At 39.8% G+C, this 288,358-nt stretch overlaps 3 protein-coding genes and 1 long non-coding RNA gene across 10 annotated transcripts; all 4 read right to left on the bottom strand.

Moving 5' to 3' along the window:
• Positions 1 to 4,766: 4,766 nt before the first annotated feature.
• Positions 4,767 to 33,972, bottom strand: PUM3 (pumilio RNA binding family member 3). 3 transcript variants are annotated; one of them, XM_075410582.1, is made up of 18 exons: positions 33,952 to 33,972; positions 33,307 to 33,407; positions 31,249 to 31,431; positions 29,261 to 29,396; positions 28,470 to 28,545; positions 27,595 to 27,688; positions 27,307 to 27,373; positions 26,587 to 26,761; positions 24,782 to 24,885; positions 24,193 to 24,271; positions 22,403 to 22,501; positions 20,749 to 20,802; positions 19,062 to 19,142; positions 14,353 to 14,495; positions 13,346 to 13,568; positions 12,194 to 12,281; positions 10,177 to 10,267; positions 4,767 to 5,020 (listed from the first exon to the last, which is right to left on the bottom strand). In XM_075410582.1, the coding sequence occupies exons 2-18, from the start codon at positions 33,395 to 33,397 to the stop codon at positions 4,891 to 4,893; spliced, it is 1,914 nt and encodes a 637-aa protein (XP_075266697.1). In that variant the 5' UTR covers positions 33,398 to 33,407; positions 33,952 to 33,972; the 3' UTR covers positions 4,767 to 4,890. The 3 variants fall into 3 exon arrangements, with proteins under 3 accessions (XP_075266697.1, XP_075266698.1, XP_075266699.1); XM_075410583.1 differs by lacking the exon at positions 33,952 to 33,972 and adding an exon at positions 33,731 to 33,802; XM_075410584.1 differs by lacking the exon at positions 33,952 to 33,972 and adding an exon at positions 33,575 to 33,596.
• An 11,645-nt stretch (positions 33,973 to 45,617) lies between these two features.
• Positions 45,618 to 116,755, bottom strand: LOC104335218 (histone-arginine methyltransferase CARM1). Its single transcript, XM_075411436.1, is given in 12 exon segments — positions 45,618 to 45,708; positions 47,525 to 47,662; positions 49,193 to 49,255; positions 50,631 to 50,717; positions 52,445 to 52,525; positions 56,579 to 56,669; positions 59,060 to 59,237; positions 72,559 to 72,663; positions 83,806 to 83,910; positions 84,113 to 84,219; positions 97,368 to 97,493; positions 116,602 to 116,755. Coding segments are annotated over 12 exon segments (1,326 nt in total).
• A 4,523-nt stretch (positions 116,756 to 121,278) lies between these two features.
• LOC142358807 (uncharacterized) lies at positions 121,279 to 123,159 on the bottom strand. Its single transcript, XR_012761861.1, has 3 exons — positions 123,009 to 123,159; positions 121,503 to 121,602; positions 121,279 to 121,372 (listed from the first exon to the last, which is right to left on the bottom strand). It is a non-coding gene; the product is annotated as an uncharacterized LOC142358807 (long non-coding RNA).
• Positions 123,160 to 128,284: 5,125 nt separating this feature from the next.
• On the bottom strand, positions 128,285 to 275,285 carry RFX3 (regulatory factor X3). Of its 5 annotated transcripts, none has more exons than XM_075410679.1 (17): positions 275,204 to 275,285; positions 205,290 to 205,414; positions 193,397 to 193,494; positions 173,065 to 173,323; positions 162,533 to 162,607; positions 157,601 to 157,782; positions 156,520 to 156,639; positions 149,647 to 149,768; positions 148,292 to 148,404; positions 147,373 to 147,488; positions 146,719 to 146,873; positions 141,639 to 141,736; positions 141,183 to 141,332; positions 139,446 to 139,654; positions 138,311 to 138,464; positions 136,099 to 136,141; positions 128,285 to 135,152 (listed from the first exon to the last, which is right to left on the bottom strand). In XM_075410679.1, exons 2-17 carry the CDS (start codon positions 205,404 to 205,406, stop codon positions 134,914 to 134,916), a joined length of 2,250 nt encoding a protein of 749 aa, XP_075266794.1. In that variant the 5' UTR covers positions 205,407 to 205,414; positions 275,204 to 275,285; the 3' UTR covers positions 128,285 to 134,913. The 5 variants fall into 5 exon arrangements, with proteins under 5 accessions (XP_075266794.1, XP_075266792.1, XP_075266795.1 ...); XM_075410677.1 differs by lacking the exon at positions 275,204 to 275,285 and adding an exon at positions 274,802 to 275,022; XM_075410680.1 differs by lacking the exon at positions 275,204 to 275,285 and adding an exon at positions 274,798 to 274,881.
• Between the last annotated feature and the right edge of the window lie 13,073 nt (positions 275,286 to 288,358).

Genomic DNA, 288,358 nt, shown 5'->3' with positions numbered 1-288,358 from the left:
ATACCCTTTAGTCTCCATGACTATGTTTCTATTATTAATAAGAAAATAACCTAAAAGTAAGCTTGGAAACTTACATTACATCGTTTCACTTTCACAAAAAAAAAATTTATATGGGAATCTGGTTAAAAATAACAGCAACAAATAAAGGCTTCCTAGATATTGTGACCTGGCACAAATTACTCGTTAGAAAGCACGGCCTACACGTTGCAGCAACTGCAGTCCCAGCAGCATCACACTGCTTGAGAGCAGACAGTTCATGCACAAATTTTCCACCTTAGTGTGCCAGACCGAGATCAAAGGACAAAGCACGGCCAGTGGCAGACATTCCAAGTGCACCTGAAGCAGAAGCAGCCCAGCAATCTGAGATGCCCTGTTACAGTGGTTATTTCATTTGGTCAGCCAGTAACTCTGTTCTTCTCCAGGGCTGGTTCCAACGTGCACTTTGTGACAGCGAAGCAGCAAACTAAAGAGGAAAATGCTCAGACAGGGCGAAGCTGAATCATCATCTGTGAAAGCAAAGGCCCTCTAACTTAGGCATGATGCTGTGTAGAATAGGAGATGCAACATTATGTCTGGTATCTGTCACTGATGAGGACATTCTACAGGGAAATCACTGGAGCTGCATGGATGCTGATGAGCAGCACCAATTCTGGATGGCAGTTTCTCCCTCAAGCCTGGGCTTTGGCTAATAAAATACCATGAAATTTTAATGTAAAACTTCAAGTTCAATCATTTTTAATTCTTTTGAAGAGAAATAATTAAGACATTTCTCAAACATGTATTCAAATTGGTACTGCCTGTTCTTTTCACTGCCCCGTATCAAAAGATGTGGAATTTGAAACAGGCTTTAAATATTTTAGCTCTTCAGATAAACAGGGAAAAAACAGAAAAAAAAGCCTAAGTGGAAAAACTGGTGCCATCAATTTGTAAAAGCCTCTGAAAGCATTTAAACTGTTAACAGTGACTTTGACTGCGGGAAAACTGGTGCTATCACCATTCCATGAAGATGACTTCATAGCACGTTTGTGGCACTCGACCTTCGTCTTCTAACCATGCACTGGGAGCAGAAGCTTTAACCAATGCAACATATTGAACCAATTCTCATATTCCCTTATTAGCTCTTGCCACAAAGTAAGTCTCATCAGGAACGCTTATAAATCAGTACATCTTTAAAATGAAACACCCTGGTACTTCTTTGTGCACCACAAGTATCTTGTCTGCATCTGTTTCACAGAGAAAAACCTCCTGATGACTTCTTAGGTTCAATGCTTCTAGCAACTGTTCACATGTGTGTATGCCCAGAGCTCCTGTCAGTTCCCTCCCAAATGCTTTTTATGACTGTCCCACTATTCCAATAAAAGATGTCATCCACGTAGACACACTCTAGTTAGCACAGACTGACAAGCTACAGCAAATGACAGGCAGAAACAGCTCTAGGAAAGACAGGGCAAATTAGGGCATCTGTAAGATTTTTGTATTTTGTAAAGTGTAAGTGTACTTGTAAGACACGCTCGGATTGAAAGAGCGCAAAAATCCAACAATCAAAACAATCTTTCATGACAGCAGATGACGACTAAACCCAGTTCAACTAGTATGGCCCTCGACAAAACTTTAGATACATGCCTATTGCAAGAAAAAAATCACAAAGATATATCATGTTAAATTTGGCATATGTAAGGAATTACTGCTGATAACTAAGATTGAGTGTACCTGGTCCTGAGTTCGTTTTCCAGCCATCAGTGTCTTTCCCTTGAAGTCAGAAACAAAGTCAGAGTCACTGGGTACATTTTCTGCTTTTGAAGAAAAGGTAAGTTGGTGGAGAGCCAGTGGAAAAGCGAAACACTGCTTGTTCGTGGTAGCTCCTGCTGTCAGCAGCAAAGGAGAAAGGTGGTCCTTTTGTACCTTAAAACAAGAGGTATTAAGTTGCAATAGTACCTATCTGTATACCCCTGTTTCCAAGGTAATAGGAAATACACTATTACACACCAACATACACTCTTACCAATGGGTCTTCTGTCTTCTAAGCACCAAAAAACAAACAAAAAAAAATCATCATCACCTTTTCTGTCCAAGGCTGTGCTTGCATTCACGATGGTTAAACATTGGCTGTTCATCCTCCAGCTTTGCTACACAAAGGGAAAAAGAGAGGTGTTGGCTCTGGACAACGGCTCCCAAACAAGCGCCCCGTAATTCCTGGAAAGGCCTGTCTTCTGAGCGAGTGCCGCAGACACAGGCACACACTTGTGCACGTGCACTTACCGTTGTCTTCTTGGCAATAAAAAAATTACTGCTAGCTATATTAAGATGCTGGCAATAATTTGAGCAGTCTGGATAACCTAAAGCAGACAGAATTCCCTGCCAAGTACGTTTCAAATAAAAGGACATACTGAGAAAAACACTTTTGCTTCAGAATCTTTCAAAGAATTTCTCTCTCAGCCTTCACACAGTCACAGAGACCCGCAGCAGACTGGGACAGAAATGCCACTACATCCAACCAGCTTCTTCAGTGGGAAAAATGAGTCTGCTCTGTGAAGTACCTTAAATTGCCGAAACAAGTCTTTAGTACCCCACATAATCTCCTTTTCCTCTCCTTCCATTAAGCTATTTCAGAATTTGGTTTCAACTGACATGAAATACATACCTTGACAGTAAAATTTATGTTCTATCCCTGGTATCCAAATAGCGGCATCTTTAACATAACCTCAACTGACGTCTACTTAATCAAGAGTGGCATTTCTCACATTGTGGTAAGGAAAACTAGTAGTCAGTGACTCCAAATTACTACACATAATTAAAAATAAATCATAAACGTGGTCTCAAAAATGCAAATAACATGCCTGGTAGACATTCAGTTTAAAGGAATCAGAATTCACGCACACAAAGCGTCAGATCAGATTTACATAAGAAGACATTCTTATAAAAGTTTTTGCTGTTCAATTTTTTAGCATCTATCTTCAGCTATGACTTACTTTCACTGCCTCCTTTAATTCTCTTGATCAGAAATCTAATCTAAGCATTAGTTTATTCCCCTCAGTAATCTGAAAATTCAGAAGAGTTGTACCAAATTTTTTTTTTCTAACACTGTTTTACTCTACCACTAATTATTCAGTCACAAACCCACTGCATATTTCGTTCAGGTTGAGTTTTTTGGCAGTAACTGAGACTTCTTTAGAAACAATTCACTACAGTTTAAATTCATTATCTGTTGCTAATTAAAATGATCTGGTTTATTGTAACAAAAGAAAATCCTGTTACAGAAACTAATGAGCTGCAACCTTCAGTAACTGAGAGGATGTGTTTACAAGCACGAACAGTTGATGCCAGAGCCAATAAGGTCTAATTGGGATTAACCTTTAAGTACTTACTACCACTTATAAGCCTAGGTGGAATTAGAGGGAAGCACAGTCAGCAAAGTATCAGTAAATCAACAAACAGGAACAGTAGTAGAAACATTTCCCCTAACCATAATGTTCAGGTACTGCTTAAATTAACGTAACAATGAATTACAACTGCGCTTTGCCTATTCAGGTATCTTGTCATTTTTTTATACTAAAACGCATTTACCCTAGATAGGACCAGTAAGAAGCAAGAGATTACTTATTAAGATGAAACAATGTATTTCATCGCTTTGGGTAAACTATTTATACTCAAACATACACATTTCAAAAATGTACTTAACTCTAGAGAACCAGAGTATTTTACCTCACGCTAAGCGTGCAAGTTTTCATCTCAAACTGGGTAATCTGATTTTCACGGGTGCTGAGCATTGCAGTTCCCGATGGGCTGCAGCAGTAGGTGTGGATCATCATGACCTCTGACAATAAAGTCAGTAATTTAGATTAATTTGAAGTATGTGAAATACGGAAACTTAAGCCAGTTTACTTAACCCCTGGCAACTTCAAAGTAGCAGCTTTGTACTTCAAGTTGAGGAAGCTGTATCTTACGAGAAATAATGACTATCTGCTATTAAAAATGGAGCCATATCCTATGAGGCTAACAGTGAAGACTCCTACAGTTGGAGATTTAACTAATTCGGTCCTGTGTTTGGATCAGTCTATCAGCATCGCATTAACCACCACCAGGGTGCTATATGAAGGCCTTACCAAGAAAGTTTTGGGTTTGGGGTTTTTTCTGCTTTGCTTAATAAGAGAAAATAAAATACTGGGCTGATTTTTCTAGATCAAAATAGGGTACAGTAGAAATTAATAGGACACTTATCTGATATCCTGCAGAAGCAAATTCATCTCTCCCCTATTACAAGGAAAACACAAAAAAAACCCGCAAAGCCCTCTGGTTTATTGGGGCTTAGAAGTCTGTACTTTTCAGAAGACTTTGCAAAACCAAACTGTAGTCCATTGAAATAGTCAACTTCTCCTTCAGGACCTTCTTCAAAAAAAGTCAGAGACACTATTTTCCTCCTATTCTTGTTAGTTTCTGAAGAATGAGAGCCCGCATCACTTTCCAAGGGTAAGAATGGGACTTCAGTTGTTTTTCTGCTTTGTTTTTTTGAGGAAACCAGGAGCGGAGGGGAGGGGATTAAGAACAAGTGTATTTACCCAGTACACAAGAATATCTCCAGAACAGATGCTTCTGTTTCTATGGTAACTATGACAACATATATGCAAATTTTAACAAGACCCAAAATCAGGAAATATTTAACGTCTTGATTACATGTTCCTAAGTTTCCACTATTTCTGAAATCTTGAGATTTCAATCTCTGAGAACAATCATTACAAACACACAACAGAATGAGTACAACAGACAAATTGTTTTAGAAATTATTTAATTTACAAATGCATACGCTGCTTCTTAAAACAATGATGGTGCAAAATCATTACCAACTCTCAGCTGGTTGCTTTGATGTAAATTGTCTTTTTAGCTTCATTTACACTAGGAAGTCAATTTCTCCAATAATGCTTCTATTCCTTTTACATTTTTATTCAGCTTCAACTTTGGGACAAGCTTTTTCAGTCCTTTTTTGACTGTGTTTGCCACTTTTTGATCAGTGCTCCGGAGAAGGCTACAAAAAACAGGAAAAAAACACAAGGATGTCAAAGGTCAGCATATAGGTCTCAGCAAAATAAGCTGTCCATGTAAGGGAACAAATAACTATTTAGGAACAATATAGCTCAGTGCAGATTCTATCACCTCCTGTTAGAAAGGCATGTAAAACTTTCCAGAAAGCATGAAACACCAAGCGAGAACATAACCAACACAGGACAAATCAGACTGGAAGGAACTGCAGATCCATACCCAAAGCAGGTTCAAAAACTGGGTCAGACCGGGCTGCACAGGTCTTCGCCCAGTCTGGGCTTGAAACCCCTCAATGCAGGAGACAGCCCAACCTCCCCGGGCTCCGTCCCCACCGCTGGGCTGTCCTCATGGGGAAAAGGCTTCTCTCTGTCTCCAGCCTGAGCCTTTCATCTTTCTGCTTGTACTGCTGCCTCTTGCCCTCCCGCCACACATGCACTGCTGTGCAGAGCCCAGCTCTCCTCCACCCCACTGGTGCCAGGGATGCTGCTGGGTGCCCCTAAAAGCCGTCCCTCCTCCCAGCTGAACCAGCCTTGGTCCCACAGCCTCTCCTCCCAGGCCAAGAGATCCAGTCCATGACTACACTGGTCACCCTTGACTAAACTCGCTCCAGTTGGTGATGTCTTTCCTGTAACAGGGGTTGTAAAACTGCATGCAGTGAAGTACATCTAATACGCATCAAGTACTTTCACTGTTGTACTTCCATGCTTCATTTAGCGCAGGACTACAGAGCCTTACCAGTTCTTTTCTTTTTTAGATTACTTTTGGAGAACAAACCAGCTTTCCCATACAACTTCTCTTCCCCAGAAACAAAGAGATTCATTGTAAGCTGTAAAATACTATTAGGAATGACAAAAATGCTGCACTATCCAGATCAACCTAGGCAACCAGCTGTCCTCCTCACCTTCCTTTGGGTAATAGTGAGGTGTCCTTGGACTGCAATACAAAACCAGTACAAGTAATGGCACATCTAATTTGCTACTTCAAAACGATGAGTGCACACTGCTTAAAAACTTAATGTCTCCTAAAGCCAATGTGTGCAATCCAGAATAGAACTACAAGTTGCACTGGCACACAAAGATTGGAAATAAACTGTAACATCCATGTACTGGTACCACGCAGGCTGCATGATACTACAAGTCTTTACAATCCCTAGGATTCTTCCAAACGGCTCCCAAATTTACAGATACCTAAAAGCTTGTTGCTTGCCTACTTTTTAAACAAGGATGAGACATGGCAAGCTGAACTGAGTAAGACAGAAAAGGAACTGACATAACTTAAGGTGAAATTTAAATCTGGTCTCCTTAGGACTCCAAACCCTGTGCAGGATGGAAACACTATGGGCAGTAAAGCATGCAATGCCCATCTGAAAACACCAGTATTTATTCCTAGATTTATGGCTATGACTTAACAACTTCTAGCAGCAACTTTTGTTACACTTTTAGCTATGACAGTACTATTAAATCAAGAGGCCTTCTATAAAACCAAATTCAACACAGGTGAGGGTGATAATTTTTCAGCTTTTCTGTGAGTCCTGTACCCCTGACAACAGGAAGAAAGTCCAGGACAAAGCATTTGCTAAACAGACTGGTACTTAACATGGAGATACTCATATGGTTCACCATTAGGGACAAATTGCACACAAAGCAGCAAGCCACTGTGGACTGCATTTTATGTATTCCTAAAAATTATTTCCATCTGCCAACAGCTATACATGTAAAGCTGCTGTCAAACTCTTGATATCCAAGTGTTATCTGTATCTTCAGTGCCACAAAAATGATCTGAGGGCTGGAACACCTCTCCTGCGAAGAAAGGCTGAGAGAGTTGGGGCTGTTCAGCCTGGAGAAGAGAAGGTTGTGGGGAGACTTTACTGCAGCCTTCCAGTACTTAAAGGGGCCTACAAGAAAGCTGGGGAGGGGCTTTTTACAAGGGCGTGTGGTGATAGGACATGGGGTAATGGCTTCAAGCTGAAAGAGGGGAGATTTAGATTAGATACAAGAAAGAAATTCCTTACTGTGAGGATTGTGAGGCACCGGCACAGGTTGCCCGGAGAAGCTGTGGCTGCCCCCTCCCTGGAAGTTCAAGGCCAGGCTGGACGGCGCTTTGAGCAACCTGGTCTAGTGGAAGGTGTCCCTGCCCATGGCAGGGGAGTTCGAACTACATGATCTGTAAGGTCCCTTCCAACCCAAACCATCCTATGATTCAATAATCCACAGGTAGTCTAAGACACTGTATTTTTAATATAGATCACAGAATCACAGAATGTTCGGGGTTGGAAGGGACCTCTGTGGGTCACCCAGCCCAACCCCCTGCCGAAGCAGGGTCACCTACAGCAGGCTGCACAGGACCGCGTCCAGGCGGGTCTCGAATATCTCCAGAGAAGGAGACTCCACAACCTCCCTGGGCAGCCTGTGCCAGTGCTCCCTCACCCTCAGGGCGAAGAAGTTCTTCCTCATGTTCAGACGGAAGAGTCATCTACATGCCTGGTAGTACAGCCAAAAGACCCATATAGTTTGTTTTCGATTATTACTCTGCAAGTTATTCTAAGATCTGGCCAGCAGGCACCTAACTATTTTGTGGATATAAAACACAACTTTTACAGATTACAGAAAGAGAAATCAGTAAATTATGTGGTGGAGTATGTTTTTATCCATTTTCTACCCTGATGTAACACATCATTGACTAATTCAAAAATACGGAGGAGAGGTCAGATGTAGAAATATAAACAGATCAGCACCCATGACATTCAAGTACTTACAACAATTTATTTACACTAAGCTGGACTGTAATGTCTGCAAAGAGCCCTCTCACTACCTTACGACTCTTCACGCTTGTACTAGGTCAGAACCAGGCTCCAGATTTTTTTATACAAATCAAATGGACTGACTGAGTAATTCTGAGTTTCAGATCTGCTCGTGACAGATGGCTTCCGAAAGCCAAGAACAAAACAAAAATCAATCACAGCTTCAGAGAGAACTGGCAGCGTCTGAAAATTACCTCTGTCTGAGGGATCTGAACTCCTTTATGACAAAAGAAGTATCTATTTTTTTAAAGAAGAAAGCTTTTTAAAATTCAACAATTATTTTATGTAAAAAAAAAAATATTGCAGCTATTATCTATACCAGACTAAATTAAATTTATCATGTCTTGACTTCAATGCTTAGAGTTAAACAAAGATGAGATTAATTACTATGTGTTTGCAAGGAAAGCAGGTGTCACATGAAATGGAACAAAAGCAGCTGGTTAAGTTCGTGTGTTCTCAGCTGCCTCAACAAAAGAGAATCACGCCTAAAGACTCATCAAAAGAAGTTCAAACAATGAAGGATTCAGATTTAACTAAAATTTAAAACCCTCTAAAAACAGAATTCGAGCAAACAAACACTCCTCCCCCATACTTCTCTCTCTCTCCTGTTAGGTGAGTTTCAGTACTGGTGAAAAATGTTCGACTGAATCTGGGAGATAAGCTCCCCTGCTTGGTAACAAAGCACACTTGTCGAAGACCCACACTGTAGTGCCATGAGTAACTGCACAGAGAAGGAAAGACTGACATTCCTCACAGACTTTTCCATAAAATACACTGCTCCTGAGCTGGTTTTTGCTAATAAGCAATTACTAGTTTCCTGGTTTTTTTCTCCAAGTCTTCAAAATCTATTAAGAGACTTGTCACAGTGACAGCTGAACAGTTATTAAGAAGTATTATACATGGAAAAATTTCTACTAATTTACTTGGCAACTTTATTTGGACAACCAAAATAGCTTAGTATATAAACCAGCAACACCACGTGTTAAATGAATCTCCTCAGCGTTGAGTTAGTGGAAAAAAGTCCCAGCACTAACACACTGTCAGTGAACAAGCCTTTATAACAGATTTCTACTCAACATCTGTGCACAGGATCAGGTAATGTAAAGGCAGTAGATGCACTGATTGAACTCTAAAGGCCTGTTCTGAGAGGCAAAGTGTTATCATTTCTGCAGCTGAGCAATCATAACAGCCAGATCCATGGCTATTATGATGTTGTGTAAACTGGTTTTGTATCTGGCTTGCAACTACTCTTCGACTACCCATTCTTCTCACTACTGCTCTGAATAACGACTAAACAAAGTTAGAATTAAGCTCACATTAACTAACAGAAGTCCTATCAGTGAAAACAGCTTTTGATTCACCTTGCAAACGAGCATGAATGTCAAAGTAGCCTCACTCCAACATCACAAAGAGCAGAGATGGAAAGCAAACAGCAAGGAGTCTGAAGTAAATTTAGGGGAGGGAGAAGTAGGACAGAAAAAAGGGAGAAGAGGTTTTTATTTTTCAAAATAATATTGTCTGTGTGAATTGTTTGCTGATTTTGGGTCAGTCTTTATGAGGAGCCAGCAGTGCAATGCTGACCCAGCAGTTCCAGAACAGACAACACACTTTGGACTAAAGACAAAACCTTGAACTTCTGTGACCTGACGCTGACAGGTAGTTACAAAGTGCAAACAGCAAGGGTTAAGACAGCTGTTCACATCTGATAAAACAAAATGTTAATGTTAGCCGGATTCCTATGGGGTCTTTTTGATCTCACTCATTGCAGGGTTCACTGCTTTAAAGCTGTGAGTCATTTAGTTCATCATAAGCCTTTACATAGTCTGTTATCTTGTATGGTGTATTCTAAACACTTTTCTACCTCCTTGTGAGACATACACAGGCTCCATAACTAAGGCATCAATACAAAGCATTAAGTTACCGAAAAAAACCCCAACAAAACCCCATGATTCTTACATGCTGCTGCCAGTCACAGGTATTTCACAGTTAATTATTTTAATGTAGCTATTTGTGGAGTGCTCTTTTGAGAATTTTGTGCTTGTAAAACAAGACATGGTAGGGACCAATTTAAAATATGAATTTGCTTTTTAATCTTAAGATTTTACAACACTGAGTCACTTCCTAGTACTGCAAAAGCCTGAGCTCAAGAAACAGCCAATGGAAACTAAAGCTTGAATTTTTCTGGTACCCTGTTCCATCGCAGACTTAGCAGTGGTATCAAAGACAGTACACATTGAGCAAAAAATAGCATTTTGCTCATAGAAATGTCACCTTCCGTTCTCTTAGCTGTTCAATAAATTAACACTGGAATCTAATCAGAAATAGCCATGTGCCTTACATACCAACAAAGAATAATGGCACCTCGATTTACTTCTGCCCATGTCTTCATATTCTCAATACCAACACGTTCCACCAATGTTCTTCCAAAGCAAACTGTAAAATGGGGGAAAGGGGTAAGGAGAAGGAAAAAATTAGTATTTTTATACATACAGGCATATTAAAAGTTTTCTGCAGTTGTGATTTAATCAAATATTCAAGTATTCAAGTTTTGTGCTCGCAAAATAATAGACTATTCAATGCATGAATACCTTCATAGAAGTTTGACTACTTCCAAGTATTTTGCTTAAAATTAGTCAATTGCAGCACTGTCTGACAATTTACTAGTACAAAGCAGGCAAATTTGCTGTTTCTTTTTTAAAAAACTGTCAAAGGCTATTCATGTCTTAAAGAAGGCATCCACTCCAAAGAAAGAACTTGGCAAGAATGACACCAACACAAGAGATAATTATATGCAATATACTAATGCATACATACCTCTGCTGAAAAATGCTTTACTTTTAAGCATCTGACACTACAACTGAAGAAACAGAATTTGCACAGATGAAGTTACTTAAAACTTCACAGCTAATCCTTTACCAATGCATGAAAACCACCAGGAACCTTGTTTCTTTCAGCTGTACTGATGTTACAGGGATCTCTTTCTTCAGTAGCTTTGAAACCTTAAGTTGACCAGCAGATTCATTACACCAATGGTATATGCAGAAGAAATAACCTAGGCTGACCTCAAGTCCCCAGCTGAATTTGAAGAACAGAACTTCTCAAAAACTACTCTTACAACATGTATGCTGAGCAAACTTACCAGTCAGTAAGCAACCCAAAGAAACCCACCCAACTCCAACAAACTCCAACCTCCAAACAATGAAGCTATTTTTCACTGTCACTTTAGATCAGAATTCCAGCTGAAGAACAGGTCGGTTTTTATTCAGCTTGTTCCCTGCATGAGTAATAATTTGGTTGTTTTTAATGCCAATCCCATAAACTCAGGGCAACAATTCTGAATGGCGCACACTTTGGAGGAAAACAAAGAAACCAAAGGGAACAGCTTGAGTTTAAAATTGGAATTGCACAATATTAGGAGAAATAAATTCACATAACAATTATCATCTCGGTTAGGCTAGTCTCTGAAAGACACTCATGTACAACTTCCCCTTCTCACATTTTTAATCATCCACTGGAGAAGCAGCGAAAGAGCCTCCTTTCAGAAATATGTATAGTTTTTCAAGGAAACCGTGAATACTTGAGTGTAGTATGAAGAAAAGGAAAAAAACCCAAACACTTTAACAAGCCCTGATAATTCTACAAAAAAAAAAAAGCCTGCTACACACAGAGAAGTTCCCTCCAGATCATACCATGGCACCCCCGCCTCCTTTCATTTTTTGAGGTTTTTGTATGAGAAAAAGTAATCTCTATTAGGACATGGCGATTCACACAACAAGATTTTACAGTTATGTAATAAAATAAGTTTAAATGCTAAATTAAGATAAGAACATCTGTGCCCAATCTCTGCCTTCTGGGATAAAAAATAGCAAAGATGTCCTATTTTTGTGCATGAATTATTGTAGTAACAGTTACAAAGCATTTAACCCAGCAGCACTAATGAACACGGTAAAGACTGCAGTTTGGTTTACAAGCATTAATGAGACAAGTCTTCCTGTTAGAAAGACTCTATTTTTCTATTATTATCCTTTGAATTGCTGTGTAATTTAGCAAAGCTATCATGACATTTTAGGTGCAGAAATGAACCCTGCCCCAAACACATAGTAAACCCCTGAGAAACAAACAAACAAAAAAAAAGAGATCAGTGCTTCCTTGGCAGAAAAAGCAGATGTATTCTTGGCTTTCTGTTCATTTAACAGCTCACAACAGCAAAATGACAGCAGCAGTAATCTTAGAGGAGATGTTAAATTTTCCATATATTAGTATATTCAAAGAAATAAATACAACAATCTTATTTTAGGTTACATAACTGATTACTCTGAAGTCACAACTTGATCAAATAAAGCTGAATTTCGAACATACCTTCTTTTCCACTCTGTCTCATTTTTTCATCTTGCTCTATTAACCATTTCAAAACTAGATGGCCTGCTGGATGCTCTGCAATGTGAAGCTTTAAGGGGAAACAAACAAATCGAAAGAAAACAAAGTCATTTAATGATGATGTCTCAAAACACAGTTACATGTCTGTCCATAAACATTCCTGTTTATCCACTCTGCCCTCACACACCACATCACACTGATCGATTTAGTCACCACCTATGCAAATATCAACAAGTTTGATGCAAGTATCTGAATGCTTTTTTTAAACTGACCAGCTTATTCTTTATCACCTTCCCTGTAACATCTGACTTGCAGTAATATAAACCATATCAACCAACGTTTCATCCACCCATCCAAGGACTTCATGCTCACCGAGCAGAATCTCTTGGTCTAGCTGCCTCTACAAGCACTTCCACACTTCCCCACATTTTCACAGGCTGAGAATTTACTACACTATAGTTCACAGAAAACATCAGTAGTTCATGTAAAATTCTGTAAAATGTGTATCAAAGCAGGGGCAAGACAGAAAATTCAGCACAACTACAAAAATCTGCAGGGCATCTATCTTTAACATTGTGTACACAGCATTTTTCGTCTTCTAGTCTATAGACACTTGTCAGACTGAGCTTAACTCAACAAAACGGGGGGGGGGCGTACACTCTGAAGAGAAGGTCATACCATAAAGACAAACAGCTACTACCCAAGATCTGTCGCTGCATGGAGATACATACCTGAAAACTAAGCAACACTGTCACTCTCAGTGTAAACTGTCAAATGAACTATAAAAGTTTACTAACCGCTTGATTGCACAGTGATAACACTAAAAGAGAGACTGTGTAACATGATTGTAAGCTACCCTCCTACTAAGTGTTTGAAGCAGTTCTGAAGATTCAAGATCATGAAGCACCTTGCTCTACAAGTCAGACGAAATGCTGGCTCAAGCCTTCATCACTCCAGATGCATCACTCCAGATGCAATAGTAATAAACTATGAAAGTAAAATGTCAGAAAACAGAGACCACATCTAACCTAAGAGTACTATCAGGGCAGCAGAAAGTGAGCACACTTCTTTTTAGTAATACAAAATAAGCCAATGCTCTGCCAGATCTCAGCACCTTGTCCTCTGTTACATTACCTGGCCATCACGGCCACCTGGAACCAGCTCTTCTGCTGCTAAATTAGCAATTGCATCTAGTGCAGGCTGGATGTCACCAAGAGCTGTTCTTAAGATGTCAGCAACCAAGACAAAGGCAGCTTTGTCTATCACTACTTCCTGGGTATGTTCTTGCAAATATTCTAGCAAAGGTGAGGAAATGGCTTCCAGGAGTTCACGGCAGCGGAGTTCAGTGTTCTTCTTACTGATGAAAAGAGACAGCACATTACTTCAGAAGACTTGCTCTGTACATACATCAAGCAACAAGAAATAAGAACATATACGCTATTTGAGACAGCTATAAAGTACTGGAAGATCAAAATGAAGCCTTATTCTTCCCTCTGTTTCACATACAATTAAACACACACTGCACACACATTCTAAGAACACATGGAGTGAGAAAGTGTATAGTGTTTAAAGCTGACTGCCAGTAAACTTCACAGAGTTCTTTGTTAACAATGATAATTTACCCTGCTTATTTTCTATTCATTCTGTTAACTACTGAGACGTATTTCTTAAACAGCTTACTAGTCATCTAAATTTTCTCCTTCTTCAAAAGCTGAGAAGCATCAGCATTCACAGACTGAATTCAAATTAACAATTTCCATTTTTATTGCTAGATTTTGAGACATACTTTTATGCAACTCAGAACACCAATAATGCATATTAGAAATTTTCTGCTATGCCAAATTTAATGTACGAGTTTGAACAAAGAACACATCACGATTTCTGCTCTTTACAAAGGGGGTAAACTGCTGGTCACCAACACATTGCTGGTCACCAATCATCATATACGAACTTTAAACCAAAAATACAAAAGTATGGACTACAGATTAACTTATCTAATATTACTCATGTATTATTTATATAAATTTACATTCCTTAGATATATTACGAACAAAAGCTGAAATTAAATCAATCATGACAGAAAGTTGCGTGAACTCTTCCGGACTCTCAGGAAAACAACTTAGCCTTCATATCTGAGTTACCTATAGGCATTTCCATCTCCCTGTTGCAGAAGTGTGATCATTTCTGGAACAAAATGTGCAGGGTCTCTAGGACTTAGCAAGTACAACAAGACCTTCTTTCCATATTTATTGTTTATTATATTGGGCAAAGAAGCATTTATCTCCTGTAAAAGTAAACACCAACAAAACATTAATGAAATAATAGTTTTGAGCCATCAGTAATTACAGATTACCTTTCAAATGCAAAGCTTAGGAAAGGAAAACTACATACTATGAGCAAGATTCTTATCTGCTTGTGAAATTACATAAAAAAAACTCTAAACAGAATGAAAGTTTGGAGAAGTGAGAGAAATAAAAAAAATTAAGCTTTAAAATGTGTTCCTCGGCTCCATCAATGTCACTGATTAGAAAATACTACAAAAGGACAAGATTCATTTTCACTGATACACGCCAAATACAAAGAACAATGCATACATTTGTATAAATATAACCCCAGTAAAAGTCATAACCTCAGCAGATCAGACCTACCACATCTACTGAGAGTAATCACTGATACGATGCTGACTTTCAAGTGAGTGTAAGTACCTAGACAGCAAGAACAGTCCATGGGAAGGAAAAGTCCATCTTAAACTGATCGCAAAATACTCACCAAAAAAAACTAAGTTTCAGTAACAGAATAAACCTGACTTCTGCTGGGAGTATTATTGGCACCTTATTTGAGCATTAACAAAAAACCTTGGACAACCCCAGCGGTTAGCTGCTGGCTAGGAGTAACCACTTTGCAAACTACAGAGTGGGCACCTCTTACTCTTGTGCACTAATATGACTGAGGAAGAAAGGCATTTATATGCAGGGGAGTTTTCTTGCTTGTAGAAGGAAGCACCTATATTAGCCCATCTGTTTGTACTCAAATTTTTGCCAGCTTCTCAACAAATGCCCATTCATACAGCATCATGCATTTTATGAAAGCTCCAAGTACCACTGGAGAATCCTAAATACCACCCAGATACATCTGACCATTATGATAATCTATTCCTGGCAACTTTCAATATACATACAAAATCTATGATTATCAAAGCAAAGGAGGGCTGTACAGAGCTCTGGGCACCTTTAGTATATTTTGCAGGCCACAGACCTTAAAAAACCTTTTTTCCACCATTAAAACCCTTCCAGCAACAGCTAAAAGTATAAACAGAACAATTGTAACGAATGCCACCCCTTATTAATATGGGGTCTGCTGGTTGTCTTTGAGGGAAAGAGAAACAGAGAAAGGCAGTTGGAAGCTGGCAGGAAATGGTAAAACAATGTTCATATTTCAGAAACATCGCGTAAACAAACGAATTGTGGTAAACGGAGATGAGCATCAGTCTGATGCACCATTTCAGCCATGAAAAAAAAAATCTTTTCTGAGGAAAAAAAAAACAACAAACCAAAACCACATTCTTTCTTCTCAGCTTGTACATGCAGAATCAGAGGTATGTGAAGTTCATTTATCAATTAAATGGATGGCAAAGGTGCTGAAATATTTCAAAACTTAAAACAGGTAAAGAATTTATTTTGGTACAAATAAACACAAAAATGATCTGCACTTCAAAATCAATCTGTAACACATCGATTTTGCACAAAAGTTAACAGATCCATCTCTCTTTAAATCCTCCAAATGTGTATTTCGCCCACTGATTCCATGGTTCTGATGAATTATAGAATTTGGTCACTTTCAGTGCCAGAACTGTAAGAAAGTACCAGGAGAAACTCTAAACGACACAGGCATGCTGTCTCTTGTTGGTAACACCTCCCTAGCACTGCAAGCCTGGGGTTCTCACGAAAGAGAGGGATTTCCCACTAAAATCCGCCCAAATCCTGACACATGCTAAGCTCACAATGTATAGTTTGAATCACAAATGAAGGTTTAAAGCATATTCTTTGGTCCTGGATTAAGACTCCGTGGAGCTGACAGATTATGAGGAGGAAAGACTTTCCTCTAAGGATTTAAAAGGCTTAAAACCTTCCCTTACCTATGAATTCGCAGATATTCTGTAAATCCACAGAAGTGATCAGTTTTATAACACTACAAAAAAAAAAAAAAAAAAAAAAAAAACAACATCTTGCCCAAACACTTCTTTTTCTCCCCCTCAAAATCTTTATTATTTTCCTTACATTCCTTAGGGCTACATTTTAGTATGGACAGAATTATAATCGATGTAAGGTGTTTTAGAAGTCTAACTGCTCTTTAAGACAGTTTTAAGGGTTAGATTCTTTCTATAGAGTATACTTCAATGCTTGATTTCTGGAAGCTTCCACCTCACCCTCTGCTACTAGCTTTCAGTCATCATCTGAAGAGCTGGTTTTTATCCTATCTGCTGTTTTTTTCTTTTCTTCTGACATCCTTTCCCTCTTCCTGACCTCATATAAACTTAGATGGCCACTTCTATATGTGTGAAGGCCGCTCGTCCTTATTCTGTTTTACTCTTCTGTCCAGACTGTTGCGGTAGGATGACCAAACAGTAAAGACTCCTTTATCTCTGATTTCAGATGGTGGAAAACCACCAAAGATTCAGGAATTACATGACACCTTGGAAGCTCAGTTAAAGCCAAACACTGTATCTGAACCAACAAATCCTGCAGAGAGCAGAGTTCTTGTAATACACTACAAGACCCCCTCAATGTTCTTGTGTCATGACAGCTCTGATCTGGTCAAGGGAGGTTCTCCTTCCTCTCTACTCTGCCCTAGTGAGGCCTCATCTGGAGTACTCTGTCCAGTTCTGGGCTCCCCACTTCAAGAAAGATGAGGGGCTACTGGAGAGAGTCCAGCGGAGGGCTACAAGGATGATAAGGGGACTGGAACATCTCTCCTACGAGGAGAGGCTGAGGGAGCTGGGCTTGTTCAGCCTGAAGAAGAGAAGGCTGCGAGGGGACCTTATAAATGCTCATAAATATCTGAAGGGTGGGTGTCAGGAGGATGGGGCCAAACTCTTTTTAGTGGTGCCCAGCGACAGGATAAGCGGCAACGGGCACAAACTGAAGCAGAGGAAGTTCCATCTGAACATGAGGAAGAACTTCTTCACCCTGAGGGTGATGGAGTCCTGGCACAGGCTGCCCAGGGAGGCTGTGGAGTCTCCTTCTCTGGAGATATTCCAGACCCGCCTGGATGCGGTGCTGTGCAGCCTGCTCTGGGTGACCCTGCTTCGGCAGGGGGGTTGGACTAGATGACCCACAGAGGTCCCTCCCAACCCCGAACATTCTGTAGTTCTGTCATTCTGTGAACTTGCTCAGAGGTTGTTACGTTACAGATTGCACTCTGGAAACAGACCCAGCTGTGATTACAGCTAGTCTACCTGAGGAAAAAAAGTCATCTCCACACTGGGATGCTTTCACCTCTCCACACCCATCAGAGAGGCACAGACTTGCCGCCAAATCTCCATGCTAAGGTACAAAAACCCAGCTACCCCCTATAGAAAGTTGCTCAATGGAAGAGCTGCTCATATTTTTTTAAGGCGAGCCTCATCATAACCACTTTCTCCTCATATTCCTCCTCCACATGCAGAGTATTTGCCTCACCTTTACCTCCCTGCCACTGCCTCTCAACCAGTCAGTCCTAAAAGCTGTAGCATGAGTACTACTATAAGCACATTACAACCTGTACACCAATGTTAATTATTCTGCATGCATAAAAAATAATTGTGCACTATGAAGTCACTTTTATCAATGTGAAAACATTAACTTCATGGTAATTTATAGATTAAAACATCTTAGAAGTGATAAAATTGCATGTAAACATAAAACTTAAGTACAAACACTTTATGAAACCCTATTAGATGATTTTTGGAAGGGGAAATGGGGCACTCCAAAAGAAAGCAGACGCAGACTAGATCATACTATCATAGAATCATACAATTCATTCTGCAGTTCCGTGTGGGTGAAGCAAAACAGCAAGAGTGCTCTCCTGTTTCAGACATCTATCTGTATCCATTCTGGCAGCAAGATAAAAACATCACACAGATTTTATCCAGAATGTTAGCTGTCATTTAATTATCAACATATTAAGTAAACATGTCAAGTTTTGAGAATTAAAGCGAGTTAATGGTTTCAGCATTCAGCCAAATGTCTCCAAGTACTTTATCTTGTTTGAAGTCATGGTATACTACATTCAGGCCTGCTGCCACGTGTCTGAAAGTTTACTACAGTTTATCTTGAAGTATCACTTTCTGACATGCTAGTTCTGCAAAAGGAAAGAGCTAAATGTGCTAAACAACTTTTTTTGCAATAATAAGTTGGCACAGCAAGGACATTCTAGGCACGGATATTCTTGACATTTTAGGTTCGTCTGTAAAATGTGTAAGGTGACATCCTCATGCTGAAGTTTTCCACCAATATAATGAAATACTATCAGAACTCAAACTTTTATGACAAAGATATTGACGTTAAAGAGATTCTGGTCATTCATTAGCCAGAATGAACGTACAAAAAGGGTAATTTTCAGCAAGCACTGAATCTAGCTTAGAAACTAATTAAAATAAGTAACTAAAGAGAATATATGAAAGTCCTCAGCTGAGGTCTTCTATGAAAAGTAAAAAATAATCATGATACACAAATACAACTAAACAGAAAATGTGGAAAGGAATTAAATGTTTTGAAAAAAGCAGATGGATTACTACTCTCATCTTCTTATACACTGACAAACACACTGATACTAGTTAGTATACTATTTTAGGAAAAAATCAGTTACTTACAGATATAATTATCTGCTTCACAAGTTTTGTGTCATCAATGCAATCAAATGCTGCCAGCAAGACCAGATGAGAAAATTCACCCTGCAAAGCCGAGACATCAGAAACCACATGCAGTCAAGTTCTATGAATATATCAACTTAGCATCAACATTTCTGAGTTAGTGTCTCAAACCTGACACAATACAAACCAAAAGCAAATTCTGTCTACTGTCATAGAACAAAAGAAGCCCAACATTTGGGCTGTCTTGGAAAGCAAGGCTTGTTAAGAAAAGCATGTTGTTAAAACGGAGGTAGATTAAGTTGATCTGCCATTATAAGTTAATAAACTGCTTTATCACATCCAAGCTATTAATCAAATCCTATTGTTCCTAATCATCATTTGAAATCATAGGATTTGCCTTGCAGGAACATTACATACAGATTTTATCTCTATGGTAGATTAGCTTAAAACTGAGATAAATCACATACCATACTTTTGGAGATCATGGCTCTGCAATGAACCATATAGACTCTACTGAACTGCTGGAGAGCAAGTCTCCAGCATACTCAAAAGGGCACAACCCAATACAGCTGTATGTCAGCAACACTCCATGTCAAAGTGAAGCCAGACCTTCAGTGCTCCAGTGTTGCTTTAGCTATTATTTACCCACTGTCTCATATTTCTATATAATACATATTTTATAAAACTTAACAATTTGTTTATTCTGGTACTAGAAAATTATGGAGAGAAACGTTACTTAGACTAGTGGCCTCCAAAGTGGGATGCATAAGACAATCCACTGTGGTGCAGGAAGAAAATATTTCTTTCTACCATTAATAAATATGTAAAAATAACCACTGGTTATCTTTATATCATCCATTTAAAATTTCTATTTTTGGGTATGTTTTATAATGTAAACTAGTACAGTAGTACATGTACTTAAAGTATACATAAATATACAGATTTTGGGGATGCATGCTCAGGATTGTGCAATCAAAAGAGTCTGGAGACGACTGACTGAGAACACGTCAACTGCTATTAAAGAGAACAATGCAGCAACCAGGAAGGTACGTCTAAAAGCTTTTCTTCGGAGTTGCAGTTTTGCCCAGCACTATTAAATCTGGTTGCAATTGTTACTCTATTGGTGCTGCAGTCTCCAAACACACGTGGCTCAGAAAGAATTCAAATACAGATTTCTTCCATTGTATGTCACTTCAGCATTAATTCATTTTGAAGCTTCCTGACTTAAAACGTTATTGAGCATCCTATAAGAAACAGGCACATTCAGATGGCCTTTCCACTAACATCCCCAACACATCTTAATTTTTGTTCCTCTTTTGTATACATGTTACTTTACTCCCAATCAAGGAGAACTGACCAACGCACCATATGAAGATGCAACATAAAGTTGGGCTCAAAAAAAAAAAAATCATGGAAGAAGAATTTAGGACTTATAATGAGCTCAGCTGCTTTAAAGAAGGACAGTACTACATGTAGTGCCCCTAAGCTTCTCAGTATGTCTCTAAATATTTCATTAAGTTCAACGTATTTTGTATTATCTAGTACATCACAACTCCTTTACAACTACTTTTACTAAGACCTCATAGTTGTTTCTGGTACCAAAGCAAATACAAATTAGTCTCTATCAAATCACTTGTGTTTCAGAGACTATGAAATAAAAGGTTAATGAACATTAATGAGCACTCACCGTTGCTATTTTTTCAATATATGTCTTCATAGTTTTCACAATGACTTTTCTGTCCTATCCAAAAGTAAACAAGAAACTTGAATGAGCCTATAATGCCAGTGATTCTGAGTAACTAAATTGGTTTTTACACATTCAAAAAGATAATCTTTAATTTGCTTACTAAAGGTTATATACTGAAGTCTCACATTTGTACTATTAGTCTACACCTAGAAACAGTGTGAAGAGTTAAAGCTGAACTGTGAAAGATTCAATCCCAGGGAGGTTCTGTGGTATGTTTACAAGTCACAGAATCACAGAATTTCACAGAATAGTAGGGGTTGGAAGGGACCTCTGTGGGTCATCTAGTCCAACCCTCCTGCCGAAGCAGGGTCACCTACAGCAGGCTGCACAGGACCTTGTCCAGGCGGGTCTTGAATATCTCCAGAGAAGGAGACTCCACAACCTCCCTGGGCAGCCTGTTCCACTGCTCCGTCACCCTCAGAGGGAAGAAGTTCTTCCTCATGTTCAGATGGAACTTCCTGTGCTTCAGTTTGTGCCCATTGCCCCTTGTCCTGTCACTGGGCACCAATGAAAAGAGCTTGGCCCCATCCTCCTGACACCCACTCTTCAGATATTTGTAAGCATTTATAAGGTCCCCTCGCAGCCTTCTCTTCTTCAGGCTGAACAAGACCAGATCCCTCAACCTCTCCTCGTAGGGGAGATGTTCCAGTCCCCTCATCATCCAGCCCAGCAATGGCAGATACCAAAAAGGGCTACCTGGGGGGGCAGGAAAGGGCAGGGGAAAAAAAATAAAAAAAAAAACCAACCCCCAAACAACCAAATCACCATGTATGTTCACCTATATCTTGTTCATTATTTACAGAAGTAGAATGCACTTCAGCTCTTCATTTGAAAATATGCACATTCAACAGGACCTGAAACTTTAAAGCAGCAAGGACTCTAGCCTGCTGCAAAACCCCTTTACTAGCAGTATCTTTTTGGCAGAAAGTTTCCTCAGTGCTTGTAGCTTTGGCTTTTGTAATCACTGCTCAGTTTTCTTCAGACCCATTACTACCTCTACATCATAGCAACTTCATTTTTTTTTTCTTTAACAAGCAAGCTATTTTCATAAGTCACTTTTTTTTTTTTTACGAAAAATACAGAAAAGATAGAAGGCATTACAATATTTCCAAGACATGATGGCATATGTTACACCTAAAGTGTTTCAGGATGCTGAATCAGCAGAAGAAACTACAACACAGTTTCTATAACATTTTCTAAGTATTGGCATTCCAAAGCCAAATATCGTTCCACATTATGACTTCTCAAATGTCCTCTCCCTACTGCCAATTTTACCAGCATTAAGAAATCTATGGCATGAATGAATGGCAAATAATCTTAAAATGCGAAAGCTTTGTGTCATCTCCAAGAACTCTGCTAAAAACAAAAAAGGAGATGCTTCCACTGTATAAGTTCTAATAAAAGCATTTGATTCGTGAAAAACCACTGCTTATATTTGCCAATAGGTAAAATGGGGTCATTTTTTAAACCTTGCTCTCAAATAGTGAACTGCACCAAACTGTGCGCTGGCAGAAGGACTCCTGAGCCATCACACTCGCAGTCTCAGACCAGACTATTATTAAAGAGGACTCGGTAGACAGAAATCAAAGAATACCTTGGGAGTACCATGCCATAAGCAGTGCATCGCTACTCGGGCTCCATCATGAGTGTGTGCCAGGTAGATGACAGCCTCTCTGATAGCTTCTATCATTTCCTGGGGAAGAAAAACCGATAAAGCAACAAGGTGAAAGAAGAGGCCTGAGAAATCTCAATGTGTGTAGGTAAGGGCATGAGAGGATTTTTTGTCTGCCCCAAACACTACAGAGATTATCACTGGCTCTACAGAAGCACTCTCATTTCCTTGACCTATAAAAAACAGCCTCAAAAGGAGTCCAAAAGTCTGTAAATGACATAAGCTTTCTCCCTTCAAAACCACACTGTTCATCCTATGCATCCCATGAAATTAGAACTGCAGACAATTCAAGGAAGAATGCTCAGAACCGAGGTTAAAATTAGAGGAGACAAAGACAACCATTCATTTAGGAAGAAAATCTTTGAAGGTGATGCAATTTGTTTATACATACAGGGTATTGGCCAGAAAGCGAGAACTAAGCACCGGGTGATATTTAAATCAAACATGACAAGATTCAGCCAAAAGTTCGTCTTCATATCAAAGAAATGAGGTTCTGAAGCTATCTGATGAAGAACACCATCAGCCAAAAAAGAAAAACTAAACCAAACAACCCCTTTCTTGTTTACTAGATACTACTTCTATTATTATCTGACAGATTGCTTTGACATGAAGCTCTCACATACCTCCCTCCCTTTCTGTCCTTAGCTTCTTTTCACTCCCTATTCAAAGGTTCCAAGCATTCTACCACGTATTTAGAAACTGCTCAGTCACAAATCAATTCATGTCAGTAGCTATATGCACAGGCAGGAACACATCTACAAAAGCGGCATCCAAACCCCAAACAAAATATCCATATGCTACCATGTCTGCACAAAAAGCCAAGCAAGGAGAAAGAAATATGTCCTTACTCCTCTGACTCCAACAAGACTGCCAATTCAGAAGCACTCTCTGACAAAACATTACATAAAACCACATAAAGGAACCTTTAATTAGGTAAGATTTGGACTCAGAATAGGCCACGAATAGTCCACCTCACTACCCTTAGCTTTGGGTTTGTTAACAAAGTTCAGGAGTCCAGTGCAGCAGAAGTAGGTAAGGGACAGGTACACGGCTCCACCTGGCCTGGAGCAAGACAGTGCTGAACTGCAGAACCAGGACGAGGCTGATGGAACACATCTTGAAGACAGATGAAGTCAAGCAGGGTACCAGCTTACACCACGTCTCGTCACATAGATGGACTTAGGCCCAGTTTTTGCAAGAATGGCTGGGGTAAGCTTAAAACCAGAATTTAATATAGACATAGTGATACAAGCCATATGCTTGGTTCAGGAGGAGGAGAAGACAGTTTCGAGTGCTGACAGAAGGGCCCAATCTGACTGTATTTTGGTTGAGTTTTTTGGACAATGGCTAGAAGTGGTTAAGAAACTACACACTGGAAAGCTGAACTACTGGAAGCAATGACCCTGGCTTAATTATTCTCCAGCTACTGAGGAGGACCATTTAGCATGGAGAGAAAAACAAAGTAATTTCGTTAAATTTTTTTTTTTTATTAAATCAAATATCACAAACACTATTGCTTTAGTCTGAAAGTTCACTGTGACTGTAAATCTCCATACAACACTACTTCCCAGTTAGCTATCTGGAATCGACAGATGTGTAAAACTGTAAATGTAAGATGCGTATTTTTCTCCAGTTACAACAGTTTCACAATAAGACTAAAAACACTTCACTGAAAGGCAAAATAAGACAAAAAACAAACAAAACATACTTACGGATCTTTGTTTCGGAAGAGCGTAAGTGAAAAAGTCCAAAAATACTTTATGTACCAGCGAGTGCTTTATCACAGCCTCTCTATATTTGGAATAAGAAAATAAGCAAAAAGCCCCCCACAAGTAATGGTTTTAACAAAAGCTAGCAATACTTCATTGTATTTAAAAAAGTCAGGAAGTGTGGTGTGCAGAAAACACGTAGTCATGATGACTAGATGTTTTGCATTTACAATATGTGGAAAATTCTAGCAAAACTTACAAATTCTAAAACCTAGCAAAACATTTTCTCCTAAAGACCACTAGAAAAGCTTATCCAATAATGCATAATGGAAGCACACCACGCTGTGGGATTTCTACCGATTGTTTGACTGGGGCAGAGGCCTCTAGTCTACACAAGTGGAGTTCAAAATTAATATATTCACTATGACGCTTTGGACAAAGCCATTGTTACTTACTATACAACACAGTAATGTTGCAGCTCGAGTATAGTGTCACTGTCATATGAGCTTAAAAGAGTATCAACATCACTGTATGTCAGAAATAAACTGGTTCATGCTAGATTGTCACACCTTAAATCAATTTTTGTCCTTACTTTTGTGCCATTGGTGTAAGAATCTGTTTCATTTCATCCAAGATGGCCTCTCTCTTTTCAGGCTGAGCTTCTAACACTTTATCCAGTGTTGGGGCAACTGGTGTCTGAAATGAAGGCACAATCAGAGGTTTAATTGCGCCCAGTAAGTATTTGAGTTCACAGAAAAATATAACCTTTAGTCCCTCTTCAATCAAAATTAATAATTATCACAAACGCATGTTCTGCAAAACTAACATTTTTTACAATTTTAAAAATAAAAAGCTCATCTAAGTATGTCAGAAGCTGTATACTTCAGTTTCTACAAACTGAATATTCATCATTAGCAAACAAAAGCTACTTCTATGGTCTTTTTTGCCAGTTATGGTCAGCTCTTCATGAGACTGTCAGACGCACGGCAAAATACACAGAACTGGCATTGTGTTAAGGGACTCCTGAGCTAAGCAGAAATGCTGCATGACAGTATGTGTATGTCAGGGGCAACGCAGCAACAAGTCATGAGCTGAGACCAAGGCCCAGGAAGTTCCAGTTCAAGAACAGCAAGAAGGAAGAGATATACCATACACCTTGAATATGGAATTACTTCCTGGTGTCTCATCTAAACAATTACACTGGTACCTCTTGTAAAAAGAATCTGTTGTTAGAAGAACTAGACAGAAAATTAGAAGAAATGTGCTTCTAACTGTCCCTGCTGGAGGAGAACGGGGGGTGGAGGCAGGAGAGGGAAAAGTGACCCAAACATTTCAAAACTCAAAAAAATTCCAGGTCTTGTCAAGGATTACATCGTCATTTCTTATAAGTGCACACACTATTGAGTCTCAGGTTTGCACCGCAATGTAAGACTACCCGAACCACTCATGCCAAGAATGTCAGAATGATGGAAGCTAACACTAAACTTGATTTCAGAGGCTGTTTTGCTCCCAGTGCAAATTACAGCCCACAAAAAGAGCAAACATGACTTTCTACTAGTGTTGCAAAATACCCATTAAAAAAAAATAGCAATATGGTTCAGAATGAGCTGCTGATTTCTTATACACTTCTAACAGAAATTGTGGGTAAAAGCATGCTGTGTTGTACACCAAGGTAGAAAAAAATCACTCTAGTGTAGTTGATAATCGTGTAACACACATATGTACATTGTAGCAAATAAAACTATTTGTGCCTCTACTGGAAATCAACGTTTCAAGTCAGCAAGAAAGAAGGAAAAAGAGAAGTCAAAAGAAAGGAGGCCTGTATATCTTAAACAGGTTCCCACTGCCTGGTGAGGCTCTACACCTAAATGGTTTCAAAGGAGTCTGGACTCAAGTCCTGTAGTCTCCATGGCAGAAAAAAAGAACAAAACCGAAAATAAAGCCTAAATGGCATACTGTACATAGATACAGGCACATTCTGCCCACACTCAGCTCTCACAAGACATAAGGCAGTTTTGACACAAAAGCCACCTACAGTATTAATGGGGAATTCAGACTCCACGTTATCTCAGCAAGGAATGACCTCTTCCAGCTAAACACTGTGACACTAAGGTAACTGCTACTGTACGATATTAGACTGTCTTTGATGAGCAGAGCAAGTTCATATACGAACACACTACATATTTTACATGGTTCAAACTGAAAAAAACACAATTTAATCTAGAATAGAAATGTGCAAGTAATTCTAACATTTAAACATGCTAAACTAGACGACTTTTGGACAGCTGACAGAAAAAATTTAATCAAAAGAAATAGTAGGTTAACATAGGCAGGGTATTACTAACACAATACCTTAGATACTAAAACACCCTCGACCAGAAAGCATTGAAACGTCACCTTGTAAACCTGGAAAGTGTTACCATATAGTTCTTCTGTCAGCATGTTCCTCTGCTCCAGAATGGCTTTGTCATTATACGCATACTCCACTACGGCAGACGCTTCGGCATGACGGAGCATTTTTTTCACGTGGCCTTTAAAACTTTTTATTATTTCTGCAACTTGTGGTTTTGTCCTGTTTCACAGGGAAAGATAGATATCAAGGGTTAAAACTTTATGGATAAGCTGACCTACCACTAGTTTTATTTTTGGAAGCACATTTAGGCAGTAAGTTTTAGTACAGAAACCAGGAAATATCAGCATCTGGATCAGGCTTATAGCATTTAGCAAATACAGTGAAAAATGTGAAGAAACTGTAAGGCATTTTGAAAGAAAGAAAAGAAACCAGTGGATAAATTCTACAGAATAAAGGATGCCTTCCTGAAACAGTAAGCAGAGAAATTTTTAAAAGCCTCTTTTTTGTACAGGGCAAAGATCAACTTTGAGCACATATTTGAGCTTTTTTTGGCATATGTTTTCCTCAATGTGTACAGCTTTACTTTTTGCAAAAGGAAAACTGCTGTTAGCAATACCAGACACTCTCCTGTCTCGACACTATTATAAAGATGTTTCCAGAGATGTACTTTTTTTTTAATGATCGATGCACTATAGGTTAAGAGCAGCATCCACACTGGAAACGAAACAATGCAACACAGCTAATCAAATTCACTTCATACTTACCCATACATAAGAAACTTCTTCACAATATTTCTGGAATATTTTGACTTGCTCAACTCTACTAGGCTATCTAGAAGAAGGGAAAAAACATTCAGCTGGTTTGATTTTTCACTACATCAACTCTACAGAAAAGATGCCATTATTTAAGTAAGTTTCAAGAGCTCACTATGAATGATGCATCATTTCAGCAGAAAGTTAAAAATATTCAAGAGAAAAGAATATGGCTTGTTTTAATGCATCCTAACAACACAACAGAAGCATATAGGTAAAATGTAAATGGGAAGAAAGTACCTTTCAGTTCTTCAAATGTCTCTTGCCTCTGCTTCTCATTACCATACTGAATAAAGCACTGGATCACTCGAGTTGAATCATGTGCAAACGCCAGCTATGGGACAGAGATATTTCATTATCCTAGGCCGTTCAAATGGCATTATGCATCAAATTTATTTTAATGCACTTGCTCTCTGATATAGTTTTACGCCACATGAAGCATGTAATGCCAATTATAAAACTAGTTACCCGTTTTCAACAAAGTAAGTTTTAAGGGATTTTTACTAGTGTATAAGTACTCTATCAACATATAGAAAATACTTGCAGTTGCTGACAATTAAGGACAGGCATCAAGGTTTCAATACTGAAGGAGAACCATAAAATGGTATCTCATTTTCCACCACGGTCTTTGTAATTTCAGTGTGAGTGTAATGCTACAGTTCCACTTCGGCATGGAATACCAAGAATCACTTTAAAATCCAACATGTGTTCCACTGCAAATTTACACATTTCAAGAATTAAGCAGAAAGACCATTTAGCACAGTTAAGTATCAGGACATTAACTTCTCTAAAAGAAAGTTACAAAGCAAGAGTTGTAATTAATTAAAATGGCTGGTTTTGAGCTTCAGTTAGCACAGAATTTCACTGGACTAAAGAGACAGCCTTAAAATAACCAGTTGATAAACAAAGCATCCCAGGACTACCACGCTGAAATCCAGATGCCAAATGCAGCCTGTCAACCCTGTTCTTGTTCTTGTTTACTCACAGTTTTAAAAAATGCCCTGTAGCTTTTGGAATAACAGATTAGTACTATCTTATTAAAAGTTCATCTATATTTTGTCATTCTTTAAGGAAGCCTTTGTGAATTTGTGCACTATGGCATCAGTTTTTCTTACACTTTTAATTTTTCCATGAAGAAGCTTCTGTAGTTCGTTCATTAGCTTTTGTCGCTTCTCCTTATCGCATTTCTTCCTACAAGCAAAAAAAGTAAAACAATCTTAACTGAGGAAGTAGCTTTTTTGTAGTATGATTCACTTATAGATATAAATTAAGAAACAAGACAGTACAAAATAAAACTTAGTTCCTGCTAATCCAAATTTATATATTCATTCATTAAACCTGTAGATGCAGTTTCAGTTCCTAGAAACTAAACACATTTCTAGACTTGAAAATAATTCTTTTCTGAGTAACATTATTAAAAAGAACATAAACTCAAATCTGCAGCCAGAGCTGTGCACAGATGCAAAGATCCGTAAGTATCTCACAGCCAAAACTGCAAAGCACAGACACTTAGAGCAAGTAAAATTAACTCCTCCTTCTGATGCGGGGCCCCAGCCCTAGAATTACACCTGCCTAAAGAGAGTATACAAACCTCCTCAAAAACTCATGCAGTGATCCCATTGCAAGATCAGGCTGAATCGGTACATGCTCTGTCCTTCAGGATTACAAAACTAAGACAGTTCCTTAAGCATTTACTCACGAATCTTAGCCTAAAATCAAGCAAGCTAATTCCAGACATTTCTAGCACTCTGCTTGAACCATCTAAGGAATTGCATATAATGTTATAATTCACCCATGGAGTTTCACTGTGGAAATGTACTTTCATATGATTACAAGAGGAGAAAGAGTCTTCTTGCAACTTATGACTAAAAGCCAACTGAATGAAAGAAAAAGATATCATTATTACCTTCTCACACTTTCCCATATTTGCTTTGATTTTACAATTATGTCATAATTACTTTTATCATTGATTTGTCTGGTTTGCTTTAACTCCTTCCTTTTCTTTTTGAAGTCATTCCACTTTGGCTTCTTAGAATCTGACCCTGAAGACAAAAATAAATATACTTTCTATAGTCAATAAAAGAGGAGCAATGGAATCCTTTATCAGTATAACCTATGGCGTCTCTGGATTGCTAACAACTTAGCAGCTTTGCCTGCAGTTACCCAGCTAGCTAATATGAAAGTATAAATATTTAATAAGTATGCTAAATTAGTAATTTCCACTTCTAGAATACTAGTAGAACATGGCAAACAACGATTTTTCCTCAAATGTCTGTCATGGGATGCATCACAAACCTCTTAATAGCTTGAAAATTGACTCAAAATGCACTTAATGGTCTATGACTGCCCCAGGTAATTCTCCATTTTTAGTTCATCCATACATACATTCTCCCTCTCTCAAAAGAAGAATCCTAACTCAAAGATACATGTCTGAAATCTCAGAGAAAGGAAAAAGATTAAACGCGTGTTACATGCTTAATCTTTTTATTCAGTCAAATTCCTTAAGCATGGGATTTTACTATACTACAGCTGTACACTCCCACACAGCAAACTAAGTTCAGGTAACTTTATAGAAAATGCCACAAATGAGTTATGGAAAAAATTCAAGTATTTGATTTTAGTTTATTCACACCTTCACAAAAAACACCATCTTATCTCACATGGTTTCACAGCAGCAAGTCATGCTCACCATTACTTCTCCACAGAACACTAAAGACCCAGCTTTAAATTTTTAGACCTTAAAGCACCACTTGTTGGTATTTAGCAGCATGCGATTTACTGTCTTACCCATCCAAAAACCACGCTCTCTTTTTACAGAGCCTATTACAGATTTTTTCTATCACTCTCCCAAAGTAATGGTGACAATGAAAAGCAGCAACACTTTGCTTTCAAGAGCAGTGCCACTGTGCAATACACAGCAGCCTTCAGTCATTCTTATAAACAACATTTAGAGGTTTGTTTGTGGTTGTGTTTTGGTTTTTTTTAAGCGGCTTAATATGACCATTCTGTTGCTATTAAATTTCCAGACATCTAGCACATCTTCCATGTGAAGTCCTTCTGTAAACATGCAACTACAGCAACAATAAAATACTTAACACCTTCTACTGTCCTTCAAACAACTAACACTTATCTGCAGAACTTCAGAATCCCTCACGTAAGACTCCAATTCTCATTTTACAGTGCTGTTTAATTGTCACGGCAGAGCTTTGCTTCACAGCAAAGAAAGGAACAACATGAAGGTCTTGTGTACCAGAAACAACATTAAAAAAAGAAATCCATTTAAACAGTGATAAAACCAGGCATTTATTTAGCCTCTCTTATAAACACACAAAAAAGCTGTAAAATGTAAAAAGCAGTGGTAACACTGATGATGTCTCCTTTTTTTTTTTCTTTTTAGAAGTGTCTAGATAGTTTGGACCACAGAAAAAAAACGATATAAATGATAACAAACTTTGTTTCACGATTTCTTGTGTTCTAAATCTTATAGCCAGTACTTTTAGAACAAAGGATTAAATTTCTAAAATAGTCTATGAAAAACTCCGTACTTTCCAAATTCGTGTGGAAAGAGCCAGTTTCAAGCTAGGCACTTCATACTATCACTAAAATAATCATAGTTATATGATGGCATACCAATTATTTTAATTTGCTACTGCATCCTTACTTTTGACTTCCAAGAAAATTCATAACTGTTGAACCACACAACTTTGGCCTCAAGTTTAGTCAGCTGAACTAAATTTTTCCACAGCAAAGATTAAACATGAAGTAAAATTGGAGTCATTCAGCCAATTTGGAAAGGTGGTAACAAGGCAAACAAGGTAAAGAGGCAGACCTAGATGAACAACAGGTTTCCCAAAACCTGTTTCCATTGACATTAAGGCTTAAAAACCTGCTCACCTCCCTCTTCGCCATCCTGGAGCTTCCTCTTCTTTGCAAGCTTTTCTGATTGCTGTTTATTCTTGAACTGTTTAACACTTGCTTTTCCAGGTCTTAACTGTCCTCTCCCAGATTTCTTGGAAATAAATTTAGGTTTTTCCTCCTCATCTCCTTTGTTAAGAAATTTCTTTGGTGGACCTGAATCTATCAGACAGCAAAACAGAAATTAAAATGTTACCCCACAGCTAATGTTGCTTCAAAATAACAAATTATTACTGCAACAAGAATTAAACTCCTTTGTAATAACAACTGCATATATACCAATAATTCTTACACCCTTCTCAAAGATGGTTTTTTTCATTGCAGTCCCTGGGTGTCACAGTTTTCCCTATGGAAGTTTTGCCCAGGCATTATTTTTCCGGGCAGCAGTATAATGGCCCAGGCATAAAAGGATTATTCTAAATTAAGAATTTCACCACCCCTGACATCAAAGTCACCAATCCCCAAATCACCTCTTCACAGTTTATGGTCAGAGCTGTTTTCGTATCATCAGTTTTAAGCAGAAGAGGGCAAAGACTGCAAGGTGTCTTCTCAGTCCTAACCCACAGCACTTCATGCACCCTAGCTTCAACACTCAAACTTTTTCTTAATGTGGGAAAGCAGTCCAGAATCATGAAGTTATCAACTTCAAAGCTTAATTAGAAGAGTACTGTAAGTCAACCAAACAGAGCTGAAGGGCTTGCAACGCAATCTATTTAAAGCATTTCAGCTTCACTTTTTCCAGGTTATTTGATCATACAGTCAGTATAGTTTTGAATGCAAGACAGAATCATAGAATGACTGAGGTCGGAAGGGTTATCTAGAGGTTATCTGGCCCTACACTCTTGCTCGTGCAGGGACATCCAAAGGTGGTTGCCAAGGGTATGATCAGGTGGCTTTTCAACTTCTCCAAGGTGGAAGACTCCACCACCTCCCCGGGCAATCTGTGGCAGTGCTAAGTCACCCCTACCGTACAGAAATCTTTCCTGATGTTCACAGGGAACCTCCTGTGTTTCAGTTTGTGCCCATCGCCTCTGGTCCTGTCACTGGGCATCACTGAAAAGAGCCTGGCTTTGTCTTTGCACCCTCCCTTCAGGTATTTGCATACATTGCCAAGATCCCCCTCAGCCTTCTGTTCTCCAGGCTGAACTGTTCCAACTCTCTCAGGCTTTTCTCACAGGAGAGATGCCCCAGTCCCTTCATCATGTTTGTGGCTCTTCGCTGGCCTCTGTCCAGTACGTCCATGTCTCTCTTGTACTGGGGAGCCCAGAACTGGACACAGCACTCCAGGTGTGGCCTCACCAGTGCTGAGGAGAGGACAAGCATCACCTCCCTCGACCTGCTAGCAGCACTCCTCCTGATGCATCTGAGGATCCAACCAGCCACCTTTGCCACACGGGCAAATTGCTGGCTCATGTTCAACTTTGTGATCACCAGGCATCCATCCCCAGGCCTTTTCTGCAATGCTGCTTTCCCCCAGCATGCACTGCTGCATGCAGCTGTTCCCCTTCTCAGGTGCAAGACTTTGCCCTTCTTGTTGAATTCCACAAAGCTTCTGTCAGCCCATTTCTCCTGGCTGCTGAGGTCTCTCTGGAGGGCAGAACCTCTGGTGCATGAGCCACTCTTCCCAGCTCTGTGTCATCAGTAAACTGAGGGTACACTCTGCTCCATCACCCAAATCATCCGTGAAGCCATCAGACAGCACTACGCCCAGTATTGACTCCTGGGGTACACTGCTAGTCACCAGCCTTCAACTAGAGTTTGTGCCACTGACTATCACCCTCCGGGCCCAGCCATTCAGTTTTCAATCCACCTCACTGTCTGCTCGTCCAGCCCACAGCTCATCAGCACCGCTGCAAGGACTGCAGGGGAGACACTGCCAAAAGCCTTACTGTGCTCCATGTAGGGAACATCCATCACTCCTCACCCAAATCCCTAGCTAGTAATCTCGTAAGTTTACCAAGATAAAAAATGAAATTCGAGCATGCCTGTGCCCAACTCAGGACTCCAATTAAGGAGCTTTCGCTTTCTTACCATTACCTTTTTTAAATTTCTTTTTCCCGTGTGGCGCTTTTCCACGAGGTGCTTTTCCGCCCTTCCCTGCGAACTTCTTTTTCCCCTTGGCTTCCATGGCGGCAGCGCTGTAAGCGGAGCAAGACACGGCGTCACTGCACCACCGCGGCCCCCGCCCTGACGGCCCCCCGAACGCAGGTTAAGGCAGCTAAACCCTTCCCCGCGGCGGCCGCCATAGCAGCTCGCCCGCGGGCCCGTCAGCATGGCGGCTCAGCTACCCACGGCCAGGGATCACCGAGGCTGGGCGCCCGAGGCCCCGGCACTGCTCCCGGGGGGATCCCCGGGCCAGGCCGAGTGTCAGCGCCGGGGAGGACGCGAGGGGCCGCCGGAGCAGGGCTACTCGCCGGGAAACCATCCCCCCCCCCCCCCCCCCGGCTGCCGCCCCGAGAACCTCTCTGTGTCGCGCCGGCCCCGCTGCTCGCCTCACACGTGCCGCCCCGCCCGCGCTTTGCGGCTCCCTCCGGTGGGCACCGCTCCCCATTGGCCCGCCTGGCCGCTGCAGCGCGACAGTGTCGCAGCAGCGTGCCGTAAAGCGCCGCGCGGAAGGCAGAGGGCGCCGCCCTTTTCCTCCAGCGCCATTTGTACGGCCCGCGGCGTGGCAGCCTCATCGACCTCGGGGTGCGCCGCTGCAGTTCCCGTTTGCGTAGACCCAACCCCGGAGGGCTGGAAAGGGCGGGCCGCTGTGAGGAAAAGCGCTGTCCTCTTCCCCTTGCCCCGCGCCGGCGCTGCAGCTTGGCCGGCTGCTCTGCCGCCATCTTCTCCAGCGCGGCTTGCCCCGTGCCCAGCGTAAATGAGATCCTGGCTTAAAAATAAGGGAACGCACCATAGCGGCGGGGATGCTGGCGCACGCCGGGTGGGGCTGTCGGTTCAGAGCGACGCAGACATGGCCAGCGGCGTGAAACCTCCGCGCCAAGTGTGGTTTTTCGCATTACGGTGTTCGGCAAAGCTGTGGCTTCTGAATGGGAAGGCAATGGGTACTCAGAAATGCGGTAATTATTACACTTGTGTATTACAGTAGCTATCACACAAAGTCAGGGTATAGTAACTGCTTCTGTCATACCACCCATAGTATATGTGGCTAAAGATGGGATGTAGGAAGGAATGATTTGGTGATGTAAAGCTTTTTCTTCAGCTGTTGACAGTTCTATTTTTCTTCGACTGGTCTCTTGGGAAGCACTTGGCAGTGACTCGCAAAATAGAGCAGGCATAGGCAGGATTATGGTGTTTAGTTTTCCCTGTCACTGAAATGTTAACATCATACCTGTCAAAACCCTGTGAAAATTGTGTGTGTGTTTTAAAGGGGATGGGGAAGACAATGTGTATTGAAGCTTGGCTTAAGTCAAGGGGTGGAGTATCACCAGTTTGCGTGCTCCCACAGCCCAAATGCTTTGCTTTAGTGTTTGGAACAACCTCTGCAGGTATTTGAGATAAGTCTGTTCTCCACACTAATTACATTTTTTGTGTAGTTTCTTTTCAAGAATTAAGATCATGATCAATCAAGACATTAGAAAATTTATTGCTGTGTTGAGCTTGGTTGCTATAGTACAAATACCTGCCAGAGAGTAAACCAATTAAATGTTTGAATGTCTGCCAGAGTTTTCAAGTCAAACAGCTTACTGGTTCAAGAATCTATCTTTCATAAAAAATAATTAAGGGTTCCTTAAAAATCTTCAGGTATCTTAAAGCAGGCTGTAATTGTAGGAGATAGTTCTTGACCTAATCATGTCTCCAGCATTTTCCCAGTGTATTCAGTCATGTATAAGCACAGATGTTTTAATGTCCTTTTTTTATGTCTGTTCTATCTCTCTTCTGGATGCGGTTTTGATTCCATGGGGATAAAAATTATTAAAGAAACCAAAAGATAAAAATTCAGAAAAGTGAATTTGTAATTTGTGAACAAGATATGTAATGTTGAAATTCAATATTATCAGTCTGTCTCACTACTGAAAGCCTCATCTCAAGATCCGTGTTTACATTCAGATTCTTCTAAAACTGTGTCTCACTCCCATAATTGTGCATTGCTCCTTCAGCATGAGGTTTCCAACTTGGTATCTCAAGTATGTTTTTGGATACCCTTGAATATGTGGCTCTGACAATGGTTTTTTTAAACAAAAAGAGGGATCATGCTCTTTGTACAGCAAAAACAAGCAGGAGCAAGAAACATGTTTCACTGAATAGTCATAGGCGGGATAAGATCATCATGAGGTGTCTACAGCCTTTTCTTCTTTCACACAGTGCATCCACATCCATTCTGATTTGTCTGTGGAATAAATTTGCTATAGTAGTACCGGAAGCAGTGCTAGCATACTTGCACTTAGGGCCAGTCCCTGATGTGGCACTTGTCTGGCACTGGCTTCTAACTCAAGGGAAACTATGGCGAATTCAGTAGTGCTGAATGCCATGCCGCTTTATTTCTTAGCAGACTTTGAAGAAATAAGAGCTGTGGTGACTACAACAGGAAGTTTAAAAATGGCAGATCTCACATTTTACATGAAGATTAACAAAAATGTGACATTATGCTTGTCTCTCCTTGCCAAAATGAGAATCCTGTAGTGTCTGTAGTAAAGAAGTTGGTGAAATAAATAAATAAATCCTAGGCTGTTTTTTTGTAGAATCACAGAGTGGATTGGGTTGGAAGGGAGCTTACAGATCACCTAGTTCCAACCTCCCTGCCGTGGGCAGGGACACCTTCCACTAGACCAGACTGCTCAGAGCCCCGTCCAGCCTGGCCTTGAACACTTCCAGGGAGGGGACATCCACAGCTTCTGTGGGCAACCTGTGCCAGTGCCTCACCACCCTCAGAGTAAAGAAGATCTTTCTTGTAGCTAATCTAAATCTACCCTCTTTCAGCTTGAAGCAATTACGCTTTGTCCTGTCACTACATGCCCTTGTAAAAGCCCATCTCCAGCTTTCTTGTAGCCCACCTCAGGTACTGAAAGGCTGCAGTAAGGTCTCCCCGGAGCCTTCTCTTCCAGCTGAACAGCCCCAACTCTCTCAGCCTTTCCACGTAGGAGAGGTGTTCCAGCCCTCTGAGCATTTGTTGTTCATGCATTTGTTAATAGCACATTTATCTGACCATTTTCACATCTAAAAAAATATTTCGCCTCTGTGATACAATAGATCTGGACTTTGTATTAAGTCAACTGTAGTGAAGACTGCAACAATGGAGTGCTGTCTACTGCCTTGGTCAGGACTGCTCTGCTTACTTCAGCAAGCCTCCTACAAGAAGACATCTGAAGGTGCAAAGCTGTAAGACAAGCGGAGCGTAACCACAGCCATAACCTGACTGTTTGTACTACCAAGGCAGCAGGAGAATAACTACCACAGAACTCAGGTAAAACTGCATCATTTCATTTTCCTTTGTGAATGGTACTGAAGGTACTTTCTCAGTTTCTGAAGACAGTTACATGCACCTTGTCCTATTATTTAACACCTATTATTTTATAGCTTACGTTATTTGTGGAGAAGCAGACAGTTCTGCTGTCCTTGTAAATGGGTTGATCACCATGGCTTTCAGCTGGTGATCCTCTCTGGAGGGACCACCACTTTTGCACAGCCTTTCAATTTGTTATTGCCCTGTACACTTCCTACAGAATAGAAAACTTAATTTTGTGGTCTTTCTTGTCATCACAATGCAGACTTCTGACATACAGACACAGCCAAAAGCCATGTGTGTCTCTGCTGCTCCAGTTGCAGAGTGCCAAAGATCTCTTCTCCATATCAGTTTTTAGGCACTGCAGGAAGGATGGTCATGAAGTTAGTCAGCAACGCTGAATATACTTTGCCCTGATTAAGTATATCCAACTCTTTCATAATAAAAAAAAAAAATATATTTTTTTTTTTACCATCAGCTGATGTGTAGGCAGAACTGAATTTCACTGCCCAAAAGGGTCCCCAAAGATGCAGATCTAAAGACTGCCTGGAACCGATCGCTCCCGAGTGATGAGCAATGGGGAGGACAGTTACTCCTGCTGCCGTGCTGAAGCTGGAAAGGGTGGTGACACCATGCAATGTTTTTATGAGTGACCACCCATTTCCTGGACTACACCATAGCCAAGGAGGCAGCAGAGCCACAAGGGTCTCACTGCCCCACACTACTTCCTAATGTGCTTTTGCCTGTAGCTGCCTGCAAGCTCTTAGCATCATGTTTTTTAGCTTTCTGAGTGACTTAGAATTCAGTGTAATGTTAAAAGTCAACTGAGTTGGAAAAGATGATGAGGTGCAATTGTAAAGAAAGGGTGAGTTCTCAGTAGCAGTTACAGCATGTTACTCTGTGATATCTGATTGCATCAAGAACCACAAACTGATTTGCAGTTTGCAGTTACGTTGTTTCATTTCCTCACTTAGACTGTATGAGAGAGGACTCAACTTCTGGTCATTTTCCAAAGTACAGAGACCTGGTGGAAGTGACAGAGTGAAAGTAATTCAGCCACCTACTCAGAAAAATAGAGGGCAGGCTTCCTGTGCATCTCGATAGTGCTCACTTGCTATTGTTTCTAGTTAAATACACCTGCTAGGAGTTTCATCCGTATGACAACCTAAGTGAATTATATTTGCCTTTTTCCAAAGCTGTCTCAAAACACTCATCTGCAGAGTCATTGTTCTTCCTTCTCAGCTATTTCGAGGGTGGATGGAGTGTAGCAAAGAACAAAATTCTTAATGTGCATATCCTGGTGTCAGTGTTCCTGTGAGAATTTCTGAGATCCTCTGAAATCCAGCATTATAGTTGAATGTTGTGAGTGAAGGCTGGCCGCCTTCTCCTGGAAAGTTTTCCATATAAAGACCATGAGTGCTGTAAGATCTATAGGTTTGCCAGACCAAACTTGCATTCCTAACAGATCTTGTGAAAGTGCTATTCACTTCAAATTCTTTCGAAATTCCACCTAAATTCTAGCAAAACTGGATCCATGTTCCTGCTTTCAGTATGCACTTACCAATTATCCCAGATATGAGCAAAGGAAAAATTGTTCTGTTAGGATTTTGGGTAGCAGTGGTTTATTTTAAAGAAAGTACAACGTTCAGTTCTGTGCTGTTTCCTGAATTGTGCTGTTTCCTGAACTCAAGCATGTTTCATATGGTGTGGTACCATCCTCTTTTATTAGTGCATGTATAAGTATTACTGATTAATGTACGTGTGAGGATGTCTGTCATGTTAGCTGTGGCACCTCGGCATAGAAAACCACCCATAAAATTAAAAACAAGTTTCTGCTTCCCCTTCCACCACTGAAGAAGTGTTAGTTAGTGAAGCGTTAGACCAAAGATTGCTGGGGATTTCTTCACAGATATTAAAAAATGTTCATTGTAGAACAAATTCAAATGAAAGGCCGTGAAGTGAAAACGGAACACTAGCTGTTGTTCAGAGGCCATTAAACGTAAGATTTGTCATCGTAAGTTCCAGTGCTATTGAGCAGTGCTTTGTTCACAGTAGTTTTGAATCATGATTCACTGGATATCTGACTACTGACTGACCAGGTAGCTAAGCAAGACCTAAAGCCTCCTGTAAGTTAGGCTGAAGTCCCAGCAAAATCTGACTGAAGTCTCAGTTCAATGCTGCAAATTAGGCTGAAGTCCCAGTTCAGTGTTGCAAGATGACATGCCTGACAACTGGCAAACCTAGGGTGGGGAATCCCCTTCCATAAAGACATTTTTATACTTGCCATGCCTTTGTCTTTGGTTTTCTTCACCTTACATTCTTTTTCTTCTGTAAATATGTGCATCTGAATATCACTAAAATCATTGTGGGTCAAACCTAGTGAGCTGCAACTGAGCAGTTAGTGTCAGGTATTTGATACCATCTTGGGTGCTTCCAGCAAGAAATTCGTTTGTCTGCCTGCAGTCTCCTGTTGAACTGCTGTTCTCCATTCTACTGACTCTTCAACCGCATCTTAACAGTTTATCTTTTCCCAGTTTTAGCCCTCAGCTTGGATCAGTGCAGAGTTGTAAATATGTGTGTTATCTAACGAAAAAGTGAAAACCTGCATACCACACGCCAAGGCCTAAGGAAGAATAAAATGCGTACTGTCTGCAGACTTGTTTTCCAACCTCTAAATGCCTTTTTTCTTCCCCTCTCATTTTTATTTTTTGCATCTTGAGAAAAAAGCACAACTTGTAGAAACTTACCTAAGCAAATGAACACCAACTCCATTGTGTTTCACTGCACTTAGATACAGATGCATCAAGATTGCTGTTGGATGTCGTAGTTGTCGTAAGTATTATAAAGAATGCTGTCACAAAGATTTCTGTGGGTCTAGTTCACACAATATGTAGTAAATTAACTACTTCTCTTAGGAACCACTATAATAAGACTTACCACATTGAATTCCTGTACCATTCCTAAGGACAGAATATTCCAATGATCAGTTCAGATGGGAGAACTCATATAGATACACATTCAAAATGAAAGTCATTGCTACTGAAAATGCAATTTGTCATGAATCGCTGTGTAGATATGACTGCTTACAAAACTTTAAATGCATCTCTCTGGAGTGAAGGTAAAAGAAAATAACCACATGCAATTGTTGAAAAATAAGCTGTTAAAAGCATTTCTTACTGCTGTAATTTCTTGAAGATGACCATGCATTCAACAAAGCATGAAAATTTATAGCTCCTTAATACGATATTCAGTGTCTTCACTATTGTGCTTTTTGAGTCAATGGGATGCAAGACACTATGTGATTTTTAGACAAGATTAATATAGCCTCTTTAACTATAAATGAGGAAACACTGTATTTCATAACGTAGTCAATTCTGTTCATGAATTGTCTTACATTGTAAAACTACATCATCGCTGATTGCTCCAGCGTCCCCGCAGTTCTGCTTTATTTCCCTGCATTCTCCAACATTCATTAATGTTGTCTTTATAAAAAATTGAAACAAAACACCAGCATTTGTATCAAGAAAATGTGTTCATTGACATGTTGTTTCAAAAATACTTTACAAATATATGCTCATGTTTATACCCATAGGCCTGTAAGGGGAAACAGTACATTGTGGTCCTTGAACGTAGGCTCCTGTATACTTCAAAATCACAAATGCTTCAAAGCAGGAAAGAAGAAAATGTTAAATGATAAGGAAATTAAGACAGTCACAGGACCTTATTTCAAACTACAAATGGTACAGTATCCGCTGTCAATCTTCTCTTCAGTTTTAGCATACAAGCTGGAATAAAGTGAATAGAGAGAAATACAAATACCAGTCCTGGATCATGGAATGGTAAGGGTTGGAAGGGACCTGAAAGATCATCTGGTTCCAACCTCCCTGCCATGAGCAGGGACATCTTCCACCAGCCCAGGGTGCTCAGAGCTCCATCCAACCTGGCCTTGAACACTGCTAGGGAGGGGGCAGCCACAGCTGCTCTGGGCAACCTGCCCCAGTGTTTCACCACCCTCATGGGGAAGAATTTCTTCCTAATATGTAATCTAAATCTGCCCTCTTTCAGTTTACAGCTGTTCTCCCTTTTCTTATCACTACTCATCCTTGTGAAAAGTCTCTCTCCATCCTTTCTGTAGGCCCCTGCAGGTACTGGCAGGCTGCTCTAAGGTCAGCCTGGAGCCTTGTCTTCTCCAGGCTGAACAGCCCCAACTCCCTCACCCTGTCCTCACAGGACAGGTACTCCAGCCCTTGGATCACCTTTGTGGCCCTCCTCTGGACCTGCTCCAACACATCCGTGTCCTTCTTATGTTGGGGGCTCCAGAGCTGGACGCAGTACTGCAGGTGGGTTTGTCATAAGATGCCTGGATGAAGATTACATCTGTTCTTCTAAAATATGTATATTCTGCTATATTATCAGCTGTTTGACTATCCATGTGTTGAAATCAGCAACAAAGAACCTTGGAAGCGCATCCTTTCTGATGGTGGCTTGCTAACTGAGCTAGTCATCAACTTGTGGCCAAATCTGCTATTTCTGGCTTGCCAAGAAAGCATCTAGATAACTTTGAAGTAGCAATCACTGTGAAATATTCTGTGTACTTGTTAGTGTGTAAGAAAATATTTTCAATACACATTGAAGGTGCAGTTATTAGATACACACACCTTTTGCGCTGAAATTAAATAAAGATACACAACCTGACACTTCTGCCTGCTGTTGTTTTTTCTCCCCTTTATTTACTTTGTTCCCTAAAAAGAATTGAAGTTGCCACATGAAATTCACAATGTAGATGTTTTCTCTATAGAAAATAGAAGTCTTTGATATACAGATACTTCTTGGAATAGGTTTGAGACTGCAGTGTGAGATCCAAACAGACATGCATGTCAATAGGAGACATTGCAAATCTATAATCTGAATTCAGATTCAAATTTCATATACTCCTTTCGTAATTGCTGAGGAAAACCTGCCAAACTCTAGAAAATTGAACTACAGCTGGCTAGTATTTGGATTTGGACATTCTTGAATTTGTTGCGTTCTCTCAGATAAGCATAAAACCACCAACGACTGTACAGACTAAATTTAGGAAGGATAGATACTTTACCATCAGACATTGCACCAGAAATCTCATTACACTGCTTGTACAGGTTAGAATGATAATTTCTGTTACCATTCTGAGGCAGCAACCCACATTAAATACTATTTTTTAAATATATATTTATGTTACAAAAGTATTTTATTGTGCAAACTACATTTTTTATACTTAAAGTCTCACCCGCTGTATTAAATGCTACTGGAAACAACAAGGCAATCATTTTCTGACACTTAACTTCAATGGTTTCATGACCTCAGCCATGAAGTTCATGTAGCTTTTACAAGTTTCACAATTTTAGGGACTACTTTCCATAATCTTATAACCTATCTTTAAATAGCTGCAAATGGCTGTTGATGTGGAGAGAAACATCTGAAACTACAGCTGTTCCTTAATTACTCCCAGCAGGGCTCTTTATCTGGTCTTTTCATCAAATGCAGCATGTAACTTCCTCAGAGAAGCATCAGTTTTCATGGGGCTTTTCATTCCAACCAGCCTTCCAACAGTGTGTGTATGGCTAAGATTAGATCTTGCTAGCGGTATCACTGCTGTTATGTTTTTGGTAGTAAAATTATATATACATTTCTGATTTGACTCCAGCTCATTAATTCAGCCTAAGGCATATAATTTGAACGACAGAAACACATTCTGTAAAAGTCACTGTGCTCTTTATGGATAACATTGTCTGCAGAAAGACCTCATTCAAATCTGTATGTAACTGTATAGTCTTCCTCCTTTGCTAGGTACATAGCTTGGACTATCAATACCTCTCACAGAGCTACAGAAAAAGCTACCATACAGTTTTACAGCACACTATGCTGCAAGTAATTTACACATGTGTCCTGTTACGCTTCCATAGGCATAGAGAACTCTCAGAACATTTACAAAGTATATGCAAGATGAACCAAAGTAATGAGTCCATTGAGAGAAAACTGAATACACTGCCCTGGTAAACCAGAAGATTAACACCGAAGATTGAAACATCTGAAACAAGTGCTGAATGTTTAAAGCATGGACGCTACATACTGCTCAAAGATCTTTTGATGTGTTACATATATAAACATGAGGTAGGTTTTGTTCAGTAAGCTAGAATATTGGTAAGAATATTAAAAAAAAATAGACCAGTGAACAAACGTGAGCTTACTGCAAAACAGAAATAAAAACAAACACAAAGAAATCGTTCTTGTTCTACACCAAATGAATTTTCTGGAACAAAATTGAGTCTGCTGCAATTCAAGTCTATAAATGTGAGCGCAAGCTAAATTTCAGATAGAAAAAGAGGGATGGAACCATAATATTCCCTTCTCATGTGACCTGCATACAATTACAGATATGTGCAGTTACAAATTGATTTTACATAAGCACCAGCAGGCCTACTAAGAACTGAACTGATTTCAGTCTCACTGGTTACTCAGGTTGGTGAGAATCTCACTTCTGTTTTCAGGTGCCATATTACAATACATTCTAGGCATACTTAAAAATGGATGAAAGAATAAAACAGTTATAATAAAATGCACAGTTCTTTGATAGCCTACAGCACTAGCCGAACTAAGAAAACCTAATAAATTCTAATATAGCATTAATTTTACTAATTGGTGGCAGCTTTTTGATATTTAATAAGGACTTCTATGAAATCGACAGTGTTTTAAGCACAACACTCAGCCAGTGTATGTCAGATAAGTCTCACTGGAATAAAGCTAGGAAATCAGTCCCCTAGGCTGTTACTGGATTTATTAAATGCAGTGTAATTTCAAATTTAAATTGTAAGTCTTTTAGTCTAGATTTGCAGCTGTGCAAGCAAGTGTAAAATTCTACCACACCCACTGCAGCTTATTTTATAAAGGCAGAGGCTTTCTTTTGCTCTTATGTGTAGCAGCTCAGGACATTGCCTTCACAGAAACAAAAGGCTTCCCAGTCCAGTCTTTTATTTTTACCTTATGCTATAGAATTAATATGGAGTTGTTTTAAATGAGCGAAAAATGTCCCTTCCCTTCCCCTTCCATCGCTGTGGTACAGACATAAATGTTTGTATCAGCAACACTGTGAAGCAGAGACGTAGAAGAGAGCTAGGCTGTATGTGTTGGCGTAATGTCTCACCATGCACAGTAATTTGCATGTCCTAGTTTAAAACCTGCATTATATTTTAATGTTTAAAAACTGTATGAATGCTTTGAAAGTTACCTCATGTTTATAAAGAAGCATTTTTCTTTTGGGAATTCTTTGCCTTTGTTTTTTCAACTCTTTCAGAGTTCTGGTAATTGGAATGGGAGGGCAGTGGCAGAATGGAGAAGGATCAATAAAAAAAACTAACTGACCCTTACAGGGGAAGCCTGTTAGATAAGGTTAGTGTGTTGTGGCAGGATTTCAGAACAAAGCACTCTAGGAATTAATGTGTAAAAGAACAGCAGCCTAAATAATTGAACTCAATATTGTTAACTGGCTAGCAATCATGAAATCACAGTGAAATTTTCATATTCAATTTTCAAAATAGAATACCACTTCATATAACTTAAAGTATTCCTATATGTTAAGCACAACTTTAGCATTTTCCCCTCTGCTTTCTTGCAAATGAGCGATAGCATTCTGAAAGTGATTTCTGCATTTCATTTAAGTTAAAAACTCTTAACAAAATCTTTTTTGCTTCTAAATTAATAGACTTGTATCATCCTTGAAAAGTCACTCACACTTATGCAATGGGTGCTGAGAGTAAATGCAGAGATTTTAGAAAACCAGTAAACTTATTTGTAATCATCCTCCCAAAATCCTTTTCCATTTGAAACCGGTATTAGCCAAACCAAAACCATAAGCAATCTAGACACTGCCCATGTCGCAGGTGAAATCTGATGAAATTAATCTTTTCCAGTGCATGATTTTATTTATAGTTATTGCAAGTCTTCCAGAAAAAGTCTTGATTACAAAGGCCTTTTTAGGAACTTAATCAAAAGGGCCCCACTCTAAAGCCAAAATGACTGATGTGCTGCACATCTGATGTGCAGATCAAAATTAATTAATTTTCATCAGATTATAATGGACATTTTGTTTTGTAGGATTACTGTGAAATTGTCATATAGGTCTGAGTGGAAAAAAATAGGAAACAGGAAACACATAATGAACGAGGGAAACATTTTCCATATGTACTTCTGGAAAAAATAAATTCCACCAACTGTATTTGCCTAGTTTTATGCCAAATCTAGCGTAAGAATTAGAACAGAACACAGCCAGCCTGTTTTTCAGAAATCTTTTTTTCTTTTGGAATACTTGACGGCTGCTTCCTCCTGCTTGTTTTGATCTGTAACTGACAGGTTTCCCAAAATACGGTGCTGTAGCAATGCCTAATGAGGGTTCCTGCTTGGCTGGACAGGACTGCAGCAGGTAGATATTTTTCCTTCCCTTATATTTAATACAGAAAGGACAGGTCTTTCATGTCAAACAGTAACATCAATTTATGTACTTAGCAGAGTGCATCTTGGCATACTGCTGATTCCTTGAGTCTCAATGATGCACATCACACAACAGGAAACAGCAGGAGATTTTAAGTATACATTAGTTCAAGTAAGTAAATGTCTACTATTTTGTCACAGCATTAAATCATTACAGATCTTAAATAAAGCTTTTTTCTTTTTGTCACACAGCCTAAATAGAATATTGGCTTATATAAGTAACTACTCCTAATACAAAACAATGATGCCCTTATACCTGTAGAAATAAAATAAACTGTAAGAGGTCAGAAACTCGTTCTTCCACAGTAGGTGTGCTTTGGTTCCTGTCACACAAGATGTTACCACTCTACAACCGTATATTTTAGTCAAAAGCATTTCTTACCTAAAAAAATGGGTTCTTTAAATCAAGAGTGTTACCAGATTTAAATCCTGTTTGTTCCACCATAGCCACAATCTGAATATCATAACTTTGTCTGCATCAGAAAGAGAAGTATAAAACAGAGGTGACAGAACTAAAACAACTAGAACGTCTTGTGTGAAAAAATATCAGTGTAGTTACTGTCTGAATAATAACCACTTGATATAACAAGCAAAGAAAATTTATTTGCAGTGGTATCAGTGGTATCAGTGCAAGGGCATAATTATTTAATCATGTCTAAAGAAGTAAAATTTACAAGATGCTTAAGTGATTTTAAGAGTTTGCCTCTGAAAAACATCATAATTTTGCACTCATAGTATTCAATATTGAAAGGTCGTTTTCCCCTCCTCTGACAGAAATACCAAAAATTTCAACATTAGCAAGTACAGTCAGAGTATCATTTAACGATCAAAAATATCTAACTGGTCAAATGGCATTATTTCCACTCTTGACGTAATCCTGGATTTCACCAAGAAGGGTATTTTGCAGAGGACTTTTTGCAAGAAACTGAGTTTACCTTGAAAAGTAAAAGGACCAACTAAGAGCATACCAAAACGCTCAAGCTGAGCAAAGGTGGTCCTCCTGCACAGAACAGTAACTGCAGAGTTACACAGAGGTGCTGTGTTGATTCCGAAAGCAGATTAGCTTTGTGGCAGGACTTGTCAGCTCAGTGCTAACACGTGGTTAATGTGCTTCTCATTCTCAGCTGGCAAGGTTGCTAGCTCAGGTGTCTCTGGGCCATGCTCTATTGTAGATATGCCTTATGTATTGACATATTTACAGCAGTGGCTGTGTGATCACTTAGTGGCATATAGTGTTTCTTTTATATATTAGAATACAGATATATTTTACATTTCAAAGAGACAGATGAAGATCTGTATTATTTATTTTCTCCATGAGGAGTTTCTAAACAAATAATCTAGAAATTTGGCAAGTCCTAAATCAAGTATTAGTGGCTGATGTGATTAAAGAGCCCTGGAAGTATTACTGACAGCTTTGATGTCACTGGAATCACCTGATTGGTCAGTGTCTCTCCCCTCTTCTCCCCCCCCCCCCCCCCCCCCAAAAAAGATTCACCTTCCTACACCGAGGAGGTTTTATTTTCTGTTAAAACTACACATAAACACACACACAAGCAAACCAGGCTGCAACCTATGGGACCCAGTCACTTGAGGATTGTTTTCAAAGCAAAGCATAGGAGTGGAGTTACAAAACGTTTGACTAACAGCAGGGAAGTCTGGTGAGGAAACATGCCCTTCCAAAAGCAGCCGTCTTCACTAGCCTCAGTGGAAGGACAAACAACACATGGAAAGCACTATTCTTAAACAGCGGAGCACATTTATAAGGAATTTTTTTCAGAATTAAAAATATAATGGGTTTGGGATCAATCTCACTTCTCCTTGTCTCTGCACAGGACTTGCTGAGATACAAGGGGTGTTGGGGATTCAGGCAGACAACCAGGCTGCTGACCAAGACGTGGCCAGAGGTTACACTACCAGAACAAGGTGCAGGCAATGACTGGGCATGACCTGAGAAAACTGCTGTGTGTGAAAGATAACGGAGTGGAAAGCTGACAAAAGCTTCACGTAGCACTGTGAGGTAAGACAGGAGTGAGAGGTGGTTAAGGAGAAGGTATGTGAGCAGGAACATCACAGGTAACTGGAGTGGACCAGGGAGACCCTTTGGTGAGCAGACTCTCACGAGGTCAACAGTACCTACATAACTGTATCAGTGATACCATCTAAATTGGTAATGGTACCCGAAATAACAAATGTGAGTTAAAGCATACCTAAAATTATCTGCTGTCTTTTGGGTACCTCGAACAAGAACAGCCACACTGCAAAATCTGCTTGGGAAGCTTGTACACTTACTGCTTATTGGCAACAAGTAAGACTTTCCCTGAGAGAGTTTCCCCTCCTTTAGCAAAGAGGGGAGTCTGAAGAAGGCAGCGTACTTCTTACCAGTGAGTGAGAGGTTCTGTCAGTGCAGTGGACAACCAAACAGTTCCCCTAAAACAAAAGAGAAAAACTATCTAGACTATGTCTCCTGTCTCCTCCTTTTGGAAACAGTTTTAAGTCATTTGACCTGTATGTATGTGAGGCCTCAAGTGCTTATAATAATCTTTACACTGCCTTCAAGTAAACTGGGAGAATGATTATAACCTATGTTGGGAAATCAATACCATGCCACATCTTCTTTCTCTTATACTGTGCCTGTCACCACCAGCTCTGTGTGCTTAAGCCACTTACGGAGATTCAAAAAAGAGACTCTTCAGACTCCTGTTTTCTCTTCTTTCCACACTGCCAGGACAGAGAAAACTAAATTATCTCTCCTCTTACTACTCAGACAATTTCAACAAATTACAGGAAATGAAGGTTTGTCCTGAATGTGGCAATGTGATTCTTCACAGTGGTAGTTTCATCCTTAAACAACACTCCCCAAGAAGGTCCTATACCTAATTTTCACTTGCAAGAGATGTATCAGTAATATATTGAAAAGGGGGCTAACACAGGTCATGCTGCAAGCCTGATCCACTGAGATTTCAAGTGCTAAGACAAAGAACTTCCAGAGCTGTAGAAACATGAAAAAGATGCTGATTAAGCAATTGCCTACTCCAAAACAGAGGACTTCTCAGCAGAGGTTTTTCAGTCAGCTTCCACAAGTCTACAATTTTATCTACTGTTTTAACTCATGTGGAGTTTCTGGTTCCTTTTTTAAGACTAAAAATTTTAGTATCAGCTGTTAAAGTAAAAACAAATGCACATATGTCCATTCTGAATTCTTGACAGTCCTCATTTCAAAGGCTGATAAAAGGCATTTATCAACACAAATAAATAGAAGTGCATTTTACAATTTATTGAAAAAAATCTCCTTATCTAAAACTACATCAGTTTAACTGGCAAATCAACAAATCTTATCTAAGAGCTAAATACAGACAGCTGAAATCTATGTGTTGACTACCTGAGCAGTTTAACTAATTTTCACCCACTTCTATACCAGGTGAATGTCCCCATTTTGAAATAAATGCCTGGTGCCGCAGTGAAAAATTTTCCCAAGTCTGGTGCAATTTTCTCCATTTACATTTTGTTAGCTGGAACTTGCAACCTGCTCTTCTTTGGGCCCTCAAACAAGACCAGCCCAAAATGGGAAAATCCAGCTTATGTTCAAATGCTGCTGCTTTACTTACAATGTAAAACAGAAATGCATATAATATTACAAAGAATCAGTATTGTGTGGAACAGTGCATTTTGTTCAACAATTCCTGGATGTGGCCTACCACAGATAATGTGCACCCCATCAATGGAAAGCAAAATCACCACCATCCAGTCATACTGCTAGCACTAGGTTATCACAGTTTTCGTTACCTCCAGAAGGCATGATTTCTTTCATCTGAAGGAATTGCACTACAAACAAGGTCAGCACCAGATAAGGGTCTTAATTATAGCACACCTTGTATGAAAGATGGGAGTTTTTTTCTCAGTATTTCATAGGAAGAAGGAAAAAGTACTTAGAGAGATCCTACAAATTCCACATCAAACCAGAAGGCCAGGCCATGGATGAGTCCCGACTGCATCATTTGGAAAACAAAATGGATTTCAACTCTGCAGGAGAAAAAACAATATGCTGCCAAAGTAATTTCCAAAACGTACTGGAAATTCCACCAGAAACCTACCTTGTACTAATTTAGCCATTTCCATTCTTATTTATCAGTTTATGTCTCAATTTTCCATATATTTAAAAGGATATGCTCTCTTTCTCTGTGTCAATAGAATTAACCAATGACATTGATTTAGATGTTAGTTTTTGTGTGTCTTATTTGATAACAGAATCAAATATGCCATTACACAAGTGTTACTGCATCATTTCTGGCAACACTGAAGACTGTTATAAATAAAGGGGTTCAGTCTTTCCAGTGGAAAATTTGCCATTCCTAGTGAAGAACCTGGATTAAGTTTAAATACTACTTTGAACATGAAAATGTTCCACTACAAATTTGACTGGGACCAGAAGGAAAACTTGAGCTGCTTGAGCAAGAGCTGGAATATTTTCCATTCCAAAAGAACCACTGCTGGCTATGTAGCTGAACCTGGATCTCACCTACTCGTGCAGAAACATATCATAAAATTAGCATTCAGGTATGAACATGTTAGTTCTGAGAACAACTGAAGGAAATCAACACTAGCTAGCTGAAACTGGAAAGCAATTCTCTAGCTGTATCCTCCCTCTTAGAGCAATTCTCACTCACTAGACCATGTCATTTCTACAGTTAGTTGTGAGTCATGTTGAAACAACAAGGGTCTGAGTTTCAGACACAGTCTGTGATATTTTGCCCTTATGACAGTGCCTTGCAAGGACATAAAGTACTCCTTCAAGTTCTCCCATATGGTACATTTCATTTCACAGATGTACTGAGAAGGAGGCCTCTCTGCTGTCATTCTGGGACACAAGGGATTCAGGCTGGTTTATATATCAGACTTTCCAACTAAACATTTGAAGGAGGTCTGGAGGGAAGTAAAGAGGTACAGCTGACTCCTGTTAAGACTGGAAAATGTTTAAAAAAAGGAGATACACAGGAGTTTAGCAAGGCAGCTTGTGATGACACCATTTGACAAGGTCTTCTAGGATGTTTACACAGAAAAACAAAAATTGCCTTGTAACTAGATTTAACATTATCCCAACATACAATGCTAAGAAGTAAACACTGTCCTCCAGTGCCCATTTTATCCCTTTTAGTAGGAAAATATTGTGAACCGATCTCTGGTGTTACACAGGCTCACAGGCTTCTTTACATATACAAGACAAATCATCATGCAGATAAATGCTCTGGTTCATTATGAGCGGTGTACTAATCATGCTGGCATGCCACCTTCCCTCCTCAATGTCCACCACCAAAGCTTCCTCTGTCTCTGAGCACCAATGATCAACAGTCAGTTACAAAAACTAAAGATTAAGAGCAGGTTGCTGGTGTCTGCTGACCCATGCAAATCTTCCTTGGCAGCTTCAATGAAGTTAATAGTGTACTTCGCTGTCCGGGCCATCAGAATTCTCACATCAAAAGTATCCCATGGAGGGTGAAAAAAAAAAAAAAAAAAAGAGTTGCAAGTGCAATCATACTATCCTGTAAGCATATAAACTTGTTTTCTGTTAAAAAAATGGGAAAAAATACAAAAATCAACCTTCACCTCAATAGTTCTTTTAAATGTTTCATTTTTTAGCATCCCTTAGAACACTGTTAGATTTTGCAGTATTATCAGGATTTAATATGTTTGATAGCTTTCATACCCATCGAAGACTGTTTTATTCAACACAGAAACAATAAAATTTGTTCAGAAATTGATCATTTGTGAAAAAAAAATGGTGGGTTTATTTAGCTGGTTTATTTGGTGTTGTGTTTTTTTTTTCTTTAAACTACACACATTTGAATGTGCTCTTCTGCACTGCACAGTTGGGTAAGCCAAACTAAGACAGTATGGTAATATATGAAAATTAAATTATGAAGTGTAGGAAGCAAAATTATTTAATATAGATCGCCCTCTATAAAAAAAATTAGAAGTAGTCAGTCAGCAAATGAAAACTTTTCCGTTCATTTTTCTTTCTTTAGTCACGTGGACTAATCCTAATCTATCACTGTTCACAAGCTCTTTCATAAGTAAGGCAAACTCTTAACGTAAAGGCTTGTATCACATCCCCCCCAGTGAACCCATCTAAGGACTAAAATCTGCCTGCAGAGTAAGAGGAAGCCAAGGAGATATGTGACTTTTTAAAAGACATAACAATTGAATGTGGCTTTTATTGGGCAATGCATTTCAGATCTTCAAGGGAGGAAGAATCTCCGCTAAGAAATCAAAGCCAAACATGTACTTCATGCAAGATGCAAGTACGTGCTGCAGTCCTACAGATTACTCCATTCTTTAACCAAAACCCAAAGAAACAGCACTGAAAATGACCATGCTATAGTCAAAGATATGGCTGAAATTTATGAATACAAATGAGAGTTTTCTCTTATCCATTTCACGTACTAAAAGCAATTGAGTGGAGAAGGTTACATCAGTAGTCTGGTGGTCCTTCCAGATTTCTGGAGACATTTTAGGGTCTCCATGCGACAGCAGTTACACTGATACCGCTACTTAAACTAGTTAGCCTAAAGCTAGCCACGATTTGTTGCAGTCAAATTTCTGAGAGCAAACCTTTTCATTGCACCTACATGGAAGCATGGGGGGTGGGTACTGTTTAGGTTTTTTCCCCGGAGAGGTGAGAATGATTACTCCTGCATTCTTTCTAACTAGGTACCACCTAGACATTTACTAAAGAGAAAGAAGGAGAACAGTGGGTGCTAGATCCAAGTTACCAACAAAATAAGAATATTTATATATTAAACAAAGGTTGTTTCATAATACAGAAACCTGTTTGTTTGGCTACATTCTCATTTCCTTGAATTGGTGGATCAGAAAAGGAAAAAATCAAGGTCAAGTCGCTTGTTAAAGAGACTGGAAACACTGAGTGAAGCTATTTGCCTGTAAGGAAGACAGTTGTTCACATACTGTAACTTCCCAATGTGTGCATATCTCTAGACATTTGTTATTCATAGGAAACCCAGTAATATTACTTATCATAGTTCACGTTTGACAGCAGCTCTGTTGACACTCGCAGAGTTAGTTCCTGGCTCTCCACTCAACAGCCACAGATCTTTGTTAAACAAGGAGACTACTGTACCTGTAGGATTTTGTGGAGGGGATGAGATAGGGAGAGGGAAAAGCATAAAAAATAACTCCCAGACATACAAACCTACCACAATAGGTTGTTGGAAATACTCATCCACAGCTGCACTGCGCAGACCGGACAAGTTGACCCCATAAAAGCATTCTTGGTACCTAGAAACAGTAACACATAAAATGTTCAGGGAAAAATGTTTTTTCTGAGTTCCAACCAGAGCTGGGCACAATAACTGTAAATAGCAGATGAAGTGTGGCTGAGCACCTCTTTGCCTTTATCCTGTCTGTCACGAGATTTGCCAAGTTGCAGCCCTCCATACCTTACTTTACCTTCCCCACAGACATTCTATACAGCACTGAGGTGACATGATCCCATCAAATGGACATATGGAGACATTTCACACTATGCTTCTGAAACAATCCACACAGCAAGCAGAGAATAGGGAGAAGGGATGAGGCATTCTTCAGATACTTTTGTAATCTTAAACTATTCCAGAACTGGGGGCAGACCTTGTATAAATCAAAATAGTGATGAGGACACCTGTATTACAGTTATGTTTCTTTGTATTGACATTGAAGAGGAAAATAAAGGTCATCCTATACAAACTGAATAGGGTATTTTTATCTTACCAATTTATGCTGGTGTTCCCCAGTGCTCAGTTTTGGGGCCAGTCTTGTTTGATACCTTTACCAATGATCTGGATGAGGGGATTGAGTGGTCCCTCAGTAAGTTTGCAGATGACACCAAGTTGGGTGGGAGTGTCGATCTGCTTGAGCATAGGAAGGCTCTGCAGAGGGATCTGGACAGGCTGGATCGATGGGCTGAGGCCAACTGTATGAGGTTCAACAAGGCCAAGTGCCAGGTCCTGCACTTGGGTCACAACAACCCCAGGCAACGTTGCAGGCTTGGGGAGGAGTGGCTGGAAAGCTGCCTGGCGGAAAAGGACCTGGGGGTGTTGGTCGACAGCCGGCTGAACAGGAGCCAGCAGTGTGCCCAGGTGGCCAAGAAGGCCAACGGCATCCTGGCTTGGATCAGGAATGGTGTGGCCAGCAGGAGCAGGGAGGTGATCGTGCCCCTGTACTCAGCACTGGTGAGGCCGCACCTGGAGTGCTTTGTTCAGTTTTGGGTCTCTCACTACAAGAAGGACGTCAAGGTGCTGGAGCAGCCTTAATGATTCTATGATTATCACACTTTCAGGAACGATTACTGGTAAATACAAATTAATATGCAACTCTGAAGCACAACAGTAAGCCAATCTATAGGCCTGAAGAGAAACAAAACATACTTGCAGAGTTTCATAAGTATTATTACTGTACAGATCCAAGACAATAATTCTAAGTGTATGAGAAACATGTAGTTTTTCCTTTGTATAGTTAACAGGCTATGCTAGCTGCTGCATCTAATGTTAGAACACACAGCATGATTTTTGCATAGGATTTTGAAGGTTATTTAAAGTCCTGGTGCCTTTATAGATGAGAGTTTGAATTACAAATCTAGATATTTCTTTCAGTCCTTTGCTCAAGTACTACCATCCAAGTGCATCCAAAACCATATCCAATCTCTAGGACATAGGACATAGATTTAGCTAAATAGGAAAGGATTTATTACACAGAAAACACATCTTCTGTTCTGAGTAACAAAGCTGGACAATGAATGAAAGCTGTTTCTTGAGGCCTGCAATTTGAAGCTTAGTGAATCACAGGCTGTCACTAACTAGTTCCTGATGGTTTACTTCAGGTGTCCAAGAAAGCCCTGAGAAAGTCCTTTGTTTGAAATAGGTCTTCTATAGGTCTGGTTCTATCAGGATATCCAGAGTTTTTAATATTAAGAACATCAATGTGCTAGAGTAGTGCAGAAGGAGAACTACTGCACTCTCACTTAGAACATTTTGATCCCACATTTGCTTGAAGACATTAGAAGCACTAATTTCTTGGTCTTTAGAGCACTTCATAACATCTTGCCCAATCAATGCCCTGACCATACAGCCATCCGAAACTACAAATATGTCGACTGATAGGAGGACTGATACTATAGCCCTCTGCTCGGGTGACATCTCAAGACAGCAAGAAATTATATTGTAAGCACACTGACTATTTTGTTTAGGAATATGTCAGACAGAACCTGATAAACAAGGACTATCATCAAGGGTAATTGTGTGACATTTCTGTGGTTAGTTTGGTTGAAACATTCTCATAAAAAAATGGAAAGTAGGTAAGAAAAAGATCTGTCAATAATTGGAGACATCCTTCTGATAGGGGTGGAGGAAAGACTGCAGTATGTTGCAATTTAGATACCAGCCAGATCACTGTCATGATTACAAAGTATTACTACGGTCTGTAATAATAATGTCAACTACAAAAACATTCTCGGTGCAAAGAGAAATTATTTACTAATGCAGACTTGAAAAATTTATGCAATTCTCTGAAAGCCTTGCAGCGCTTGACAGGTAATTCAGCTTATTAAATTTATGCATGTAGAATATCTGGCATCAAATCATGCCTGCTGGATGCAGATGAAGTTCTCTTCTTTTTTTCAGAATACAGATGGTGTATTTGTGTTAACTATAAGAAACTAATGTAGCTGGGCTATTCAGTCGCAACTGTATAATTCTTGAACAACAAAAGGCAGCTGATTTTTTCCCACCACAAATAACAATACCACATACATCAGTGTTCATGGAGATACACACACACACACTGTATCTACTCCACAGGTATTCCACAGAGGTCTTACATTTATTACAAATGAAGGTGAAGCATCCCAAGGAGTCTGAAATGAAATGCTTTCATATTGGCAGTAACATCCAGTCCTGTATAGACCTGGAAAAAAGCGCTATATTTCTGCTTCAGACTACTAGGTATGTATCTATTTTATTTATTAAGTGATGAAGAATCTGCATCATGGCACAACATTGTAGTTCAGTCTTGAAATTTATAGTCTAATATGTATCATCGACATGTCATGTATATAAGCAAAAGTAACGCGATCTTTGGGAAGAGGGACCAGAATGACAGTTGAGATGAGAAAACTTATCAGAAGTTACTTCTACCTTCTTTTTTCAGTCTATTAACACAGAAGAATACTGTTGCAGTTTCTGTGATTCTAAATATACAATGCAAACATTTCATAACTGGCTCAACCTACACAGTGAGACAAAAGAGCACAAACTGACTATGTAATGTAACATTGCCAGCAAAGGATTCAGCATGTAAATCACTCAGTTTTCTTTCACTCCTTTAATTGCTACAGAAATAGTAACATTTTGTCATGGCTTTACTTCAGTGATAGCCAGAATAAATCTTCTAAGTATAAGCATTATACTGTAACCTGGGCATGGAAGAAAAGTTTGTCTTTAAGAAGCCAAAAAATAGGTTTGATGAAGACCACTTAATGTTCACATTCCACACTGCAAGCTGAAAGAACAGCTGAAAGACTGCATTTATAAACTTCCAGAAGATTTAAAAGTAGTTAACCCCGGAGTTCACAGTACCTTTTATCCAAAACCTTTCAATAATAATCTATAAATGGCTAATTTATAAATTAACTGATCTGTATCACCTGAAGGACTTGAGATGTTTAAAAATAAACCTGCCATTTGCTGAAATGGAATTATCTCAATTTCTCCTCATTAGAACATCACTTTAAATGTTTCCTCCTATATAGAGCACAGCAACAGCTCAACAGTGGATAGTAGCAGTAGGACACTCCAAAGCGAAAACCAGTACAACTTCTGGTTACAGCTGCATGAAAAATTTAGATGAACAGAAAGTAACTACCAAACTGGCAATTGTTCAGGACATGGGAATTAATACTTATTCTCTGTGAAGACTGCCAGGGAATCTTTCCTGTCCTCACACACCTGGGACTTCAGGCAATACAATGATCACCATCCACAGCATACTATGCTTTGGATTAGCAAATGAAACACTAGCATCTGATTCACAGCGAACTCTTTTTCTCACAACGGATGCTCCATGGAGTCAATTTCTCTTTCAAAAAGAGACTCAGTCAGCTCTAGCACTTCCTGAGAGATCCTCCAGACTTGCACAATAAACAGTATGACTGTAGGCCAGAGCAGAAGTGAACATGGAAAACATACAAGCATTCCCTTCCAGTTTTGACAGATAGTTTATGCTGAATCAAATAACTGAATTAATTTTTAACCTTTTATTAATCTTTGATAAGAATAAAATAACATAAATAATCGTTACCAAAAATTGGCTCTGGAGTAGTGTTCCATGTACAGCTGCGCATCAGAAAACGGAGCCAAATGAATGTCACTGTAAGTTGGGAACATCATTCCTAGTAAACAAAATACAATATAAATTAGAAAGGCAAGTGTTTAACAAGCATTTGGACAACACTCAAATACATGGTTTAATGTTAATGTTGCCCTGTGTGGAGTAAAGAATTGAACTCAACAATCCTCATGAGCCTCTTCCAGCTCAGGATATTCTGTGATTCTGTAGTCCCACAGACATCTCTACAGGAATGTCTTCACTAGCAAGAAACCACCATTTCAGAAGCAGCAATTGTCACTTCAGATATCTTAACATTTAGTTTCTTTAACATATGGGTTACTGAAATGTGAATATGCTAAAGCAGTTAGTAAAAAACCCAACCCAGAATAACTTTTAAAATAGACCAGAATACTTCATGAAGTCCTAATAATTTTATGGTCCTATATCAAATAGCTGAATTATTTAGCTTCCTTCAAATTAAGTGAAATGCTAGCTGTTAAATGCCTTCTCAACACTCTCCAGTGGAATTACAGCACCTTCTTTGCTTATAGCTAACTTAATAAACATAACATTTGTGTGAAGGATTTGCATTAAAGCTGAGACTCCATCTTGAATTAAATTGCTGGGTATGGTTTTGGTCAAATTTAGAAGAATTGCTGTTAATGAATGAAGTAGTTGTATGCACTTTGCTCTTAAGACTTTTATCCAGGAAACTCATAGCACTTCAGAATAAATATTGAATTTTTTACAAACACAAAAATGTATATTCAACTTTTTTTTTTAACGGATGCCAAAGTTGAGAAACATAATTTTATTTGCATGAAGTGGCAAATCAGTGACAGAGCAGGGAAAGAAATTCTGATCTAGTAGTTTAGAAGAATGCATTTTCATTCGGTTCTTGCACTCTAATGGTTCGGGAAACCAGGGGAATTACCTTCCATTATTTTCTGTGGACAGTGCATCATCAGACAGCCTAGCAGCTTAAATGAAAGCCCTTGCATTCTATTGTGCACATGTCAATGGAAGCAGGAGACAAAGCCTGGCAATTCTGAACTACATTTCAGCATACTTCTTCACCCTTTTTTAATCTGGCACAAAACACAATACACAGTTGAAGGGGAGGACAGGTAAACGAGGGGAGGGAAAGGAAACAGCTCTCCTCTTGTAAGTAGATCATGTAGGAAGAGTCCACAGGAATTTAAGTAAAGAACAACACCCACTCACAAAATAGACATGGTCTTTAAAACTGGCTGTGGGGAGAATATTAAGTTTGCAGAGAATTTGGGACAGAAAGTTTCCAAACCTAACTGATACCAAATATTAGCAACTTACTCAGAATGTCACAATTTCAGCTCACTTCTTAGACAACCGCTTAGTTTAATAATCACCACATATGGTGATTCATCCCCACTGTACAAGTGAGCAATCAGAAAGTTCAGCATGTATCTTTAAAAGCATTCACTCCTTTAAAACTGAAAATGAGCTGCCTACTGATCATCTTCGAGAAGCCCTGCTCTGAAACTGGGCCCTAAGAATCTAAGTGGGAGACTTAAGATCAGTGACTGACTTGAAAAATACTACCTGAATGTGCTTTGCAAGTTTGAAACAACTCAACAGCAATGTCATTAGCTCCCTGCATTGAGGCACAGATTCAGTCCATGCTTCAAAAACTTCCATGCTGCAGTAATGTTACTTGAGTAAGGTCTCTTTTAAAGAAGTCATTTAAAGAGAGAATTCATAGTTGATTTTCAGCAGTTCATGTAGAAAGATTTGTCATTCAGCAATTGGATGCTCAGATTTACCTGTCAAAGAAGATTCCCATGAGACCCTGGAACTTAAAGATTCCCTTCAAAACTCCTCCAGATACAGGAGGGATGGAGTACAGAGCACTCCATGCTGTGAATCTGTCACATGTCACTCAAAAGGTAACATCCGAGTATTAGAATAAGGTATTTGGGAGAAGTCCAATGAAAGGATGCCAAAACAATTTGAACTCCACTGTTTTCCCAAAGACAATATATTAGAGTTTTTCCACAAAAAAAAAAAGCTCATCCTGTTTGACCATTCTGCTCTCATCTACATTCCAATGTCTGGCAGCTGAGGCTAGCGTGCCATCATCTATTGTGATATGTTGCAACAGAGGTGCAATCATAGTGTATACATAGCAGCACAGTAAGATTAAAATGCAAGCAGAACTCAGCAGTGCAACAGCAGCACACTCAAAGGCTATTTCCACTGTGAAACAGCAAGAAGTCACAGCACAGTACAATAGCAATGGTGGCTGTATCGATATATTAATTCCCCTGGGCCCCATAGATGTTGGTGGTAGAGCTAGAACGAACATATGAAACCAGACAATCCTGGACTACCAATTCAAGTCTATTTTTCTTCTTTCAGAAGCTTTTAATCTTCCTTTCTCTATGCAGGGGGTAACTGTAGTGACACATTCACCATTTGACTTCAACCATTTTATGGAATGGAGGTAACTTTCCAACATCCTTTCATTGAACAGCATATAACCCATCGGTTCAGAAATTACCACATCAACATTCTCAGGAAGGGAGATCTCCTCAACTTTTCCAAACAGTACTGTGATCTTGTCAGAAAGGTTGTTGCTTCTCACCAACAGCTGGAGGAAAAACAAAAGCAGGAAGTATTGACTCCTTCGATTAGCAGAATTTATATCAGAGATTGTTAATTATCATTAAATCCCCTACAGTGTAAACAAACTACCTCAGTCTGTTAATCAGAATAAAATATAAATGTTACATATTTTTCCTTGCTACACCAAAATTTCTAAAGACTGGGGCTCACTGGAGCAAACTCAAAGAAATGTATTGTGTGGAATCAGCAAGTGACAGTACAAGTACTGTTGTCCTGTAGGAGATAACTGTAATCAATATGTACAAGAAAAAATATCTACCAGGAATGAGTGGATATTTTAATTCAATACAGAAGATCACAATGAAAGGATCTTCATAGTTCTCCAAAATTTTAAAAATACTGTGCTTGTGTGAATTATATAGTCATGAAGGGATGAAGAAACTCAAAAGCTGAAAAGCCTGCAGTGTGTCATTTCTAAGCATAAATGGAACACAGCACTATGTTCACATAAACACATTCAAATGGGCCAGTACATAGAGCCAGGATACTGGAGATTTATCCACTTCTGTATGCATAGTGAATCTCAGATCAAACCATTTAATGAACAGAAGAAATGGACCTAAAATTTTACGTTTGATACAGCAAGTAATTAAGGAAAAGAACAACATGTTTAAAGCCTCTGTATATCTACACATAGATGTGTATCCTATTTAGCTATACTGTACTCAGACATACAGTGAAGTATCTAAACCTCTTATGTTTAAGTAATGAGTAGAATCTGGATTCTTCTGGCACGAACTTATAAAGAAGCAATTATTTCACACCCATCTGAGGCATCTGCTGGGAGATTCCATACAATGAAGCATCTTTTGAAAAGCACAGTTCGAGATTTGTAATGATGTCAGAAGATACCAGGAAAAACAAGTATACACAATCCAGTAACTAATAGAAAACACTCCCTCATAGATGTACTTCTATTGATATAATTGTAACATCAATAGAAGTGCATAATTACTTCAGCAAACCTTTTTCAAAACAGACTGGGCCTTAGGAAACTGTGACAAAAATTATGACTCATTCTAACTAGAGAAAGAGACACTAAAGTTGTTATTAGCTAATTCAATGAAACGTGAATACGCTAAAGCAGTTAGTAAAAAACCCAACACTGAACCACTTATAGAACAGACCAGAATATTTCATAAAGTCCTAATAATATTATGGTCCTATATCAAATAGTTGAATTATTTAGCTTCCTTCAAATTAAGTGAAATGCTAGCTCTTAAATGCCTTCTCAACAATCTCCAGAGGAATTATAGCAGCTATTTTGCTTATAGCTAACCTAATAAATAAAACATCCATGTGAAGGATTTGCATTAAAGCTTGCATGAGTGATACAATTAATGATTTTCAGCCATGACCTGCCAATATAAACTACATGCTAATATGAGAATAAAAACTACTAAGCAAAACAAAAATCATTGTACACTAACATGCTATCAGCTAGGTAAATAACATTGCTGCTTCTTTTACTGACATGCGTTTGTATCTATTTCTAAGAACTGGTTGACAGATTTTGTTTTAAAAATTTAGACCAGAGACCACATGAACAGATTCATGATGTGATTTCATTCTGGAAATGAAATTACCATTTTCCTCACAGGTGAATTATGAATCTGAAAATAACCAAGTGTTGTATAACAGTTCGGCAGCAGCATGGGTGTACGAAGGCAAGCCTAAATCACTTCAGACCCTCACAGACTGCGACAGATAACTCACACAGTTGCCTAGAGGGCAGCAGACCATTACAGTATCTCTGTGACATGCAGTGAAGATGCTTATATTATGAAAATTTTTACTTTTACTGAGAATAGCAGCATCGAGACAAATAGAGAAGCTTTTTCATTGCTATTCTGTATTATTATTATTATTACACATCTTATAAAAAACCCACAAATATAATTTTTTTTTTGCTTTCCTACCCTTAGATACAGCAAAAACAAACAAAGAAAATTCAAAGAAACACTGTGAGTACTAATCCTCTTCTTCAGAGCGTAGCCATGACTTGGGAAAGCTAAAGTTTCCCATGCTCTTGGCCTTCTGAAGCTTAACACAGATAGAAACTGCATTTTTAAAAGGAATTTATCTGATGTCAGATTTTGGCTGCAGAGACTCAGGGAACAGAAACCTCTGCTTATTCACACAAGATTCTTCTCAGTCTCCCACCACTATGCTCTGACAGTGGTCTGAAGAATCAAGGCAATTCTGCATCTGCCAGAATCTAAGTCTGTGCACCAAGATTGTCAGGAAGCCAATGAATTCCAGTTTAAGCAAGTATTTTTACATGCATATCTAGACAGACTAGATTAAGACATTGATTTACTTCAGGGAGAAGATGTTATGTCTTGTCTTATGGTAGCCATTTTTTGGATTATTTTTACAGCTGTTTAATTAGAGTTAATTAACAGTTAATATCCAGCTGGACTGGTGGCAATGAAAAGCTAATTTTGAAAGTTTTAAACATTTAACTTTTAAAAATTATTTTTTAAACACAAAGATGATTTTTTTGAAAACTGACATTTACCATGCATTGACAAACTCTGATTAGAGTCACATGAACAGAAGCGAAAATCAATTAATTGACAAAACATCCTTGGAGAGCTGGTCTCCCACAAATGCCGTGCATCTGTTTTGTACAAGAGGAAGATTCTACAGAAGTAGCAGAAATAATTTACAACAGATACAGAACACAAGTGTATTATAACAAATGCATGTAAAGTGCTGTTAACTTTTACTCCCAGGCAATATTAGTCCAAATCTGAGATTTATAACTAACTAACTAAATAGCTAACTAACTAACTAAATAAATAAACCATTTTGAGGAGGCTATAACAGCTATAAACTAACTCTTTGTCCCAACTACCTCCGTCTTGTTTGAACTGACCTTACTTTTGACAGGATTATTAATTTACCTTTTTTAGCACTTTCATGAATGGAGGGTTTTAAATATAGCAAATTACTTCTGCCATTACCAATATGACTTTGCTGCTTGGGCAGGAATACTGGCCATGCCATTTAAAAGATATGCTTTAAACAAAGTATTTCTTCATCTCTCATACTGAAACCCCCCACCCATATCTTCATCTTGACAGCTTACTGTTTTTACTAATCTAAATTGAAGCTTCTTTTTTAAATACTAGCAATTTTTCTGCCTTAAAAAAAAAAATCTTTTTGGCAAATGAAGAGCAAGCACCTAACGGTGATGGCAGTAGAGCCACTTGACTTTGTGCCTTCGGGAATCAATAGCAAATCTGTGGCAAAAGGAGACAATGTATTGCAGTGGTACAGCTCTCCCCACCCCACCTGGCAACCTACATTGTGTTCTTGCCATTACTGCAAGAGCAGCGAGCTGGGACGACCTGGCACTTTCCTTGCCTTTGTACAAGCACAGTGAGTTGGGCTGATCAAGCACCCACTGACCGCACCTGGAACTCCTCCTGCCCAGATCATCCCTGTCTGGTGAATGTCAGAAATGGATGTTCTGGGAAGTACAGAATTGTATGGTTGCTGTCAAGATACCAGAATTACCTCACACGGATTGTGGCCAGGATGGAAATTTACTGATGCCTGAAGTCCACCATCTTGCAACCCTATAAACAGCAGTAGCAAGCGAAGCCCTTTGAGCTCTCCTGGACCGCAGCAGGCTCTACCCAGCATCTCCCTCTGAGTGGGACGCCTCTCAGGGCCTTCAAACTCTGAAGTTCCTTGGCTGAACTACAGGGATCCCTCACTTCTTAAGGCTTGACTCATGCCCACTGAGAAAAATTATTTGAAGTGAGCATTTTACTGAACTCAAGGGGAACTTTTAACAGGTACCTTTATCTGTCCAAACTGTCTGTGTGCATGGGTGAGTGTGAATTGATCATAATATCCTCACTTCGTAAAAGTTAAATTAACCAATGATTAATTACTACTAAATTCCTATGATTCCTACGATTTTTTCTCTCTCTCTAACTGTGAACAAGCCTTAAACTGCTGCTAGACATATCCTTTAGACATAAACCGTTGTGATCTGAGGCTAAGTCTGGATCCAGACGCATCTAGGCTCCTCTCTGAGATGGAGTTTAGAAAGCAAGGGGGTCCATTCCAAACCTTGTGACTCAATAGGAAGGTCTTCCTTACCCCTTACACCTTTCTTCAATCTCTGTATAAACTATTCTACCTCAATCCTACTCCAGTTTTGTATTCCATTCATTTAATAATGAATAGAGTGAACCTTGCCAATGAACACTGTTAAAGAAATTCTTATTAAAATAATTTCTTGCAAATACCTTTGATGGTGATTCTTTCAGCGACCTAACCACTCATTTGTGCCATGTATATATCTGAGTGCATGTGTTAACAATGTTTTCACTTCGTACACTCTATTTCATAAATTTCTGCAATCACCAAGTTATGGTCAGCACGATGTGTTTGAACAAAAGGAGTGAAGGGGGAAAAAATCCAGGAAAGAAAAAATTCCACTCAGTATCTCTTGTGATTCACTTGGATTTCAGAAGACTTTGAAAGCAGGGCAAGATTACAGTGATGGAGGATCGAACTGATACGTTAAAACAAAACGCAAACAGTTACATTCGTATCTGGTATATGCACTGACTTCAAATGAGTTGCATCGGTCTGCACCAGATGTGGCCATGTTGGCATTCTGGCAATTTGTTCCTTTATTTTTATCATGCAGCATTCGTCAAAATTAAATGCTTAAAAGTCTTCGGTAAAGCAGTAAGGGCCTGTCTGACAAAAAACAGATCAAAACTAATCTTGTAATACATACAGGTAAGCTGAAACTTCTCACTTGTATTTCTCCTCATGAAAGGTTCAGTTTTATATCCAGACACAGCAGATCTCTCACTTAATGAAACAGAGATGCAAAAAGAGGCCAAACTGTTCCAAAAGCCTGATAATCGATGTCATGGATCATACAAATCTACAGACAATTCAAGCCTTTTCCATACGACTTCCCTCAGAAACACCATGAAACACTATAAAATGTCATAAAGTGGTTTACATTTTGACACCAGGATCCATCCCTAATGATGGAAGTCTGATTTCTCTGGAGACCAAACAAAGCTCTGCAAAATTCCTCATGGAACAAAAACAAAACTCTGAGAGGAGAACCACGGACGTTGTCTACCTCGACTTCAGCAAGGCTTTTGACACTGTCTCCCATAACATCCTCCTAGGGAAGCTGAGGAAGTGTGGGCTGGATGAGTGGTCGGTGAAGTGGATAGAGAACTGGCTGAATGGCAGAACTCAGAGGGCTGTCATCAGCGGCGCTGAGTCTAGTTGGAGGCTGGTAATTAGTGGTGTCCCCCAGGGGTCAGTACTGGGCCCAGCCTTGTTCAACTTCTTCATCAACGACCTGGATGAAGAGTTAGAGTGTACCCTCAGCAAGTTTGCTGATGACACAGCACTGGGAGGAGTGGTAGATACACCTGGCAGGCTGTGCTGCCATTCAGCGTGACCTGGACAAGCTGGAGAGTTGGGCAGAGAGGAACCTGATGAGGTTCAACAAGGGCAAGTGCAGGGTCCTGCACCTGGGGAGGAACAACCCCATGCACCAGTACAGGCTTTGGGCTGACATGCTGGAGAGCAGCTCTGTGGAGAGGGACCTGGGTGTCCTGGTGGACGACAGGTTGACCATGAGCCAGCAGTGTGCCCTGGCTGCCACGAAGGCCAATGGGATCCTGGGGTGCATTAGGAGGAGTATGGCCAGCAGGTCGAGGGAGGTTCTCCTTCCCCTCTATACTCTGCCCTAGTGAGGCCCCATCTGGAGTACTCTGTCCAGTTCTGGGCTTCCCAGTTCAAGAAAGATGAGGAGCTACTGGAGAGAGGCCAGCAGAGGGTTATGAGGATGACGAGGGGACTGGAGCATCTCTCCTGTGAGGAAAGGGTGAGAGAGCTGGGCTTGTTCAGCCTGAAGAAGAGAAAGCTGCAAGGGGACCTCATAAATGCTTATCAATATCTGAAGGGTGGGTGTCAGGAGGATGGGGCCAAACTCTTTTCAGTGGTGCCCAGTGACAGGACAAGGGGCAATGGCACAAACTGAGGCACAGGAAGTTCCGTCTGAACATGAGGAAGAACTTCTTCCCTCTGAGGGTGACGGAGCAGTGGAACAGGCTGCCCAGGGAGGTTGTGGAGTCTCCTTCTCTGGAGATATTCAAGACCCGCCTGGACAAGGTCCTGTGCAACCTGCTGTAGGTGACCCTGCTTTGGCAGGGGATTTGGACTAGATGACCCACAGAGGTCCCTTCCAACCCCGAACATTCCGTGATTCTGTGATTATCGAATTTACTATCCACCAGTATCCTCAAGTCGTTCTCCACAAGGCTGCTATCAATCCAGTCATTCCCCAGTCTGTACTGATTTTGAGGACTGCGCCAACCCTGGTGCAGGATCTTGCACTTGGTCTTGTTGAACTTCATGATGTTGTCAAGGGCCTGCTCCTCAAGCCTGGGAAGGTTGCTCTGGATGGCATCCCTTCCTTCAAGTCTATCAACTGCACTACTCAGCTTGGTGTCACCTGCAAGCTTGCTGAGGGTGCACTTGATCTCACTGTCTATGTCACTGATGAAAATATTAAATAGTATTGGTCCCAGTACAGATCCTTGAGTCACACCACTCAATACATGTCTCCACTTGGACATTGAACCATTGACTGTAACTTTTTAGTTAGATAACATCCAGCCAATCCCTTATCCATCTAATAATCCATCTATCGAGCCCATATGTCTCCAATTGAGAGGTAAAAATATTGCAAGAAAACTTGCTTTCTGGGCTGGAGAAAGCTACTTGTAAAGCTCTGTACCTCTGTTATGTTGGTTCTGATGACTGTTTCACCAGATTCTCAGCAGCAAGTGCTGTGTGTTTTTGAAGTGACTACTTAGCATTTATACATCTGTATACAGCTTAACAGGTGAAATCCACAGTCCATCTTCCCTGAGACAGAAACTCAGGGTTTCTGCTCTCAGGTTTTTACACAGTTGCCTTTTGCAATGGCAACATATTGCAAACGTTTTATTTGCCTTTTTTTCACAGAATCATGGTTTGAGTTGGAAGGGACCTTTAAACGTGTTATGGTTTCAGCTGGGATAGAGTCAGTTTTCCTCCAGGTAGCTGCTGTGTTTTGGATTTAGTACAGGAAGAATGTTGGTAACACTGATGTTTTCACTTGTTGTAAGGAATCAAGGACTTCATGCAGTCTCCCATGTTCAGCTACCGAGTAGGTGTGCAGGAGGTGGGAGGGGGCACAGCCAGGCAGCCAGTCCAAGCTGGCCAGTGGAAATACTGCCTACCACAGATGTCTTGCTCACTTTACTAATGGGGATTGGCTGGGGGCAGGAATCTATCAGCTCTTCTCTCTTCCTTGAGTTCAAATCCTCTCTTATCCGGAAATTTGAACTTTTCCGGGAGTTCAGTCATTTTCAGGAGTTTTGCAAAATTTCTGCTTGGGGACTGACGGAAGATCAGTCAGTGGGTGATAAGGAAATTGTATTGTATATAGTTTGTTTTGCATATTTATTATTATCATTAGTAGTAGTAGTATATACTTTATTGTCTTGTTAAACTGTCTTTATTTCAAGCCATGAGATTCCCCTTTTGTCTATTTCTTCTCCCCATCCTGCTGGGGGCAGAAGGAGAGGGGTGAGCGGGTGGCTGTCAGGTCCTAGTTGCCAACTGCTGGGTTAAACCATGACAAAAAGTCATCTAGTCCAACTCCCCTGCAGTGAGCAGGGACATCTTCAACTAGATTAGGTTGCTGAGAGCCCCATCCAACCTGACCTTGAATGTGCCCAGGGATGGGGAAATATGTGGAATTATTAGTAAAATTAAGGTTTTACATCTGAAAATTAAAGTTTATATGAAAAATGTAGCATTGTTCATCCATTGAGGAAAAGCATAAAATCAAAAGGAACTCTGAGGATGGGACACAGCTGCAGCAGGCATGCGAGGAATCCACTAACACAGCGACTCCCTGCAACACACCATAGAGGATGGAGTAGAGTGGAGACTCCGTGGCCCTGCTCCGTGATGATAAAGCGGGAAGAAATGGTTCTCTAGAACTGATAAGCAGCTCATATGACCCCCTGAGCCAACAGGTTTTCGAAACCTTGCCAAAGTGCTATCCTTTTGTGAACTTTGCTCATTTTAATATCATTTTAATACCAAAACACACCTCCATCCCGAAGGCTACCCGCCTGCGAGGTGCGACCACCCCTCTTTGAGTCTGCGCCCTCGATTTTTTACCTTTAAACGTGAAGCGAGAGAATTTTACACCAATCATGATAAAAGGTGTGTATGACTACAGTCACTCAAACTCCACCTTAAAGGTAAAAAGGATATAAAAATAGCCAGGGAAATGGGGTTTTTCGGAGGAGAAGAAGATAACACCGTGAGCAAGTCAAGGGAAACTCCACCTCAGACTGCCTCCGACAGCCGGGATCGGCCGACGGGCTGAGCCTTGCTTCTCCCCCCCTTGGGACGCCTGGGGTGAGACTCAAACTAAGCGCTTTTCTCGAGAATCTTAGAAATCTCTCTAGAGAATTACTCCCTAATGTTTATAGCCAGGCTGTATTATTTATAACCTTTTAACGCATTTTATACTTAATAACGTCATATTTGCCTGTGCTTTCTTGCAGACAGTCACTATCACCGGCAACTCAATTTGTTGGACAAATAAAACTGCACTGTTTAAGTAGCCAGTCGTCACAGTTTCTCACTGAACATGACCGAACCCTAGAGTGCCGCCGTGCCAGTTCATGAGCACGACTGGACGGAAGGTGCAGACCGCTATGGGTGTATCCAGAATCGTGGTAGTTAAATATACACATTAAACACGACTGGACTGGTAGTGGTAAATTGGATTTCACTCAGAACTTAAACCTAGCCGCACCTAGCCTCTCACTCCAGTGAGGAGAGTTAGAAAGCAAGGGGATTTATTTTCTGCCAAATTCCTCCATCCCTTATAACGCAACAGGTATCTACCACCTTTCTGGGCAACCCGTTCCAGTGTTTCACCACCCTCATTGTAAAATTCTTCCTTATATCTAAACTGAATCTACTGTCCTTTAGATTTTAGTGCTCCTTATCACCATATCATACAAACCCCATCACACAGCATCTGAGATACCAGCTGAGACAGCAGACAACTTACCACATAATTAAATACAGTTAAAGCCTTTTAATCTAAATAACAGAAAACACAGACAGGTGCAGTGTATTTGTTTATTGCACAGAAGATAGTAATGTGCACAGAAGTATCACCTAAACACTACATAGGAAATAACTGCAAACATAATGGTGCTTGAGACAGAATATTTCCAAAACTGCCCCTAGTGCACTTCATATGCTTTTCTAAATTCCTGTATGTGCTTTGCAGGCAAACTGTGTCCACCCATACATAAACACCCTCGCAGGACTCCTAACAGTCCACTCAAAGTTAATTGTCTTTCATTAAACTGATTTGTTCATGTTTGGCTATTGCAACAGATAAATATCAGTCTTACATGTAACAACTCACTGTTCATGTCCCATATCATGACAGAGAAGAATTTCATCAGAAGTAATTATTTTTGCTTTTAATGATCCCATTGCTAGCTGACCTCCACAATACAATCACATTTTCCTCATGCATAGTAGCTCTTTCTGTTTATCCAAGTGCTCTACACACATGTTTTTTCCAGTCTGTTAAAGTTAATGTTTCCCCTTCTTCCTAGATAAGCTGCTTAGGAACACATTTCCTGTTTAGAGAAAACAACAACCAGCACCAGTCACTTTCACCCTTATTTCTTCTGCTCCCCACCATTTTTTTGGCAAAGGATTCTCTGCAATAGCGAAATTAGCAGATTGAGATTGCTCTCATCTCACATCTCATGCACACACCACCGAAGAGCACCGGCTATCATTCACTCTACACAGTTTCCTCTCTATTACAAACAGGTTTGTTAGGCAAAATCTGTTCCAAGTTTCTTTCTCTACCATGGACTGCACGTAGCAGGAGCCAGCTGCCAGCAGTTGTATATCCAAAACATGGAGTCACAGCACAGAAGAAAAACTAGTGCAGAGTCATGATAAAGGTTCACAGGGTTTCTCTCTCTGTTGAAGTTTTTGAAACAGGAAAAAAAGATAGCAGGTAAGCCTTGGATACACAAATGCCAGGCAGAAACTGTTGTCTGTGTTAGTAAAAAAACAATATCCAACAGGTAGACCTGACACGAAAGTTAACAAAAGGTGACAATAATATTCAGAATTCCTTTGAATGCTATTTTTTCCAGTGTAGGGAAAAAGCAATGTATTGGAGGGGGGGATAAATATTACAGGCCTCGGACTGTAATAATGAGTTGCATCTTAAAATGATATATATTATGAATTAATCTTCTGTTGTGATTTTTAGTTTAAATGCAAATGAACCCTGTCTAGTGTAAACCTGTATGAGCTTTAGTGGAATTATGTCAAACGTATAGACAACCATAACAAAGAGGTTCAGGTCTATCTAGCTTTCCCGAACAGCTTAATGAGGCCATGGAACAAAAGAGAAAGGCAAGCACGTTGCAAACCAATGAAAAAGCTACCCAACTACTACACAGGACACAGTGGCACAGACATGTGATATTCTCCAGTGAATATCTAAAATACATGACTGACTAAGCAACAGCTAGTATGTTGCCTAATACAGCAGCTGCTACGAATTTTTCCTCCAACACACTTTTCAAATATTCTACCATTGCACATCTGTACACAGTTATCACCACTGTCAAATAGACATCTGATACCTGGTAACTGCATTGTAGTGCTAAATTTTTAATATAATTCTTTCAAAATAAACCTCTAACCATAAAGAGGAATTTACTGTAAACCCAACAAATCTCTCAGTAAAAAGCATTACAGCATTAATTTGCATTGTTTGAACATAATTTCCCTTCAGTCAGTAGTTCATTGTATTGGTTTCAAGTGTTTTGTATTAAAATAGAAAATGTAAAAAAAAGGAACAAGACTCATTAATCTCACATTCAACACATATCTGAAATAGATGAAAAATACAATAAATCCATACAGAAATGAGAGAAGAAATGGATGGAAAGTAATAATCTTCTCATAATCCAGATACTTTATGAACCATACTAATGAAATCCCACTGTGGAATATTGAGAGATCAGAAATAGTATACCTAAGGCTAAGCACCTTTATACTGAATAAACTTAAATTCTTAAAACATATTATGTGTTAATAGATCAGCTATTCTGCAGTACTTTTCACAAGAAATTATGACTATAGACGTCTTTCGTATTTTTTACGGAAACTGAGTCCCATTTGGAGAAGCAGGAGCAGGATATCTATGAATTATCAAACGGAGACTGACATTTTAGCCAGTATTCCCCAGTATCTACAGCTGCTTAAGGTTCTTTACTCCTCTTTATCAATGATAGTTTTGAGCAGTTTAGCATTTCATCTACCCAACGAGAAAAGCAATTCAATTTCTAAAACCAATGGATTAATGCTATTTCTTCACCAATAAGTTACCAGATATATTATCTTTACATTGCATCAAAAAATACACAATACTTGATACACTATAGGTGCAGCATGTGCCATTTCACAACTAGTGATTTTGCTTGCTTCTGACTGGAGCCAATGTCAAATCTGTGACCAAAAGGTTAAAAAACCCCATAATTATATTCACTACTACACATGATACTACTACTAGCAAAAGCAAGTTCTCTTTTGCTCTTTTTGTTATGCTTTCATAAATAAAAATTCTATCATGAAACAAAGATATTGTGCAAAATTATATGTTTACAAAATCCTGTGTGAAATAAGAACCACCCTCCACCCTTCCCTCTAAGAAACATCTTCTATATGTTAGTATTTTTAATGCTTTTGATAGGTCTGACAAAATGACAGACATCAGTAAAAAATTCTCTTTAATCATGAAGAATCTTTCTAATTATTAAAATTATAAGAAAACAGAAATGTTCTTTCAGTACATGTATGCTAAGTTGGACTAGCACATCCTCACCAATTCCAGAAGTAAGACACACATAATAAGAAAACATTTGCCAACAGCAACACAAACAAGGCAGAAGTAGAAAATGATTGTATGAAACAATTTTTCTCAACACATAAATTAATGCAAAATGTATACAGGGAAATTATGGAGTTCTGTATTTAAGCTGGAATGAAAAATATGAAGGATTTATACCTTAACTACTTCTATTTGGAGAGAAATAAAAATGTCAAATATCCGCATCTTTTCTTAAACAGATTATCTCAATTTCCAATTGCAATGCATTTTCTTCACAGTGTTGCAGTTGGTGTTCGCCAGCCTTCACCAAAAGCAAGGCTGGATTGCTGCGTCAGAACATATGGGAGGAACTTCCACTGAACCACTGCAGGCTCCTTGTACAGACTTGGAGGAACTATGGACCACCGATGTTGCTCATGAACATTTACATTCTAGATCAGTAAAGCAAAAAGAAAAATTTACATCTAGATACTGCAAACTTTTTCTAGGTATGTGATGAAAAATCCTCCATTTCACCACTTTTCACACTCTTCCACATTAAAACTATTTTTAAAACAGCTAGAGGTGATCAGTGGTGACAAAATTTGTAATGATAATGCTTGCACTTCTCCCCACACATTCTGACGTTCACCTAAATAAGCAGAGACTGTGAGAAAAAACATGGAGATTTTTGCTGTTGCTGGTATTTGAGATTAGCACTTTTTAGGAATTGAACTGCTCCTAAGGTATTTAGTTACCAATACCACTTTGAGTGCTTAAATTTTTTTTTAATCATATGAGAACGCTTAGTAAAAACAATGCCTGAGAAATACCTTTTAAAACTAAGTGTATTCTTCAGAAATGTCCTTTTTGAACCCTAAGAACACAGCTCCATAAGAAGTTTGAAAGACCTATCTGATCACACTTAGCAGGAAACTAGCTCACCTGTCTAAGCACACAGATGTCCAAGAGTCTTAGGAAAAAAACACCCTAATGTTTTTGCACAGAACCCATGAAAACAATATCTGGGTTTTTTTTCCCTCTGAAAGTAAAATATTTAATCACAGTATAACTGTTCGCTGTTCATCACAGAAACAACAATCATACGGTTTACTTATCTGACACATAAGATCATCTTCAAAATTACTGTCCAAAAAGTGTTGCTCATTAGAGACCTGACTTAGAAAAACTACACTGAAGTCTTCAGCATTAGCTTTTCTGAGGCACAGTTCTAGATTTCTTAACATTTTCACTCTACACCATTCTAATACTTGGCTCAGGTGAAAAACACTTCTGCATATTTTGAACTGGCTTCAACTGCATAGACTTTTCTCGCTCCAGCCTGCGCTGCAAAAAATGAAAGGATTCTTGATCCGCAGCCAACTTCTAGGCCCACCTTGAAAACAAAAGACAGAACAAAAGAAAGAAAAAAATCAAAAAGTCACTTCCTGACACCTCTTTTAAATAACTAAATTTTCATAGCTGTACCCTGCATTTAGTAAGACTAGCATTATGCAAAAATATTACTAATTTCACTTGAAAAAGTGAAAAGGCTTGTTAATGAAGAGTTTTAATTCCCTTAATCTTTATTTTAGCAGCAACAGCATATTTTTTAAAGACTGCAAATTATTTTCATGTGTAAATACATGGTTACGGTTTGGAGGAAATAGATTTTTGTAACAAAGTGTCTTCAGGAGAAAAATTTGAAAAACAAGCATAGTCTGAATACACTGGGGAGGGAGGGAGGGAAGGAAGATACGACAATAATAATTCTTTGAAGGACTGCAGAACTGTGTCTTTCTGAAAGAAAAATCACCCTGTGATGTGGAAGTATCTTGGATAAAACCAAACTGTGTGACTTTGTTCAAACATTGGTTCTGCTTTCTGACCTTAGTATTAGACGTTGAATTGCACTGCTTGATGTGGTGTCTCTCAAAGGCCCTCAGTTAAACAAAAATCCCAAAGCCTCCTTTTCTCCATCAGTCAGGTGGCTTATTTGCTGCAAGCCAAAATGTTGACTGAAATATTTCAAAGAGTCCAAAAATTTGTTTCAATGTATAGTGTAATGCAAAGCCAGTGACTGCTGCAATGGTCTAGACAAGCCTCTAGCTCCTAGGTTCGTTCTGTTGTCCAGGTCACTCAACGCTGCTGCAGAGGTGGAAGCACATGGAAAGAGAGCCTAACCACTGCAGAAACGGTTAAGATGATGTGACTGATGTGATCTTTGACGCAAAGCCTACTTTCATACTGCCCAACAGAATTAGGCTAATACCAGTACCTTGCTTCCCCAAATTTTTAATACCAGCTTTGAGAAAAATCTTACAAAACAGCTCGCCAGTCGCGTTCCTCCTATGGGTTTGTGCTTGACTGAAAATAAGAAGCGACAGTTTTCCTGTCCCTGTGGCTGAAATTCTCATTAAATTTTGATCCAAAATACCAAATTCACAAGCCCGTTAGGTGATTTAAGCCACTTCGAACTGGAACCTCCTAAGATTTCACAGCACTTCAACCATGAAACTGAGCTACAGCCCTGATCCAGTCTCAAGAGACAAGAGTGGACAATCTTGAATATAATACACATTCAGAGCAATACTGCAGCTTAGTATACCACCAGCTATCCCTGTTCTTTATTGCTTCTCTGCTCAAACTTCCCATATGATGCGCATTGCTTACCAGCCTTTAAAAACACAAAGAGAAAATTCTGGGTATTCAAACAGAATAGTTTTGACAGAAGAATAATCCCCCTAGAATGAGGGGCACATTCCACTCCCCAAAAGTTAGTCTACATGACATTTACGATATGTATGAAAGAATGCAGTCTAACACACATGGTTTGATTATGTTGTAGATAATACAAACCTGTGTTACAAAATCACTTCACTGCAAAATAAATTAACATTGCTTCTGATACTGCACATAGTCTCCAGTTTGATGTAGAAGCCAGCACCTTGCCTTTAATAATTATCTTTCCTAGTGAAAGATTTAATTAAGCTCATTGTTTGTGTAATAAATGACTGGTGATCAGTTTTTGATTATATACTTTGGCAGGTGTTAGAATATGCTCCTATACCCAGAAGAACCAACTTTTCAGAACAGCAAGTGACAGTAAGTATCGGCTACGTAAGTAGGGAGGGAGACAAGGACAAGTCAAGGCCAATTTAAGCGAATCATAGGTCTGCCAGAAGGTTTGGTAGGCTATTTCTCAGTACCCAATGGGAACCACAAATACAATAATGCTTTCTCTCTGCATACATGGAAAGTGTAACGAAGAGTCAACTGCTCAAGTTCAACATAAAAAATCCAATAGAGTAGTACAGCTTTTTTCACCAGACCTAATTTTGATGCTATTTCTTACATTACACCTGTGTCTACATCAACATCAAGCTGCATTGGAATATTTTTTTCTGGATTATTTAGTAAGACTAACTCTAGTCTGATTTTCTTCTAGCTTAGTCCAGTTCAATTTCATCCAAAATTAATCCAGCTTGCTTACTCTGAGACCACTCCACTATGTAAACTGAAGCATCCTGAGTGGCCATGATAGAAATGCACTTCAGAAGCTCACTCCTGACCCACAGTAAAACGCTAATGAAGACACAAATGAGCGCAGCAAACTGAAGCAGCTGACACAGAGGCAGCATTTGTCCAGTGATTAGTGAAACAAGGGAAAAAGGGGCTCAGAAATCATATGTGACACAGTATGGGCATTGCTGGAGGCTGCACAACAAGCCATAGGCATGCCCTATGAGACCTGCTAGGTCAACAGCCCTTGGCACGCCAGAGACCTTGATCTAAGAGAGAACATGTAAGGGAGGATACTGCTGTGTGGGTGCTGGGCTGCATGGAATGGCTGATGGCTCTCCCTGAGGCTGGGATCGGTGGTGACCTCTGGGGGAGGTGGGCTCTGGCTGGGGAGAGCCACCAGGTATGAAGCAATGGGTTGAGAGGAGCAGACTGTGAACCACCGGGAAGGGTGGACAGGAGACAGTCAGGATCTTCTTCACAGACACTTTTCAGAGGCAAAAGCCCTGAGCATCAACACCTGGCTGTGCAGTTGGTATCATAGACAGAAATTCAGCTTTTATGAGTGCAGTACCTTCCTGAGGAATGAACACTGCCTGGGAGAGATAGGACCACCTAAAAAAGTGGGGCAAGAGAATTATAGAATCATAGAATCATAGGTTGGAAAAGACCTCAAAGATCATCAAGTCCAACCATCTGCACAACACCACCATGCCCACTAAACCATATCCTGAAGTGCCGTATCTACACGTTTTTTAAACACCTCCAGGGACGGTGACTCAACCACCTCCCTGTGCAGACTATTCCAATGTCTGACCACTCTTTCAGTAAAGAAAGTTTTCCTAATATCTAATCTAAACCTCAGCTATTGCTTCTCATCCTATCGCTAGTTACCTGGGAGAAGAGACCAACACCTGCCTCACTACAGCCTCCTTTCAGGCAGTTGTAGAGAGTGTTAAGGTCCCCCCTCAGCCTCCTCTTCTCCAGACTGAACAGCCCCAGTTCCCTCAGTCGCTCCTTGCAAGACTTGTTCTCCAGACCCCTCACCAGCCTCGCTGCCCTTCTCTGGACACGCTCCGGCACCTCAACATCTTTCTTGTAGTGAGGGGCCCAAAACCAAACACAGTACTCCAGGTGCGGCCTCACCAGTGCCAAGTAGAGGGACACGATCCCCTCCCTGCTCCTGCTGGCCACACTATTCCTGATCCAAGCCAGGATGCCGTTGGCCTTCTTGGCCACCTGGGCACACTGCTGGCTCATGTTCAGCTGGCTGTCGACCAACACCCCAAGGTCCTTTTCCGCTGTGCAGTTTTCCAGCCACTAGTTTGCCTCGGCCCATCGATCCAGTCTGTCCAGATCCCTCTGCAGAGCCTTCCTGTCCTCAAGCAGATCGACACTCCCAACCAGCCTGGTGTCATCTGCAAACTTACTGAGGGAGCACTCAATCCTCTCATCCAGATCACTGATGAAGATGTCAAACAAGACCGGACCCAATACTGAGCCCTGGGGAACGCCACTCGTGTCCGGCCGCCAGCTGGATTTAACTCCATTCACCACCACGCTCTGCGCTCGGCCATTCAGCCAGTTCTTTGTCCAGCGAAGAGTACACCCATCCAAATCATGGGCAGCTAGTTTCTCCAGGAGGATGTTGTGGGGAACAGGGTCAAAGGCTTTACTAAAGTCCAGGTAGATGACATCCACAGCCTTTTCTTTGTCCACTAGGTGGGTCACCTGGTCATAGAAGGAGATCAGGTCGGTCAAGCATGACCTGCCTTTCATGAACCCATGCTGGCTGGGTCTGATCCCCTGGTTGTCCTTCACGTGCGCGGTGAGCGCATTCAGGATGAATCACTCCATCATCTTACCTGGCACCAAGGTCAGGCTGACAGGCCTGTAGTTCCCGGGATCCTCCTCCTTCCAGCCCTTCTTGTAGATGGGTGTTACGCTGGTGATCCTCCAGTCATGTGGGACCTCCCCTGTTAGCCAGGACCGCTGATAGAGTATGTAGAGTGGCTTGGCCAGCAGCTCTGCCAATTCCCTCAGCACTCTTGGGTGGATCCCGTGTGGCCCCATAGACTTGCAAGTGTCCAGGTTGCGTAGCAGGTTGTTAACTGCTTCCTCCTGGATCATGGGAGGTTTGTTCCACTCCCCTTCCCTATCTTGCAGCACCGGGGGCTGACTACTGTGGGAGTAACCAGTCTGACTATTAAAGACTGAGGCGAAGAAGGCATTAAGTACCTCAGCCTTTTCCTCACCCTTGTTGGCAATATTCCCCCCTGCATCCAATAAGGGATGGAGATTCTCCTTGTCCCTCTTTTTGTTGTTCATGTATTTGTAAAAACATTTTTTGTTGTCCCTGACAACAGTGGCCAGCCTGAGTTCTAGCTGGGCTTTTGCCTTTTGAATTTCCCCTCTGCACACCTAAGGAGACTCCTGTACTCCTCTTGAATCACCTGCCCTTTCTTCCATAGGTAACAGACCCTCCTTTGTTTCCTGAGTCCCAGCAAGAGCTCCCTGTTCAGCCAGGCCCGTCGTCTTCCCCGTCGGTTCATCTTGCGGCACATGGGGACAGCCTGCTCCTGTGCCTTTAAGACTTCTTCCTTGAAGAATGTCCAGCCTGCCTGGACCCCTTTGCCCTTCAGCACTCTCTCCCAGGGGACCCTCGCAACCAGCGTCCTGAACAGGCCAAAGTCTGCCCTCCGAAAGTCCATGGTGGTGGTTTTGCTGGCCCCCCTCTTAACTTCACCTCGAACCGAGAACTCTATCATTTCATGGTCACTAAGCCCAAGACAGCCTCCGACCACCACATCTCTCACCAGTCCTTCTCTGTTAGTAAACAGCAGGTCAAGTGGGGCACCTCCCCTAGTAGGCTCACTTACCAGCTGTGTCAGGAAGTTATCTTCCACACAGGAGCCTCCTGGACTGTTTCCTCTCTGCTGTGTTGTATTTCCAACAGATGTCCAGTAAGATAAAGTCCCCCACGAGAACAAGGGCTAGTGATTGTGAGACTTCTGCCAGCCTCTTGTAGAAAACTTCATGTGCCTCTTCATCTTGGTTGGGTGGTCTATAACAGACCCCCAACCCCCAGCAGGATGTCTGCCATGTTGTATTTCCCCCTCATCTTTACCCACAAGCATTCAACCTTGTCATTACAACCGTTGCGCTCTATACAATTGAAGCAGTCCCTAACACACAGCACCAGCCCGCCACCTCTCTTTCCTCGCCTGTCCCTTCTGAAGAGCTTATAGCCATCCATCTCAGTGCTCCAGTTGTGAGAGTCATCCCACCACGTTTCTGTGATGCTGATCAAGTCATAGCCGTCCTGCTCTAAAATGGCTTCCAGCTCCTCCTGTTTATTGCCCGTGCTATGTGCATTGGTGTAGATGCACTTGAGCTGGGCTGTCGATCTCACCCCCAACACTGGCACGCCAAGCCTGGGCTTATCCCTAGTGAGCTGGGCGATGTCCCCTTCCCCCTTCAAACCAAGTTTAAAGCCCTCTAGGTGAGCCCTGCCAGCTCATGAGCAAGAATCCTTTTTCCCCTTTGAGACAGCTGGACTCTGTCTGTCACCAGCAGGCCCGGTGCTGTGTACACCTCCCCATGACCAAAGAAACCAAAATTCCACTGATGGCACCAGTCCCTGAGCCACCTGTTAACCAGGTGAGTTTTCCTGCCCCTTTCAGTGCTGTTCCCTGCCACTGATGGGACTGAGGAAAACACCACCTGCGCCCCTGATCCCTCAACCAGTCACCCCAGTGCCCTGAAGTCCCTTTTGATGGCCTTAGGACTTCTCTCTGCTATCTCATCCCCGCCAACCTGCATTACCAAGAGGGGGTAGTAATCAGAAGGCCGCACCAGACCAGGGAGTTTCTTCGCAACATCCCTAACCCGGGTCCCAGGGAGGCAGCAGACTTCCCTGTGGGATGGGTCCGGTCGGCAGATCGGGCCCTCTGTTCCCCTCAGAAGGGAATCACCCATGACAATCACCCTCCTTTTTTTCTTAGCTGAGGCAGTCGTAATACGTGGGGCTGACTGACTCGTCCTGGGCAACCCCCTGGATGGAGCTTCATCTACACCCACATCCTCTGTGACCGGTCCCTCACATTCCAGAGCCCCGTATCTGTTGCTTAAGGGCAACTGGGGAGGTGAGGGAGGCCAGGAGGGGATTTGCCTGCTGCCCCAAGCAGGAACCCGTTTCCATTTCCCGCTGTCTCTTAGGTCCCCTCCTCGCGCTTGGTGGCAAGAGTGTAGGGGGTCCTCTGCTTCTCGTGGAGCCACCTCCTGCTGCCTTGGCTGCAGGGATGGCAGGGAGCGGCTCCACCAGTCGATCTCCCTCTCACACTCCCTGATATTCCTTAACCTCTCCACTTCGTCCTTCAGCTCTGCCACCACGCTGAGCAGATCATTCACTTGCTCGCACCCAACACGGCTGCTGTCTCTGCTGTCCTCCGGTACGAGTGCCAGGCTCAGACACTCCTTGCAGCCAGAGACCTGGACACCTGTGTGTTTGTGTGGGACCTCCGTCTGGGTCCCCACGCTCCTTCTGGCAACAGCCTTCCCGCGGGTGGAAACCATAGCTAGAATGTCTCCTGGGAATGCAATGTCCACTAGTTGAGTTGCCAGAGAGAAGAGAAGTGAAGGCATGAGAGGGAGTGTTCAGGAGACAGCACAATGCAGGATCCTCATGCACCCCTTGTAAAAACAACACGACAGGGCTGCCATCCGAGATGCATGTACACAAGCACACACAGCATGGGAAACAAACATGAGGAATGTGAATTCCACGCACAGCTTTCGTCTCATAGGGAGTACAAAGACATGGTGAGATAGCTTGCACAGCTAATGCTGCGATGGATGGCTACAGGCTGTCAGAAAGGATAGGCTGGAAAAGAGAAGGTGCAAAGAATGATTCAAGTGCATGAAGCTTTGGGAACAGGCAATGAGCTAGCTGAGAGCTTACGGGTAGTGATAAGAAGACTTAGGGTAGAAATACAGATATTACTGAGGTAGGCATCTGTTATAGACCACTTGATCAATCAGAGGAGGGAAACGATGCGTTCTGGAGAAAGCCTCATGATCATAGGCTGTATTACTTATGAGGAAATTCAACCACTCCAGTTTCTACTGGAAGGGTGTTATCACAGAATGTTTGGGGTTGGAAGGGACCTCTGTGGGTCATCTAGTCCAACCCCTCTGCTGAAGCAGGGTCACCCAGAGCAGGCTGCACAGGACCTTGTCCAGGCGGGTCTTGGATATCTCCAGAGAAGGAGACTCTACAACCTCCCTGGGCAGCCTGTTCCAGGGCTCCGTCACCCTTGGAGGGAAAAAGTTCTTCCTCATGTTCAGATGGAACTTCCTATGCTTCAGTTTGTGCCCATTTTTTCCCCTTGTCCTGTTGCTGGGCGCCACTGAAAAGAGTCTGACCCCATCCTCCTGACACCCAACCTTCAGATATTTATAGGCACTTATAAGGTGCCCTCTCAGCCTTCTCTTCTTCAGGCTAAACAAGCCCAGCTCCCTCAGCCTTTCCTCACAGGAGAGATGCTCCAGTCCCCTCATCATCCTCGTAGCCCTCCGCTGGACTCTCTCCAGTAGCTCCTCATCTTTCTTGAAGTGGGGAGCCCAGAACTGGACAGAGTACTGCAGATGGGGCCTCACTAGGGGAGAGTAGAGGTGAAGGAGAACCTCCCTCGACCTGCTGGCCACACTCCTCTTGATGCACCCCAGGATGCCACTGGCCTTCTTGGCAGCCAGGGCACACTGCTGGCTCATGGTTAACCTGTCGTCCACCAGGACACCCAGGTACCTCTCTGCAGATCTGCTCTCCAGCAGGTCTGCCCTGAGCCTGTACTGGTGCATGGGGTTGTTCCTCCCCAGGTGCAGGACCCTGCACTTGCCCTTGTTGAACCCCATCAGGTTTCTCTGCACCCAGCTCTCCAGCCTGTCCAGGTCAATGGTTATGGTGGGGGCACAACCAATCCAGGGGATTTCTGGAGTGTCTGGATAATTTCCTGATAGTAGTGATCAATAAGCTGAGCAGAGGAACTGTTCTACTGAATCTGCTGCTAAGAAATATTCCCCGCCTTTAGTGAGGAAATGACTGATAAAAAGCAGCTTTGCAAAAAAAGAGATCTAAGGTCCTTCTGCAGAACAACAAGCTGAATACGAGTCAGCCCTTGCAGCCAAGAAGGCCAGGTGTATACTGGGCTGTATTAGTAAGAGTACAACCAGCAGAGGCCAGGGAAAGGCCATTTCTAAGATGACATTTAGAACTGCTACTGTAAAATTTAGTTATAAGCCTTTTTTTAAGTATAACCAATTAAAACACTTTGAACTCCCCTTTTTGGGCCTGTAACAATTCAAAATCTAAGACAAAGTTTTACTAAAAAAATTGGTGAAAGCTCTAAGGCAACTCCTTCTAAGAGTAAATATGAAGCAGTATATGCCAGTAAGTTTTACCATATTAATGTGAAGAATCAAGCCTCAGATTCACAAGATTCTGAATGCATTCTCCTTATTCTTTTAAGCTTCAATAGACATAAACGGTCAGTCCAAGCATTACTCCCAGTTTGTCCTAAAGTAGCTTACCTCTGGCAGACAGCATTTGAATTTAGTACCAAGAACTCTCTCGAAGGGTCCAGAATTAACTTTGTCCAGCACAACTCAGATAACCTTTTGCACTTTATCATGCAGATATTTTTTCAAAAACAAACAAAGCCCAGAGTAAGAAGAAAACGTACTTTATCACCAGATATCCCTTCTGGTCAGATCAAGATCAAGTCAAGCACAATGGGTTTCTCAAGTTCTCACAGGAAAACATTTTGCCACAATGTAAGTACTTCATTTTTTTCAGCTACATTTATTCTGAAAATTGCCATTTCTCAACAGAATCTAGAAAAAGAGAGATCATTTTCTAGGTGGGTGGCCAACACCACCCAGCCTGTAATAGTCTTACTATTAGGTATGCTGAAGAGAAGCCAAGGCACCTTCAAGAGTTTGAAAAATAAATAAACCAAGAGCAAAAGCAAGCAAGCTGTACTACTGCACAGCAGCAAGATTTCCTACAGAGGTGAAGAGTACACAAAACCTGAATTCCTTACTGCATGCACAAAAATGGAATGGCTATGTTACCTACAGAGATAAATCTGCCTCTTGCAATATAATATGGGAGCGTCCTATTTGGCAAAAAGCCAATAGCAAACAAAATCCTCTCTGCGCTGTTTCTTTCATCATATATTCAAGGTACGTATTCCAGTACAAAATTTAACCCATTAATGATACAGTAGCTCCACTTACCCAGCCGGTATCATCCAAAACCACATACTTTGGGGTTTGATTCTGATGCCTATGGTGAACTGGAGCAGCCCTATGCACACCACTGATTTACTAACCTTATTGAATTAAACAGGAGAGGAGGATTGTCTCAGGCCTGAAAGAAATTACAGAGACTGAAACCTATTTGTTTCATTTCTACGAAAGTACATGGTTAAGTGTAGTTTTTAAAGAAGCACAGTTCACCTAGGTTGCATGGCAAACAAAAATTATCAGCTACACTTGAATTCATTACTAAACTTACATAATAGTTAAAATATAACAGTCTTAAAACAATTCAGATAAACTTCACACAGCTCTTCTCATTTTGGCCATAGCTATGCTACACATTTAAAAGGAAATGTTTTGTCCAGTATTTGCTTGTATGTTATTAAGACTGTGATGTAGTAAAGCTATTAGTTCTGGTGTGAGTACAAGTCAGAGGCTCTTTTTAAAAGAAAGTGCACACAGAAAGATGAGAGAAAGGAAGGGAAAGGGACAGAAGACAAAAAAAATGACAAGGTGAAAAAATAATAATTGCAGCTTCACTTTCTTGATAAATAGAGCTCACATGGTCTCAGCTGACATTCTGAGACATGGGAAACATTCCTGCTAGGCTGCTGCTTACAAACTGCGTATTTGCTTACAGAAGGTCACATGTAGTCTAGCATTTTTTGCTGGTTTTTATTATTTTATTAAGAGAGGTGAGCAGTGTCATAGCAAGATATGCAGATGCCACAACATCCAGTGATTAAAGAGCAGAGAGAGCTAGCAAAGGTATGCCACAGGACAATGCACAGATAAATTAAACTCAGTACTGATTAATACAACTTTGTGGAAGAGATGAACTGTTCATGTACCACCCAAGTTCTAAATGAATCATCATAATCAACAACAATAACACAACAACAAAGAGCATAGGCACCATTGTGAACTGTCTGGTGATGATCAATGCTCAAAGCACAGGTGCAGTCCCAAGAAAAAAAGTCAAGATTTATGAATAGTACAGTAAAATATAACTAGAAAGTTAGATTTTTGGAATATAAATCAATTGTATGGCATTCTTTACACTACCATGCATAAATCCTGCCAATCCTTCTCAAAACAAGTGCTGCAGAATTAATGGTGACACTGAGAAAGAGGGAAAGAATGGTAACAGGGCATGTGCGATTCCTTCATATAGAAAAAGAGAGAGGACTGAGAACACTGACCTCAGAAGCAAGACTACGTAAGAAGAGACGACAAAAATCAACACAATGGAGGAATGATATAGAGAATATTTGAGCTTCAGTCCTTCTTTGCCTCACAACTTAAGAGCAAAATAACAGAATTAGAAAGCTGATAAATTAAAAATATTATTAAAGGAGATACTTTTCCAAAAGGGAAAGGTAACAGCCCAAAATGTCAGGAAACATATATATGTGGATTCCCAGATTGCCCATAGAAGACAGCAGAGGAATTTGTAGCTCATGTTTGGATCCATGTTTGGTGCCACTCATCCTAAGACTGCACCATCACCATCATGCATTGTCATCCATGTGCTTGACAATAACATTAATAATATAAAGCACACATGAATTAGTATATTCATGCACAAAGCCCCATGTGCATGGCTACAGTCTGATCTGTGTTGCTCTACAGGGCAAGCTGAAGTTTAGAGCCTAAGCAGCATACTGAATCATTTAAGACTCTTGACAGAGCTTACCTTGTCTGTGAAATCTATGTGGTCCTGTAGGAAAACTCTGTGGTAAGTGGCCATCCTCACAAAATCCTGCATCACATTCTGTTGTTGGGACAGACAACCATAAAACTAAAAGGAAAGGAGGTGAGGAAAAACAGAAAAAAGATAAAGCCCATCTTCTATCCATCTTACCTTAAATTACTTGATACTTCAATCATGAAGTCCTGACCACTCTCTGAAACCTAAGCTATCTTCCTAACCGACCTGGTGACTAAGGTCAAGTAAATGACAGTAACTTAGATTACACAAACTTGCACTAAGGTTTCATTACCTGAAAATACTGAGCAGCAGATGCTTCATCTGTTCGCTGACTGAACACAGAGTTCTCCTTCTTTTGGATACGGCATCTCTTTAACGCATTTAAAAATGCATTGTATTCTGGAAAACAAAAATAGAAAAGACAAAAATGTAGCAAAAAACACAAGGATAGTAAAATAAGATAAACATCCAATGACAAGATAAGAACACATTCAGTCTCACTTGAAAGAAATTCTTCATTTGGCTTATGGTGTTCATAAATATACACAGTAAACAGTTTCAAATTTCATTAAACAGACAAAAGCTGTTGCAAAGATCTGGCCAGCATGGAAAGATTTTAAGAAGCATCTGGATGCATGCAACAGTGTCATCAAGGATTCTCCATTCAGGTTAGCTAACTCCTCCAAATACCTGTGGTGGTGAACTCATACAGAAGACTGGGTGAACATAAGCCTCAGTCTGCTATTTCAGGTTAATCTACACTAACCCAAGCTCCACACAGAGAACCATCTATGGTTATTGTGAAGAGCATGGATTTGAGTGAGGAAGTTTACAACCTAGAATAAATCACTGAAATTTAATTGGCCTAAAAAGCCAGGCTGAGGACCATGTATCTTCCTTTAGCAGCAGTCTAGGTAAAAAGACCAGAGTTATAGCCCTTCAGCTTCTCTGGACAAGATCACTTCTGACGTTAGGTAAGTAACAGGAAAAACCACGTGGACCTAAAAAACAAATAATCGGTTCACACAAGGGCTTTTGTCTCCATCTTTTAAGATCAAACCAGCCCCCCATGCATAAGTTAATTCCTTGATGTCCAAAAGAAAGGCACATGCCCGTAAGTGGAGAAAGTATCTAGAAAATGCACTACAAGCAAAAATTGCTGGGGGGTGGCATAGATGACAACAATAAAATCTGGCATCTTCTGTTCACACAAAGACAAGAGAAGATAGAGACATCAGACCACATCACATTCATAATTTGCTAAACCAGAGAGACAGAAAACTCCTACAACAGTTCACAGATTTTCAAATAAAAATAGCAAATGCCTGAAGCTTGTAATTGTCCACTGGGAAGTACGTACTAAGTGCTTTAATCATTTGGAGATAAATCAATACTTTGAATAGCCCTTGAAACAAAGGGTCTGATGATAATAGAAAAAAATAATTAATAATCTTCTCAATTCAGTAACCAAGGAGAATCTCCCTCATCACTTCAGGAAATTTTGAAATCAAAATAGAAATTTAGTTGTACTGATCCTTTTCCACTGCAGAAAGTCGGCATATCCAAAAAGGAAGAGATGTAAAAGACAGCAAGTGACTTTCCCTTTAGCTTTGTAAATCAGGACAAGCTCAATATCAGGCTGTTTCGGAATGAAAACAAAGACCTACGTATACGCAATCCAACACAAGCACAGCTGCTGCAAAGCTATCTCTAATGGGCCAAAAGGTATTTTCGAGTAGGGTCTTGAGAGAGAGAACCTCAGAAGAAAATTTTAAATTCTTGGGGAAAGTGTATAGTAAAGACATCATAGAATTCAGCAAAAACATCACAAATTGCTGTTATTGTTATCCAAGCTTTCTAGTCTTTATACAGCTAGAAATCACTAAACTAGAAAACTGGATGGAAAACGCTCCATCTTTGGGGCAATCGTACGTTGTTTCAACATAAGAATCTCACACTAAAAATGTGACAGACAGCCACAATTCCTGAAAGAAGTCCAAATCAATTGAGGGCACAGACCCGTGAACCTTTGGGCTACTCCACATAACAAAGTCCACTTGTAAGAATCCACAGTTCAGGCCATTTCTCTCAGCTGAAATTATGAGCTGTCTAGTGTATGCAACGACATAATTTTGCTGAAAGTCTGGAACAAGAGCTCTACGAAGCATCACAGCATTAGTTTGCTGTGAACAAACAGGTCAGTTTAACCTTACTCTAGTAGAAAACTGTAAGGCTGGCAGAAATTGTAAAACACAATTTACCAGCTTATTCAATGCACTTCACCTGCTGAGGAAATCTGCTAGACAGCTGATCTGTTGTCACTCTGCAGAATATTCCCATGTAATTTCCAGGTGGGAGAAAGTCCCACTTTGTTACTTCTGGCCTGTCAGCTCCAGTGGGAAGAATATGCCACATTCAATGTCTAATTTGGGGTGATATAGGGGTCTCAAAGTAATTATAAATTACCAAGAAAATGTACAAATGCCATCAGCATGCTCTTCTCACTCGCATACATGGATGATGGTCAGAACGAAACAGTAAGTGACTGGATCATAACAATGAAGAGTAAGCCAAATTACAGACAATGCCAATTTTCTGCTGGAAGATGGAGAAATCAGCTTAAAACAGTCACTCTGTTCTTTCTCTACATGAAAAGACAACACCAGAAAAAAGTCTGGCATTGGACTGGACAGTGGAGATTTTTTTCCCAGGCAATCACCCTCTGTCTTAAGCTTCTCCCATGTTTTTATTTCTATCTGAAGGTAAGAGATGATGCTACAGATTCAGTGCATACTTGACTCCTTTCTTTCACTCTTCACACGTTATTTTCATTCCTCTGCAGAGACTTTTTGGTAGCTCAGAAGAACATCTTTGGTGTCTTTGGCATCCAGGAATGAAAACAGATTTCAAAACCACAACACTGTAAGAAAAACTGGAAAAGCTTGCCTAGAGTGCTTAAGCCATCAAAGTTTTTATCCTTGGAATTTTTCAAAACATAACTATAGAAAGATCTGAGCAACCTGGGGCTGGAACCTGCTTTGCAAAGGAAGCTTGACCAGAAGTTTTCTTCCAATCAAATTATTCTTTAATTCTATGAAAAAAATAGTATGATTTCCTTGAGATACAGCACTTCCTAATATCTAGATAAGAGATTTGTGGCCAGAGGTCTCCAGAGTGGTGGCAAATTACAAAACTGGTACTTGCTGAGTTGAAGGGTACATCAAAATAGAAAAAAAGCACAAGAGGTTGACAGAGTTCCTCCACAATCTCTCATAACGGACCTCAGATGCCCTTAAAGTTTTCCGAACAGAGTACCTGCAAGATCACAACACGCTCTGGCAGACTACAGAGCAGAAAAGTGTCTCATTTCATCAGCCTCAAGAAAAATACAGAATTAAAGTCTCCTCTATCAGATGGCAGTAAAGATTCAGCAATAAAAATGCAAACAGCATTAGATTAATACATCTCAATGTTTTCACAAACCTCAGATCCCAACTCCACATTCTACACATTCATCAGTGGGTAACATGAGAAAAAAAAAATCTGAGCATAAAACCAGAAACACACATTTAGTTGCTGTTGTTGAATGGGAAGTGAACAAATCAGCAGCAACCAAGACCACCGGTTTACAACTTACCCATGAAAACTTAATGATTCCACCTTTGAGAAATCCTCACAGCCTTGTCTGATCCTGCACTGACTGAATAAATATACTGTGAAAAGTCCCCTTACAGCATGAATTTGCTCTTCTTTTCTTTTTATCATCTGTTCAGTGGACATCAGTTTATCCTCAACATTTGTAAATAAAACACTCACCAAAAATCTTTCAGTTGCTTCTACTTACTGTTTGAGGGAACTTACAGCTAAACAGCTACAAACTAAAGATCAGGTTATAAGGAAGGAACTACTGTTGCAGACGTCACTTTGGGATTTTTTTATTTATTTTGAATGCAAACAGTCAAAGAATTCTAAAGGGAAATCTCTTAGGGAATGCAATTTGCCTAGCAATTATTTGTAACCATTGCTACCAGTTTCAAATATTGTCTGAGAGTTCAGATACACATTGATTTATGTGACAGGACAAAGTGCCAAATAATAAATCTTTAGCATCTAATATAGAAAAAAGGAATTATGGTGAAAATTCTGCACAAGACACAGGCATAAGAAATACATTCAGAAGACATATTGAAGCTTTACGAAATTCTCTCAAATAAGGACCTCCTACTATAAAAAAGAAAAACCAGTTTGTCTTTCTTTAGGACGGAGAAGAAACACCATGTTTCTTCATTTTGTAAGCTGTCCCAGAATAAAGAAAATAATTTACCTCAAGTCTGTTTCCATATCCAGGGAGTCTATTTTCTATATCCAATAACAATTTACAGTAGCCTGTCTTCTCATCATTTGATTCTGCATGCAAATACACTAAACGGTTTCCTCCTATATTTTCTGTAAATGAACTTCTCTTCTTATTAGCCAGTACCTCCTCCTGTTTGTGATATGAATTATGGCTTTACCTACATATTGATCAAGGTCTTTAAAATTAAAGTTACTTTTGATTTTCCTGAGAATCTGGGTTTCTGGATTTTCTTCTTCATTTAAAGGGGCCCAGAAAAGGAACTACGCCAAAACCAGGTGAATACTGGTGGGTCAAATACTCTGGAACTCTTTATTTTGCAACCAGTAGTCAACCATACAGAACTAAAAGTCAGCACAATATTTTTCAAGAACAGCCAAAGAATATTTGTTGTTAATCCTCAGCCCTATATTCTTCATCAAGGTTCTAGCACTGTATCTTCTGTCAGAGAGCAAACTCAAGTACAATGCTTTTTTACTGAAGGGTGTTGCCTAGTAATCTGAGTGTCGTGTTTCAAATGTCACCCCTGCAAGAGTCTTCTATACAGTCCTGAGAGATTCCTCCTATTACCTTGAACAAATCACACAGGCTTTTTACCTGTTTGTTCACCTGTAAAGAGAAAGATCTTGCTTGCTTACAACATTTTCAGGGTTATCAGGGGTAATACTTAAACAAAAATTAATCTATCCTGTAAAATCCAAAATTGAAGTGGTTGGGGGGGAGGGAAGGCACAAGTGCCTCTTTATGCTATGCACAGCCATCTTCTTTCACCCTCAAAACTCTTTCTTTTGCGTTATTCTCTGAAAATAATGCAAATTGGGAAGACGGCCGTGCTGTTTCTTCAGTGGTTTTGGCTATCTTCAAAGCAATAACTTACAGTACTCATTGACTGAAAAACAAACCCTTGTGCACCCACCACCCCAACTGCTTAAATCAATCTAAAGTTTTCCACTAGCAAGTTGAAAAAACCCTCAAAACTTTGTGTTACAGCCATGTTCCAAGAGTGTCAAATTAATGAGTTAAGGCTTTAAAATGTAACTCTGCATTTACTCTTTCCCATGCATTGTAAAACTTCCAATAAGTACTCCAAGAATGACCTGATGTTCTTGAGGACAGAGGTAAGGATACATATTCATTGCCTTATCATTTATACCTTCCCAGTATCTCAAATCCTCAGCCAACACAAAACTTCCTTAAAAACCACAGATGTTTCTCTTTCAAGGACCCTCATTTGCATGTTGTTCTGAAAATAACAAAATATTGGAATGAATACCACTATAAGTACGCAGCCTAATCTAGTTTGTATTAGCTAATCCGGACAGTAGTTTATTTCCAGCCCAGTGGAACAGGCTGCAAAACTTGTCACAGTGCTGGGTGCATCCAAATGACCTGCAGTCACTGCAGTGAGTACAACACAGCACTTAAATCTATGCATGTTACCTGCTGAAATAAACTGTTTTAAAAATACCGGTATTTTTAACTGGATCAGAAGTCCTCCTTAAACTCTTTGATGTGAATTGAAGCTTGTGTTCATAACACAGAAAATAATTACATCTAGCAAGTTAAACTGTCTCTGTTTTAAAAGTCAGAAAGAAACTTGGAAAATTATTTGATTAGGCACTCTTCAGTAACTGCCTATGTCCAAGCTTTTATTTCACAACCGCTAAGTCTCTTTTCGGTAAGCGGTATGCTTCCTCATATTTATTGTATATCATGTGATAAAAACATTCACGCAGCTACTGGGAAACAGCAAAAAAAGCCTAGTTCATACGCTAGTGTACCTCATAATAAATGATTCTTTGGGGCAAGACTCATCCTAAAGAATGAATTACTAACTTGCAGAAGAAAAGTGTCAGTTTCTCCTTTTTTCTTAGCCATTGAGAAGGTGAGGAAAACTCCTCCTCTTGTAGGCTGAAGTAGTTTCACAAGCATCTTCTTGAAGAAATAAAAAAAAAAACAACTCCACAGCAAATAATTTTAAAGAACATAAAAATGTAACTCACACATTTTCGTTGGAAGTCAACCTCGTTAGAATTGTTATTTATTTCTCATTTCCCCACACTTTTTTTTTCAATTAAAATCTGAAAACAGAAATTCATTTGAAAACTTTTACCTTGACAGAAAGCTGTATCTTGCTGAAGTTTTGACTAGCTACGCACGTCAGCTAACATTTGCTGTTGGACTTTAAACCCATGCTAATCAATTACACAGTCTGATAATTCAAGGACAGTCTCCTTCCCTTATTGGATGCAGGGGGGAATATTGCCAACAAGGGTGAGGAAAAGGCTGAGGTACTTAATGCCTTCTTCGCCTCAGTCTTTAATAGTCAGACTGGTTACTCCCACAGTAGTCAGCCCCCGGTGCTGCAAGATAGGGAAGGGGAGTGGAACAAACCTCCCATGATCCAGGAGGAAGCAGTTAACAACCCGCTACGCAACCTGGACACTTGCAAGTCTATGGGGCCACACGGGATCCACCCAAGAGTGCTGAGGGAATTGGCAGAGCTGCTGGCCAAGCCACTCTCCATACTCTATCAGCGGTCCTGGCTAACAGGGGAGGTCCCACATGACTGGAGGATCACCAGCGTAACACCCATCTACAAGAAGGGCTGGAAGGAGGAGGATCCTGGGAACTACAGGCCTGTCAGCCTGACCTTGGTGCCAGGTAAGATGATGGAGCGATTCATCCTGAATGCGCTCACCGCGCACGTGAAGGACAACCAGGGGATCAGACCCAGCCAGCATGGGTTCATGAAAGGCAGGTCATGCTTGACCAACCTGTTCTCCTTCTATGACCAGGTGACCCACCTAGCGGACAAAGGAAAGGCTGTGGATGTCATCTACCTGGACTTTAGTAAAGCCTTTGACACTGTTCCCCACAACATCCTCCTGGAGAAACTAGCTGCCCATGATTTGGATGGGTGTACTCTTCGCTGGACAAAGAACTGGCTGAATGGCCGAGCGCAGAGTGTGGTGGTGAATGGTGTTAAATCCAGCTGGTGGCCGGACACGAGTGGCGTTCCCCAGGGCTCAGTAATGGGTCTGGTCTTGTTTAACATCTCCATCAATGATCTGGACAAGAGAATTGCATGGTCCCTCAGTAAGTTTGCAGATGTCACCAGGCTGGTTGGGAGTGTCGATCTGCTTGAGGACAGGAAGGCTCTGCAGAGGGATCTGGACAGACTGGATCGATGGGCCAAGGCAAACTAGTGGCTGGAAAACTGCACAGTGGGAAAGGACCTTGGGGTGTTGGTCGGCAGCTAGCTGAACATGAGCCAGCAGTGTGCCCAGGTGGCCAAGAAGGCCAACGGCATCCTGGCTTGGATCAGGAATAGTGTGGCCAGCAGGAGCAGGGAGGTGATCGTGTCCCTGTACTCGGCACTGGTGAGGCCGCACCTGGAGTACTGTGTTTGGTTTTGGGCCCCTCACTACAAGAAAGATGTTGAGGTGCCGGAGCGTGTCCAGAGAAGGGCAGCGAGGCTGGTGAGGGGTCTGGAGAACAAGTCTTGCAAGGAGCGACTGAGGGAACTGGGGCTGTTCAGTCTGGAGAAGAGGAGGCTGAGGGGGGACCTTAACACTCTCTACAACTGCCTGAAAGGAGGCTGTAGTGAGGCAGGTGTTGGTCTCTTCTCCCAGGTAACTAGCGATAGGATGAGAAGCAATGGCTGAGGTCTAGATTAGATATTAGGAAAACTTTCTTTACTGGAAGAGTGGTCAGGCATTGGAACAGGCTGCCCAGGGAGGTGGTGGAGTCCCCATCCTTGGAGGTGTTTAAAAAACGTGTAGATACGGCACTTCAGGATATGGTTTAGTGGGCGTGGTGGTGTTGTGCAGATGGTTGGACTTGATGATCTTCGAGATCTTTTCCAGCCTATAATTCTATGATATTCTGCAGATATTACTGCACTGATAGCCTAAAAACTGAAGTGTGCAGAAACTGAATAGAGGCCAGCTAAAGCTGATTACTGTGGCCAAAGATAACAAGGACATCCTTGCAAAGAGCCCTGCTTCTGGTGTCTCCTTCGCACTGCTCCCTTACCAAAAACGAAAGCAGAAGTCCCAGGCCCCTGCAGCACTTCCTGCAGGCACATCCATACTCCATTCCTAGTAAACTGTCACTCAAATGGTTGCACTCTGCATAAGCAGAACTGCTGTACTGATTTCTTTTTACAAAATGCTTATCCTCGTGGCAGAAGACACAAACACACGAACAGAAGCTATTAACGCAGTGCACCTCACCCATCTGCTCAAAACAGATGGATTCTTTCCCTACTCCATAGGGGAAGAGGGTGGAGAAGGAACAATAAAAAAGGCTTTAGATATAAACTGGGATGGTTGTTGGGGGATAAAGGGAAAAAAACCCAAACCAACATGCACAGAATAAGGGAAAGGAAACCCAGTGGAGAATAAAAACCCACAAACCCCACACAGCAGCTATACAAAATAATGCTACTTGCAATAAGTCATTCAATAAATACATTTTACCAGCAGCTGTTTTCTGATCTAAGAAGATTAGCATAACAGCCATGGAAAAGCACTATTCCCACATAATTTTGCATTATCTGCTGCAGGCTACTATTAAAATGCGGTACCTACATTAAGCATTAAATTGGGACTGTAACTGATGAGAGATGTACAGTCATAACTTTGAACAAGTTTGAAAAAAGTGAATGGAAGTAAGTCTATAACTTATCAGAAGACTATATCAAATGATCAGACAGGTCAACCCGTTTCCTGTTAACACGTGGGACACAGTCTTCCATTTGGAATACAGAATTGCAAAATACCCAAATAATAAAATGCCTGCTTTGCAAAAAAGTGAAACACACAGTAAAAACACAGTCAGCTTGTCAATGCCAGATTACTATCCAAGACATCAGAGGTTGAAGCATTATTTCCAAATGAGGAAAACAATCTTTTTGCTTCTCTTCAGTTGTAAGTATAAGACTTCAGAAATTCATTGTGACACCTATGACAAGTACCCTAGTAAAATTCCAACAGCATTCAGCACATAGACTCAAAAGAAAAAGCTCCCAGAAATCCTTGGGTTCACATCAGTTTGACAGCATTTATCCAAAATAATCTTTCTGTTGTACCTTTCAACCAATTACATAGCTTTACATTGCCATAAACACAGCAGATTAGACTTTTCTGTTCATTCTGTTCATTTTAATGACTCATTTTACTAATATTTCAAGCAGCACTAGATCATTTAGTTGTGAACATTACTGAATATTAAATCATAATCTGCAGACTAGGTCACTTACCACAATGCTACCTTGTAAGTGAATTTCTGCAGGCTTCTTTCATACTTTTGTTATGAGTCTGAATTTGTGCAATGGAAATTATTTTGTGGGTGAATCATTTAAACTGTCAGCACAGGAGAACTGGATGCTTAGAAACTCAGTCAGTAAGCACTGCATCAGCACACAATCAGTTGTGCGTTTTTACAGGAAACATGGCTGATAGCCTTGTGTCATTCCACATCAGGAACTGGATGCCAACCAAATCTCATTATTAAGTTTCCTAGCTCATAGTTTTCCCAAAGCAAAAACCTCTTCTATTTTTAGCACCAGTAATATATGCTTTCTTTAGTAAGCAGAAAGCAAAATACTGTACCACCTCCAAGCTAAACATCCTAACTAAAATCGATTTTCTTCTAATAGAACATTTCACTCATTAGTAATTGATTCACATTGATATATATAAAAAATTAAGTCAAATTGATAAAACAGTCAGTTATTGTCAAGAAGAATATCAAAGGAATACCTTTAATTTCAAGCTGCAATCACACTCCAAAGCAATGTGAACTAGCAGATGTGAAAGCCTCCTCTACAATGCTTTGGTTTGCATGACTTGAGTGGTCTCAGTACACACTAACTGGAATCCTTCTGGATGAAATTAAACAAAAATAAGCACCCCGCAAATAAACTTTGACAGTCAATGGTCATTTAGTCTATGTGACCAGACTAGATCTAGTTCAAGGTAAACACACCCTCCCTTCTTGCCTCCTTCACAAATCAGAATAGTTTGCATACTAGGGCCCCAGCACCAATTGTTCTGTTCTACAAACTTGTTCCTTCTGGACTCTGTGATGTGCTAATTAAATCATAGCTCATTAGATCCATATGCCATTACATGAAATAATAACTTGGGGAAAAAAAATTACCAGAAGACATACCACATTCCTTTGCTTGAATTATACTGCAATAACAACCTGTACATTTACACATACAAAATTCAATGTATGCCTTTAATATATTTCACACACACATATATATATACAATTCTACAGACACACTCATATGTCTCCAGCTCAGTTCCGTATGTGGAGATTCACAAGTACTGTATGCTATAAATATATGAAAACTGTAAGTAACACTTTATTTTCTGCCTGTATTGTGCTTCAGTGTAAGCAGCACAGCTATTAGAACTGGCAGGTAACTTTCAAAGTGAGTTGTGCTAGTAAAATGACATCTATAGACATCAACTTTTGGCATGTCCAATGCTTGGATGCACTGTGGAACTGGCTGGAGACCAGGGTTATGAGGTTTGAAAGAGAAGAAAGGAACCTGCATTCTACCACAACCCCAAAAGAATGATTCGTCCTGTGCTCATAAACTAATTCCGTGCTAAATTACAGCAGGCCATTTTTTCCATCAAGGAATAGAGAGCTACATACCAAGTCTACTACAGATGAGTTACAGACTGGCTGGTTGGTCTGTTACAGATAAATGATCTTTGTTTTTGAAAGAAAAGCCTGTAGGCTACTAACTTTCATTTTTATTGCCTGCTCGATCCTACTCAGATGTTTAACATATGTTCAGCAGGAAGTGAAAGATACAGTCTATGATTTATGACTGTCTAAATGCTGAAACCAGAACAGAAATTCTCTGTGTGGGCACAAGCAGGGCATGAATTTCCCTCTCCCCCATTCCTCATTCCTCATCTTCCTCTACCTTCCTAAAAGATGGAAGACTTAAAAAAAGCTAAGACTTACAAAATGCATTTTCAAAATAACAGTTTTAACATATGAAAAAGGAGTTTTCAGTCCATTTTTTATTAACAGCACTGCTTTTATTTATTATACACACACACACATTTGCAAATACATAAAAGTGAGAGTAACACCTACACTTGTACACAGCAAACAACAAAAGGTTAGCTGCTGCTCTGTAGCCTTGACTTCCTTGTAAAACATGTAACTTTCTCAAGACTAGGTGCTATTTGATACACTCAACATGTAGAAGGTACCAGAAAGCTGTTCCTATGACATGGGGATTCCGTTTGATATCAACAGGTTTGTCATTTAATCTGAACAGAATTTACCTTGACCAATCCATTATATTACTGTCATTTTATCAATGAGTTGTTGCATGGGCTAACAGGCCATTTCAATTTACTTTCCCCTGAGTTTTAAAGATGGAAAAAATAACAGAAAACACTCAATTTTGTCACGTTAACAAGCAACCAGAAGTAATAAATTGAGAGACATATATAATGTTCTTCTCTATTTCAAAATATGTAGCTATATAAATAAACTAAACACAACTCAGCAAGGAAAATAGCTAAAGAGAGGACTGACTTTACCACTTAATCTTCAAGGCACTCCCATCAGGAAAAATACCAAACTGTACAGAAAGTAGCTGGATTTTTTTCAAATATTTGTTTGTAAAGGCAGGGAAGAGCACTAAGAGAAACTTGTTTTTGGCTTGGGATCCCAAACTATCAGTGCCTTTCAGAAATGGAACCTTCCTAAGTAGGCAAGACATGGTATAGATTGCAGACCAAAAAGTACTGAAAAACTTGCTGACTCCTTAATTGTTAGTTATTAATTATCTCAGCAGTGAGCTAACAAATTGCTAAACAACTTAATTATCACTTCAGTTATGACGTAGGTGTCTCTAAGAGACAATAGCGTATTGCAGTCTTAAATAACTTAATGGAAGCACTGAATTACAGTGTTATATAATACTGAATGATAACACTCAGATACATAGATATAAAATGCCCCAGACACTCACAGTCATTCTTAGCTTACATTCATATTGTTTTAGTAAGGTAAGATGTTGAAAATGTGAATAGATTTTCTTGGCGGATACAGATGAAAGGTTGTAACCAGGCAGGACTTCAAAGGACACCAAGATTTGGCACCCAACTGAAGAAATCAGGTTAGTCTAAAACCTGTATTTTCTAGTAGAGTGGGACTCAAGAGTTCATGTCTTGTCTCTACATGACACAAGACTAGCAACTCACTGGACAAACAAATCCGTCTATGTCCAAATTCTCAGCCCTTGACGCTTTGAAACATGTATGTGTCTTTAAATGTGCTGCCAAAAATCAAATCTAATTGATCCGTGCCTCAGTTTCCACACAACTTAAAACAGAAATAACTATAATGGTCTCCTGGAAATCACCAGGCCTACTGATGCTATGTAAGAACTCCTGGTTATTGCTAAAGAGGAAGCTGTATGTTACATATAGTTATACAATTTCAACATGAGTTGTGGCCATGCTGCACACTGCTTAGAATAAATCGGCAGCCTTCTGAATTTCCTTGCACAAAAACAATGAATGCTTTTCCAAAAGCCAATATGAGGACATGAAGATAGAACATACTAAAAAGTCTCAGCTGTTGGATTTACAAAAACAGAAGTCAGACGGAAACATAAAAATATAGATCTCAACATTCTACTAAAATACAGTCATGTTTCTACAACAGAGTGAGTTTATTTCTCAGCATCACTACACACAAAAAATCTATCCTAAGAAATGCAGGTGTATGTTAAACTGCCTGAACTAACTATACACACAAATAGATCTGCAAGACAGTTTCTGAACGGGGAGCAACAAGTGGCAGATTGCCCACACAAAGCATTACAATTAGGAGTTACTAAAGTTTTTGAAGTTAAGTCATATGAATGTGTTATCAGCATTTGCTTTCTTCAGAAAATTAATCTGCAGTTGTTTTGCAAAAAAATGTTCTGTCTACTCTGCGAATGGTTCGTATTCTACAAAAGGCAGCCAGAGTGGCTTGGAGGCAAATGAAGTTGCACAAATTATCATGACAAAATGTAATATTTAAATAGCCAACATGAAACAGAGGTAGAATACAACATATTTGAAAGCAAAGTTTACCAATACAGTAGCATGGCAGGAAGGAGAAGATACATACAAGTGCAAGATGTACTTACCAGCTTGTGACCTGAACTGGAGCAAGGCACTGTTGTATCCCAGTGTAATTAACACAGACTGTTTTCCCACGTGACAGTATTCAGTGTCTCTGTTAACCAAGCATTTAAACACACAGATTCCATCAGCTGAAGGGAAAAAAATACTTTAGAACACTTTTAGCAGTTAAAACCCAAACCATATAACGAACTAGACTTCTCTTTTAATTAACAATATGCATAAGCATGTATCTGAACTACAGAACTTGGCGAAATCTCTAACATGTTGTTTCTTAAGTCAATTTTCCAGTGACCTGCAGTTTCCATTGCACTTATCACCCATAGTTTCTTGAAGTTGCCCTGTCCTCAAAAGAAAGAAAGAGAGCTGACTAAATTAATTTTTACCTGGATCCTAACAAGGTCTTAAATCAGCATTATTTTCTACTGCTTTTGTTTCCATAATCCCATGTGCTGATGTCCTGTTCACCTCTGGAGATGCTACTCTGGCAAATGAAATGGCAGGATAAAGAGTCAGAGATCAATTACATTGACTAAACAAGGAGAAGTAAACTAGCCTTTTCCAGCAAACACACACTACGTACCACATAATGTATGACAACTATCAATAAACCTACGATGTGAGGAAAAAAAAAAAGCAGTTCTTCAGACAAAGAAGAACATGTAAGTACTTCACAGCTAGGAACAGGAGCAGCAGAGGACAAGCCTGTGTACTTCGCTCCTTGGGGAGGGGGAGGCTTAAGTGGCGCAGTACACCAGTACACACTGTCTCACTGTCAGCCTTGCAGCTGTCAGGAGGCAACTGTGCAAGCGTATCAAGCAAGATGCACATTATCACCTTCAGAAACCTAAAAGAGGTCTGAAAGGGAACCTCATGCAAATGGCAGCTGTGCACATGGTCAACAATAGGTGAAACTTTTAAATTATGGCCGTTTTGTGTTATCTATCTCTTCATCACTCAAGCAGCATATCCCTGGACGATTCTTTCATGCATTTTAGTCCACTTTGCTGACAACAAGTGTTTATTATGCTTCTCCCATGTATGCTTTATCCTTCTGGAGATAAATTCTAAAACAAAACAAAAAAAACCCACCACAACTAGAAAAAGTAAAATGTTTAAGGTAAAGCAGAAGCAAAAAAAGAATCTAATGGTCACAAATTGGCACTAACACATAGAAGTGATACACTGCAATACACTAGAAAGTATGCAAGAGAAAAACCTGAGACAAAGTGAGAATGAAGGGGAAGAGAATACACAACTTCAAAAGCAAGAGAAGTAATAAATAAATTATTATTAAAAGCTCAGTAGAAAGCAAATTATACACTTCTAGCAATGTTTGAAGGACCAGAACAAGAAGGCACACATAGACACACACCATACAGGCATCCAGTGCATTTTTTTTAAGCCTTACACTTGACAGCATCTGCTGTGACGAGAAGTGAACAGAACAAAGAGAAAGACGACTGCATGATGTCCACATGTCAAGCAAAGTTTAATCAGGGAAAAAATGTTGTCAAGAAAGGGAATATGTACCACTGGGCTGGCACACTTATACATCTGCATGCTCATTTGTACTTGTGGCCTCATCATAATTTAGGCTTGTGAACAAACAGAAGGCAGACAACTGGGCTTGCTACCATCTGTCACCATTCTCTCTTTAATAGAAGGCACACTCAGCCTTCTATTCCCTGGGCTGAACAGAGCCAGCTCTTCTGATGTACTCTTTTTGCACACTGTGTGCTGCAGTTCTCTAACTATCTGGGCTTTATACAGTTTGCTAAAGCACTTCATAGATTTGCAAAATGGTCAGTGCGTGGACTTCTGGTGTTCCAGAAGTCTCAGTTGAAACACATCTTTTTACATTTCCCAGAATGCAAGCTTTTCTTCCACCCATAACCATCAATCCCATCTTCCACATGAACATTTAAAAATGTATATATAGTGGATCAGCTATTTAGAATAATTTGTACTAAGAAAACACTCAAGCTAGTTGTAAAAGCAAAATGCTCTCAATGTAGAGCAACACAGAAGTGAATCAACCCATTTCTATCTCACGCTGTCTCTCAGCACACACATGAAATTGTCTTTTTACCTGTGTCTCATTTCATTCATACTGATCTGCATCTGGGTTAGAGCAATCCCAAACATGAATACAGACTAGGGGATGAAGGGATTGAGAGCAGCCCTGTGGAGAAGAACACGGGAGTACAGGAGGATGAAAAGCTGGACATGAGCCACCAATGTGCGCTCACAGCCCAGAAGGCCATGTCCTGGGCTGCATCAAGAGAAGTGTGGGCAGCAGGTCAAGGGAGGTGACTCTTCCCCTCTACTCTGCTCTGGTGAGACCCTGCCTGGAGTCCTGCATCCAGCTCTGGAGCCCTCAGCACAGGAAAGACATGGACCTGTTGGACTGGGTCCAGAGGAGGGCCACAAAAATGATCCAAAGGCTGGAACACCTCTGCTGTGAGGGAAGGCTGAGAGAGTTGGGGCTGTTCAGCCTGGAGGAGAGAAGGCTCCAGGGAGAACTTATTGTGGCCTTTCAGTGCTTAAAGGAGGACTACGGGAAAGATGGAGAACGACTCTTTATCAGGGATTGTAGTGATAGGACAAGGGGTAACAGCTTTAAACTGAAAGAGGAAGAAATTCTTTACTACATGGGTCGTGAGACTGTGGAACAGGTTGCCCAGAGAAGCTGCGGATGCCCCCTCCCTGGAAGTGTTCAAGGCCAGGTTGGATGCGGCTTTGAGCAACCTGGTCTAGTGGAAGGTGTCCCTGCCCATGGCTGGTGGGTTTGAACTAGATGATCTATCATGTCCCTTTCAACCCAAATCACTCTGTGATTCTATGATTGTATCAATGGGGTTTTTTTTGTATTCGAGTCCCAAAATGGAACATTTACTCAGCCTGAAGATGGCTTTTGAGGGACCTAACACCTATATGGGGGTCTCTGAGAAGCCAGGCTCTTTACTGAGGAGGTGGTCAGCAGGAGAATGTGAGAGAGCGGTGTAGCTAAAGCAGAGGGCTTATTACCCCATTAAAGCAGAAGCACACTAAACAGATATGGACTTATTCTGAACTTGGACACAAACACATTGATATAGCATAGCTGTATAAGCATTTTTGTAAGCAATGGTGCAAGTCTTTTTATCATACATAGACACACATTTCTGGGAATTTTTTTTAAATATTTGACACTTTACATGAAGAATGAGGATAAACGCCTGGCTCGTGTCATGTGTGAGGTCCAAACAGAGTCTGTTATTTAGAAAACCGCACAGAAAACAGTTTTGGAATGAGTCCTGCCTGATAATATTCCACACAGATATAATAAAATCTTCAAACAAAAAAATTTGTATATTCATCCTCAGAATACATTTTAAATTTAGAGTACATAACATGGAAGAACAACTCTGTACAGAGCAGGATAAAAACTTGTTGATCTTTGCTTTTTTCACATTTGGGTCTTAATTTAGAGTGGGTTGGGGTTTTTTCCCTGTTAAACAGTCCAACCTGTTCATAAGATTATACACTTACTCAGAGGACCTTGATAAATCTTCATTATAAAGGTATTCATTAAAAGAAGTTTCAGAAGTTTGCTGTATCAGAAGAATGAAAATTACTCTCCTCTGAACTCCACAAAAATCCATGTTATCTTTATTGTGATTATCTCAGAATAAACAAATCCTTTAATAGTTAGGACAGTATTGCACAACAGCTGTGTTAACAGCCAGCCATCCCAAAGCAAATGATTATCACCATGTGAGAGCTGAACACCACCCTGCGAAGCATGGAAAACTTTATCTCACAATGGATATTAACTTGTTCTCAGGATAGTCAAACTGCAGGGTAGTCATTTACATGTTACATTTAAGTCAGGGCAAAGATGATGGTAACCAGCTGAGCCCAGAAAAAGCAGCATTTCCAAAGAGGTAGAAGGTAGTCAAAAGACTGGCAAGAGCCTCAAGACTGCTTCTTCCCTAAGTGGATGACAAGTAACCTCTGGAGATAAGGCTGATCTGAAGTTAAACAGAATTCTAAACATGGATGTCTGTACGAAAAGAAACACTCAATTTGAGCTTGGCTCCTATACCGGTAAAGAAATGTAGGCACACAGAGTTTGCTGAAGAACATCAGACCTATTATTGGGAAGTTTTTTGAGAAATGAATAAATGGGAATATTTTAGAGAGAATAAAAACCAAAATAGTCGGGACTTGATCTAAACATGCAGATAGACATAGTAAAATGCTTTAACTATTATTTCTACTTATGTCCCTCCAGAAATGTGTATCTATTGTGTATATATACAATGTTGTACATATATGTAAATTTTTTACTAGTTGTACATGTTGTAATTATAAATTTATTCTACTTTAATTTCCCAATGTACAGTTTCAGTGATCACACTAAGATCATACCAAACAGGTCACATCACGGGAGTATTAAGTACTTCAAGTTTTGCTGGTTGCTTGACACCCCTAAAGCCACACCCATCATATACAATCCAGAATCTCTACAGAAATCTCATGCATTCATTTTATATATTTATTGCCAAAAAAAAGAAAAAAAACCACGAATACCTAATCTGTCTATCCAGCCACAAAGGGCTGGTATTTGCAAAGTCAAAGTCCAACTAGACTTGAAACTAGAAAGCGATGTCAAGGACAAGAGCTGCTTCTGCTACTACATTCTTTTAAAAAAAAAAAAAACCCAAACAACTATTCTCTAAGAGAGCTGAAGGTAAGCCAAAAGATTGCAATTCATAAACAAAGATGAAATTAATAAACTACAATATGCATTGTTTAAACCCAAGACAGTGGTACAGTTGCCCCAAACATAAGGCAGTAACATGCTATTCTTCAATTCAGCTCCTTGAAATAAGACCATGAATTCCATGTCCCAGTGTGTATTTTATTTTATATACAATACAAACAGGCTACTACAGGAGGGTCCCAAGGACATTTCCTTTACCCTTGTTCCAAAAGTCAGCATTAAAAAAAAAATTATTCTCTACTAAGCCTACAGGAACAGGTCACAAACAGCACCTTCTCTGTTGGTGAAAGAAATTAGTTCCTCTCCATAAGTCTTTATGTTCATTCAACATGTGAAACAGATTTTACCAGAGTTTACTACAAAGACTCCTTTTGCTTCTTCCTAGTATGCTGTGGTGCATATAGATACAATGTTACAACTGAAATGGCTTTGTGACAAATGTGTCATGAACATATGCAATTTCAAAGTCTGTGGAATCATACAGGTTGTCTTAGCAGGGTTTAAGAAAGACTTAAAGAAAATGAAATGGAAAATAAAAAAGTCCATTGCATTCAGAAACAAACAAAAAAAAAACCAAACCCTTGGTACCTGGTGTATTTTGGCTTCTTTTTTTTTGTTTCTTTAAAAAAAAGTCCTCATAACAACCAATATTCAAACAGTAGATAATAAATCAATCACAGCTTTTGCAATTTTGACTACCTAGTTTTCAAGGGCACACACGTTTCTGAATAATTCCTCTTAAAGAAAATGAAGGTTTCCAAGCCTAAAGATCAAACAGGCATGACTTCTAACTATGTCGTGGTCTACTGCATACAGTATCTTTCGTGCAGAATACTACAAAAAGCTTTACAAAAATCAAGAATGGCTGCTCAGAAGAAAACCAAGCACATGGCTAACACTTCATCTGATAGATGCTAACAGTAAACAGAAAATCTGTGCGACTTTTTTTGTCTAAGCAAAACAGACTTCGTGGACGTAGCCTGTAGTGACTCCAGCAAAATTTAAACACAATGAACCTAAATGACTGAAGTTCAGAAGAAATCCATTCACAAACAAGAATACAAGAGGGTGAAAGGTCAGTGATATCACAAGGGGCAGAGGGGAAAGGATATAGAAATTGTCTTGTTTCACTTAAATTTACTGACCCATGGATACTCTGTTTAACCAATAATTAAGGAAAAGGTTTTAAAAACTACAAAACTCAGATAGATGTGGCATTTCTCAAAGAATACAGCAGCATTTACTTAAACAGATTCACACCTGGCTTTCCTAGACAGCCTCTATTCCAGTCTCACTTCTGAGGAAGCATGGTTTATGCAGCTGTGCTGATCAGCAATCCCATCTCTCCTAATTTTTGAACTCTTCAGCTGATGAAAATCAAGTTTGCCCAACATGCCAAAACTATGGTGTTCCTGCAATTTGCATAAAAAAGGTGGCTGAGTAAACATGAGGCCCAGTGTGCCATTCCTGCTGAAGGAAATGATGAGACATGCTTAATAGCTACATTTTCTTCTAGTTCATGCATCAGTCAACACCAGAGTCAGCTACTGCCAGTGGTACATGAGCAGGAGATGGAGGATTTATAAACATGCATAGCAGTGGAGTAACTTCAAGAAATCACAGAAAGGGTTAGGACACAGAAAAAGAGGAAGCTCTAAAGTGACAGTGAGGAAGGATGAGGAAGACACTAGGACAGATGTGAACAAAGTAATTCAGCTGAAGGAAAACCAGGCTTCGTTAGTTCTGCTGTTCATGGAAAAATTTTTTATTTAGAGATGCTAGCCAAAAGAGCCTCTCAACAGACTTTATAATAATGCATTAATGAAGTCTCATGGTGCTTCTCTGCATTCATTACATGAGGTGACGTTGTGCCATGAAGACAGCCTGAAACCTTCCTGGCTCCCCAGAGAAGTTCTGCAGCAGGAGAAAGTATAGACCCAGTATCTGCTAATCCTGTACTTCAGCCACAAGAACACCTCTGAATCAAATCCAACTTCAAATCACAGCTAGGAAATCACAGCTTCATTGCAAGAGAAAGGTATTTACACTGTATCTATTTCAGTTTACTTTAAGCTCACTTGCTTTATGGATTCTGAGTCCGTATGTTCAGGACCCTAAACTTTCTGAAATAATGGCAGAAAAGTCTCCTACAGCAAGCCTCAAAGCCATTTGCCTGGAGTTATGCAGCATGAGTCTGGCACACAGTGAGAGCTGCTTTCTCACTCACAAAACACTTCTGGAAAACCAATCCACTTACTGTAATTTGCTTTAAAATGCATGGCAAAGAAATAAACTTATTACCCCCTCCAGAAAGTGCTAGATTCCTCAGAATCTAATATCAGAAACACAACAGATGCAATGGCTGTCCATATTGCATAACCTATTAGGCATTAGGAAAATGTATTTTGAACCGTAAAACCTACCCTCTTCTGAATAAAAATACTTGCCTCCAGAGGATTTAATTACCATTACCAAATAGGTCAATCCTCACATTTAGAAGTTTGTTCACACAGAGGGTGATTAGTGTACAGTAATCACAGCGCACCTTTGCCAGAAACGTCTGGTGACAGACAACTACCTTCCTGTAGTCCAGTCTTACTTCCATTCTACTTTCAGTGTAGATTGATGAATGTAACTAGGCTTGTACACCCAATTACCCGCTACTCTGAACAGTAAGTGTACCATTCCAAAGTACATAGAATCACACAATGTTTGGGGGTTTGGCTTGGAAGGGACATTACAGATCATCTAGCTCCAACCCCCCTGCTGTGGGCAGGGACACCTTCCACTAGACCAGACTGCTCAAAGCCCCATCCAGCCTGGCCTTGAACACTTCCAGGGAGCGGACATCCACAACTTCTGTGGGCAACCTGTGCCAGTGCCTCACCACCATCACAGTAAAGAATTTCTTCCTTGTATCTAACCTAAATCTACCCTCTTTCAGCTTGAAGCCGTTACCCCTTGTCCCATCACTACACGCCCTTGTCAAAAGGCCCTCTCCAGCTTTCTTTAGGTACTGGAAGACTGCTATAATGTCTCGCCACAACCTTCTCTTCTCCAGCCTGAACATCCCCAACTCTCTCCGCCTTTCTTCATAGTGTTCCAGCCCTCGGACCATTTTTGTGTCCCTGCTCTGGAACCGCTCCAACAGGTCCATGTCTTTCTTATGCTGTACTTTAACGTGGAGCTACTGTGTACTTAAAACATTCCCCATTCCCCTTGGAGGTCTTATGGGAAGGGCTCACTGAAATGTACTAATAAGTTCTCATTACAACTTGTCAAAGGTATTTTTTCATTTGAAAGGTCAAGCTTTCACTTAAAAATTACCTGTTTGTTATATTTTATTACTGTGAGCTGTAATTGAGCAACTATCACGTAGCAAACATTTTGTCAAAAAGTTACCTAAAATACTCTTTTTCCAGATCAAATTTTGGGATAACTGTATCTTTTTTTTCTCAGATACAGCAATGTGAGTGTAACTACATAGAGAGAGTCCAATCCTGACTAATAAGTGACTGTGTGGAAAGACTGCAATGGTATTGGTCTAAAGTTCAAAGCTAAATGTATTTCAAAGTAGTTACAAAACATGTCTGTACTTCTAACACTGATTAATCTTGAATTACTACTCATACCAGTATTCAGCAAAAAAAATATATATTACTGCAATTTTAGGTGCATGTTAAGACAATGCAATATGAGACACTTAAATATTCCTACAAACCACATTTACACTGACTGAGCTAAGGGCCATTTTGGAATCAATTCAATGAACAGTTCACTCCCAAGTTTCTCACTCATGTCTTCTGCCATGTATTAGTTGCCAATTACAATCAATACATCATGGTTAAGCCCTAAGTATAGTGAAATCAATTGCCTACTAACATGGAATATTCTACATGTTCACTGGCACTCCTGTGGATGTTCCCCACATATTTTCTCACCTGTGAGGAACAGAGGGCAAACACCCAGATGCATGGATCTTTCCTCCTGCCAGCTGTGAACTGTACAGTACAACCACATCGGTAAAAACGTATTTGCCATGTACAGATCTTTCTTCACCTTGACGGATGGCCAGCATAATGCTGTCTTATTTCAGGACAACAAAAGACACAAAAGCACCAGACTTTGTATTTTGGTATCAAGACTCAAGACAAAAAAAATTGGTGGCCAATGTCATAGCCTGCAGAAGTTTTTGAAAGGCAAAGGAAATCCTTTTTTAGTTCCCTTCAGTTAAAATGGGAAAAGAAAATAACACTTCAAACTCTGTACATAGATTCAATACAATTTCAATTTGTTCCTTTTGCATTGCACTGAATATGACAGCTCACTGCACGGCTGCCACAGTCAACAACTACAGAAGACTTTAAGAGGACTAGTAGGTTGTTATTGCACCGAGGTGGACAAGGACATTGCTGACAGTACTGCTTTTCTACTCACAAATGCCAGAGATTCTCTATGATAGCCTCCATGTCCTCAGCCTGACTTTTAAAATAATTTCATATCCATTTTGGGTGGAATATGTCCCCAAGGTCTATGCACCACTGAAATCATTAGGCCTACTTCCCTCACGGGCCCTGTGTTCACTCTCTCATTAGGATACATTTCAGGATACTCTTAAGGCACACTCCGCTACATAAAAAAACAGTTTGTAAAAGGGTTTATAATTTTATTGCAAACAAAAACAAAATTGTTGAAGAAAACTTCTCAGTTCCTAGCTATTGGAACATTTACAGAATAGCACAGTAACTTTAAGCTAAGCTTCAGGGGGAAATTCAGCATTTCAGAACAGCATGTCTTTTCCTTTTAAAGGACGGGGAAAACTTACACAGTTTTAAAGCAGCATAAGCAGGATTCTCTCAAATTCTAAACAGTGCTCCAAGGAACTAGAAGGAATACCCTGGACATAGCCCATTACTCCCACCCAGCCTTAGCAGTGTTGACTTCTCTTTCCTTTTCCCTGCCATTTTATTCCTCTTGCATACACAGTCATTCTTAGTTTCTGTGCCTTTTGCGCTTTAAGTCGTTCGATGCCACCGCACACCACTGTGTGGTTTTAGCACCAGGCGGGATGCTGCTCTCCACTGGGCTCTCCATCATGGACACAGAGGGGGAGCCCAAGCAAGGAGGCTGTGTGAACGCTGCCGTGCAGACTGGGTAGCTGCAGAACCCCAGGTGCCAGAATGACATGTTTTCACTCAGACTCCTCCCACTTTGTTTGCAGTGAGAGGAAAAAGTCTGGCAGGGCAAAAGGTGCAACAACTTTTTATTAGGTCAGATTTTGATTACTGGAGTTTTCTCCATTCCAGTGGCATCCGCTCCTTCCTAGGCATCTCTCTTCTCATCAGCCTAGACTTTACAGTGGAAAACAAATACAAGGCACCTAGATTTCCAAGCAAGCTCAACAACGATACAGGTAATTCAGAGACAGACAGCATTATTGTTCATTTTTTCTCCTAAAAATGTGCAAAGCTACTTCTTTCCTCTACATAGAAAGAAACTCCTTTTCTATGTGTGATTTATGATATTTACTGTATAAGCTTTGAAATACTGTATTTCTGATTAAAAGCTTAAAAAGTTATCAGGTTCATGTCAGGAAAAAACCCACGCTATTTATTTTTCTGGAATTTCTTTTTCTTAGACTACTGCTATTTCAATGCCAAAAACTCTTCAAGACTCAGACATATGCTTGTCTAAACCAAATTACAACAGCTGAAAGAATGTTCCACACAACTTATAATTTCTTAAATTTATGAAACATAGTGAGTAAATGCAATAAAGACTCAGGCATAAAAGGACACTAAACTAGGAAGAAACAGGAACAAAGATTCATATGATAATCTTACATACTCACCTGAAGCTAATTCTTCTGTCCATAACTTTCCCTGATGATGTCAGATGATTGTACACAGTAGCTGCAGTGTAGTAACATGGTAGTGTGGCACAACGTGGCTAGTCAGCTTAGAACACAAGTATTGTGCTACACCTGCTCTTCTAATACAAAGAAAAAAAAATGTTCTACCTCTTTTATCCACATCAAGAAAAACCATGCTCAAAACATCTAAAAAATTTTCTCTTTCACATAAAGCAAGTAAAGAAAAAGAAAAAGGTCTTCTGAGGTTTCAGCCTTGGAGCCTTGCCCCGTTAGCCATTATAATACCTTAACACTTCATTTATGTTCAGAGCTTTAACATTACTATCACTGTAGACAAAAAGTCTTAAGATACTATTTGAAGATAACAGCATAAAATTGTTGTCAGCTTTATGCATATAAACTGGATGCAACCTCAACGAGGAGTACAAGCCTAAATTCTGTGTAATTTATGTACAGGTGTGATACTACATGAAGGCTTAGATTCTTTCAAGCTCAGAATAAACAGCTGCCCTGTTAGGTAACAAATGAGTACCATTTTCTTGCAAAAGGAGATAAAAAACCACCCACAACCACAATAAATTAAAAAAAAAAAAGAATAAATGCAAATTTCAAGAGGAACTATGTATTTTATAGCCTTATCTCCTACCTACTTCACAAAGAACCAAGAAGCCAAATCATTAGTGTAGTAAGCTGATCTGATTAAATACATTCCTCTAAAATCAATACTTGCTAAATGATTTCTAGACTGAAAAAACCCCAACTAATTAATTTATTTAGAATCTTTTCCTTATTCAGCATCTTAATAACAAAAAAAAAGAGTTAGCAGTAATCTTTTTAGAAGCACCAAAGTATTCCTCCTTTGCTCCTCTTCAAAAGAAATCTTGGTAAGGTTTTCCTTGGCAGAAGACCCTGGGACTGAGAGTCTGAAAACAAATATGACAGAGCCTGAAAACAGGGCAGAGGGGCTTGGATTAACCTAGATAAAAAGAAAACAAAGGAACAAGCTCTGTAAAATTTCACTTTCACAGCTCTGTGCTCAGTGATAACTGAAAACACCTTATCCTCTTGCTGAAAATACATCTAAGCAGTGGCTGTTTACTTGGAAAATAAATCTACCTTGCAGATACCTGTACCTACCCATGATGCCTTTTACAGAATTGAGCACTACATCTTTACTTTTGTACTGCTCATTCTCTGATTAAGATGTTAGGTGAACTATCGAGAACTATTTAAAAAACATCAAAGTGTTTTTTAAATGCTTTCCAGGTACACACTTCTTGAAACTAACTGTCACTTAGCTCAAACATTCAGTCACCTTTCTGGTGAAGGCGTTCTCTGAGGCATTCACCTCACAGAATGACTTTTCATAAGTATGAGAAATCTTTCAGGGAATGTAAGATTTAACAGTTACTGGTGTTTCCCTGTCAGTTCTCCTCCGCCAGTCCCTCACGACAAAATATTCTTCTTTTAAGATTTTCCTGGCCTTTGTGGTTAAGAGGAAGAAGATTTTTACATTAATTTAATAATTATTGCTAACCAGCTTTAGAACAAAGATAACCTGACATAGTTTTCTACTCCTACATGCCTTTCAGTTGTTCAGTTTTTGGTCTGGTGTTTTTTTGGCTCCCTACACCCATGTCCCATTTTGAAAACAGATCAGCACCTACTGCATGTGCAGAAGGGTAACGCCAAAAACAAATTTCCAAGTAATTCACATCTTCCAACATCATCTTGTCTTTTGCCATTGATGCAAACACAAAGAAATACAGCCCCACCAACAGTGGGCTTGAAATACGCCTGCTTACTAATTACTTGTATCATACTACCTGTTCCTTCAGCTGATTCACGACACCCTTTAACACACCAAACACAACAGAGAATGTTTACCCCACACAACTAAGCGCAATGTAAGCAGCCCTCAGTAACAGTTAACCGAAGCCGGTACACTCATACAGCAGAAGACCTCTTCCAAAGACACTGACTCAGGTCTGGAAGTTATCTACAGTCTTGAGTTAATATGTAACCTGACCTTAGAAGGCATAGCTGGTTTTTACCATGCACCTGTCAGGGTGCTGGTCTGCCAACCTCAAAACAGAGCTCTGCCTTCATCTGCAGTCATGCAGCTTAATGAATAAAACATATAATCACAAGTAGACCAAGAGTCACTATTTGCAAACGGTGTAAAAAGAATACCATGCTACAGGACAATTAGTGCCAATTTTAAAAGAGTAATCCTATTTATTCGGTCAGCCTCAAGAAGATTAAGTGTCATGTTGCAATAACAAGGGACTAAAACAAGTTACGTCTTCTAATTACTGCTGTAAATGACACATCCAAGTTTCAAAAGTGTAACCTGGTTTATAAAAATCCCACCTCAGACAGGAGGACAAGTCAGAATTTAGAATCATGGGCTATGACATTTTTCTGATATGCAAGCCACCTCATCTAAACACACTGTAATCTCACTCGTGGTAATACTTAGAGGACGTAACTGCGCCATTTAAAGCCTCATACGTGACTAAAACTGGCACCCAGAAGGTGTAAAGAATCTCAGTGACAGGGAGTCATAATGGTGACAATTTAGGACAACTGCCCTCTTGATATCCTGCCTGTCTTGGATGTAGTTTGTAAGGCAGTCAGAGCTCAAGCAAATATTCTGAAGTAATTGCTACAGGAGTGTGATCTGAGGCACAGAATAGGAAATCCACATATATCCTACTTCAGCAACCTTTAAAGAAATCAGATACTTTACAAAAAAATTAGTATTTATTTAGATAGATATTAAACTAGAAGTGTTTTGAGTCTGAGAAATTTATTTCACAATTATACACTAGCATCTCTAAAGGTATTAAAGAGTTTCTTTTCTACTATAACCAGGCACAGTTTCATTAATCTCAAATCACCAAATATTAATCTCAGACTACTGTGGTGAATCACTGCAGCTTAGAGACACTGCAGCAATGAAGCACGGGGCTTTGAAATAAGATAGGATCCAAAGAATACAATGGCAGTGTACAAGGTACTTCCTTGTACTTCCTTGTACTTTCAAAGGACTTAGAGTAAGAAAATCAAGAATAGCACTTCATAATACCTCATACTGCTAGTCATAAATTGATTTCACATTGCTGGTGTCCACTCAGCTTGACATTTAATGAGTCAGTGCATGTCCTTTACACAAAAACATCTTGGAGGGGAAGGGCCTGGTGTAAAGTTACCAGATTTGCAGAAAGAGAAGGCCACACTTGTATTCCCACTTTGCAACTCCTTTTCTTTTCTAATTACAATATATATCTACTTTTATCTTATTTTTGCTAATGTTATGTCCACACATTTCTGAGAGCATCATTACATTCAAGTATAGTGTTACATAAATAAGACTTAAAAAGAACAAGCTACCATAAAACTATCAAGCAAAAGCTGTGATGATACATGACTTTTGACCATTTCTATTTAAATTATAAGAAAAATGGATTGAAAAGCACAATATCCTCTGGATTGAAAAGCCCAATATACTCAGCAGCAGTATTTTTTAAAGAATTGGTAGGTGCAGCACAGCAAAAAATGCCAGCAGCAATTACGCTGTATCATTTTGAGATACAAGCTTCTTTTATCTTGCATTGAGGACTAAACTAACACGTTAAATTTAATGTTTAAATATTTAGCAGCTAATGCAAAACATCATCAAATGTAAACTTAAAAAATAAAGTTTGTTTCCTGAACACTTCGTATTTTAATAATGAGAAAGAAAAGAAGGAGAACAGTAAATTAAGAATCTCTTATCCACGGATATCTAAAGAAACTAGCTGCCTGTTTACGAGTGACAATTTTAGAACAGGGAAATTAAGAAATTGTAGTCATTGACCAATACATACATAAGATTTCTTACATTTTAATCAACAAGTCAGATGTATTGTATCATTCTAAGCAGGGTGAGACGGAGCAGGGAAGAAAGAAACAAAAGATGCTGACAAATCTTCAGTCATCACTAATCGTTACTGCCTCACCTCGGTACCATACAGTTAGCCATACAGCCAGCCATACAGCCTGTAATTTTCAGCCATCTCCTGCTGCTTCCAAAACGGCAGAAATATTTTATCTTATTGTTTTATTATATTTTAATTATATCTGATATATTAGAAGTAGTTTTTCCACTTCACGAATGCTTTTTTTGCTTCGCAATATTTTTAACATACTATCTGCCAAACATTTAACCAGACAACAGTCTTACTTCCTTTCTGCTCAGAAATGCATGGCAGAGTGCCAAAGTATTAAAACCAGAACATACTAACTAATAATAAAGATTGAACAATTCTAGATTTGCACAAAAAAATTGGAACATCTTTCCGTTAAGTATTCCCTGCAGATGTTTCTCCCTGTTATCACTCTGCAGGCACCAACACTGCCTTGCACTCATTTTACATTGTGCTACTTTGGAAATCAAATAAGGAGACCTGTCTTTAGGTCTGAGTTCCTAATACAGCATTTCTGCTGCAGTTTCGGAAACCACTGTAGGGCCCAGGGCATACTTGGAACACTCCGTCTGTGTGTCAGTGTGAAATGAATGGAAAGCCTCTCTCTACTGCACACTCTTTAGCTGCCAGAAGAACCTGGCATACAAGCAGCTGGCACTGAAATGATCAGGCCATCACGACCTCAGTGTAGGTGGTTTGCTTTCCAGATGTCTGTTATTAAACAGTTGCAATTTGTTTTCTGGATAAAAAGAACCTGATGTTATAGACACATGCGGACGTAATGCCACCCATGCTGCTCCCAGGAATACTGCCAACTGAAGTCAATGGCAATAAATCACCGACGCAAAATTCCTAGCACATTTTTGCAGAATACGGATTTGTGCCTGACTCACTCAAAACTACATAGCTAAACATAAACGTATGAAAGATTTTCACGTTACACTTTCAGATGCAGAGACCTTAATTAATTTACAGATAGCATGTAAGATTATTGAAAGGAGAAGATAATTTACATTTAGATTTACTTAGCTATAGATCCGAATACATGTACATGCAGCTTCAGTTCCCTCTGCAGATTAAATAAATTAAAATTGACCACAGAAAATTCAAGATCGAACAGGAAAAGATCATAAAACCAACAGAGCTAGCAAATGGGACTCTTATTGTGCTAACACAAACATGTGCAAGTGTCCTATGAGAGTAGGATTATGACACTACTACTACATAGAAATCCTTCCACGTATTAAAAAAACTAATTCTGTAGTACACAGAACAAAACAGTAGTGGCTTCTGGGATACAAGAGACAGAAGTGCAAGTCCATTGCACTAAATGTATCACTGAGTACAACTTCTGCCAGATACAAAAACACCTCAGTGATGCCAGTTTTCAGTTGCCATTTTCTTGTCTTTACAATACACTGATCCCTTTAATTGGCTTTGAGTGGAGAAAACGGAGAGGCAGGAGCTGAACCACGCTCCCTTGAAGTCAATAAGAACCTTTCCACTAATACCTGAGGCCTTTCAACAAAACTCTCTCAGCATCTATCCACTGATTTTCTCTGTGCATGCAATTTAGGTAATTCGGCAAAATAATCTCACACCCCTACAAACCTGAAGAACTTCCCTCCTCTCCCCCCCAAAAAACGCAAAAAGGTAAACCTATTTCAGAAGGCTGTACTTCCTCCTCCTTCAATTAAAAACATATCCTAAACTCAGTCTAAATATTTATTGTGGCACTTGCTGGATGACTCCTAGATTTGAAAAACTTTCTGGTAGTGTCCTTTTCCTTAGCTTTGTGATGTAAAAAACAAAGATGATACTTCTTTCTTCTCTCATTCATCTCTATGCTCTAGTTAGGCTGGGAACTCCTTAAGAAACAACTGCTCTTATTAAAGATACCTAGGCAGCATGGCAAAATATTTAAAAGCCAGGATGTACAAGCTTAAGCAAGTATTTTTGTTGATGTATGTTGCTTACCTAGAAAGTAAGTGGGGGAAAAAAAAAAGAAGAAAAAGCACACAAAAATGGAAAATCGTGCATAGTTTTCCATTGTACACATTTCCATCCACACTATCTCTTCTTGATACAAGCACAGGATGTTCAAAGTCCTAATTTAGTCCAGATCAAGCTGCAGCAGAAGTAACAAAATCAAAAAGTATTCCACAAGGCATTTCATGTCTTTTGGTTCAGTTAGGATTCTTTACTTCTTGCTGTGAAAAGAAAATTTCCAGCAGTTTCATTTTACTAGCACAAATTTAGGCTTGAGAATTTCTACACTATTTCTTCAAGGTCCTTATTCAAAGTTTAAGTTCAGAAAGAGCTGGAGTCATAAACTCACTCAAGAAGTCTTTAAACCTTTGCAAACAAGGCAAAGCAACATGACTGAAATTCTTCCTAGAAAGCTGTACTACCAGAAGTAGTATAAGGGTCATCAAACTGCACCTTAAAACTGCAAGTTAAATAGTACAAGAGAAGAAATTGGCTCAGAGGACAAACACTGGGAAGCATGATAAGCCCAGGCAAATCACAGAATGGTTTGGGTGGAAGGGACCTTTAGAGGCCATCTAGCCCAACCCCCCCTGCAGTGAGCAGGGACATCTTCAACTACATCAGGTTGCCCAGAGCCCCGTCCAACCTGACCTTGAATGTTTCCAGGGATGGGGCCTCCACTACCTCTCTGGGCAATCTGTGCCAGTGTTTCACCGCCCTCATCATAAAAAATGTCTTCCTTGTATCTTGTCTGAATCTACCCTCTTTCAGTTTAAAACCAGTACCCCTTGTCCTATCACAACAGGTCCTGGTAAAAAGTTTGTCCCCATCTTTCTTACAAGCCCACTTTAAGTACTGAAAGGCCGTGGTAAGGTCTCCCTGGAGCCTTTTCTCCTCCAGGCTGAACAGCCCCAACTTTCTCAGCCTTTCTTAACAGGAGAGGTGTTCCAGCCCTCGGGTCATCTTTGAGGCCCTCCTCTAGACCTGCTCCAACAGGCCCACATCCTTCCTGTGCTGAGGGCTCCAGAGCTGGATGCAGGACTGCAGGCGGGGTCTCACCAGAGTAGAGTAGAGTGGATTTCTGTGCTGTGAGCCCAACTTGATGGCTTATGTCCAGTTTTTCATCCACCAGTACCCCCAAGTCCTTCTCCTCAGGGCTGATCTCAATCCCTTCATCCCCCAGTCTGTATTGATACTGGGGCTTGCCCTGACCCCAGGGCAGGACCCTGCACTTGGCCTTACTGAACATCATAAGGTTTACATGGGGTCATTTGTCAAGCTTGCCCAGGTCCTGTCCCTCTGGATGGCATCCTGTCCCTTGGGCCTGTTGACCGCAGCACTCAGCTTGGTGTCATCTGCAAGTTTGCTGAGGGTGCACTCAATCCTACTATGGCATTGACGAAGATATGAAACACTACTGGTCCCAATACAGACCCCTAAGGAGCAGCACGTGTCACTGATCTCCATCTGGACACTGAGCCATTGACCACTACTCTCTGGATGTGACCATCCAACCAATTCCTCACCCACCGAACAGTCCATCTACCAAACATGTTATCTCTCCAGTTTAGAGAGAAGGATGTTGTAGGGGACCATGTCAAAGGCCTGACAGAAGTCCAGAGAGACGACATCCATAGCTCTTCCCTTGTCCACTGGTGTAGTCACTCCATCATAGAAGGCCACTAGGTGGGTCAGGCAAGAGTTGCCGTTGGTGAAGCCACGCTGGCTGTCTCAAATCACTTCCCTGTCCTCCATATGCCTTAGCAGAGCTTCTAAGAGGATCTGTTCCATGACCTTGCCAGGCACAGAGGTGAGGCTGATGGATTGGTAGCTCCCAGGGTCCTCCTTTCAGCCTTTTAAAAAACAAGTGTAATGTTTCCCTTCTTCCAGCCACCGGGGACTTCACCTGACTGTTGTGATTTTTCAAATATGATGGAGAGTGACTTGGCAATGACATCAGCTGATTCCTTAGAGATGCTGGGATGCATCTCATCAGGTCCCATAGACTTATGTCTGTTCAGGTTCCTCAGGTGGTCACGACCCTGATCTTCTCTTACAGTGGGAGGGACCGTTGCTCCCCCAGTCCCCGTCTTGAGGTCCATCCACTTGAGTGGTGTGAGAAGAGAGGTTGCCAGTGAAGACTGAAACAAAAAAGTTGTTGAGTACTTCAGCTTTCTCCTCGTCTGTAGTTACCAGTTCGCCAGTCGTGTTCATTAGGGAGGGTGCACTTTCTTTGACCTGACAAACCTATAACCTAGGCTGACATACCCATAGAAGCCCTTATTATTATTCTTTGCATCCCTTTGCCAAGTTCAGCTCCAGCTGCGCCTTGGCCTTCCTGCACAGCTGGGCAGCACTCTTCCCAAGGTACCTGTCCCTGCTTCCACTGCCTGTGCATTTCCTTCTTGCTCTTTGGTTTAACCAGCAAGTCTTAACTCTGCCATGGCAGTCTCTTGCCTTGCTTGCCTGACTTCTTACACCTGGGGACTATAAGCTCTTGTGTTCTGTGGAAAGTGTAATTAAAGATCTGCAGGCTCTGTTCTGCATCTTTGTCCCTGAGGATCGTTTCCCAGGGAGTCCTACTGACTTAAAGAGCTGGAAGTTTGCTTTCCTAAAATTCAGGGTCCTGACTTTACTCTTTGCCTGACCCATATGCCTCAGGACTGTGTACTCCGCCAATGCATGATCACTGCAGCCGAGGCTGCCTCCAATCTTGGTATCACCAATTAGCTCACTTGTGTTGGTGACCAGCAGGTCCAGTATCACATCCCCACTGGTAGGCCTGTCCATTACCTGGCTTAAGGAGTTCTCCTCAGTGCACTCCTGGATTGCCTACAGCCCACCATGCTACTTTTCCAGCAGATGTCGGGGTGGTTGAATACACAGTGGCTTCTCAGCATAAGGCATTATAGGCAATACCTTTTACTGTAAACTTAGCGCTAATGCTTCCAGTACCAGCCACTATAAAGCTACTCCAATCCATCTACAGACTGCCTCACCACAGTTTCCAAACACCTCGCAACTTTAAAACATGTAGCTTTACCCTATGGCTGACTGGTCAAGAAGTGGCACCAGTGCATTTTACAGAAGGATTAGCTGTATTATTGATGCAGACACTTTATGGGAGAACACAGAATTGAATCTAGGTCTCTCAAATGCCATACTTGCCTCCATAGCCAGAGCACCACACTTGTTATACAGTACATACAATGTGATGGTACAATATAGGAGCACAATGAGACTTACATAGGATACAAGAAAGAAGAAGCAAAACCAACCAACCAGCAAAACACCTAAACAACCACAGCCACCACCACAAACAAACAAAGCTATCCAGTATACGCTGTAGTCTCTTTCAGGCTAGTTACTGACCTTCCTGATTCAGTCTTTAATTTATTATCTATTAATCTACACACCTATATAAACACACATAAGTGTGTATATATATTTACACATCTATATCAATATAAATATAACAAATGACTGCTAAGTACTAATTAGCAAAGGTGAAGCATGCTCCTACTGCAAAACTTGCACTTCTTGCTTTACTTGCTTCCTCTTCCAGGGTAAAAATAAAAAAAGGGCCATAACTAATTAGCATACTGTTCACATACTGCAAAAATTCTGCATGGAATAAAAAAACTAGTCCTTGAAATATAATAAAAGATGACCCTTGAGAAAGGTAAGTTTAAGAATTTATCTACTCAGCTAACCACCGGAATGCTTAGTACTCTGACATGAAAGAGTTAACAGAAAATTTCAGGATTACTGTTTCTAATCACACCTCCTTTAACCACTTTCCTATTCCTTCACACAAACTACACTGCTTCAAGCACTGTCTGACCTGCAACTTCCCCTCAGAATATAATAAAAAAAGAAAACGAAATTTTAAGTGCTTTGTTTATTCCCCCCTGAAATCCTTCGTTCTGCCCTAAAGACGTAGAAAGAAATGGGAAAGGACAACTAAAAGCCTCCACATCAGTTGCATGTCATAGGTTACATGAACTGTATGTTGGCTGCTCAAACTTCTTCTAGCAACTGACTTTTCCTCACTAGGAAAATGGAGATTTCCACAGCTCAAAAAGAAGTGGTGAATGTCATCAGTTCTGCTGTATAGAACTATTGGCAGTGATTGCCCTCTACCAGCGCACCAAGGGTGCTGATGCTAGAACTATCTGTGCACTGCATGTGAATGTACAGTATTAAAACATAAACATTCATACAATTAATACATTTTCTGCCATATCCAAACCTGATACTTTCTAATTTCGGCTAGTAAGGGATTTATTTTACTTTTTTAAACTCCTAGGGTTTTAAGATATAAAACTGATCTCAGTATGGGATAGGAAAAAAAAAAGCAATATATTTGATTGCAAGTTACTACCTAGCGGGGGAACTAAGCAAAGGTCAAGTAAAAAAATGTGGAGTTTATCTCTTGTGGTTAATGGTTCGTATCCAGTCAAGCTGAATAGTGTCTGAAGCTCACTACATTAATGTTTTGCTACCACTGAGATGATGGAACTGGACTAGCAGTGATGAATTTTCCAAGCTGAAATGTTTTAATTAGCACACTTGTTCTGGAGCACAAACAGAAGACATTCTCCTTAAGTCCAACAATGCTGCATACCTTCCCTTTTATGTAATTTCAAAAAGCCCTAAATATATGGCCTGTAATACCAGTACTTACTAAGACAAAAGGCAGCAGGGCTTCTCTACAGCTATCATATCCTGTGAGATATCACAATTTCAAAAAAGACTGTTTGCTCATTTTTCAAAACAAAATAAGAGCACTGCTCTTCCAGTTTCATCTAGGTAGGTATTGCTGAGTTTATTCTGCATATAACTAGAGAGAAAAATTATATATTTGCTAGGCTGCTGGTGAATTTTGTCAAAGTAGCCGCTGAATCAGAAAAAAACCCCACTTCTCTCTCTGTCTCCTTCCCTCACTCCAAACTATGAGCTACAGCAACTAACCCTTTCCTAAAAAGCTGTTGGGGATTTTGTTTTTCCTAGCAACCTCAGGTGAAACAAATTAATGAGTTAAAAGCTGGTATAATATGCGCCTCTACAGAACTTGCTATTTGATGTAGAAATACATGGATGCTGCAGCTGCTAGCTGCCAGGTTCCTGTTCTCAGCTCTAATAGCTCTAAACCTTGTTTCATATTAAAAACACCATGACTGAGCACAATGTTTCCTACTTCTATTAGGTAAGGGGGAGTTGCATGTGTTTTGTTCTTTGGAAGCTTAAATCCTGTCTGAGTGTATATCCTTGATACTTGTAAGGGAGAAAAAAGTACTGTAATACATCAACAGAAGGAACCAAAATCATTACAAAATTATAGTATGTTCTTAAAAGTATTCAATGAAGCTTCTTTTCATTGTCTAAAGAGCTGTCAGATAAAGTGCAGAAAAAATACCTCAGAGTAGGTAATGGTCTTTCAAAGCAACTAAACAAGACGATAACGGAATTAAAGTAGAGCTGCTGTGGCTAGGGGAAACCTCCAGATATTGCCAAATTCTGAAGTCATCAACCAGAACTTCACTGGCCTCAGTTTAAGATCACTACCTGTTTACATACCAGTTATCACAGGAAAGGGAATCCAAAAGGTCTCCTAGCCCTGAAGAAGCCACTACACTGCTACACTTGCATCTTACGACACTTGTCTATCTGCTCTTAAGCTTCCTTTGATCCAAGTAGGTTGCAGCCCTGGATTTTCTGTTGGTCTCCTGGGAACACTTCCTGGACACCAATTTTCTTCTTTCTTCCCAGAAGTTCCCACCATTTATACCAGAACTTTTGCAATTCTGTTATGATCATTCCATAAACCATCTACAAATTACTTTTTAACATCTCATCCTCCCAAAGCAATGCACTGTGTCAGCCAACAAGGTTTCTTCTCCTGTTCAGCACCCTCAAAAAATATTTTGACCTAAGGTCAGAGTCCTCTCAGCAGTAGCAGGCTACCTTTGAAGAGTAGTTTTGCAGACTACATTTTCATCTCCAAATCAGTGGTGAAGAACTATCACAGAAAATCAGTATGACCAGGTGATCATCCATCTATCATCTACAACACCTTTGCTCCACAAGAAGCATCAGTCTCCAGCTCTCCTTGGGTTCACAGCTCATCAGAAACTGCCGTCTCCCTGGTGGACACTTCTCTGAAATGGCTGTAGCTCCAGCTCAGCACTGGTCCCACTGCATAGCATGCAGAAGTATATTCACCTGCAACCTTTGGCATCTGCACTTTCGAAAGTCCAGTGTTTCCTCCCACTCTATTTAATTCTGTATTAATACTGCATTGTGGAGATTCTTACTTCCTGTCCCACAGATGAAACAGATCTATTGCCTGATGAAGCATAATCCTTCACTCTTCCTTGTTTTAACATCCTGTATTTATTTGTCAGTTTCTGCATCTCTCAGGATCATAACCAGTTGTCTCACTTATGGAGAAATTCTACTGCTTCATGCTCCTTTCTGGGGAACAGAGTGGTTGTAGTGATACCCCTTTACTTTAGACACTGTACTGCCCCAGTGGGCATCCATATGAAAGGGAAATGTTAAGGCTTGAGCTGGTGGAATTCTTACTGACACTGCCAGAAAGGAGCATGAACTCCATCAGCTGATCAACCACAGCAGAATCTGCTCATACAGTTGCCTTTAAAAATCACTCAGAGTGCCAGCAATATACTGTACACTATAGACTGTACTATGCAATGTACTCTACATTCTTACTTAGCTCTATACTCAATTACCATTATTACATTTCAGACAATAATAGAACCGGTTCAGACCAATACAGCAATGATACGTGCAGCATAAAAACTACAGACAAACTGAAAGCTGTAACACGAGTAAGAATGCAGTCCTGATGGGCAGTCTAACCACAGATCTGCAGTCAGAGTAATTTCTGATCAGTTTGACCACAGGTATTTTATCACTCCAAAATACACATAAAAAGTGCATGCTTTGTTCTCCACAAAAATGTTTCCTGACAAATATTCCCTTACCTTACCGGTGAAGAAAGTAGATGGTATCCCAGACTAGAACTGTGGGGGTTGTTCTTCTTTATTTTCTTTTTAAGTATTCAGAACAGAAACAGCAACCACTCCTCAAGATGTGTTTAAAGACTCACAGTAACTACAACCAAATTATTTTTTCTAAACATACCCAGTACATAGCTTTGGGAGACACATGTAGGTAGAAAGTTTGAAAAGAGAGTAATTTTCATCAATTCAGTGTGAAGTGTGGAGAAAAAAAAAGTCAACACTTCAAATTATGCTAATTTCTTTTATTGTTTAAATAACCTGTATGTTATCACCATCAACAAAAGGCACCACGGTATGATCATTTCTATTCGAGATTTGTAGGAAAACAGTTTTTCTTTTCACAACAAAATTGTCCATCCTAGGTAAGACAACATAAATAATAGTAAGATCATTCTAATGAGCCGTTATTAATGCTAGAAAAACACATTACATTGGTGGTACTAATAACAGGGTATGTCATCTAGCTGTTTGCAGACTTTTTCTCTCACCTAATACATGAAGTATTCAAGCATCATGTTACTGAATTCCCAGATGCCACGAAAAAGATTGGTGTTTCGTATAGGGTCTGATAGGGCACAGCTTGAACATCTACATAGGAAAGGAAAAACACGAAAGAAGACCGCTCGCACCTAAAAACCGGTTTGCAAAGTTGCCCTCTCTTAGCAACAACAATACACAGATGCCCAGTGATGCACCCTCACGCAAACCTTATCGAACAAGTCTTTAGCAAACTACATTCCGGTGCTGTTGGGCATAAAAAATATATATATATATCCAGTCTACATCTTCAAAGTTATCAGCTGTGTCCCATGTGAGCCATTCCAACAAAAAAAACCAAAACTGCTAACTTTGAATTTCACTCTGCTTCCAGCAGGTCTTTCCTTCACGTGCATGCAAGAATGAGCGTGTATGAAATGAAAGACCGAGAGAACAGTAACTACGGACCAGTCTTCAAATTAATGTAACGCAAGGCAGAAGCACATCTCACCTGTGACTCGTGGTTAGTTAATGTCACTCACGCTTTCTTAAAGCTGAACTGATTTATTTACATTGCTGACCAAAAAACAAATACGACTTTATCTATTCCAGCAATCATTTCAGAAGTTACTGACATCATTTTTGAAAAATCAAAGTCGCAGCAGGTATTGTGGTTCTACACCTGCTCGGGATTGGTCTCATATTCACCCACCTCACTGACAACATTTCTAATTACTTTCTATACATACAGCAATTTCGTTTTTTTTCCCCAGATGCAGGAAGTTTGTTTTATTTTAAAATGTCGGCATCTCAGGGCTGAGCGCTGCCCTTCCCGAGACGCCCAGTGCTCTTATTTCGCCTCTTCCATTTGGCTCCGCAGGAAGAAAAATGAAGACCCGGTCCTTCAGATGGGGGGGAGGGGAAGACCTCTTCTGACCACCCCTGGCCAAAGCTAAAAAACTCAGCGGCGCCCAATGACAGAGAGGAAAAGCGACCCCGACGTGCCAGTTCGGGCCCGTCCCCGACCGAGCGACTTCTCGTGGCCGAGCGGCGGCCCGCCCGCAGGGCCCCGCACACGGGGCCGGCCCGGGGCTCCGGCCGGCTCCTCACCGCGCGTTTGTGCCCGTCCCGCAGCCCGGCACGCCCGCGGGCAGCACCCGCAACGGCCGCCTGCTCCAAGAGCTGCCCAGCCCGGCGCCCACCGGGCCCGGTGCCGAGCCCCCCACGCTGCGAGAGAGGCGGTGTCCGCCGCCCTCGGCCCGCACCGCGGGCGTTAACGGCAGCCGGCGGCCCGGTACGCGCTTCCCCGCCCGCACCTGGCCGCCAGGCTGCCGGCGGCGCTGAGGGAAGGCGGCGGCCGTGTCGCGGCCGACAGCCCGGCGGGACGCGGGGCCTCCTTCCCCCCGAGCCGTCAACGCGAAGAAGCGCCCCGGCCTCTCCGGGACCAGCCGCTCCCCGGCGGACGGGGAAAGCGGGAGTCCCGGGCGCACCCCGCGGCGGGGGGCTCGGTACTTCACCGTCCGTCGCGGTCACGTCCGCGTCCCCCTCCCGCGGCTGCATCGCAAGCTGCGGGGCTTTCTGGCTGGGGCTGGCGGGCTGCAGCCCCGCCGGCGGCTCCTCCCTGGCGACCGGCAGCTTCACGCCGCACCGCAGCAGCAGCGGCCGCGGTCCCGCCGGCCCTCCCTGCCGGCAACGCTCCCGCCTCCTCCTGCCAGCCCTGCCTGAGGCAGGCCGCGGCCTCAGCCCCGCCGCTTCAGGGCTCCAAGCCAAAACCAGCCGGTTACTTTTGTTTGTATGGCCCCATGCCAGAGAGACACTGTGAAGGTTAATCGGTGAACATCTGAGAAGTGCTCCGAGTTTAAAAGTAGCGTATAAAGTTCAAATGGGCCTCAGCTCATTGAGCTTCCAGATGTTATTGCAATACGTATGTCAGTGACGTTCTCTAGACCCAAATGGTGACTTGGGCTTTCCTGTATGGCTGGCTAGAAAGGAGGTGAATGTACCCACCCCGCTGGTGTGAAAAGGTCCGTCGTCTTCTACAATCTCCCAGCTACACAGACACATGTTCCTCTGAGCCACTGAAGCCACAAAATGTACTGAAGTGGCGTGCATGTTGCTGAACCTGTGTTTGTGCTGATGACTGGGACGGTTTGTCCGTAAAGACAACACAATGCTCTCACTGCGATAGCGCAGTTCTCCGCCTGCGTTTAATTACCCCTTCTGAGAGTGAAAATGAGGTATCCCCTCCTGATTCTTCCGTGAAGGAATTTTATGCTATTTAACCCCGCGTGAAGAAGGAATAAGGCTGCCTGCATATGCCATCAGGTGTCTGTGCACAGCTTACTGCACACTAGGTATGCTTCGGCAGTCAGGTAGATTAGTTGTACCCAAAGCCAACTCCACAGCCACTTCACTAACCTCTAGGCCAAAGAATGGGCATTTCTGGGCTGTCTGATTAATCATTGCACTGAAAGGTTGAATAAATACAAGGCAAGACTGCATTTGTTAAGCCTAGAAGAAAATATGTATACCTAGCTGAAATATAGGACAAATGCCAGACTAAGAGCTGTAAAAGTCCAGTGGATAAGCAGCAAAATGTCACGCAGATAGATTCTGCCTCTCCTAGATGTGAGAGCCTCATGGCACACCAGTAACAGAATGGAGCAACAGGCAGGATGTTGCTGTCATTCGCAGTGTTCTGAAAAAGAAGGTGGCAAGAGTGGTTTGCAGCAGTAAATTTTTTTCACTTCCTGAACAAAATAAATGCGCTTTTGGGGGCAGTGGACATGAGGGGAAGAGTTCTGAAATAATTTCTGCTTTACAGCCATTTGCCAAACATACAGGGAAAATGTATTTTCTCAAGGCATAAAGTAATTTTAATTATCAAGTCCAACAAGAAGACAATGTATCTGAAAAAAAAACTCCCCGTATTCGTAAAATTTTGAGTGATAACAGCTAGTGTGATCTGGGACTACATGACACAGGGAATTTTGACTGTTTGTCTTAGCCTTTAATGCACATGTTCTGCTTTTGTACTTTCTGATCATTTTCCTATCCTGATTTCCATCAGTCTCTTTAAATGATGGTATTATTCAAGAATCTGAGGAGATAACTTCAAAGGTTATTGCTCAAAACCGTGTACTACACTATCCCTCATATGGCGAGTTCCAGCAAAATTTGACTGGGAACGCTATTCAAGATGTTGCTCAGCTGAAACTGCTTCGTCACTGTGAATGCTTTATTGTGTAGAATGCACCATTTTTTGTTTCAAAATTGATCTTCGGAAGTAACAGGAAAACAATTTTTAATCCAGTGTTGTCTTTCGTTGGGTATCAACAAAGGCAGCAGTATCAGTAGGTATGCAATTATTGCTACCAATGAGTTCTTTACTAATAGTATAAACACTAAGTTTTAGGTATCTCTGCTAAAGCAAGTATTTTATATGTGGAAATCTGAACCAAATTTAAGTCTACTGGTGCAACAATATATTCTATTAAGTCTTATTGTTCAGCTTCTCCTTTGACATTGAAGGCTAGAACAGATCAACCAGCATTCATTCTGCAGGCATACCCTGCCTATTTGCCAGCTACATGAACTGCTGATTACAAAAACCAACCTCAGAATGTGACAAGTACTGTAACACAGAACTAGGTTTGAGTTTCAGACTGCTGTGTCTGCAGAGCCTCACTGCTTTTAAAGTAAAGAGCAACTGCAGTTACAATTCTGCTTAGTTGGTTTAAACGTATAGGATCCCTGCTTCAGCAGGAGGGTTGGACTAGATGACCCACAGAGGTCCCTTCCAGCCCCTACTATTCTGGGATTCTGTGATTCTGTGATCTGGTGGTGTTAAACGAGAGAAGTTCATTCTCTTCCAGATACTGGGATAAGTTCTGTCTGCAATGGATTAGCTACTTGACCACTTTCTCATTTTTTAAAAAAGAAAAGTCCACCCAAACTTTCAGGAATTTAAAATCAATTAAATTCCCTTTAACAGCAAAAAGATAAAAAAAAGCTTAACACTGGTACATTATTCAGTATAGACATTGTTAGATATTTTGGCAATTTTGTCAGCTGAAACATGCTACAACAAGACATTTTCTTGTCTATCTGTATTCCAGTTTGTGTAGTAGGAGCACGAATTTGATTTGGATTTTCCAAAATAATTTGTTTTGCTGAAATAACTGTGACAGATAGCATCAGGCAGCTGTGAGCAATAAAAAAAGCAGTGTTTGGGGACATCTCTTTCATGCAGAGATGAGATCCACCAGTTAGTTGAGAGTATGATTCAGTTGAGCAACATAGGAATGACAGCTTTCCTACTTGCTATGTCATGCTATCAACTCGAAACGACTTTGATATCATGCTGGTCACTGGTGGTTCCCAGACAGAAGTCTTTCTTCTGTGAACCTGAAGACAGTGGAAAGATCCGTGAAGAGCCTGGGGAGCAAAAGTCACTTTGTTACTCACATGGGCCAGTAAATTCAGTGCCTGTGCTGCAACTACACAATTCTTTGTGAGTTGAACTTCAATCAGTGTGCTGTTTCAGCCAGCTGTTTCTGCGGTCTTTCAGTATTGGTGGGAGACAATACAACCTCAAATTACAGCTTCTGCTAAGGACCAGTTCACTAACCCTCCTTCTAAAGTGCATGCTAAAGAGTATTCAGATATTCCTGTTCACAATACTATTGCCGGTAGCTCTCGTAAACTGTGCTATTAACAACTCAAGTATTGTACATTTGCTTCTGCCAGTAATGCTTCATGAAAGAAGATGAAGAATCTGAGCACTCTTGTGCTTTCAGCAAGTTGTCAGGACTTTCTAACCAACAAATATCTCCAGAAGTGGTGATGTTAGTACAGACCACATTTAGAAGCAGTTTGAGCAAAGATGGCTAAACCAGAACTGTGCTAGGACGCCATCTGTTAGTGTGGCTCCATTGCGGGAAAAGGCAACATTCAGCTGCAAAGAGAGAACAGCTTGAGGCAGCATTTTTTAATACCACTTTGCGCTAGATCTCTGAAAGTATGTCTGATTTATTAACTGCTAGTTACTAAGTAAGCACTGGCCTAGGATGTCTGCCCTAAACTCTGATAGTAAAAGCAGCAGTAGATTTTGTGCACAGTGTGCCAGTGAAAAATGTCTATATGCAGAGTGATTCTTACTACAACAGCCCTGCTTATAAAATTGCTTAGAATAAACTGTCAGCAGCAACACCTTGTGGTTAAGGAGGGGGTGTCCTGTGTTTTGAATAAAAATGTCCTACTGCTTAGGTATTCAGGTATTGGGGAAGAACATACACAATGGGACTGAGCAAAATTTGGAATGAGACAGCAGAATCAAGTCAGAAAAAAACTCTCTCTCGTGTGCTGTTAACAGTGCCAAAAATAGATCAAGGTTTCTTCTTTGCCTTGGTCAGATGTCTTTGTGGAAGAATAACTGGTTTATATTTCAGGTAGCTTTTGGCATAGACCTTGATACAGAACTAAACTGATGCACACGGAATTGCTGCAGGCTGTATGACATTTTACGTAACAATAAGCTTCACTTACAACCCTTCTTACACTCCTGTTTTTCTTACAGTACCCAGTATTTCCAGATTTCTCCTACATTTCAGCTATGCTTCATGCTTTGAGGTCTGGACCGTAGTACTCTGGGCTACTGAACTAAACTTCCATTGGTTAACCAGTTAAAGCACTTTAATTAATAACATCATTGCACTTCAATTAATATCATCATCATCAGAGGCTGAATTCTGCAGGGTCTTCCTGGTAATACTGTCAGTGGAAAAGAACTGAGTAATGTAGCCTGTTGGCTGTATCAACTATCACTTGGTGTGAGATCCCTCGTGAGGGAGATGTCCCTCTACAGATTTTCTTGTGCATGTGAGCTTGAGCAAGACCTATTTAGCCTCAGCAAGGCACCAGCTAGGAAATTAAATCTTAGTCTTGATTAGCAAACCAGTCAGGAGTATTCTGTAAATACAAGCGTGTCTGGTCACTGGTGTGTAGAAAATTTATAGTCTTGTTTGGTAGAATGCATTGCAGGAGCCAGTACTGTACTCTACTAAGCTTTTGGTCTTTATTTGAAGTTAAAGGATAGGCTATGACTGGACCATAACTTAAGAGCTGAACTTCCTGAGAAAAATAAGCTTTATTTAGGATGCAGTTTTTCTATCTTGAACACAGTTTTGTGTGAAGTACTTCTAATCTTCTTCTAATTTAATCGTCATTTTGATACTCTAGTATCTATTACTCGGTGGGTCCTCCACAGTTAAACTAACATTGTGCATTGCTTTATGTGAAACAGTGCCTGCAACACGTACTAGAGACCTGTAAGATACACGACCTGATAAGATTAGGCCTTTGTCTATGTTTTGTGAAACTGCCAAAACATCCAATTTATTACCACATTGCAGAATATTTAGAGCAAAACTTGCAGAAGTAAGTTCTGCTGGTAATGAACTGACACCACTAATTCCTGGAAGCCAAAGTCTGCATGCCCCCTCACTGACAGCTGTTAACTAGCTAAATCTCTAATAGGAAATTACTGTTAATACTGAAATTTATATTACTAACCGCATTTACTGGGAATGTAACAGCTACTTAATTGAACTGACACACCAAAATACTAGTTTATTTTGCAGTCTGAGACACATTCGTTACTTAGTTCTGTTGCTGCTAAATAAAAAATTGCAGTCTTATTTAAAAGGCCTAACTTCAAATAATTTTAATTTTAAAATCAGTAATACCACAATCCAAAATATCTGGCTATATACAAACTGAAGCAATTCAGATATGTTTGTAACAAGAAAACAAATTTATTGATTTTAAAAGACAAGACACAATTTCGTTTTGAAAAACACAAGAAAGCTAGCCTGAGTTCAAGTCTGAAATATTCAGAAAAATCCTACTGTCTTTAGTATGTTCCAGTCATTTTTTTAAACAACACACTAAAAGTTAATATATATTTTTATAATTATAAAAGTTCCCCAGTTATTGTACAGTACACAATACAAATTGCCCACAAACTATTATTTAGCTCCTGCCAGTTTTGAGAGGACATGATATACTAAAAGATTTAGCATTTCTCACAAAAATCACATCAGGAAATACGTATTTACAAAATCAAATACATTATACAAAAAAACCATCACGTTATTCTGTAAAGATGTCTTCTTTAAATAATTAAAAAGTATATTCAACTGTAGTCCAAAAACTGGAAAAGAACATTACATTATCTCACACATACAATCTACAAAAAGTTGCTTACCTCATTTACATAATATATTGTCAACTGGAAAATAAAAGTTTGAATATGTCCTAGTGTTGTGATGTTTCTGTGCTGTGGGACTGAATAATGTAATCTGCCACTTACTAAGTGAAATTTAAATGATGGCACTTAAAAAAAAATTACAGTATAAAATAAATGCAACAAAGGAAATCTCCTAGAAGGTACGAAAGCCCTGAGTGATGATAAAATTACTGATTGGTAGCTCTAGAATTAACCTAATTAAAGTTTACCACCTCAGGCACAATTTTCCAAGTTTTTGAAAGGCACTCAAAGTTTCTTTAACAGCCTCATTGGTTATTAACTGTAAATCCAAATTTTCAGTGAAGATGAGTGGAGATGGGCAACTTGCTTTGGTACAAAGTGGTATTTTCCTATTATATTTTAAGTTGCTTAATTGGGTTTCTTTAAGATGGATATTTAATGTTTAAATACAAGGCAATCACTTTAATACTGCATTGAAGGAAACTTTACTTGGGGAACCCTTTAAGTATTCTTTGTGTAAAAAGCTCTTGCTGGTATCAGTAAGTCAAAAAGAATTGAACCGAGTTCCTCTTAAGTACCAATCCATGCGATGTTGTTCCTCCGAAGTCTAAATTCCTCTTACAAAGACTTTTATTATTTCAGAGTAAAATTCATCCAGAACTGAAAACTCCTGTAAGATGTTTGCACCATAGTCAAGAAAGTGCTTAAGAACATACAAAGAACATTTTCCTGATTTAGATTTAAGTGAGGCTCATTTGATGCTCATAGGCTTGTTCTGGGCCTTCTTTTCTACAGTGAATTTCAGCCTTAATGAGCAATCTACATAAACAATTCTTACCAAATATTTAACTACTCAGGGCTTCCAATCCCAAAATGCTAATTTGTTTTTCCAACAGGAAAAAAACCCAACAGAATAAAACAAGAGTTAAAATTATAATTTTCAAACTAAGGCATATTTTACTTCAAACAAACACTCGGCAGTCACTTTGTAAGTGGCTTTTACTATTTCTTAGTTAAACTGGTAAATTAAACTCAGGTCTACTGGCACATAAAATCACTAGCAGCAATGATCAAGGCATGCAAACTCAGAAGCATTTACAGTAAATTATGAATAAAAAAAGTTGTTAAAACCCTTTGAGTATTGCATTTATGTTAATTAATTCTGCAGGAATTTGCATTAACTAAAAATGTTTACAACTTACTTGCACTATACTACTGACGTAATTCCATTAAATAAATTAAAATGAGATCCCCCTTTTTTTTTTGCCCTCAGTTAGACTTAAGTAAGTACAGCTGCACTTGGTGTTTGCTGACTGATTGATATTGCAAGAAACCGGTAGAAAATGTATTCTACTCTCACTTAGTAAGGTGGTGTTTCTATCTGTAAGTTCAAAGAATCCTACTTGCTATTACACTTGTTCCCTTGTTCTTGTAAGCAGTGTTTGTAAGAACAAAGGGGCTTTTTAAAGTGGCAAAAGGCTTGTGCAATTTCTTGGTTGCTTTTAAAACTCTGACATTCTATAAGGGCCACCCAAACTGTACCCCTGTAGATACAGATGAATAAAACACCTTCAGCCTTTAGCTATGTTATGATTGCAGTGACTGAGCTTTAAAAGGAATCTCAATATAACCATGCACTTTTTGTTCTTGTTTATCAAAAACACTGCCAAAAATTTCAATGCAAACATACCAAATATTCTTCAAAGTTTATTCTTCTTCACTAAGCCTTCTTTTAATCCTAAATATTCTTTTACGGTACCAGAATATTGCAATACTAACCTACCCCAAGAAATTTTTAAAATAGTCTGAATATAGTTTTTAAACCTTTATCTTCTAAAGGTATCTTAAAGTAGACAACTTCACATCTGTAGAAACTTATGCTTGATTTTCTTTATAAATTTATGCAATTATGAAAACAAGGAAGAGGAAGTACTGTTTTCTATTACATAGTACACATCAATGGCAGTGAATATTTTGCCTACATGTATTGAGCCTCCTATAACAAAACCATTCCCGTGTAGTATGCAAGTATTTACTTTAGACATCATTAAAAAAAATTCTACAACACTATCAGGTATTTCAAAGTATATGCTCGACAGACTAATTAAATTATCTAAAAAGCTTTGTTCCCATCACGTTACTTACAATGCTCAAAGGGTTAATGCAAGGCATTATATAAAATTAATTTTCTAATACTAGAACTAAGCACTGTGTGTTTATATTTCTATTCCAGTTTTTATTGTTTGTCTTAAATCACTAAACAAATTAGCAGAGATACTAGAATTCCATTTATTGATTTGTTTTAAACCATATACAGAGGATGTCCTATTAGAGAGACAAGGGCCCAATTTTCAGAAATTCATACTGCTCTCTTGAATGTTTTAAATTCTGAAATTATTGTTCTATAGTTGTATTACTCATAAATCCATTTTTTGTCAGCACTTTTATGGCTCTCAATGGTTGCTTTTGTTTTGTAAAAACATTCTGAATTAAATTGGATTGCAGTGCATCTCTAATACAAATTGTTTTCTAAACAGTGCAGATGTCAATTGGTGAGAATCACAACGATATCAGATCATTTCTCACAGGGAAAACAAGGTGAAAAAAAAGAAGTGGTTCAGATATTTAAAAATACCTCGCTTGAAATTAAATTTGTATATAGACCTATACATTCCTGAATGACAGAATGTTACCTATTTTCTTATTTTTGAACTAAAGGTAGTAATGCTGTAAATCATCATTTTATAAGTAAATAATTTAAAGTCTATTTTCCAAATTTTTATGGAACTTTTTTAAAAAGAAGGTGCTTAGAGCATGCTACAGTACAAGAGCAAAACACAGAAATAACAACTGAAAACAAAACAAAAAAAAGCTTTAAAACTGATTTATCAAGAGAAAGATGAAAATGTACCAACAAATTTTAATAAAACTTTTGAAAATTGGGCCCTGTGTTTTGAACAATACCCATTCCCCCACACTGTTCACTGCGCTATCTGTGATAACAGGGGAAATGTCTCTAAAATAATTATTTTGGATTCCATGTCATGATTACATAAAAGATATAAACCACGTCAACTCTCATAATGTCTACCCTGTGGATACATGCTACACCTCTCCAGAGTACAAACAACAGACTTCAGAGCTGGTGTGGCAATGCAACCGCATGCTACACATTATAGAATATAGACTGAGGTATTCGTATCTCTGTAGTTTAATGATTACTAAAACCCAACTATTAAATAGCCAGTGTGCAAAATGTTTTATCTAAGTGTTTGATTAAAATTTCAGTAAATATAAAAACAACGCAGAAGATCCCCAAACCTGTAAGTGTACAACACAGCTTACAGTAACACAGTTCTAAAAAAATCTGGTAGCATCTTTAGAATTTAAACATAGGAATACAGACTCCATTCAGTTTTCTGAACCAGCGATAGTTCCAATTCGTTTCGATAACTCACTGTTTTTAGAAGCTATGAAATACATTCCATTTTTGTATTCAGATTTTTGTTCGGTTGTGTTTTGCACTTTGTGAACAGTGAATAACTGAGTGGAGTGGGGAGCTAAATAATGAAAGATATTCAGGTCCCACCTTTTTTAGCAATCTAGATTTACCTATTACAATCGTACTCTTTTCTCAGCAACAACAAATCCAACATTAAAACAAGAAAGGACAATAACAAAAAAACCCATTAAAGGTCCATCAACACAAAAACTGAAACAAGTACTACAGTATTAAAAAAAGCTGAAAATGAAAAAAAATGTTGAATTATTTCACTTTATTTTACTTGTAAACATCTTATAATGCACAATGAAGGGGAGTAAATATTTATCACAGCTTAGTTTTAGAATTTTTGGTGAAGGGTACAGATGTGCTGATTTCTAAGGAAAAATCAGGACACACTGAGTGATATATGTGAGAACAAAATCTATAATGAGATTCAGTGCATTTATGAGTTTAGAAATAATGAAAAAAAACCTCACTTTCACTTTTTACTGAGGCAAAAGCCATCTACTGACATTAGTAGGAATTATGCCTACCTAGAATGAGCAGGATGGGTTCACCTCCCAATTCTGTAAAGGAATTAAAATTTAATTTTGTACACCAATAATGTTAGGACATTTTAGTTGATGCGCAGCTGTATTTGCAGCATATGAAGACTCTAGCAACAAACTCGTTTGCTATAAATATGCTGTTAATTTTACATGCTCTTCTCCCATTTGGTATGTATGACTTTAAAGTCATTTTCAGACACAACCAGATAAACCAAAATAACCCCTAATTTTCTTACACAGTCTTTTCTGTAAAGTTGATCTTTTTGTGCTCTCCTTCACTATTTGGCTTTTTCTCTTATTTAATTTCACTATTTAGTGTAGCAAATTCATGTGTCTGCAGAATGAAATGTTTAAGAAGAAAAATTTGAGTTGTTTAATGTCAATTAATATGTTCTCTATAAACAGTCATTATTTAACCATTAAAATGTAATATCTGGCTGATCCCCCACAAAATATAGAAATTGAAAACATGCACTGCATTATGTACCTGCTCATTTATTTATTTTTAGTTTTTAAAATTAGAAGTAGGTAAGGGTTTAGAAAATATATAATCATGCTTGGGACTATGGTCAATCTATTTTGACATTTGAAGTTGGTATTAAAGCTAGTTTTGCTTTCCAAATTCCCAAGCAAATTTTATTTGTAATAAAGTGAAATCCAGCTAGAAACGAGAAAAAAATAGGCTTATTGTTATTCTAAGAGGGCTATTAAAATCATTTAATAATAAAAAAATCCTTTTATTCTTTTGAAGGCTATGTAACCTGTCCTTACTTCTTAGGGAATTTGAAAATGACAGGCACACCTTGTTGAATTAATTTAAGAGTTAAGAATAACAAAACGTACTAAGTCTTAGTTTCAGTTCTGTTTAAGGCACCATGTAATAGCCGAGGTACAATGATCCCTGATGTACATTCTTAAATGGCAATGGTCCATCTAGCCACCTATTCAAATTCTACACAATTGGGAATAAGTACATGTGAGGTGTGCCAGTTACACTGCCTTATCTAATTTTTGTAAAAATTTAAATCCGCTTTAGCAACAAGGAAATATTTTTGAAAGGAAAATGATGCAGGTTGCTACATTCCTTGCATTCTATAAATCATCTTTTCTAAGAGCAGCAGATTGAACCACTAGTAGGAAAAGACCTGGAATAGAAGAAAGTCATCCAAATGGAATGTTTTCCTGTATGTCCAGTTCAGCATAAGTAGCACATACACTTAAAATTAATAATAATAATCAAGTCACTTCTTTCTCAGCTTCAGTTTCTAACAACTACAGAACCACTCAACAGCCAAAAACACCTGTTCAGTGGCCCCACATATAGAATCAGTAGTCTTCAGAAGAGAGGAACTGGTATGCAAATAATATCTGGAACTGTTGATTTAAAATGAAGCTTGCATTGTTTACATGATGGTCAGTTAATTAGGTACGTTCGTGACGTACACATTATCACATTCTGTTACAATTCTGTCATTTAAACTTGCTTCGTGCTCACAGAAAAAACTAGGAGATCTTCCCAACCCTCCAGCATTATTACAAAAAATCCCCCTGAATGCTCACAATTTTATCAAAATAGTGTCTTCTCGTTGTCCAATGGAAAGCACCTTTTATAACAAATTTGATACATCTGCTGTCAAATAAGTATGCCTCCAGTGTAAATCAAAGAAAATAGTTCTTTTGATATTTCACAGAAGTGCATCTAATTAAAAACCTATCTATATGAAATCATCATCTTAACTAATAATTAACATTAAAATATTTTTAAAAAACTATGAAAAATTTAAATTATTATAAGAGGACAAAAACATTAACATTAAGCTTTGCAAAAATCTTCCTTGCATTTGATACTAAGAAAACTCTTCATATTGAGCGGCCAATGTAAAATGGTTCTGTTTACAAAAAATCTCCTTTTTTTTTTTTTTAAACAGATCTGGCAAAATACATACACCCATTCCATTTAACAACTCCAATAAAATAATGTTCAGCACAGCTAAAATTTGACAACAGTCGACCTTCGGAATTATTCTCTTTATTTTTTTTCATATTAAACTCAAAGGGCTAATGCAATGGGGTGGGTGTCAGGAGAGGGAGGTTTCATATTAGACTGCAGTGTATGTATTTCCAGTAGCACTGCATTGTCTGATAGTCTGAGTAGTTGCAACAATGTGCTCGTTATGAATTGGGTTGAGGAGGTTCTGCTGTACTCCACTCTCAAGCACTGGCTGCATGCAGCCCACCTGGAACGCCTGGTTTAGCTCTGTTTTCTCTCTCTTGGCTTGTGGCTCTCCATTTTCATCCAGCTCCTCATCTATTTCACTTTCAACTTCGCTGCCCTCATCTGCACAAAAAAACCACGATGAAACTAGCACAAAGGAAAAAAAAAAATCTAATACAAGGGCCTCTATTTTGCAAATAATAGTTGAAATACAAAAATACAGGGAAGACTAGCAATCTGATAAAGCACAAACTGAAAATTTAAAATTTTAATGGAAAAAGTCAATTATTATCTCAAATGGGTAAACAGAGTCTCAGCTTTGATCACCTGAGTTATGCATTGTTGATAGAGTGTGGAAAAAATAATTGCAATCTCAAAAACAATCTCTAACAAACAATATTAACTTCATATTACAAAATGGCTCTCATCTCAGACATGATGAACACAAGACTTATTACTTCTAGTTACAGATAGGGAAACTGAGGTGAAGAAATCTGGGGTGGCTTAACCCCTAATTTTGACATAAGTTCTTATACTCACTAGCGGAGTGATCTGGGGTCAAGTCACCCCAAATCACTCAACTAGTCAGTATAAGAATGTATGTCAAAATATAGCATGGAGGTTATAAGGAACTAATTTCTTTCTGTCCTCTTCACTGACAAGTTCTGACAACTATTTGCATGCAATTCTGCCTTCTTCACTTTGCCAAATATTTACTACAGATAAACATACATAAGCATGCCCCTGTCTTCCCACAGCTGTTACCCTCCTCTGTCCTGTAGATACAACTACATTCTGCATAAAAATTGGACTATTTCTTGTGTCAGTAATAAACATCTTTAAAATATATTCTTATTTTAAAACAAACCTACAATATTCTGGTTATTATTACATGCTGCATATTACACAGATAGCTTATTGTATCCATATAACATATATATGCACTTTAAAGCATGATACAGCTCTAAATTCTGTTTTACTGTATTTTTAAAACATAAGGACTTATTTTGCTCAAAGAGACACACTAGCTTTATACAGAATTATATACTGGGCAAATTAAAATGCTTACCTTTATCCATATTTCCAGGGGACACAGCATTTATATCACCAAACTGCAAAATAAAGAAAAAAAAAACATGGACGCAGTCTTAAGCAAATGTGAACTTACGAGTATCTGTGATGGAGCAGATCGGTGCTCCACTAGTTGGAGGCTAGCATTCAAACACATGATCTTGGCTACAGCCACATCCACGGTACAGAAATTCATTTTCCATTCCATCCTAGTCTTGTGCTTATTAAGACAATTATCACTAAGTAAACGCTCAAAAATTAGAATGGGGAACTACAAACTTTTTAAAGATTACATTGTCAGGGCTTTTGTTGCTTGAAGTGAGCTATTTCTGTGTTGTATAAAGCCATAAATTATGACAGATATCCATTCTGACCTGCCAATATTTTAACAAAAAACTCTTTTAAAAATTTCCCAGAGACAACTTTAATTGTACTGAAACAAAAATGAAGGTGTGTCACAGTGTTGCAAATCTACCTGTAAGGTAGAGGAAAGGCACTGCTGAGAACGAGTTTACAATCTGGTAAACGATTTACTGATATAAAAAAAGACCTTTTAAAAAAAGTTGCTCACAAGCTAGATGTAGAACCTTCCTCCCTTTCCCTCCCTGAAAGTTTCTCTTAAATAAGAATTGGCAGAGCAAAATACCATCAATGAATCTCAAATGAAAGGAGTACATTATTTAGATAAATACATTTCTGTCCATAAAAGATGATACGAGTCTTTTTCAGAAGAATTTTGCCAATACCTGTGTCCAGAGCTGGGAGATGAGGAAGGGAGAAAAATGAGAATGCTTTTCTCAGTTGCAACACCAGTTTATACTGTCTTACGGTGTTTGTCAGACCGTGGTCTGAGAATTCCTAAATTTATTTCAGCCACAGTCATTGAATACACAGAAACATAAAAAGACATGCATTTAATGAGTATTTACTACTTCTGCCCTTCTCACCTCTAAAAGTTTTGGGTTACTTGCTTCCTCATAATATCTCCATCTTCAGCCTACATAACTTTTTAGAAGACCCTGCACTACATTCATGTCTAACATACACAATGTCTGTCAAGACGGCAATACCGTAATAACTGTCCACTTGTGTGGTACCTCACTGCAAATATAAGGCAGAGATTAAGCAAATATACTACTGGTGGATGACTAAGCAGAAACATTGTTACTTAGTTTTTCTGAAACATGTCATGTCACATGATAGAAAATCATTTGACAAACCTGAGACATTTCCAGTTCTTTTTGAAAGTATAGCATCTATTTATAGTATCTAAGGAGCCTACCAATACATCTTGAGGGAAGAATGATACCTCATGCCAAATCAACTTGCAAAATTACTTGCAATTTATTGGTAACATAGAATATGATACAGTGACTCCCAAGTGTAAAAATGCAACAAATCTGTCCCATTAACTATCCTGCACATTTTCAAACATATGTGTTTTCCAGCACTTTTGAAGTGCAAGTCTTTGATGACAATTCATGCATTCCTCACCGTCCCACTCAAAATGAAAGGTTAGATGAACTAGTGAAAAAAGAGGGATGAGATAAACTTTGCCTTCCAGACGCCAGAGATGAGTATAAAACAAAACAGTTTTGAATTGAGACTCTTGTTCTGTTTTTTAAACCAATAATCTTTAAAACACATGTATGAAAATCAGCTGTGTTGCAAACCTCTATGTAAGTCTGTGCTGTTTTTTTTACATGTATATGAACAGTGCTGTACAAGCCAAAATTCTGCATGTCAGCCATCCTTCTCAAGTCAATGGGGGTACTCAGCTCACTTCTGTTAACATTTGTGTGGGAATTCAAAACGTGTGCAAATACATACAAACAGATGCATGTAAGCAACAAGTTTCCTATTGCCCTGTTTTTTTTTCTATTTTCATATAAAATATTCAGTTCTCAAAAACTGGAAAAGGTTGTATGTTGATCCACATTTTTCAAACTGTCCACATGAATCTGTATGCAGATTTGTAAGGGAGCAAACTCATTTGGAAATAATTGGTTGTTAGAATTCAATGTGATTTTAGTACTCTGACAACCAACCAATGAAACAAGTTTAAAACTGTTGTGGGTATTTGTAACCCCATCTATTGTTATATTGCAGAACATCCTACAGCTCCACATAAACGTTTAAAAAATTTGCAAACACATACACCCAAATTCATCACTAAATCTATCAATCTAGTCTCTTATATATTATCTTACCTCTCCCATAACTGCAATAGGTGTCTCTCCTGTTGCCTGAGCAACACGATGTTCTACTAAGTAAAACATGTATTCATCGTAAAGCAAGCGGATCAGATGAAAAGAGCCAAAGCTAGCAGCACTGCGCAAGGTTAAATCTCGAATCACCATTGAGCTATTCAAAAATAGAAAAATATATATATTTATGTATTATATGTCATAGTCATTTTAACACTTATCCATGTAGACATTTCACCTCAAAACCAATGTTCTCAAAAGTAACGTTATCTACAAATGTCTGATTTACAGTATGTCTTCAGAAAGAGATGTCCAGGAAAGGCAACCATACTCTGAAGGTACTATCAGACACCACTTTATATGAGAAATAACCAGATTGGTTTGTTTTCAGTTCTTCTTTGTTTTGATATATGCATAACTACCAATACTTGACTATGTATAAAACCTAACTTGAAAGAAAATTTTGTGGAAAACAAACAACTGAAGTGGTAAGAAAAGTATTTGATTTTAAACAAACTAATGCTTAACTAGTGTCTGTCTGTTGTGTCCACCTTGCCAGTGCAAAGGTTTTAATTGCCACAATTTTAAAACTTGGAAACTTTAAATTACAAAAAGATAGGCTTGTGTGTACATACTGTATTGACAAATTCTGATACCTTCAGCAAGTATTTGCTAAAGTCATGTTCAAAGAACGAGGTTTACTCTGATAACTGTTTCAATAAGCAGCTAACATGGAATGCTTGTCTTAATGTTCTTTTTACACATTAAAAACAGGCTTTGTCTTCCTTATCTAATAAACAGATTCCACAGTTGTAATAAATACTAAAAATAGTGGCTTAGTAATTATGTAGTTATTCAACTGAAAAATTTCATGTTATATTTCTAACTCAGGACAAAATTCCACCTGCATTCATTTGTGCATGGCCTTTAAAAAAGTAAATAAGGATCATGTAAGTCCCTGCTGATCTGCAAGTAGCACTGAGTTCAAGGTTAACAACAATAATTTTCTGAAAATATCCCATGCTTTTCATGACTTAGTGAGCCACTGCTTGATATTACATCTGTCAGCTTTACTACAGTGAACAGTTCAACCAATAATGGAATAGTTGGAATGTTTTAGAAGTCTACTAAATACTACCTGTAGAAAGACCATTTTAACAGAAATTGCCGTGCTGCTTTAGGAAAGCTAGGTCTTCCTTCATACGGTTTCAACGCTTGCATCATTACATTATCCAGCCAGGCAGCCCACTGCTCCAGAGTGCTCTGCTGTTGAAGGGTCATCTTGAAATCGGTTTCCAGTCTCTGAACCATGTTGTCATCACACTGGCACACCCAGGAAGCCTGCTCCTGTTACAGCACATGGCAATTCTTGAATTAACAATATATAAGCCAATGCATAGAATGTAATTCTTTCTCAAAGATTAAGCAATTCAATGGATGAAAAGGACAAAGCCGACTTACTAGACAAACTAAGAAGCAGTTTTTATTTTTATGTCTATCATAGTTGTGTTGAAACCAAACGGATGGGAAAAGCATAACGTAAGAGCAGACATGAGATAAAGAAATGGGAATCAACAATGGAAATGACACAAGTATGTTGTAGTTTTCCACATTTATTTTCAAAAAAGGCTTCTATTTTCCTAATTTGTAATTTTTCTACTGAAATACTTGGGACTTGACAGTTTTTTCTGGTACTACAGGCAGCGCAAGCAGGAAGAATAGTTAAATGGGGGTCTAAAGAAATAAAAGAAGTGGCAAGAAATCAAGTGCAAGGTTCCTTTCGTTTTGAAGGAGTCAAGCTGAAAGACAATTTCTGTTATATGATCTTATAAAAGAAAAACAATCCTTGTATATAAACAAGGATTGTTTTGTTTGCTGACTGTAAGCAGTCAATAGATTACACATTACTTAAAAGTACAACATAAACTGCATGCAAATAGAGAAACACATTCTGCATACAACAATACACAATTCAGTCAATGTTACCAAGTTTAAATAACGCTAGCTGGTCAATTCAGAAACAAAGAGACAAAATGAAGACTCACTAACCGCAAGCCATGTCCTGAAACTCTAGCTGTCATGTGCTAAGTTCATACCTCATTCACAGACTCTGTATCCACGTTAACATATTACAATACTTAATAAGCTGTATCTTTGGTCAAGTACTCTTGATTGACTTTTGTTAAGGTTATTAACAAGTAAGTTAAAACACTCATTCACAAGGAAAAGAGACAAACATTCAAGTACCAGTAGTCTGGAACACTTCAATTTGCCGGGCAAAAGCAAAAAAAATACATTTCCTCAGAGAAGCAGAAACACGTGGAGAAATTAAGCTTAGTGAAAATATAAACTTACATTCTACAACTAACTGAAAAGCAGTTGTAATCTGTACTAATCTAACCAGTTACTCAGGAGATCTTGTAAATTTAAGCATAGGTACTTAGATAAAGTATATAATGGTTTTGTCCTTGAAATAGTAAAACAGCCTCTACTAAAAACAATGTGCATTTAGTAGCTTTTGGAGACATTCAGAAGCTGCACTACTATCTGACATATAATTCTAAAATATCATTTATGTTATTACTAAGACATCATTCATGGTACCCATTCTAGAAACGCATTTGCTCTACATTTGCATAGAAGTTGGAAGAATGTGTGCACTTCAGTACAGTAAATGGAAACAGACAACAGTTCTGAGCTCTTGCTTTACTAAAGTGAAAGCTCTCACGTTTGGACTGAATCACTGCATACATGAATCAGCAAAATGTTCTCACTTCACTTGCTTGTTAGAATAATGACAGCAATGATAAAGTTCAAAGTTATAGGGAAATGATTTTTTTTTTTCAAATGTCTGTTATTTAAAGGTACATTTTACCTGAACATTGGCAAAATCAACACGGTTAAGATCATTGAGCATCTGGTTGATTTGAGAAGTATTTTGAAGCACAGCACGAGCTGCTTGAGCCAGGTGATTGAGAGATGTGTATCTTCGCAGAGTCTGGGCAAAGGCACTTACAGCGGCAACCTATGAAGAAATTAATTTATTTAAAAATATTATACTCTTTATCTGTAGATTAATTCTACAGATTGCGTCTTTACCTTCATTTTAATATTCTGTAAGTCCTCATACGTGAATTATGTCCATGTAGCAGATCAAATAATGTCATCTTTATAATTTTTTGACAAAACTAAGTTACTTTCTCTCTCATTATTTGATGCTTGATGCTAAACAAGAAATTTAGCCTTAAAGTTAAAATGCTACTGGCTTTTTAGACACTACTGCCCACTTGGTTTGCCATTGCAAGAATAATACTGCAACAATTTTGTCTACCTTGGTTTGTATCATCCTCTGTGGAATATTGTTCATGGCATTTGAAAGCCAGCCTTCAAGGCTTTTTGCAAAATTGCGAATGGCTTGGGTCAAGGCACCTGTGCATTAAAGAATAAAAACAGAATGAAAAGAAAGCAATGTACCTGTCATGAAATGTTTTGCATCCTCAGTACTTCTGTACACAACATTCAGGTCTGCTACTTTTACTTACTGAAAGACAAGTTCAGTCTAGGTTCAAAATGCCTCATTCAGATATAGATTATGCAGTAATGATTTTAGTTTTGGTTTAATAAGCACTTTTGACTTTCTCACGTGACAATCTTTCAAGAAGTTTGTGACCAGCAGTATTGTTGTAGGCACTTCTACAGAACAACATCAGTAATTGCAGCAGTGGTGGTGATGGAAATTTCCATCACAAACTTCCAGTTTCCATTTCGTCTAAGCACTACTTTTAAAGAGCAAAACTCTGGAAAAAATTCCAGTTATTGGAATACTGCAGTTTCCTCAAATAAGTCCAAAGTAACCTTAAGTCATGTCATGGTGCTCCTTACTTCAGTTTTAAAGAACAAAATCCAACAGGCAGTGTTTAAGGATAACATCCATAAACACAATATAGGAGTGTGGTTCACTGATAGAAAGTGAAATTATTCAAATGGCTGTGGAATCTGTGTGCATTTTTCTTTCTTTACTATAGCACCCACAAACTGCTTGAGTGGCCGACAGAGACTTAGAGAGAAATTGAAGAAGCCCTTACAGCAACCTGCACTACTCATCATGTAAGTTTTAATTTTTCAAAGGAGGAGGACAGAAAGTATTTTCCCAAGGAACTGGCCTGGAAAAAAGAAAATTGTATCTCCTAAGTAGTAGAAACCCCACTTTCCCATACCAACCACTTGCTCATTCACATAATAGCATCCACTCAAATGGTTGCAAAAAGGAGACAAAAAGAAAAAAACTACACATTCCTGAAGACTAGTTGAGAATAAATGCAACTACAAAAGTGAAGAGGAAAAAAATACAAAGAAGGAATCACAGTTATTTTCAAACTATTTTAGCTACATGTGAGAAGAAACAGTCCAAGTAAAGAGTGACTGGATTCTGTTTATAAGGTTGAATACCATGGTACAGTAAGAAATGAATGCCAGTAGAACATGTCTTTGAGAAATGCTCTTTTACCATTTGAATTATTGATGACCACTTTTTAAATACAGCTTTCTAGTAGCAAAGTAAATGTACTAAAATACAAAAAAAATTTATTCTTCATGACAGCTTTTTCATGTCTTCAAATTTGCAGTGATAAGCAGTAGAATCCATATGAGTAATTTATATAACTGACCACACATTTGGATGCTTAGCTGAACAGCATTTGATCATACAAAGTATCTGTATTAGCTGAACACTCTATGGTAACAGATTTTTCCCCCCTTGAGGTTTCCACATGAAAAACAAGCTTTTTTCTTCAATCCTGTCAATCACCTAGCTCACTTGTGCTGCTTTGTAAATTATTTCTATGCACTTACTAATTAACTATGTATTCACTCACATTTTCTTTCCTATAGAACAAGAAAATGCAAAGTGGAAGGAATAACATAAATACTGTATGATGATACTTCGACATTTAAGGAAAATATTACCGCTTTTTCACTTTGAATTTGCTTATTACTCTCTTTCACTCAACTACATATTACAAAATTATTTGCATCACTCTAGTGCTGATTTCCTTTACAAATAAATATGGAAAAGCAGCTAAGACATTAAGAAAGACCTTTAATTAGGAAGAAAGAGGAGCAAATGAAAGGAATTCTGAAGTTCAGAAGAAAACAAACAGCTGAAGTAGATAAATCAAACATCGGTATTGTATAAAACAATCAAGAATTTCTAATGGGCTTTGGAGATACCATATGAAACACAGAATTTTTCTCATACTCCATCCTTAAGTACACATCTAGCCATTACCAAAACCTTAAGTACCTAAATCCTCAAAGCCTTCTTTCAAGTTCATCTGGCTGGCATAGAAAAACAAGAAAACCCTTTCAAAGAATTACATGATGAGTATGGTGCAAAGTAACTGGCCTGAGCTAGTTAAATGTTACTAGACACACAGTAAATGATGTTGCAATGGCAGTTACCACTAGAAAGTTTGATTTGGATAAGCACCTAAAAAGCATGAGTTCTTAGCTGAAAACCCTCTAACTTGCAAATCTCATAAAAACAAGACTTTACAAGTCTTCCCAGTACTTCAAATTTTTGTCTGCCTAGAATTGTGTAAAATGGTATGAAAATACATTTAGCATAAATTCTCCACTAATGACAAACTAATTCACAGGCAAGTTTGTTACTGTTCATTCTGCCACTTATGAAGGTGCAAAAAGTCCATTCTAAAGCATAACAGCTCTGGTCTACTGCCAAAGACATCAGATAATTATGGCCTTTATTCCTGACTCAGATGGACAGCATTTCACTTTTCCTAGGAAAAGGAATTTTGCATTTTTATACACAGCAATTCTTCATTCATTCTGTGGGTGCTAAACATTTCAGCTTACAAATGTAATATAGAGGTTAAAAACTAAACAATTTTTTCCTCAACGGTCGTTTTTTCTCTACTCCAGTAATATGTATCACACAGCTAAGTAGCACAGTGGGACTCTTCAAAAAGAAAAACACTGAAAACCTATGCATGAAAAAAGATAAACCTTAAAAAATAATATGCTTATTTCAAGCATTTACCAAATTAATATGTTTTCCTATTTTCAGCAGCTGCAGTTGATATCTTTCCATTTATTCAGGAAAAAAAATCATAAACATACCTTTGATGAAGCATTTACAGTCCCCTTTCCTCTACAGAATCAAAACTTTCCTATAAACTGCTATTTTCTCACAGAAAATGATGAATTTTCCTACTTCACCCAGCTCCATTATTGTCACAGTCAACCATTAAGCATAACTTTAAACCTTCCTCTTGGTCCCTTGTAATGGCTGAAGATATTTTAATTCAAAACAGGAGTTAAAAACCTAGTATTATTTAAAATATTTAACAGCAAAGAGAGAACTTGTATGGACCATCATTACAGGAAAGATGACTAGAAAAAGCCATTTAGTTAGCTGGTCCTAAAGATAAAAATAAGAAAATACATTAGCTGTCTTCCAAAGGTAGCTCAGTGAATGGACTTCTGAGCAGAAAACCACTGGACTGTTCACAAAACAGAGGCAGAAGTCTCTTGGGATGAATTTGTCCTGAAACCAGATGATGTGTTTGCATCAAGAAGTCTGCTAATCATCCCAAAACCAGGAATGTTAAACACAGTAGGTGTCAATTATTCAAATATGACTCATAACTCTATAAAGAAAGAAATAGTACAGAAAGGACCTGATGCCCGTAGTTATCAATATTTTGTGATCATAAATTATTGTGTCCCACTTTCTTGAAACCCTGTACTAGTAGGATGCCCAGTGCATCTTACGAAGGCAGGAAGACACCATAAGCTAAGGAGCTATCATATAAAAACTTCTTTAGAGACTGCCAGGCTTTGCAGGTGAAGGAAGTGAAAAGTAAGGCGAAAAGCAGGTTTGATGAAAAACCAAACCTGCGCCACCTTTTTATTCAGAAAATAATGTGCTTTTGGAATAGAGTTTTTATTCAACCTATTAAATGTTGTAATTAAATTTGTGGGGTTTTTTATCATTGCCTATTCGCTTGTGATAGACTATATTACTCTACAATTAATTTCCTACCTACTTGCATTGTCATTAGATAGAAATGTAGAACATCAAATATAAACCAATGCAAAATAATTTATACAAGTAATGGTTGTCAATAATTGTATGTATTTGAGAAAACATTTTTCCTTTATTCTGCTACATAGATTAGAAGATAAATTATGCCAATCTCTACCAAGAACGTACTCTTTCCTTAAAAAAAAAAAAAAAAACGTAAAACTGCTTTTGCAAATGGCCGACCTTCATATTTTATACATTTCCAGTTCCAAAATTTCTTTGTATCATACATAATTTGCTAAAACCTGATTTTATTTCACTGACAAGCAAAAAGTCAATAAAACATTTCTGCAAGGTGGCACCTGCAAATATTCTTATGGAGTGCTTATTACTGCTGGAGTCACTATAGCAGAAGAGGTGTTCACAGCATGACAAAATAGCTTCGTTAGCTGCAAAGTCACTTAAAGCCCTAATTTTTTTTAAAATATTAATCTAACTTTATAAAGTGACTACTGTTTTTTTCATGGAAAAGATATGTTGTGAAGTTTACAGTGGGTTGCTAACACAATTTCTTTAAAATGTTTAGCACAGCATAGGTGAGACAGTAAACGCGTTATAAAGGAGTTCAACTTCCTTCACATAAACTCATCTGCTACCAAAAATAGCCATAAAAATACACTGCTGGAGCAGCAATGGATTGTGGCAAAATTAACTTTGAAAAGAAAGCAGTACTCCTGGTGATGGCTGAATGACTGGACAGTTACCGACTCTTTCATGCAGGATGTATGACAGAAAGAACAGCAGACTGGAACAATAAAGTGAACTAAAAAATTCTGAGTTAATTCTTCATTGCCTTAGCAGTCATTAAAATTTATTTCAGCAGCCACTGATAAGGAATAAAAGACTAACTGTCCAAAAATGGAATCACAAAGATCATATACATTTTTTCCCAGACTAATCAAAGTCATATGTAATGTTTAAAGTGAACAGATGTAACTGACATTAGTGCACACTGGCTTAGGGCAACAGGACGTATGTCTATCAGGTAGTCGAGAGCCAGGGTAAAAGGAAAACATTTTTATCTGAAAATACAACAGACAGAGAAAGAAGTATCTCTAATATGAAACTGTATCTTGAAGATCTTCCAACTGCACTAAAATCCTCGGTTACTTTTAAAATACAAAGCATACATCAACTCTCAGCATAACTTCCTACACAACAAATTAAGGATAAATGATACACAATACTTTCCTAACTTTCAAACTTAATCCTAAAGCTGCCCTGTGAGGCACAAGACCACCACACCACCACCACACAGATGCATGCATAAAAAAACCTTACAAAATGCTTCAGGTGTTCAACTTACTAGGAATAGGTCTAAGGACGTCAGGAATGAGAATCTCCACCAAAGCCTGGTACATCACATGGTCACAGTTACACATCCATTTCAGAATAGACTCATTTTTGCACAGAGTAATCAGCTTTGCTTTTGGAAGTCGACTTTCTATTTCACTCAGATTGCTGGTGTGAAAAAATGTAGCAAACAAATAAATGATAATGCATTTACAGCAGGTAAAAATCTGCAGTGGGTGTTAAAATACATTATTTTATAAAGATGTCATAGATGTCTCAACTACACTCAACAGAACTTCTTTATATGTTGTCTCACATGGAAATGGATTTAAAAAAATGCTTCCATAGCTCTGCTACAGCTCATAAATTACGCAGAGGTATGAATGATCCTTTTATCTTAAACGAACTGGATAGAATATTGGGAAAAGACACTTCTAATGAGTAGTTGCTCAAGCAAATTAAAAAATGAATGACACGACCGTTTCAAGACTGCACTTTGGCATACATCCAGCCCATACAAAAATGTCAGACAACATAAATTTAATTTGAAAAATTAGCATATAAAAAAAATTACTACTCTGCAGGTAAAACCAGCACGGTTTTTTTTATTTGACACTTGTATTGTATTATCATGAGAAGCAGTAAACGAAGAGAAACATTCACTGACCTTGGCTCAGTAATAGTAGTGCCATCCGGTGGAGCAGAGGGAGAATAGCGCCAGAAAGTTTGCCACAATTTTTCTATCAGGCTGAACTGAAGATTCACAACCACATCCAGTATTGCCTGAGAAATAAAACAGAAGTAGATATTATCTTCTATCCAGCTATCCCCCACTCCCAACTCCAGCTACATCTGTAGCTTTTTTTCATTCATCACGTAACAGAGTAAAGGCAAATTGTACATTTCTGAAGTCATAAATAATATCTGTTTTAATACTTTTGACATCCCTAAATTATGCAGCACTATAAACTGGTGTGCACAGAGACTTGAGTAAGACCAAGTGCACATGCACGGAATCCTCCAGAAGTAAGCATGACCTATGTAAATATATCAGAGGAATTCACCCCTCAAAATATTTAATGCTACTGGAAACAAAAAGGAAACCTGCCATTTTATTCATATTCATAATTCAGCATATGTTTTAAAGCATCTTCAAAAATAATTTTAAAAGACATATTGTTCAATACCACATGTGGCTTAAACATCTCAATATGTCTTTAAAATGAGAAAAAAGTTACTGCTTTTGATGTTTAAAAAAAATTATAATTTAACCTGATTTACATTTCCTGTTGATTAAACCAAAGATCTGCATGTACAATCTGAAGTCTAGTTTCTCTAACATTCTGAAAACATACACATAACTACGTTTCATTCTCAGTATCTATTATATCTCACTTTTTTCCCCTGTAAAGGGGACCCTCCCAAGAAATCTTTCTACTAACGTCCCTTCCAATACAATAAGCAAAAAATTCTGTGGGAAAGTCACATACCACTAACATGAATACAATATATTTGGCATTACTGTCTTGTACTGACCTTCACTAGAAGTCATGAACTTTAAAAAATTAATGGTTTATAGAAAATACCTCACAGTGCTCTCGATAAAGACTTTGCAGTGATTTGATGTCCTCAAAGGTAGTACCATCTGGTAGAGAAGATATTTCAACTTCTCCAAACTCTGGAAGTACTCGAGATGCATCTGTTTCCACGACAACATAATGAAAGAAAGCTATTGTGAACAGTGCCAGTTACAGCATAATTAACAAAAAGTTTAAGGATGGTACAAAGAAATAAATTCCTAAAGGTCACAGTGTTCCAAGAGAAAAGTCTTTCACACCTGTTGTATATTAAAATTGTAAACAAAGTCAGCCAGCATTTTTAATCAAAAATAAATATAAATTATACTTGAAGACATTAAAAACATGTCACGTACATACTACACCTACACAGAAAAGCTAACACACACATTCTCAGAATATCACAGGATGAAGGAAAATATCTATGTCAGTGTACAAAAGATTAATCCTTGAACAGTTTTTTCTCATTCAACTGAAGAAATTCTATGTAGCCGGGTATGATGGGGCTTAGTAGACTCAATATAGATTTTTTATTTTAAATTTACTACACTTTCAAGTAGAGTAAATGTGTGCTTTTACTGTTTGTCACAAATGTTTCCAAGAGATAAGCTGATATAGAGAAAAACGCTGGACTGGAAGGTATCTGGAAAGGAAGATTCAAAATATTTTAATGCTACTCTTATGTTCCAAATGATTTCAGTAACAGCGAAATTAGGCCGCATGATTTGGTAGTTGAAAATCCCAACCAAATAAGCCTACACCTTCTACAATAACGCAGCCAAACAGTCTTTCTGTACAAACAAGTAACTAAATGACCATTTGTTTCCATTACTGAGAATACACGCTTAGCTGGATCAATGAATCCAAAACGTCAACATTTTTAAACACGAACTTTGGGGTTCTAGTTGAAACTATCTGGCTCTTTCCACTTACAACACTACACACCACACTTTCAAAACAGCCCAGTGGATGGCTAACCTGCAACAGTAACGCAACACCACTATCCTCACTTTTATGAAATAAAATGCACTGTAATGCACATGTAGGGAATAACTTTCATGGCACAATTTTTAATATGCATGTTTAATATAACTTTGCACAGCAACTGCATTGTGATTTAAATACATCACAGAAATACAGAATTTGCATTTTTTTTCCTTTTATGCTTATATGATGCATATTAAATATTACATAAAGCTCACAACACAGAACATGTAATTTAAGTGCCTTTTTTGTTCTGTTGTAAGAATTTTAAAGAGGGCATGACAACTTTAGAAGCAACTGCTCTGTGTGACTTGATAATCACAGTGACAATAAAGTTCATCTTACTTATTTATACAGCAGTATAAAAACTGCTTTCATACCTAAAAACTGTTGATGATGTTGACTTTGGGCAATTACGGTTTGTTCAACAGATGTGCCTGTCTGTTGACCACTTCCTGTGAAGCCATCTGCAACTCCATCCACTTTCTGCATAGGCTTATACCTACAAAAATATTAAGTACAAAATTATCCTTTCTGTTCACTTCTTCATAAATAAGTCATACAATCTATGTTTGTTCCAATTCCTCCATCTTAAAATAAAATTTTGAGGAAAAGTAACAAAAGGTTTTACACTTTTATATTTATTTTATAAGAAACAGACGAAACAATTACAAAGGGAAGCTAGAGCATTAACAATGCATTACAGAATTCATAAAGGTGATATTACAGTACCACTACCAATTGCTTGTGGAATTTAGCTTAGAAACAGTATACCAGAAGACCAGCTAATTTACAGCAAAAGGAATCCAATCTTTACCCTTCCAAATAGCTTCACTTCCCAATATTTATGTAATTCAAAAATAATGTTTCATTACCTTCAGAAAAAACAACGCTACTGTCTGAGGATAAAGACTTTTCAAATCCAGCAGACTTGTCTCCATAAGCATAGAAGGCCTGAGAAAGCTACCTGGAAACCTAAACTCTTCACTAGTCAATTCTCAGAATCATTTAGAAAGGACAGTCACAGCAATACAAATGGGAATGCTGGTTTGGATGGTCAAATGTTGACAGTCAGTCTGACAGGCTGAAGACCATGCCTGTCACTTCCAATGCAACTGAGAATTTACTCTGTCCCAGGTCTTAATGGCACCATCTTGGATGCTCTGCCCTTTTGAAAAAGAACTGTAGCCACTGGAAGAGAAAATAAGAGAAACCCCAAAGCTACCTAACGTGTGTTTTAATGATCACTCAAATTGAAGTTGTTGTGCAGGCTGTAAAACTCCATGCTAACTTCAGAAATGTGACAAGAAATTCCACTCGATGCATTACTTTGAGAAGCAGTTTTATCAGTTGGGAATATTTTGTTTCCAGTAAACATAAACCAACATTATCTCGTGTAATTACTGAGATTGTACTTCCAAAAGAAGTTCTCACGAAAAGTATTTGTTCAGTATTCTAGGCATTCCTGACATGAGTCTAAATATACAACAACAAAAGACAGACAGAAAGTACACTTTTCAACAGAAAGCCTCTTGGGCTGATTAACAAATAATTTTGTAACTTTAGGAATTTCAATGCTTGGGAAAAAAAGAAGACACCTATACCTATTCTATCTCTAGGCCATTTATATCAAGTTTCACTTTCTGTAATGGTCCACTGTAAAATCCTATGCCTGTTGAAGACAATAGATAAACTCTAAAGAACTTTAATAAAGAATAAAATTTAATCCTCTGGTATCACAGTAGCACTGAACTCTTTTGCTTGAGCTTGTTCTTACTTGATAAATCTACCTGCAATCCAGGCAGTTCATCTGGGAAGAATTCTTAACTTCTCTCTCATTATACATTATAAACACCAGGCAGATCAAATTCTGGAAATATTTGTAAATATAAACCTGTACTTTAAGATAGTTCCATTACTTTCTGCAAAATGCATTATTTTACTGCCCCTTCATCTGCTGAAATCGGATTCTAAATGTACTGAATACATAAAAATGACACTCCTCTAAGTTTTTCTGTTATGTAAAAAAAAAAAAAATTAAAGTATAAAAGCCAACTTGATGCTTTGGTGCTAGGAATCAGGATTATCCACCTACTTACTCCACTGTGCTTTATATAAAATATGCTGGGCAAAATTCTTAATTCCAGCACTGTGACAGGCAACTCATCACAGGACTGAGTGAGTGAGGAGTGACAACTAACCAGTTTCAACAGCACTGGAAAAATAATTTGCAAAATGAAACCAAAAAAACAAACAAACAAAAATTCTTTTTCAGGAGACAGTGGTTAACAATTTTAGATCTGCTGTCTTTTAAGTACAAGTAGAACTTTTGCAGTTTAGACATCGAAACAGCTCTCCAGAATTCTTTAGTTAAATTCAAGCCATTTTGTGTGCATGGAAAATATAGCTACAATTTCCTAACTGGTAAGAGTTACATTTTTTAAAATTATCCAGGCTTTTACTCTATTTCCCTATTTTACTCACTACTAACCTATACCTTTTTTCATCCTTCACCCTTTTGTTTTAAATCACTAGGTGCTAGGAGACCGGGAGCAGAAAATAATAACTGACCTTACATGGATATTAGAGCTTTCTAATGAAACTGACCCAGAAAGGACACCGTTTTAATTTTATGGAGGTTAGCATAAACACAGTGAAAGTTTGCAAAGTCTTTAATTAGTAACAGACATTTTCTCAATTTGTGCAAAGCTATGAAAATTAAAAAAAAGCCTAAACTACTGAAATCGGACACACAACCAGGTAATTCAGAAATGACACTAAATGATATGCTGGTCTCTCTTTGCAGTTAATTTAGAATACAACTTCATTGATTTCCATAGTCTAACTGTGACGTAACTTCATACATACAGGAAAGAGAACAGTACAAGAAAACAGATTATTTTCTACATAAAATAAATACACAGGGTAAACAACATCTACAGGAAATAGTGATTAATGATTTATGGTTAGAACAATAAGATATGTGATAGCTGAATGTTATAATGTACAGTAGATAATAATACAGGTATTTATTAAAAGAAAATCGTAGCTGAATGTTCAGCTCCCATAAATGAAAGCAAAAAGGTATCATTTTTACGTGCATGAATTGAAAAATATATTTGAAATTAACTTGGAAAGCTGGACGTTCACTTCTGGAAATAGCATTTAAAACATACATTGTTATGAATGCCCTAAAGAAAAGACAAGCATATCTGTATCAATTTCCCTAGACTAAGCCATAAAGCTAATTGAGCTTCTGAGCCACAAGCTTCTGTTTATGAAGAGCTAAACAAAAACAGGGTAAAAATGGAACTTGACTTTAGGAATTGCATCTCTGATACATCTCCCTTTAATGGTCTGACAAAGAATGCTTATGGGAAGGATTTCCTAATAAGATTGTACTTTTAAGTGGCAACTGTTTAGTGCCAGACTCAAAGTGTGCAAATACATCTGGCATAACATTTCAGCGGGATATTACTTTATCTCTTCCTAACAGTCTTTGTCTGATGTCCATTCGCTGTTAGTCAGGCCTGTGTTTGACCAGAACTGATGGATGTATAACCATTTAAACATCTTGGTTTTTTCTGCCCTGGAAAACATCTAGGAGCAGGGCAACAGAGGCGAGCCAGGCCTTCTCTTGCAAGTCTGAGCTATACAGCAGGCCCATGTGAAAGGCAGGGTGTTAGCTATTATGTTCCAGCCAAGACTAGTCTTTAACTGTGTATTTCTTCAGTTCAAAGGTGTGCTGTGTCTCTTGATCTGTGGTTGTTGTCACCAAGACACTGTCTCAGCTGCAAGATAGGACTGTTAGCACCTGTGATACGTAGTTACTCTGTTTTTCCTTCTTATTGGAACAGAGAGTATTGCCACAGCTCATGCTGATCACAACCAAGACTAAGCAACTAACAGCATTACCTTCCACCTGAAATTTATGCCTGATGAATCTCAGACCCTTGAATTCAAGCCCAGGACAAACTCTGAGCATGAACATACAGGAGTACTTTGGGATATTCAGGATATTCAAGTTATGCAAACAGAAAAGGTGCATGACCCTCAAATCAAAAAAAGAAACAAAGAACAATGATCTGTAGTGTACATTCAGTCTACAGTCTTTGCAAAAAAGGACTAGAAGTGTTTATCCAATTAGACGCATCTGATAGAGGTTGTAGAATTGGTATAACTACACAGAAGAAGTACAATGACTGCAATTTACCACTGATTTAACAGACAAATGAAACACTAGAAATATTAATAAAGTTGGAGAGTGATGTTACCCTAATCATGCAAATTATAATATTCAGTCGTTTCATTATCTCTTAATAAATCCTGCTAGAATTCTTCAATACACTAGGAAAACTATGATAAAATATTGAAATTAGATACTAAGCATGTTCTGTATACATGGAAGAAATCTTTCTTCAAAAATACAAGTTCACTTTTTTAACTGTGCACTGAAAGTTTTAATTCAAGCCATTTTTATATTTAGCATTTGTTTTTTCCCCAAAAAACCCTACCTTCTGAGGCCTATAAAACACAAGCATATCTCAGTTTCCATTAAAATTAATCAAGCAAAATATACTTTTTATTTGAAGAATGTGGAATAAACCTTGATTTTGTACAACCCAAGACTATCCTAAAATTAAAAAGTAAGGTTACAAACAGAGAAGAATGGGCCAAAACTCATCATTGCTGAATGCTAGAATGGCTGTAATGAAGTGAACAGGCTAGACTGTGGAATAATTTAATATACTTGTTCCATCTTTTTCTAAAATTACTATTATAATCAGCATATTCCAGTCAGACAAAAATGTTCTGGAATCATCACACTGGACTTTAAAAATCCCTGGTTCTATTAGAAAATTTTGCAGTTTATGGTTTAGGTGAGTATAAATAAGTAAGTTATAGTGGCTCATCAGTTTTCCGCTTTTCAATGAAAATTTCTTACATTTTGTTGGATAAACATCTTCATTCTGAAAACTTCTATACTCTATTCAGTACTGCTAGCATGTTTGATGGTATGCAGAGCAGAGACAAAACATATTTTTCATAGTGGAACTGTCAAAGTCTGGCCAGCTCCTTCATCTTTGCATTTTACTTATTTAGGATGCTGGGATATTGGAAAGACAGAAAATATTTTACTGAGATCTGTGTACCCTGAACTAAGGTAACCTCAGAACTATTTTGTATGAATTGTACACCAGTATGACTATGTGACAATGCTTCTGTTTCTAGGGTATCTTTCAAGATCTCAGGAGTGTAAAGATATCAGCCTGTCTTCTGTCTTAAAAGACAAGAAGATAAGTAACGCAAGCTCCTGAGCAAAGAGATAAAGCTTCATCTAGGAAGGTATATTGGGACAGCTGCTTTTAAGGATTTAATAACAAAGCCATTATTATTAAGACATAATAACACAGTGGTCTCTTCTGCAGCCAGTACTGCAGATAGGCGACAGAGGCTTCCGCTTCTCTCCTTTTCCTGTTCTCCTCAGTCTTATTGCTAGCCTCAACTGAAGATAATGCATAACCAACTTTTCTACTACAGCACAGTATTTTTTATGTAACAGCTACTTCTTGAGCATAATTATCCAGGGCCTTGTAGTTCCCATCCTTCATCAGTATCTTTACAGATTGTCACAGCAGAGTTTAAGATTGGTATGAAATGAGTATGAATGGGAGCATGCTTGTGCATGTATGTGTGTGCATGCACAAAAGAAAGGTTAAAGAAAAGGTATGCACTAACCGCTACACAATGCCGTATGTGTGATTTCATACAAATATAATCAGGGAAGAAACTGACATAACGATAATGTTAAGAAAATGCCTCCAAACATACCTAGGTAAGGAAAATCAGAAAACTACATAAGACATATCGTGGTGTTAAACAAAATAATAAAGCAAATAGTAAAGCAAAGTAGTATCTACTCCTAAGAGTCACATAATGCAAGTTCAAAATCACTGTGTCATTGTGAATGAAGAAGATGACGAGAGATGATGATGATTAGATAACTGGCATAATTTCTCCAGAAACAATTTCATAGAAACAATTCTAGTTAGACCACTGCAGCATAAATGTGATGTTGAGTGTGAGCGAATGAAACCTATAAGAGAATGAGCCTGAGTGGGTAAAAACAGTTTGCTCGGAGATTTTGTAAATATCTATCATTTCTTCTTACCATACAATCCTGTGACGATTTTTGTAACAAGAATTTCCTACATGATCATATTGTGAGACATCTTATGTTTTAGTCTTATGCCCAGCACAAGATAGTTAAGAACACATATCTCACCATTAATATGTATTTAGTGCTGGAACTACTTCTGGAAGTGACAGTAAAACCATTTCAGATTAAAGGCACATCTGTGTTTGACATTGAAGTTTGAAGCTGTGTTTTCCATATCTCAATTGTGTCCAAGGCCACAAAATATGCTTAGTACGCTATACCAAACTGTTCATTGAATTGGATTTTTTTGTGTGTGATAGCTTTAAAAGATATCTTGTTTGATATGCTGCTGTTCTGCTTATGAGTTTAACGAAATCACAAATCTTAGACATTTCACTTTAGGGTAACATGGGACACTAGTGATGTCAGTCAAATAAAAATTAATTTCAAAGAAAGGTACTGATTTCCATTTTTTTTCCCTAAAATTTTCTGTTCTGGGATAGCTTTTTCATATGCATTTTCACACATTCTTTCACCATCAGCATAGCCCTTTGTGGTCACCATGCCACTGCTTTCAAATACGTCTCAGCTTTCACAGGATCCTCAGGAACAACAGATGCTGAGGGAAAATACTTAACTTACAGGCAAACCATTACAGTCACATTAATTCTTCACAGGGAGAGGAAATAAACACCAAACTAAACTTAACCATAAGCTCTCCTATAAGCAGCTTATAGGTAAGAAGCTATAGTAATAAAAAAAAATAGCAAAATTTGAAATTCAAGGACTTGCTGCTTTTCTTCAGCTTGTGGGGTAGGAAATCAAGATAGTTAAGAAGAGTCTGCTCATATCATCTCTCACTTAATGATTATTACTTTTTGCAAATTTATGACAATTTCTAGGTAAATATTCTTTCATGTTGACTGATACCTAAAACTTCAGTGATGTCAACTGGATATCTAGCAAACTCATTTTTCACAACAGAGAAGCTGAACAAAAGTTGCATTAGAACGTCAACTTTTCCACGTAACGAAAAGTCAGGCTTTATGAACCAGAAATATTCATAAGTACTCGTGTACATTTCACATTTTACCTCTGTTTCTGCTGCATGGGCTGTTGTCTCATAGCCATATATTGCATGTCCTCCTGTAGTCGATTAAGAGGAGAGTCTGGCTTGACACGAATCCCATAGTAATGATATTTGGAGTTCCCCCTTAATGAAAGGGCAAGAATTAAAAGAAAAGCAACACTAGTTTTATGCATCTGCATTACATGCACTTTACAATTTACATTGACTGGAAAATAATACCCACAAATCAGGCCTGACTCTCCTGTCATACCTGTTTTACATGGTGTTCTGGTTTGGCTGCGGCCGGCAACAAAAGTGCCACATGGCCGCCCCTCCCCCTGCCGCGGTGCGGAGGAGAATGGAAAGAACCAGGCAGAAACTGGTGGGTCGGGATAAGGGCAGTTTAACAAAACAGCAAACAGAGGGAACAGGAACAACAACGATACAGATTAGGGGAATATACAAAACAAAACAGCAGAACACCGAGAGCCGCTCTCACCACCCGCTGCTGCGCACTCCCGAGCCACAAGTGAGTTCCGGCTGCCCAGCTCCCCCACCACCAGCACCCAGCGTGACGGCACACGGTATGGAATACCCGGCTCTGTTTGGCCAGGTGGGGTCAGCCCGCCTGGCTGTCTCCCTTCCTGGATTCCAGTGAAAATTAACCCTGTCCTGGCTGAACCGAGGACACACGGGTGTCATTTTACCACCTTTGGGAAATTAATTCACTCTCTTTAACAAATGTTATCCAGCATTTTAACTTGCAATCTACTTGAGTAATAAAAATAAAATGCAAACAAACACAACTTATCTAGTTATGGAGAAACACAACTCTTGGTAATTTCTAAACAACACGCACATTTTATTTGTACTGATAAAAATCTGCAGTGTTTATCAAAATCTAAAAACATAAACAGTCAAAAACAGGAGAAGTAAAAGTATACTAACATCTGGAAAAGCATAAAACTGAGACAGAACCAACAGAGAACCACTGTAATATTTAAACATAGGTTTTACTAATTTTTTTTTTACTAGCTGACATGATTATTACTCACAATTATTACTTGTCTTTTCTATTATAGTTCAGGATTTCATTAACACAAACCTAGTTCCAAGTCTTCTGGTCCGTAATCCCATGAAGATTGACCGTATGAGTTTTCCAAAGGAGGCAGCATTGACTGGATCCAACTTGTGTTCCTGGCAATGTCGTAAGTAATGGTTGTAAAGGGTACTTCTTGGAAGGCTCACTCCTTCTGCAGTTTCATAGTTGTCTAAAAGCCATTGAAGCTATATCACACAAAAAACAGGAAAAAAAAAATCATTATTACTTTATTAAAAATACCTTAGCCATGTAACATTAACTTATGACAGTTCTGAAACCACTCTTTAGGTCTATTTAACAATTACTTCCTTCCTTGGAGATTCCTTAAATGCTAGCTACACCATAGTGCTTTAGATTCTTCACAGTTACCAGGAAACGGCAGAACTCATTGCACTTGTGACCTCAGATAAGTGTCCACGTTTTAAAATATTTTTGGTTCAGTACCACACACCAATACTTGCCAAAGGTATCTATGCTTTGGAGACAAGCTGTTAGTACTGCGAAGAAATAAAGTAAGCATGAATGTAATTCACGTAAATTGCAGAAAACAAACTCCTTGGACTAACAATTATTAGTTAATGTATTTGTAAGCCTGGAATATTATACTGTTTTTCTTTGCCTGGTGTTAAAAAAAACATTCTGACACTTCACTGAATAGGATATTCTTTACTTTGAGATACATAAAAGAGCTATTGCATACAAGCCACAGTAACCTAGATAACATTGAAAATAACTGGTACATCTACAAAGCACTAGGGGTACAATCCCTTTCAGTTTTAGTGTGTCTGCCTTTCACTTTGAGGAGGAACAGAATGAGATTCTTGGAAAAATATTAATCTTTTAATATAATTGTGGTAGGTAATTTTAGACACATGCAAGAAAAGACTTTTCATGGAACATCACTGGACTTTCCAAATACTGTACACTCCTGAAACACCTCTAGCTGTCACTAATATACAAAAAAGTAAAAAGGACAATTTAACGCTCCTAGATTTAACATTACAGGAGAATGAAAAAATAAATTACAAATAATATAGGTTGAGGATGCATTTACATTCCACTGCTGTAGTTTTTTGATATGCTAACATTCTTCTTCTCTTTCCTCAGTATTTGCCATTGTTTCAGTTCCCTGAAATTTTCCTTTAGTTACAGCTTGAACAGTTTACAAATTTCATTTTTTTTTTGTTTGAATTTTATTTCTCTGTTTTCCTAACTACTTATACCAAAATAGTACTGTGTGAATATTCAAGCTTGCTAGGATAGAGCTCTTACCAAAACTCTGGATTTAATTCGATTATCCAGTGAAAATGCAAACTGAGGATGTTGTGTCTTCAAGACTTGCTACAAACTTTTACTCTGAGCTAGATATTCACACAAATGTGTAATAATCTTCAATTTAGTCCAGCAAAGCAGTAATTAGTATAACCAAAACACAAATTATTGAGCAACAATAAAAGATATACTTGGTCTATGTATTATTTATCCCATTGCACGATTATTTTCTGTTAGAGCAGTGCACAAATTCTGTTCCATCAATGTTCAGTGTAACTTATCATGCAAAAAACATGAATATTTTAGTGTGCAACAGCCATTAAATGTTTCAGCCCTGACCTTTTCTTTATCACAAAACTATTATGTACTAAAGTACAGATAACAAATACACTGAATTTATAGCTATGTTTTAGTCACAGTGAAAAATTCACCAATACAAATGCAAAAACATCACTACAAAATTTAGTCTAGACCATTCAAACACCATTTCCATATTTGCTCTTTATTGAAAACATGCCCGTAACTTTTCCATGTTTCTTAAACAAGTTCTAGAAAAACATACAGAAGTAAAAATGTAAATGCTTCTAAGACATGAAATTTTTAGCTCAGTCTGCAGGTAACTTGGCATTTCAAATAGAAAAAATAAAAAAGTACAGTTCATCATCTTGGTATCAGTTATTGTATCATTATTTTAAAAGTCTTAACAGTCACACGTGCTTCCAAATTGAGCCTCTGTCATTTTGAAATAAAGCTGAAGAAAAAGTATAATTGTAAATATTAACTTTTATCTGAATGTATCCAACCTGTTTCACTAATCACCTGACATAAGGTTGGGCTTAGAAACAAAGGTAATTGTATCTTTCAACTGTTGCATTTTATCTATATTTAAAGTCTATTCTTATATCCATATTTGTATTATATACATTTATGTAACATTTGTCATATATTAAGCCTATAATTTAATCAGAACATAGACGGGATATGAAAGAGAAAAACTTTGTCAATCCCAAAAGACTGACAAACAAAACACAATTATTTTCCAATTAAGTTCTGTATGTAGCATTAAAGCTATTTTCCTCCAGATGGCTTCTAATCTATTATGAATCACTTCAAGTGCACTTCATTAATGATATGAATTTCTAACAGATGTTATTTCAGCAATAACTTGCATTATTCAACACCAAAAAAACCCAAATCAAAAGGTAAGTGCAATATAAGAACTTTTGCTCCTGGGTGGAGCTACTTAGTAGCAAAGGCTTGAAGTCATTACTTGCTAGATCACAGTCTGGAAGAAAAAGTACAGTTAATATAAGATTTTAAAAGGAAAATTATCTCTAAACATTGTAAAGCTATTGTAAACAACTTGAAAAAAATTTCTACTAAGATGAAATGCAATGCTAAAACTGAGCTTCTGAGGTTTGAATCCTGGCTTTTTAATTTGTAATATTGACCATACTGTATGAGTAAGATAGGTAAAGGTATGAAATATTTACTGAGTCTGACCTGTTAAATTGACTGTGACTTCAATTAAGCTGCAAAGTTTATAAAGCATTCAGCTATCAATTAAATAAGTCAATCTCATGCAGAAATAAATCAGGAAAGAAAAGAAAACAGATGAAAAAAGACAAAACTCCTTAAAATGAGCACACCTGAATTCAGGTGTCTCCCCCCCCCCCCCCCCCCCCCCCCCCCCCAAATCCTAGAAAACCTCACAGAGGTATCACAGGGTGAAAGTCCCAATCCCAAAACTAGTATTTTCCCACAAATTGATAAATCATCTGCAAGGTGAAATTTAACTAAACACACAATTTAGAATTCTATTTTAAAACGCATTAAACCTAATTATTCAATAAATCCCAAATCAACCCATTAGAAGTCAAAATCAAGAACAGTTTAAAGAGACAAAGAGTAAACCTATATGTAAACTTCCTCCATACTGTCCTTACTTGAGTTTAAAGACAATAAGCATTGCTTTAAAAATAAGCAAAACATCCAGTAAGTTTGATCTAGATTGTTAAATTCTTCCAAAATGACCCAGGCTAGGAAAGACCTATTGCCACAAAAACATATGCAGGCATCTTTCTTTTTTTTTCTTCCACAAAGATATAGCCCTACCATACTAATTTTGAAAAAGCCTTCACTGTCAAGAAACACCATTCTAAGACTTAACAGTTGGAAGTGAATCTCATTGTTAGGAACACATTGTGAATACTGCATAGCACCAGGAATGAGTGGAACACAGTTTACTGGAGCGCAGCAGCTTATCTTGCAGTTCTTCTTGGTTTTATACCAAGATTCTGGAATTCATAATAGGATTAAACACAAATTCACCACCAATAGAGTTCAAGTGTTCCAAGTCTTAACATTGATTTCTGACACTTTGCCAAAAAAAGTTATGGTCTCTTTAAAAATCACATTTAAATAATAATTTTTATATTATCTAGTACTATCCATTATTATTCAAATAGAAATTTTTATACTGTCTCATCTTCAAAACAATTATTTTGTAAACATCCAATGTGGAACCTGAAAGTCCTTATGTACAACATTTCATGTAACTTTAATACGATTTTCCTCTTTCAGTATTGGCATTTTCTAAATAAAAAAAAATTTGCCTGAAATTTCCACAAAACAATTCCAGTTTTGAGTTTGACATAACCAGTCCCACACATACAAAACTCAAAACCCAAACCTGCTAAAACATACATTTTAAATTTGATTTCTGAGTGACAGCCTCTACCACCTTATTCTTACATTAAGACCACAAACCAAATTTTAATTTCTTCTGTGAAACAACGAAGAAATTTGAATTTATATAATCAGTAAACTGAGAAGGAAAAAAAGAGGTAAGATGAATACAAACTAATCTACATGGCAAAGATACAAAACCACAAATACCAACAGAAAGAAACCATTTCAAGAAAGACTAACAACTTACAAAGCAATATTATTATTTATATAGTACGTTTAAAATTAACTTCTGGCCTTTTTCCTTTATTTTAATTTTTAATTGATTGATTTAATAGTGATCATGTCTTTCCCCAAATATGTTCCAGCTTTGTATATGGCAAGTTCTTACATGTAAGATTTGTGGAGTAAGAACATTGCAAAAGGCAGCTGAATGAGACATTTTCTGTGTACTTCAAAATAAGATAATGCTTTCATTTTTTTCCAGGTCATGATAAGGATCTTTAGGATTCTTAAGTAAGTAATTTAATAATAAACTTTCTATTCAGAATAAATAAAGATATTATTTAGGCATGCTGTTTGTTTCTTCTCTTCATCTTCACATGCCCTGAAATTACTTAATATAGGGTACACAGACTTCCCTTTGTAAACAACTTCAAAATGTCAAAAGCCAGCTTATTTAGAATTACTTGAACTTTATCTTGTCATTTACACTATAATCCGCAAAACAGTCAAATATATTAACTTGTCTTAATACAGGTGTACAGCATAGAAAACAGGTAACACTCTGCAATATACCATAAAGACATTTCATCTGACAAAATAAAGCCATGGGAGATGTAGTAGAAGATTACAAGCAACTAAGATGAGAAGATTAAGAGCAAAAAGTAGTAATAAAATAAAACAAACATTTAGAGGCAGGCTAAGCATGCAGAACAAGCAAGAGAGACTGTATGTGAAGAAGAGACAACTTACATGGCTGTTCAGAAGAGAGCTTCTGTGAGTGGACAGACCATCAGACTTTTGCAGTGTCTCAATCGCCATTTCAATCTGATAATAGATTTCATTAAAAAAAGGACTCAAGACGAGATAGTAAAAAAGCCTGATCAGAGAAGTTTTGACAGATTGTTTACAGATCAATAGAAATGCCTGCTTCATTTCTGGCTAGGGCATATGTTCTACTAAAAGGCCTCATTCCGGAGTCCCAGTGAACACAAACCTCTCCAATGAGGTCAGAAAGGCATTCTGCTTGCATATATACTGCAGGATCACAGCCTCAAAGTCCATTTTCCCTTCCAGCCTGCTCAGGAAATTAAATGAGTAGATTTACTGGCGAGCTGCACTGAAACAAAAATAACCCCGATTGAACAAAATTATAAGAAATAAATAAATAAATAAATCCATAAACAGAATTTTAAGAAAGGCCTCCGTATGTTTTCCCTCCAACTATATCTGAAAGAGACATACACAGTTTGCAATAAGAATTTAATTAGAAACAAAATGTCATCCCTCTAGAATTACAGAATCAAATCTCAAACCCAAACAATTCAACAGGTTTTCCACCATTAGCTTCACTGGGACAGGACATCACCCTTACTGCTGCCAGCACCCTTTGAGTAACCCCAGCTGTCAAAGGAAATGGGAAGTCAGGAGTTATATGGACTGCAGGATCCAGCCTTTGGAAAAGCAGGTTTGTTTGCAATAATTTTGCCTTTTGAAAGGAAAAGAATACACAGCACTACTAAAATACAAAGTAGTACTTCTTCAAATGCAAATGTACGAATAGCCTCACATCCATTCCCATTTTTTTCTTTTTCAGTATCAATGGATATTTTGATCAGTTCGACAACAGCAGCATTAAAGAGGAAAACTGAGAACCTGGCTGTAATTTAACTGGGGAGCTAGAAGAGCAAAAACAATGAGAATGACAGAGACAACGGGATGCGCAGTATGAAAACACATGCAATTAATTAGCTACATTAAATGGCCAAAATGAAAGCAATGGAAACCACCACTTACATTTTTAAAACCACTTATCATTCTCTGTGTACATTTTTTAATCAGCCCTCCCTATCCTACTTCAAATATCACAGTACTATCCATGATTTTAGTGGCTTAAATTATCAATATTGGCTAAACTCACTCTGTGTATATCAGAAACTGAAAAATACTACAGTTGATATTTGAATTTACTGTACATGTAAAAATAGCTTCTCCCTTTTTTACAGGGCAACTGTTAAGTATTTGATTGTAATAACTGTGAGGAATCACTTGTTTCTCTCTTAAAACTGTTTAATATTAGCTATACAAGCCTTTTTATATAAAGTACATTATTAAAAATACACAATTACTATGCAAGAAAACATACTCTTACAAGGCAATAATGTTTTTTTTAATATTCTGATTTCTTCTTGCTTCAGTGAAAAATACTATGAAGTCAAAGTATTCAATCACAAAGGAAAAAGCAAATTTTAAAAGCTTGCTGCATGATAAAAACTGCAAACTTAAAACATCATCATAACAAGGTCAACTTACTATATATGGTAACCACAGAATTTCCCTTCTTAACATAATCCTACAACTAAACAATGTCTTCATATACACATTTAAATCCTAATCCTGAATCTTAGGCTACTTGTTCCACAATGCTTAGTCCACAGAAGTACCACAGTACTGAATTTACACCTCCTCCTGACTGATCCCCCTACTGCACTACTCTAATTTTGTTGCTGCAACTTGTGGCCTTGTTTCTTCAGAGAAGCAATCTGTTAAAAAGTAGTATTAATTGCACTTAAAAAGTGACATCACAGATGACACTCATTCCTCGAGCCATACTACTTCAATGCCTTTTGGTGCTATGCAACGAGCCAAATGAAAGAACTGCTTCTTCATTGACATTTGGGAGATTTCTATTGCTGGAGTTTCTCTTAGAAATAGGCCCAGTGCTGAGGGCTCTGGGTTTGTCCAGTCCGGAGACAAGGAGGCTGAGGGGCGAGCCATTGCTCTCCACAGCTACCTGAGGAGGGGAAGCAGAGAGGGAGGTGCTGAGCTCTGCTCCCCGGGATCAGGGAGATCCAGTGAATCCTGTGGGATCCAGGGAGATCCAGGAAACAGGGACGGGATGTGTGGGAGCGGTTCAAAGCTGTACCAGGGGAGGTTTAGACTGGGCATCAGGAAGCATTTCTTTACTGAGAGGGTGGCCAGACCCTGGAACAGGCTTCCTAGAGGGGTGGTCGATGCCCTGGGCCTGTCAGTGTTGGAGAGACATGCGGACAATGCCCTTAACACCACACTTTGACTTGTAGTCAGCCCTGAGGGGGCCAGGCAATTGGGCCAGATGATCCTTGTAAGTCCCTCCCCAACAGGAACTGTTCTATTTTATTCTGTTATTTTATTCCAAGTTTTTGGATTTTCAAGGTGATCTGTGTGACACAGAGTAGCATGTGTATAAGGCATAACAGCTACCAGAGGAAAAAAATGATTATATGAAGGATCTGTTCCTTCAAGCTTTTAAGTTCTAGGTTTTGGCCAGGGACTTTTACTTAGGTTCTAGAAAAACTGAATATAATTTCACATCTATTCGAAACAGCATTTAAGCACATACACAGATTAATTACATAGGTAATGCAATGGGTTTTATTATATTTTGCGGAAAGAATATGAAAATAAATTTAAGATTTAAAATTATATTCTGCATAAATACACAAGGAAGACCGATACCCTTGCATTTTTAGCAACAAGCAGTGATAGATTCCAGGCACAACTACTACATATACATTTGAAAACCTACATGACAACAAGAATTACACATTCATTTATTTGAATATGTGATCAGTCATACATTTCTCCTAGTCCTCTCTTAGCAAGACTAAAACTATTATTTATGAAAACTTTCTGACTGATAACTGAAATGTACACTACTACTCCCACTGCAACTCCATGTTAAACGTTACACTAATAGTAGGAATGATAATCAGTTTGTTTATTAACATAAACATGAGCAGACACTAAATTAGAGCATGATAGCTATGAAAACTATGATTGAAGACTTCTTCAATTTACTATGTTTGCCAGCTAAAATATTGCCTTACACTCTGATATTGCTGTTAATGATTCAGGGTACTTCTCTGGGGTTAAAAATTCGAGTCTGATCTCATATGTGCATCTGGAATCCTACAATATTCAGTCTTTATGTGATCTACTGATTTCAAAGTTACTAACTGTTCTTGCTAGCTTATGTCTTAATGTTCATTAGCATGTCACTAGATCAGCAAATTACACATAATAATCTCAGATGTATATAGCACAGACACAGCAAATACCTATCCCAAACCTACTTTGAAAAAAACTGTCTTCATCTTAGGAAGAAGAAAGAAATAGTACTTTTTCATGATTCAACTAGTTAACTAACAATTCACACAAAGTGTTTATAGTAAGTTGTTCTGAGGAGGTCAGGACATAAAGAAAACAATCCGCAGATGCTTAAGCCCTGAGGTTTTGCGATTAATCTGGATATCCTACAATTTATTTAGCTTATCTGTTTGCATCTGCAAATCACCTTCCATCAGCAGCAAGGCAGGTAACTTTAGGTGGCATCTTAAAATTCAATACACTGTTGCATCAAATCCAAAAAAGATAGCTCCTGTCTCTCTCTCTCTCTCCACAGGCGCCTCCCATTCACAATGCCTTTTATCCACTTCCAAAGGCTTGCCCTTTTAGGCTTTAAAGTGAAATTCTAAAGCAGTTTTCATCACATGCTCCATTATAAAGGAATTACTAATTCATCATATGTGTACAAGAAAGACTAATTTGATAGCTAAGTCCTGGGTACTTGTGACCAACTGTGCTTACCTAAATAAGGTATATACACATCATGAACTAACCTGAAACTACAGGATAAACTGACTCAGGGCTTTTGAAAATATGACACTTTCACTCTTTTAGGATGTCACAAACATGCATTATTTATGGTGGCTTTCAATTCTTTTTCAAGACAGAGTATTCATGTATGTCATACTGTTTTCTGAAACTTATGCCAGAGGGTTGTGTTAGGCAGACAAGCTTGCCCAGGAAAAAGGAGCTTGAAAATGAAGCAGTATTGACCATACTAGGAGAAGCCAGGTCTTGCCTTCACAGCTGGAACAATTACATTGAAAAGATTTGCATTCCTCACAACACACAAAGCTGTAGCAGCACCTGTAAATAGGGTCTATGAAGTTTTGACAACGAGAATGAAACAGTACTACGAAGATAGAAAGAAAGACACTTTTAAAAGTCTGTCGAAAGAAATGTAAATATGCAGAAAGAGAAGAACACAAAAAGATGTAAAATAAGTGTGGTATTTTACATATGCTGACAAACCTTAAAAACCTGGAAAAAAGCTTTTTTTTTTTTCCCCCCCTAAAATTGATTAACTTCTAAACACGACATCTAAATTTCATATACATAACACTTACTGGTCAAAACACCTGCTGCAAATGCACACCTCCAGTAGTCTGTGTGTACATAAGGTGTGCATACTGACTAATGAATATAATATGTTCTCTAGTGATTACAAAAGAATATATGGAGTCAACATAGAGGGGAAAAGCACACCTAACAGCCACAGGCTGGAAAAACAAAAAATGTTTGCAGTTTAGGTCAGATTACTTTCTCCTTCCCAAATTTTTGAAGGAAACATTGCTGCTCATGTTCATCTTCCTTGCTGGAAGTTCTCAAGCGCATGGGCAAACTGACCAATTCACCACCTCTCCCCTGGATCATCCAGTTATTTGTATACCTCATCTCTATTACCTACATCTTCAAATAGGTTCTAAACTTGTTTTCTTCGTGGTCCTTTTTCCCTATATTTGGTGCAAACACTTAAAGGAAAACAAACAAAGAAAATCCCTTGTCAAGCTGATTATAAGGACTTCTAGAACATACGCATTCCACGTAACACTGAAAAACACATGTAAACATAAAGTTACTCACACCGGAAAATCAGAATTGAGAAACCAGAGGAAAGTTTAGTTCAGACTACTATCAAAACCAAATTTAAAAACATTTATGGCAAGACAGCCTTAGAGACAGGTAGAGTATCCATTTTAGAAGAAATCTATATTTCATAATAAACAAAAAAAATCCAGTCCTTTAGAAAGACAATATCTTTATGCCACTGATAATCAGACTGTTATGAAAACATCAGTAGCAAGTCATCTTGCATCCAGCTTACACATTTTCAAACGGAATTAACCAAAATTCTTCTCACAGATTCAAAGATACCTTTTTTTAATAACTTATGATTAAAAAAATTGTTTCTTACAATATTTTTTAATCAGTAATCAGAATGGTACATTGGAATATACTGAATTCCTAACAACACCACATCTTGATTTTTGATACACAAATACCAGAATAAATATTCAATTGTCAAAACTGCAAACAACCTATGAGGTCCTACAGGGTTTGTATGCAGAAAACACACCAAAAGCCAATGACTGAAAGCTGAAGCCAGACTGCATCAGACAAGTAACAAGGAGCACAAGCAGGCGAAGCCAGAATGCAGACAGCGTAGGTGTGGCTGACCTCAGCAGGGTCATTCTCCCTTTCACCTACACTCCCTATCTTATGAAAAGGGCACAGTCTCAACTCAAGACATCACAGTGGAGCAGGAAGGCACTCAAAGGGGCAGAGAAGGACATTATGGCAACACTGCTACACTGAAACATCTGGAAGAGAGAGGGAGAAGCCATGGTGCTGTGCTCCACAACTCTGCAGAAGAAACCAAAGCAGGAGGAGAAGTCTTGAAGGCAGAGGTGTATTAAATCACAAGAACCACAAATCCTCTAAACTTCCCAGCCCTCCAGTTAATTCATACCACATAAATGTTTTTTTTATCAGTAGCAGTGATTAACCATTCTTATGACTCATTTAAAAGAAGAAAAAAAAGATTATCTGACTTCTTGTATCTGGAAATTAATGCCTTTTTTCACAAAAGATGTCACCATGCTCAGTTGAAGAACTTGTTAAGTAAATGTCTTGCCAGTATAAGAGGTCAGACCAGATGATCTGCTAATCCTTTGTAGCATAAAAATCTGTGCATCTTCCATTTGATCAGAAATGGTTTGTTTTATAATAAGATGGATCCAGACAAATAAAAATTACCAGAAAAGCTGGGGAATGTAGAGGAACAAGTTCCTCTGCCAAGAAAGACAATAATAAATAAAATCTCCTCTTAAACTATTTTCCAAATGATAACCCTTCCACCTTCGATGAATCACTTAAACACTGGTTGCATTTTGTTCTTAAAATAATTACAATACTTCCACTAAAATCATATTACCCAGATACGATATTTACACTGAGCCTTTTCACTTGTTGTGGTTGTTCTCCCTCCATTAATTACGACAGATTTTGGGTAGGTACCGTCCGTCTTTTAAATTAAGAGCAAATTTTGCACACTGTGTCTACTACCAGAAATAATAATTCGTGGTGATACATTATATCCATATTAATTTTGCTTTTATTTTCATGTGCATTTACATTTGCACTGAAATAGGATAATTTTTTGTAACAGCATGAGTGGAGACCTCCTATGGCTGGTGATGACTGATGAATTACAGCTGTAATTGCAGATCAGTCACAAAGCTTGTTAGAAGACAAGACTAACAGATGGGAGCCTCTTACTGGCTGACTACTAGAAACTGTATGAAATTTTTAACCTTGTGATATTATGAAGTATTTTGATTAGATCATCCTGTTTTATCATAAGAACAGTCTTTAGACATTTACATATCGAAAAAAATTGGAAGGTGATTTACATTTCATTATTAACGTGACAATCCAATTTTCTCGTTAGTCTTAAATATCGCTGCCCCTTCTTTAACGATTGCTGCCAATAAACCAAACAGACAACTCTTTCATACAGGATTCAACATGTAAATTCATTTCAAATAGACATTCAGCTAGGATAAATCACTTCTTATTCAACGCAATAATAATTTATTCTTGACCAATCTACATATATTCACATGAAAACAGTCATTTTGGAAAGCTGTTTATCGACTTAGTATCTTATATAGAAGGTTTTATGATCTGAATGTCTTTCTGTTTTAGTGAACAATTCTTTTTTAGCAGGTAGAGAAGTTTAATAGGCCAGCACAGAATATAATGGGGAGAAGCAATGAAGTCAGCAGAAATGAAATCAGTGAAGAAAATGCTAACAAATGTTCTTCATGCTTACTAATATGAACAACTACTGTATATATGTTGGAACAGTTTTGATACATTTTTTTGATAGTTTGCAGAGTTCTTAATATTTTGGCTACAAAAACATTGCTATTACCTGCTATAGCTTAAGCAGGACAGCTTTCTTGTACGAATGTTTGACAGAAATTAAAATGAATGAAATGTTACAAACAAAATTATTAGTTCTTCATGAAACCCAACGCTGAACTCCGAATTACATTAAACCATACAGAAAATAAAGTGAAGATAGACTTGAATAAAAAGTCTCTGAGTCTCTACTGAATTCTGCACAAACCAAATAGCATACCTGGTGAAAATTGTTCTTTTACGTTTCATTTATCTAAGACACAGATAATAAAACGGACTTATTTTATACATTTTACCTTAAACTGGAACTGTTTCATTTGCTTGTTTCTTTTAACTTAAGCTAGATGTATCAGAAATAGATAACATCTCTAATACAGTTAATTTGCTTATTACAGAAGGTAGCAATTTGATCAGTGAGGGAGAGTGAACAACAACAAAACAAATGAAGTTATCAGTTTACAAAAGTAAACAGAACTAATACGTCTATGGCAAAAGTAAAGAAAGCTTGTGATGATCACAGGTCTTAGTAAATAAATTCTTATTCATTTCTATATTCTTTGTCTCCACATGAAAACTCTCCAAACTAATTCAAAATTTGGAAATATTTTCTGAGTATTACACTATCAGACCAGCCTGGATACATATTATTTTGATGACTCCAATAAATTCTCTGTACAAGAATGAAAAAAGTTATGATGGCAAAGCTCAAATGAGGATCACAAGTGAAACAAGCTCTACCTATCTAAGGTGCAATCCAAATAAAATATTACATTGCTCTATTTTGCATAGTTTCATTATGCCCTTTTTAACACTAAAACACACCTGGTGCTTTAAAATTGCAGTTGAAGCTGAACCTTTTGTTTTTCAATTTACTCTTGAATATTTCAGCTGAACTATACACCTCAAGAGCCTAAAATTATAAAATAATCATATTGTGTCCCACTTCCTTAGCAAGAAATGTACTTCTAATATATTCTAATGCCTCATACTTACAGAATGTTATTATACAAAATAAATAGCACCTTAAAAAACAGATTAAACTATTTTAATGTTAAAAATGCCATTTACTAATTGTAATTTAATTAGCAGTATTTTATTCTGTTCCTAAAGGCAAGCTGATACAGCAGTATAGAAGTTACTTGGAGCAACTAAAATAGGCTGTTTCTTTGACACATATAGCAAGATAAAGCTGTTGCTGAAGGTATGAACCTTTGCTTTTAGTAGAATTGTGGCAAATTTTACTTCTACTTTTGGCAAAAAAATCAAAACAGTTTTTAATTTGCAAAAGATATCATAGAGTTTTTTATATCATTAAAATAATTCTAGGTTATCCAACTTCAGTGTAAATCTACTACTCTTCATTTGTGTTTACTGGATGCATTTAAGCCTCACTTGATTTCACATTCAGTTAAGCATTTCTGCTTACTGAATTCTGTAAAAAAAAAAAAAATTACAGCATGATATGCAAAAAACCAAAAATGAATTTGTTCTTTTTTAAGGAGAAAACTAGCATGATCTCTAAAAGAGGCAATATTTGTATGAAACTGTAGAACAATGTAAAACAACTAAGAAAATACAGGAATATTATTGTTATGTAAGTTTAAAGAAACATCACTTTTCAAATTTCATTCTATCTAGAAGACCTATTCCTTCCTTATGCCTATAGAAAACTATTTGTTTTGCCTGTGGTTGGCCATCATAAAATTAGGTGAAATATTCCACGAAGTATCTTCCAAGTAAGTAAAATGAGAGAGTCTTTAAGCAAAAAAAGAAAACAGTGAAGGGAAAGTCTTGACTTTTTATTAAACAAAACTGAAAGAGGAATCTGCTTTTTCTAAGAAGCCCTGTTTTTCTATTGAAGCCATGTAAAATACACGCAAACGTTAATACACATTCTTTTTTTATTTTGTGACTCAAAAGCTCACACCATGTTATTGATATTTATGCTATTCATGAATTATGACTATTATTTTTATTCTCAGAAAATAATACTACACAGTTTTTGGATGAAATAATAATTTTTTACATCGCAAAAATTTTGGTTTTATCCATACCAACCACCTTCAGGAGCAAAATAAAAACATTTTATCAGAGCAACTAAATTATCCCATGCTACTGTAAATGTTCATCATCATTCTGAATAGAAGAATATTAGGTTTTTACTCATCACATTGGTTCCTAAAAATAAAGTCCTCTAATTTCATTGCCTTTTCGGATACTGATGAATTTGTATTATTAATGATGCTTTATCTCCTTTACAATATTTGTCCACTCTTCCTATATTACGTTTCACAACTCTATTCCCCATTACTTCCAGAACTCAACATCCAGACCAGAATACCCAGAAGAATGAGATGAAAGTATTCATTAGGGCTATGCAGCAAAGCCAGATTGGGTATAAACTCATTTTCCTAATTGAAGTAAGGGCTGATTGAGTAAGCTCTTAAGGGAAAGTTTTGGGTTTATGTTTAGGCCTCTGCAATATTATCTATCACAGTTGTAACAGAATGTATCTTCCCATAGCATTGTAAGACACCTCCGCAATGAGCTTTTAATTTAATCTGGAACAGACTTTGGAGACATATCACAGATAAGTAAGAACAAAGCGTTAAAAAGTAGTATCTCAATATTCTGAACAACATTGGAAATACTGGAAATATTTTGAAATAAGCTACCAAACCTATACTAATATTGAGCAAACAAACTGAAAAAATGCAGGGAAGTTACAGACACCTATCTGTAACTTACATTATTCAACATCTACATCTAACAGTTACACCCAACAACACTGTGTTCTTTTGTTTTCAGAAAAAATATAAAACGTTAAAGGAGGCTCATACAGTTTCCAACCTGACAAATATTCAGTTCAGACAAACTATTATGCAGGCATTCCCAAAGCATTCACTGATATTACCTGAATGACAAAAATAACCTATGAAATGTAAATATTTGCAAGCTGTCAAGGGAAAGGTGTGCCTTCATGTTTAAGTTTTCACAGTATTCTTACTCCTGTATCCTACTTTATATATATATGTATATAACACATATTTTACAAATAGTACTGTGTAGTACTTATTCTGACAACGTAATATTGCTATACATTTTGTCACAATAACTGTGTCAGTCTGCAAGAACATCTGAGTGACTAAGAAACTAGTCCCAAAGATTTTGCATCAGTCTGAGATACTTACTGTCGCTGGGGAGGCCCGCGTTGTATGAGTCACTGAATGACCAGAATTTTCCATTGAATTGCCAATCAGATAGGTCCCTCCTGAGCTGCTAATGAGTTGTCCTCCTGTGACACCCATCTGAATCCCTCCAGTGCCCACCATGCTATGAGACGAGACCACTGTTGTCACCTGTGCAGAACTTCCTTGAGTATCAAAATAATTTCCCCCAGTGTTTTGGCTGTACATCTGGGTTTCTGTGTAAGGATAAGTTGTCGATCGGCTTCAAGAAAAGAAAACAAAAGGAAAAGAAATTATTTGTATTGTTCACTTAGCTGAAGGAAATGTTATTCTAGAAAGGTATGTACAGTAGCTATACCCAAAATAAGTATGATTGGCAAACAATCCGTGCCTCCTCAGAGAATAATATTTGATCAGGTCAAAGCACTAAATAACTAATACAGTGACAATGTTAAACCAAGTATCTACCACACCTTACAGAAAAATTTGTCAGTCTTACCTGAAGAGGAGGAGAGAAGGGAAGTATGAGAAAAATTGAGCAGACAGTCAGAAGGAGCTCATCGAATTATTAATATATTGTAAAGCAATTTATAAAGCTCCATCTGTTTAACTTTTTTTAATCTGACAATAAAATCTCGAATTTTAGTCAGATCTTAAATATTTTGCATACTATGCATGTTGCAAAATTGCAAACAATTCATAAAAATGTCAGCCAAGAGAGTCCAATGTTCAAGAATCCTATGTTATCAATTGTTTTTAAATTTATTAAAGCTCTTGGCTGAAGCTTGATATTCTGAGTTCACTGGTATTTTGGGAAATGCAGTTATTTTTACAGAGTGAATTCAAAATTGGACATGAATTCATGTTACAATTAAAAACTGCATTTAAGAAATAAACCCAAAATAAATTACAACTTGTAAAGCGGACACAAAGATGAAAGAAGTTAAAGGTATGCAACAGTAACTTTTTTTAAATCACTTTCAACCATGAAACATTCACGCCTCATTAACCAGTTTACCATAGCAAACTATTCATCTACTGAAACCTTGTCACATGTGTTTGAAGTTCTCCATCACTTATCTTGCATAATTACTCTTCATAGGCTATAATCTATTTATGGCTTTTGAATGTGTATTTGTTCCCATATAGGAAATTTATCTTCAAATCAACATATTTCAAAATTGTTAAGTAAACAGCATTCATTATTTCAAAGGCCACATTCCTCATTCTGGAAAAGTCTATTTGAAAATTTTATCCTGTTTCGTGACTGCTAAGCTTTGTATCTTGACAAGCATGATAACAGAAAGATCAAAAGGTAAAAAACAGTCAGTATAACCAACCATTAAATTTCTTATTTAAGCAAAAATATCTGTAATGTTGCTTGTAATCAACAGGAAATACCATTTTGAAATTCAAAGTTTTCCATTAACTTGAAGTTACATATGCTGAGATGCACTTACTCCAAGTAAATAAATTTTAAAAGTATTATGATTCTGACAAAAGAGAGGTACCCAATCTCTGCATAAGTCTCCAACTCATTAACTATAACCAAACAAAACAAAAATCCTACAACACTATGCAACTAAACAAGCTCAACAAAAAATACAGACATTTTCATCCAAAAATACAACAAAAGGACGAAACTGCATCCATGTTTTATGCAGTAGGCTGGTGACTTATACACCTATCCAGGAAGTTTTAAGTCAGATATTTTCCCTTTATCCAGACATGGATGCGTTTCTTATCAATACACAGATAAGGTCATGGCAATTTACTGTTTGTTGTTACATTTTTTTAATTATGAAAACTTACACAAGATTAATTAATTAGTAAACAATTGAATCAGAGATAATGATTCCTTCTTTAGCTTCGGAAAATCATTACTTTTAAATAACTGAAAAACATATGGTACCTTATCAACAGTCAAAGTCAGAACTTTTGTTGTATTAACTACGGCCACAACAGTTTCTCCCTCTCTCTTCAGAGACTTTCATAAGCTCTGAAATGTTAGTTTTAAAATCCTAAATGTTTCATAAGCTTCATACTACACTATTTACTCTCACCCCTCCTTAAGCTACTTAAACATTTTCCTTTTCATTTTGACTATTTCAAAAGCCTCAAGATCAGCCGCAAGAAAGTTAGTCTAAAAGGAATGCCTTGCAGTCTACTGAAGAAAAGCAAAACAGTTGTTTCTGGGACTAATGCTCAAGCAGATAGTTGATCTTTAAACATTTATTTTGGGGAGTTAAAATCAGTTGCTCTTTACATTGTAATAACCCATGTATGTGTTTAGATACCATGCAGGTCCCAATTAATCTATTTTATCAAGCCAAGGTATCATTGTGATACCTTGTGATACCATTGTGATATTGTTTATTCTGTGATAAGCAAGGTAACTGCTAGCAAAGCTGGTGTTGCATCTGTCTCAGAAAGAATCACACAATTCACAGAATGTGAATAGTGCTATGCAGCAGAGGATAATTTAGGAAAATGTAGTGATGGAAACTCAGGAGAAACAGTCCATGCAAATGATCGTCAAGGGACTGAACACTGTAATTTCTCCCAAAAGAGAAGAAAAAATTGGCATCAGTATCAGGTATCAGTAAGGAAAGGAAAGAAAGGACAAGGCCATTGTTGACAATAAAAACAGACACGGCTAGAGGAAAAAGACTGTCCAAAAGATGAGAGGAAAACAAATCTCATTTGCAGAAGTGGAACTCAAGACATAGTTCTTTGAAGCAATGCAAGCCCTAGAGAATGCTCAAAATTTCACAGGAAAATTAAGTTACAGACTTAGTGTGGAAAAGGGAGAGAAAAGGGAATGCTTGTTTGCTTTTACCTTGTTTAGACCTGCATATCATGTATAGCATCTAAATTAAGTACTGACTGAACATCTACATCTGTTACAATAGTACTCCATATGAATGGATAAAGAATGATCATTGGGGTACACCAATGGGTCACACTTCAAGATAAACACATTCTTCCCTTTGTTCCAACAAACAGCAGCTTCTTCTGGAAGACCTGATTACTGGAGATAATTAAGCAAACCTTTAGCAATAGAGATCAACAGGGTAATTAAAAATCAGATAAAACCCTTATTATCACATGCCATTAATAATTGCAACTTGGCAAAGAGCCTTTTAACCAAAATAGAAACTAATTCATCTGGAAACTAAAAATACAGCTGCAGGAGATGATGTTTTGGAAAGCAGTGACTCCAAGGTTTTAAGATCACTGCATACAATAACATGACTCCTCAACATAAAACTGTAGCAAAGAGAAAAATATGATGCTACATTCTTTACTTACACAGAAGGGATAACCTGAAGTAAGGAAGTGATCATCTACTTCTCCATAGCACCTGTAGCACAAACATGCAACACTTTCTCAAATAATCTGACATATATCATATAGTCACTTCTTTCCCATTGCAAAGGTTGTAAAAGCACTCCTAGCTCTTCATTGCTTCAACAGCTGCATATAAAGATCATCTAGGGACTAACCTCTGAAGGAAGGGGTTAAAAGGGATTTTAATAGAAGTGGCATTACCTAATAGTTGCTGTGCATGTAAAAACTGATTGTGCCTATCTACTGTCTAAATTAACTGAAGCAGAGAGTCTTGCATCTCCATACAAAGGGGTTGCTTCCTGATAGGGGCTGGGAGTCGCCTAGAACTGGTCAAAACCGACCCTGCTGTGTGGATGGGAGCCAGGGGAGAACTGAGTTTGCGCAGAAACAAAGGTCCATCAGCAGACACCATGATGAAGAGGATGGGCCTTCATCTTGGGACCCCCGACGACCACCACTAGGAGGCACTGCGCAAGTGCAACTGGGAGGAGTCTATGGAAATTATTTCTCGGAACTGATTTTGATCTGCAATGAGGACAGATGCATATGTATAGGTGTATTGGGAAATCTAATGCATACGTAATATTTGGTTGTATAAATTGAAGAGACATGTTGCTGCTCGGCGCGCACGACTTTGGTGGGACTACCCCCCATGCTGCCTGGCGCCGAATAAACATCCCTACTTTACAATCTTACAGATTGTGGAGTCTGCTTTCTGCACGTCACCTCAGTGTAACTAAAGTCTTCTGGCTCTTTATGAGAACACCTTGGTGATATATTGTGGTTGAGATACAAGGTAGGCAACAGAACCTAATAGTTCCTCCTATCAAAACACTGTGAAATTCAGTGTTTATTGGAACGTAGTATTGGAAAGTTCATCAGAATTACTAGTAAGTTTGAAGTCTAAGTAGTTAGGCTGCAGAATCCTAGTTTCCAGAAGGCTGTGCAACCTAGATGACTACCCTGAGAGCAAGTCACACAAAGTGAGACACTGCATTAATTCAATTCAAATTAAACAAGCCTAGAACATGTATCCAATGTTGAGATCCCACACTGGAAATCAATGAGACCAGCATGAGTTGGACTAGGACTGCAAGGTACAATAGTTCAAGGCATCATCTATTACAGCTTCTTGCTTACATACATTTTCTAACGATTTGCAAAACATCATGCTAGAAATAAAACATGGAGCTGTGGTTGCTAATAAAATTATATTTTTTTGGCATATGAAAACACAAAATAACTGATTTCTAAGTTCAGTAAGCCCCAGCATTACCACACAAATTAAGTGCAAAGTATCGCACTATATTACAGACACTAACTTAATGTTACTAAGCGTAACTTTTAGAGACACTTCTGTCTCTTCAAAGACACTGACACTCTGAAGAAAGGAGACAAATAAAAACAATGGCACAGAAAGAGTAAACCTTGTTGTTGTCTTCCCTTAGTTTTTAATGTGCACATGCACACACGGGAAATCATTTATTCTCAGCTGCACCTATGATTTGATTCTATGTAAATGTCAAGAATCTGATCTATTGACTACTATAAATCAGTGTTCCTACTATGTAAATTACATTATGTCTAAGTAATTTACATAGGCTGATTCTGGTCTTAAATCTTCTTTGAGCAAGTATCTGATGGGACATGCTTACCTTTCCAATATTTACATTTACCTAGAAAACATCACCTACAAACTTGTGCTGGTTTTACTCATGTTTTAGGAAAGTCCGCCTTGTTGAAAGATTTTTTTCTTCATTCTGTTTTAGTAAAAAAACCAAACATTTATTTCCTTGCAGCAGGAACTGAGAAACGCAGAGTGCCTTCAAATAAAAATTCTCAAATCAGGTTAGATGTCCAGACAAGTAAACTCAAGTGCTGTTAGTGTTTGTTTTAAATTAGGTTTCAACTTCATATTATACTCTGGTAACTTCCGTGTCTTGCAAAACAAGTCATTAACTACTGAATTCTTGTTACCAGCTGTAGACACCGACTCGGAAAATTCAAGTCTTGGGTAAAACGCACATAAGTCTATTTTTTCACTTGAAGATGTATACATTTTATACAGCAACTTGAAATACCAGCATCCCTTCACAGTGGCTGCACAAGAACTGTATCTTAATTCAAACAAGAAAACCATTCAGTGTAAATTTTTTATTCTTCTGTAATTGTTACTCAAACAAACAAGTAACATAATAATAATAATTATCATACTCATCAAATAATAACCTCAGAATTACTCTTGTGGCTTTTGGTATGGATTACCTACATAGCTTAGCAGGCAGGCATGTGTTTTTTCACTGTGATCTCTGTAATGAAAGTTAGCCTTCTGGTACTTAATTAACTAAGGTATTATTTCCTGGGATATAAATATGATAAATACTAGATAAAAATCAGTATTTCAAGATACACTATTATTTATATGCAGTGTAGCTAATGCTTATGATAATGCTATGGTATTGCAATATGGTAGAAAACCTCCATGCATAAAAATCAATGAATGATAATGGAGGGGGCTAAATCATCTGTCTCACCATGCCTCATACAACCTCCAGCTTTCCCACAAAGAAATCTACTCTTGTAACCAAAATATTGATTCACAGTTTTTTAATAATGGATCAAATCCCAGTGAAGCAATAAACTTGTTCCGCAAAAGCCTCCTCAATTGATCTAAAGACAGACACGGAAGAACTCGTAAGGCAGATATTGTCAGTTACTTTCACCAATCCCCCTTTTTCAAGTGAAACTGCTTATTATGGGTTTGCGTGGCAAGGTTTTGGTAGCTGGGGGACTACAGGGGTGGCTTCTGTGGGAAGCTGCCAGAAGCTTGCCCCATGTCTGATAAAGCTAGTGCCAGCTGGCTCTAAGACAGAGCCGCCACTGAGCAAGGCCAAGCCAATCAGCAATGGTGGTGGCACCTCTGTGACAACATATTTAAGAAGTGGAAGCAAAAACTGCAGTGAAACGGCAGCGAAGAGAGAGGAGTTTGATGATGTGAAAGAAACAAATCTGCAGACAACAAGGTCAGTGAAGAAGGAGGGAGAAGGAGGTGCTCGAGATGCTGGAGCAGAGTCTTCCCTTACAGTCTGTGATGAAAGATCATGGTGAGGCAGGTTCTTCTCCTGCAGTCCATGGAGGTCCACGGTGCAGCAGATATCCACCAGTAGCCTGTGGAAGGGATCCCACACTGGAGCAGGTGGATGCCTGAAGCTGTGACCCCATGGGGAGCCCGCGCTGGAGTAGGCTCCTGCCAGGACCTGCAGACCCGTGGAGGGAGAAGCCCATGCCAGAGCAGGTTTGCTGGCAGGGCTTGTGACCCCGTGGGGGACCCACGCTGGAGCAGCCTGTTCCTGAAGAACTGCACCCGTGCAAGGACCCACGCTGGGGCAGTTCATGAAGAACTGCAGCCTGTGGGAAGGACTCACGTTGGAGAAGTTTGTGGAGAGCTGTCTCCCATGAGAGGGACCTCACGCTGGAGCAGGGGCAGAGAGTGAGGAGTCCTCCCCCTGAGGAGGAAGGAGTGGCAGAGACAAAGTGTGACAGACTGACCGTAACCCCCATTCCCCACCCCCCTGTGCTGCTCAGGGGGAGGAGGGAGAGAAACGGGAGTGAAGCTGAGCCCAGGGAAGAAGACAGAGGTGGGGAGAAGGTGTTCTAAGATCTGGATTTATTTCTCACTATCCTACTCTGATTTGATTGGTGATGAATGGAACTTCCTGTCCTCCCCAAGTTCAGTCTGTTTTGTCTGTGACAGTAACTGGTGAGTGATCGCTCCCTGTCCTTCTCTCGACTCTCGAGCCTTTCATCATATTTCCTGTCCCCTGTCCAGCTGGGGAGGGGGAGTGATAGAACAGTTTTGGTGGGCACCTGGCATTTATCCAGGCCAAACCAAAACACTGCTAAAATCAAAGATCAAAACCTACCCTATGAAAGGGCAATTAATGCATCTACAATCAGAGAACAGAAATTCGACATCAGCAATTTCCTCTGTAATAGCGAGTAGTTGACCCACTTAATGCATATACATTTTCTCTGTATGGACAACTTTAAACATATCAGCCAGAAAAAGATTTCTAGAATTTACCTAAAATAGAGTTGCATTATTCCATATAAATAAATTCTTATTTGCCACATTCAGAAATTACAGTAAATATATTACTGACAGGCATTCATTATCAATAAAAATGAACTGAGATCTTCATCACTCAGTCTAAGATCTTTTTCCACATGGCAATAAAGCAGTAAAAGCACACACAATGCACAAATGCAGGAAAACCCTGTAATACAGGGAAGGAAGTAAATGAAAATAGAGGAGAAATCTTGTAAATTATATTCCCAGGACCTGTAAGTTAGACAGATGGGGAACCTTAGATATGGGCCTCTAGAAATTCTTATGAAGTACTGCAGGTCTATAGTCTAAGAAATATGGTATTGCCACTATTAGGCACATGTCACAGGGTTTGTACTAAATCTGCAAGACCTCAAGACTTGGACTTGTCAGTCTTCCCTTGTCTAGACTTGTCTGTGCTAGCCTAGAGCTTTGTTCTAGCTTAGCTGTAGCAGTAGTTGTTAAACAGTCAGACAAATGTTAATTAAAATGTTTCTATTTTAGCTTAGCCTTCTACGATTCTGTGGTATAAAGCCTGTTGTTAAAATACTGATGCACTTCTCTAAGTAGCAGACAGTAACATAAAATAGCTGTTTGTGTAGAATAAACAATCCATGAACCTATATTGAAAACATAGCAAAGAGGACCATGAGTACAGGATGACACTATTCAAGAAGTATCCAGAAAATATAAAACACACCAAATATTCAGATGTAATACGGGAACAGAAACCAATGAATAATAAATAAAGTGTAGACTGTGTTAGAAAACGTATTATTAAAAAGCTGCAAGTGGACCCAGTGTGAGTAGAGAGCCCACCACCACCCATCACACTTCTCCAGGCATAACACCTATGATGGTGGTAACTTGCTGTTATCCTTTCTCAGATGGAAGCCACTGACCTCAGTATGCTGAGGGGTAGTAAAAGGGTATGGATAATGCCAGAGAGAAGGGAATGGATACTAGGAAGATAACAACTTTGACTGTATTGATACTAATTCTTTGATTTAACTGTTAAGATTTCAATTAGAGTAATAGTAAATTCTTGATTTTGCACACAAGATGTGTTTTGCCCACACAAACCCCACAAATTGTAGTACAATTTGGTGAAGAATATGGTTAGAACACAACAGCAGTAACGATTCTCGGACAATCCCAGCAATTAAAACTCTCTTTACCACACCAGAATTATCAGGCAAAAGGCTACATTTGATTTGTACATTACACTTTATGTAAGAAGAAAGTTCATGTCTAGTATAGGGGACTCACTTGGATTCTTAATATAGGTGCAGCCATAATATTCTTTATGTATTCTAAACTGCCAGCTAAGCCTGTACATGTCATCACAACAACAATGAGTTTTTGTTTCAGGATAGACTGACATGCTTGACAAGTAAAATTCTTATTAACAAGATAAAAATGAAGATAACCTAATTCAAATATTCTCATATTGTACAACGTATGTGACAAGTTGTAGGTTACATCCCTATTAATCAGACATGATGTAACATTTATTCCAGAGATGCCAGTACACTGAATTAACATCTTCACCCTAACTATGAGTTACAGATTTCTTATTCCATTGCTACAGCAGTACTGTCACTTGATAAGACTATGGAAGCATCCTATATATGATTTTGAATTAGAATTAAATTTTGACTTAGCATCGTCATAAAATAAATCAAACATATAGTCATAGGAAGACAGCCAAAAAGATAAACCACTGGTCACTGTAGTCAATCACATCATGTGCAAACCTAACCCTATTTCTCAAAAGTGAAACAGACAATTTCTGCAGTAGCAGTAACGGGACAAACTGGATGTAACACACTTCTGTAAATCTGTCAGAATCCACAAGGCTGATCTTTCACAGATTTCAGTATGAAGAACACAAAAAGATCAGCTGCAGTCCGAACACTTGCCTAAATATTATAGCACAAGAGAGGCTGGCCTCTGTGTTCACAGCAGAACTTGACAGTCTATGCCAGCTCTGTTTAGGGATATGGTAAGCTTTTTGTTGACTTCCAAAACCTGTAAAATGTCACTCCCACAATGATACAGCCCTGAACAAGCTATTTCAGTGGCAAAACAAGAAGAGGAGAAATAAATACAATTTTTTTTAAACCACAGAACTTAGGCAATGATAAAAACAGCAAATAAAAAAAACAGTTCTTTAATCTCTGAAGGAAGCTAGTCATCAGCAACCTAAACCCCAATCTCCTTCACCTATCAAATATATTACATTATAACTTATAATACATTAATCAATAACTCTAATTTACTTAAATGACATTTTTCCATTCTTAATTTACATAAATGACATTTTTCCATTCTTAATCTGGTGTATAAAAGTATACACGAAAATGTGTTTCACAATTTAAAAGTCTTTAAAAATTCTGAGTAGATCATAGACTGGTCCCATTCTCCATGAATGAAACCGTATCTCTTCAAAAGTTAATGTTCCTAAAAGTACTGAACAACAAATTCGCTGTTCACAATGTTGTTGTTCACCGTAACACGGGTAAATTCTTCTATAGGAGGGAAAGACAGTGGGGATGAGGCTCATCTGCTAAGGTGAGCTTTCTAATTACAGAATTCTTTTATATCCTGATAACTGTAAATGTAACAAATGTAACATGTAGGGGATGTTATCACTTCAGGTGGTCAGAAACAAGTCTTGGATCTTTGTGAATAATTCGGACCGTTGCAAGACAAGGGACTCCTGAATAATCCCTTTAGGCGCCTGGGCCTTGGGAGAACAGGTATGCAAACTACAGAGATAAGGAGGCTGCAGAATAATCTGAAGACCCCTGCCGAGAGACGCCAAACAAACATGTGCGACGGACATTACCATATATTAATGAATTCTCAGAAAAGCCATTACTATGATAAACATTTCTTGCAAATGTAATGAATATGTATGTTAACGTAGCATAAATACCTAGCAACTGTGTCTCTTCGGTGCACACGTTTGGAGGAGAGATCCCCCGTGTGCCCGGCGCCGCAATAAAGAATACCTGCTTAATAGTCTGCTGACGATATACCGAGTCTTCAATTCCGGCTGCTCACGGCATCAATCCCATTGACTGATTTTCCACAAACACAGGGTTAATTTTCGCTGGACTCCAGGAAGGGGCACAGCCGCGCAGCTGGGGCTGACCCCACCTGGCCAAACGGAGCCCGGTGTTCCATACCCTGTGACGTCACGCTGGGTTCCGACGGGGGGCGGGGGGGGCGGCGCGGACTCCAGGAAGGGGCACAGCCGGGGGGTGGGGGCTGACCCCACCTGGCCAAACGGACCCCGGTGTTCCATACCATGTGACGTCACGCTGAGTTCCGACGGGGGGGTGGGGCGGCGCGGTGGGGGGGGGGGGGCCGGCGCGGCGGGAACTAACTCGCGGCTGGAGAGTACGCGGCGGCGGTCCTGCCCGGGAGAGAGGGTCTGTTGTCCGAGTTTGTGTCCTATTTTCTCCTTATCTGTATCGTTGTTGTTCCTGTTCCCTCTGTTTGCTGTTCTGTTAAACTGCCCTTATCCCGACCCACCAGTTTCTGCCTGGTTCTTTCCATTCTCCTCCGCACCGCGGCGGGGGGAGGGGCGGCCGCGTGGCGCTTCTGTTGCCGGCGGCAGCCGAAACCAAAACACATTTATTTGGCGCCCGAGTGTGGGGCGGGGATAACGGCAGGGCTGAGCAGCGGCTGTTAAAACTGCTTTCTTAGATTTTGTTAAATTTTGTTATACGCATTTTTCTGTGTTAAGGAGTCGCCGGTAAAAAAAAATGTTTCTGACTTTGATCAAGTGGCTCTGCTATGTAAATCCGTACTTGCACTATGTGTTCATTGCCATGCTGTTCATCATGGCCGGGAAAAGAATCAGGATGATGATTTTCCTCTACTGTACGATATCGACTTATGACATGATAACATCAATGTGCATGAAATTAGGCTTGTATTTGCACGCGACACTGCAGTCCGTACCTCGGATCCTATGTCTTAGAATTTGTGAATAATCAAACCTAATCTGTGGGGAAAACCGGAGGGGGATACCTTCCCCCACTCTTTCGCCCCCCCCCCCCCCCCCCCCCCCCCCCCTTCAGGCTACTCCTAACGGCTTTTGAGAATTTCGAGTACCCGTGGGATGCTCAGGGCAGCACTCTCCTTTTGTTATGCCTCCTGAATGGGTTGCAGGTTTTGTTTAGGGTTAAGCAAGTCGTTAAGAACATCGTGCAGAGACCTGCCCCGGGGCTGGATAGCTGTGAGTGGCTGGGTGTGTGGGACAGCATGGGCAGATGTCTAGAGCAGTGGGCACCACCGGTATGTTTTAAACTCATCCCTGAACAAATACAGAATCCGGACAATCTGGTAAAATATCTGCAAAAAGTGTGCTGCCACCCTGGGAACTCCAGAGAGACACAAATCACTGCAATGTGCTGGGGTCTGGCCCACGCCTACCGAGCCCTGTTCAACACTGTTCAGTGCCCTAAAGGGGAAAGGGGGGGAAACGAAGCGGCAGGCACTGCGGCTGGCGCTGCCCCCCCAGCCGGCCCTGCAGCCCCTCCAGCCCAGCAGGCAGTCACAGCCCCCCCGACCGGCACCACGGCTGCTGCAGCCACTGGCATGGTACCGGCTCCCCCAGTGGGCAAGGCAGCTGCTCCAGCGCCAGTTCCAGCTGCAGGCAGCGTGGCTGAGCCCAGTGACCAACCTGTGCCCGTAGCAGTCGCCCCCGTAAAACTAAAGAAAGACGCAAAGAGAGCAGATCGCTCCGGGAGGGATGACGATGAGCCAGGGTCATCACGGGAGATAGAGACAGAGATCATCACCCGGTCCCTGTCCCTGGGCGAGCTGCCAGACATGAGGAAAGATTTCAGCCGCCACCCTGGCGAGCACATTGCCACCTGGCTGCTGCGGTGCTGGGATAACGGGGCCAGCAACTTGGAGTTAGAGGGCAAGGAAGCCAAGCAGCTGGGATCCCTGGCCAGGGATGGGGGCATTGACAAGGCCATTGGGAAGAAGGAACACTTTCCTCAGCCTCTGGAGGAGACTTCTGTCAGGCGTGAGGGAGAGGTACCCCTTCAGTGACGATTTTGTATGCTATCCTGGCAAGTGGACCAATATGGAAAGGGGTATTCAGTACTTGAGGGAATTAGCTGTGCGGGAGCTGGTTTACTGTGACACAGACGATGAGCAGGTACCCACAGACCCAGATGAACTCCAGTGCTCACAATCCATGTGGAGGAAGTTTGTGCGGAGCGCACCCTCCTCATATGCCAACTCACTGGCAGCTGTAAACTGGAAAGGTAATGATAACTGTAAATGTAACAAATGTAACATGTAGGGGATGTTATCACTTCAGGTGGTCAGAAACAAGTCTTGGATCTTTGTGAATATTGGGATGGTTGCAAGACAAGGGACTCCTGAATAATCCCTTTAGGCGCCTGGGCCTTGGGAGAACAGGTATGCAAACTACAGAGATAAGGAGGCTGCAGGATAATCTGAAGACCCCTGCCGAGAGCCGCCAAACACAACGGACATTACAATATATTAATGAGCTCTCAGAAAAGCCATTACTATGATAAACATTTCTTGGAAATGTAATGAATATGTATGTTAACGTAGCATGAATACCTAGTAACTGCTCTCTTCGGTGCACACGTTTGGAGGAGAGATCCCCCGTGTGCCCGGCGCCGCAATAAAGAATACCTGCTTAATAGTCTGCCGAATATTGAGTCTTCAATTCCGGCTTTTCACGGCATCATTTCTGGCACCCCAGATGGGACCCGCTCTGCTCGGCTGCAGGACCCACTGAGAACAGGACTCCCTAGGGTACCCCCGGGATTTCCCGGAGGGACTCCTCGCCTCACTCGGATCACTGCAGGAGCAGACAAGGACCAACTAAACGAGTAAAGGTATTCTTTTTTTTCCTTTCTTTCTCTGTTTTGGTATGTGAGACCGGTCATTTGGAGAGTTCTCATAAGTCGTAGGAGACGTCCTACGCTGAGCGCTGTACACCAGGCTACTAGTGCCTGAGGGTGTACATCTTGGTACGTTGGTGCAAGCACGGGTTGTGCTTTGCACTTCTGTAATAACGTGCTTTTGGTAGTTGTGCGTTGGTACAAGCATGGATTAAGCTTTGTACTTCTGTAATAACGTACATTCGGTATTGGTCCGCTTAGGAAACCTGCTTAAGTTGTACTTCTGGCGATACGGATTTGTTGGTATTGAACTCGGATATCGGGTATCTCGGATACTGGCTTGTTAACATACCCATCAGGCATCGTAAAACCAAAAAACCAAAAAAAAACCCCAAAAAAACACCTTGCACGGTGAACCTCTTTTCTCGTGACCAGAATATTTATTGTGACATTTTTGGAACGTGGTCAGAGTGGAACAGAAGGGGACGACAGGTTAAAATTGTTAAGATAAAGACTAACTGAAGTATAGAATCAACAAAGTAAAATGGGGGACAGCAAAGCAGTGGTATTTTAAAGAAAAGCCCCTTAGGATGTACTCTAGCACACTGGAAAGCTTGTGTGACTGTGTATGAAGCCTCTGTGTGAAAGACAAATAAGTCAAAAAAAAAAAAAAGAGAAAAAAGAAAAAAAAAGAAGAAAAAAAAAACACCACGTACATTTGGCACGTTCTGCTAATTTCCGGTTTTTGACTTGGGACTGTTGTATTTGAACTCTGATTCATCGGGGCCGTGGTTTATGATTTCTTAAGTATCAGTGCAGGGTCTTCCCGTGGGGGGGATTTTGAGAGTCTCTCCCAGGATCTAGACGGCAACATTGGGAAAAGTAAGGGAGACCCCTCACTTGACAACATCTTAATAATGTATGGGGTTTGGTTTGCTTAAAGAAAATCGGCATGATTTAGGAATTGAATTGGGAATTTGGGGATTGGTTTTAAAATACTTACAAGTTGGTACATATTGTGGGGTTACAAGTTCTCCAGTTATTTGGCATTGATCGATCATTTAGGGACTCTGGTTTTGGGGTATGTATTCAATATACTGTATATACTGTTTTGAAAGAGCTCTATGTATATAAACATGTTAACTGAAGTGGTTTGCCTGTATATATTGTTGTACTTAGGTGATACAGTTTGTAAACAGAAGGATTTTAAAAGATCGCTTCTAGGTTGTGTGTGTGTGTGTTGTGTTAACCGATTGGTGGAGAAGTTGAGAAGTTATTTTATTGTAACATGAGTTTAGGAGGGAGGTGATGCCCTCACAAACAATTAATTGAATTATGATATGTTGTTAGAATTGATGCGGTTTTGTGGACAATTAAAAAGTATCGGAGATGAAAAGTTTAACGCGGTATTGAAAAGAAAAAAAAAAAATAAACCAAAGGAAAACCCCTCTGGATTTTACAAAGGCTTGTGTAAAGTGATTAGAACAGAAAGGTATCAAGTTACAAGCTGCTTTGCTAGCTGCTGCTCTAAATGAAGAAAGAAAAAAAAAAGCAAAGCTCTTAGAAGTTAAGCAACAGAAAAACGAAATGAAAAAGAGGGGAAACAAGGTAACTTTTTACAGTATGGACTACTAGTGGAGTGCGAATCAGAATACAATACTCCTGTGTTACCAGTAAAAACAAACAAACAAAAAAAAAGCAAAAATCAGATGGAACTTATTGGATAGTACGGATAGTACAGGATTTAAGAGAAGTGAATAATATTGTTAGGGGCATACACCCTGTGGTAGCAAGTATGGTTTACGGTATTGGATTTAAATGATGCATTCTTCTGTCTGCCTTTAGCCAAAGAAAGTCTGAATTTATTTGCATTTGAGTGGGAAAATCCTACCACGGGTAAAAAAAACCCAGCTTGCCTGGACAGTGTTACCCCAAGGTTTTAAGCATAGCCCGCTATACTCCCACTGAAAAAGAGATTCTGGCAGCATATGAAGGCGTTCGAGCTGCTTCAGAAGTGGTCGGCACTGAAGCACAGCTCCTCCTAGCACCACGATTGCCGGTCCTGGGCTGGATGTTCAAAGAGAGGGTCCCCTCTACGCATCATGCCACCGATGCTACGTGGAGTAAGTGGGTCGCGCTGATCACCCAGCGCGCCCGAATGGGAAACCCCAGTCGCCCAGGAATTCTGGAGGTAATCATGGACTGGCCAGAAGGCAAAGATTTTGGAGCATCGCCAGAGGAGGAGGTGACACGTGCTGAAGAGGCCCCACTGTATAACCAGCTGCCAGAAGATGAGAAACAGTATGCCCTGTTCACGGATGGGTCCTGTCGCATTGTGGGGAAGCAGCGGAGGTGGAAGGCTGCTGTATGGAGCCCTACACGACAAGTCGCAGAAACTGCCGAGGGAGAAGGTGAGTCCAGCCAGTTTGCAGAGGTGAAAGCCATCCAGCTGGCTTTAGACATTGCCAGTCGAGAGAAGTGGCCAGTGCTCTACCTTTACACCGACTCTTGGATGGTGGCCAATGCCTTGTGGGGGTGGCTGCAGCAATGGAAGAAGAACAACGGGCAGCGCAGAGGCAAACCTATCTGGGCTGCCCCATTGTGGCAAGATATTGCTGCCCAGCTGGAGCAGTTGGTTGTAAAAGTCTGTCACGTGGACGCCCACGTCCCTAAGAGTCGGGCCACTGAAGAACATCAAAACAACCACCAGGTAGATCAGGCTGCTAAGACTGAAGTGGCTCAGGTGGATCTGGACTGGCAACATAAGGGTGAACTGTTTATAGCTTGGTGGGCCCATGACACGTCAGGCCACCAAGGAAGAGACGTGACATACCGATGGGCTCGTGATCGAGGGGTGGACTTGACCATGGACACCATTGCACAGGTTATCCATGAATGTGAAACATGCGCTGCAATCAAGCAAGCCAAGCGGGTAAAGCCTCAGTGGTATGGAGGACAATGGCTAAAATATAAATACGGGGAGGCTTGGCAGATTGACTACATCACACTGCCACAAACCCGCCAAGGCAAGCGCTATGTGCTCACAATGGTGGAGGCCACCACCGGATGGCTGGAAACCTACCCTATGCCCCATGCCACTGCCCGGAATACCATCCTGGGCCTGGAAAAACAAGTCCTGTGGCAACATGGCACTCCCGAAAGAACTAAGTCGGACAATGGGACTCATTTTCGTAACAGCCTCATAGACACCTGGGCCAAAGAACACGGTATTGAGTGGGTGCATCACATGCCCTACCATGCACCAGCCTCTGGAAAGATCGAGCGGTACAATGGGCTGCTAAAAACCACTTTGAGGGCAATGGGGGGTGGGACTTTCAAAAACTGGGATACTCATTTAGCAAACGCCACCTGGTTGGTTAACACCAGAGGGTCCACCAACTGGGCTGGTCCTGCCCAGTCAAAACCTCAGCGCCCCGTAGAAGGGGATGAAGTCCCCGTAGTGCACATGCGGAACATGTTAGGGAAGACAGTTTGGGTCAGTCCTGCCTCGGGCAAAGGCAAGCCCGTCCGGGGGATTGCTTTTGCTCAAGGATCTGGGTGTACCTGGTGGGTAATGCGGAAGGATGGGGAAGTCCGATGTGTACCTCATGGGGATTTAATTTTGGGCGAGAATAGTCCATAAATAAATTGTATAAAGTTAATTGTTAAATAACCCTGTCACTGTCTGTTATCACTGTTATAATTGTTATATTTTGTACCAGTAGTAGCATAGTAAGAATCGTCCAGATTAAAGAAGGATGGACTTTTTCGGTGAAAACCTAGCAGAGCACAGCAGTGATGGAACGGGACCTGGCTTTCAACAACTGGCATCCAGCAACTTCATGAAGATCAACATCTCCTGCAGACTGTGGGCACGCGCCGCACCAGATACATGAGCCGTGAGCTCCGGATGCAGCAAGTGACCGCCCATCACCACACATCACCTCCCCTGCCACGGAAGACCGTAACGACAGATGGAGCCTGAAGTCATGGATTAAATGAACTCAGTGGACACTTTAGAGTGATGATCCTTAGACTAAGGGAATGATATCTGGAGACAGGAGAAGTGGTGGTGATCAACTGGACAATGGGGGAACCTGGGCATGACGTAGATGGTATGGAATAAGGGGTGGATAATGTCAGGGTTAATTTTCACTGGACTCCAGGAAGGGGCACAGCCGGGGGGTGAGGGCTGACCCCACCTGGCCAAACAGAGCCCGGTGTTCCATACCATGTGCCGTCACGCTGGGTTCCGGTGGGGGGGGAGGCGGCGAAGCGGGGACTCACTCACGGCTGGGGAGCACGCAGCGCCAGTTCTGTCCGGGAGAGCGGGTCTGTTGTGCGAGTTTGTGTCGTGTTTTCTCCTTATCTGTATCATTGTTGTTACTGTTCCCTCTGTTTGCTGTTCTGTTAAACTGCCCTTATCCCGACCCACCAGTTTCTGCCTGGTTCTTTCCATTCTCCTCCGCACGCCGGCGGGGAGAGGGGCGGCCACGTGGCGCTTTTGTTGCCGGCGGCAGCCGAAACCAAAACACTGACAAAGGCATTCAGATACATAAACACAGTAAAATCATGGAAACCTGAAGTTTTGTACTAAGCGTTCAGTAACACCTGGTTCTGTTTTTTGCAAGGACTGTGAGCAGTCATGTAGTACACATCTCACACACTACCAAAAGTGCATGTGCCAACAGCTCACGTAAGAACTTAGAAGTGATAAACGAAAAGAGAAACTTGAATAACAGCCTCTTTCAGAATGACCTCCTTTGGAGGCTAACAGTGGACTATTGTGGTCGCAATGAAGTCGTGCTGCCGCTGAGCGCTGCTGTGCTGGACACGTTCGAACTTCAGTGTGAACTGGAGTCAAAGGCAGCCAAGTGGTATGCTACAATTGACATGCCTAACACATACTTCCAGATCCCTTTGGCAGCAGCATGTAGACCATAGTTTGCTTTCACTTGGAGGGGTGTCCAGTACACCTGGAATCAAATGCCCCAGGGGTGGAAACACAGACCTTATATTTGCCATGCTCCCTTTTTTGCTGTGTATGTTAAACCGGCTTTGGCTTTTGCAGTTACACAAATCAAGTAATGAATACTCTGACCAGGAATAAAGGGGCCCTGCCTCTAGCCAAGTGAAAGAAAGGGACAACCAAGTTTACTGGACGGTCTGGGTTCGACGGTCTGGCACATCAGCCCCACAGGAGACAGCTCGTGCCATAGCACTTGGGCTGGTCTGAAGAAGACAAGATGTGAAACAATATGCTTTACGCCACAGTCAGGGACCACAGTCCCATGCTGGGTGCCAAAAAAAAGACTGTCGTGGTGTAACCCCAGCTGGCAACTAAGCTCCTCACAGCCGCTTGGTTGCTTATTCCCCCGCTGGGATGGGGGAGAGAAGGGTAAAGTGAGAAAACTCCTGCATTGAGATAGACAGTTTAATTAAGTAAAGCAAAAGCTGTGCACGCAAGCAAAGGAAAACATGGAATTCACTCACTACCTCCCATCGGCAGGCAGGTGCTTAGCCACCTCCAGGAAAGCAGGGCTTCAACCATACGCAACGGTTACTTAGGAAGACAAACGCTGTATCTCCAAATGACCCCTTCCTTCCTTCTTCTTCCCCCACTTAATATGTTGAGCATGACGCGATACAGTCTGTGATAGCCTGTGGTCTGCTGGGGCCAGCTGTCCCGGCTGTATCCCCTCCCAACTTTTTGTGCACCCCTAGCCTGCTCGCTGGTGGGGTGGTCTGAGACGCAGAAAAGGCCTTGGCGCTGTGCAAGCACTGCGCAGCAGTATCTAAAACATCCCCGTGTTATTAATACTGTTCACAGCACAAGTCCAAGACATAGCACCAGACCAGGTACTATGAAGAAAATGAACTCTATCCCAGCCAAAACCAGTACAATAGAGAAGTCTAATGCATATTTAAGACACATTGTTTAGGATTTACAAGTGAGAAGAAAGCAGACAAGACAGTATGTGAAAAATGAATTAAGCAAAATATGCTAGTAGAGATGACCAAAGAATGCTGCCAGTGTTAACATCAGAAACCTGACAATAATACTGCTCTTCTGAATCACTTTCGGGTTACCATCAACAAATAAGTGCCTGCAGAAAACAAAAGTATCTTTCTAAATCGTATTTATTCCTAAAGCCAGTAACACAGCAAAAATGGAAAAAGGTAGGTAAATGAAAAAAGGACGCAGAGAAGCTTGTTCCCAAGCAACACAACCCTACATTGATGTCTGAGCCAACTTCAAAGCTGATGCTGCTCCAAATCAGGGATTAGACTAGGTAACCCCCAGCAGTCCCATCAAACCTAGATTATTCTATGTTTTTAAGCTTGTGTATTGGAGAAAGGAACTTGATGATGGAAAAGCAAGTTCAGGGAAGCAGGAAATGCACAATAATGTGTACAAAAGAGGCTAAAGAAGCAGCAAAAGGAGACAATGTTACTCTCATTCCTCTGCCTCTCTTCATTGCTTTGGAAAAAAATAATTTTCTCATTTTATTAAACATGTGAATGACATTACATTACTACTTTCTTTAAGTAACAACTACAGCCGCTGCAACTTTCTATGCTTTTGCCACTAGGATTGGAGACAAAGAGAGCAGGCCCTGCACTCTGTCCTGAGAACAGCAGTTACACTGTACATCCCACAGACAGAACTTAACCATAAACTGAAAGGTACTTTTTCAAACAACACTATGCTGTATATGTAATCTCATGTAAATCCAACTAAAACAATCACAAGAATTCTATTTACACAAAAATTCCACCTTAATAAAAGCAACCAGTGTGAACCCTGCTTTTCATCCAAAAAACCCTCTTGTGACAATAAAAGACCTTTGATTGAATCATTTTTCTTTCCAATTTAAAATACACTAGTTGGTAGAATCTAACTGAAAATATATATTTAACTTTACATCTTAATAAACATTCAAATTCCAATTATTTGCCAACTTACATAGTTCCATTAGTGTAGACTGTGTCACTTCCCTCCACATACTGAACCTGGGCTGGGTAGACATGCTGTACCTGTTGCACAGTCTGCACTTGCTGTACCTGAAAACAAGAACACCAGAAATTTGGGATATTGTAAAGAAGGACCAATGCTTCAGTGCACGTAATGGCTTCTAAACAATATGGGATATCTCTGTTCTTAAAATTACTAACGGTATGTCATAGCAATAGCAAAAAAAGTTACTGTTCTTACACAGTGTTTGTGCTGTTAGTCTGGTAAATGGAGCCCCAACATTGGAGATGCATGCTCATGGAGCAGTCATACTTTCAGCACCAAAGACAGAATTAACTGGAAAGCATAATAAGGATGGAATGAAGTGTAACTATGCTTTGCATCGAGCTGAAGAATGTCATTTACTATGGGAGAAAGGATCATCTGGTCACATGTGTGCCTTTTCTTATTCAATTTCAGCCCTGAATAGTACATGCCTTAAAAATCACAGCTCAAATGTGTTGCAGCAAGTTTAGAAATAAAGGTTCACATTATGATGGTTTCGCTTTCATTTAACTGGAGTTGAACTCCAGTGATACAAGTTTTTTTCCCAGTAATGCTCTGATTCAATGTACTATTACAGAATCACACAATCTTAGGGGTTGGAAGGGACCTCTGTGGGTCATCTAGTCCAACCCCCCTGCCGAAGCAGGGTCACCTACAGCAGGCTGCACAGGACCTTGTCCTGACAGGTCTTGAATGTCTCCAGAGGAGGAGACTCCACAACCTCCCTGGGCAGCCTGTGCCAGGGCTCTGTCACCCTCAGAGGGAAGAAGTTCTTCCTCATGTTCAGATGGAACTTCCTCTGCTTCAGTTTGTGCCCATTGCCCCTTGTCCTGCCGCTCGGCACCACTGAAAAGAGTCTGGCCCCATCCTCCTGACACTCACCCTTCAGATATTTGTAAGCATTTATTAGGTCCCCTCTCAGCCTTCTCTTCTTCAGGCTGAACAAGCCCAGCTCCCTCAGCCTCTCCTCGTAGGAGAGATGTTCCAGTCCCTTCACCATCCTCGTAGCCCTCCGCTGGACTCTCTCCAGTAGCTCCACATCATTCTTGAACTGGACGCAATACTCCAGATGGGGCCTCACTAGGGCAGAGCAGATGGGGAAGAGAACCTCCCTCGACCTGCTCGCCACACTCTTCTTAATGCACCCCAGCACACCACTGGCCTTCTTGGCAGCCAGGGCACACTGGTCAACTGGTCATCCACCAGGACACCCAGGTCCCTCTCCACAGAGCTGCTCTCCAGCATGTCAGCCCCAAGCCTGTACTGGTGCATGGGGTTGTTCCTCCCCATGTGCAAGACCCTGCACTTGCCTTTGTTGAACCTCATCAGGTTCCTCTCTGCCCAACTTTCCAGCCTGTCCAGGTCACGCTGAATGGCAGCACAGTCTTCTGGTGTATCCACCACTCCTCCCAGTTTGGTGTCATCAGCAAACTGGCTGAGGGTACACTCTTAACTCTTTATCCAGGTCACCGATGAAGAAGTTGAACAAGACTGGGCCCAGTACTGACCCCTGGGGTACACCACTAGCTGTCAGACTCCAACTAGACTCAGCGCCGCTGATGACAACCCTCCGAGTTCTGCCATTCAGCCAGTTCTCTATCCACTGCACCGACCACTCATCCAGCCCACACTTCCTGAGCTTCCCCAGGAGCATCTTATGGGGGACAGTGTTGAAAGCCTTGCTGAAGTCAAGGCGGACAACATCCACGGCTCTCCCCTCCTCTACCCATCCAGTCATGCTACCGTAGAAAGCTATCAGATTGATCAAGCACGATCTCCCCTTCCTGAATCCATGCTGACTACTCCTGATAACCTTCTTTTCCTCCACTTGCTTGATGATGACCTCTAGAATGAGCTGTTCCATCATCTTTCGCAGGATGAAGGTGAGGCTGACCGGCCTGTAGTTCCCTGGGTCCTCCTTCTTGCCCTTTTTGAAGATTGGAGTGACATTGGCCTTTCTCCAGTCCTCGGGCACCTCTCCTGTCCTCCAGGACCTCTCAAAGATGATGGAGAGTGGCTCAGCAATGACATCCGCCAGCCCCCTCAGCACTCGTGGGTGCATTCCATCGGGGCCCATGGATTTGTGGACGTCCAGATCGCTTAAGCGATCCCTCACACAGTCCTCCTCGACCAAGGGAAAGTCGTCCTCTCTGTAGGCTTCTTCTCTTACCTCTGGGACCTGGGATTCCTGAGGGCCAGTCTTAGCACTGAAGACTGAAGCAAAGAAGGCATTCAGTAGCTCTGCCTTCTCTGCATCCTCCGTCACCAGGACGCCCACCTCATTCAGCAGTGGCCCCACATTGTCCCTAGTCTTCTGTTTGCTACTGATGTAGTTGCAGAAGTCCTTCTTGTTGTCTTTGACATCCCTTGCCAGCTTCAATTCCATGTGGGCCTCGGCCTTCATCGTTGCATCCCTGCATGCTCAGACCACGTTCCTGTACTCTTCCCAAGTGGCCTGTCCCTCTTTCCACATTCCAAGTACCTTTCTCTTCCACCTGAGCTCTGCTAGAAGCTCCGTGTTCAACCATGCAGGTCTCTTGTCTCCTTTGCTAGACTCCTTTCTCAGGGTAATGCACCAATTCTAAGCACGAAGGAAGTGACGTTTAAACAGTGACCAGCACTCTTGGACCCCCCTGCCTTCGAGAGCCCTGACCCACAGGATTCCTCCAAGTAGCTCCCTGAAGAGGCCAAAGTTGGCCCTCCTGAGGTCCAAGGTTTTGATCCTACTTATCGCCCTGCTTCCGTCATGCAGGATCCTGGACTCCACCATTTCACGGTCACAGAACCACCACTATTATGGAAAAAAAACCCCAATCCGAGTAACCTGTTTCCCAGAATATCATCAACTGTAATGAACTCTGACAAAACCTGGTTTTACATCAATGAGTTAAATAACAAAAGGCATGGATTATCTTTACATATATTGCTGAGCTGGCAAGCGTGTTTCATAAAAGGACACTACTAATCACAAATCCATTCCTTTGGCTCATATACTATGTAGGGAAGCTCCAGGTTATGCAAATTTCCTCTCCTGTCTTCATTTTTTGTCTTCTGCCACAGTATTTTACACCTGCCATCATTTACAGAAGCCGCATTTCGGTTCAAGAGCAGTCCAGAATCTAAAAGATGAAAAAGACTTAGGTATTTCACAGACTGGCACAATTTTACCCAAGGAACTGAATCAAGAAAGTGACAATGCACATATCTAGTCAACAGATTTAACATAAACTACTTTTAAATGACTGTTACTTTCCTCAGATATTTTGTTACAAGGCAACTTCAGCCTGATCCAGTTGGTCCTAAGAACTGCAAACACCATAATCCCAGACGAATTTGGGTTTCATACATTTGTAGATCATCCCCAAGAGCTCTTTCAGAATACCCTAGTTTAATACCTTCAACTCTGCTCTGTTTTAAAAAGTGCTGTAAATTAGCACATTCTTCCTAGTCTTTTGTATTGTCTCAGACTGTGAAAGGAAAATCTATGTTTTCACAGAAATCTTCCCTCAGGTTGACATTAAAACCTGAATTCTGAAAAAAATAAAACACCCAAGGTTTTGAACTCAGCTACACTAGTGTGACAGAACACACTAGTGTTTTGGTCTAGTAACAGCAATGAGATACAAAATGATTGTTAAAACAGATACTAAAATCCCAAGTTTTCCAATTTCCCGCATGAATTGTTACACAAATTAATAAATATATCTGAAATACAATTTCTCAACTTCAAAAAATATGAAGATGATTTCTAATTATTAAGGTAAAGTACAGCTGTGTACGTTTCCTCTCCTAATAATATTTAGTTATTTAACAGGAAGATTCAATTCTCAGAGTCAACACAAAAATCTCTGATCTAAATCCTGCTCATTACTAGGCTTTAGAGCAATTTTTTAAATTAAAAAACACAAATAGCTGTATTGTGCAAACATCTTTTCAAAGAATTAAACTACTTCTATTTCCATCACCTTTGACTCCATAAGAAATTAATTCAAATCATAATTTCATGGAATGGGCTTGATCCAAATCCACTATGAGAAAGTTATGCCTGTAAACTTGCTACTAATTAGCACCTTCCAATATTCAAGTTTGCCAGTTTGTGACAAAACCACGTGCTCATGCAATAATTGGCTAAAACGTACATGTGCTTTACTGTGAAACATATATGCAACATCTTATGATAGTTTTAAAGTTTTACTCTAGACGTATATCTTCTTCTTGGGTGACTCAAGTTCTACAACCTTTAATCAATAGGAGTCGTCATTGTTCATCACTATGACAGAGCACCAAAGGATCTACTTAACCTATACAGTGAGAAAACATCTTGAAAGCAGACTTTGTTCTTAAAACCAGCAACGTGCCATGCAACAGATATGCTCCATTTTCTGTCCCAGTAGTACAGCTGGGGAAACACTGTGGAAATGCTGCTGCTGTCAGTATGAATTCCATGTTCTGGTCTAACCTCTCCCAAAACGCACTTTGTTCCCTATTCACACACACTGAATATGGCTTAATCCCTACTGAACAAACCCTAGTTTCCCTGCAACCTGTATCCTGATAAAATGGAACTCTACAGTATGTACAAACACAACATTAAAAACTCACTACCAGTAAATGCAGGTCACATTCCCATTCTCTACAAGGTATTATATTCTCCTATTAATCTTGCATACAAGCTGCTATCATTTCAAAAACAACAGATTCAGCACAGTGCAAGACCTTTACCACAGAACTGGGAGAATACTGCAGGGACAAAGTGGTACAGAGTGTATCAAAGTTCAGTGTCTATTCGACAGGAAACTGAAAAATTCCAAAATGTTTATTTTCTGATTTTCAACAATAAGAACAAAATAATTTTCCATCAAACAAAATATATTAAAAGAAAATCTATTTATTTCAACTTTTCACCAATTTTTATATAAATTCCTTATTAGCCTAATATGTACGACGACTAGAAATGTTGTGACTGTTTATGCAAATAAAGTAACTTCTCAAATCAAATCAACATTTATGACTGGCTACACTACAGTGCTATTAAAACATCCTATCTACTTTTGTAGATAAAAATGTTTTTCCTTAAAATTTTAACAATGCAGCTCAAGACAAAAGGGACACTGAATGAGGTTAATTTTTTTCCAGTACAGTAATAAAAAAGACAGTTTATAAAAATGTTGTTTTGCTTCAGCTTCTCTGAAACTCAGTACTGCTATCGTTAAATTGATTATAGTGCCCAAGGAAGTTTTGTCACTACATTCTATTGCAATGTACATAACAACCTTAAGGTAGAGGAAGTCAGAGGTAAATGAAGAAGAGAAGGCTGTGAGGGGACCTAACAAATGCTTATAAATATCTGAAGGGTGGGTGTCAGGAGGATGGGGCCAGACTCTTTTCAGTGGTGCCCAGTGACAGGACAAGGGGCAATGGGCACAAACTGAGGCACAGGAAGTTCCAGCTGAAGATGAGGAAGAACTTCTTCCCTCTGAGGGTGACGGAGCAGTGGCACAGGCTGCCCAGGGAGGTTGTGGAGTCTCCTTTTCTGGAGATATTAAAGCCCCATCTGGACAAGGTCCTGTGCAGTCTGCTCTGGGTGACCCTGCTTTGGCAGGGGGGTTGGACTGGATGACCCTGCCATTCTGTGATTCTGTGAAATATTTTTCCTGTCAAGCAATGACAAATAAAATAAATAGGTGACCTTTAGGATGGCCTTGTATGGGAAAATTCTGCTATGCTGAAAATCTTTGTTATATGATACCTCCAATAGTAATCTTATTTCCTATTTTATTTCAGTTTGGAAAAAATGAGAATTCAACCTAATGCCTCTGGATCTTCTTTTTCATCTTCAACGACAGGAAGAAATTAAATGCATGTATCTACTCTCCATGAGCGTAAAACTATTTGAGAAGTTGGCTATGAGGAAACAAGACACCACTAAAAAAAAATGAACAATTTTTGTGGAAATTGTAAAATAAAATATATTTTTCTTCTCTTCTGTTTTAATCATTTTACTTGCACCTTTTAGTAAGCTGTTCAGGAATTGTATCAGCTATGTTCTTTAGTTTTTGGGGCAGAGCACAAACTGGTGATCACAGAGAGAATATTCACCAGAGATCTAAACCTAAACAGATTTCTTTATTAAAAAATACTCCAAAAATTAAATTATTTGGGCTGAAAATAGAAAACACAATGAAATATTTTTTAAAAGTGACAATATGCAAGTTCAAAAATTGTATGTTCTGGGGTGGACTGGTGAGCTAGTCATGGTAATTTTCATTATTGTCTGGCTGGAAAACACAAAATTAACTGACTGGTATAGGAAACAATGAGTTAAGTAGGGTCAGACAGAAGGTCTTTCATTCCTCTTGCTTCAGTGATTCTAGCCTAAAATAAGTAACTGGAATAGGATTACAAGTAAGCAGCTGAAATCTTCCAGGAGAACAAGAGGCAAATGAAAACTTACTTCAATGTACATGTGTTATTATAATTACTAGTTGAAGGAAAAAAAAGGAAAATAAGTTATATTCTTAATAATACTGCCGCAGAGGAACAAATGAGGGACCAAGTTACACTGCATCTATTAGAGTTTGTCAACAAAAATAAAGTGCATAAAAGCATACTGAAATGCAGAAATTATACTGAAGCATAAAACCAAAATATATGAGAGAATATTGATTCCCAATGAAAAGTGCTTATGTTCAAAGTACTACTAAGCAAAGAGTAGAACAATGGGCAAAATATATAAGGATTTTTAAACTCCATTTGAAAAAGAACATATAATTATCCATAGTGCCTATGCAAACGACTTAGATGTGCATCGCTTTCTGTTCTCAGAGATAAAAATAATTTTTGTGCCTTCATTTGTCTGGATTACTTTTGGCAAGCAACATATAAATAGCACACGTTGTAATATTCTAAGCACATCCATATTTTTATAATGGCTAACGTCAGTTCATGATTATGTTTTTCATATGCTAAACATGATTTTGCATTAAGAACAATTTTGATTAGCAGAAGTCTGCATCTCCAGTTAATGATACAATTCTGTGTGAATGCAATGGCCATCGTGTATGGTGAACATGAAGAAATGCTTTTCTCGGCTTCTGATGCATGGATATACTTCTATAAAATAGATTACGTGAGTAGTTTTAGTTTTGTTTCTGCAATTTTTCCACAATGCATGACACAAACTACGAAGTGAGGTTAGTTTTTAATCCTTAGAAGCTTACTGCACTGTACTAAAGAGCGCCCGTTGAAAAACCCATGATAAATTAGCAAAAAATCCCTGTATCTGACGAAACAAAAGACTAAGAAAATTCCTCAGGCTTTTAAAATGGAATTTAATTACACTTCCAGCTTCTTGGTCTTCATCTTGTTGCTTTTTGCTTACATGTGGACGTGTTTGTCCCCTCATCACTACCTTCTGTCCCATCCCAACAGCGACAGCTGCTGTGCTGCACAAAACCAGCTGCCACCAGTATCACTTGTACCGGAGTGGAAGGCCAAGTTTTCATTAATGCTACCTTTTTATTCCTATATTTGAAGCATCACAGCAGGCTTTTATGAGCTCCATATTTATATCAGCTACAGGTGAATTAGGGATTTCTTTTAGCTGAAAATATCAAAAGTTGCTCTTTCGCTCGTTGCTTAAAAGACACGATGCTTCAGTACAGGCGCAACTGTAGGAAAAAGGCTCTTAGTCCACCCTTCCACTTAAACAGCTTGCTCTTCCTCAGGGCAAAAATGTTTCATTTTCAGAAAGGTACCATATATTTTGTGAGCATAAATAAAACACTGATGCCATGAAAACAATCACAAATCAATACATTCATGAGATGTCATTTAAGTATGGTGTACATACAGAAATGTAAATACAGGAAACAAAGACATCACTAGGAAAAATGAAATACTATACACCACTAACATTAATTAAAAACAAATTAATCTAAGGCGGTATTATTCACTAAAAAGTACTAATAAATTACTGTAAACATGATAACACAGAAGTCTCAGCTTATGCCAAGTTGTTGCATATACACAGACACATTACAGTATTTTTGAATTTAGCAAAATTTAAGAAGTGCCCTATTGTTTTCGTGAATTATATTCACAAGAGAATCTAATCCAAATGTGAATATTAACACATATTTTGGATACAGCTGACATTATAAAGGAGTCTCTTATAAATTACAGAAAAAAATGAAAGCAGATCTTACATACTATGCACCTAAAACCTTCCCTTCAACTTTCAACATTAGTAACTTTGAACATGCAGAAATAATAAGCCCTATCTCTGCCATCAAGAGTGACTTTATGAAATTAGAACTCTTTCTCCTGATTTTCTTTAGGCAAATTTGCCCATTCCTATCAAATGTACATAATGGTGACAGTAACTTCAGGCAAATCCAACCTATCCACTAGTAATTCCTCCAGGCAGATCACACCTACAGTTTCCTCGACACAGTGATTGTTTAAATGTTTGGTTGTTTTTTTTTAACCCTACAGTTGAAATTACCTATCCCACCTACATTCTTCAACACATTTCCTCCTGGCATACCACATTCACATCTTCACTCTTCCTTTCCTCCTCATCACACATCAACTTCTGTAACATATCCTCTGTCTCTACACAAATCACCTACACATACCATGTTTTAACAACTGAAATACTTTCTGCACTGGATTTCCCAACTTTCTTGTTGCATCTACAAACCCTGGAAAAATTTTACGAAACTCCCCTTCCTTGGCTGGGTGATCCCTTAGCTTTCCTTTCTGAAACATTATGCTGATTCCTACAGTCAGTGCTAAGAGTCAGCTGGAAAAATACAACCTGACATCCCCACAGGGAAAAATAATCCAAAATAATGATGGAATATTCAATGAAAGGGAATATTCAGAAGCAGCAGTACTAAAGGGGATGTATGTAACTTTGATCAGGGACAGTTATACATAGTCAGACAGTGCAATTAAAAAAAAAAAAAATCAGTTTCCTGTCCTCATTAAGGTATAATCAAGCAAGAAAAAAATAAACGTAGTCCTGAGCTTCTGTGTTTTGCCATGAGTATTACATAAATAAAGGATGATTGGAATAACTTCAGAAAAGATAGAGATAGTCAGTGACAAAGATTAATCCATTATTTCTGTGGGAAAATAAGGAGCCAATTCTATCTTACAAGTTTTCAGAAAGGTAGAAATTTTGCACAAGCAAAGTTTGTAAATACCAAAGCCCTGCTCATTCTTCATTCGCTTGTGACAAAAATAGAAAAGAAATGCACAGGAGATCCTGCCCTTACAGTTCAATCAATCCAATGACTAGAACTACGATACTATAAAAAAATCCTATAAGCCACTAACTTATTACTAATCTTCGATCCTTCACACTAATCAGTACTTCACATGGCTAAAATTCAGTACTTAGCATCAGACCATCATACGTATATCCTATTTGATTAAAACAAGCAATTACGTAGCCCTACCAAATTTCCATCTTTTCTCTGAAAAACTAAAATATGGGAATAGCAAAGAACAAATCACAAACTACATCTATTAAACATCCGCTAACATGAAAGAATATAAAAATCACACAGACTGTCCAGATTGTATTTAATTTCTTGCACTTCACAAACCTTACAGAATTTCACAGAATTTCACAGAATGGTAGGGGTTGGAAGGGACCTCTGTGGGTCACCCAGTCCAACCCCCTGCCGAAGCAGGGTCACCTACAGCAGGCTGCACAGGACTGCGTCCAGGCGGGTCTTGAATATCTCCAGAGAAGGAGACTCCACAGCCTCCCTGGGCAGCCTGTTCCAGGGCTCCGTCACCCTCAGAGGGAAGAAGTTCTTCCTCATCTTCAGACGGAACTTCCTGTGCCTCAGTTTGTGCCCATTGCCCCTTGTCCTGTCACTGGGCACCACTGAAAAGAGTCTGGCCCCATCCTCCTGACACCCACCCTTCAGATATTTGTAAGCATTTATGAGGTCCCCTCGCAGCCTTCTCTTCTTCGGGCTGAACAAGCCCAGCTCCCTCAGCCTCTCCTCATAGGAGAGATGTTCCAGTCCCTTCACCATCCTCGTAGCCCTCCGCTGGACTCTCTCCAGTAGCTCTTCATCTTTCTTGAACTGAGGAGCCCAGAACTGGACAGAGTACTTCAGATGAGGCCTCACCAGGGCAGTGTAGAGGGGAAGGAGAACCTCCCTTGACCTGCTGGCCACACTCCTCTTAATGCATCCCAGGATCCCATTGGCCTTCTTGGCAGCCAGGGCACACTGCTGGCTCATGGTTAACCTGTCGTCCACCAGGACACCCAGGTCCCTCTCCACAGAGCTGCTCTCCAGCAGGTCTGTCCCAAGCCTGTACTGATGCATGGGGCTGTTCCTCCCCATGTGCAGGACCCTGCACTTGCCCTTGTTGAACCTCATCAGGTTCCTCTCTGCCCAGCTTTCCAGCCTGTCCAGGTCACACTGAATGGCAGCACAGCCTGCTGGTGTATCCACCACTCCTCCCAGTTTACAAAAGGGTTAACCTGACAAAATCTCCTATAAATGTCAGCTAAGTTCAAGCATCATGGAAGCTCCAACTAAAAGCTAACACAATATTCAAAAGCCTGTCTTAACATTTAAGTAAAGAGACAGCAAGCTATTTAACAGTGTGAACTCCGGAGAGAAGTATCTGAAACAATTCTTGAGTCACGAGTGGTGAACTCTGAGCAAACACACAATGACAAGCATTTAAATAAAATTTTATAATTCCAAATGTAATGATTTTCTGAAACAGTTTTTTTAAAAACAAGCTTGCATCCTAAAAGATATGTGAGCGTACAAGCAGCAACTACAGTAATGGAACTATGAAGCATTATAAACTGAGTCTGTACATCAGGAAAAATTTGTTAGTGAAACGTATGAGACTGTGGAACACACACATAAAAATGCACCACACTGAATTTTAAAACTAAACAAATGATGAAGAATTTAATTTAAAAGTGCTCCACTGGCACTGAAACAAATTAACACTATTTAACAAAGCAGGTCCAGTCTCAGAGATTATGAAACTGCGAAGTCAGTTTCTGATGAAAAACAACATCAGATGTCACTCAGAGTACACGTCACACGTATTGCTGATTTCTGTGTATTCCAGAAAAGTCTGGGACAGCTGTCATTGCTTTCACACTCAGTCCGTTTTCCATCTCCATACTTTTCCTTTTCTCCTCCCATTTGTTTCAGCCACCACTCCTTCCAAAGCTTGCGGGTGCTGCATAGGTAAGTGACCATCTCATGTAACAGAAGTGTGCACTGTGCTGCCTGTTACAAAAACCTTCTTACTTCCCTGGCAAATGCACATCGCTAATTAGCTATTGTTATACCACAAATACTTTCATGGCATTGTGCAAAGATCTGCAGGGAGTCAAGCCTAGAGATGCAAAGGACAGTGCTTTTCATTTTTACATTTGTATTGCACTTACTTGGACATTCAAACGAAAGAAGAAATAATACAGCCAATAATATTCATAACAGTTTCGTTCTTCACAATTTAAAGGAAAAAAATTGTAAACACTGAGTAACATAAATTAAAGCAAATTTCTATGAGCTATTACATGAATTCTGTAATAACCTACAGTTAGAATCATATATGTCTACCACTGGTGCTTATCAGATGCTCTAGTTAAGGAAAAGATCCTGAAAACAGATGGTCTTTCTCTGGCTATTTTAATTGCAGCAAAATAAAATTGGTAAAAACAGAGCAAAAGAGTTCATTTAGCAGCCTTGTACAAAAACTAAGTTCTCCACTACACGGTGAAGAACTATCCTTCCCGAATTTTGTTTTAGTGTTCCTAAAACTAACAGCCACCTACCTGCTGCTGAACTGGCACTTGCTGTACTACCTGTGTGGGCACTGCTGCCTGGCCAGCCACGGATGTCTGCAAAGTCACAGTCGAACCTGTATCCGATCCAGTCTCTGATGTCTGCATCGTGATCTCTGAATAAAATTAAGAAGTAAAATTAAAAGGTTAATGCATTATTTTTTTTGTCACTTGGGTTAGCACACTGATTTATGTCACATCTCTATTTGAATCTCAAAATTAGATAATACCAATCTTAGTATTAGCCAAAAGGTTTTTCCCCCTATTAACACATGAGTACAAATGGGTTTTTATCTTACTTATCTTTTATATTCAAAATATCTTTTATTTACACGTACAGAAACATACATTACTTCTCTGAGTTTTGTCACCATAGGAGTAACTCAGAAAAATCAGCAGCAAATCTTCTCTCAGCTTGTACATAACTGGTCATCATTCCAAACTGTTTTTTCTCCAGCTTAATGAATTACACTAAAAAACTCTATACATTCAAATTAAAAGTTAAACTTGTAACAGGCCACAGAATGAAGGGCTATAATCTGGAGAGCAGACTCTGAAAAGCATTTAATGAGTCACAGTGAAAAAACAACTGAAATAATCTTCAGTGGAAAGTATTCATGAAACTACTGTGGTTAAAATCTGAGAAGAAACTTTTTGATACTAAACCCATATAGAAATACATACGCAGTAGAATAGTGCCTAAGATCAAGGCCCTGACATTTTAGTAGAGACAGCAGTGACAGGACGAGGGGTAATGGTTTTAAAGTAAAACAGGGTAGGTTTAGGCTAGATATAAGGAAGAAATTCTTTACAATGAGGGTGGTGAAACACTGGCACGGGTTGCCCAGAGAGGTAGTGGAGGCCCCATCCCTGGAACCATTCAAGACCAGGTTGGACAGGGCTCTGAGCAACCTGATCTAGTTAGTGGTGTCCCTGCTGGCTGCGGGGGGGTTGGACTAGATGACCTCTGGGGGTCCCTTCCGACCCAAAACTTTCTATGATTCTATGATTTAAAGGGAACAAAGCAAATCTGGATAAAATACAGAAATGGTTTGAGAATCAAGGAAAATGCCTTACAAAGAAAACTTATCAGAAAGACAACCAAGGATGACTTATGCCTTCATACGAAACATACACGGGGAACTATAAGATTCTTCAATTTGCACAGCAGAAATGGCAATACAATTGACTGGTCGAGAAATCAAAATTAACTCCAAATCAGGAATTAGACTTCTTTTTTTTTTTTTTTTAATTTCTTTCAGGAAGTGGATGATTAACTGGTGAAAATAATAACCAGATAAGGCAGGTTCTTCTTCACCTGGTACCGTCAAAACAGAAGACTGTATGCTTCTGTGAAGAAGTAGAGTAAACAAGTACAAATTACTAGTCTGTAATACAAACGTTCCGTGATCCAAAAATTCTACTGCCCTTAATCTCTATTAATCTATACTAGCTACAGAACACTCTGGCAACCTGAGGACCAAAGTCACTAAAAATGAGCATAGCATTATCATGCATAATAGAAGAGGCTTACATGAAAAAAATCTACAGACAGCTAGAATGTCCTGTCCAGGTGATTTTTTACATTAACTGAACAGACCCAGATGGCCGACAGGGAAGAAATTACACTTTAATCCCCATCTCCACCCCTCCCCAACAAATAACAACCTCCCCCCCAAAAAACTCTATATACTTTTAGACAAAACCATAATAAAAAAATGTATAAATGTGTCTACTCAGTGGCATACCAATATCTACATGGAAGAATTCATTACTGTACCAAAAAAAACCCAGAGCCTCTCAGAAAATTCAGTGTTCTCCTAGTTTTACAACTGAACCAGCTGCAACAACAGATCTTCCTTTTAAGGCTGGGTGGCACAGGAGTTTAAGCTAGTTTAAAGCTGCATTTCTCCCTCCAACTACCTCTGACTCGCTTTGCATTCAAATATAGTCCGTGCAAATCAGGAAAGAGCTACACAAATTTGGGATGGGGGCAGGGGTTAGAAGCAGGACCTTGCTAATTGGAACCATCCTTGGTTTAAACTCCATGGAATCATGCTTATGGCTCCTGACAGATTTAATTGCTTCTTCTGAAATATTCATAGAGAGTGATAAATTGTTGAGCAAACCTATTTGAGATTAATCAATAGACTCTCAGAGTTATCATATTGACTGACCCCTCTGCTTCTTTCCAGCACTCCTGACAAAAGTCAGGACACAAAATGAAAAGAGAAAAGGAATAGAACTTAACACATTACCATCAAAATGCTAAAAACCCTACCAACGAAAATGGATGTCCACAGGATAAATGTCCACACCATGCTGCTAGAAATCTACGACCTAGCTGCCATGACTGAAACCTGGTGGGATGAATCTAATGACTGGAGCGCAGCTATCAATGGCTACAGGCTGTTCAGAAGGGACAGGCGAGGAAGCAGGGGCTGGCCTCTGTGCCAAGAAATGGTTAGAGTGTGAAGAGCGGTCTCTGAAAAATAGCCACAAGCAGGCTGAAAGCTTATGTGTAAGAATTAGAGACAAAGGCAACAAAGCAAACCTTGTGGCTGGTGTCTACTATAGGCAGCCTGATCAAGGGGAGGCTATTGACGAAGCCTTCTTCCTCCAGCTCCAGGAGGCTGCATGCTCGCAGTCTCTTGTACTACTGGGGGATTTCAACCACCCCAACATCTGCTGGAAAAGTAGCACAGCGAGTTGTAGGCAATCCAGGAGATTCCTAGAATGCACTAAGGATAACTTCTTAAGCCAGGTAATGGACAGGCCTACCAGTGGGGATGTGATACTGGACCTGCTGGTCACCAACACAAGTGAGCTAATTGGTGATACCAAGATTGGAGGCAGCCTCGGCTGCAGTGATCATGCATTGGCGGAGTACACAGTCCTGAGGCATATGGGTCAGGCAAAGAGTAAAGTCAGGACCCTGAATTTTAGGAAAGCAAACTTCCAGCTCTTCAAGGAGTCAGTCAGTAGGACTCCCTGGGAAATGGTCTTCAGGGACAAAGATGCAGAACAGAGCCTGCAGATCTTTAATTACACTTTCCACAGAATACAAGAGTTTATAGTCCCCAGGTGTAAGAAGTCGGGCAAGCAAGGCAAGAGACTGCCATGGCAGAGTTAAGACTTGCTGGTTAAACCAAAGAGCAAGAAGGAAATGCACAGGCAGTGGAAGCAGGGACAGGTACCTTGGGAAGAGTGCTGCCCAGCTGTGCACGAAGGCCAAGGCGCAGCTGGAGCTGAACTTGGCAAAGGGATGCAAAGAATAATAATAAGGGCTTCTATGGGTATGTCAGCCTAGGTTATAGGTTTGTCAGGTCAAAGAAAGTGCACCCTCCCTAATGAACACGACTGGCGAACTGGTAACTACAGACGAGGAGAAAGCTGAAGTACTCAACAACTTTTTTGCTTCAGTCTTCACTGGCAACCTCTCTTCTCACACCTCTCAAGTGGATGGACCTCAAGACGGGGACTGGGGGAGCAACGGTCCCTCCCACTGTAAGAGCGGATCAGGGTCGTGACCACCTGAGGAACCTGAACAGACATAAGTCTGATACATGGGACATACATACATACATGGGACCTGACGAGATGCATCCCAGAGTCCTGAGGGAACTGGCTGATGTCCTTGCCAAGTCACTCTCCATCATATTTGAAAAATCACAACAGTCAGATGAAGTCCCCAATGGCTGGAAGAAGGGAAACACTGCACTCTTTTTTAAAAAGAGTAGAAAGGAGGACCTTGGGAACTACCAGCCTGTCAGCCTCACCTCTGTGAGGCTTCTATGCAGGCCTTCTATGAAGGAGTGACTACACCAGTGGACATGGGAAGAGCTATGGATGTCATCTGTCTGGACTTCTGTAAGGCCTTTGACACGGTCCTCTACAACATCCTTCTCTCTAAATTGGAGAGATATAGGTTGGATAGATATGGATGGACTGTTTGGTGGCTAAGAAATTCATTAGAAGGTCGCAGCCAGAGGGTAGAGGGCAACAGCCTGTTGTCCAGATGGAGATCAGTGACGCGTGCTCTTCCTCAGGGGTCTGTATTGGGACCAGTACTGTTTCATATCTTCATCAATGACAGAGACAGCGGGATTGAGTGTAACCTCAGCAAATCTGCAGATGACACCAAGCTGAGTGGTGCAGTTGACATGCCTGAAGGATGGGATGCCATTCAGAAGAAACTGGACAAGCTTGAGAAGCAAGTTTGTGTGAATGTCATGAGGCTTAAGAAGGCCAGGTGCAGGGTCCTGTACCTGGGTCAGGGCAACCTTGGGTATCAATACAGGCTTGGGGATGAAGTGGCTGAGAGCAGCCCTGTCGAGAAGGACTTGGGGGTACTGGTGGATGAAAAGCCGGACATTAGCCAACAATGTGCACTCATAGCCCAGAAGGCCAACCATGTCCTGGGCTGCATCAAAACAAGCGTGGCCAGCAGGTCGAGGGAGGTGATTCTGGGTCTCTGCTCTGCTCTGGTAAGACCCCACCTGGACTCCTGCATCCAGCTCTGGAGCCCTCAGCACAGGAAAGACATGGACCTGTTGGAGCTTGTCCAGAGGAGGGCCACAAAAATGATCTGAGGGCTGGAGCACCTCTGCTGTGTGGAAAGGCTGAGAGAGTTGGGGCTGTTCAGCCTGGAGGAGAGAAGGCTCCGGGGAGACCTTACTGAGGCCTTTCAGTACTTAAAAGGGGCTTATGATAAAGATGGGAAGAGACTTTTCAGTAGGGCCTGCAGCAACAGGACAAGGGGTAATGGTTTTAAAGTAAAAGAGGGTAGATTCAGATGAGATATAAGTAGGATATTTTTTACAATATGGGTGGTCAGACACTGGAACAGGTTGCGCAGAGAGGTGGTACACACCCCACCCCTGGGAACATTCAAGGTCAGGCTGGACGGTGCCCTAAACAACTTGATCTAGCTGAAGGTGTCCCTACACACTGCAGGGTGGTTGGCCTAGATGACCTTTAAAGGTCCCTTCTGATCCAAACAATTCTATGATTCTATGCTTACTGTAAAATAGTAAATTTCATACTTCTTTTTGCCTACACAAAATGTTGTATAAAACCCAGAATAAAGTTATTTGATGCTAAAATCAGTGCCACAATTGCAGTACCAGACCATCCTAAATGAAAACCAATAGTTTTTCCCTTAATTCCAGAATTAACAAGAACATTTAACTTCCAGTATTAACATGCAGAAATAAAATTTTCTTTAGCTGGCAATTTGCAATCATATTAATGTTTCTGCAGATAAACTAACAAGACATTGCACCATGTAAGACATACTTAGCGCACTAGACCAACCTCATCCACACTGTAACATATGAACTTAAATAAACTGAGTCAGAGATAAAGAAAACTATTCTTCTCAAACAAAGGCAAAAAGGGAACTTGCAATTTATATGCATACGCCTAAACATACCTATGGAAATAATAACCATAGCAGTGATTATTATACCTTTTGAAGAGAGTCACAGCACAGCACAATGGGATACCAAGTATTTTCTGGGGTTTCCAAAACAAAAAAAATGACATAGACAACAGAACATTCTCAACAGAACACTAACGAGTTGAGTATTTCAGTTTTACACTTAAACACTCTAATCATCTTCTAAATTTGAGTAATTCATGTTTTACTCAGTCCTTGTGCAGCACAAAGTCACTGCAAAGGAAGAAATGCAAGGAAACTGGCTTTTAAAGAAAACTATGAAGTTCAAACTACATTTAACTGACTTGTAAATGATCTTTCACTTGATGAAGTCAGAGATTTTAATAATTAAATATTCTTCCTATTAAGAAAGCAAAGCCAACTATTATTTAAGAAAAGTTAATTTTCTTTATATTGAAATTACTTGGAAAACGATCTTTTGTAACTGCTATTTTCCACAATCATACATAAAAGTCATCAGGCAATGTTTTATGCATCAATGTTGAAAAATAAAAAGAATAAAAACAATGTGTAGTGTAGACACAGTCCTGTTTAGTCAAAACAACAGTTCTACTAATTAAGAATTTAAAATTTTTCAAATGTATCAGAATAATCCTATGGATATGTCTACTCACTTCAGGATATACCATCCCCTTAACTCATTAATCATCCGTACATTCTTCTCAGCCCATTACCCTTGACTTGGAAATTTCCTTCCCAATTGAAGTAAAAAAAGAGCCAGCTTGTCTGAGCAAGCCTGCACTCACTTTTATATGTAGCCCAGACAAAAACATTGGCAAGCTGGCAGTATAGTGGAAATCAAAAGCTAAACACTGACTTCCTAAATCACCTCTCTGCTATAAAAGCACTTCCAGTCAACTTTACAGCACTATTAAACAGGCCAGTTCAAGCCATCAATTCCAACGAATGATCATTTAAGATACTGCAACTCTAATGGGAAGCAAAAGTGAACAGCTGAAAATAATTCACAAGCATTACTTTATATCAGCCTTTAGCTTTACTTGACTATATGTTGTTTTCATGGTTACAGTGTACAAACATGTCAATCACTGGAAGGGAGAAGGAATACTAGTACAGTCAAACACAGTTTTGACTGGTGAGAGACTGTTCTGTGTTGCCATGTATCTGTTAATTGCTATGTCACATCTCAGGCAGTACTTGATCACTACAGCTGCAATTCAAGATGCTCAAGAAACCAAAGCCAGGTACCCTCATGTAAGTAAGGAACATAGTGTGTTCATTTCCTTGCAGCAGTTATCATGGATTGTGCCTGGATGACATTAGCATTAGGCCTTCACAAAAAGTGAGCAGCTTCATTATCGGAACAGAGGATACTTTGGTTGTAAACCAGCTGTCAGTCACTGTAGAGAAATGTTAAGATGAGCAGACTGCCAAGTGACAGTGACAGCCGACAGTCTGCCATTAGGCCCTGAGGGATGCTTGAACAGGGGTAGTCAAGAATGCCAATTAAATGTTATGGTCCAGAAAACCCCAGCCGTAGAGATTTGTTGTTATTCCCAGAGTGAGATTAAGACACAAATGAAGTCAAATGTCACCAGTCAAACAGGTTTACTGATCAACTATTCAAATGAAGGCACAAGGAAACAGTGACAGGAAAGAAGACGAAAAGACAGGGAAGAAACCTAGGGACAGAGTTGCAAGAGATAGTCACCACCATGAATCCAGCGTTGTACTGTTGGTCCGTAGTTCCTGTGTGCGTCGGTGGTGGGGGTCCCCTCTTCATTTTGGTCACATGGTCTTTTATAAGGTGTTTGGGGAGATTGTTCCCTAGGCAGCAGCACATACCCCACGTTCCCCCACTCCTCTCTATGTGGTTCTTTCTCAGTCCTGGCTCCACCAGGTCGGGGAGGGGGTCGGTGTCTAGAAATTTTTTCCACGAGGTACCCGTCCTCCACCTCCCTTCAAAAGCTGGTTTCGGGGGGCTGTTTATTACTTGTCTGGTTTGTATTTGGCTGGCCTGCCAGGAGATCAAGCCAGATTCCAACCTAGCGCTGTTGGCCTGCCAGGAGGTCCTGCAGCAAGCTTTGCAAACAAGCTTTGAGGGAACTGTCTTAAGATACGGTCTCAGACACCACTGCCCAGTCCTGGAAGTGACGATGTCCAGCAACATATCAGGACACATCAGAGAGAATTCAGCATTAGGTGGGAGAGAACCCCAGAGAGAACTGGAGAGACCCTAGAGGACCCCATGGCCCAGCCTACCCACCATGTAGCTGGCACTGCTACGCTGACCTTCCGAACTCCAGACTATGTCATCCCATCCACAGGACAGTGAAGCTGTGAAATCTGTAAATTGCGCACCTGTTCTTGATTAAAGTGTTATGATGACTGAGTCTATTTTATCTCCACACTGTCAATTTGTTGACAGACCTGTATTTAAACATACAATCTGATGTGCTTTCCTACTTCAGAACTGTAATACACTTTTATTAATAATCTGATAAACAAGTTAACTGGTTGCTCTATAGACTGATTAATCAGCAAGTGAACTCAGATAGCTAAAGCATGGTTGTGGAGTATAAACTTTGCCATCGGTTTTGCCTAAGCAGAAATAAGCCTAATGACTTAATAGCAATTTATTCAACAGTGTTTAAGTCACTTCCATTCTGCTCTAAGTCTCTATCCTAAATGCAATTATTTACTATAGCTCACCAAACAGTACAGATTTTTGCTTGTAGAAGCCATACAATATGTTTGACAGTCAGCCTTTATCATCTTCCTGTTCACTGAAAGCTTTTCTACCATTATGTTAGTGAGGCAGTCAGTGCAATTCTTTTACATCGCATCAACACTGAGCAGTTACAACAAACACATTTCTATAATCTAAATGAAGTGTCTCCATTTTTCACTGATACTGCATGAAAATACAGGAACTGCATATTACAGCAGAAAAGACCTCATCCTTGCCTAATGGGACTGTCAGGTGTATCATAAGCAACAGATGAATGTTCCACAAAGACCTTTTGTATTCTGGCTAATTAAGCAGTTGGACACACCCGCTTGCTAATGGTTTTGCTTTGTCTAGCCAGTGCTTCTTGCATCATGTGAATGTAAGCTAAACAAGCCACATTCTGAAAGAAGGCTAATTAATTCCTCCAAGTGGGGAAAAAGATATTGCTCAAGCCCAGCTGCTGAATATGACAAGATTCATACTTCTTCAGTCTAATGGTCAGACCTCAGGCAAAGCCACTATACTGAAAATAATCCCTTTCCTGTATATTCTGTGCAATTTCACATTGTCTGTTAAGTTCCCTAAAGATTTCTTAATACACTCAAATTCTCAGCTGGAATCTTTCTGTTTTCTAGACATCAAGATTGAATGGTTTAAGAGTCTAACTTGATCAATTACTTATCAAATGAGATTGTCAAAATGTGTCAGATTAACGATTACTGTTTATTTCGTTCCTGGACTACTTCACCCTGAACTAATTTATGTCCTTTAAGCTACCAGAGTTTGCAAAGTTTTGTTCGGCTACATATGCTTTATTGTCTAGATCAAATAATGTAGCAGGCTTTAATTCAATACAGAAAATAAAAGCCTGTAATTTACTTTCAAGTGCAGCAGGAAATGTCTTTTTTCTCCTCTAGAAGGCTAAATAGAACATCACAGAAGCTAAAGTGAACTAGATCTCGTAATCACATGCAGTAATGGCAGGCTTTTAATGGTCAGAATAAAAAGCTAATCTTAAGATCCTATCTATTTATAAAGATGAATCACCAGTATACTCATTAAGAATTTCTGGCAACATAATGTGTTTCTCAATAAAGGAAAACTTTTCAGAACACCAAGTTTCAAGTAGTAATACAGAATGCTTTGTTTCTGAACAACAGTATAAATGGAAGCAAGTTTCAATAATACACTAGAGTTTTAGATAAGTATTCCTTTTCAGTTTTTGTGTAAACAAAAATTTTATGAATAAAAGCCTTCAAACAAGCGATGCTATGAATTTGAAGGAACCATCTGTATGTGTTAGCAGTAAAGCAGAAGGCAGTTTATACATGCTATTCACACGGGGGGGCGGGGGGGAGAATATACTAATGTATTTTCTTGTTAGAACAACAGTTTCTTACTAAACGCTATTTGATTGTTTGTCCTCTCCCACGCACCTCTGCCAAAGTCAGCAGCTGGACTCTGCTGATATAAGGACTAGTTGCTAAATACTTCAGTTAACAGCATGAATTTCATTACTCTTTTTTCAGCTTTTCATGGATTTGTGTGAGGAATAATAGTTGACTGAACAGCACAGAATGAAGTATATAAGCTGATTCTCTTGTTTCACATGTAACTTCCAGTAGCAAAATCCTACAATGGGAGAATAACAGCAGAAGGAAGTACAGAGAGATACACACTGGAAGGGAACAATGCAAGTGTTAACTCTTGGCAGCTCCTTCAAAGAAAGTTCATAAGATCAAAAAGCAATGTCTTGACAATCAGATTATTAAGTACCTAAGAACCACACAGGTCAGCAACTGTCATAATGAAATTCCGTATTTCCAGTAGATCACAGACCGTACACTGATGCTCAGGCTGAATGACTACTTCATGACTCCCTCACTTCGATCTGCTTACTAAGATGAAGCGCTACTGGAGAGAGTCCAGCGGAGGGCTACGAGGATGATGAGGGGACTGGAACATCTCTCCTACGAGGAGAGGCTGAGGGAGCTGGGCTTGTTCAGCCTGAAGAAGAGAAGGCTGCGAGGGGACCTAATAAATGCTTACAAATATCTGAAGGGTGGGTGTCAGGAGGATGGGGCCAAATTCTTTTCAGTGGTGCCCAGCGACAGGACAAGGGGCAACGGGCACAAACTGAGGCACAGGAAGTTCCGTCTGAACATGAGGAGGAACTTCTTCCCTCCGAGGGTGACGGAGCCCTGGCCCAGGCTGCCCAGGGAGGTTGTGGAGTCTCCTTCTCTGGAGATATTCAAGACCCGCCTGGACAAGGTCCTCTACAACCTACTGTAGATGACCCTGCTTCGGCAGGAGGGTTGGACTAGATGACCCACAGAGGTCCCTTCCAACCCCTACCATTCTGTGATTCTGTGATACTAATTTTACCTGCAGAAACTTCAAAATTGTCTTTACTCTTGGTGGACAATATATCAATATTACACATCAGCCCTCCACATCAATACACATCAGCAACAAGATTACATTCACAAACCACAGGACAAAATAAAACTTATGAAGAGTTTTTGTTGTGACAAGACTAGCAAGTACAACTGTTTCAAGAAATAAAACCAGCAAGTCATCGATTATATTTATGGTATTCTAAGGCATTAGTTTGTCCACTGGAGATTCTGTGAGTGGAAAAGCCCAGGTGATGTTGTCTTCATCCTGGGTGAAACAACGCGAAGAGGGCGGTACTGGCACTGTCTGTCAATAACTGGTTGCGGAACTGGCACTGGCAACAGGGCTTTGGTTTCTACGACCATAGGACCCTCTCTAAAGATAACATCTTAGAAGAGATGGGATCCACCTCACTGAGTGGGGCAAAGGTAGCTTTGCCAACAGGACAGCTGACCTCGTAAGAAGTGATTTAAACCAGGAACAACGTGGGGAGGAAAAGAGTTACCAGAAGCGCTGTGAAGGAGTGGCCAGCGGGATTCACAAGCAAAGGGCCTGGGGTGATGTGAATGAAAGGGAACATGTAACCACATGTCTTAAGCGTGGTCACCTCAAGTATTTGCATGTGAGCAAGCAAGTGGTTGCAAGGCATCTTTATGAGGAAACCACCCAGACTGTCTCTGGGATATCAGTGCACTGGGGCACCTCTCTGCAGCACTCATACATCAAGGGGTGTACAAAGCGCTCACACACAGCATGGTGAATAAACACAAGGAATTTGAGACCTGTGTGGATTTTCAGGGCTATAATCTTGTTGGGATCACAAACATTTGGTGGGATGGCTCCCTTGACTGGAGTGCAGCAACACAAGCTATCTGACTTCATAGTTTGTTTCTTTTGGAAATGAAAGTGTTTCTAGGAATCAATCTTCACTAGGATGAAAATCACTTTTCATCCTTGTGGGATGGATACTTTGTTGTGTTTAACCAGAAACAAGTTTTCATAAAAGTACTGAAGAAATTACAGAACATTTCTGTAAGTTTAGTGTGTTTTCTAAGTTAAAATTCACATTGCAAAGTCAAATATAGTATGGCTTTTAAGTCACAGTTAGTCAATTGTTATCTACCCTTGAATGGTATTGGGGTACTTTCTCTATACTGAAGCACCTGCCTTGAACATATCAACATAACTTTAATGGGCTGGGATAAGCATGTTCACGATCTCCTAAAAACACCACTCTGCGGAATGCTAGTTACAATATCAAACGGAATTTCTAGCTTGAGCCAAGATATTACTCTGCTGCAGCACTGATATTAGCATAATTAACTATAAAATCTAACGTGTACAATGCTACTTCTTCACACCTTTCAAAACACTTCACAGTAATGTGTAGTTTTATGAAATTTCATCCTTGGTTTTTCCTGTTGGTCCAGGGCAGAGTGGGAACAGGACATAATATAATACCTCAACACTGACGAACACCACTCGAGGCACTTTGTCTAATAGTCAGGACTTTCTGAGGAAGAATGCGAATGCAGGAGCACCACCTATATAAAACAGTTTCTGTCACTTCTGCATCAATTACGCAGTTCCGAATGTAGATTTAGATTTTGCTTCAGAGGTGAGTTCTGGGTTTTTTTGTTTTTCCCCTAATACAATATTGTGCTGCAGTCCTTTCATCAAAAAAATGAGTGTGAACCTGATACTACTGAAACAAAGGGAGAAAAATCGATGTGAAAATGGAGGTAGTATTTGTTATCACCACTCCATAGATCAAAACAAAAAGTCAAAATATTGTAGCTGGAGACATCTACATTACTAATAGAATGAGTAATATTTATAGGAAATAGTTTCTGTTATCTGTGTGTTACCTTTGTGTCACAAATTTTCTGTTTGTGATACTTCCTGTGTTACCTTCACTGAATCACAGCATGGCCCCAGAGGTTGGAAGGGACCTGCCCAAGCAGGGCCACCTAAAGCCTTCTGCCCAGGACCATGTCCAGATGGCTTCTGAATACAGCCAAGAACTGAGACTCCACAACCTCTCTGGACAATCTGCGCCCATCCTTGGTCACTGTCACAGTAAAAAATGTTTTTGCTGATGTTCAGAGGGAACCTCCTGTGTTTCAGTTTGAGGTCACTGCCTCTTGTCCTGTCACTGGACAACACTGAAAAGAGTTAGTTCGGCTTTAGTGCATGTCATAACCAACCTGCAGATATACTATGAGTTATTAAATAAACTGCCATTATTATTATTTGTTACTTATACTGTGATTACCCCTAATGGCCACCTAACACTACGTGCTTAGAAGTTATGAAATTAGTAATACACAATGACATCTTCCAAATACTTCACTTAGCCATTTCCTCACAAGGTGCAAAAAGGGTTCTTACTCTTTGCTTCCTTTGCTGTTCCGTTAAAACTGTCCTTATTCCGACCCATGAGTTCTGCCGCCTTCTTCCCATTCTCCTCCCCACCCCACTGGGCGGAGGGGTGATAGAGAGGCCACGTGGTGCTTTGTTGCCAGCCGGGGCTACACCACAGTAACCTTCAAAGTAAGCGAAATTCTATATTCCCATTTTTGCCATCTTTGCTGGAAGAGCTGCATTACAGCACAATGGAAATTTTACATTCTTTAAAAAATTACTGTTTCTGTAGTTAGTAGCAACCAATAAAACTAAGTCTATGCTAGAAAATTTTACTAATATGTCTATGTCAAATAGGAGTGCTTAAAGAAAAAAAAGTATCGCGTTTTATGACAGTCTTATACCAGCTTTTTGACACTTACTATCCACTGCTACTGTTTCTACTACATGATACTCTTTTTCCCACCTTGCCATGATACAGAACACGGCTCTGAGATTTGAGAATCTTAGTTAAAAACGCTGTTCACACACTGGAAGATATGTAGAGAAGAATGTTCTAAACAATCAGGGTTAGGGTCCGGAAAACATGTAACAGAAATGATGAAGAATTATGAAAAATCCATTCAGCCACTGAACCCAGAAGTTAGTTGTCTTTCATCTATGGAAATATCAAGGAAGGAGATTTCAATAAGAATGCAATAACACTCGTAACAGTAAAAAAACATTGTCTTGAAACAAACTAGCAAGCTAAAGCAAATGCTTTCCCTGTTGAACCAGGAGATATGTAAATACGCTTACAACTTCAATATCTGTAGGCTTACTGCAGGGATAACTACATGTAATCTGCATAAAGAATGAATGGACTGGATAAAATTTCACTTGTTTCTCCCATTCTTATCTTCCTCAATCTGCGATGTTATTTTGCAAGAGAAGGATGTATGTCATGTGGGTCAGCAGGTAAGTTAGTTACTCTACCCTGCTAAAGATGGAGAGATTGGATGCATTTTTCACTGGAGTTTTCCATCCCTGTAGAGTGCAGGCCTATTTGTAAACACACCTTTTTATTCCCACTCCCAGACATAATGCTGCTTTCTTCAAAACAGAAAAACTAAAAATTCTTGTTTGTCTTGCACCTAGACACCTAAAAAGACTGTCTGAATTAGAATAGGAAGTGCAGTATTTTGTCATTTTCGCTTGCTTGGCGTAGTCTGCAACTGTTTGAAAGAAACAGATGACTGGAAAGCAGTGTGCAAACAGGTAACATCCCTCTGAAGCAACCAGAGCGGACCAACACCCATGAGGTTGCCTTTGGACCAGACAGTTCTTGGCCCACAGAGAAGTGTTTAAGTGCCAGTGACACCCGGCGGAGCCCAAGGAAAAAGTACCCAGTTTCATTGCAGCTGTCTGTGTCAAAAAGCTCATAAGCCTGGTCATCTTGACCTCAGAGACTAAGAACTGTCAAAGGCTATGGCCATCAGAGTCAGAAATAACCATCAGACTTAAGATACTGTAAACCTCTGGCTTAACTAATGTTATTTGATTAATGCTTGGTTCTCACCTTTTAACAGACTAATTGGCTAGTAGTTTGAATATAAATAAATGGTTGCCCGAAATTTGGAGATTCGGCAGTCCCCAATTACCCAGCAACAATAGCTGCAACAATTCACACCATAGCTGCACCTGGAAATCTGGCTTGGTACAGTGCCAACTCACTGCAAAACAGAGAGGAAAGCACTGGAAATGCAAGATAATTCTGAACTACAATGCAACTAAAACAGACTTACAATGTCAACAGGCGGGGGAGTGTGGAGGGGGACAAGGACACATAGTTGTATCCAGATGGAACTTCATCATACTCACCTACATCTTCCGTCATTCTGCACCTGGCAGCTGTCTAGCCAAACAAGCTTTGCTTATCCCTATACCTTCCTCCTAACCACCTACCCTTATATAATAACTTACCCTTGCTTACGTTTCTGCTGAAAGAGCGTATTAAAAAAAGAAAAGAAAGTTAAAGTTACATAACACTTAAAAAATATTCCAAAAGGTAGAAGTGCATTCTGCTCAGAAGACTGCCTAAAAACAATGAAAAGCACAAGGTAGAAATTACCTTGGATGAGGTACAGAATGAGCCAAAGTTTTGTGAATTGAAATCACTTAAGTGCAAAGCGTCGATACTGATCACATTCAGACACGTATTACCTGGAATGCTCTGGGTAGGGCATGTGAATTCCTCCTTGGTACCAGAGTAATTTAACTCCACCTTGGAGCTGCAGTCACCCCTGAACACTGGCACAGCATGCACATCTCTGTCTGTGCTGTATCTTGTAGGTGTATCCTCTGAATCACCATAACTGAAAAGCATTTTCTGAACTATTTGAAGGAAACAGAAATTTCCTGGTGTAAAGGGCTGATCAAATAATTCACATGAAGGTCTGGAACCCGGAAGTATGAAACTTACAACAGAGGAATTTTTTAAAATTAGCATTTTTAATAACTTCAGGTCCTAAACCGACCACAAATTGTTAGCTTAGGACTTCTTACAAGCCTCGTGGTAAGTATGTTTTTAAGCCATAATCTGATTTACTTCATGTATCAATGGACAGCGTCCCTCTCTTCTTAACACTACTTAAGGCTGTTCCTGCCTTGACCGCATTTGCTATAGTAGAACATTTGTCGCTGTCTTGAGAGCATTTACTATAGTAGAACATTTGTCTCTCTAGATACTTCACAAGCTTTATTTTATATTGCAAAGCGAATTTGCAAGGACTGAACTGTTTAATGAATTGACAGTGGAATATCTATTAATGTATTTCTGTGAAATTTAAAGTCTCAGCATATTATGTGCTGTCTATTCTAACGAAAATCATAGGAAAAAAAGACTCTCATATGCTCTATTTGTGCTGATAGTTGTAATTATGCATGGCATTAACTTGCTTCACTGAAACACATACACAATGAAGTCTTTCTGACCTCCCTAAACAACCTCATTGTAACATCTGTTAAATGTTAACATGTTAAAAACTACTAAGTACTTAGACATAACTAGCACTCTGTAAAGCAAATAGGAAGTTAAAAGATAGAAATATCCTTGCAGCAAAGAAGACCAAGAGGAGCCTTGACTCTATTAGGAAAAGTGTAACCAGCAAGTGCCTCAGTTCCACACTTGAGAACGCTTCTGGAATCCTCTGTCCAGTTTTGGACTCCCCAGGAAAAAAAATAAATTATGTATTTAAGTCTAGCTGAGGGTCACCAAGATGGTCAGGGGCCAAGAATATCTGATGTGGGAGGAAACATTTGTTCAGCCTTGAGAAATCTACATATATACAGTTTCCTGAAGGTGCACATGTAAATTGCTCTTCTCCTATGAACTCACTCGCGGCTCGGGAGTGTGCGGCGCCGGTGCGGTCCGAGAGAGCGGGTCTGTTTTTGTCGTGTTTTCTCCTTATTTGTGCCGTTGTTGTTCCTGTTCCCTCTGTTTGCTGTTCTGTTAAACTGCCCTTATCCCGACCCACCAGTTTCTGCCTGGTTCTTTCCATTCTCCTCCGCACTGCAGCGGGGGGAGGGGCGGCCGCGTGGCGCTTCTGTTGCCGGCGGCAGCCGAAACCAAAACACATTGCACAGTGACTCCAATTCTCAAATACCTCAGTAATGCAGTAATTTTGCTAAAACAACCTAGACCTTGATCGAAAACAGCATAGACACTTAAGCAGAGCACCTGGGTTTCTTAATCGGACCTAAAAAATGCTAACAACATGCTTTCTATAACTTCATTTATTTCACTAGCCACTCTGATGCTTGTTATTTTCTAGGCATCAAAAAAAGTAGAGGTTTTATCAGAAAATCTGGAATGTTTTAGTTTGTTATAGATAGCTTCACTTACACTTAAGAAGTCAAAAAACAGTTACTAAGTAGCTGCAGCAGTTAATAAGATTGTTTAAGGAGAGAATGTGCTCAAAATTACACTAGGAGAAGTTACCGACAGTTTGGTTTCAGATTCTGCTGGGCTTTAAGAGTGAAAACAGTTTGTCTGCATCTGATGCACTGTGGTTGTACACAAAATAATAGTGGGGCACAAAAATGATGCAAGTAGACTGGAAGATTAAGTTTGAAACACTACATGTAAGAAGAAAAAGATAGAACTTTTTAAGGCAAGAAAAATTCCAATAAAAAGTGAGTTTGGATCTGTACATCACCTTCATAAACAAAAAATAAAAAAAAGCTCTTAGATACAAACATAAAGATGTCTCAAATTTCTCCGCCATAAGACAGGTGGAAATAATAAAAACTAGTTAAAGAACAGTTGGTAAGCTGTAAGAAATAGCTTAGTATACTTCCCAGTTCATGTAACTTTGCCTTATTAATAAGGAAGCTCACCATCCACTAAATTTTCATTTACCTTGCTTGGATTATAGCATGATACCTTCCCATCTCCAGCTAAGGGAGACACAAGAATTTTTTGTTCTTTCACTGTGCAGAAACTTGCAGCATTACAGCAGCAGGCCTGCTGTCCTTGCTGAAAACAACTGTTTGATTCCTACTGCAAATGTTCTCACAGCTTTTGTTCCATGAGAAGGCTCAATCCCTTATTTTGAGTCTTCCTTACTTCCCAAAAATGACTATGATGCTGATATCTTTTCACACAGAAGAGAGCAAACAGCCTGATGCCAACATTTGGAACTTGCACTGTAAAAACGAATGCATGTGGACTTGCAGTACAAAAAAATAGTTTTACTGTTACAGAGCTAGTATTCCAAGTCTCCAATTTCACCCCTATTTTGGAGAGCAAACTACTTTCCTTTCCTAGAGATAGCAAATAGTTCTTCACCTGCAACAGAAATCAATATGGATTTTTTTTTGTAACTTTGGGGGGACAACTGTAACATAAAGAGCTAAAAGCCCCAACTGTTCTCAACTGTTCACTCCTTTAGTATACAGAGAAATAAGCACTACAGGCAGTTCTACTAGGTTCAATAAAGCATGCAGAAACTATCAGTCACTACAGGAGGAGTTTCCTTGACTGCAAAACTGTCTGTCACATCCCACATAATTAGTGGGATTACTTTAAAAAGTGTTTTGAACAAGTTTGCTGAAGTGTTACTGCTCACAGCATATATGCCAATGAAGCTACTGTATCTACATTTAAAATCTGAGATCAATTGACAGGTAGCACACTGACTACATCATGCCTAGAAAAGTGCTCAATTTTTATTTCTGGTGAAGAACAGCTTTCCTTTAATTCTGTGGATTGTGATTCAAGTTTCTACTACAAAGTAGTATAAAGTGCCAAGCTACTGTAAGATTTATTTTCAGCTTAAGTGAGTCAACATTGATTTGCTACATTGCATCATGTTATTCTAAAGCAAACCACACTTCCCCCAGACCAAATACTTATTTTGTCTTCGCTCTCATTTTCCAAGTGAAAAACTAAAAAGTTCCCTGTATTATGATAATATCAAGCAAACAGAATTCCCTTTTCTATTCCAAGAAAAAAAACAAAAACACATAGAACTCTGCAACCATAATTAAAATATTTACAGTCAGTTAAAATGTCAGAATCTAGTATATTCCCAAGTGATTCTCCATTTTTGGCGAATCAAGATAACGACACAAATACCTCAATTGCTTTGACAAAGCAGGAGTAAGATATGTAGTTCAGCTGATACCAAGTATAAAATAAGCTCAGTGACAATACACAAGTTCAAAAATGGACAGATTCATGCTCTAGTTCCTGTTGTATCCATTCTATTTTCATAATGAATGTTTGAAAATAAGTAAAATCTAAATGGTTTATTCACATTTGAAATGTCAGGGCTGCTTATTAATCAAAGAAGCAGCCAGTCACATTTGCTACTTTTTCAGTCATCGTATTCAAGCACTTCAGGCAAAACAGAAATATCCTTGTGAGGTGTAAACTACACAAATCTAGAACACTAGGATGAACTGCACACTTATCACACACTGCAAGAAAACACATTAACAAAATACTAATGAAACTTTATTCCCTTTGTTATTTACCAGGGAAGACACGGTGCATTTCTTAGAATAAGAGGACACCACAATAATATCCTTACCCAAGTTTTGTGATACTTACAATAATGTTTTTCTCTTCTTTCTCTTCCCATCTCTACTCACATCCTCCCAAGATTCTCAAGTTCCTGGACAAAAGTTCTCTACCTTGCAGAAGACTACCTGCATGTTACTCCTATGTAAGTCAAACCTTTAAAAATACAGTAGTTTTGCACTTCAAAAAAAGAAAACGCACTACATATTTTCCCTCTTGGTATCTGATGTGCCGTATCTTACACCAAGACAATTCAGCATTTCTCCAGTCTCCATTTACAGATGGCACACACAAAGAAACTATTATGCAATTATCACCTAACTATGTACAGCACATAAAGATGAAAGAAGGTGTCTGAAGTACTCTATACAAGGTGCATGTGACAAAGTCAAAACCTTTCTCTCAGCCTTTGCTGTACAACCAGAAACTTGCTTATAAATATAAATAAATTGCATCTATTTTACATATCATAAATGTAATTAGTTACACAGAATGCTAAAATATTAAAAAATAACATGAAGTTCCATGCAGAAATAATAAAAATATGTTCCTGAACTTTAGGACAAAGAATAAACAGGAACATTTATATACATGTTACCATATAACACAAAAAACAAATAAATTAAAGTCACTTTTACACTGCCTCCTCCAACTAAGTTAAAACAAATTCTAAGACAATCCAGATATTCCCAATGGAACCATCTCCATCTATAAAACACTGAATATTTAAACTTAACATTGGCACAGTTGGATGACACATAACCTGGGCTCCTAGTGTGCAAAGGAAATACTTCCACGTTTAAACTCCTGACATGCACGTGCCCATGCATCACAGATTCCATCCTGAATTTATGAAACGCCACCCATACAAATTTTCATCAAAGAAACTAGCTTGTATCTTGTCACAAAAATCCTCACCTGCACTACACAAAGTACTGAAAACAGACTGAGGGAGCTGATCCTTGCCCTCTATTCAGCACCGGTGAGTCCACACTTCAGAGCGCTGAGTCCAGTTCTGAGCTCCTGTATTGGATCTGTGTGGCAACGTTTTGGTAGAAGGAGGGTACAGGGGAGGCTTCTGTGAGAAACTGCCAGAAGTTTCCTCCATGACTGACAGAGCCAGTGCCACCTGGCTCCAAAATGGACCCACCGCTGGGCAAGGCTGAGCCCATCAGCAACGGTGGTAGTGCCTCTGGGATAATGTAGTTAAAAAGGCAGAAAAAACCCCAAACCTGTGCAACTTCATCCAAAGAGAGGAGTGACACAATGTGAGAGGAGCAGCTCTGCAGACACCAAGGTCAGCGCAGAAGGAGAGGGAGGAGGTGCTCCAGGTGCCGGAGCAGAGATTCCCCTGCAGCCCGTGGAGAAGACCATGGTAAGACAGGCTGACCCCTTGAAGCCCATGGAAGTCCACAGCGGACCAGATGTCCATTCTGCAGCCCGTAACTGAGGCACTTCAGCTTCTCGAAAATCAGGAAACACTTCTTTAATGTTACGGTGAAAAACCACTGGCACAGCTGTGGTATCTCCATCCTTGGACATCTTCAAAAGCCATCTGGACATGGTCCCCAGCAACTGACATCAGGTGGCCCTGTTTCAGCAGGGGGATTGAAAGAAATGACCTCCAGAGGTCCCCTCTAACCTCCGGGGCCTTCCCAGCACAGACAAGGGGTAAGTCCTTCTCTGACATCTCTCAGAAGAGCCAAGTCAGGGTGCTCCATTGGCACCCAGGAGATCACCATAGCTACTCATCTACTTTGCTGCGCTGCCCATTGCTGAGCCCTCAGCCATGTGCTCAGGGGCAACCGCCTCTTGTCACAGGATCTGATGAGCCTGAGGTTAACCCCTGCCCAAAAGACCAACAAAACATCGCCAACATCATGTGAAACAGGGGCTTTCCCCCTCAGGGGTGTTTGCTGTCCTCACTCCTTTGCAGGAGTGAGGTTATAAATGTTTGTATCATTTATAAATGATATAAATGTTTATAACTATCTGCAGGGTGGGTGTCAGGAGGATGGGGCCAAGCTCTTTTCAGTGGTGCCCAGTGACAGGATACGGGACAATGGGCACAAACTGAAGCAGCGGAAGTTCCGTCTGAACATGAGGAAGAACTTCTTCACCCTGAGGGTGATGGAGCCCTGGCACAGGCTGCCCAGGGAGGCTGTGGAGTCTCCTTCTCTGGAGACATTCAAGACCCGCCTGGACAAGGTCCTGTGCAGCCTGCTGTAGGTGACCCTGCTTCGGCAGGGGGTTGGACTGGGTGACCCACAAAGGTCCCTTCCAACCCCAAACATTCTGTGGTTCTGTGACATTTGCAATGGCCCCAGCCTCACCGCTCTGCAGTAGCTGCAGGCTGCGTCACGGCGCATTCAGTCCAGGCCTCCTGCGGGCACACATGCACGGCATGCAGCCTCCAGCAGGACCGCACTCGGAGTGCTGCCTTGGTGCAGGGATCGGGTGCCGTGGGTCCCACACTGCAGCTGTCCACGACCTGCGGGCTTGAGGAGGGTGCAGGAGTCCTTGTCACCGCTGCATGCTCCCAGCCAGATACTCTGCCTTCCCTGACCGCCTCCTGCAGGTATCCTGTGCTGCTTGGGTCGTGCTGGCTGTCTGGGCCGGGGGGAGTGCAGGGGTAGGGAGTCCTGAAATGGGGCTGCAGCCAGCCTGGAGGGAGGCAAAGGGGGCAGGCACACGTGGAAGGCAGCCCATGGGGCCGGCTGGCCACTTCCCAGCCTGCAAGGAGACCCTCTGGGAGGCTCTTACCTCCCCTATCCCACCACTTTCTGGGACTTTTTTTGCACAAGTCAGCTGCAGTAGGCAGCGCGGTAGGAAGCAGCAGATGATCACCGGTGCTCCGTCTGCTTGAGCGAGATCAACAACACAGCCTACCTCGGCAGATGCCTCCACGCCTTCTGCTTCAGCTGCATCCTGAGCTGGGCTGCCACGAGAGCTGCGTGCCTGCCCTGCAGGCAGCCTTTCCACCACGTCCTGCACACAGCGAGGGTGGACGATGACTACCAGCAGTCCGTGGTCAACTTGTCTGCCTGCCGGCAGCAGACCACAGCCAGGGAGCGGGCGCGCAGCAGATCCCTGCAGCCATGCTACCACCCGCGCCCAAGGCCCAACAATGGCAAGTCCACTGCCAGGAGATGGGGGCCTGCAGGGAGGGATCCTGGGGCACGGGGTAACACCTGGGAGGGGGGAGGCCTGGACCCGGCCTCCACTACGACCTGTTCGTGCTGCAAGCTCAGATTATTGTCCTCGTTGACAGTGAATAAAGATCCAGAAGCTTTTCAGAGTGCGCTTCTTTCAAAACCACTTGGTACCCTGTACGCGAACACACTGAAGTGGTTGTGGGGGGAGGTGTAATTTTGTCTCTTCCTCTACCCGTAACAGTTGGATTTGCACTACATACATCATTACATAAGTAAACGCTGCCGTTTACTATGCCAAGAGAGCTACACTGTAAAAAATAATCCCTTACTGTTGGGGAACCCCAGCCATGTGGTGAGCCCTCAGATACTCTGGGCCTGACTCTTGACAGCCGGTAATGGAGCAGGCACCAGGGTCACAATGAGGAACAGAGAGGCCTGCATTAACCACCATTAGCAAGAACAAACAAGATCCTGAGGAGCAGTTTGATGTGTGTGATCGATAGCGTGGCACGAATCAGAGACTGAGAAGTACGCGTGAACAGCGCGTGGACAGTGCATGCGTCCAATCACGTCAGAGCTATCGCGTGGCAAGGAACTATATAAACACGGGTTTGTAGCGCAATAAACTGGCGTTGTCTGATCATATTGATTGTATGATGAGTCCTTAATCCCGTTGCGACAACTTACAACTCCGCACCTTTCAAAACGAGTCATAAAGAGGAGAATCAACACATTTCACAGTCCTTACGCTTGTAACACAGCAACCTGCTGAGATCTAGTACACGCTGCAAACTCCACACACTCTATTGCTTACATTTGTCTATTCTGAATAGCAGAATATGTAAAATAAACCAGGTTTACAAACATACACACTTTCTCGGTGAAATCAGTTATTGTATTGACCCCTGAAAGCATCTGGTTCAGCATGGCAGAGTGCTATGAACTACGTTCAAATCAATAAGCCACCCCACACCTTCAGCCTCCCTCCTGCCCACAGCAGCCATGCAGGCAGGAAAGGCAGGACAACAAACTCTTCTTCAGAGGGTCAGCAGAGTGCCGAAGCACAACTCCAGAACACGGTACCCCAACAACAAGCACGATGGCCAGCACCACGCAGTGTTCTTACAGCTCAGGAAAGCAAAACAATACCAGCGGGTTGGAGCGCCATATACTAGCAGCACAAGGACAACGCTCACCCGGTACCAGATGCACTGCTCCTCAGCACTCAAAAGGAAATTTGACCCCTCCACCTGTCACCACCACCACTTGTGCCAAACTCCCTCACCCTCCACACATGTCACTGGTTTGCTCCCCTTCATCCCCTCCTTTCTGGCCCCTGGAAGACAACATTTTGTCATTGCTGTCTCCTTGCATGTGCACAGAACACCCTGGGACAGGCCGGAGTAGCTGCCCCCAAGAGTTCACCCAAAGCCTCTTTAAGCTTAAGAATATCTAAAGATCAGAATATTTTTACTATCATCTTGGCTGTGGTGATTGTCCTATCTTCTGTCACAGATAACACCACAAATCATGATCTCTTGGAACTATTAAAGGTGAATGAGGAGAACAGAGAAGCACTACACACCATGTTGGAAAATAAAGCTACCTAAAAGCCCAATGCCTCCCCCTGTACTAGTTAGTGTAATATGTAAATCACCATAAAAACTTTCAATTTTGTTGTCTGTCTGGCCCATTTTAAAAATAATAATTAGGGGAATAGTTAAGAACACACACACAGACTTTCAGTTGGGTTCTGAGTTTTATTTACACAATACATTTATGAATAGCATTACAAGAGATAAAGGTAAGATTTTTTTACCCATTTTATGCTGTTTTCTTTATGATAGGATCACAGGCCACGTCAACAGCTGGAGAGCCGATGGCTGAAGCTCTGTTGTGGGGGTTAGTAAGATTGTTCATACATTCCATCAACACTCCAAGGGATGGTACTAATAGCATTTCTGCAAAGTATACCGCCGTGTGTTGACCAGCTATGTCTTGCCTTGCTGTTTCAGAAGTGCTGTCTTCAACGAGGTTACTCCTTCTGTGCTGGTATTATATTTTTGCCAACCTCACCACCTACTTCCCAGAGAGCTCCAGGGGCCTCATCAAGTCTATGGCAAAGTTAGAGACAATTTGCGCGAAAATTCTGATGCTGGAATTGCTGGCTAGCATAAGGCAGAAACTGCCATCTGTCATGCTTATTTCACCCCTGTTTGAACTCCAGTCGCTACATGTCCTGGACTTGGGCTGCTCCTTCTTCCTTATTTTCACTTTCACAGCAATGATTTTGTCAGTTTTGTAGGTTCTGTCCTCACTGGGGCTCATTTTTTGAAATTATTTAGGGTAAAATGTCCCCTCCGTTGTTTCATGACCATAGTCCATTAAACTGCATGTGTGGGTACCTGCTCCCTTCGTAGCTTCATCTACTAAGAAGATTTCACTCTTAAACATCTGATGGTAACATTTCTCAAATCTCTTTTGTTATAAACAGTGTGACATGGTCTGCCTTTTTGAGCAAAGGTACATATCCTTTAATTTTAAATCAGTCCTTGGATTTGATTTTCCAAACCCTCACAGAGTTTAAAGGGATCACATCCACAGGCCTGGCCCTGACAGCTCTGTGGAAGCTATGGTTATAGTCCTTTATAAAACCTGGTAACACATCAACATGGCAAAAAGTGTTGCTCAGTAAAATATCTCCACATCTTAGTTATAAGCAACCTGTTAAAACACTCTGCCACAGGCTTTTGCTTCTTTGCTAGTAATAAGATGGTAAACATTAAACAAGTTGTTATAGCAGTATAAATGCTGGTTTAAAAAAATCTTTCCCCCATCTGTCTAATTTCCGACGTGTGTGCTGCCTGCTAAAAATGGCTTTGAAAGCCCAGCTACATCAGAATCCATTTTCCCTTTTAGACCAAAGGCAGAGACATGCTTGTGTAGTATCTTAAGCTGTACTTAACAGCAGTGTCATGTTTGGAAAACTACTGCACATCCACCAAGTCTGCATCCACATCTGCCACAACCACCTTACTTCTCTTAAAGAGCTTTCCTGGTGGCTTGCATAAGGTCCAGATCCCCCGGTTTGCAAGCCAAGCTACCACTTGGCTCCAGTTCATATCAACAGTCGGGCTTTTAGCAGCTTCTAAAAGGGATTTATATCCGCCCAAGCTTCCCATGTCCCCAGGAACACAGCAAATGCCTTTAAAGAGAAGCGACAGCATGGACATCTCTATTGGCATGCCATCACTGCACACGTATAAGAAATGAAACACATTCCCGTGATTTAATTCATGCATGGAGATACTTTTTTAACCGGTTATGATGGGTGTCAGTCATTGCTCAGGCTTTTCCAAGATTTTGTTGGGGTATTTTCCACTCTTCTGTGGCAGCCACTGTCACTTCTCTATTCATTCTTTAACTGCTGCCGGCCCAGATAGGAACAATTCTGTCTTCTGCCTCATCAGCTAGTCAGCTGGAGGTTTTTAAAATGTTCTGTAAGGATATCAACCTAAGCATAAGGAAACAGATACAGCACAAGTCTGTACTTCACAGTGATGTTAAAAGGAACTGCAAGGTTCCCCAAAGCAGCAGGCAAAGGCAGGTCCCATGAGCACCTGCCCTTTCTCTGTGAAACTTATCTGGAAATTGCTTCCTGATTCATGAGCTTGTCAGACGGTTCCTCTGCTTCATGTGGTCTTTTTTTGGAGTTCTTCCAGGGCTTGTCCTTATTGTTTCAACACCTACGCTCTTCTGAGGCTGGCCTTTTGTTCTGGATTTCCACTTTTCCAGACAGCGGTGCCTGTGTCTTGCAACACAGTGCAAAGCTTCAAAGCTGCCCCAGTAATAAACTCTGCATGGCCATCCTGGCAGGCAGTTTGGTGCCAGATGTGGGGGTCCACGACTGGGCTCCTCTTTGCATATGGCAGGGGATGCACAAGGGGCCCCTTGGGCCATCTCTGAGGACAGGCCAGTAGTCTCTGGGCATGTTCCCACTTCGTGTCCCTCTGCCCACCCTGCCCTCCTCATCCTCTTGTACCTCCCCCCACCCCAAACATGTCAAGATTTGTTTGGACTTGTGAAGCGGGGGGGCCTAACCTACTTTATGCTGTTATTTATTTACTTTCCATTTGCATTTAAACTTTAATTAATTCATTTCATTAGCTCTTTCTAACAAATGTTTTGTATACACTTTCATGTAGAGAGAGATATATATTTAATTTATGTATCTTTACGGTATATAAAGTATAAATACCTATACTGTATATAGTACTTCTATAAAGCTATATATAAGGTACATAAAAGTGTAAGTAAAATACGTATTTTTACATCTTTGTAAAGCATTCTATATGTAGACTTACTATGAATATACATATATTTATGTCTGGGAACTTTCTGGTCCAAAGGAAATTAGCAGCCAAACAGAGACTGTGCTGAGGTCACATGCCTTTGATGCTGTCAGTGCTGGCAGCCAGTTGCAGGGCAATACGTAAGCAACCTGCGTTACGATGTGGCCAGACTTGATGGCTTCCTGACATGGGATGACAGCCAATGCAAAGTGGTGGCCCCAACTCTGTAGCAGGAGCGGACCTCCAGTTCCACTCTGCTTTGGGCAAGTTGCTGGGGGCAGCTGCTCCAGCTGGTCCCAGGGTGGTCTGTGCACTTGCAGCGAGACAGCAATGATAAAATGGTGGCTTGCAGGTGCAACAAGCAGAGATGCAGTAAAACATAAAAGTATGATAATTTTTACGGGGCATATTGATCATTGGTAAGAATTTCAGTCTGCCTTTTGAGAAGAATTTCCTATGGACTCCAGACATTGAAACAAATCGCACTGAAATGACATTTTATTTTTTTTTAAACACAAATGTTCCTTGCCTTGCATTAGATTACTGTATGCAGACAAATTGCACAGTTTAAAAAGCAGTCAGATGGATTTTGTTGTTTTGTTTTAGCAAATGTCAAAAAAATGCTGAAGAGTTTCTAGATATATCTAAGCAAGGAGGAAACAAAAGATAATTCAGTGAAGAAGTGGGTGATTTGAACAGGAAGTACACAAGTAGTACACAAAATGCAAACGTGAATCTGACCTCAAGCAAACAGAGGTATACTTCCTTTAGCAAGCTATCATAAATTAAATGCTTACTGTTATTGCACTTTGCAATAAGTATCAGACAAAAGTACGTTCAGGAGTTAATGCATTACACCAAAGTCACAATATATTAACATTTTACCATTTCAACTTTTGAAAGTTATTGTCTGACTTTTGTACGAAGATCAACGTATCTTTATGATAACCAAATGATTAAAAACTTTTGTTGTGTATAGTTTATGCTAAGCAGTATGTTATTTGAAGCATTACTGTATTAGAGCCAGAAAGCAGACTGAGAGAATGGAAGAAGAAGGTAAATAACTAATAAACACAAGCTCTGAAACTGGCAAGGAGAAACTGCACTCTCTGTAGTGTCTCATGTCCTAGAGAACACCAAGCAAACTTTACTCAGATTCTTCCAGCTTGTACAGGAAAAACAAAAGCACAATACAATATAATAGCTTAAGAGCAGATTCTGCCATCCAGCTTCTAAGATGTTCAGTCACTATCAGCAATTCACTGAGACTTAGCTCTTCTCACAGCTTAGATTCCATCTAAACTTGCGATTCACTCCAACATGATGTAGTGAGAGCTTCAGAATAAGAAATAAGAAGGTTCAGAAAGATTTGTGTAATCCACTTATGATTTACAAGTAAATGAGAAAAATATCTATTAAATTCATAAAACAATAAAAAGCAAAAGGGAAAAATACTACTACTGATGAGATCATAAGCAAGGAAAGTGAAAGCTAATGAAAGGACTGTATCTAATCTGATTAGGAAATGGATTTGGATAATTACAATCGTGTGGGTCAAAAAGTCAACTATTTATGACCTTCTCCTCCTTTCCTGCCCAAAAAAGAAACAGAGTTACTTTGGTGAAACACCTGAAACTTGGTACCACCATGTCATCAGAAACACAATGGCATAGCCATCATTACAGGAAAAGGGGAAAAAAAGGAAGTGCTAAAATAGGAGATTTGCGAAAAGAGAGCAATGAAGATTATAAAACCGTTCCAACAACTGTTTTGCATAGATAAAAGAAAGCGTGTTTGGATCAAAAGAATGACAGGTTAAGAATTAGTATGAATAAACAAATCTGTGACATTTAACAGAGACAAATATTACTGGAAAAGCTGATGATAGGAGCAGACTAATTTTTCAGCTGTAGTCCAGGAACTTTTATTACAAATTACAGTTAAGGTTTAGATATTCATGGATATCATAACTGCCATGTTTACTTTACTAAGTAGTCCTAAATTTGCTTGAAGCAACTCACACTACAATCCCTAATGTTCATGCAGTATACTGTTTTATGCCACTGAAGGCTAAAAGGATTTCGGGAGTAGAATCAGCCTAACATGTTGTATGCCTGTCATGCCAATTCTTATGAACCAGCAGCTGAATGAAGGTATATCCACCTTCAAACATCTCCTGCAAGCAACAGGCATTTTGTATAAGCATACTGGTGCAACGGTAAGACCCATGAGAGAATCCTGCACCACTAATGATCTCTTACGACTAGAAAGGGCGCGTCTTCATGTCTGCAAAGTTCTGAAAGATGTATTTGGTGGTGAACATAATTCAAAAGAAGAGCTCTGAGTGTATTTTCATAACAAGAAAGGGTTGTTACCAGTGGCACAAAGTCCAGCTGGAGGCCAGTCATTACCTGAGTATCCACAAGGATTGATACTGGGTACAATACTGTTTAACATCTTCATTAATGACCTAGACGGCGGAACAAAGCACACTTCAGACAGCTTGTGGGTGATACCAAACTGCAAAGACTGGTTTATAGATAGTGGTTGATAGTGACTGAAAGCCACGTTACAATCAATCTGCTTTTGAATGACTTAAAATTTACATTCTTGCATTGACAAACAATAACAAGCATCAATCTTTGTGAAATAAATGTGCAAGATTGAAAAAAAAAAAACCATTGATACTCAAGTTCCAAAACATTTTTGGAGACTGACAGATTGCTAAACAATTTTAGCCCTCAGTCTAGCCTCATTTCTTCTCTGTTGATTAGGATATTGTCAATTTTGTACCAATGTATTGTCTTCCTCAAATGGAAGCTCTTCAAGCAGGACTGGAAAAATCCCCACCGAATAAGTAATGAAGAAAGAAAAGATGGTATGCTAAGACTCACATCTCTTAAACCCTAGCCATTTCCTTCTACATCCAGCAACCTATCCAAGATGCTAAACCACAATACGGAATTATGTCAAGTGTATTGACAAAATTCAGAAAAACCTCACACTTTTGGGGAAAAAAAAAACCCCACATCCAAAAACCACCTAATCCTTAAAAACTCTCAGTAAGGATTAGCTAAGAGGAATTAGATTCATAAACACCTCTGCATACGTAGGCCTAAGCAAATATTTCTGGACACACACAGAGAATCAGCAACACAGGAAACAGACTGCAAGTTTCTAGACTAACATGCTGATTTCTGGATCTTCCTTCAACTTCAACTAGACATGACACACACCAGAACTAAGTTTACCATTTACAAAAATACATTAATGTAAATCATAACCATCTTTCAGAAAATAAAACCACAAGTCCTAAATTATTTCATATCAAACCTGTACGTTTTTGATGCATCAGTTTATGTCCCTGTGCCTTCCAGAATACGTAATTGGGTTAGCTTTGACGTTATTTTGTTTCTTTCAAATTGGGTAAAAATGTTATTTCAGAGTATAAAGCACATTCTTTTCTCTGTAATTTCCATTACTGGTAGTAAATACTAATTTACTTATACATGTTTTTCAGCCAGCTCACCAGCACCACAGTCCAGAAACCTCACAGTTAGATGACAGTGAACTGTCCTTCCAATGACATACACATTTAGGCATCAAATTTGAAGCCATTTTAAACACCAACTATGTGAGGACTTCTTAAACTTCTGAATTCCATAAATGAAGAAAGTTAATTAAAATCTTGATGTCTCCAGAGGAAAAAACAATTATGAGAAAGATCTAAAACTAACAACTAGGTGATTATTAAACATATAGTAGAGTGGTTTACGTCAGTAGAGAGAGAGCAGGTTAACTTGCATAAAATGCAAATGTCATAGTCGGGAGTCCCACTGGAACATATAATGAAATAAAACTTCAATGCTTCTGCAGGACAATGACTTGATTTCAGAACAGACAGCTGAAAATACATACTCACGCTTTTTCACCTTCCAAAATCACACACGTACTTCAAACTGACTGGATTAATTCCTGCTGGAATACTCAGTCTTCATGGGAATCAGATGGAATACATACAAAAATGTTTAATTGTACAGTGAATGAAACGGCGGAAAATGGTATAAGCAAACTGTAAGGTTTTTTTCTTATTTAATAATTTTATGACTACAGAATATTTCTAGCCGTAAGTCAAAACTGATTCCTCTATTACATCTACATATTCTTCTGGTAAAAGTTATATACCTTATTCAAAGACTTCTGCTTGGTTTGCTTTATGAGAAGAAGCTAAAGTAACATAATTATTATATATGAATTGAACTACATACATTCTGCTATCCTGAAGTGTATACAGTATGAACAGTAATTACAAATTACGTCTTTTCCTTTTATTGATCTGCTCACAAAAATTCAGAGAAAAAAAGGACTGAGATGAGACCATTAAGAGAAATTGAATGGATCAGCTTCCCAAGACAGTTAATGCAAGATTTAAAACAAAAAGGAGGAGTTCTGTTAAACTTCAGCTCTGAGAACAGAAATCAGTAGAAAACAACTGCAGAAAAATCCATATATAAAACACGTAACTATTATTTTCCAGGAAACAGAGGAAGAATACATTCTAGAAATAAAACAAATTGGCCCACAGGGTGGCAGAAAAGACACACACACAAAACACACCAGAAAAACTCCTAAACCATATTCCAAGACAACTATCTAGCTTTACCAGCACTTCATCTAGTAGCCTGAAAAAAAAAAAATGGTTAGGGATAAAAAGGAGGTAAGGTACCCATTTATTCATATGGTTTACTCACACTTTCATTATAGTGTGGAAAACTAGGTAGGTAGTATATTGTGATGTAGTAACCACAGAGCTTAAGATTACTTCCTATACAGTTTCTACATAGAGTGGTATCTAGACATGCAGTTAGTAAGCACAGCTGTTTCTAGAAGCATGTTCTGTCTTACCCTTAAAATACACACACTCATTCCTGAATTCTAGCGTTTCTGATAAATCTTCATTTCAGTGAAAACTGTATAGTTTTAGTTCTAGTTTCAGCACTGGTATAGTGGTATTCCAGTTCAGACTGAAAAAATCATTAGGACTGGGGCATAAACATTTTCCAGCAAAGGAAAAAAAACAACCAAAAAATAACATAGAACTTCACCTTTCCCAACTAAATATGCCCATCACTACTACCCTCATAGAAGCTCCAAAGATGTCTTTAAACTCCCTGAAACTTTAAACACCAAGTGCATAAAAATGTAATAGGCTAGTGGAGAGATATTTCACTTGAGAACAGACTAATACACCAATCCTTATTCCTAAGACTAGTACCTAGTAGAAATACTAAACATACCTAGTAGTTTTTCATTCCAAACAAACACCTGTATGAAATCTACCAAACATCCCATTTCTCTCCCACCTGTTCATGCTTACTGATAGAAACAGATTGATACCTATACAGAATTTGAAGTCATATGACAAGTATTTGTTTAACTTGGATAGTTTCATTGATTTTTCTTGTGGCAGTACACAGAATTTCTTCAAAACCTGAAATATTTTATTTTAATAAAATATAATGGAAGATTAATTTAAAAAAAAAATCAATGTTATGCTCTTTCTTATACCTATGTATCATTTAAAATGCTTTGGAGTAGGTATCTCTCTCAGACTACATTACACTAATAAATCAGTTATCTGCTCATCAAGAAAAATGACTACATTAAACATTCCCCTACAGTGACTAAGCATGTGAAACTTACTACTTAAAATTCAGTTAATGAGGATGTTAATAGGTCCACTCCAATAGTATAACTGACAACAAGCTGATAAACTGATTTAGCTCTCCCTCTATTACATTACAATCGTGGACAAAGAAAAATTTCAAAAAATTCATTAATTATGTTAGCTTCTGAAATTTAATTATGAACATATGAATTACACAGACCTAAATACACTAAGAATGTAGCTAAGCTGCAGCTAATCTTGGACATTCTAGTCCATGGAAACTGCATTTTGTCTGCTTACTGACTTCATTTTACGACAAGCTGTGGTGGCTTATTACGCTGTTTCAGTAGATCTGCTGATTTAGACAACTGCAAGATCATTACAGAAGGGGTCCATTGTGCAACATAATAAAAATAAATACCTAAATCATTAGTAAAGATTTAGATTATTTTAATCAACTTCTTTAGAATGCAACTGGTGTACTAATCCACTTACTTTTCTTAGCACTTTTTAGAAAGTCACCCTACATAAAGTTTAGAATTCAGCCTCCAATAGGTGATACAAGAGATACTCATTTTATTAAAAGGTCAAATTCTAAACTAACAGCAGCAGGGAGTCCCTTCAGCTCCAGACTCTAACAACATATACAACAATGACCATCTAGCTCCATAAATCACTTAATGGTTTACATAACGGTATATATTTCACAGACTTCAGAGTAGAAAAGGAATTCTAAATATATCCAGTAGACAACATATTTCATTCTCTATGTAGCCTCTAGGCTAGAAAGACCGAAGTAACTCTCAGGAGAGTCCTGGTCCATGCAGCAAAGACTCTTCCCTAACAGTTGGGATTTTTCAATTCAGTATCTGGTTTTCCCACATTCCTTTTCATGATCTTTGGTATGTTGCTTTACCTGCCTGAGTTTCAACCTTCCCATCTCTGAAATGGAGAGCTGTATTTCTCTGTCTCACAGACATTTCCTCCTCTCCCACAGGAGGAAACACACCGACATCTCCGATCCATTAGACCCAGTAGTAAAGAAATGGCAGTACACAGCACAAAGTAGGCTATTCCTAGATTCCTAGGACTGAAACAATTGAGTCCTGACAGGTATTTCCTATCAAATTAAGCTCTGGTTAACACTTATGACCGACTAATCAGTTCCTAAGTACCTTGTCATTTAAATTCAAACAGCACCCCAGATGGATACAAGACAGTGATAGCAATTATGTAATATGTACAAGATTTCCAATTTAAAAGCAAATCAGAAACATGAATAAGCTCATTGCTGAACACTAGCTCCCTTAGCAATATACGCAGTGACAAAGTCTCAAGTATGTTGACAAGTTCAGTGATCTTTTTAGTCAAAACAGCACAAATGAAAAGCAAGGAATTGTTCTACACAACTTACTTTCATTTAAACTATCACTGTGCTTTGCTTTGACTCTGGCATTTAACAAAATTTAGCTCAATAGGTTTTAAAAGAAATTCATTTAACTGGCTAAATTCATGAAATCCAGCCCACCGCAGACAATTATATTGCTTTGTTCACTTCCTTACATTAGCCTTTTACTAGTAGATTCTGAACTATCGTAAAGCAGCTTTAATAAACCAGAACCAAATAGCAAAACAGCTTTGGAAGCATTCTAATTAAATCATATCACGGTGCATTCAGAATGAACCTCAATTTTCTGAAACTCTGATAACTGAATAGCTCAATTATCCAATGCTCGAACAGCACGGAAGAAAATGAAACAGCGAAACAGTCAAGATTACCAGTATCTCTCTTTGGTCAGTGTGCTACCAGAAAAGTAAATATGACTGTTAGCAAAAGTGAACACTAGATAGGTATCTACTAACTGGAAAAGAGAAGTTCAACAAAATGGAGTACGACATGTGGAAGAAGGTGTAGTTATTTTTAATGAGAATATACACAAAACAATTATGTCTGTTTGATAACTGAATATGAACAGCAGTATGGATAAAAAATGCAGTTAAAACACATATCACCATCCCCACACTGCATGTTTTGTGAACCGACCAACCCGAAGATGCAGACAAAATGATATTAGTGTTTTATACCAACTGCAGCTGTTTGACATTATGCACCTAAATCAATCACTTAGGACTTTTAGATTCACTAGCAGGTACGCTTCAAAACTACAGTTTTTGTTTCCAAAAATATCTTTTACAATGTACAAAACTGTACATTAATTAAAGAGATGACATTCAGAGTTCGACACGGATTTCAAATGTTAGCACCCAGTTCAACAGTTTCCCAGATGAATTCATCTTTTGGCTGTGACTACATGCTTGTCTTCATCCCCCACGCTACGCCCCAGTTTTCAGGCCATATCAAGATTTCTTCCAAATGCCTCATGCCTTCCCACTGGACGGTAATGGAATGTGTTGTGCTGTTCAGCTGTCCAGACATCAGGGAAGTCTGGACTGCAATAAAACCAGTACCTTCAACCTTACTGTCAGGAAGCAGGTGAAAAAAAAGCATAGACTTCTGTTGATCTTGACTGGACACCACTGAAAAGAGTATGGCTCCCTCGTTTTTACACACTTCCATCAGATATTTCTGCATGCTCCTGAGCCTTCTTTTCCGCAGGCTGAGCATTCCCAGCTCTGTCAGCCTTTTGTAGGAGAGGTGCTCCAGTCCCTTCCTCATCTTCACGGCCCTTTGCTGGATTCACTCCAGTATGTCCGTGTGTCTCTTGTACTAGGGAACCAAGGACTGAACTGAGCACTATGTATGTCTCTCACCAGAGCAAAGGAGAAAGGAAGTATCACTGCCCCCTGCCCACTGGCAATGCTTTCCCAATGCAGCCTAGAAGGCTGCTGGCCGCATCTGCTACAAAAGCACATTGCTGGCTTGTGGTCAACTCATTCACCAGGATCCCCAGGTCCTTTTGGGGCAAAGCTGCTCTGCAGCCAGTCAGTCCCCAGCACATCCTGCTGCATAGGGTTTTGCCTTCCCAGGTGCGGGACTTCGCATTTCACAGAATCACAGAATGTTAGGGGTTGGAAGGGACCTCTGTGGGTCATCTAGTCCAACCCTCACGCCAAAACAGGGTCACCTACAGCAGGCTGCACAAGACCTTGTCCAGGCAGGTCTTGAGTATCTCCAGAGAAGGAGACTCCACAGCCTCCCTGGGCTCCGTCACCCTCAGAGGGAAGAAATTCTTTCTCATCTTCACAGAATCACAGAATCACAGAATAGTAGGGGTTGGAAGGGACCTCTGTGGGTCATCTAGTCCAACCCCCCCGCCGAAGCAGGGTCACCTACAGCAGGCTGCACAGGACCTTGTCCAGGCGGGTCTTGAATATCTCCAGAGAAGGAGACTCCACAACCTCCCTGGGCAGCCTGTTCCAGTGCTCCGTCACCCTCAGAGGGAAGAAGTTCTTCCTCATGTTCAGACGGAACTTCCTGTGCCTCAGTTTGTGCCCATTGCCCCTTGTCCTGTCACTGGGCACTGCTGAAAAGAGCTTGGCCCCATCCTCCTGACACCCACCCTTCAGATATTTGTAGGCATTTATAAGGTCCCCTCGCAGCCTTCTCTTCTTCAGGCTGAACAAGCCCACTTCCCTCAACCTCTCCTCGTAGGGGAGATGCTCCAGTCCCCTCACAATCCTTGTAGCCCTCCGCTGGACTCTCTCCAGTAGCTCTTCATCCTTCTTGAACTGGGGAGCCCAGAACTGGACAGAGTACTTCAGATGAGGCCTCACCAGGGCAGTGTAGAGGGGAAGGAGAACCTCCCTTGACCTGCTGGCCACACTCTTCTTGATGCACCCCAGGATCCCATTGGCTTTCTTGGCAGCCAGGGCACACTGCTGGCTCATGGTTAACCTGTCGTCCACCAGGACACCCAGGTCCCTCTCCGCAGAGCTGCTCTCCAGCAGGTCCACCCCAAGCCTGTACTGGTGCATGAGGTTGTTCCTCCCCAGGTGCAAGACCCTGCACTTGCCCTTGTTGAACCTCATCAGGTTCCTCTCTGCCCAGCTCTCCAGCCTATCCAGGTCACGCTGAATGGCAGCACAGCCTTCCGGTGTATCTACCACTCCTCCCAGTTTGGTGTCGTCAGCAAACTTGCTGAGGGTACATTCTAACTCTTCATCCAGGTCGTTGATGAAGAAGTTAAACACGACTGGGCCCAGTACTGACCCCTGAGGGACACCACTTGTCACCAGCCTCCAACTAGACTCAGCGCCGCTGATGACAACCCTCTGAGTTCTGCCATTCAGCCAGTTCTCTATCCACTTCACTGACCACTCATCCAGCCCACACTTCCTCAGCTTCCCCAGGAGGATATCATGGGAGACTGTGTCGAAAGCCTTGCTGAAGTCAAGGTAGATAACATCCACAGCTCTCCCTTCGTCTACCCAGCCAGTCATGTCATCGTAGAAAGCTATCAGATTGGTCAGGCATGATTTCCCCTTGGTGAATCCATGCTGACTACTCCTGATAACCTTCTTTTCTTCCACTTGCTTCATGATGGCCTCCAGGATAAGCTGCTCCATCACCTTTCCCGGGATGGAGGTGAGGCTGACCGGCCTGTAGTTCCCTGGGTCCTCCTTCTTGCCCTTTTTGAAGATTGGAGTGACATTGGCCTTTCTCCAGTCCTCGGGCACCTCTCCTGTCTTCCAGGACCTCTCAAAGATGATGGAGAGTGGCTCAGCAATGACATCCGCCAGCTCCCTCAGCACTCGTGGGTGCATTCCATCGGGGCCCATGGATTTGTGGACATCCAGATCGCTTAAGCGATCCCTCACACAGTCCTCCTCGACCAAGGGAAAGTCGTCCTCTCTGTAGGCTTCCTCTCTTACCTCCGGGGCCTGGGATTCCTGAGGGCCAGTCTTAGCACTGAAGACTGAAGCAAAGAAGGCATTCAGTAGCTCTGCCTTCTCTGCATCCTCCGTCACCAGGACACCCGCCTCATTCAGCAGCGGCCCCACATTGTCCCTAGCCTTTCTTTTGCTGCTGATGTAGTTGAAGAAGCCCTTCTTGTTGTTTTTGACATCCCTCATCTCTCATCTTCAGACGGAACTTCCTCTGCTTCGGTTTGTGCCCATTGCCCCTTGTCCTGTCACTGGGCACTACTGAAAAGAGTCTGGCCCCATCCTCCTGACACCCACACTTCAGATATTTATAGGCATTTATAAGGTCCCCTCGCAGCCTTCTCTTCTTCAGGCTGAACAAGCCCAGTTCCCTCAGCCTCTCCTCGTAGGGGAGATGCTCCAGTCCCTTCATCATCCTCGCAGCCCTCCACTGGACTCTCTTCAGTAGCTCCACATCTTTCTTGAACTGGGGAGCCCAGAACTGGACACAGTACTCCAGATGAGGCCTCACTAGGGCAGTGTAGAGGGGAAGGAGAACCTCCCTCGACCTGCTGGCCACACTCCTCCTAATGCACCCCAGGATCCTATTGGCCTTCTTGACAGCCAGGTCACACTGCTGGCTCATGGTTAACCTGTCGTCCACCAGGACACCCAGGTCCCTCTCTGCAGAGCTGCTCTCCAGCAGGTCCACCCCAAGCCTGTAGTGATGCATGGGGTTGTTCCTCCCCAGGTGTAAGACCCTGCACTTGCTCTAGCTGAACCTCATCAGGTTCCTCTCTGCCCAACTTTCCAGCCTGTCCAGGTCACGCTGAATGGCAGCACAGCCTTCTGGTGTATCTACCACTCCTCCCATGTTTCGTGTCATCAGCAAACTTGCTGCGGGTACATTCTAACTCTTCATCCAGGTCGTTGATGAAGAAGTTAAACAAGACTGGGCCCAGTACTGACCCCTGGGGGACACCACTAGTTACCGGCCTCCAACTAGACTCAGCGCCTCTGATGACAACCCTCTGAGTTCTGCCATTCAGCCAGTTCTCTATCCACTGCACCGACCACTCATCCAGCCCACACTTCCTCAGCTTCCCTAGGAGGATGTTATAGGGGACAGTGTCGAAAGCCTTGCTGAAGTCGAGGCGGACAACATCCACAGCTCTCCCCTCATCTACCCAGCCAGTCACGCCATCGTAGAAGGCTATCAGATTCGTCAGGTGTGATTTCCCCTTGGTGAATCCATGCTGACTACTCCTGATAACCTTCTTTTCCTCCACTTGCTTGATGATGACCTCCAGGATAAGCTGCTCCATCACCTTTCCCGGGATGGAGGTGAGGCTGACCGGCCTGTAGTTCCCTGGGTCCTCCTTCTTGCCCTTTTTGAAGATTGGAGTGACATTGGCCTTTCTCCAGTCCTCGGGCACCTCTCCTGTCCTCCAGGACCTCTCAAAGATGATGGAGAGTGGCTCAGCAATGACATCCGCCAGTTCTCTCAGCACTCGTGGGTGCATTCCATCGGGGCCCATGGATTTGTGGGTGTCCAGACTGCTTAAGCGATCCCTCACACAGTCCTCCTCGACCAAGGGAAAGTCGTCCTCTTTGTAGGCTTCCTTGCTTACATCCAGGGCCTGGGATTCCTGAGGGCCTGCCCTGGCACTGAAGACTGAAGCAAAGAAGATATCCAGTAGCTCTGCCTTCTCCGCATCCTCCGTCACCAGGACACCCGCCTCATTCAGCAGCGGCCACACATTGTCCCTAGCCTTCCTTTTGCTACTGATGTAGCTGCAGAAGCCCTTCATACTGTTTTTGACATCACTTGCCAGCTTCAATTCCATGTGGACCTTGGCTTTCCTCGTTGCATCCCTGCATGCTCTGATCACATTCCTGTATTCTTCCCAAGTGGCCTGTCCCTCTTTCCACATTCCATGTACCTTTCTCTTCCACCTGAGCTCCACTAGAAGGTCCTTGTTCAACCATGCAGGTCTCCTGCCTCCTTTGCTAGATTTCTTTCTCAGGGGGATGCACCGCTCCTGAGAGTGGAGGAAGTGACTTTTAAACAGCGACCAGCACTCTTGGATCCCCGTGCCTTCGAGGGCCCTGGCCAACAGGATTCCTCCCAGTAGCTCCTTGAAGTAGCTCCTTCATTTTGTTGAACTTCATGACATTCCTGCCAGCCAATCACTCCTCTCAGTTTAGTACTTCCCAACAACTTGCTGAGCATGCACTCTGTTCCACCATCTCTAGGTCAGTATTGAAGATGTTTCAGAGTATTGGACCCAGTATCAATCCCTGTGGCACACTGCTAATGACTACCTTCAAAGCTGGCCTTTGTGTCACTGATCACAATCCTGTGAGCTTGGCAGTTCAGCCAGTTTCCAGTTCTCCTCAGTGTCCACTTATCTAACTCATACTTCATCATTTTGTCTATGAGGATGTTACAGGACAGTGTCAAAAGCCTTGATAAAGTGCAAACAAACAGGATCCTCTACTTTCTCACCTAATCCACCAAGTCAGTAATCTCACTGTAGAAGGCTATCAGGTTGGTCTGATATGATTACTTCCCCATGACTTTCTTTCGCTCTGTAGTTTGGAAATTGTTTCCAGGATTATTTGTGCCATCACCTTCTCTGTGATTAAGGTGAGGATGCTCTGTCTGTAGTTCCCTGGATCTTCCGCTTCAAGAAGGGAGAGCTTTGCCTCTCCCAATCACCATGACCTTTAAAACATAATCCCAGTAACATTAGCCAGCTCTCTCAGCTCTCTTTTGTGCACTCTACCAGGTCCAAAGGACATAAGTATGTCCTGTTTGTTTAAATGGTCATAACCTGATCCTCCTCCACAGAGCACGGGCCTTCCTTGACCCAGGCTTTCCCACTGGTGCCACATATCTGCAACTCCTGAAGGCAGGTCTTATCAGTAAAGACCAAGGTGAAGAATGCATTGGGTACCCTGGCCTTTTCCACATCCTTTTCCACCAGATCTGCCTCAAATTACAGCAACAGAACTCATCTTCAGCTACTATCTGGACATTCAATTCTCTCTTCTCCCTTCCACACATTTCAATATTTAAGTAGTCCCCGAAGAGAGTGTATAAAGCAACTGATTTCTTATAATGATCTGCTGTTCCCTTGTGAGCAAACTCCTTGCAGAGTACATGGGATTGTGACATCACATTTGTTTTAGTCATACTGCTACAGTCTGAATGATACTTTGCTTATTCAGCTCAAAAATAAACCACCCGCTTCACCCATTACACATTTGACTCACATACTGAAGAAGAAATACAGAATGGAAGTGACAAGCCCAGGAAACAACTGCAGTGTGCAGCCAGAAGTGACTAATAATATGATTTGGGAACCAAACACTAAACATTTAGGACATCATTATCTGGTAAAAGATATTTTTCAACACTACAACGGTTTCATTTCAAATATTCAAAACAGTAACAACAAAGAAAACTGAAATAGTATTGGAACTTAATTGGAAAAAAAAAAAATCGAACTCAAACACAGGGCATAATTGGCATGTTAATAAATTTTGATACAATAACTTAGCCAAACACTTTAAGGAAGCAGAAGTTGTTTAAAAGGACGGACGTATGTCTGAACCTGCAACACTAATTTTTTCTTACTGAGCATTACTGCAATCATAAAATAACACTATTTTTACATAATAACAGCAGATACTTGCTGTGTTCACACTTTTTATAAGAGCACTGTCATGCCAACTTCTTCAAAGGAACTACACTGATTTTAACGTCACATTTGTCATGTCAATGCAACCTTCAAGTTCAAAAGAGACTGTCTTCTACAGAAAATGAAAAAACAGCCTTAGCTACTGACGTCTCAATTACTTACAATATTATTTATCTAATGACTGCAGGTTTATTTTTTTTATTTAAATCATGTAAATGACTGCAAGGTGGTAACACTGCTATTCTCATACACATATAAGAATTGAATGCTATATTTTCTCAAGGCACGAATAACCTTGTTACTGACAGTGATTTTGTCTTGGTCGTTACATTGAATGATCAACTAAGAGAACACTAAAATAAAATTAGCCTTATAGTGATTGAAGGTGCTGACCTGTAACAAGAAATATCTGTGCTTCTAAAACGATCCACAAATTACCCAATTTCCTAACACAGGACACTCTGTTCTAGTCTGCTTCAAAAATCATATCCTGAGAGACAGCAATTCACACACTGTATCTGGAAAATTCTTGAAAGAGAGCCTCTTAACGACAACTTTCTGATCAATAAACTAATACATAATGGCTAGCAGCAAAAATTATTTTGCCCAAGAGTTACATTTAACATTGCATTATCATGGTCAGTATTTTCAGAATAGTAAAAAATTCTATTAAAAACGAAACACAATGAACTAGTACCAGAACGCGTGAATGTAAAGCTACATAAAATATTTAATATTCTTTCGACATCTTTCTATTTATTACGGTATTCTTTTGCCATTTTGCTTCCAAACTTCGCTGAAGCCTGAAGAAATCTGAGAGATTCTCAACTGACAGAAATATAGAAAAATACCAAAGAAAATCTGTAAAGCTTGGGCAGAAAATTCTAATACTGAAATCTCTGGTAATGAAAGTAAAACATGCACATTCTGAATAATTACTTTCCATAAATCCGACAGTGATGTCTTTCAGCAGTAGATTATATACTAGCTCATTGGGGAGCACAGCCAAAAGTACCTGAATGATGAGTGAGCAGAGAGCAAGAAAGAATGAGCATAAGGACATGCTCCTCAGCAAAAAAAAAGCAAAAAAAAATCAGGTAAACAGTGGAATTAAAACAACACTCACTCCTTCAAAGCAGCTACTCTTATTTACTTTAGACTTACACTGCCAAAGGCCTAAACAAGGACTATTCAGCTGACAGAAGGCACTACTCCTTCCTGTAACTGCAAGGCACACCAGGGAGGTTAGTATATCCAATCAGGCATTGCACAATGGGCCATACAGTATCTGGTGCCCAGAAGAAACCTGGTCAAGAATTAAGTTTTTGTTGGTTTCCAATACAATATACACATCTAATACTGATTTGAAGAGAGTTTAAATATCTGAATAAATGCCTTCGACTATCAAACACTTACCCAAAGTTGAACGTAAGTTCCTCAACCTAAAGGAAAGCTACAGCTTTCAGATGCATACCAATCTTCACTTATACCTTTGCACGCTTCTCCATCTCTAAGTTCTACTTGTGTACACAGTCAAATTCTTCTGAGGCCACTCTTGTAATTGCTATTTCAGATAATACAAGTGACATACAAAATTACAAGATCCTCTTTCAAGGCCAGGACTATAAACACACAATGTTAAAAATTAACCCACATTATACTTGAAGATTCTTTATACTTTGTAATGAGTATCATAATCCAACAGAACTTCTTGGCTTCATTAGTCCTTGAAATACATGATCACTTCTTAGCAACTGAGAAGCTAGAAACTTTAAGAATATTGCTGTCCAGAGAACTGCAAAGTAGGCACACAAACACACTTATGCATTCTTGCAACTAAATACAAGTTACTTTTCTAATTAGAAAGTGCTGTCCTGGACCTGAACCTAAGAATGACCTGGCTTCACCCACAATAGAGAAAATACAAGCGCTCGCACAATGTTCACATTTCATTAAGCCAAGAGAGATACAACCAAGTTTAGAAAATGAAACTAAATAATTTCACAAATAATTTTTTTAATAGTTCTCTAGTTGCACACATGCCCAACAGTGTTCCGAAAAATCTGCATCCTTTCCATACTTGTCCTAGGTTCACAAGTGAACTCAGTGTGTTTTGTCCAATTCCTGAAACATTAACTGCTGTTTTTGAACTAACAGACATAAATCTACCAACTTGAAAATTCTATCTACCCCTTCAAAAGGTCATCAGCAAAGCTTATTTTAGTACACTTCTGCCCTCTCCAGATAAAACCAGGGCTGACTCACAAGAATACTGCATTGTGGCTTCCTACACTTTCACACACAAAGTCACTTTACAATCTTCAAGGCCATATCAAGAAGAAAGATACTGACATACACAAACGTAGCTTCAATGCACAAACAGCATTCTGTACTTATATCTGATTAAATGCTATGTTTATGTGATGTAGGCCCACTAAGTTGGGTCTTAAGCATTTAATTAGGCAGAAAAACAGCTCATTTAAGTTATTCACTCTTCTTGGCAGATAATTGTGCCATAAATACAGTATATGATCCTACAGTGAACATTGTGTATTCGTAAATTCATTCAAGAAGAATATCATACATGCTCTAGTAGCATATAAATAGCAGCTATGTCCCAGAAAATTAATTACATCTTGTAGTCATTCACACGAGTACATTTAACACTAATACAGTTTTTTGCTTGAAAATGTTCACTACTCAAAACTCTTTCTTTGCCCATAAAACACAGACAACTGTATTTTTAAACTTCTTGTAATTTTACATAGCATTTCACTAACGCTACATTAACATTACTGTTTTTGTTTGTTATTTTAGTCATGGTTAGTGTAGTGAAGAAAGGAAGACATCACTACAAAAATTAAACAGAAAGCAGATGAAAAGTTTGTTTCAGAATTGGTGTCTGGCTGGTTATTTGAAGCTATGCTTTTCAATCTACAGATATTAAATATAAAAAGATGAATAATCGTTTCAATTTCAATGCAACTGTTCTTAGACTAAACCCATATGACAATAAAAAGTGTATATGAAACGGAAAACTCTGGAAATAAGTTTGCATATCAACAGCAGTAATTAAAAAAGACATCAGGACTAAGCACATAATGCGATGCCACAACATATTAAACTGCATGCAAATTTAGTTGGAGGGACGGACAGACAAGCAGACTACACAGGTATTTTGCAAAACTTTTTGCTTCCTATTGTCCTTTGAACTTTAGTGGTCTACTTCCTCCCAGCCCACTTTTCTACATTTCCAAACTCTTAAATGAATTTCCTAGACTTGCATATTGTTATATTTAAACATAAATGAATAAAATTGAGAATAAAGCCATTTTATTAGCCCATTTTATTTCCTCTTTTCTTACCTTCCTTTTCATTCCTCAGCCCCCAAGATTTTCCATTGTTACATGCTACAACACTCTACACACAATTGTTTTTCTGACTTCACTGTTTTTAGTTATTATCTTAAATATTTACTTTTTTTGTTTCACTTCTATAAAATCGTAAAGTTCCAAGAACTGCAAAGTATCCTTTCAGATGCAATTTTCACTTGAACGCCACTGAAAACATAGGAAGCAATGAAACACTCATTACTATCATATTTGGCACAGTGCATCATCTAACCTCTGTTTTTTTTGTTTTGAATAGGAAAGTGGTTTTTTTTTTAAATTATGAAGCAAGCAGCCCAGTAAGTTAGGTCTGGATACAATGGAAGCATTAACCTGCAAATCCAATTATTCAGGTTTGTCCAATAAGAAAAATATTAGGAAGTAGCTATTCTAAGCAACATCTTGCAGTCCAGAAATAAAGATAAGTGCAAACAAAATATATAGAAATACAGCTATTCGGGAGAAGCAGCACAGAGTTGAACAAAGATAATGACTGCAGTTCTGGAAAGTAAATCACTTTCTTACAGGAATTATAAAAGTAATCTACATGGTTTAGGAACATGTATTTGCTATAATAAATACTGGACAATATTTCTTATAATGTAAAGCTAAAATTCCTCAGATTTCTCTGAGAATGTCACAACTGTACTATATAAAAGAACTCCTAGTAAAAACAACCTTAAAAGGGTATCATCTATGAATCTGAATACTGTAAAAGGTAAGTTCTTGGTTTTTAAAATTTCTACTTTCTATATGCTAGCTAAAATTTAATTATGAGATTTTAATCTCTTTCTAAATTATAAACCTACAGTTTTCCTAAATCCTTCAAACTCTCCTAGCTCTCCAGCTGTGGCAGAAGTAGCTACTCTACCACATAAATACCTCTGTAATGCAGAAAAATAGTTAGCAATCCCAAGCACTTCTGAGTAGATATCTTATTCAAACTAGATCACACTGCTAAATCAGTTTCTTAAAATTTTTAAATTCCAGTGTTTAAATAAGTTGACACCCTAAGTTACAAATGTCATACAAATTCAGTGTTGTTCCAACTAGCACTGAACTCACATGTAAACTAACAGAACTCACATACTTGAAACTTGGCACCATCTGAGCAGTTTGCCTAAACACTCCTCGGACAAACCAAACTATTTTAAGATATTTTCTAGATTTAGATTTATATATGCTACATTTTAATATAATTTTCAGATACAATCATATAAAACCATCTTGTTTCATTGCATATATCCAAAATATCTCTCTGTCACCATACTAATACCCTTTGCAGTGAGGATTCCAGTGTTAAATGACGTGGAGGAACAACATTCTGAGGTGAACAGTTAAGATGGAGGATACTATCTGCAGAGTCAGACCTAAGAGGTCCATTTAAAAGAAAAGCTTCTTTCAGAATTTAGTTTTTAAATTCCTGTGATAAAAGAAAACACTACTGATCAACATCTGAATCTACTGAAACAGCGGAATCCAGTGAAACTTCCCAGCAAGGCCGTTAACACCTAGCTGTTCACATTTTATAATTTTCTTCTTCTATGCAATGTAGGCCCATAGAATTCCCCTTTTCATGAGTAACTGGAGATGTTAAGTTTTATACTCTTAGAACTGCTTCCACATATCCAGGAAAAAACAGTGCCATCTTAACTGAATATAACAGGTTACAAATAACTAACTTGGGCTTTCTGTTAAAGTAACTGGCCTTTAACACAGTGACACTTCAACCACCATTCCCAAAAACAGCCACAGGAACTGAAGATGGGTGCTTATTCAGTATAGATCTACATCTTTACTCAACAACCAGTGATTCAATTTTCAGTTAGCCAGGTCAAAACATTTAAACTCAAATGTAATCATCCAGAATTACATTTATTATTCTTTTGTGAGACAATTTCTGTCTCATCCCAAATCACCTGCTTGCCCATATACTTCTACCTTTCACACATAACAGGTCTTGTAAATATAAAATACTGACAGATTGGCATGACAAAGTAAATATGTCTGGCAGTTACTCAGTTTTATTGACTATCCTTTTTTACAATATCTTCACTAAACATTTTCAAACTCTTATAAATAACATGTCAGGATTCTAATGATTTAAAAATAACCTATTTTATTGTGCATCTTATAAAACAAGACCTGTATATGGATTTTCATATCAACATGTGTCTCCAAAAATGAGAACTGCTGCATAGTATCTGAAAGCTGAATCAAGAGAAGATAACAGAGTAAATACTAACTTCAGAAAAGCCTGATTATGACTAGCAACCACTCTTCAGTGGTAGCTGATATCACACGCTCCAAAGATAGACACTGTTAATCCAAATAGTAGGCAGTTACAGAATAACCTCATTCGGTGAAGTTTGTTTTCAGCTTCACTAATTCAAGTGTGACTGACCATATTCCTTCCATAACATGCATCTAGCTTTATACTTAGGGAGTTCTATGAAGTTCCTGTGCAGATCAATTTATAAAAGAAGCTGAGATTTACAAGCCATTTAAAGTGGGTATTAAGCACCCTTTTCCCTTGATAACTCATTCAATGTTTCTTTGTTTTCTCCTGTGTTTCAAACTACTAGACTTCAAACTCACTTATTCTAAGCAGCTTTGTCAGGGTTGTGGTGCCACAACTTTTCAAAAGTACCTTCATTTTGCAAAGAGGATCATCACTTTGAGAAAAAAATTTCCCTAAATTCAGACTAGTTTATTATGAAAAGAAAACCATGACAACTGATTGTACTCTTGCTTTATTTTTACATCCGGCCTGGTCACTATTGGAAATTCAATCCATTATTGTTGCTAGGAGCCTGTTGCTATGCAACGTAAAAGGGTTATGCAGCGCTTTCAGGCTGAGAAGCATTGAAAACACCGCAGGCCTCCTCCTATGGCTCTAACCAGTTTATTTAAACAGATTAACAATTTCTTCAGTTAAGCCCCAACTCCAAGAATATCCTTAAAAAAAGTTACAATGACACATTTGAACAATGTAAACAAACACAAAACCAGAAAAACTACACATAAGCAATATATCTGGTCTCTACTGCATGCTACAGCAAAGTAAACAGTAATATTTCATCTAATTCATCATTTAAGTTAGGAAAGCTAAAATTCATAAACTTCAACACTCTTCAAAATTTTACTTTCAACAGCTAGTCTAACGGGGTTGCACAACATGCTCTGCACAGATATTTTATAATAAACTTTGACAGAACAATACATTAAGTTTCATACTCTGGATCATAAAGTGGGACTTAAAAACAAAAAGCCCTAAAAATCACTTTAAAACCACAGAATAATACTTAGTACTTATTGTCTATATCAAAAGACGTCCAACAGGCCTGTAAATTGGTTTTAATTTTTTTGCAGTCAAACTCAGTTCTGCCGTTCTGTGCATTTATCATCTTTACACGTTACGCAAGTCAAATTAGACATCCACACTGATCTCTGCAAATTTATTTCTTTTGGCAATATTTTGAAAATCTGCTGGAGGATGGCTAAGAAATGACATGCATAAGAGCTGAATAGTCTGGCTTTTGTCCACTCTTTCTAATAATCTGAGGCTGTTCCAGTCTGCACCAGAGAACAACCTGTTCTACAGCATGAGAATTGGGAAAGCCATGTTTCCTCCAGCTCGGTCAATGGATCCATACTACAACACACCAGCACAGGTGTGAGTGCTTGCTGACTGACTCAACAGGATGCAGGGAGTGTAAAATTACTTGTAACTGCCTTTTCTTCAGTGGTAGTATATATTTGTGCTTACCTTCCCAAACTAATTATTTTGATGGTATCTGTTTTTCTGAAACTTCTACCCTCTTTTGAGTAAGGTGGACACCATATCAGTAAAAAATTGTTTCCTCAAGAGTACAAAACTAAGAAAGAAACATACTGTCCCAAAGTTACTGGAAATGCTAAGATTGTCTATAATTGTCTATTGTCTATGTCTACAGCTGTAACAGCCCGCACCACAAAATGGATTCCAGAAGTCAGATGAGGAAATGCTAGAATCTGTCCTTCATAAAATGCTTCATACTACTTAGTTGCTGAGGTTTTCTAGAGGAACTTTGAAAACAGTAACAAATATGAAGACTGTTCTAAAACAAAAAATCTCAGAGGGCTGGGTTTAAGACAGCAAACATCATCAGAATGCATTCATGAATATAAACTCTTCTATAACTATAACTCTGCTGCTTCTCCAGAATTCGTAAATTTGCAGACTCTTTTTCTAAAGCAAAGCCAAACTTCTCACCTATGTTAGGGTACGGACTTTAACCACCAAGAAGTTGCCTTATCCTCTATACTTGGAGGATTTAGCCTAGTAAAGTTGATAGCCACTACTCTCTTAGCGTCCACAACCAGATATCGCAATCAAACATGTTCCATCGACTTCCACAGCCAAAACCATAAATCTAAAAACTGAGTATGATCACCATTGCTAGTTTACCTTTTATAAAATAATTTTATAAAGAAAAGATCACTGTATTGTTGTTACCCTAGTGTTCATCACCTCAAAGCTGACTGGCAACTTGGAACACATCAACAGAGGTATAGCTAGAACAATCTAAGCACGTTATTCTGTAAAACTACCTACTAGTTTGTAATTAAAAGCTAGATATTGCTTATCTGATCTAAGTTTTACAGTCGACTTTTTGCTAGAGCCTGTTAAGTGCTTCTGTGTTGCCCGAGGATTTATTCGGGACAGGAAGGACTTTGACAAGGAGAGAAGAGATCCTAACCTACGTCCATCTACCATTTTCCCTTAAATGACCCTCAGTAAGTATATAGCCTTCAATGTCACGGAAGCAAATGAAGCTTACAGACATCACGGTTTTGCTTACACAAACAGACTAAGGCCTTGATTTATTAAATCTGGTGAGACACCCTGGTTATCTTCATTGACAGCTCGATTAAAGAAATTTGACCAGAATCTGGCCATAACGAGCTTAAGGCCTAGCCTAGCATTACTCCATCCTCTATTATAGCAGATATCTCACCTGTACGACTGGCCATTCAAGAAAGCTGTGCAAGCTGAATGCTCCCTTGGCAAGCAGCAATTTAGCTCTAGGAGACAGTTCCATACTACCAAGCTGATTTAAGAAGTTAACATTGTCACCTATAACTCTAGAACCTTAGGATATCATTGACTATCACCACAATTATACCAGAGAAAATGTACACAGAACTGCCCCCCTATGTTTCCTGTTCAGAAGAAAAAAAATTTAGTGAATGATACGCAATTGATAAGCTGAGGCTACTGCTACAAGCAAAAAACCTGAATCACATAAGGTGCTTAGAAAGGTTGTCTCAGCCTTCAGAAACAGTGCATAGGTATAGCGATCCTGTAGAAAGTCTTGTCCACTATTTTCTTCTACATGTCAAATCACTTAACGTAGATGGACTACATTTGGTTCTACATATCACCTGTATACATAGATGGGAGATATACACATACACAGTCACTCTACATACACATATACTGTATGTGCAAACTTATATACATAAACATACACATATATACACATACAAAACAGCTACTTCATCATATACAATACACATACATCCAGCCATTCTAAGTGGTATATATGTAGTTAGCCATACTTGAAATTTTTGAACTTTTTCCATTATACTATTTTTTTCATGTCATTGTACCTTAAAATAAATACATACATTTCATACATAGTTCCTCTCACCCATAAGCACTTTCAGAAGATTAAAGCTCTCAGCAATGCTGATAATACCGTATACAGAAAAAAAGTTATTTGCCTCTATTTATTTAAAGACTTACATATTATATGATACTTAAAACCCAGCTACTTCAATACTAAGTTTTAGTAAACGCACAAATTCCAACAGTAATTTAAAAGTAGCATAGCCATGAAATGTCATTACCAGAAACTAGCAGTATCAGGCTTTTAGCTGTGACTCAACTATCTCTGGAGATACTGTTTAACAATGCACAAATTGCTCAGATAATCATCTTCCACATACAGACTACGGACACTGTACCCTCAGATCAATAAACAGACCACTAGCTGAAGCTATGATTTTCTCCCAAACTGCTCTCCTACTAATTTATTCAGGTGTTTAGCCCTACAGTTAATGATTGAGAAATTGTTGTTCCTGTATCCCCAACACTCACAAAGCTAATACAGAAGCAGCATGAAGGAGAGGAAGACAAAGTAAAGAACAAAGGCAGGATGAGTAACTGTAAAAGGCCAAGCATATAAGACAGTGATCAGGAGAAGAGATGCAAAATATTTGTAGAGAAAAAGCCATTAGCTGAGACGCAAGTGAAAGCTAGTAATGAAAAGCAGTGAAGACAGCTGGAATTAATGCATATAAATTAATGGTTCTCAGGTTTCCGAAAACCTCACCTTTCCTGCTGTAAAGGTAAAAAGAAACAAAAACACTTTTTAAGACACTGTCCATATATCCTCAGAATGACGGTAAAATTTGTGCACTGTACACAAGAAAAAAGCATATACATTGCAGGCACAAGTTTGATTACCCTTAGTATAGAGAATACAATGACCATGCACAGACATCAGAAGTGCACAAAATTTACAATAAAAAAACCTATATTTCACTTAAAAATAAACAAGACTAGATATGTTTCAGTTAATTGTTCAGAATTCTTACTGAAATGTAATACATTTTAATATCTTCATTTATCAAAACTACATTTTTGTGTTAAATCGCATCACCATTAGCAACAGGTATTAAGTTTTCAGTACCACAAGAGCTAAAAACTTCATATGCAGAAATAACGGACTTATGACAGCATAAGACTGAGTGCTACAGGAACAGTGACCACCATGAAATAAAAACTATCCTCTTCTCACTTTGTACAGACATGGGGCTGTAAAAACAATGTATTTGTATCTGTCACTAAAAATTTTGGCAAAATTGAAATTACAAAGGTTTTTCAATATTATAAGCAATTATGTGAAAGGAGATAGTATTCTTTTCATACTGCCAGACATGAAAGGATGGCCTTTAAATAAGACTTGTATATCCTACAAATGCTCAGTAACAAAGAAAGCTAATTTTAATTTGTTACAGTTCCACTGAAAACTTGAATTTGTTGTTACAGTAATGGAAGTTGTAGTCTGAGTTACCACCATAATAATGTTATCAAAATAATACACTCTGACATGAAACGAAAATGATGATTGTAAACTATTAAAAAAAAAAATCTTTATACCTCTGTGTATGAATAATGCACTCAAATATGAAAACACAGATTAAAATTTATCACATAAAGGATATAAAGGATAATGAATATGTATATATGAATACAAAGGATTGGGGAAATCCAGAACAACTCCTAAAGAAACCTGTATCTCTAAACACATATAACTTCTCACTCCATTATAAAAAAGTTCCAAACCAAAACAGAATTACATTTGAACATTTCAAATACTAAAGTTCAGTTTTCCCTAAACTAAGCAACACCGAGCTAGTACCTTAAAGCTGATCAATATGGTTAGACTTACTTAAATATTTAAAAACTACTGTGGGTGAACTGTTCAAAACCTTGACCACAAAACAACGATGTGTATACAGACGTGTTAGAAAACTATGGCTGTAGAGAGTATAATAAACAATGTTACCTTGTGATTAGTCACATAAATTTTTCAAAAGTTAGCCTCTAATTGCCTTGGAGGATTGTACATATGTTTTCCAGGACAGATTCTGAGAAATCCAAGAAACCAGCAGCAGCAGCTCCTCGGCCAGCTCTACTAGGTGTGGGAGCTGGGCTTTGTCATTCCACAAAGGTGGTAGGTTTCAATAAGCTCTGCAGAAAATCTTACTAGATGACAAGTGAGCACACTTCTGTAAGTTCAAAATAATTAAAAAACAAAAAAAAACAAAAAAACCCCACCAAACCACAAACACCACCCCAAACAACTCAAGATCTTATTTTAAGATATCCTCAGACCTCCCCACTCCTCAAAACAAGTTTTTTTCCCCAGAGTCTGGAGATTTACCTATTCTCAGGTTGCTGGTAAAAGAAACAGACTCTAAACTTCTCAATACATGCTCTTTCCAATTATACAAAATTGGCTAAAAGAATGTGCCTTAGAAAATAAATTTTAAGTGTCAATTTTGTGTACATTGACATGAAGCAGGCTAAAGCACCCCCAAGAGAAAGCTAGAGACTAGCAAGAAAGCGAAGTAGCTGCTGTCAAAGAAAGAATCATGCAGTCCCTGAAAGCAGAGATCAGTAGCTATAGACTATCCTTACAACCCAGTCAGATATATAAGTCAGCAATGCATGATGCTTAGCAGCCTTGTCACACCCCACTATCTCAGGTAAACTGTTAAATATTAAGCCACATGCAAGCCAGACATCCAATAAGGAACAGGATAAAGACCAGTGGACACTGAGCTTCAGACCTCAGTAACTAAAAACGAATGCAAAAACCTACTCAAAAATATAACTGTAATTACAAAATATACATAAACAGGTATCACTGCCACCAATGATAAGACAGCAAAAAAGAACTAAATCATAAACTGCAAAGTAAGAAAAAAATGTTGACGTAAAGGAAGATATAAAGAGTGGTATGCACTTTAATTTCCTGTCTGGGAAAGAAGAAAGAAAAAGAAAAGAAAAGAAAATTAACAATCAATCTTGAGAGTGTATATATATGAAGGAAACTTTCAAACAATTATTCACAGAGAAAATCAAAAAATTTGGTACACATTTAGAAAAAGCTACCTTATTCTAAAACACTGCTGTATGTTCTAAAGATATCACTCACGCTGCCCCATCATCTAAATTTTAGATATCTCTTTAAAAACCTACCGCTTTGCTTTGTATCAATATATTTAAAGTACAGTAATTGTAAAACTAAATTTTCATTTTTCTAATACCTTATTAAAGTTAGCTCAAAAGGAAATCAAACAATCTCATTCTGCTTTGGTAAAAAAATATGAAAAAAAAACAAAGACAGATGGTAACTGATGATAAAAGTATCTACATCCTTTGCCATCTGAGTATAGCTGTATGAGGCGACTAATATTTCGCCATGTTTATCACGTTTTTTCTTTCTTTTTTTTAAGAAATATATATTCAAGTTACGAGCAAATCCAGTGACAGCAACTCTACAGGAAATACAAAGGAAATTCATTATACTGGAAGCAATGACAAAGAAATACTTTGACTGTAAGAATATTATTTTACCAAACATGATTGAAATTCATTATCACACTGGACAACATTTAAGATACTCATTTTAACCTTGTTTGCTTTCTCGTGTGAATTTTCCCAAGCACATATTTATTCACAAGACACCGTTATTACTATACCTGTTTCAAAAATAAAGCTTGATTATGGTGTCTCATAAAATGTTGGAGTATTTTTAATGTTAAAATATACACAAATTCACACACACAGAAATAAACCAAAAAAATCCATAAACCAAACACGCCAAAAACTTCCCACACAGCTTTCTGTCCACCTTGCAGTAAAAGACACTCTGTTCCAAACAGTGCATTCTGTTCTGCTTTTCCAACCTAACAGCACTCAGTACCTTAAAAGATAGTGATTTGAACAAGTTTCAGGTTATATTTCCTGGATAGGTATCAATATTTTTACTTTTGTTCCATGTGTGACTTAACACCAACCACTTCAACATTTGTTTTTAGATTACAGACATATATTTATAAACAATACTCTAAAACTATTAAATCCTCCTTACTTATCACTGCACTTCTCTCGGAGAAACAGTTTTCTAAGCTCTTAGCTAAGACTGATTCTAGAAAGGATGTGAAAACACCAAACTGTGGAAAAAACATGCATAATGGTTAAGCATTATCTAGCACAGCTTTATTCCCCTCAAAAGAAAAACCACCGAGCTGTTAAAAATAGGAAGTACAGTGTAAAACGCAAATGGAGTAATGAATGCTGAACAGCACACCAGCACACAGGAAAGGGGAAACAAACAAATAAATTATTAGGGGAAATCCAATATTTATAAAATAGAATGTATTTAATCAAGCTAGTATTATACAATAGTGAATAGTTAACAAGTCTCTATGCTTACAGTAATTGTCCTTACAATACAAATGGAACATCAAGAAATGCATAACTGGATCCAAAGCATACTTGTTTGTTTTCTGGCTTCTAAGGTTACAGAACATTCCTAACAAAAAATTTCATATTATCTGGCAAAAAGCTTGATGCTCAGGTAACGTAAATAGTATTACTTTCAAAAGATGTTTTAACAAAAGATAATGTTAACTAATTTTTACAACTGTTTAGTAAGATATTATCATGCTCCATCCTACTGCACATAGAGAGAATCAGAAAACAATTCAAATATATACCTTTAATAAATATTTTCACTGAATATTCTTTGTCATAAACAGCAGAAATTGAATTTTATGTGTAAGTCAGAATAAAAACATAAAAATATATAACATATGATTTGTTTTTCATAATTGCAAAGTAACAGTAAAATAACATTATCAAATAGATAACATTATCTCATCTACAATATGGGAACATAAAAATAAACTATGACACATGCAACACTATCATTGAATGCTACTTATATAATTCTGGAGATACGCTAAAGATTATTTTTTTTTTTTTTTTTTCTTATTGAAGCTCTCTGGTCAGCAAGACTTATATCACTTTAATTTTCTTGGTATTCATTTTAATGACTGACTTGTAGAAGTCAGACACGTAACCTCACTTGACAGGAACGTTCTTAAGGACTTTGAAAAAAGTACTGACTATGTTATGGCGTTAGATCTTTTAGGACATTTCAAGTTTCACTGCGCATTCAGTTACTTAGTTCAACCGGAAACAGGATTTTTCCCAGGAAAAAAAGCACTGCAAACACTTTATGCAAATCTTACATCACTCTTCCACTGAAATTCTTGAATTCAAGGGAGGTAAGCTTAACAGCTTAGGAATAAAATCAAAATGCAGGTTCTGAATAATGTATTTGCTTGTTTATACCTTAATCATTGAATTTGATTCATCTAACAATGAAACAACTGCATTTAAATAAAGGGATTACTTTCTAATACTGCCTTGATTATCGAGACTGTATTTATCACAATTTGTAATATGTACATATGTCTTTGCTTATCCCTCAAGCAGTGTTGAGCAAGACTAAGAGATACATTCATTTTGCTACGGACTTCAGCATCTGAATACCCCACAATGATCACACCCTAGCCCAAAAAACCAAACAAAATGCAAAAAATCACTTCAATCAACAGAAGCATCGATTCCAGAACTATTACTCTGATCTCACCAATAATAGTTACTGCTGTATACACTTCAGACCATTGCTTTTCATCTCCATCACTGCTATTCATTTTGTATTTGCGGCTACATGATAAAGTCAACATTTTTTCTAAACAAACACCTCTTTACAGACACTCAGAAACCGTCATCCTCACTTTCCAAATCGCTTTTTGGATAAAATCCAGTTCTTATCAAAATTAACAGGAATACAGGCAAGTTATAAGAAAATATTTCATATATGCTCATCAGAAAAAACAAAAAAAAGTCTTCAGATTCCTGGCCATTATATTTGTTGAATATTACTTACAAATCACCAGTCAGTTAGCTAAACAAAGACAGTTTCATCAACATCCCTGAACTATCCTCAAAAAAGCAAGGAAATTACCCAATATATGTTAAAATTTTAAATAATTTCCAATTAAAATTTTAAGTTTGCTGTTTCCTTCTTTATTTTCCTCTTTCACTACAACAAAAGAATTAAGAACTGCAAATTAAGACCCTAATAAATACACACAAATAAAAATCCACAGAAGTCAACATCACCTGGTTTTGCCAGGTATTCAACCAAGGTCTTTCCTTCTTGTTTTGTAAATCCCTTCGTTCATAGTTGCCTTCTGAAGAGACCTAACAAATTGGTTTTCCTTCTATTCCAGTTTTCTCTACTGCTATTATTTTTGCCTCTGCAGGGCTCCACTGAAAATTCTCAAGGTTTTGTTGTATTTTATAAATTAATGCATAGAATACAATCTATGTCCAGTTCCAAGTACATGAAATCCACAGAATAAAGTGGTAGACCAAAATAACATAACTGTAGTAATGCACCACAGGAAAAAGGAATACGTGAGTCGTGTTGCCAGGGAAATCAACTCTTGGGTACCCCAACTATGTCTTCGTGATATGTATCAAGACAACTATTTTGTGATTTTAGCTCTAGACACTTTTCTTCCTCTTTTACCTCCAGAGATGAAGATTCATTTGCATGTTGGAACTAGCCAACAAGACGACAAACTAGATCACAGTCTAGGAACTTCTGCTGTAGAGCAAGAATCACAAGTAAAACCAGACTATAGTTCAGGCTGCCAGGGATTTCAGGAGCTCTTAAGTCCAACTTCTTACCCAAAGCAGGCTCAGACTTGGCCTCAAACCAGCTCCTCAGGGCTTTATCCAGTCAGGGCCTGAAAATCTCCAAGGACAGAGATGGTAAAACCTTGCTTTGTCAGAGTTGCATTGCTGGCCTGTCCACATGGGCGAAAAGATTTTCCTTGCCTCCAGTCCTAACTTCTCTTGTTTTAACTTGAACCTCTCTTGTTTTAACTTACACACATTGTCTCTCATCCTTCCATCCTGTACTACTGTGAAAAGCCTGGCTCCATCTTCTTGATGACCTCCTTATAGGTACTGGAGAATGCTGCTCTTACGACCCTTGAAACTATCTGTTCTGCAGACTGAACAAGCCTGGATCCCTCAGACATGTGTGCTCCAGCTCCTGACTGTCTTCGTGGCCCTCCTCTGAACTTCCTCCAGTTTACCAAAGTCTTTCTCATTATCACCAGGGGTTGAGGGCAAAACTAGACATGGATGTAGACACTGCCTAGAAAGTGCGAAGAGGGGCGAGACAATTATTTCCCTCAATTTCCTGCCTATACCCTTGTTTATACAGCCCAAGAACCACAGACCCACAGAATGTTAGGGGTTGGAAGGGACCTCTGTGGGTCATCTAGTCCAACCCTCCTGCCGAAGCAGGGTCACCTACAGCAGGCTGCACAGGACTGCGTCCAGGGGGGTCTTGAATATCTCCAGAGAAGGAGACTCCACAACCTCCCTGGGCTCCGTCACCCCCAGAGGGAAGAAGTTCTTCCTCATCTTCAGATGGAAGTTCCTATGCTTCAGTTTGTGCCCATTGCCCCTTGTCCTGTCGCTGGGCACCACTGAAAAGAATTTGGTCCCATCCTCCTGACACCCACCCTTCAGATATTTGTAAGCATTTTTAAGGTCCCCTCGCAGCCTTCTCTTCTTCAGGCTGAACAAGCCCAGCTCCCTCAGCCTCTCCTCATAGGAGAGATGCTCCAGTCCTCTCACCATCTTCGTAGCCCTCCGCTGGCCTCTCTCCAGTAGCTCCACATCTTTCTTGAACTGGGGAGCCCAGAACTGGACAGAGTACTTCAGATGAGGCCTCACTAGGGCAGTGTAGAGGGGAAGGAGAACCTCCCTGGACCTAGTGGCCATACTCCTCCTAATGCACCCCAGGATCCTATTGGCCTTCTTGGCAGCCAGGTCACACTGCTGGCTCATGGTTAACCTGTCGTCCACCAGGATACCCAGGTCCCTCTCCACACAGCTGCTCTCCAGCAGGTCCATCCCAAGCCTGTACTGATGCATGGGGTTGTTCCTCTCCAGGTGTAACACCCTGCACTTGCCCTTGTTGAACCTCATCAGGTTCCTCTCTGCCCAACTTTCCAGCCTGTCCAGGTCACGCTGAATGGCAGCACAGCCTTCCGGTGTATCCACCACACCTCCCAGTTCTGTGTCATCAGCAAACTTGCTGAGAGTACATTCTAACTCTCATCCAGGTCATTGATGAAAAAGTTAAACAAGACTGGGCCCAGTACTGACCCCTGGGGGACACCACTAGTTATCGGCCTCCAAAGAGACACTGCTGACCTTCCCTACTGCCACGGCACACTGCTGGCTGACATTCAGCTCACTGCCAACCTAAGACCCCAGGACCTCCTCCACAGAGCAGCTTCCCAGCCACTCTGTCCCCTGCCCAATTCTGTAAACTATTGGCTGAGGGTCTGTGAAGACCTAGACAGCTGCACAGAACTGGTATTCCTCTCCCTTTTGGCCAATATATTACTGTAGAAGTAGGTTAAAAGAAAGTCTTTTTTTTCAGTGACCACTTTTGTACTAGATTTCACGAAGTACCACAAAAATACCATTTGTAACGGATAATCTAAATGTTTGTTATAAGAAAAGATGCACTTTTTAACTGTGAAGGACAGTTAACAGACTATTTGAGAAAATATACTTAACACATAAACGGCATGATAACAGTCAGTGATGTGAAAACCACGAGTTTTATCCATTATCATAATGCAAGTAACTCCATTTGACAAAGCTGGACCACTTAGCTTAAAAAAGCAATGCCCAGCTACATGATTCTTATTCCTACAGAATTATCTGCCACATTTCTTTTGCAGTTTGAGAAAAGAAACAACCAAACAGGACACCATGCAGCACTGAGTGCCTAAGCACTTTCTGTTCCACTGGTTTTATGGCAAACTTAACCATTTCCATTCTAACAGGTTAAACGCTGTAACTAGAGTACATAAAAAATTATTAAATCAGTACATGAAAGACAGAAGTACTTCATGCAGAATAAACACATTTTTAACAACAAAATATATGTATTAATCAATGAGGGCAGATAGTTGGGAGTTCAGAAGCATAGCTATGACACAAAGTTACACTTGCAACCAGGCAGCTTGGTTTATGGAGATGACACAACTAATTTTATTAAAGAACTTTAATATGGTAAGTTCAATTATCAATCAGCATCTCAATCCCCACTATTAACATCCAAGTACATCTTCAAGCAATTTTTAACGGCCAAACTCTGCTATGTTTCCCTTCCTATACAACAAACTCTGGAACAATTATTTTAGCATTTCTGATCAAAACTTTTCCCCCCCACGCACACCCCTTTCTTTATCACAGAAGACCAAAACATAACTTCCAGTCTCCTATCTGCCAGATACATCTGTTTTTCTGCCTTGGACATTACACCTTTTCCTAAAGTATAAAATTTTCTTCCCACATTTTATAACATGTTAAAAACATCAGTTATTTTCAGAAGAGGGAAAAAAATAAACTGCTGGCTCCAGCTTAACCTTGTTCCAGTAGGCTACAAATGGTCAGCCTGTTGATGTTGAGCTTTCAAGAAACTCAGCTGTGTCTGAAGAGTTACAGTCTTTAGATTGTAACATCTAACCAACAACACAACTATGCTAACACAAAAACTTTTGAGTATCCCAAACCTATGACTCTGCTGAGAACACAAGCCATTAAGGGCTGCTGAGATTTACAGCACTGAGTTGTTCCAGGTCTCAACTGTATAACCTAGTATGTCATCCTGGAATCAAGCAGTGGGAACCCTTAAAGCAGCAGTCTTCCATGTGCAAAGTAATGCTAAAACTCCACTTCATCTCAGTTGTGTGAAATACATTTCTGATACACAATTTGTGACTCGAGGCCACATGAAGAATATTATCTTCATCAGGTCATGAAAGTTGGTCACCGCACTGAAGTCATTATCCTGTGTCTAGCTCTTCCCTTAAGTCAAGAAATGTCAGTTTCTTCAGAATGCAGAGTTCTTCAGAGCTAACGGACAAGCAATGAAGATACTGAACACCTTCAGGCTCAGCTAAAGACACAAAACGTGACTTGGCGGATCGCATCAGGATCATGGCAGGTAATTTTAGTATATGAAATTTAAATTTTAGTAAGACCTGCCTTCCCAAACAACTACTGATATAAGATGATAACTGAAATCTGAATGTCCCAGATTGCACAAGTGCATAAGGTTATACTGTTTGACTACTGATGATCTGGATGACTCAAAACAACAGCATCAAAAAACCCATACCAAACAGCTTCAACTGAACCAGTAAAAAAACACCAAAATCTCTACAAACCTAACCTGCCCACTACCGATCCTTGAAATACCCTGTCAGGATGATGCTCCTTACAGTACAAAGGACTGTCAGAGCAGTTGGAGAAAAACTGAGCAACTCAGGACGATCTTCAGTCAGAAAGCAACTGGCAAGCTGGGAAGAGACAATACCATGAAAAGGTGTGCTTTTATCTTAGCTCACTCACACTTGCCTCACTTCAAAACCCAGAATCTGAGCACAAAAGTATTTCCACAAAAGGGAGTGGAGCCGTTATTTGTGTGCTACATACCTCCATTCTAAAACTAAACATGTTTTACTCCCTAAAACAACACTAAAGATGGTTCATAGAAGAGTTTCCATGCCTTTCAGAAAGTCCTAAGAATAATCTTCTAGAAGCTACAGCAAGTTGTTGTAACTATTACACAGAATCAACTCTAAGGAGTTAAAAATGTACTAGATTCTACATTTCTCCATTTACTAAATCCGATAGAAAAGAATAAAATGAATATGGAAGAGTTATTTGTCAACTCTTTTGAAAATTGCAACTCAGTTGAAGCAGTTTAACACACGGTAGACCAAATAAATAGAAGTGAACTAAATATTAAACCAAAACCCGCATGCTGACATGACTTCAGCTACCACTTGCTCAAAGTTGCATGTCAATATCACCTCATAGCTAACAGTTAATTTGACAAGTCAGCTACCATGCAGATAGTACAACTGCTTCTCCCTAGGCAAGGCTAATGTAACTTTGATTACAGCCAGACCTTTCTGCAGAATGAATCTAAAAAAATTTCATAAATCATACTTTAATTTTATAAATGGGCGTAATAGTCTGTAGAGTTTAGTTAAACATTCACTTTCTATAACTTAACTAACTGTAAAACGTGTATGATCTGATCATTTAATTATCGTAGACTAATTAATCAGATATTTTGAGTAAGTTTAGTTTAAAAATGGTGACTATAGAACAACTCTTTTCCTAAAAAGCATTTTGAAAAGCAAGCATGGGTTTTTAATTAAGGCAAATAGTGATAAGGCAAGTTTTTTTTCTTTTCTGTATCTTTCCAAATTCTCCAAGAGATCCAAAGCAACTAACAAGAATACAGTACACGGGGGGGGGGGGGGGAGCAGCTAGGTTTCTAGATGGAGAATTCTGAAAACTTTTTGCAGCAGCTAAATAGAACGTGAATCTTCAAATTTATGACACATTAAGCCTAAGACAAATCCTGACAGTCACCACTCCTTCCAATGGCAGGAGAACTACAATTATTATGCTATTTTTGCTTTCACCTACATATGAGTAGACTTAGTCCTCCACAGTAAATACAGTAGTTCATAGAATCATAGAAATCATAGAAAGTTTTGGGTTGGAAGGGACCCCTAGAGGTCATCTAGTCCAACCCCCCCGCAGCGAGCAGGGACACCGCTAACTAGATCAGGTTGCTCAGAGCCCTGTCCAACCTGGTCTTGAATGTTTCCAGGGATGGGGCCTCCACTACCTCTCTGGGCAACCCGTTCCAGTGTTTCACCACCCTCACTGTAAAGAATTTCTTCCTTATATCCAGCCTAAACCTACCCTGGTTTAGTTTAAAACCATTATCCCTCGTCCTGTCACTGCTGTCTCTACTAAACAGATTGTCCCCATCTTTCCTATCGGCTCCCTTTAAGCACTGAAAGGCTGCAATCAGGTCTCCCTGCAGCCTTCTCTTCTCCAGGCTGAACAAGCCCAGCTCTCTCAGCCTGTCCTCATAGGAGAGGTGCTCCAGCCCTCGGATCATTTTTGTAGCCCTCCTTTGAACCCGCTCCAACAGTTCCATGTCCTTCTTGTGCTGTGGGCTCCAGAGCTGAACGCAGGACTCCAGGTGAGGTCTCACCAGAGCAGAGTAGAGGGGCAGAATCACCTCTCTCGACCTGCTGGCCATGCTTCTCTTGATGCAGCCCAGGACACGGTTGGCCCTCTGGGCTGCCAGCGCACATTGCCGGCTCATGTCCAGCCTTTCGTCTGTCAGTACCCCCAAGTCCCTCTCAGCAGAGCTGCTCTCGATCCTTTCATCCCCCAACCTGTATTGGTACCGGGGGTTACCGCGACCCAGCTGTAGGACCTTGCACTTGGCCTCGTTGAACCTCATGAGGTTCACACAGGCCCACCACTCCAGCTTTTCCAGGTCCCTCTGGATGGCATCCCGTCCTCTGGTGTATCAACCGTACCACTCAGCTTGGTGTCATCTGCAAACTTGCTGAGGGTACACTCGATGTCGCTGTCCATGTCATTGATAAATATATTGAACAGCACCAGTCCCAGTATGGACCCCTGAGGGACTCCACTCGTCACTGGTCTCCATCTGGACATTGAGCCCTTGACCACTACCCTTTGGCTGCGACCATCCAACCAATTCCTTATCCACCGAACAGCCCACCCATCAAATTCATGGCTCTCCAATTTAGAGAAGGATGTTGTGGGGGACCGTGTCAGAGGCTTTACAAAAATCCAGATAATGACGTCCATTGGTTTTCCCTTGTCCACCCTTGTTGTTACACCATCATAGAAAGCCACTAGGTTGGTCAGGCAGGACTTGCCGTTGGTGAAGCCATGCTGGCTGTCTCGAATCACCTCCCTGGCCTCCATGTGCCTTAGCATATCTTCTAGGAGGATCTGTTCCATGATCTTCCCAGGCACAGAGGTGAGGCTGACAGGTCGGTAGTTCCCAGGGTCTTCCTTTCTACCCTTTTTGAAAAGGGCACAATGTTTCCCTTTTTCCAGTCACTGGGGACTTCCCCTGACTGCCATGACTCCATCATGGAGAGTGGCTTGGCAACTACATCAGCCAACTCCCGCAGGACTCTGGGATGCATCTCATCAGGTCCCAGGGACTTCTGTACGTTTACGTTCCTCAGGAGGTCCCGAACCTGGTCTTCACTTACAGCTGGAGGGATTTTACCCTCCTGGTCTCCTTCATGCCTTCCATTGACTCCGGAGGGGTGAGGAGAGAGGTTGCCAGTGAAGTTCAAGTTTTCTAAGACTTGCAGTATCAAATCGCACTCTCAGCTGTTCACATTGCAGAACGCTACCCAGAGATGACAAAGAAAAAACTCAGGTGACAGTACCTCATTTTGTTTAGATGAGGCTACACAGACTAATAGCAACTTCTGTAAATGTTTTGTGGATAATGTGCAACAGGTCACACAGAAAAACATTAGCTCAAATGCACGATACTGGCCATCTAATCCACTAGCAAGTAAACCCTTCAGCTAGCTCATAAACATCCAACATCATTGTCAGATAAAGGGAGCTACATAAGCAAGAATGCCCTCCCTTCTCCTCCCCGGATTTAGGTACATGGCGGGGGAGAAAAGCAGATCAAAGGTACTCTAGAAACAGTATACAATGCATCACCTGAAAATTGAAAAGACGTGAACTAGCTCATTGGAGTCAAAAATGTATTTTCAAATATTAGCTCCACAGAAGCATAACAAATAGGTTATCTATGACCTTAATTACTGTGTTGTAAGTAGTTCTGGCTCAGAATCCTATTATACTTTCTCAAATCTTTGTAAGGAAAGTACAGTTAAAAACACAGAAAAAGAAGTAATCAGACAAGAAAACAGAACACCTTAAGTGAAGTAAAATAAACTGACTCAATGCCACCTGCCAAGTGACATACTGCACCTTTTAACAGATTTGCTTGTTTCTATTTCTACTTTGCAATGTTGCATGATTTAACTACACTGAGTTTAACATCTGAGGTGGTATGTAAGAGAAGATACAGCTTAACCATTATGCAGTAATAAAACAGAAGAGAGAAGCCATTTACTTGGCAGATAAACAGTAAATATGGGTTTGAGTCTTTAGTTGTAGTGGCAGCATCCAATGCCTCAACAAAATCTAAAGACACAGTTCTTGCCTTAAAGACCTTATAAACTTATTTGAAACAAGACTTCAATAAGAAGAAAATGAAAGAACTAAAATTGTTTACTCAGAGAAGGTCTAACAAGCTGAGATATACTCAACATACTGGGTCCATGGGTGGATGAAATGACCTTTCAAAGTAGTGCTAGACACTTTTTTGCTCTCATTAGTGAATGGGTAAAAGTCACACACACTATGAGTACACTCAAATGTAATGATTAATATACAATATTTGGTGTTACCATAGCATTGTTATGGATGTCATCTACAAATTTAAACGTCAGACAGGTTAGAAGTAAGTTGGGAATTTACAGAGAAAGTCTTAATTGCTAGAATTTAAATTTCCAAGCCTCATTAAAAATTATATTGTAAAACAGGAAATTAATTTCTTAAATACAACTTACAATATGGACTTATCCACCACCTCTTGATTTTGGGGCACTAAATCTGAAGTTAGGGGACCAAAGACAAACAAGTTACCATGGCGGAACAACAAAACCAACTGCAGGTGGTGTGGAAACCCAAGCAATTTCAGGCGTACTATCCCAGCTGCGGCACGCATCTTTTCACATGCTTCCAAAGGGAAATTACAGTGAACTAGACTCCATTATCCATCTACATGGACGAAAAAAACATTGCCTTATTAATCTTACAGTGTATGGAAAAACAATAGATATTCTTACATTATAAGTTACAACAATGAAATTCTCATCTGTTGAGTTCATATACCCATAGAGAAATTTCTGAAATAAAACATAGTGATACTTATAAATATGTACAGGATACTACTTCTACATGCAGGTTTTTTGTTCTTTTGGGGGGGTTTGGGGTTGTTTTTTTTGGGGAGTCCTGGGTTTTTTTCTTTCCCAGAACTAACAATTAATGGAGGAAGATACCTATCCTAATCAACTCAAGCTCCTGTCTCTTTTGCAATTCAGCAGTAAACAAGTAAGCGTCATCTTAAGTAAGTTTCATCCCAGAAGAGTATGAGCAAGAAAGAATCTATATACAGCAATGCATTTTTTTAAAAGAATTCAGCTATAAATGAACAAGTTACATAAAAGGTGAACATAGACTTATAAATGAAAAATATAACATACAATAAATGTCACTCCAAAAGGCATGTATCTCTTGGGTAAGTTCATCTAGCTTTTCAGACAAGCAGTAATTTACTTCAACAAATATAAACTGTTTCATCTATATGTTATCCAGACATAATTTACATATAACTATTGGTTCTCTTTCAATGAACAGAGATTGTATTTTAAGCGAGTGTGTATATAATACTTAAATGTGTGTGTGTATACATATATGTATACACACAGACATACTCAGTATGGAACAGCCAATTTCTTCCATGATTTTTAGCATAATATTACCAAAACAGCAAGTTCGCTGTATCACCATGCACAGAAAAAAAAGTAGAAAAAATTCTGTAAGATTTATACAAATGCCACATACATTCTCAGAGTATTTCAATGAAAGAACTCTTACAATTTTCTTTCCTCTTTGTACTTAAAACAGCATAGCTCCCTCTGGTGCATCTACTACAAAGAAAATAACTAAGAATAAACATCAGTCATTGTTATAAAAAAGACAACATTAAAGAAAAGGAACCCTTAGGAACAAAAAATGTCTAAGAATTGTTAGAAATAAAATTTCAATTTCATTCTTTCTAATTAAAATCTTTTATAACTGAGGAAATTACAACTATTGAAGAATAAAATAAGAAAAGGAAAGAAAACTGCAGGTGTGCTAATACAGAAGGGCACGAGAAAAAAAAATCAGAAGCTTGAAACTAAACCTGTGTTCTTAATATAAGGTCATTTTTATTTAAAAATATTCTTAAGTGAAATAGGCTTTATGAAAAAAGTCAAGGTAAGTAATTCTGTGAAACAAAATGTTACATCAAGCAAAATATCTGCTCTCAGTCTTGCAAGAATGAAAATTATTAGGACTACAGCTATCCATGCAGTCATAGACCACTAAACTTCACACCTAAACAGTCATGTCTCCTCTAAAAGTCCAGTGAGAAAAGATTTTAAAAATAGCTTGATTTTACTCTATGGAACACCTCAAACTCTGATATAACTTGTTGGCTATCAAAACACACCTAGTCACTGGGAAAATAATTTCCTACAAAAGTACATTTTGCTAATCACAAAAGCGGAGATCACCACCTGCTTTAGGCAGCTCTTTTGTAAACCTCTGGAAGTATCAACACAATGCACAACAAATGAAAGTGACACCTGTTTAAATCAGCCATCTGTCCCTACCAAACTAGATTTAGCCAAATCAGCATGTGTACTGCTCCTTAAATTTCCAAAATACGGGCATACACAGCATCTGTGAGAAAAGAGGAATATTGTTATGACTGACAATCAACTTCACCAGAAATACATAAATAGTAAACTTGTGGCTAAGAGAAAAACATCGTCTTAAACATTTGCTAGCCTATTCATTTCAAAAGCCTCATTAATTTTTCAGCCCTCATTCTTAGTAAAAAAATAAGTAGTTTCATTCATAATTCAAAAACATACTGCTTTTGGTATTCTCATGCATTCATTTGACAACGAGCTCGATTTTGAAAGGGAACTCCAACTACAAGGACACTACAATACCACTGAAAGCTTTTATTTTTTTAATCTGTCTGTATTTGTGATGCATTCACAATATGCCATTTCAACTGAAAATAATTTTTAATATGGACTTTAAGAGTCATGTATCTTGTATTTTTAAAAGCCTATTCATTTTATTAAGTATTCCACATGACAATACCACAGCTGGTAAGCCTTTGGAGACTGCAGGTAAAAATACAACTAATACAGAATATTTTAAGAGGGAAGGAAGCCTTTCATAAGAAGACAAAGTAAAGCATGAAAACCAGAAACACTAGCTAGAACACCAAAAGAAGCTGCAATGATGAAAGATTATCGCATTTTAGATATTTGCTTACGTTTCAAGTAAGAAGCGAGGAAAACAGTAACAGCCTTCCCTCTCATTGTAAAGTTCAGCAAATGAAAAGAAATGGCAACATTTACTTCTGTAGACAGTTTTGTGGTTAACACCACCGTATCAAGCAGGAACAAGAAATGGGATACTGTTTACAAAGCTGAGCCTAATTATCAAATAAGGCACCCTGACTTTAAACTCTTTAACAGCATTATACTTTTGATTCCCATTTCATTTACCTACACTACTGAAACAGTTTCTCCACAGTAGCACAACACCAGTTAGCTCACTAGCAACGCAGCAGAGCATATGATCCAGATAGGCTCATTAAGATGTGCTGAAACACAATTAGATAGTTACACAGTCTAAGTCATGAAAATCAGTGAATTAAAAAAAAAAATCAAAAGCCACCTCCTTTTCAAAAACTAGTTAGCATCACAAACACCAACTATTTTGATAGCTGCAGGCATTAGGGAATCAGAGTGCATAATGCAGATCTCATCTGTGATCGTTACAGTATTCCAGAAAGAGTAAGGAGTCAATACTGTTCTCAGTAACATCCATAATATTAAAAGAGGTGATTATGGCTGCATTATTATTTTCCAAACTGCAGTCACTGCCTAAAGAAAGTGTGGCTAAACAGTACTAAAAAGGTCTTTGTTTTTAGGTAGAATCATGTACTTCTAGTCTGATGTTTAAGAAACATCTCTACATCTCCCCACAGAAAGTTTGTCTCATATCCTTTGCTACCAGCGTTCTGGATACATGTTCTACAAAGACAGATTTCAACAGCCAGAAAGGATTCCACCCCAAATAGTACTCTGTCCTGCTGTAAGAAGGCTACTCAAGAAAGGCATGGTGCAGAACCAACATATTCTCTTTTCAACAACAGCAGATGCCAGCAATGATTTCATAATCAATGAATCGCATAAGCTACCCAATAAAACTAATAACAAATACATTAAGATTTAAATGTGCCGTGTAACTGATACAGAACTATAACTCACACTGAAAATACCTAACGTTTTTAGAACTTCTTTGACAGCAGGACCTAGAAAATCAGCACTCAGTGGTTTCATCTTGAGTAAAATCATAAAAAAATGGCAATATAGAGATCTTTGGTCATTACGCAAAATAATGTATTTTCCAAGTTCTTGTTGGCCTGTGAAATATCCCTTAAAAAAAAAAAACACAAAAAGACAGATCGAATATACCTTAGCTCAAGAAATATCAGTATCAACAATGCACTAACTACTTAGCACATTTTGCAGTTGATAGCTGCTTGGAAAAATTGCCTTCATCATATTCATTGGTAGTTCCAATGTAAGACAAACTAACAGATTGTTGTTGAAATTGTAATGAGACACCATGCATTTTTACAGGGTTCTACACACGTAAAAATGGAAAAAGGGTATATACAATGAAAATGTAGATGTTAGATTAAAAACAAGAACAGCCTTCTTCCTATTTCACTAAATAAAGCAATAAGAAAACAAATGTCATCAAAAAGAAGAAAGCTTGCCACAATGACACATATTTTGAGAAGTCAAAGAGAGTGCAAACAGATACAGGGATGTTAAAAGACAATTTCATTGCCATAATAGATGCCAAAAATTCATTTTATCCGAAAGTATTAAAAAAGTACAGAAAGCATGATTTGTCGCCACTGACAACACAAATTTTTAGATCTTACTAAGCAACCACCAAAATTATGAAGAAAACAAGCATTACGGATAGAAAGAAAAAATGCAAAACGTTCTCATTAATAACACAATTTCTACTACAGCTCCTTGAGAGGTAAAAGGCTGCCTCTTCCCTCTTTCCCAAACGTACCCTTGCAATACAGTAGTAACAATCACAAAGACTTCTTATCCTGTTTCTCGTCTTCTCCTTTCTTTGCTGCTCAGCACACAAACTCACAGTCACTATCTTGGATTTCCTTCATTATGGAGAGTTTCAGGAAACTGAAATGGATTCTCTCCACTTGAACACAACTCACCGTGCATAAACTAGCTCTAGACATGCACTGTTCCATACTACAGTGGCTGTATGAAATCATCATTTAAAAAATAATCCTCTGCAGAAGAAGTGAAAGAAGAAAAAAACCTGCTACTCTGTGTGTGTATGGGTAGAAGTATGGAATAAACAAAAAAAACCCACTTCACCGTACAAAGAAAATACAGCTTGCACTAAAATAAGCAGAACCATTAACTACAAATACAAGAAAAAAATACATGGCCACACGAAGCCCAGAAAAGCGACTGATATGACCGATAGCACGAGCGTATCATTAAAAGATACAACAAGTTCACAAAAATCCGCAACATTTAGCAGTCGCATCAAATCAGAACAAGGCCCCTGTAACGGAAAGGGGAAAAACACCCCCTACTCCTTGGCGTGCTATAGCATCCGTTTCTGGCTGCATCTTTTCTCCCGCCCCCGCGGTTTTTTGTTTTTGTGTTGGTTTTTTTTTTTTTTTTTTAGGGGGGGGTGGGGGGGGTAGGGGGAGTGGGGTGGGGAGGGTGTTAAAGTAACCTTAGGCCGTGACCGGAGCCTCGCTCCCCGGTTTCGACATTCCCCCATCCGCGCACACGAGAGACCGAGGCAGACGCGTACCCACCGCATCCAGGCGATTGTCCTGGAGGTCCCGGCAGCGTGCCTACGTCCCCGTCACCGCCAAGCCTCTCCTCCTCGCTCCGCACCGCGGCCAGCTCCGCTGCCCGCCCAACGGACACCCCCATCCCAACCGCCCCTCTCACGAACGCGCTCCCCAACCGAAGCGCACGCGGCGGCGGCGGGGCCGGGGAGGCGGGGGGGGAGGGAAGGCGGGGGAGCCGGGAGGGCGAGCCGGGTCCCGTCCCCCCCCCCCCCCCCCCCCCTCGCTGCACCGCAACCACGCGCGCAGCCCAAGGGAGCAGCGTCGGCCCGGATGCGGCGAGGACGCGGGGGGGGGGAGGCAGCGGCTGGGGGGAGGAAGAGCGGAGGGAGGGAGGGCCGGCCTGCGCCCGACGAGCGCACTCACCTGGGCTGAGGCGGGCTGCGGCGGCGTTCCCGCTGTCGCTGCTGGCGGAGGTGGCGGTTGTTGTTGTTGTTGTTGTTGTGGGTGACGGTGAGGAAGGGGGTGAGGAGCAGCGGCGGGAGGAGGAGGAGGAGCAGGAGAGGAGCGGTTGTTGTTGATGGGTAACAGTCGCCAGGACTACGGTGACTATGGCGCTTGATTCACAAGGCAACGGTTGCTATAACTCACAAAAGGGAGCGCGAGCGAGGGAGGCGGAGGCGGCGGCCCAGCCGGAGAGGCCCGGAAGAGGCGGGGTCTGCCTTAACGGACGGCGCCGGGGCGGGCGCGGGCGGCTCCCTCAGCTCAGCCGGGCACGGCCTGGGCTCCCGTGCCGGCGCGGGGCGGCAGGCGCGGGGCCGGCGGGGCGGCGGCGGGTACCGGCGGGTACCGGCAGGTACCGGGGCGAGGCCCGGGGCGAGGGGCGTGGCCGAGCGGGTGCTGCCTGCGACGGGCCCGCAGCCGCCTGACGCCACTTCCGGCGGGTGGGGAGCGCGGGGTACGGCTGCCTCGCGCTAGGCCGCCGCGGGGGTCGTGGGATGTCCGCCGGCGCGCGAGGGAGCCGGCGGCGGGCCGGGCCGGGCCGGGCCGGGCCGGCGGCTGGGCCCAGCGGCGGCTGCTGTGCCCCTTCCACCGCCGCCTGTGATGGGCGCCCCACGCCTCCTCCCCTCGGAAAATGGCAGCGAGGAGCCGCTGGCGGTGGGGGAGCTGCCCGGCTGCCGCCATTTTAAGGCGGGAGGGACGGCGGCGACAGGGCCTGCAGTCCTGCGGCTCCGCGGTGGCCCTGTCCGCCATGGGATCCTCCGGCGGGGAGGCGCATGGCTGAGCTGTGGCCGGGCCAAGGCCCTGGGGTGCCCGGTGGCCGCCCTGGGCCTGCTTGGCCTTGGGTGGGCCTCAACCCCTTGCGCGGCCAGTGGGGCCGTGGAGGTCGTGGGTCTGGTGCTGACGCAGGGCTGCGGAGACCGGTGGGTCTCCTTCTGACGGCTTGCGTCTCTGTCCGCTTTAGGTGTGTGCTTGGGAGCCAGGTGGCGTGGAGGTGTAGGTGGGTTTCTGGCTATGCACCTGCCCACGCATCTAATGGCCGCTGCTGTGTATCTCTGTAGTCCCAGTGCATCCTCATCTGCAGCTCTTCGCTAGCCTGCGAAGTATCTCTACAGCGTTACAGGCAGCTGCTGCTGTTCGTGTAGCCAGTAATGCTTGCCTGTAATCTACATAAACCCTGTAATTCCCTCATGACCGTTTCCTCTGTACAGGTCTATATCCTCACATGTTCTGTTTCCAACACACAGTTTTAACAATTTTGACATCTTTCTCATACCTGTCACTATAAGCGCCTAACGTTGGCCTTGCATACCCGGCAACCACTCTACTACACCTGTCCCTCCAGGAACAGAATGCAATTGCTCTTACATATCACAGAAGCGTTTTCAAAACAGTAACAGATCTACTGTGATTTTCAAGGCCCTGTGTAACTAACCATCGTAGCCATAACTATTTAAGAAAATACTGAAAAATCTGGAAGTATATAAAAATAAAACTGTAACTGACAGAGCTTTAAGACTATAGCAGAAACATCTTGAATTAATAAAACTCTGCACTTCTACAGCTGAAGCTATGCCTTACTATTTTCTGTTGTGGAACCTAATCTTCCTGAGATGCTAAACTAGTAACTGCTCTGGTGGGATCTTAAACTTCAGTGAATGTCTGGGTGTTTTAAGAGCTCGCACTCACAACAGTAGCCTTGTCAGTCAGAAACCTGAAGATGAGACACGTCCATAAGCAATCTAATTTAGTAACAATACACAGCAATGCATTTAGTCAATTCATTTAAAGGTAAAAGATATTTTGGTATGCAACTTTCATTCTATCTGTCCAGCAAAAACAGGTAGTGTTAGTTAGCTGGTAGTAGATTGAAAGGTTTGAGGATTTGTGTTTTGACTGAATTTTAAATTTCATGTGAACAACGTAAAGGACAAAAAGGGGTGTGGACACTGAGTTAGTTTTACCAGAAAATTGTTGCCAGAGTGATGTGACTTAGTTCCATGTAAAGCTTTAGCAATATTCATCTCATTCATGTTGCTAAAGAAAGTGTTGATCTTAAGTATTTTACTTCTTGATACTGTATTGTCTTTTCTGTTGTGTCGGTTGTCACTTGCATGCTTGTTTGCTTGGCAAGATGAACAGGGTGAGCTGTGCTAAATGTCGCAAAGCTGAAGGATAAAAGCCCTGGGCTGTTGATGTGCCTTCTCAAATCATGGAACTTCAAGTGTCTGTCTGTTTGGAAAGAAAAAATCAAACCTATTTCAGGACTTGGCAGAAATTTAAAGTATACACATATAAATATCACTATACTTCTTTCCTTGAGCCGGTATATTTGGAGAATATGTTAGTCTATACCAGCATTTCAGTCTATAAATACATGATCACTTGCTGTGTCAGATAGAGGGTACTAGCTACTTTTGTTACAGGGAAATATTTAATCACTTCAATGTTTTGATACTTCCAACTATGAAATTAATTTGCAGAGGTGCCCACTTAGACTGGTCAGGGCCTAACGGGAACTGAAGTTGTATTTCAAATAATTTCAAATACATGTCTACAAATTCTCAAAATTTTATTGATTTGATCTTTATCAAAGAACATGTCTGATCTTAAATTTTTAAGAGATGATCTCTTTTTCTGAACGTGTCAAAAGTTACTCATTGTGAGATAATCAATAAAAACATTCACTTCACAGAACTTCTGTAACTAATGACAGTATTAAACAACCTGCCAAACTGAAATATGAAAGTGCTACTGATTAAAAGTTGTTGTATTGTTAAAAGCCTTGTATTTTATATTTAGATGCAGAACATACTGTGTATCTCAAAATAATTATGCCTTCTTATGTGGATAAGGAATAATCAGACTATAATCGAAGTTTTTCACCAGTGAGCTAAAACAGAGTTGGACAGAAGTTGCTCAGGTACGTGAGGTACTGCTCACGTAGGTGAGGTTGGCGTGGACCATAGGGTTGGTCCCCTGCTGTTTGCATGGACAGTGTGTGCTTTTTTATGTTGGCTTTTCTTCTTCAGGTAGCGTCCTGGAGTTTCACAGAATCACAGAACTGTAGAATAGTTTGGGTTGGAAGGGGCCTTTAAAGGTCATCTAGTCCATCCCCCCTGCAATAAGCAGGGACGTCTTCGGCTAGACCAGGATGCTCAGAGCCCCATCCAGCCTGACACCTAGTGTTTCCAGGGATGGGGCATCTACCACCTCTCTGGACAACCTGTTCTAGTGTCTCACCACCCTCATTGTAAAAAATGTCTTCCTTATGTCTAGTCTGAATCTACCCTCTTTTAGTTTAAAACAATTACCCCCTGTCCTATCCTGCTAATAAGTTTGTTCCCATCTTTTTTATAAGCCCTCTTTAAGTACTGAAAGGCCCCAGTAAGGTCTGCCCTGCAGCCTTCTCTTCTCCGGGCTGAACAGCCCCAACTCTCTCAGCCTGTTCTCACAGGAGAAGTGCTCCAGCCCTCAGCTGATTTTTGTGGCCCTCCTCTGGACCCGCGCCAACAGGTCCATGTCTTTCCTGTGCTGGGGGCTCCAGAGCTGGATGCAGGACTCCAGGTGAGGTCTCGCCAGAGCAGAGCAGAGGGGCAGAATCCCCTCCCTTGATCTGCTGGCCACGTGACCTTGCTGTTCATTCAGGAACACCAGGACTCCTCTATCAATCTGTACCGCATAGCTGAGGAACTGGGAGTCCTTTTTCTCTACTGACTCAGCTACCAGTGCAACCTCCATGTTTGACCTTGGGGGTGGGAACAGATGGCCACAGCGCTTTCGTGGGCAGGAGGCTCAGCAGTGCGCCCACCTCGTGGTCTGCTAGGTTCTCTGTCATATGGGCAGTATTGCCATACTGCTCTGGAATTCCTGGGTTCTGATGAAGATAAGTTTGTCTTTTCCACATAGCAATTACTTCATCGTTTTGTATTATATTTTACCCTAGCTGCTGGTCCTCTTACCAGTGGTTGATAAGACGATCACTGGCAGACCATCAGTGTGGTACCTGCCTGGTACTGCGGCCTGCCTATCCCCACTGCTTTACAAGAACTGCGCTTTTCTGGATTCCATGTAGTTTCCCGTGTGGCACCCTGTTGACAATTCCGAGACATAGAAGACATGGACAGTACCATCATTTGCAGGGATGAGGAAGGAATAATATGGCAAGAACTGACGGTAAAGGTGACCGTAGGGAGCAAATGTAAAACTGGTGACACCTGGCCTTTTATGTGTGTGAAAAGCACTCCAGGATGTGGCATAAGCTGTACATGCTGAGAGCTTTCTGCTGCTACCTCTGTGCTTGCTGTGCACTGGAGGACTTAAGGGCGTGCAGCCCACTCACTGAATTGAGGGTCCTACATCCACATTAGCAGCTGAAACATATTATGTGCACTTGTGGAATGCTTCTTCCAGTTTTGTTGCATTGGAAAGGTACCTTGAAAAGGCGTGTGAAGTTTGCATGCACCAAGATTGCATCATGAAGAGAATCAAAGCACAGCTGAGTGGCGGCGATGAGAGATTTGCCTTGACAATGCACTGTTGATATGAACTAAAATGCTGTAGTAGGCATATCCATAGTTAATTTAGAAGCTCAACATGTTTGGTTACACAGGGTTTGTAATAAACCAGTATCATACACAGAAGTGTCAGTAATGATTTTTAAAATCATACGGGGGTGTATTCCTAGAGCAGCTTTACCTGTATAATGAGTAAAAATAATCCAGTAATAAAGAAATTAATTATTCTTCAGTATCTGATGTAACAAACTTAAAAAACACTGAGTAGGCATATGTTATGTCACATTGTATCTTAAGTAAACAAATACAGATTTGTTTCATTGCCATATGAATTCTGAGATTATACCAGGCACTGAAAATCCACTTTTCCTTAGGACAGTGATTAAAATCTCGAGCCCTAATCCTGGAAGAAATTCCTTTGATTACTGAATTCGGGTTCTGTAGTTGTTTAACCAGAGTTAGTCTAGTCATTTAAACAATTTCTACAGAAATCTTGCTCCAACTTTCTAATGTCAGGGAACAGTGCCACATTAATGACCTTTGTAGAAGTGGCAATGCCAGGGGTTCCTGAGTCTAAGCACTGGGTTTTGTACAGACACTAAAGAAGGTGTTCAGCTGTCTGACCACACATGAGGCTTTAAAATTTCTCCTTTATGCTCAAAGTCCATGGCAGAAAAGTCTGTGGGTTGGATGGAATTATCTCCTTGATCTGTTCTGATTAAATCAATCCACTCCAGACAGTGACAAAGGATTAAGTAATTAATTGTCACTTTCTGCACTCTGGTGTCCTGCGGAATTAGTGCAAGTCTTTGACTTCACCAGACCGTGGCTGCACTTCGTAGCCACTGTGAAGACCAAGTGAGCATGGCCCTATCTAGAAAAAAGTTCAGACAGCTAGAGTAGTAAATGAATGTCTTTTGAGAATGCAACACACAGTACTCTTTGTGAGAACTGTACTATCTACTCCATGAGTGGATAATTTTGCAGATGAATTTTGAAAATTTAATAGAGAGCTTCTCTACTACAACTATCCACCTTCAAGAACATATACCTACTAGATCTTCATTTAAATTCAGCATGCACTTATAAACCAAATCATCCACTTGTTTAAATAGATTTGATTTCTTTGTTGAAGTCAAATGGGGAAACTTCATCACTGGGCTGGGATACAGTAGACCAGTATCATCTTTTGGTAGGCTGGGCATTTTTGAAGCACCAGCCTTTGTTTGTGATATAACGCTTTGCATATTGAGTCAGTTAGCCAAATATATACGTTGTTATGAAAAAACAAATTTGCAGTGGAAATTGTGGTGTACAATCAAGGGCATTGTGGCCTGCTTTTGGTATAAATATATGCAGTTTTTCATGACACTTTTTTCCTCCATTGCAGTGAGCCTAGAGAAAACATTTAGTCAAACCTCTTATGTGTATTTTCATTTCTTTCCTAATTTGTACAATCAAAACTGTCAAAGTCAAAACCTGTTACATACTAAAGCTTAAAATCCCTTGCTATTTTGGGATGTATTTTTCCTTCCTGGTAGCATCCCAAATTACAAGCCTGTAAAAATACTCAAAAGTGTATGACCCCTTCCATGCAGGCAGAGTCCCGTGTACCTGACTGACGCCCTGTGATGTTCCTCAGCTCATTTTCGCTGTCTTATGATACCTCTCATGGAGACTGATCCTACACGGTACTCAGGGCTAGCACAACTGCACCACAGGCTTGTAGGCTGCCTTGCAAATACTTGGGTTACAACACTCCGCCTGACATCGGGGCAGCTTTAGGCACATCTGTCTTTGCGAGAGCCATTGCTGCTCCTCACTGGCTGTGAGCTGCACCCCAGCAAACCAGGCATGGGTCTGTTTGTGGAGGTGAGGAGCCAGTGAAGATGCTGGTTGTGGCCATTGGTGGTGGCTGCAGGGCTGTGAAACGGAGGCAGATGTGTCTGTCCCAGCAAGAGTGGTCAAGCAAGGTGGGCTGTGACTACCCAAAAGGGCTGTCCCAGGAGGCTGACTGGGGGACATGGGCTGCTGGACTGTGACAAACCTGATGCTTGTTTAAAGCAGAAGGAGGCAGGAAGAGCAGAAGTAATATTTCCAAGAGCTTGATAATCAGGGCAAGTGCAGGTGCTGCCAGCAGCCTGCTCCATAACCTTGGCTCATCAACCTAGGGGTGAAGTAGGCTCCAGTGCTTTGACAGTCATGGGTGTGAACTCCTTCCCTGCTGAGAGCATTCCTCAGCAAGGGACCCCAGCAATGTGAGACCAGCCACGTGGGTACCCATGGGCCAGAGTAAGCAGGAGCACCCTGGGTGTGCAGAGCCCCCTCACCAGGCTGCTGGCCATGGGAATGACAGGCAGGGGTATGGTGTGGCAGCACAGCAGGCAAGCCAGTACAGGGGAGTCTAGGGTACCGTGTCCTCCTGCCACAACAGCTAGGGGAGGCAGAGGCCAAAACTCAAGGCAAAAAGTGAACAGTCAAGAAAAGTGATTCAGACGGCTGTTAGAAGATGGATGCAGAAATAAATTTTGGTCTCATCCCTCTTCAGGCTAAATCCTTTTGTTTCCCCAAGTGCCATCTGAGTTTGCTCAAAGCACACGATGTATAAAATTAAAGACTACAGCTCTCTATTCCATGTGCTCCTGATATTTGCTAAATACGAATTTCAGAACCTGTTCCTTTTAGCTGAGACAATATTGGCAGCAGCAAAGCGTGACCAATTCTTGTTTGTCGAACTGTGCTGTGCTGCCATTGAACCTCACTGAGGTTCCGTCCACAGAACTGCAGAAGCACTGAGGCTGGCTGGCACCTCTGGAGAGCGCCCAGTCCCCTCCCTGCCCAGAACAGCTCAGCCACAGCAGGTTGCTCAGGGTCATGTCCTGTCAAGTTCGAGTATTTCCAGAGCTGGAGACTTAACAGCTTCTCTGAGCAACCTGTTCCAATGTTCAACCACTCTCATGGTAAAAAAAGTTTCTTCTCACGTTTAAATGAAATTTTGTGTGTTTTGATTTGTGCCCACTGCTGCTGCTTCTGTCACTGGGGACCACCAAGAGGAGTCTGGGTCTGTCTTCTTTACTCCGCCCATCAGGTTCTTTACTCCTGCCCACTAATCCTTACCCATCAGCTCCCAGCCACCTCATCATCCATCCAAAGGCAGAGATCCATGCATCCCCAATGCTCTCTCACGTAAAAGATGATGTACCCTGCTCACCTTCCCAGCCTGTGCTTCCTACAGACCCTGCATGTGCCCATTGGAGCACTCCAATTGTGTGAGCTATCTCAACATTCTCTCTGGTCACCAGTTCTTGTTTCAGGCCTTACATTTATTGCATATTGATGCTTTGGAGCATCAAGTAACTGGCAGTTTCATGATGGATGAGGTATTTTCTTAACCTTTGATCACAGAAATCCTATTGCACTTCAGTACTTGGACCATAGTTCGCAAGATACTAAATGCAATATATGGGATAAGAATGCAGTCTTACTTTCCATCACTTTTAAGGAAATAAGGGCATAATTTCTGAATTTAGACATCCATTCTACAGAATTTCATGTAAGGTTTTAGATGAATGTGTTTTAAAATGACCGTGATTAAGTGGATGTAGCACAAATTAGAAGTTATTTCAAGTAACTGTAGCATGTTTTATCTTTTATTTTTGGCAGGATGTAGGGGGAACAGTAAGATCTAGATGGTGCAACTTGCTCACTGCCAACTTCAGTGTCTATTCAAATAGAATGTTATCATGCAAAGGAGAACAAACATAGTTTTTGAAGACAGGAAAATAGAATCATGAGGAAGATTTTGTCCAGGATCACACGCTGAGCCAACAGAAGATCAAGAAATTTGGGTCCTCATATCCCATACCTTGGTAAGAATATTTAACTTCGTCTGTAACTAGATAATTATTACACAAGTTTATAAGGCACTACTTACAAGCAGAAATTTCATGGCAAAGTTCCTCTCTGAGCTTCATGATACCAAGGATCAGGCACTGTTGCTATCTTTGTGCCCATTCACCAAGTACAACCTGCAAGTTGTGTTCAGTGGCTGCAGAAAGTCAAGAAGCAATTTTAGCAGGCAGTCCAAAAGCCCTCATTTTTTTACAAGTGTAGACATTCATAGTTTCATTGTCAACAGAAGGAATTTGGCTGAAATTGTGGGTAACTCTTGTCCAGGCAATGGAAAAAGAGAGTCGTGGTGGAAGGAAAGGCATTTTCAGTTAGAGCCACACAGGAACATAAATGTTGCAAAAGTGATTGTGCAAAATCTATCAAAAGCAGAAGCTAGGGTCCTGGCTTGCATATTGGGGGGTGCCCGTGCAGCTCACAGGAAGATTGAGTTGCCGTAGGAGAGATTCACTGTCTCTCCTGAAGGCTGAAACCCGTGCAGATCTCAGCCTATGAACAGTTCACAGTGTTGTGCACTTAAGCCTTTCATCCTGATAAAGTAACAACATGAACCAACAAAGCCATGTGGCACTTGGCTGATTCCCGGTGCTCACCATTAATCACTGGGTATTTGAGAGCAAAATCCTGGGAAGGGGAGAAAAAACAGCATGAAGATACCACTTTCTGCAAATCAGAATGAAAAGGCCTGTAGGAAGGGGCAGAGAGTATGTCCTAAAGCAAAACCTAAATGCAGACAAGAAAAAATAAATTGATCAGCAGGAGGTGTAATGCTTTTTGATGGTGAGGATCTTGGCAGACAATTTTGTAGCAGGTGTAACTTCAAGGATAGAAACAGAAGAAAATAAAATAGCAAAATCTGTTATGTGACACATTTTTTACCTATTGTAGCTTATTACCCTTTGCCTCTTTAGGTACGTGGTACTGTTCTGCTGTGTGTTACCCTTAGTTACAGGATGCCTATATTGCATGTTGCTGTTAGAACAGCAAAGACACTATGGTGATTATGAATGTTGGGGTGTGGGGTTGTCCTTCTATCCCTATCCCCACCTTTTGTATGTAAAGATTTTGGCATGATAGTTGAGCTACTGAGGCAGCTCTAAGTTTAAAATTAAAGTTTGATTCTGACATTTCTGGAATTCTGAGCATAACTTAACAATTTTAATATTCTTTCAACTTGTTTTTTGTAGGGAATATCAGAAGAATAAACATAAGACATAATTGTGTAGTCATGTACTTTCATAGACAATTAGGCTATCTGAGTTTTAGAACACTCAGATATGATTATATGTACTTCTCTGTTTGTTTGCAAACCCAAAGAGCCAGGAGAATGCTTTCAGACAAATTTAGTTTACATGTTTATGTACTTTATCAGTACCTGAGGGAAATACTTAATAAGGGGATTCTAGAAAGTAACTACTGAAAAAATACACATTAATTCTATTATGTATTTTCTTATAAGGTGTCATATTTTCAGTACTAGAATGTTTTCTTTTTACAAGTTCTCACACAATAATGCTTCCTTTATAATTACGTTGCATGTTTTCCCTTCTCAGTCTCTTTTTTTTTATTCTTGGGTGAGGGGGATGAATTCCTTGGAGATTTCAGGATTATTCCTCTACAGCCAATTTTGGCTGAAAATAAATTTTTCCACATTTTCTATTTTTTATTTTAATATATGATGCAAAATTAATGTTATTCTATTGGATTCTTCCCTCAATATATATTGCATTTTCCTTGTCTGGGCTCAAATAAATTTAATCAAAACATAAAAAGTAATTTCGCTGGTGTTCGCCCTTTTCATTAAGCCTCTGGTCTTCATTCTTAGGAAATCTATGAAGTTATTAGTTTACTTAGCACCATAGTTAATTTCAAAGTATGATCTTTTCACTGTACACCAAATAAAATTCCAGTTTATACCAATAATTAAAATACAATCCTATCTGAAAAATGACTTAATAATATGGTATCTTTTTTATTAGACAAGGACTCTGTGTGTACAGACAAGACGCAGGATGCAGAGTGAACCCTGGAGATCTCATAAGCAGTGTAAGAGGTGGGGGAAGAACTAGACAAGAGAGGAAGAAAAGCTAGCCTTCACAGGTGCATGTTAGCACTGTAGGAGTTCCCATTCATTTACTGAGAGAAAAGCCCAGTGACTGTTGCCCCAAAAGAGAAAAGGATTAAAAGGAGAGCCTGAGGTTTCGCAGTGTTTTCTTGTTTTTATGCTTGAAGAGGAAACAAATGGTTTGGGGGCAGCCCAGTGTGCATTTAGCCACTGCAGAAGGTACTTTCCCAGGCATTGACTTTCTTCAGTGCTCCTTACCTTTCTGTCCTTACTGGCATGTGTTTATGCCTTCTTAGGAAATATTTTGACAATGGCCAACTAAAGCATGAGCGGCTACAGTGGTAGCAAGGCAGAGGCTGAGTAGTATTTAACAGTGACAAGAAATAACTGAAAGCAGAAGAGGAAAGTGCCTGTGTGATACTGAAGGGCTGAGCAGCTGCACTGTGGATGGTAACGTGCTGCCACCATTGCGGACTGTTATATTAGCAAGGCACCATTCTCTTAGCCCCCTCCATTGCCCCACCAAGTCTGCCTGGCAGTGCCTGGGAATAAAAAAGTTACACTGAAATTTTGAATGCGTAATGCTGCAAGTAACCTGAATATTCTTTTTCTGTAAGGAGCGTTTGTGTGAGCAAATCTCTACAGACAGTGACTGCACCCAGGCACACAAGTCCTTTTTCTAATCAGCAGTTGTTGGAATAGTAAGGGGAGAACAGGGAAGCCAGCTCAGCGCTTTCAGGAAGCCTCCCCAAGGGTGTCTAATATTGTCTCAAAGTCATTCTGAGATCTGAGAATGGATTTTCAAATATGAGAAAATTGGAGTTCTTAGATCAGTCCAAAGCAAACTAAGCATAAAACGGTCAAGCCTTCTGCACTGAGGTTCCATAACATGTGAAGCTTAAATAATGGAAAGCTGCCCTTAAGGACGTAGGTGGTTTCTGCCAGTTCTGCCTCTGCTGTTTCTAAAACACTGAAAAGCCTGTTTTTACCCCTGAAACCTCATATTGTAACTTCTCTGTGCAGGTTAAGAAGGAAATAATGCATCCCATTTTCTGGTGTTTTGAAATAACTATGTGTATGTAACTAGCAAGTATCAATACTATACAGGCATTAAGGAAATGGTAGTGCTGAGCACCAACTAGTTCTGAAAATGCAGCAAGGGTGTAAGGAAGCATTTTGAGTTTTGATAGTTGCAGTTTTGCCAAGGTGTCTGTTTAATGCAAAAAGCTACTGGAAATATATATGAGATGTAATCAACACCTATTTTATGGCTGCAAAAAAAATACTGCCACAGTATCCTGGATCAGCACCATCAAATGACAGGGTAGGGAACAATCAAACCAAATATGTTGCCAATGGCTCTTTTAGCCTCCAAAAATGGATGTACAGATTCTACTGCGTCCTCTGCCAGGAGAAACTGGGGGAAACTCAGTCCTGACCCTTCCTGCTTGGCAAGGCCAGCAGTTGTGAGGCACCAGCTGCCTGGCAGGTCAGTGTTTGTACAGCCCGCCAGCCCCCTGTTTGCCCCTAATAGCAGCATTTATAGGAGTTAGAGTAAAAAAATTGTATGTCAGCATTGTGAGGTGAAAATAGCTAGTGGCAGAGTGTTTAAGAGACTTCCAGCAAAACTATGTAGGAAACTAAACTTCAGTAGTCCTGATGCTGCTAGAACAATTTTATCTATTTTTACCTTTGGAAAGCTAATGTAGAAAGAGATATTTAGCAGCACAACAGTGTATCATTACTTTTTTCTTAGCAGGTTAACCAGCCAGAAGGTGTCTGCTATAGGAGAACGTTATTTTAGTAGTAATATTTCCACTTTCACAGGAGTAACAGTATGTCACAAACTGCAGAGAAAAGGTGAAATCAAAGAAACAGATGATAAGAAAATGTTTTTTCAGATCTTTTACACACTACTTGTCTCTATAATGGCATTCATGGGTGCTGATTTCTAAAAGTAGTATTACCAGCCTAGCCACGTGAAAACAACTAGTCAGCACTGCCAAAAGACTGGGTTTGAAATTTTCAAGATTTTAAAAGTGGATGTGCTTGTGCAGCTTCAGTTTACCTTTGCAAATATTCTTCCTGAGCCACATGTTCCCTAAAATGAAGTAACTTTTAAAGGTGAAAATACAGCCTTAAAGTAGGTGTGAGACATTTTCTATTGTTGCTGAAGGACAACTCTTTTAATCCCCAGCTTTTTCAAGACAAAGGAGCTGCCTTTCCATCCTCCTAAACACAATGAGTCTCTTACAACATTTTACTTGGTTTTGCCTCTAATAGTTTCGCGGTTTTTTCTTCTTTGTGCTCCTGTATCTCATTTACTCACCTCTTCTTCTCACTTTAGGCTCCTAGTGTACATTTTCCAATATTTCTTTTGCTCCTCACACTTCATATCTCTTAGCAGCATTTCACAGTGCCCGGTTTATATTCCCTGTCCTCCCCCACACAAAGAATGACAGACAGTGCTGGTAATTACCATCCTCATTTAATTAAAAACAAAAACCTGTAGCGAGCATCTTAGCATCAACTTAACTTCTAAGAATACCTGTTTACTGTAATTCAGCTCTGCACTAATTTAGCACACGT

Source organism: Opisthocomus hoazin, chromosome Z, assembly GCF_030867145.1.
Source record: "Opisthocomus hoazin isolate bOpiHoa1 chromosome Z, bOpiHoa1.hap1, whole genome shotgun sequence".
Classification (NCBI taxonomy): Eukaryota; Metazoa; Chordata; class Aves; order Opisthocomiformes; family Opisthocomidae; genus Opisthocomus; species Opisthocomus hoazin.
Note: the sequence above shows the minus strand (reverse complement) of the source record. Positions and strands in the feature narration are given on the sequence as shown.

Excerpts from the sequence above, each read along its gene's own strand:
- PUM3 (XM_075410582.1), bottom strand. The coding sequence starts at position 33,397 with ATGGAAGCCAAGGGGAAAAAGAAGTTCGCAGGGAAGGGCGGAAAAGCA. Across the intron at positions 28,546-29,260 it reads ATATGGGAAAGTGTGAGAAG|GAAGAAATGCGATAAGGAGA; the intron begins GTAATAATGATA and ends TTTTGCTTGTAG. Across the intron at positions 26,762-27,306 it reads AAGAAGTTTCTTATGTATGG|GACAAAACCACAAGTTGCAG; the intron begins GTAAGTATGAAG and ends CCTGTGAAACAG.
- RFX3 (XM_075410677.1), bottom strand. The coding sequence starts at position 274,922 with ATGGGGGTGTCCGTTGGGCGGGCAGCGGAGCTGGCCGCGGTGCGGAGC. Across the intron at positions 162,608-173,064 it reads CGCGGGCCTCCCCAGCGACA|ATTGAAATGGCGATTGAGAC; the intron begins GTAAGTATCTCA and ends ATCTATTATCAG. Across the intron at positions 148,405-149,646 it reads ACATCATCAACAGTTTTTAG|ATGCATCTCGAGTACTTCCA; the intron begins GTATGAAAGCAG and ends TCGTGGAAACAG.